At 43.6% G+C, this 288,358-nt stretch overlaps 3 protein-coding genes, 1 long non-coding RNA gene and 1 other non-coding gene across 11 annotated transcripts; 1 reads left to right on the plus strand and 4 right to left on the minus strand.

Moving 5' to 3' along the window:
* Positions 1–12,809: 12,809 nt before the first annotated feature.
* On the minus strand, positions 12,810–49,153 carry LOC106604547 (BTB/POZ domain-containing protein KCTD8). Its single transcript, XM_082975114.1, has 2 exons — positions 47,953–49,153; positions 12,810–19,139 (listed from the first exon to the last, which is right to left on the minus strand). The coding sequence occupies exons 1-2, from the start codon at positions 48,773–48,775 to the stop codon at positions 18,640–18,642; spliced, it is 1,323 nt and encodes a 440-aa protein (XP_082831240.1). The 5' UTR covers positions 48,776–49,153; the 3' UTR covers positions 12,810–18,639.
* A 14,777-nt stretch (positions 49,154–63,930) lies between these two features.
* Positions 63,931–221,084, plus strand: LOC106604545 (LIM and calponin homology domains-containing protein 1). 7 transcript variants are annotated; one of them, XM_014199288.3, is made up of 26 exons: positions 63,932–64,443; positions 129,016–129,086; positions 134,258–134,327; positions 156,877–156,983; positions 162,613–162,646; positions 165,590–165,700; positions 167,208–167,409; positions 174,288–174,579; positions 188,108–188,146; positions 189,730–189,856; positions 190,009–190,169; positions 190,423–190,909; positions 191,977–192,318; positions 193,781–193,892; positions 194,186–194,316; positions 194,607–194,712; positions 199,282–199,313; positions 199,902–200,024; positions 202,000–202,092; positions 205,442–205,606; positions 207,839–207,936; positions 208,097–208,267; positions 212,826–212,909; positions 213,289–213,397; positions 217,544–217,646; positions 217,939–221,084. In XM_014199288.3, the coding sequence occupies exons 1-26, from the start codon at positions 64,342–64,344 to the stop codon at positions 217,962–217,964; spliced, it is 3,498 nt and encodes a 1,165-aa protein (XP_014054763.2). In that variant the 5' UTR covers positions 63,932–64,341; the 3' UTR covers positions 217,965–221,084. The 7 variants fall into 7 exon arrangements, with proteins under 7 accessions (XP_045573973.1, XP_014054763.2, XP_045573971.1 ...); XM_045718015.2 differs by having other exon boundaries at positions 217,942–221,084; XM_014199289.3 differs by having other exon boundaries at positions 162,616–162,646.
* trnav-uac (transfer RNA valine (anticodon UAC)) lies at positions 172,157–172,232 on the minus strand. Its single transcript has one exon. It is a non-coding gene; the product is annotated as a tRNA-Val (tRNA).
* Positions 221,085–221,630: 546 nt separating the features above from the next.
* LOC106604546 (paired mesoderm homeobox protein 2B) lies at positions 221,631–224,845 on the minus strand. Its single transcript, XM_014199295.3, has 3 exons — positions 224,244–224,845; positions 223,406–223,593; positions 221,631–223,053 (listed from the first exon to the last, which is right to left on the minus strand). Exons 1-3 carry the CDS (start codon positions 224,482–224,484, stop codon positions 222,622–222,624), a joined length of 861 nt encoding a protein of 286 aa, XP_014054770.1. The 5' UTR covers positions 224,485–224,845; the 3' UTR covers positions 221,631–222,621.
* Positions 224,846–258,807: 33,962 nt separating this feature from the next.
* Positions 258,808–274,064, minus strand: LOC123743085 (uncharacterized). Its single transcript, XR_006769843.2, has 2 exons — positions 273,801–274,064; positions 258,808–260,420 (listed from the first exon to the last, which is right to left on the minus strand). It is a non-coding gene; the product is annotated as an uncharacterized LOC123743085 (long non-coding RNA).
* Between the last annotated feature and the right edge of the window lie 14,294 nt (positions 274,065–288,358).

Genomic DNA, 288,358 nt, shown 5'->3' on the forward strand with positions numbered 1-288,358 from the left:
TCAAAGTTAAGAGAGTGAGGGAATCAGGGAATCACCACCTCAACCATCTCAGAAACTCCAGTTTTTTTTTTCATTTTCTAAAAGCCTTGTATTTGCTGCAGGGTGGTATGCTCAATACTGTATACAAGACCTCATCCTTTCCCCTAATTTATGCATTACACTGTTAGCTAAGGAATAGTTAGTAGAGCGGCAGAATTCAGAAGCTTTAAGCTCTTTAAAGTAAATGCAATCCCTTTATAAAAGCAGGCCAAAGGAGTGCCATTCTACAGAAGGTTAACAACATTCACTACTTACTGGAAGCAGAACTACAGTATTGCTTTAGCATGCAGTATAGCCTAACTGAGCTTGTTGGGCTGCGTATTCACATATTTGATGTACATTCTGAATGATTAACAACATGTAGTTTAGTTCACAGACAAATAAAACAGTCATACTCAGAAAGCTTTGAATGTTAAAAGCTCCGTCTTCCAGTCCATCAGCATATTTACATACTGTATATAAATATGAACTATCATTGTACAAATCACCCTCTGAGTGACTGTCTGAAATGTAAAGAAAGAAAGATATTTTAGTACACCATGGTTTTATCTGATAGTCCCCACATCTGAGTCCCCACAAGTCCTTTTTTCAGGATGCGGCCACCGTGAGTTAAAGAACAACCTCCCTCGACCCTAAAATGGATGACAAACACGACCTTAGCTTCCCATGCAGCCCGCTGAGGGATCTAAATGCCAAGTTCATTAAGGAGTGTTTTGAAGTGCCTTACAAACACAACTGTCTGGGCCTTTGTAGTCTCCAAGTGATATATTTCTCTGCTTCTTAATTCACCTTGTGTGCCACCTCAAATGCGGTCGCATTAATATTAAAGAACAATTGCAGCACTGGAGTATCTTGATTAAGATACTTGAACGTGTTCAGACAGTTGAGTGGAACCACTGCCAGTGATTAATTACTTGTGGATGTGTTTCAGTGGAAGAACACTTTCCACAAGAATGCACATGCAAGTAATTTATTGACGATTGAGCACAGGTAAAAAAAAAATATATACTTTATTTTCCAGTCTTGTTTCAGCTGGTATTTAGTATTTAGCAGGAAATTATATGGTAACAACCGACTGGGCGAAAACTGGTTAAATCAACATAATGTGACGTGGAATCGACGTTGAAAATACGTTGGATATGAAAAATGTTTAGAGGGTAAAACTTCTACCACAGAATCATGTCATCATGGAAACCAATTTTCAATCTTCAACGTAATATCCACCATAAGAAAAAAGCAATAGGCTGGGCAGTACCTCCTACTGGAGAGTTCATCTATCTACAGCTATCCCTTTGGTCTCCCATCCAGGGATTCAAACAAGCCCTGCTTAGCTTTGAAATGACTGACTATAACTAAAATCTCCACTTAATAGATTCACTGTTGCTATCAAAGTCAGGTTCAACAGAGCAAATCATTTTTTACATTTTTTTATCAATCATTTATCAATAAAGAAGGATATTTAAGGCAATATAGCATTCGGGAAGTCATCAAAGCTATTGTTTAAATTCAACCCAGGATTCAACAAAAAATAGACAATACGATATTTAAGGCTAGGGGGACACTAATCCAGACTTTTATAAGAGATCCCGCAATGCCCTCAGACAAACCATCAAACAGGCAAAGTGTCAACACAGGATTAAGATTGAATCCTACTACACCAGCTCTAATGCTCGTCGGATGTGGCAGGGCTTGCAAACTATTATGGACTACAAAGGGAAATCCAGTCGTGAGCTGCCCAGTGATGCGAGCCAACCAGACGAACTAAATACCTTTTATCTTCGCTTCGAGGCAAGCAACACTAAAGCATGCATGAGAGTACCAACTGTTCCGGACGACTGTGTGATCATACTCTCCGTAGCCAATGTGAGTAAGACTTTTTAAACAGGTCAACATTCACAAGGCCGCGGGGCCAGGCGGGATTACCAGGTCATGTACTCAGAGCATACGTGGACCAACTGGCAAGTGTCTTCACTGGCATTTTCATCCTCTCCCTGACCGAGTCTGTAAATACTTACATGTTTCAAGCAGACCACCATAGTCCCCTGTCCCCAAAAACGCTAAGGTAACCTGCCTAAATGACTACCACCCTGTAGCACTCACATCTGTAGCCATGAAGTGCTTTGAAATGTTAATCATGGCTCACATCAACACCATCATCCCGGAAACCCTAGACCCACTCCAATTCGCATACTGCCCCAACAGATCCACAGATGACGCAATCTCAATTGCAATCCCCACTGCCCTTTCCCACCTGGACAAAAGAAACACCCATGTGAGAACGCTGTTCATTGACTATTGCTCAGCATTCAACACCATAGTGCCCACAAAGCTCATCACTAAGCTAAAGACCCTGGGACTAAACACCTCCCTCTGCAACTGGATCCTGGACTTCCTGACGGGCCACCCCCAGGTGGTAAGGGTAGGCAACAATACATCTGCCACGCTGATCCTTAACACATGGGCCCCTCAGGGGTGTGTGCTTAGTCCCCTCCTGTACTCCTTGTTCACCAACAACTGTGTGGCCATACACGACTCCAACACCATCATTAAGTTTGCTGATGACACAACAGTGGTAGGCCTGATCACCGACAATTATGAGACAGCCTATAGGAAGGAGGTCAGAGACCTGGCAGTGTGGTGCCAGGACAAAAACCTCTCCCTCAACGTGAGCAAGACAAATTAGCTGGTCGTGGACTACAGGAAAAGGAAAGCAAAACACACCAAGACAGTCATGAAGAGGGCAGAACAATGCCTATTCCCCCTCAGCAAACTTGGCATGGGTCCCCAGATCCTCAAAGTTCTACAGCTGCACCTTTCGAGAGTATCCTGACTGGTTGCAGAAGGTAGTGCGTACGGCCCAGTACATCACTGGGGCCAAGCTTCCTGCCATCCAGAACCTCTTTACTATCAGAGGAAGGCCCCAAAAATTGTCAAAGACTCCAGCCACCCATATCATAGACTGTTCTCTCTGCTCCCACACGGAAAGCAGTACTGGAGCGCCAAGTCCAGGTCCAAAATGCTCCTTAACAGCTTCTACCCCCAAGCAATTAGACTGTTGAACAATTAATCAAATGGCTACCTGGACAACTTGTATGGAATGTTCAAGTTAGTAGTAAATATGTTGGATTCACGTCTTCTTCTCAACCAAAAATCTAATTGAAAGAATAGGATCAAATTAAATTGAACCGTATTTAAAGTTTTTGATTTAGTCCTATACTTTAACTTCAACGTGAATCCAACATATCAATTATTAATTTGTAGACAAACTGGAATTAAAGCCAGACTCAGTGACACAGATGGAGCTATCTAAGAAACATCTCCTTCAAATGTTGATATTTGGTTGCATTGTCAACCACACAATTCAGTATCACTTTTGCAATATGGTAAATAGCCTAATATTAAGGCTATCTTACAAACTAATGTAACAGTATTTATTAAACCTTCAAATGAGTAACACATCCATGGCCACATTGTGAGGTTACTGTACAAATAAATGTCTTCCTATGTAATCATAGAAAGCGCACATATTCAGGGTCGCAGGTCTGTGGAAGTCTTCACAATTGCTATAATAATCTTCACAGAATCTCCAGCGGCATTTATCACTTGCACTATGTACTTTAATGTAATCTCAACTGCAATTAAGATCATTTGCTTGTGCTATTAGATTCAGCACAGTAATAACACATGAACTTGTTGTATAAATAAACAAAATATCTGACATTGTATTCCCATTCAAACTTTGTTGTGCTTTTAAATGGTTGAAAGCACAGTGATAACACATTTAGGTGACAACTAAACCAAATATCAGACATTGATTTTCCATTGGAATTTGGTTGTGCTTTTAGATGGTTGAAGGCATAGTGATAACACATTGGGAATTCAACAAACTTTTGGCTGTCTTTTTGAGTGGGTCAAAATAGGTTGGAATCGCATTGGTCAATGTATCTACCAAATAATAATCTTTAAGGAATGTCATAAAAAAATGAAAGCACAGAATGTTAGTTGTGGACTGGAAAATAAAGCCTCGGAAACTCATGCAAAATCCAAGTCCACGGTATGGGCACACGCACAGGAAGTTTTGCCAATCACACTTGCACTTCTTAATCCGAGCCACAAAGACTGCAATGTTCAGCCCACAGAGCTGTGAAATCACCCCCAGGATATCTATGTATTTCCATTTTCAGAGGGTCAAGACTTCTGGAGAGGCAAAACATTGAGAAAATTGTTTCCAATATCAGTGCTCTTCAATGCAGGTGTCTGTAAAAAAAAGGACAATTTTATTTCGATGAATCCATATTATCTGTAGGCTGCAGGTGCTTTCTGACTAATTGTTACCCATGACCTTAAGATGTTCTGATTCTGAAGGCAGTTTGGACTGTGATAACGGCAACACGTTAGAAAAACAGCCATATCGACCGCTAGAAGATGTGTGACATTGTAGCTCAGTCGCAAATGTCTTGATCAAAGATATAAAGAGTGAAACTGATTCATATTCAGGAATTCAGTACATTTCTGACTTTATAATTCAATTTTTGGGGGTATGTACCTGCATATTTAGTCAGATGCACTTATTTATCCACTCAGAATTTTCTCAATGTGAACTCATGTGGACGGCTACTCGGCTAGCTTAGATAGAGAATCTTTATTTGCTGGATGGGGAGACATGAGCTTCCTTGTCAGTCTGGGGCAGATTTTCTCAGTCTGCTGTCAGAAGATTAGAAATCTCCCTTAGCCGTGAAAAGCTCTTAATCCCATCCCCTGATCCAACATGTCACACAAAGGAAGCTTTTATTTATTCACTCAGATGTCTCGCACAGCACAGGAAACTTTTTTAGCATTCACTGTTAGTTGTCCCAAAAATTCCAGGTACTAGACACTGGTTGCTTGTCTTTACCGTGACATACAGTATGTAATGCATGTACAGAGTTATGCATATTTCCCTTTTTTGAAAATGCAGATTTTTCCAAAGCAAACTTTTGTCATTCACGGAACAGAAGTCATCCGGGGAATTTTGGAAAGACTGCTTTTATCATCCCGGTTCTTTGCCATGAGGACATATGCAATGCATGTACTCTGTGTTCAATATATTTTCCTTCATGGTGTAGTGCGATATATAGGCAGGCATCAATAGGCTCTTCTCCATGCTTTAACATCAGTCGTACCTGTTATTATGGAACTAGGTTCTATCAATGTAACTGTGTTATTCTCTCTCTTCTTATGAATTCAACATGATCTGGTATTCACAGTTGATGCTAACAAGTGCAGTTCATTGAACCATGAGTTAACCGATAGCGATAGTGTTTTTTGACAACCTGAGTAGCATTATTAACAGTCTACTGCCTGCCAAGTGTTGCCTTTTTGAATTGGTAATCCATTACTCAGTGGCAACCCGACATTCAGAGCAGGTGGGGCATGTTATTTTGGCATTAATGCGTGTCACATATCAGTTTGCAAACAATGTAAAAAAATATATATATAATTGAGTTAATAAAGCCGCATACAAACACGGTCTCTTTTTTGCTTTCTTGAGCAAGGCAGCTCCAAAATGCAGGTGTTTCAGCCTAGCTCAGTGCTTTCTGTGGTAGTGGGGGCAGCCAGTGGAAAATATAGAGCGTAGGGGTTGGTAATGTTCTCTAGTTGCGCCATGATTGGCTCAGTGTTCTGTCACACATGGGGCACTACATCACCGCAAAATCTACGGGTAGAGCTTGAAAATTCAAGCCCTTTGGGCGCTGCCATAGAGTTAAATTTGAAGTGCCCATCCAAGAAGGCTCAAGTTCATTGGCCACAGATAACATTACGTCAAACCACGTTATATCTACCGTAGCTTTGATTGGACTGATCATGTCAACATCATACTTTCAAAATCTTAGCGAGCAAGCTAAGATCATCATGAATCAAGTTGACAGTATACTGGCAAGTCCTTTTCAAACCTTGTCATATGAAGAGAAATTATAGATTAAACATATCGGTGCTCATCAGCCATTGGACATAAACTTTACACAACAAGTTGGAAATCGCAAATTCAACAATGAGTGTTTTGGAAGGAATTAGTGGCTAACTGCAAGCTTTGCATAGCAATCACTAGCCTGCTATTCAGTGGAGTGGGTGTGTGGTTCAAGTCTGGGTTTAAGGGTCTCTTTTCCAAGCTTAAAAGGATAAACATTCAACATCATGGGCCATAAAAGTTTGAATACATTGGCCATGCTGTCAATCCAGCATGACTTCTGCCGCGTTCAATACATCTGGAAACTCGGAACTGGGAAATCTCAGACTTAATTGAGTTCAAGATGACTGGGAAAATACAGTCATCCAACTCGGAATTCTAAGTCGGGAACTCCGGCCTCTTTCTAGAGCTCCGAACTGAAGATCACTGACGTCATGATTCGACTTTGTTTTTTTCCAGAGTTCGCAGTTATACCCCCACACATTGACTCGGTACCGGTACCCCCTGTATATAGCCTCGTTAATGTTATGTACATTTCTTGTGCCACCTTCTGACTGATTAAATTTTTTTTATTTTGTAAATATTTGATTTAATCTTTCTTGAACTGCATTGTTGGTTAAGGGCTTGTAAGTAAGCGTTTCACTTTGGGCTTGTAAGTAAGCATGCCAGACTTTGATGACAGTTTGATGACAAAATTTGCCAAAGAAGGACCGTCGCGCCACCTTCCTGTTCAAGTGAGCACAGCACAACAATGTGAGTCCCAAATGTCTTGTTGTCACGTGTGCTACCTCTCTGGCCTCTAGGTCACCAGGCTGCTCGTAATGGCGCACACCTGTCACCATCGTTACATGCACCTGCGCATCATCACTCACCTGGACTCCATCACTTCCTTGATTACCTGCCCTCTATATGTCACTCCCTTTGGTTCCTTCCCCAGGCATTACTGTTTCTGTTTCTGTTTCCTGTCTGTGCATTGTTTGTGTATCTTGTTTTGTATTATGTTTAATTTATTTATTGAAACACTCACTTCCTGAACTTGCTTCCCGACTCTCAGCACACATCGTTACACTTGTATGCTGCTGCATAAATTATGTAATATGCCAGGGAGATATGTATATTGTAGTTAAGAAAGTAATTCTAAGTGTATGTTGTGTAGTAAGCAGTTAGTAGCCCATGTGCCTCACCCTAATAATTTGGTCCCTTTTCCCGTCATAATTTATCTTTCTGTTCTGACTTGGTGGAGCACATGTTCAAGAAGCAAGTTTTTGAGAAATGTCATCATCGAATATTGTAAGAGTTCTGACTTGGTGTAAATGGAGAATACTGTAAGAACAGCCCATGTTCTGAATTCTGTTGCTGTACATTTCAAATGTGCTGAACAAATAGTTATATTGACTATGTCCGTCCTAGCTCGATCTTGAATGTCTTAATCTAAATCACGTATTGCTTCTTATGCACTCGTCATCCTCTTATGCCATAGTTTGAACATATCAATTGTCAGTAGAAACCACATTTGTTCAAGCAAGTCAGCCTTATCAGCTATGTTATTTTAAAAGGTAGTAAATAAGGCTGAATGAACTGTTTCACTGCCAGACAAGGCTCCGCTGACAGCCAGGTGTAGCAGTGATAAGGACTCACTCCATGGTGCTCAAAAGAAAGCTCTGCTGTTGGGACAACTTTATGTAGGCCCTAACAGTTTGTGGGCACCGTTTGTCACCGTTATAGTGCAATTAATGTATTGTTTAGTGTTTTGTTGTGTAGTGGCTTTGCTGGCATTCATACATTTTGGGGATTTTCCCCACCAAGATTTACATGCTAAAATCGCCACTACCAATACTATAGCTAGGTAAGTAGTAGTGTGTATTCAGAAACAAGGGAGCAAAACAGTTGTGTACATCAAGCGAATTGTGTCCCTGCTGTTATGCTTTACATAGCATAATGCAATGTTTTGCTTTGCAGTAAATTTCAGAGAAATGTTCAGAAGTCCTTCTGAAGCAGACCAGTCCAAGACCGAGGAGAAGCGTGATAAGTGGCAGAATAATTGCCGTTCTCTTTTTTCTTTGATGGAGGAAAAATAATACTGCACACCACACACACAATTTTCTACCAATTATTTCTTACAGATGAAAGTGTGTCCCTCTGAAGTCTGACATTGTGTTACAAAGGCGAGGTACTGGTGACTTCTTATTTCCTATAACTAACTACAGAAAAAGCCCTGCAGTATCGATTTCTCTGCAATGAGCAGAAGTTTGACAGCACTGTGAAGGCTCTCACCTCTTTGATAGGAAGAAAGACAATAATAGGAAATCTACAGTAAAAACTCAATGTACATTAACACTACCATGTTAAGAAGTAGGATCTTCAGTTAACACTACCATGTTAAGAAGGAGCTTCAGTTAACACTACTATGTTAAGAAGAAGGAGCTTCAGTTAACACTACCATGTTAAGAAGTAGGAGCTTCAGTTAACACTACCATGTTATGAAATAGGAGCTTCAGTTAACACTACCATGTTAAGAAATAGGAGCTTCAGTTAACACTACCATGTTAAGAAGAAGGAGCTTCAGTTAACACTACTATGTTAAGAAGTAGGAGCTTCAGTTAACACTACCATGTTAAGAAATAGGAGCTTCAGTTAACACTACCATGTTAAGAAGAAAGAGCTTCAGTTAACACAACCATGTTAAGAAGTAGGAGTTTACATTTTAAAAGTTGCTTTAGTACCAAACAATGTAACCTTTAGATAATATATACTGTAAAAAAATATTTGATTGGATTTTCTTCATTATGATCCCTGTTAGCCGACGCCAATAGCTACAGCTAGTCTTACTGGGGTCCGACACATAACGAAAAAGACATTACAGACAAAAGACTTGACAATTTACATGTATTTAAAACATTAACATTTGTGTGTGCGTCTATCAGTTACACATACATGTCAGTACATACACACAACAGGTAGGGATATGTCATCACATTGATATGCTTAGATGAACACAGCCTTCATAATACTTTTCTGTTTCCCTTGAGATTCCTTCCTCAAGATTCCTTCCTCGAGATTCTTCCTTCCTCGAGATTCCTTCCTCGAGATTCCTTCCTCTAGACTCCTTGCTCTAGACTCCATCCTCTAGATTCCTTCCTAGGAGGATTTTGGGGTTGAGGAGATTTGGAGAGAGCCGGACTCTGGGCCGGACTCTGTCAAACCTATCGTAGCTATCTAGGCCTATTGAACAGTAGTTATGTATTAAGCAGTAAATGTGTTTACAAACTAGAACAAAGATGTAGAGAAAAGAAAGTAGGGATAAAAACATTTTTACAGAGGGTGCGTGAAATCAGATCAATGAGAATACACTATGAAACTGACTGGTCCTCCACCAACATCATACTGTGGTAGGTATGGCTAGCACAAACAACTATCCATTGTTTGGGTTTTTGGTACAGTAATTCATAGTGTGCTAGCTTGTAAAACATCTGCTTAGGTTACAGTAGCAACAGTAACTGCATGCTACAGTACTTCATAAAGACTGCAATGTGGGTTGGGTTCTATAGGGTATCCTATATGGTAATGTGACCACTGCACTGTCACTGAAGTGCGAAGGGGAAATAAATAGCTAACACAATGAAAGCAAGGGGGGAAGTGAGTGCCCTGTAATCTGCAACACTGTGCCTTTACGTCCCAATGGATCGAATGGACCACTTCAGGCAGATTTGTTGACAGTGCACCTCGGGAACACCGACTTCATCTACTTCTCTCCACTGATCTCTGTTGTCTGTCTCACCAGATCAATACCTGTTTGTTTGCCTTTTGGTCTGACTGGAGGACAGGAGTGAGTGACCGTATCAGGGAGTCAAAGAGCTCTTAAACGATTATATGTACTGTAGTTTGTCATTAAACACAATCTGTGACTAGGCAACACTAATACTACTACGTTGTATTTATGGTATGCTTTTCTTGCCATTCAGTCATATACCAGCTCCAAATAATCAAAAGACAGTATTTGAAAAAGAGCTTTCAATGTGAAATTGATCCACAAATCCAACGCATTAATACAAAAATCACACATCTATCCACAAAACCAAGAAATTGACACTCAAAGCAAAGATCTACTGATGTAATCGTAATATTTCTTCTAGTTAGAGTGGACACGTCTCTGCTCCTAGAGAAGGCTGCTTTCAACATCACTGTTGTTAGTCTATTGTCTGGGTTTTTTCAGTCATGTTCCCTCTTCAATTCACCTAATGATTTTGTCCGTCTCTGGAGGAGGAAGATTACCATTGGCACAGATAGTAGAGGCAGGATGTGAATGCCAAACAGGGAATGGCGTTGGAATGTCAAAATGTTGGGTCTATACTGTAAATGCAACAAAAAAACTTGCCATGCTATGCAGATGCCTTGCTGCTATGCCGAGTGGTTTGTGGCAAAGACAACAAACACAACTATTATAAGACGTTAACATCTATGACAATATCATACAATCTCTGCATGTTCTGAATGTTCCAATGTAATTTCCTTTTGTTCCAATTGGCTTGTACACTTTGCTAGTTATTCAATGAAAGACAAACATGTTTTGTTTTCCCAAAATGGAACCCATTGTAATGCTACTGTATTTACTTTGTCTTTTGTTTAGTAATCGCATGTAAGAGCTGTCTGGAATGGAATTCTATGTAACTGGCTGAATATGTATTATATTACAAGGCGCTCTGGATTTCATAAGTAGGCTTGGCAATCTGGGTGACAGCAGCCCTCACTCGACATTGCTTTAATTCCGCCTAGTCTACAGGGGGAAGCTGCCTCCTGGAATTATTTGCAGAAGAGATTTAGCATTGGCACAATGGCAAGACCTTTTATGGAAGCTTTGGTGTAGAGAATTTAGGTCTTATACGGTCTCTTTTGGAGATCTTATTGTTGCCATAGGAGAGACCATTTGTTATAAATGTCTTAAGCAATCAAATGATAATATGTGGTAGTTGTTTACATAAAATGAATTTTAAACAAAAATAGATGGATCAATAAGCTCTCGATGGCTGTATGAAAAATAACAGATTGATTTGATCATATAAAATATGTCCAGCTGATTCCCTGCTCTTGACACATCTTGTCGTGCTAAGGGCCATCATTACAGAGTCATTGAATGTGATTCTGTCATTGTAATGCTAAAACAGATCAATTCCTATTACCGGTAACCTCGTTATATGATCTTAATGAGCATACAGTATAGCAAGAAACCACCAATAAAGACACGACCCATCCAATCTGTCCAGAATACCGCTTCAGAAAGGAAACACCGCGTTTAACCATTTAGTAGAAAAGATTACAACGCATGTCATGGCGTTAAGGCTCTGCTCATAAGAAGATGATATAACAGATCATCCTCATTGCTTGTAGTTATATCAAATCCCCTGAAAGAAGAAAGCCAGAACCCAGACAGGTGGAGGCTGAGGTGGTAGTGGGATGACATAAACAGCAAGCATGGCGAGTAACAGCTAGTTACAGCGACAAGGCAGCAAGAAACACCAGCACATGTGAACATGTGACATCCTGCATTGAGGAAGCAAGTGTAGAACTGGACAACTAAATAGATTGCATGTACAGTAAGTAGAGTGTGAATCCAATTGGTGCAATATCCGCTGATGGAATGAGCTGATGCCACCACACTGGGGTTCCCCTTCTGAACTGGCTCCACTTTATCCACGTGAGAAGCATGTCTAAGACTGAGGAAAGAGGTTCTGTCAGGACCTGTTGAGGATGAGGAAGTCACCACCGTCTGACCTTTTCTGACAGGAGTTTGATCATTATGAGGCTACAGAGGCATCATATTAGGATAGGAATACTGTGATATATTCAGTTATATGATTGAATACATGTTGAGAATGCAAAAGACAAGAGCATCACAGGACTGACTTGACTAAGAAGTCAGCACTGGAAAGATGACTCCTCACAAGACATTTATTTTTCTTTACCTATATAGTATTCTAAAGTTCGTTCTTGCCAGGGCCTTCAGAAGTCCAACCAATGAGGAGAGTTTATTTTATTTATTTCACCTTTATTTAACCAGGTAGGCTAGTTGAGAACAAGTTGTCATTTACAACTGCGACCTGGCCAAGATAAAGCTAAGCAGTTTGACACATACAACAACACAGAGTTACACATGGAATGAACAAACATACAGTCAATAATACAGTAGAAAAAGTCTATATACAGTGTGTGCAAATGAGGTAAGATAAGGGAGGTAAGGCAATAAATAGGCCATGGTGGCAAAGTAATTACAATATACCAATTAAACACTGGAGTGATAGATATGCAAAGGAGCAAGATAAATAAATAAATACAGTATGGGGATGAGGTAGTTGGATGGGCTATTTGCAGATGTGGTATGTACAGGTGCAGTGATCTGTGAGCTGCTCTGAAAGAGCAGAGTGTTGTAGCCAAATGTTACATGTCTCGATCAATAACTACAAATCAAACTTAATCCAAAGAATTTCTGTCTTCCAAGAGGCTGTATAGACATGAAGGTAGTTTAGATATGAAGGTAGTTTAGACATACTGGAGGAAAAGCGCTTCATCCCTTTGTCTTCTACTGTGCTTTTCTGACCCTTTCTGAGTCTCTGATGAACCATTCAATGCACAACAGAAAAGATTTCTGAACAATGTTCCGCAGTGGAAATGGACCAATTGAAGTGGCCACACCAAAGTTCCATTATCACCCAGAAAAATGTATTTTCCTTTTGACACATGAACATACTAAAGAAGACCCAGAGACTGCTTTGTTCGCCACCAAAATGTCAAAGCATTTTAGAGAGAGATGGAAAGGAAACTCACAGAAGCTTGTATGGACATCTGCCTACCAGTGAGGCATATCTCAACACATCCCAACTGAGAGAACCCACTGCCTGATGGTTGCTGCTCTTACATAATCAAGTCCAAGCTTTCCTCCTCTACCATAACAATCCCATATGGCAGCGGTACGCAACTGAGTTCTGCAGAACTGCTGATTGCATTTCTCCCCTGCATGGCACTTCATAGATGTATTCCTGCTTAGTACTTAAATGGCATTTAATTGAAGTGCTTGGCACTTAATTGATCAATTGACATGACTAATAGGCTGGATAGTACACACACACCTTGGCCTTGTTCAGTAGGGCAGGGGTTTTCAAACTGAAAAAAATATAATTTTCTGATTATCGCTTGCTGCAACAGAATACCTTCGTGGATACGATTTTTACGTCTCTGCGTCCAGTATGAAGGAAGTTAGAGGAAGTTTCACGAGCCAATGTCCCCAACTTTGGGGAAGAAGCTACGTGGCTTCATTGCCAAAATCTCGAACCAGATAGAAAGTATGCCGAAAATATATTGAACTAAATATAATTTTAAATAATACCATTACATAAAAGCTAGAGAGTCATGGAGAATCAAAATTCCCAAACTGGGCATTCAGGGCACATACCAGTTTGATTTTATCATAATGTTAGAACAGAGGAACACAGCATTAGCCATGGCATAATGCATAGATTTGCAGGAAATTAGCATTAAAACGCCCGTGGGCGTGACGTAGTTTTTGGCTGGAGCAAAGCGTCTGGGTAGCCAGGCAAAAAGACTGGAGCTGTACAGCCATGAATGCCAATGTGAATGGCATGACACTAATGAGATTGACATACCTTTATTAAGCCTAAAGCTCTCAAATAACCTTACTCATATCATCTCCACAAAGCTACTGTACAGACCTATACTTTTTTGCATTCAAAGTCTGTTCGTGCTGAGCTGTCAACGAATATAGCACATTATTAAGGAATGTATCAGTAAAATTGAAAAAACTCCTACATCCAAGATGATGGATAGAGATAATGGTAAACAGGTATTTGGAGAGAGGATGCATGTGAAATGTAATTTACACCAGAGCCCAGATGGATGGTGACTAGAACAGCAAGGACACATCAGCTGTGTGGAACGGTGAAGCACATTAAAACACTGACTTCATTACAGATCGGCCAGGGAGAGGAGGTATGCATATACAGCGCATGTGCATTCGCGTAGCACCATAGAACGTAGGCTGGGATGCGGGGATGTGCCTAGGTGCACAACGACTTACTCTATAGGAAAAAACATTAGAAAACTCACATGGAGCTCAGTCAATGGAAACACTAAAGGAAGAACCACATTGAGATATAAGGGACACGTAGCGTCTGCGGAGGCTTTTTCGCTCGTTTTGTTGTCATCTAGTGCAATCTGGAGGGCTTCTCTAAAAATACTAAAACCCATTTCAAAGGGAAGTGAAAACAACCCCTAGAAGGGACGTCTCGAGGCGAACCAAATCATCGCTATCAGACAGTTGATTTAAACTGAGTGATTGGGAGCATGTGTTTCTCGCCTGGGTCTAGATAGTAGTGAGTCAAGCATGAAGCAAAGACAGCTCTATTACACTGGCCTCCTCTGTACTGCTGTGATAGTCAGGTGGAGAGTGTGCCTGGCTGCATGGCATTCATTTAGGCCCAGTGGCGCGCACAAGGGCAAGGTGGTGTGGCTACGCTAATGGTTACACCTCCCGCGGTGGTGGTTTCAGGGCATAGGCCGCATATTTTACACCCACGTCAAGCCCCAAGACTCCAACTGGGTCTCATTTCATATGGAAACTGACAGTCCAGGCTTTGTATGAGCCCTTATCAAACAGTGGCAAAACTGATCTGGAACAAGAGCTCAAGATAGATTAGTATTTTTTTCGTTTTTTTAAAAACCTTTTGTTGTGCAAAACCCCTGTCATGTCAAGCCAATCTCAACAAAATTGCAGATTATAGGTCAATCTGAATTTTGTTCCACTCAGACACGCAAGAATCAACTAATACCTTTATTAACATTTGTTTTAGGGCTACAGCATACTCACTTTATTCATTTTAGTTTGACTTGACTTGGACAACAGATCTCACATTGTAAACACGTATGCCAACTATTTGCTCCATTGGGTTGCTGTCATATCAAAAATTACGCTGCAAAAACAACTCAATGAAGAAAAGTGCTGTTCACAATCTTGAAAAATGATGTGCAGCCCATAAGAATAGGATGCGGTGGAATGTTTTGTCATGAGGGAACATCATTTCAAGAAACTGCACTTTTGCTTTGCTTTATTGCTGACTATTTAGACAATTGTAAAGTGCTGAGAAAGATCAGGCTTTCATCATTATATTTAGAAAGATTTATGACACCACATAAATGAGTTATGTTGTCACAATGTTTACTACAGGGTTATTTGTCATCCTACCATTGTAGGTCAAACATATACACTTCAACATGATTTGAACCATCTCACGCTGCCATTAACATAGAAATGCCATCAAAACCAACCTCTGGTGAGTATGTACTTCTAGGCCTTCAATAGAAAGTATTTGCTTGGTTTTCAGAAGAGCTGAAAAGTACAGGAGTACAGGACATCACCTGCAAATGAGTAGTATGCTGATATGTCAGATGCAACATCAGACACATTAATCAAGAATTTACAGCAAACTTGCAAGCGTCAACTCAACTCAACTCAGGTGATGCAATGCTGATAATCAATAGTCCAATGTACCTTATCTGGCTAAATCTTAAGGTTGATCCTATGTTAAAATATCCTCAATGGATTTATTTTCCCGGCTGCATTTTCCCATTTGATCTCTCAATAAACGGAATGGCAAAAATGTTGATTTCCGCCTAAATAGACATACCCAAAAGTAACTGCTTTTAATTGCATCATTGTATCATTATAGCACTGCAGTAGTAGTATGCATGCTCTCAGGATAGGATAAGGCCAGGTCTACCTTGGTTGATGAAGTCATATATTTAAAGGGACGACTGAGGTAAAACCTTCAGGTTTCTGAAGATCAGCTCATTTTCCTGTGCTTTTTTTAAATATGCAGATATATAATATAAAAATCCATCAACTGTAATGTACTGCAGTCTCATTTGGCAGGTGCACGTACCCTCTTTGATGTCCACACTCAAGATGTGAAAATGTTAATTTCCTTGTAGTTCCAATTCTGCTTCCAATCTGTTAGATGTTTTTTTCAGTAGAGTGGTTGGCTGAGCTATTGCTACAAAAGAACCACTCCGAACTAATTGAGAAAAGATCTATCGGTTTGTGTTATGGTTTAACATTATGGTTTGTTGTCACCATCATGTCCATACAGTATTGGATGACATTTTGCCCCAAGGCAGACTTCCAATTGTCCAACACAATTATGTAACTGATCCATGTGGAAATTCTAAACATGTTTGTACAGGTCCAACTACAGCTTGTGATGGCGCTTCATTAGAGTCATTACCATGTTATCTGTACAACACCTGATATGGCATGCCTTCTTGAAGATGAACAATTCCATCAGCAAAATATGGAAAGAATGTTTACATGTCTGGGACTATTTTGTTGTTGTGTGTTTGCTGCCCTCGGGATAAGATTTACTAAGGAAAACTGTGTTTACAATAAGCTGTGTATTCAATAAAACAGTGTTTACACAATTTAGAATGACGAGAAACTCAATTGCATCCTAATTGAAAGATTTACTCTCACTAAGTGGAAAAACACATTATTGTTCAGTAGACATTTATAACAAAAACATTTGTGATGTTTATTGCCAGGGAGGCCCGAGAACTGAGTTTGGGAAACCTTGGTTTAGACGGCCTCTCGGTCTCGTCTAATAGCCAATCCTCCATTGGCAGATTCCTAAAATATATGCCCTGTGACCACTAGATTTACAAAAAGCAGATAATGGTTCTTATCGCAGGCGCTGTGATGAATAATACATTTCACTAGGACTTGCTCATGCTTTGTCAGTCACAATGATAGATGGAATCAAGAGAGACTCATAATTACTGCTGTGGTTCAATAATTTCTTCCCTGTGGTTCAATAATAAGTATTGTGTCAGTTGACATGGACTTCTGAATGTAAGATAACTTACTTGCCTATGCATGCATCACACGCCTCTATCTACCCGAGTGGCTGTCATTGTGTTTGGAGGACCCATCCACTTTCAGCATTACCATGGCAACAATACTAACACTGGCAACAGATTTTTTTTTTATCCCAAGGGATGGACCATGGCTGTTTTGGAGGAAGTCCTCCAACATTGCCCATATTGATTTATGATAAATACAGCATATGCGACCATTTCAGATTCAGTTTCTCTTCAACCATCAGTGAAATAATAAATTATCTAAAAACATTGTGCACATTTCCATTTTCAGACGTTTGGTCCCTGGTAGAAGACGGGAAAACATCACTTCTTCCATCCTGTTGTGATACACCTGCAATCTCATTTGAGACTAAGCGAGGATCATTTCAGCACCTTGGATAGGGACAACTCAGACTAGTGGGGTTCAACTCAGTGGAGCATGTTCAGTCTCTGAAGCTCATTATCTTCTCATTCAAATAGCAAATGTAAAACAGTCAAAGTATGTAATCGCCACCACATTTCCATCTGTCAAAGCAAATTGTTGAGTAAAGTGTTTTCTTAAATTCACTAAGCATGGATTTGTTTTAGATTTTTGCCTTGTGGTGTAATTCGTTGAGTTCATAACATGTCATTTTATTGAATGTCTTTAAAACAAAAGGTCTCCCTTTAAAACAAAACCTCTCACCTTGGCAATATGCTGTACACTGACAAAATAACTGGTGTATAAAAAGCCAGTGGCTTTTTCATCTTTACTCAACACTTTTATTAGATAAATGATTTTCAACAAAGAGGGACTGACAAAAACACTCGTCCATTGCTCAGTAATTAGCTTTTTTAGTCAATTCCATAAGTTATTGGGTGAGCAAGAGAAAGCGGCTTGGAGTTAACACTGTAGAAAAAGGCTTGGCCCTCAGCACACAATATTATCTATCTAGAGTGATTGTAAGAAATCATCTTCACCGTTTTTAGCCCAGCACTGAAGGATTTTTACATAAAGAGATGGTTTCCTTGACACTGATTAAGCCTGGTCCTGGACTCAAAAGTGTCATAACATGATATTATATTTTATTGTAGAATTATTCTAAAAAAGTCGCAATAAACCTTGTTACTCACACATTGACCATGGACAACAACAGTAAACACACCACAGGACATCCATGGTAGATACTGAATGGACATATTCCACTCTTTCCACTATCTGGAATACGAAACTTCTTAAACAATTCACATGTTGAACACATATAATTCTCTCTCTGTAGATAATTCAATAATTGTAATTAAGTCTTTAGTGGTATACAGTATATCTATGTTTTCTTATTCATTAACATGTCATCTACATTCACAACTATTTCAATCCATTCCAAAGGGAGGGGAGTGGGAATGTCACTGAAGGTGTCAAAGAAAGAAATTAGCCAAAATACTTTTCACATAGTCACACAGATTTTACTTTTGAGGCTTGTATGAGAAATCTCCATTGCAATCTAGAATTTAAGAGACAACATACCAGAAAAGGAGATTTCCGCTGTGCTTCTTTTAACATGTGCCCCTGAAATGCATGTGCTTACCAACCTGGCCTCCATTCACAAAAACAACAGTTGGTTGATGATCCTTTTAACTTAATTTGTACTGTCAGACATTTTAGAGGAATCATAGCACTTAAAACCAGCCAAAATGGAGGGAATCCAAATAAAGATGGCTACCACATGTGGGACGGGGATAGGAATAAAAAGTGGCCCCTATAGACCGTACTTTTGGAGTAGTTCGGACTGCCACTGCCTCTTGCGCTCGGGGAAAGCCTGTGGGATTTTGATGTTGTTAAAGTCCTGGATGCACTGCATCATCTCTTCCTCTGCACTGAGTCTTTCCGTGTTCTTCTTCCTGCTCAGGCCGCCCTCACGCCCCATCAGCGACTGGAAGAGCTCGCTGTTGCGTCGCTTATCCGGCAGCTGCATCCACTGCACTGACGAGCCCTTCTTGGAGGGTCGCCCCAGGGTGAGGGTGCTGGGCTGCCGGGAGACGGACTGGAGGGCTCCGCAGGGGGCCACGGATCCCCCGCCACCTCCCCCAACCAGGTTGGGACCATCCTGGGGTGAGGTGGCCTCGGAGTGGGTTTCGGAGCTGGAGGTGGAGAGCTCGTTTAGGGACGTGCCGCTCTCGCTGCCCTTGTCAGTGCCCAGTTTGTCCTGCTTGCGCTCCTCACAGTCTTGCTTGGGGGAGACGGTCTTCAATGCCGGCCCTGCCAAACAAACAGCAGAGAAACAAGGTCAGTCACATGTTGAGACAACCAAGTGGGAGCATGTATATGTGTATGACATGCTGCTGTTTTTCCCTAATTTCTCCATGAGTGCCCACAGCTTTTCCACGTATTTGAACTATTACAATACAGTACAATACAATACAGTACATGCACACCTGATTCATCTTGTTAATTTGTTGACCAGTTGAATCAGGTGTGCTACAGCATTACTGGAATAGATCAGATCAGTGGAACAGCTGGGGCTAAACCATGATAGGTTAAAGAAACACTGTCAGAAATGCAGCTATCCAAGGTCTTGACTATTTGGCATACATTCTATGCACAATCTTTCATATTTTCCATAAACTACTTAAATCAATGTTTGCAAATACATTTCAGAAAAAAAGATCTGAGTGAGAGACAAAAATAGTGAGACACAGACATGCCTGTACCTTCCGGAGACACCTGAAACCCCACCTCTTTAAGGAATACCCAGGATAGGATAAAGTAATCCTTCTAATCCTTCTAACCCCCCCCCCCCTAAAAGATTTAAATGCACTATTGTAAAGTGGTTGTTCCACTGGATATCATAAGGTGAATGCACCAATTTGTAAGTCGCTCTGGATAAGAGCGTCTGCTAAATGACTTAAATGTAAATGTAAATGTACGATGTAGCTAAAAGTATCCCCCAAAATACATTGACTGCTATCTGAGAAAAAGACTTGATTGTACGATGTAGATGCAAAGTGTCCCCCATAATACATCCTCTGCTATCTGAGAAACATACTTGATTGTACGATGTAGATGCAAAGTGTCCCCCATAATACATCCTCTGCTATCTGAGAAACAGACTTGATTGTACGATGTAGATGCAAAGTGTCCACCATAATACATCCTCTGCTATCTGAGAAAGAGACTTGATTGTACGATGTAGATGCAAAGTGTCCCCCATAATACATCCTCTGCTATCTGAGAAACAGACTTGATTGTACGATGTAGATGCAAAGTGTCCCCCATAATACATCCTCTGCTATCTGAGAAAAAGACTTGATTGTACGATGTAGATGCAAAGTGTCCCCCATAATACATCCTCTGCTATCTGAGAAACAGACTTGATTGTACGATGTAGATGCAAAGTGTCCCCCATAATACATCCTCTGCTATCTGAGAAACAGACTTGATTGTACGATGTAGATGCAAAGTGTCCACCATAATACCTCAGCTGCTATCTGAGAAACAGTCATGATTGTAGGATGTAGCTGCAAAGTGTCTCATGGGGAAAAACAAAACAAACAAAAACATCCTCGATCGATTTCTCCACACAGTAGTAATCGTTATGGGGGACACTTTTCACAACTTTCGTGGGCTTTTGTGTTGGATCTTAAATCTTTCAGTCTTGCACTGTAAGAACTTGAGAGAACATGTGCCCATTCTTCCACTAATATTCTCATGTTACATAATTCACCCCCAAGGTAGCACAGTCAGAGTTGGAAACACGACCACAACAGTTAGTCAGGCAACAAGCTAATGTAATGAGAAATGCTCTTAGCTGAGCCAATCTCTCTCTCTCTCTCTCTCTCTCTCTCTCTCTCTCTCTCTCTCTCTCTCTCGCTCTCTCTCTCTCTCTCTCTCTCTCTCTCGCTCTCTCTCTCTCTCTCTCTCTCTGTCTCTTGGCACGCTGCAGACCCTAGCCTTTAACAAGAACGGTTACAGTAAGAAGGCTAACGGCTCTCAGCACCCAGCATGCAATCCCTGCCAGTGGAGCACTATAAAGTGCACCCAAGTGTTAAGTCAGTATGTTAAACTAATAGAAGTTCAGCTGAGTTGCGAGCAGTGAGAGCAGTTGGCCTTTGCTCCCTGGCTGTGACAAACAGCTTCCTCAGCAACTACTGCTAAAGATTGAACCAGGAACTATGTTCTCCATCATTTGCAGTTGCTCTATACTGCATGAATCAATTGATGCATTTTGAAGAAGCCAACCATTGAGGAAGGACCATTGCTTAAAAACCATTGAAGCATAGTACAGTATGTTACAAAATAATTGCCTACCCATAGTACGTTGAAATGTTTTTGACCAAAACATCACAGTTGCAGAAAATAATTAATAGATAATGTCTCTCAACATTTTCATTGTCAGCTGATTATGCACTGTAATGCACTGTAAAAACATTGAAATACACATTTGTAGAAAATAAATAAATCACTTAAATAACATTGTTTGTTGTTTATTTTTCCTAAATAGTATCCGAGAGCTGCCCAGTTCTCTGGTGGGCCTGTCAATAAAACACTGCCTCTGATTGGTGATAAAACTGCAAGCTCCAGGTCTGAGGGTACCAGGAGTCCATTAGACCTCACCAAGCACGCCCCTCACTGGGTTCTAAATCAGCTCGGTGTGACCTAAGATTTGCCGGCTAGCTGACTACATAAGATGATCCTGGGAGCTAGACATGAGCCACTCATTAACACTGTTGACTATTGATTGCCATAGATAACCATACATACTTACTGCTTGTTAATGTGTTATAGTCCCCCAATGTATACATTCATAAAGCCTTTATAACAGTTTTATAAGACATACCAGCATTTGACAACAGATGTGCCTGTCATCTATAGCACACATCATAACAAGCTTCATAACATCTTTTGCCATTGTTCATAATATTAATTCCAGGCTATGACAGATAAATGTCTTATGTTGCTGCTATAAAGGCTTTATGAATGCATACATAGGGGGCCTATAAATCTCTGGTCCTACTTTGAATGACGTTCAGCTTATAAAGGCTTCATAAAGCCTTCCTAAGCACTACATAAATGCGTTGCAAAGCATCTATAACCATATGTCATGCTTTATAAAGGGTTCATAGTCACATGACACCTAATCTCGTTCCCAGACACTTCTGCCCAAATGCGCGGAAGGTCTGGTTGACCAACACATCAAACTAGGCCTTCATGAGTTAGGGTTAGGTTTAAAATATCATTTTAAGAAGATAAATTGTTGAAATGGGCAGGGATTAGCAATAATTATGACTTTTGACTGTGTTAAGTAGTGACAATGACAAATACATTACTCAGTAAGGTCACTCCTACAGAATTCAATGGTCACTCTCACTAAGGTCAACTTTGAATGGTTGATATCCAAGGCTTATAGTATATACTGTGTGTGCAATAGCCTGGAGACGACGTTACACCAAGAAACACTTACCTTGATGAAGGCGCTGTAACGCCCTGGCCATAGAGAGGGGTTTTTGTTCTTTATTTTGGTTAGGCCAGGGTGTTACATTGGGTGGGCGTTCTATGTGCATTTTTCTATGTTGGTTTGTTTCATTGATTTTGGCCGCGTGGCTTCCAATCAGGCACAGCTGTAGAGCGTTGTTGCTGATTGGAAGTCACACATAAGGAGCATGTTTTTCCTTTGGGTTTTGTGGGTAATTGTTTCTGTTGAGTGTTTTGCACCTGACAGGACTGTTTGGCTGTCAGTTTTCTCGTTTTGTTTTGTGTAGTGTTCTTTAGTAAATTAAAATCATGATGAACACTAACTCCGCTGCGCCTTGGTCTACTCTCTCTCCCGACAGCCGTTACAGGCGCCTAATCTAAAGAAATTGTAAGTGTCTTTCTTCTGGAACCAAGTTACATGTTCCTCAGCACACAAACACGCACAAAACAAAAACGAGCCATACTGTGCGCTACTGGACCCAGTCAGGTCTTTGACAACAATATAACAAGCCATACCATGGGGTCCTGGGCCCAGACAGGTCTTTGACAACAATATAACAAGCCGTACCGTGGGGTCCTGGGCCCAGACAGGTCTTTGACAACAATATAACAAGCCGTACCGTGGGGTCCTGGGCCCAGACAAGTCTTTGACAACAATATAACAAGCCGTACCGTGGGGTCCTGGGCCCAGACACGTCTTTGACAACAATATATCAAGCCGTACCGTGGGGTCCTGGGCCCAGACAAGTCTTTGACAACAATATAACAAGCCGTACCGTGGGGTCCTGGGCCCAGACAAGTCTTTGACAACAATATAACAAGCCGTACCGTGGGGTCCTGGGCCCAGACAAGTCTTTGACAAATTCACCCACTCCCCCGCTGAAAGATCAGCCACAAACGGTTGACACCATTGTTAACAGGTTGTAATCAAGCCCTGGTCTCCAGCATGGGAACAGAAGAGGAAAAGCTGGTGTGGTAATCTCAGGTTGGACTGCTCCAAATCATCTTGATTCTGACACACACAAACACAAGCTTTGCAGGTCTATCAACCCATTTAAATATCTCTCACACCCTACCAGTAACCTGTGGATCATGAGAGAACCTTCATAAATCAGCAGAACGTTAACCTATTTATTGACACTTTATGTGGTGTCCTGTAATACTTAGTTTGAAGTGAGACACCTTCGGTCACTCATAACACATCCATAAAGACTCTATAACACGTGACACTGTGCTTACTACAAAGTCAGACACCTTCGGTCATTCATAACACATCCATAAAGACTCTATATCACGTGACACTGTGCTTACTACAAAGTCAGACACCTTCGGTCATTCATAACACATCCATAAAGACTATATCACGTGACACTGTGCTTACTACAAAGTCAGACACCTTCGGTCATTCATAACACATCCATAAAGACTCTATAACACGTGACACTGTGCTTACTACAAAGTCAGACACCTTCGGTCATTCATAACACATTCACAAATGCATTATATCATATGACGATGTACTTAATGTAAAGTCTACAGGAATTATCATTAACAGCTCAAATAAATTGAACATTACACTGTGAATAGTGTAGCTTGTCCCTGAGCTGGCTGACAAATGGTTCTTGCTTCTCTCCCTGCTGGAGGTACTGCATGTTGGTTCCAACCTAACAACAAAGAAAGTTGTCAGGCCTATTAGCTAGCTAGCAATTGCGTTGATGTCGCCGAAATTATTTGATCTAGTGATTGAGGTAGCTTTGTAATCTAACTCAACACATATAAATACTACAAAGTAATTTAAATTCCAACAAATAAAGATTTCTTTACTCGTTTGTCACTGTCCAGTGGCACCACAAGTGGGCATTTGATTTGCTAACTCATTATATGTGAGCTTACTGCGCTACCGAAACACCGCTAACCAAACAGTGCATGCACACTGAAACAAAGGCAGCTACAAGCAAAAATGTAAGTTTCTTAGATTTTTCCCAGACCTCAAAAGTGGTCATCTGGTGTGATTTAAGCATTGCTGTGAACACAGAAAATCCTCGTAAAAAAGTGTGAAAAAACTGGGGGAAAACCAGAAAAAAAAATGGGGGAAAGCCGAAACCTGGAAAAACTAAATGGACTTAGGAAAAGAAGGAATTATGCAAAAGATAAATACGGATTTTAAAGGGCCTTACCAACGTTTTTTGCTGTGACTGCACTTTAGAGTGTGTGTCAAACTGCCGCGCAGCATTTTGTTGGAAGTTGAGGTCAAGTCCAATATTGACTATGCACCCAAGAGGGAAAGAGGTTGGGCCATCCTAGAAAGGGTTTAGAGTAATACAATTACATTTATCCAAAGCGACTTACAGTCATGCGTGCATACATTTTTACATATGGGTGGTCCCGGGAATCTAACCCACTATCCTGGTGTTGCAATGCTTTACCAAGATGCATGACAAGGTAATAAATGCTTTGTGAAGCATCAATTTAATTTGATTTATAAAGCCTTTATTAAGCAGTGGGTTATGTCACATTTGACATTGGTGGTTATGTCACACATTTATTCCACATTCATAAACCCTTTATAGAGCATGACCTACTGTACGGTTATAGAATGTAACACATTCATGTAGCACTTATGAAGGCATTATGAAGGCTTTATGAAGCGTTTAAAATCTGAACGTCATTTAAAGCTGAACCAAATCTTCTAATGGTTACCAAAGCTTCATACTGTTGTGGCAGTTAGTGACTCCCACCAATTTAACACAGTGAAAGATGAGTGACAGTAAGATGGGAGAGAGATGGATGGTTATCTTGCTGCAGCTTTCATTTTATAGGATGTTGTCAATCATGACAGTCTCTGAGATTGCCTATCAGAACATAACATCAGGTGGGCAGGCCTAGCTATTTCATCAACTGGATTCTTCTGCTGAAGCCGTTGCTATGGTCAAACTAGGTGTTTATTAGGCAAATGTCATCAGGGCTGGGCTAAAAATCTATTCCATTTTCACAGCAGGAAAATAGAAATGTTACTGAGCCTCATATTTAGCGAATTAGCTTAATTGTGATAAAGTAGAGCATGTTTATGAGGTGAAATAACTAATGCTTTTTTTGTAGCACAGGTATTTTGTGATGTCCCACAGCACAGGTTTGTTGTAGAATGGTTTTGATTAAATACAACTCCTGGTTTTATAGTATTAGAACGTGAGGCAGCATTTCAGCAATCCCAATTATGTCTGTGAATGTCTGAAATATTAAACATACAGAGATAATGCTACGACACCCCGCTACCCACTGCACATCCAAACAAAAACAACACAACAATTATCTACATAAACAACAGCAGCAGTGGCTTGTGTTCAAATGTCAGCTACCCTTGGGGTTTTGTGTGGGTCACAGCATGCCCATATTAGAAAACACATGCAGGCTGCGAATCAGTGATTTACCTCAAAGGCATCGTAATGCAAAGGCTTCCAATTTGGTTTACTATCTCACTAATAGCAACAGCAGCCCAGCTCCCAGGGATGCCACACATCATGGAATCCTGAGTGACTACAATTCGCATAGACTGCCCCTGCACAGAAACCCATGACATGGTATTTAGATCCTAGATCACTCATCCCACAATGTAGTTTCTTTGTGTGGAGAGAGATGTTTCTACCTCAAGAAAAACTGGGAATTACAGCTCTCTTTATCTCTGATACACACGCTAATGCAGGGGCTTTTCCCCAAAAAATTACTGTGGATTAAATTGTATCACAAGCACATGCATGTAACTACCAAAATAAAGGGAACACCAAGATAAAGTGTCTTAATAGGGTGTTCGGCCACCACGAGCTGCCAGATCAGCTTCAATGAGCCTTGGCATAGATTCTACAAGTGGCCTTAAACCATGCCAGGAAATGCACCCCATTCCATAACATATACTTTGTTTCCTTCATTTACTCAAGTCTTTCCTTTATCTTGGCAGTCACCAGTATGCCTACAGTTGAGAAGGCTGCAATTTGGGAAGTAGGCAAGCCAAATATAGAACAGCTTGCTGTGTTGTGGCTATAGAGATATAATCCATAGAAGGATTTGTAACCTCTTACCCTGGCACTTTGACTGTTAAACTCATGGGTACACGAGCAATGCCTGCCAGTCTTGATTTGAATGGGAACTACCATCTATGGATTATATTTGTATGGTTGGTTGTGGTTGCAGTTTTCCTTTTGTAAATTTCTAAATACAATCGCGCGAAAAACATAGTTTTAAAAGCAAATTCTGCTGAATAGTGAAGACTAATCTGTATTTCTAACCAATGGAAACAATTTTGTATCAACAGCAGCACTGTTTTTCTAAGTAGCTTATTTTGATTTAGGCTATTGCCATGATGAGGACATCTGTCACGATTGTCGTAAGGAGTGGACCAAAACGCAGCGGGAAAATGTATACTCATCTTCTTTTTTTATTTGAAGAAGGAAAAACAAAATAAACACGTATACAAAACAAACGACTCCAAACAGTCCCGTCAGGTGCAACAAACACTAAACAGGAAACAACTACCCACAAACCCCCATAGAACAAACACCCCTATAAATAGGACCTTGAATCAGAGGCAATGAGAAGCAGCTGCCTCCAATTGAAGGTCAACCCAATAAACACCACATAGAAATAGACAAACTAGAAATAACATAGAAATACACTAACATCGAACATAACCCAAACAACCCCGAAACACCCTAAACAAGCACCCCCTGCCACGCCATGACCAAACTACAATAACAAACAGCCCCTTTACTGGTCAACATCGGTGCCTATGGCTTCATCTTCATCATTAGGTGAGTCAGTGTGCCACCGGAAAATGTATTTAGTAGTCTACTCTATATATATGCACTACCATTCAAAAGTTTGGGGTCACTTAGAAATGTTCTTTAAAAAAAAGAAAAGCAAAAGAAATTGTCCATTAAAATAACATCAAATTGATCAGAAATACAGTGTAGACATTGTTCATGTTGTAAATGACTATTGTAGCTGGAAACGGCAGATTTTTTATGGAATATCTACATAGGTGTACAGAGGCCTATTATAAGCAACCATCACTTCTGTGTTCCAATGGCACGTTGTGTTAGCTAAGTTTATCATTTTAAAAGGTCTAATTGATCAATAGAAAACCCTTTTGCAATTATGGTAGCACAGCTGAAAACTGTTCTGCTGATTAAAGAAGCAATAAAACTGGCCTTCTTTAGACGAGTTGAGTATCTGGAGCATCAGCATTTGTGGGTTTGATTACAGGCTCAAAACGGTTAGAAACAAAAACCTTTCTTCTGAAACTCGTCAGTCTATTCTTGTTCTGAGAAATGAAGGCTATTCCATGCGAGAAATTGCCAAGAAACTGAAGACCTCGTACAACGCTGTGTACTACTCCCTTCACAGAACAGCGCAAACTGGCTCTAACCAGAATAAAAAGAGGAGTGGGAGGCCCCGGTGCACAACTGAGCAAGAGGACAAGTACATTAGAGTGTCTAGTTTGAGAAACAGACGACTCACAAGTCCTCAACTGGCAGCTTCATTAAATAGTACCCACAAAAAACACCAGTCTCAACGTCAACAGTGAAGAGGCGACTCCGCAATGCTGGCCTTCTAGGCAGAGTTGCAAAGAAAAAGCCAGAGGAACTCTGGACAGAGGAACTATGCCTAGAAGGCCAGCATCCCGGAGTTGCATCTTCACTGTTGACGTTGAGTTTCAGAAGAAAGTTCTTTGTTTCTGGCCATTTTGAGCCTGAAATCGAACAGTTTTCAGCTGTGCTACCATAATTGCAAAAGGGTTTTCTATTGATCAATCAGACCTTTTAAAATGATAAACCTGGAACACAGGAGTGATGGTTGCTGATATTGGGCCTCTGTACATCTTTGTAGATATTCCATTAAAAATCAGCCGCTTCCAGCTACAATAGTCATTTACAACATTAACAATGGCTACACTGTATTTCTGACCAATTTTATGTTATTTTAATAGACAAAAGATTTGCTTTTCTTTAAAGAAAAGGGACATTTCTAAGTGACCCCAAACTTTTGAACGGTAGTGTATGTATATATATATGTATATATGTATATATATACATATATTTACTCCTAATATTGTACAATATGTGTGTCGTGTCATTGGCCTGGGCTATTGTTTGAATTCAAGACCAGAACGTTTTTATTGATTTCAGTTTGTCAGTATCAGGGTAAGCATTCATTTCTGTAATTTGTGTGCTATTAAAAAATAGTCAGCTAATGTCTTTGTTAGGGGTGTGTACAGGAGGCGAAGTCAGGTGCAGGAGAGCAGAGTGTAGTAAACTGGCGCACTTTAATTCCGGTCCAAAAATGACAGCACATAAGAACAATAACGTGCCAAAAACACGGAACATAGCAAAAGTATAGCGCCTGACAATATCCACATAACAATAAACAATTACACACAAAGATATGGAGGAGAACAGAGGACTAAATACATGCAGTGATTATGGAATGAAAACCAGGTGTGTAATGGAACAAGACAAAACAAATGGATATATGTGTCAAGTGTCTGTGTGCAGCGGGTAGGACGGAGTCAGGCGCAGGACACAGAACTGAGTAAAAACGTACTTTACTCGAAATAAATCACAAACTAATTCCATACAGGGAAAACAATCCAGCTCGACACAAAAGAGAGACCACTTAACAAAGAACAAACACGCACAAAACCATGTGTGAACCAGAGGGTTAAATAGGGAATAAATTATAACGTAATGGAAACCAGGTGTGTACAATCAAGACAAAACACATAAAAAAAGAAACATAGATCAGTGGCGGCTAGAAAGCCGGTGACGTTGATCGCCGAACGCCGCCCGAACAAGGAGAGGAGCTGACTTCGGTGGAAGTTGTGACAGTCTTCTGCCATGTAAATGACATAGAACTGCATGAAATGCGTTTATAAAATGCTCCCAAAAAATCGGATTACAAGTAATCCGTTACATGTAAGGGAATGCAAAGAAATTGTAACTGTAATCCGTTACGTTACCAGCAAAAATATTGTAATCAGATTACAGATACTTTTAAAAAACTAGATGATTACTTCGAGGATTACTTTTAAATTCAGATTTGTTTGGAGGACACTTCTCTGTTTTCTCAATGACATTCAAATCAGCATGCAAAAAAGGCGCAAGTTTAAGTTTGTTCCACCTGAGCGAGTCTGAGACCACTATGATGGATCGCAGAGCAGGAATAGGCTTTTGTAGGCTACAGTCCAAGCTATGTCTTCCAATGGTGCATCCAAAGATTATCCAACTTGAATAAACACTTATAGGTAAGAATGACAGCAGTGGTTTAGTCTACGGTGACATGGATATCACTTATTATTGATATCTACATAGTGCATTAATGTGAATCACACTGCTGATCTCTCATTTTGCTTTTTGTGCCTTACAGATTGTGGTTGTAATCTAAAAGCAATGGAATGTAATCAGATTACGTTACTGAATTTGGGTAATCCAAAAGTTACGTTACTGATTACAATTTTGAACAGGTAACTAGTAACTGTAACGGATTACGTTTATAAAGTAACCTACCCAACCCTGCCCATATGTGGAAATCCTACAAACGCATCTGCTCAACTATAGCCTATGCCACTTGGTTAATCTCTCTCTCTCTCTCAGCAATTTTTTAAGTTGAATCGAATCGTTGCCAGATTTGGTTTTACCGTCTTTCTCTACTCTCACTGGTACCAATGGGAAAAGAATACAATAGACTGCAGATAGGGTCAGTCGATGTAGAACGTTCCCTGGGCCTTTAAAAAAGCAAAGAATGTCTGTCTCACTGTCTCCCATCTGATTTGAAAATAGAGCATAAATAACTTACTCTCAATGCTTAGACAACTAAAGTCAAGCTAATAGAAGGCCAGTAGAGTTACAGAGCCAGTACATCAGAGGAGAAAATGCAACTCCATTAGATGAATAGCATGTCATACGAGGAGTAAGGCCCTCCCCTTGAGTTCTTCTTCACTTCTTCCATCTTGTTCGACAAAGGCTTCGTCAGAAATGGTATCCTATTCCCTATGTGTAGCCCATAGGGCCCCTGTCAAAAGTAGTCCACTATATAGGGAATAGGAAGCCATTTGGGTGACAGACAAAATTATCCCTTCAGAAAATGTGCCGTCCTCGCTTTTCAATAGGGACAAGTGGAGTTCAGGTAAATAGAGAAATCAAGGTTTACTACCTCGCTAAGAGAAAGCCTCCATTACTGTACATCCAAGCACTCATCAATGGGCTTTTGTGTGGGATGGTTCTTGAAGGATCTTGGCACACTCTCTGAAGCAGATGGTAGTCTATCTCGATAAGGCTTAGGGATGCTGTTCAATCAAAAACGCATTTCAGTATTAAATCAGGAACATAGAGTGTTAACATACCTTCAAATAACTCAAATAAAATTGCAGAATGGTTTGGGGTACTGTAATTAATAGCAACTAGACCACTCTACGGTAGATGCTTCCAGTTTACTGAATAAGAATAGTATGTGCAAAGGCAGTAGTGTTAGTGGATAGCGGCTACTTTGATGAATTAAAGTTTTTATTAAGTGATTGTTTTACCTACTGGCTACTGTAGTTGAATTCACCTCTGGATAAGAGCATCTGCTAAATGACGGAAGTGTAAAATAAAATATAGTGCATGTAATCAAAGCTGCATAGATATTTCTATAGCAGGTTTGATAAAACTCAGCCATAAGAATAATATTTTGGGCCAACTGACACGTTTTAGCTACTTCTGTAACGCTTGATATGTTTGCATATGGCTTTCCTAACACTGTCAGTAAGGTAATACAACACCTTGGTAAAGCTTGCATAACACATTGTAAAACCTTATAACACTACCATAACCAATGAAAATAATTATTCAACTGTTTATTTAGTCTTATGCTTTAGGACATAGGGTTATCTTAATAGGAAATTACAGCTGTCATGTCAATCAGAACAGTGTTACAGCAATACGTACAAAACCACACCTAAAACAATGTGTCCGAGATTCACATCCAAGGACAAACTGGCGATCTACTATTGAACTGAGTCCAATCTCAACCCTCCCAATAAAGGGTCTTGTTCCCTATAGCTCTCCCATGTAACTCCCTGCTGAGTCTTCGTGTTTCAGATCGATTCTCTGGGAGTCTTTGTCAGGGCTGCACGATAATCATTGAGCCCTGGGGACAGTGGGGACATGCTAACCAGGTGGGTATCAGTCAGTATTGAAATAGGACAACTGATGCCACCGCCCTTCTCCGATGACATTGGGACATTGAGAATGTAAAGGACCTAAAAAGAAAATGGTAGGCCAATTTGTTTTGTAACTTTGAGGAACAGCACTGACTCAGCTAATTATGGGCCAAAGGTAGATAAAAGGTTGGTGAAAGGTTTGATAATCACATAAGTACAATAAAATACAGTGATTCATAGTACAGATGTAGGATCTTAATTTGATCCCTTTTGTTGCTGAGAATTTTACTGCACAGTGGGAAATACAAACTTGTAGTATATTCTAGGTTTAAAAAGTCTTCTAAAGTTTGTAATTTCCACTTTAAAATTTCATTCTTGATTTGAATGTAATGCATATAATACTTGATTTGCATATAATGACAGCATGATTCCTTGGTTAAGAAGCACTTGACACTTTAAAAACCTTTCAGACCAGCTTCTACAAATGGACACCCTATCCAAAAATAGCCTCGGTGACAAGTGAGATATGCGAGAAAGCACACCAACGGCTAAGCAAGACATCTATTATCTAATCAAGTGTTGAACAAATCATTATATAAGTGCTCCCGATAACGCTTCATTGAGTGCACAGCCAAGAAATAGAGGCAAATTACAGTACTTGTAGATGTGTGCTAAGAATGAAAGGTGCAATTATGTTGAAAAGCCATTGGTGAATCTTAATAAGAAGGTAGGAAAGCTTAGCTGAATGCTCTCATAACAACAGTTGGCCATCCTGAGAGATGTAAAAAAGAAATACAAATAATAATCTCTCAAGCAAATAGTGAAGTGAAAAAGGAAAAGCACATCATTTTAATGCAATTCCCTATTCAACCTGACCAGCAGCATACACCCCTGCAGCCCACTGCTGGCTTGACTCTGAAGGTAAGCAGGGTTCGATCTTGGTCGGTCCCTGGATGCTGCTGGAAGTAGTGTTGGAGGGCCAGTAGGGGGCACTCTTTCCTCAGGTCAAAAAAATATATCACAATGTCCCAGGGCAGTGATTGGGGACATTGCCCTGTGTAGAGTGCTGTCTTTCAGATGGGAAGTTAAACGGGTGTCCTGACTCTCTTTGGTCACTAAAGATCCCATGGCACTTATCGTAAGAGTAGGAGCGTTAACCACTGGCTAAATTCCCAATCTGGCCCTCATACCATCATGGCCACCTAATCATCCCCAGCTTCCAATTGGCTTATTCATCTCCCTCTTCTCCCCAGTAACTATTCCCTAGGTCGTTGCTGTAAATGAGAATGGGTTCTCAGTCAACTAAGGGTAAAATATGGGTTAAAATAAATAAAACATTGCGTTTGAGATTTGGGATGAAGCGAAGGTTTTTAAAGAAATATGGTGGATAATATATTACAGTAATTACATTTGCGTAATGGTTGAAATAAAGGAATATGACATGAAAAAATTGTAGATAACAGGCTTCTATAGCAGGAATAAAGAACCCAAAAATAGAGATATAATGATTTAAAGATGGTCAGAACGTTCAGGCCACCTTACTAATTCATTGAATAGAGGTAAAGTATCAGAATGGAAAGCAGAGGCCTCATCGAGAGACTGAAAAAATGGAGCAGGTTTTAGCCTTTGTCAAGTGAAAAGGGATTTGAGAAAAGAAGGAGTTGAGTGTGATACCAATCTATAATTGAAATGCAGGTCTTCCTATCTCTCAGCGGGTGAGTTGGGGAAAGAAAGGAAGTGGATGGAATAAAAAAGAAAGAGGAAGATTCTGTAGCGGTGATGGCCATGGGGAAATGGCTTTAGCCTAAACAGAAGCAGAGCAGGAGCACGGCCAAGCCTTAGGGAACAACATACAGGTTGTTTCTATACTTCAGCACTATAGACATTATATTGAATACATGTCTGTCAGTGAAGACTGGTGTATTGAGGAAGAGGAGGATGGTTTTATCCTCCTATTTGAAAATGTGAATTTCACTTGCAATACATTCTCAGCAAGGTGTTCACAGACAGGTAGGTGGCAGTTGACTTTTTAAGCACTATGGTCCAACATTTATGTTACACAGATTAAAGACTGAAGCCGCCTGTAATCTGTAAATCAATGTGCACATGTACTCTGCAGTAGCAATGGCTATCGAAACAAGTTCAAATCCTGCTAGTAAACATCCAATTCCAATGAAAGCACTAAGCACTAATGTGTTCAAGCACAGGCTCACAACCTGTATTGTAGTGGAATTCTGGAGGAGCAGATGGCCTCACAAGCTAGTATTCTCTCTGGGGGCAAAACAATGTCCTAGAATAATGCACATGGAAATGGTGTAAACATATTGTGTTCACTCATGCTGCTCTCTCCTAATCTTGCACACGGAACATTCCCATCTGTGTCCATTTTCATGGTCCAATAGAGTCCACAATGACTCTACTACTTGGTTATGACTACTTCAATTCCTGGTGTCTATCTGGACTTAAACGACAGGCAAAGTGGCTGCCGCCACCGTCATTATCTTTCAGGCGTGTTATCGGACAGCTTTCTGCCTAATTAATGAGACTTAGGCTGATAAAGACCACCGTAGTCGACTGGAATTTGCTTGATAAAAATCTCCAGCGCTTAAAGTTAGAATTTGATATTTCGTTTTTCAGCAAAATGGCAGCTCCGACACTTGTTTTGGTATGCAGCTGAGGGATGGGGCCATTATTGTTCTCTCTCTGTCAATACCATGGTATAAACTCTCCTATTGTTCTCTCACTCTCAGTACCATGGTATAAACTCTCCTATTGTTCTCTCGCTCTCAGTACCATGGTATAAACTCTCCTATTGTTCTCTCGCTCTCAGTACCATGGTATAAACTCTCCTATTGTTCTCTCGCTCTCAGTACCATGGTATAAACTCTCCTATTGTTCTCTCGCTCTCAGTACCATGGTATAAACTCTCCTATTGTTCTCTCGCTCTCAGTACCATGGTATAAACTCTCCTATTGTTCTCTCGCTATCAATACCATGGTATAAACTCTCCTATTGTTCTCTCGCTATCAATACCATGGTATAAACTCTCCTATTGTTCTCTCGCTATCAATACCATGGTATAAACTCTCCTATTGTTCTCTCTCTCTCTCTCTCTCTCTCTCTCTCTCTCTCTCTCTCAATACCATGGTAGAAAACTCTCCTGTTGTTCTCTCTCTCTCAATTCCATGGTATAAACGATCCTATTGTTCTCCTTCTCTCTTTCAAGGACAATTCCAAAGGACAGCAATAGCTAAGCAATTGAGCTGTTGGGAATTGGGATTATTTGTTTTGCATGGAGAATCAACTACCTGTCTCAGAGCCTACCCTGAATGCTTATCTAAATTAATGAAAGGGATTGCATGCCTTATTTAATTGAGAAACCGCATTGCCACACAAAGGAAAAACCCTGTAGGTTTGTTATCTACAGAAGACAGCCATATAATCTCATTCAACGATTAGGAGAATGCATCATTCACTTCGCAATGTTGATGAGCGTGGGAAATGGTGTGAAGTTTAGGGAGTGAGCAAACGGAAGAGAAAGCCAACTTCCCACCCGGTGGCCTGCCCGCCCGTCACCTGACCTCAGACCAAATCCATCATTTGGCCAGTCGTGCCAGGAGTCCCACCACATTTGTCATTGTCCCAGGGTTGCATCTGTGACATTTAAATGATTACCCTCTCAATCAATAACGGTTATGTTGAAGAATGTCACTGCATAAAACAACCTTCTCTGTCATGCCTCTAGGTCGGTGTTTGTTGGCGTTTTGCTTGGCTTGGCAGAAAGAAATGAGTATCATAATGAAATCTGCCTGCAAATCGTACTGTGTCACGACAGTTCTAGGATGCGCTCTGCAAAATGCTAATCAACTCAGACCATAAGGCCATAGATTAACATTTTGGTTTTCCGTTTGTCTTAAATCGACATAACAGTCCGAAATCACAGTTTGTAAGATGCTTTTAGACCCCAAAAGTAGTCTGCTGCCATGATGAACCCACGTCCCACACCATCATGATGAACCCAGGTCCCACACCATCATGATGAACCCACGCCATCATGATGAACCCACAACATCATGGTGAACCCAGGTCCCACACCATCATGATGAACCCAGGTCCCACACCATCATGATGAACCCAGGTCCCACACCATCATGATGAACCCACGTCCCACACCATCATGATGAACGCACGCCATCATGATGAACCCACGCCATCATGATGAACCCACGTCCCACGCCATCATGATGAACCCACGTCCCACACCATCATGATGAACGCACGCCATCATGATGAACCCACACCATCATGATGAACCCAGGTCCCACGCCATCATGATGAACCCACGTCCCACACCATCATGATGAACCCAGGTCCCACACCATCATGATGAACCCACGTCCCACACCATCATGATGAACCCACGTCCCACACCATCATGATGAACCCACGTCCCACACCATCATGATGAACCCAGGTCCCACGTCCCACACCATCATCATGAACCCACGTCCCACACCATCATCATGAACCCACATCCCACACCATCATGATGAACCCACGTCCCACACCATCATGATGAACCCAGGTCCCACACCATCATGATGAACCCACGTCCCACGCCATCATGATGAACCCATGTCCCACACCATCATGATGAACCCACGTCCCACACCATCATGATGAACCCACGTCCCACACCATCATGATGAACCCAGGTCCCACGCCATCATGATGAACCCACGTCCCACACCATCATGTTGAACCCACGCCATCATGATGAACCCACGCCATCATGATGAACCCACACCATCATGGTGAACCCACGTCCCACACCATCATGATGAACCCAGGTCCCACGCCATCATGATGAACCCACGTCCCGCACCATCATGATGAACCCATGTCCCACACCATCATGATGAACCCACGTCCCGCACCATCATGATGAACCCACGTCCCACGCCATCATGATGAACCCACGTCCCACGCCATCATGATGAACCCATGTCCCACACCATCATGATGAACCCACGTCCCGCACCATCATGATGAAACCACGTCCCACGCCATCATGATGAACCCACGTCCCACACCATCATGATGAAACCACGTCCCACGCCATCATAATGAACCCACGTCCCACGCCATCATGACGAACCCAAGTCCCACACCATCATGATGAACCCACGCCATCATGACGAACCCAAGTCCCACACCATCATGATGAACCCACATCCCACGCCATCATGATGAACCCAGGTCCCACACCATCATGATGAACCCAGGTCCCACACCATCATGATGAACCCATGTCCCACGCCATCATGATGAACCCAGGTCCCACACAATCATGATGAACCCAGGTCCCACACCATCATGATGAACCCACGCCCCACGCCATCATGATGAACCCAGGTCCCACACCATCATGATGAACCCAGGTCCCACACCATCATGATGAACCCACGCCCCACGCCATCATGATGAACCCACGTCCCACACCATCATGATGAACCCACGTCCCACACCATCATGATGACCCCACGTCCCACACCATCATGATGAACCCACGTCCCACACCATCATGATGACCCCACGTCCCACACCATCATGATGAACCCACGTCCCACACCATCATGATGAACCCACGTCCCACACCATCATGATGAACCCATGTCCCACACCATCATGATGAACCCACGTCCCACACCATCATGATGAACCCATGTCCCACACCATCATGATGAACCCACGTCCCACACCATCATGATGAACCCAGGCCCCACACCATCAATAGTGTAGATGCAGCTATGCACCAAATAAAATCTGGAGATATGTGGTGCTTATCTTTTCCATTCATTTGGGGATGGAGCATATAGCTGAATCAACACATGGCCTGGAACGTTGGCTTATCTCAACATGTTTAAGGTCTGAAAACATCTGGTGCGTCATTTCTCCTTTAACTGACAATGCATCTCTGATGTGAGGGAATCATTTTTTCTTCTTGTTGGAACTTTGCTAGCAGACTCTTCAGGACTATGAATCAAACAATAACTCTAACCACCCAAACTGTATTGAAAAGAAATGTGTTGAAGACATATCAATGATCAAATGTAGGGCATCAATATAGCTGAAGAACATAGGCCTAATGCGCAGTATATATTTGAGAACAGATTTGAGAACTGTTCGCAGTGTGCAGTATATGTAGGGCTGTAGATAACAATGGGCTGTGATAGGGACCGACTAGGGGTTTCCACTCCCTGTATGTCCCTGGCAAAGATGTTTACCTCCTTAGAAGTAATTGAACATGATGATTTGTTGAGCAAAAGTGTGCGTGTGTGCGCGTGTGTGTGTTCGCACGTGCAAGATCTCTGTGAGATACCAGCTAGTGTATGAGAAAAATCTACAACCAACTAAACTAGAGCTAGACTAGAAGGTTCTGTCTGCAAAAAGATGATCCTAAGATAATTGCCTTTAAAATTCCAATGAGGGTTTGAATGGTGTCAGCTATTTTTATCTATTATTATTTTGACCTTAATAACATCAATTGGGGTATTTAGAGTACTATATAGGTAGAGAACATAGAACAGAACGAGGCTATGTCAATTGCTAAATGTTGACAAAAATGCAGATAGAACCAAGCTCTTGAAAAGCCTATGGGTTTTATCTAAAAATACAATGTCAAGAATAGGTTTACATTATGCTGGAGCATGGAACATGATTCAAAAGAAAACAATATGGCACAATATTGCAATACTGCACACAAAATATTGCACAATTTCACATATGTATTCTAGTTTATTGCCAACGTTTCTGTCTATTGACCTTCTTCGGACCAGAGACATTGGCAATCAATATTTTTGGTCTGAGAAACAAATTGTGAAATTGCTAAACCATAACAGCATGTATAATGTATTAATGCATGGTAAGGGACATGGTAAGGGGCATGGTAAGGTGCATGGAAATGGACATGGTAAGGGGCATGGTAAGGTGCATGGTGAGGGGCATGGTAAGGGGCATGGTGAGGGACATGGTAAGGGGCATGGTAAGGTGCATGGTAAGGTGCATGGAAAGAGGCATGGTAAGGTGCATGGTGAGGGGCATGGTAAGGTGTTGCAGTCTGGTTCAAGAATAAAGGTTACAAGTCTATAATGCCTGAGTTGGGATGGATGATTCAGTGACGGAAAAAGATTTCTCATTGAATGCTTTCAAGTCTGGTAAATGCTAAACTTAATGGTTTGGAAAATGTAAAGCTTTTAAAGCGATACTGCGATATTCTGGCAATTAAGCTTTTCTACTTACCTAGACTCATATGAACTCTTGGATACTATTTGTATGTCTCTGGGTGCAGTATGAAGGAAGGTAGAGGTAGTTACACAAGGCAATGCTGACTAGTGTTAGCGAATGGACGTCTACAGGTACAGTGGGGTAAACTAGAGGCTAGGTTGACAGAATCTCGCAGTATCTCTTTAACATGGTTACATGGAGCTGTTCGACATCATGGTCAATGCTTCCTAGTTTAATTTTACGTTTAGTGTACAAAACATTAAGAACACCTGTCTTTCCACATAGAATGACCAGGTGAAAGCTATGATCCCTTATTGATGTCACTCGTTAAATCCACTCCAATCAGAGTAGATGAAGGGGAGGAGACAGGTTAAAGAAGGATTTTTAAGCCTTGAGACAATTGAGACATGGATTGTGTATGTGGGCCATTCAAAGGGTGAATGGGCAAGACAAAATATTTAAATGCCTTTGAACAGGGTACGGTAGTAGGTGTGTCAAGAACTGCAATGCTGCTGGGTTTTTCACACTCAACAATTTCAAGTCTGTATCACGAGTGGTCCACCACCCAAAGGACATCCAGCCAACTTGACACAACTGTGGAAACATTGGAGTCAACATGGGCCAGCATCCCTATGGGATGCTTTCAACACCTTGTAGAGTCATTTCCCCAATGAATTGAGGCTGTTCTGATGGCAAAGTGTGGGGTGCAACTCAATATTAGGAAGGTGTCCTTAATGTTTTGTATGCTCAGTATATGTCTTAGACAATATTGTCTCTCTTGTCATTTAAGACTTTTTCATGCCATTAAATGTCAAGCTGGAAATTGACCTATCGCCACCTTTTCGATAAATTATCTATACAGAGCAAGGTTAGAGCTAATACAGTGCATTAGGAAAGTATTCAGACTCCTTGACCTTTTCCATGTTTTCTTATGTTACAGCCTTATTCTAAAATGGATTAAATCGTTTTTTCCCTCTCATCAATCTACACACACCCCATAATGATGACTTAAAAACAGGTTTTTAGAAATGTTGGCAAAGTATTCAGACCCTTTACTCAGTACTTTGTTGAAGAACCTTTGCCAGCGTTTACAGCCTCAAGTCTTCTTGGGTATAATGCTACAAGCTTGGCACACCTGTATTTGGGAAGTTTTTCCCATTCTTCTCTGCAGATCCTCTCAAGCTCTGTCAGGTTGGATGGGGAGCGTCGCTATTTTCAAGTCTCTCCAGAGATGTTAGCTTGGGTTCAAGTCCAGGCTCTGGCTGGAACACTCAAGGACATTCAGAGACCTGTCCCGAAGCCACTTCTGCGTTGTCTTGGCTGTTTACTTAGGGTCGTCGTCCTATTGGAAGGTGAAGATTCGCCCCAGTCTGAGGTCCTGAGCGCTCTAGAGCAGGTTTTCATCAAGGATCTCTCTGTTATTCGCTCTGTTCATCTTTCCATCGATCCTACCTAATCTCCCAGTCCCTGCCGCTGAAAAACATCCCCACAGCATGATGCTGCCACCACCATGGTTCACCGTAGGGATGCTGCCAGGTTTCCTCCAGACATGAAGCTTGGCATTCAGGCCAAATAGTTCAATCTTGTTTTCATCAGATCAGAGAATCTTGTTTCTCATTGTTTGAGAGTCTTAACCCTTGTGTTGTCTTAAGGGTAAAAAATGACTCGCTACTATGTTTAACAGCAGAGAAAACCCCCTAAATGATATTTTATCAACTTTAAATTTGATGACTTTACTAGAGTGACCCCAACATTAGAAAAAGTGAAACATCGCCTTTGTTCATATTTCCATGAAAGCTGTATACCACCAGGGTACAAAGATTGTCTTAGAGTCATTTTTGACACAGCAGTTATAAAAACATTTACACACCACAAAAAACACAAAGACACACACACACACACACACACACACACACACACACACACACACACACACACACACACACACACACACACACACACACACACACACACACACACACACACACACACACACACACACACACACACACACACAATGAGAAATGTAGATTATGTGTGCTACTGATTGAACTCAGCCAGCAGCTCCTGAAGAGGAAGATCACAATGGTTGGCACAGTTAGAAAGAACAAGCCTGAGCTCCCCCCTGCACTCCTCGCAACAAGATGGAGAGAGGCCTTCTCATCAAAGTTTGCCTTCACCCCCACCACCACTCTAGTTTCTTTCTCAAGAATGTGGTCCTCCTGAGCACACTGCTCAAAACAGTTGAGATCAGTGATCGTGAGGACAGGAAGCCAGCCATCATCCTGGACTACAACCAAATCAAAAGAGGCGTGGACAACCTGGACCAGGTGTTTGGAACTTACAGCTGCAGGAGGATGACTGCCCGCTGGCCCCTGGTCATCTTTCATAACATCATTGATGTGTCCTCATACAATGCCTTTGTGATATGGAACAAGCTCAACCCTACCTGGATGCCTGATAAGCAGGACAAGAGGAGGGCATTCCTGGAACAGCTAGGAAAGGCGCGTGTAACCCCACACATTCAAAGGGAGTGCCTCCCCCACACAGCAGCATCTGCAGCGCTTGTGAAAGCTGTTCAGGGGGCTGAATCTTGTCCTGATCCACCTGAGGCTGCAGCTGGTGCAGGCTAGAGGGGGCGATGCCAATTCTGCCCCCCAAAGAAGGCCTGTAAAACAAGTACTATGAGCTGCACATGTCAGAAATACATCTGCAAAGTCCATGCACACACACTTGCATATTGTCCTACATGTGCTAATTAGAGTTGATTGATTTATGTTCTTCATGCTTTTGTTTTGTCTTATTCTTATTTATTGTTGTTGTTTATACACCTTGTGGGTGGGGGCAATGGTTCAAAAAATGGGAGAAGAATTGTATTTTGTAGTTGAATTCCTCATTGTACAGTATATAAGAATATATCACTATGTAGCCAAAAATGTTGAAGACTGTTATTGTTTCCCTTCAATAAACTGCATTCATAACTACTTTCTGCACATTTCTGCTACTTTCTTAGTCTATACAAGTGCTATCTCTTGCTAATAAAATGTATGTTTACACCTATGCCGTACCTTTAGCAATAATAATAATAATAAACCTCTACTTTAGTAAAGAAAACAATTATGCCAGGTGTGTTGTAATAAAAACGAGTGGTGTCCACTAATTAAATGCAGTATTTCTGCATTGTGAAGAGGGAAAACCCAGATATTCCCAAAGTTTGTGATGAATGACAGGTTGTTTCTTCATGCAAAATAGATTTGGGGTTTAAAATTCAAATTCTGCTTCATTTTAGGGGTTTAGTGAAGGCTGATAATTTTTCCCCTTAAGACAAGGGGAGTATACAGAATGGGTTAATGTGCCTTTTGGCAAACTCCAAGTGGGCTGTCATGGTCTGTCATGTGCCTTTTACTGAGGAGTGGCTTCCGTCTGGCCACTACCATAAAGGCCTGATTGGTGGAGTGCTGCAGAGATGGTTGTCCTGCTGGAAGGTTCCCCCATCTCCACAGAGAAACTCTAGAGCTCTGTCAGAGTGACCATCAGGTTCTTGGTCACTTCCCTGACCAAGGCCCTTCTCCCCCGATTGCTCAGTTTGGCCGGGCGGCCAGCTTTAGGAAGAGTCTTGGTGGTTCCAAACTTCTTCCATTTAAGAATGATAGAGGCCACTGTGTTCTTGGTGACCTTCAGTTCTACACAAATGTTTTGGTACCATTCCCCAGATCTGTGCCTCGACACAATCCTGTCTCGGAGGTCTACGGACAATTCCTTCGACCTCATGGCTTGGTTGTTGCTCTGACATGCACTGTCAACTGTAGGACATTATATAGACAGGTGTGTGTGCCTTTCCAAATCATGTCCAATCAATTGAATTTACCACAGGTGGACTCCAATCAAGTTACAGAAACATCTCAAGGATGATCAATGGAAACAGGATGCACCTGAGCTCAATTTTGAGTGGCATAGAAAATAGTCTGAATACTTATGTAAATAAGATATCTCCGTTTTTTTTGTTTAATAAATGTGCAAACATTTCAAAAAACCTGTTTTCGGGTTGTCATATTATATGTAGATTAATGAGTTTCTTTTTTTATTGAATACATTTTAGAATAAGGCTGCAACGTAAGAAGATGTGGAAAAAGTCAAGGGGTCTGAATACTTTCCGAATGTACTATATATCTGTGTTGAATTGGATATTGTAGTATAGAATACATTGGAAGCATAAATATGGTATATTCATCATGTGCTAACAAACAATGTGCCTGCTCCCAAAAAAATGTACATGGTTAATATAATATAAATATAATATAAATGACTAATTTTTATTATGTTATTGTTGTAATTGAATATACTGTAACATGCCATTATGGTACCTATAGGCTTATCTAGCGTTTCCTTGTCATGAAAAGCGTATCAAATGATCTTTAGAACAACAGCAGAATGCAATTAAAACACATGTTGAGGAGTTAGCCGATCTTTAAGCATAATAGCAGCTCAATGCTTATACTGTATTCAACAGGGGGAAAAAATCTGCTTGTTATGGCAGTGATGTTCCAACATCGTACAGGAATAAAAGCTTGATCCCTCATAAATATCAATACAATTCCATGTTGCAGAGAAGCTAATGAATTATGCAAGACCCAAGCAGGATCACACAGACGGATGAGCTTCAGCGGAGAGAAGTGAGAAGTGTGTACAACAATGCCAACACGTCCACCGGGAGGAGGAAAAGTTTAGATGAAAATAACCCAATCGAAATAGCCTCCTCAACCTCTGAGCCAGACAGGCATTTGTCAGCGGCTACCATTGACCTTGAATTTCACGGATGTCACCGCAGCACTTTTGCTTCGTCACCCCATCCATTACCCCCCTGCATATTCACACCGTCTAGCACTTTCAAAAGTGTTAAACAGTACCATGTGCCTTCACAGGGAGTGGGGTAAGATGCATTGATATGTCAGATATGTCGCCCCCCACCAATGGAGTGTTCTCGCATACTCTACATCTGTTATGTTGGCATCTGTACTTCCTTCAAAATAAAACACCTCCCATGGAAGATTTTTAGACGATGCCTCTGAGCCCTCTCTGCCATATCTTGGCATGATAGAGCTAATTTTCACAAGCCTATCTTTTTATTGAATGTTAGCACCGGTTTGGACTCATTCCCCATTGGTCTATTTCAAGTATTTTACTCCATAAAAAAAATCTAACTGTGTTTTATGTTGTAGATGTCGTTGATCTTGTACTGACTCCATTGCTTAAAAAGGAATCCAAATAATATCTTGGTGGTGTATTAATAAAACTGAAATATATTCTGTGCTTGTTCAAGCCTACCCTCTCTCCTGTCAAAGCCTTCACGTCCAAAGGGACTCAGCCCCGAATTCTTCGTTACCAGCAGGGACATGTGACCGGGAGAGTGAAAAAGGGTGACAAGTCAGGGAACAAAATGTCTGGAACTGTATACGGTCAATATATAGACTGGCCATTTTGTCTTCATTAACACCTGTGCAGGCATAGAAACACACATGATGCAGACTCAAAGACACATACATACACACAAACACACACACACCCCTCTTTGTCATGATTTATTTGTATTGATTAGACTGTTCCAATCTAGATTTGACTGACCTTTTGCACTTCCTTGGCTGTTTCCCCCCCCCATTTCATTCCCTATTCCCCAGACACACCTCGCACCTCACCCCCAGACACACCTCAAATTTTTCCTATGTTGCCTTATATCCTGGAATTAAAATAGATTTTTTGGGGGTTTGTATCACTTGATTTACACAACATGCATAACACTTTGAAGATACATATTTTGTTTTGTGAAACAAACAAGAAATAAGACAAAAAAATACAGTTACAGCAATTACAGCTGCAAATCTCTTGGGGTATGTCTCTATAAGCTTGGCACATCTAGCCACTGGGATTTTTGCCCATTCTTCAAGGCAAAACTGCTCCAGCTCCTTCAAGTTGGATGGTTTCTGCTGGTGTACAGCAATCTTTAAGTCATACCACAGTTTCTCAACTGGATTGAGGTCTGGGCTTTGACTAGGCCATTCCAAGACATTTAAATGTTTCCCCTTAAACCACTCGAGTGTTTCTTTAGCAGTATGCTTAGGGTCATTGTCCTGCTGGAAGGTGAACCTCTGTCCCAGTCTCAAATCTCTGGAAGACTGAAACAGGTTTCCCTCAAGAATTTCCCTGTATTTCAAGCCATCCATCATTTCTTCAAATCTGATCAGTTTCCCAGTCCCTGCCGATGAAACACATCCCCACAGCATGATGCTGCCACCACCATGCTTCACTGTGGGGATGGTATTCTCGGGGTCATGAGAGGTGTTGGGTTTACACCAGACATAGCATTTTCCTTGATGGCCAAAAAGCTCAATTTTAGTCTCATCTGACCTTTGTACCTTCTTCCATATGGTTGGGTAGTCTCCCACATGCCTTTTGGCGAACGCCAAACATGTTTGCTTATTTTTTTTCTTTAAGCATTGGCTTTTTTTCTGGCCACTCTGCCGTAAAGTCCAGCTCTGTGGAGTATACAGCTTAAAGTGGTCCTATGGACAGATACTCCAATGTCCGCTGTGGAGCTTTGTAGCTCCTTCAGGGTTATCTTTGGTTTCTTTGTTGCCTCTCTGATTAATGCCCTCCTTGCCTGGTCTGTGAGTTTTGGTGGGCAGCCCTCTCTTGGCAGGTTTGTTGTGGTGCCATATTCTTTCAATTTTTTAACAATGGCTTTAATGGTGTTCCGTGGGATGATCAAAGTTTCATATATGTTTTATAACCTAACACTGATTTGTACTTCTCCACAACTTTGTCCCTGACCTATTTGGAGAGCTCCTTGGTCTTCATGGTGCCGCTTGCTTGGTGGTGCCCCTTGCTTAGTGGTGTTGCAGACTCTGGCGCATTTCAGAACAGGTGTATATATACACTGAGATCATGTGACAGATCATGTGACACTTAAGTAAAGTCCACCTGCGTGCAATCTAACTAATTACGTGACTTCTGAAGGTAATTGGTTGCACCAGATCATATTTAAGGGCTTCATAGCAAAGGGGGTGAATACATATGCACGCACCATTTTTCAGTTTTTTTATTATTTTTTTAAAATCAAGTACTTTTTTTAATTTCACTTCACCAACTTGGACTATTTTGTTTATGTCCATTATATGAAATCCAAATAAAAATCAATTTAAATTACAGGTTGTAATGCAACAAAATAGGAAAAACTCCAAGGGGGATGAATACTTTTACAAGGCACTGTAACTATTCAGACCCTTTGCATCCTGTTTCCATTGATCATTCTTGAGATGTTTCTACGACTTGATTGGAGTCCACCTGTGGTAAATTAAATTGATTGGAAATGATTTGGAAAGGCACCCACCTGTCTATATAAGGTCCCACAGTTGACAATGCATGTCAGAGCAAAAAACCAAGCCATGAGGTCGAAGGAATTGTCCATAGAGCTCTGAGACAGGATTGTGTCGAGGCACAGATCTTGGGAAGGGTACCAAAACATTTCTGCAGCATTGTAGGTCCCCAAGAACACATTCGCCTCCATAATTCTTAAATGGAAAAGTTTGGAACCACCAAGACTCTTCAAAGAGATGGCCGCAGTCAGGGAGGTGACCATGAACCCGATGGTCACTCTGACAGAGCTCCAGAGTTCCTCTGTGGAGATGGGAGAACCTTCCAGAAGGACAACCATCTCTGCAGCACTCCACCAATCATGCCTTTATGGTTGAGTGGCCAGACAGAAGCCACTCCTCAGTAAAAGGCACATGACAGCCTGCTTGAAGTTTGCCAAAAGGCACCTAAAGGACTCTCAGATCATGAGAAACAAGATTCTCTGGTCTAATGAAACCAAGATTGAACTCTTTGGCCTGAATGCCAAGCATCATGTCTGGAGGAAGCCTGGCACCATCCCTATAGTGAAGCATGGTGGTGGTGGCAGCATCATACTGTGGGGATGTTTTCTAGTGGCAGGGAGTGAGAAACTAGTCAGGATCAAGGGAAAGATGAACGGAGCAAAGTGCAGAGAGATCCTTGATGAAAACCTGCTCCAGAGCTCTCAGGACCTCAGACTGGGGCAAAGATTCACTTTCCAACAGGACAATGACCCTTAGCACACAGCCAAGACAACGCAGGAGTGGCTTCGGGACAAGTCTCTGAATGTCATTGAGTGGCCCAGCCAGAACCAGGACTTGAACCCAATCGAACATTCCTGGAGAGACCTGAAAGTAACTATGCAGCCACGCTCCCCATCCAACGTGACATAGCTTGAGGGGATTTGCAGAGAAGAATGGGAGAATCTCCCCAAATACAGGTGTGCCAAGCTTGTAACGTCATACCCAAGAAGACTTGAGGCTGTCAAATTGCTGCCAAAGGCGCTTCAAAAAAGTACTGATTATAAGGTCTGAATTCTTATGTAAATGTGATATTTCAGTTTAAAATGTCTAATAGATTTGCAGAAATTTCAAAAATAAATGTTTTGCTTTGTCATGGGGTATTGTGTGTAGATTGATGAGGAGAAAACAGTAACTATTTAATCAATTTCAGAATAAGGTAGTAACGTACCAAAATGTGGAAAAGGTCAAGGGGTCTGAATACTTTCCAAATGCACTGTATCTACAGCCCTTCAATCATTCTTCTTACAATGAAACTGTATGTTACTCTCACACACCTTTCCCTTTAATCTATTCTCTCTTTTACCTACCAGCTGTGATTTGGAAAACATTTCCAACTGATGAGAGAAACAGGGAGGGTGGGGCAGTCCCACATTCTTTACGTAATTTATGAGCTTTATTGAAGAGATAGAACAGTGTTTGAAAGACGGGGAAGGGTGAGTCAAAGGGCAGTGGGCCCGGATTCAAACCCATGCTGACTCTAGCATCCATGTTTGCCGGGGTCAGCGGCCATCATTGCTGGACCACACAGGAAGGGTATTCTCAAGGAAAGTGATGAAGCTGGTAATTGGATTACTTTGAACCACAGAGAGAGGCAATTTGTTCAATCTTTCCAAATGTAAAGAAAAATGTTACACAATACTTATAAAACCTGAGAAAACATGTTGGACCCACCTATCCAATATGTATGTTACTGAATGGGTGAGAAGTCACTTACTGAAGAAGATGTACTCCGTATAGCTGCTCCAGATTTTGTCGTCCCTGTACTGGTTGACAAAAGCGGCTGTTCCCGTGGAGTTACACGCCACCATTGTAAAGCCCACCTCAGAAAGCCGGTCAAATGCCTGCTCCAGGTAGGTGAACTTGAGGTAAAACCGCGAAGTGTACTTCTCCGGCGGCCTGTCGGGGTCCCGGCTCTCGTTCAGTGTTTCCCCAAACACCTCTTTGGCCAGGGCGATGCGTCCGCACACCATGATCCGTGCCACTCGTCGGAACTTGGCGTCAGCTTGGTTGTCTCGCACTGTAGTGTAGGAGCCCCTGTAGCCGATGGTGATGAACCCTGACCTCTTGTCTGAGGAAGTCGAGGTTCGACCTGTAGGGTACTCGCTGCTTTGCGAGCTCTCCTCGATGTCGCTGTGGCAGCCCTCATCGTTCATGGAGCCCTGCTTGGAACCTACGCGGGGCCCCAGGAGGCGCAGCAGCTCGCCCAGCTGGAAGTGCTCAGCCTCCCGCTGCAGACGCTCGCGCTCGGGAAAGTGGTCGGGCAGCACCAGCTGGCGGTCTCGCAGGAAGTCCAGCACGTAACGGAACAGGAAGCCATCGCGGTCGATGAAGAATCGACCTCGGCTGTCCCTCGGCAGCTCCCGCGGTGGGCACCGGGCGAACATGGCGTGCAGGGTGGTGTCGGGCACACTGACCAGGGTAGAGCGCTTGGTGACGTACACCTGGCCACCCACATTTAGCTCCACCACCTCTGGGGTCGGGGGCGGGGACGGGGCGGACACCTCGCTGATGGGCAGAATGGTTTCCTTCATGGCCATGGTCCCGTAGTTCCACCGGGTTATAGAGAGAAATCAAACACCTCCCCTTCCAAACTCATTAAGGTATAGATCCTCTCAAACAAGCTCAGTGAAGAGCAAGAGAAGAAAAAGGTCCCAATAGAATCAGCAGTGGTCACCAAGGAGTTCACAGCATAGCCGGTGCTGAAGTTTGAAAGAGACAGAGGACTACATCCCTGCTGTTAGAATTAGCTGAGGAGAGAGAGAGAGAGAGAGAGAGAGAGAGAGAGAGAGAGAGAGAGAGAGAGAGAGAGAGAGAAGATGGAGACAGAGTATCCGTTCCCCCAGCCACTGTCACCTCACTAATGGAGCGAGCAAATGCCAGGAGAGAGCGATAGGAGAAAAAACTCCCTCTGAGCGACTCCCAGCATCATTTGTCCAGAGTCTGGGGGAAACCATGATGACATAATCCTCTGTGTGAAAGGGGAGGTGTTGCAGTTCCAGCCTTTTAAAGGGGCAGTATTATAAATATTTATACAATACAATATTCCCTAACTTCATCTACCCTTAAAGTCTGAAGATGATCTGGAAACAAAAAGTATATAAAAAAAACATTATAAACAGATACAAACATTCAGACATTAATGAATCCCAGCATTTTAGAATGTTGATTAGTGTCAATGGCAAATTGACATATGTTTACATATTTCACTTAATTTAAAGTGTTTTTTTTTTAACAAAGGCGCCAATGTATTAAACAACCCTATCTCCTACACAATATGTATTTTTGGTTGATTGGAAATGCACCAATACTGTAGTAGTGGCAAATATCCAACAAACATTTCCATATTTCAACAGCGCCATCTGTTGGAATGCTGCAAAACATTTAACAGAAACCCATGATCTAAAATGTTCTATATCTAATTACTGCAAACATGATTACGAGGTCTTGTTTTGGCCTTACAAATAACATGAATATTTTGAAATGTAGAAATGTTTAACAAAATCGTCATCATTGATATTGTTGAGGAGACGATCTGAATATGAACAGTAGACAACAGGGGTTCGTATTCATTACGTTTTGCAACAGAATCAGCGTAATGAAGTAATGAATACACCCTGATAGACACACACCCAAAATAAATGATGAGGTGTAGGCCTATATAAACACACTAATCACAACAACAAAAATCCTGTAGCTCTGTGAAGATATTTGTGTATTTATGTACGTCTATTCAAAGATAATCCAATCGTCCCCCAAGCACTTACTGATCCAAATAATTAGCTCAATCAAACATATTCCCAAAACTTTTCTGACTATACCATTCTAGCTGACATCCCTGAAGCAAAAAAATACCACGGTTCTGCACAGATGCTGAAAGGTCATTGAGCACAATGACACGTTACAAGGCTACGCCGTTAATCAACGTCAGGTTACCAGCAGCCTCTTGTCTCAAAGGTGTAAAGTACCTATCACTATCACTGGGAACAGCCGACAACTAACAGCAAACACCTTGTCTTTCCAATCTCCACAGGCCTCTTGATTGAATGAGCTTCCAAGGTTATTAAACCTTCAATATCCTCATGCGATCAGTAAACTTTCCCCAATCTACTTGGATGTAGAGCATCCTTGAATGTGCTTACCGCGCTGGAGAAGGTCCAAAGCAGCTGTTTTTATCTCAATATTTAATCATTTCTTGGTAACAATGAAGTACTTTACTGTGATTGTTTTCAATTAAAATGGTCAAAAAGAAACCAAATTAGCTTCTTAACAAAGAGCAATTTCTCAAACAATAATTGGTTTGTTTGTGGAAGGGAAACAAAACATTTGCTGTTATTGATAGAGAGCAGTGGTTGGAACCAAAATAATTTTCCTTTTGTTTAGTTCTGAACAGAACCATTATTTGGGGGGTTCTGTTCCATTGTTCTGACCTGCAAAAGAAAGTTCTGAACGCTTTGAACCAAAAAAAGTACTAGTTTATATTGTTATTTTCTCTTCCTTTTTAAACTTCTGAAATCATCATTTTTTATTTATTTAGCTCTACATTTAATTACTTCACCAAACAGTGTGGATAGAGCAGCTTGCTATGGAGCGCACTAGAGCTAGCTAGCTAACACACTTGTGTGTGCAGAGCAGCACCAGAATTAAAAACACATCTTACCTTTTTGTAGTTAATAAATCCAATGTGAAATGTGATGACTACAGAATCCTTAACTAGCATTGAAAAAGTTTATGCATTATTCTCTAATTAAACATTTCTGAATCATGCTTGTAAAGTTGAGAGGCTACAGTAGTTTATGCTTCGGAGGATGGGGGGGTAGAGCAGGTAGCCTACATGCGCACACACTGGCAGGAAGACACTGGAAGATGTTTCTGAGTGACAGAGAGAGGGCTTTGCATAGGCGCTCTGTTGTGTTTTTTTTGTGGGACTGAAAAAAAGGCCCGGGACGTAAAAGCGCTTCCCAGGCTTTTAAAATACGGTTCTGTTCCAGAACAGAATAGATCCCTTTCGTTCCCGGTTCTGATTCTGAATATTTCGTTATTTTCCGGTTTCCTGTTGTGTTCCCTGAACCGGTTCCAATCCCTGGTAGAGGTTGGGAACTTTTGGTCTGTTAACTAATTTACCACATGGCGATGTCACCATGGAAGGCCAAAACTCCATCCCACCAAAACAGGCTGAAATTTCAGGCGTCTTTTCAAACAGCTCTTACACTAAAATGGCATTATCATTATTTTCACAATTTCACTGAATACTCATAGTGTGGAAAGATATATAAAACACAGGGAAATCACATTTTTGAATGCACTGGGCCTTTCATTTATGTCTAATGACCCATGATGCTTTGCTGCACTGGGTCATAGCCAACGTGCTGCCTCTGCAGAAACTCTGGGCGTGTTTGAGTGGTAATCCGAAAGCAACCGACTGTAGATGAAAGTCAATGAATGAAGTCAGGAGAGGTGCATCTGCAACAGCTGAAAGTCGGACACTAATGTGGTGTTTCAAAGACAACGCTCAGATCAGAATGGCAGTGTTGCCACTGTTAATCAAAGTTTTTCTTTATAATGTTGAAATAAACATGGCTCTAACCTTCATATCACACATTCACAAACTGAAATCATATGTGTGTTCAACATACAATCAATTACTGAGAGCTCCAAATATCACATGAATTTGTATATAGCCTATCCACTGTATAGTCTACATAAAATTGGTTCCTGTTTCAGTCATGTCTTTGGTCACGTTCACCAGGGGTGTCATACACCCCAAATCTGTAAATTGGAGAATTTTGCATTTTTCAAGGACCTAAAACTGATTTATCCTGCAATCTAGAACCATAACCGTAATCACAATTATTTAACTTATTAGGACATGTAACACCTTCATCGGCATTCCAGCAGTGTATTTGATTTGCGCATGTGCGCAGCCGAGCGAGCCTCCATCTTTAGTACCGGTGAAGTGAGTTCGGAACAACTGAATGTATGAGTCTTATGCATTCCTGTGTGGTCCCGTGTGGCTCAGTTGGTAGAACATGGCGTTTGCAACGCCAGGGTTGAGGGTTCGATTCCCACGGGGGACCAGTACGGGGGGGAAAAATTGTGGAATGTATGGATTCACTACTGTAAGTCGCTCTGGATAAGAGCGTCTGCTAAATGACGTAAATGTAATTATACTACACCGATTCAGAAACCCAAAAGTTTTCACACACAAACTTTATATGTCCGAACTCAAATATCAAATATGCTTACCAAAAATAACATGGTCACTGTGGTATAACTTTCATTTTGATTGGTGATTTTCTGCATTTATCAGAGTGCCATCGGGTAGCCCTATTTCAGATGTGTCCATGTAAACAGGATTATTAGGGAATTCGTTTATTAGGGAAAGCATGTAAACGTTTTAATCGAACTATTATATTAATCTGATTATCCACAATAATCACTTTATTGTGTACATGTAACTGTACTCAATACGTATGCAGGTTGCTTAGGATTCAAACCTTCACAAGCAGCCCAATTCCTGATTGTGATTTGTACCGCATACAATGTAAAGTATTGGATTCTTTACACCACACTAAGACATTATCCCATTCCACTACCCTTATCAAGCTTTTTTTCTTAAATGAAAGCTAGCTTTGCTTTTGTACATACCATCAGGCTTGATTGAGTGAGCTGTTTGTATTGTAGCAATGTGGTACCTGCCTGTATTTCCTTAACTTTTTGAGAAGAAGAAAAAAAAAAGCCTAGAGCCTGTCTGCATTCCTGATTTCTGTAACTGCTAGCTTACCTGTGTAATATTGACATAAGCTTAGAAACACTTTTTATCAATTGCTGTGCTGATCAATGGGCAGTTCATTACCTCTGTGAAATGAATATAAAGTCTAACATTCTGTTTGTGTTTGTATTTATATTTGCAATAAAGATAGTGATGCTACAATAATACTAATTTACAATAGGCCTATAGAAATACATACAGCATGTTACTGAACATTACTGAAAATACACAAATAATCAACATGTTACTGAACAGTTTAGAAGGCCTAGTTGTAGTACTAAAAATATCTAAGCATAACTCTTGAGCTGTCTGTATCCTTCTGACGGTGGACTTAAAAATAAACAAAATATGCTTCTTTGCATCCCTGCTAAAATCTGGGTAAAAGATAGACAGGAATGTGAGTCTTATTCAGTACATCTAGTTATTGCTTGCTTTTCAACGTTGCCAGCAGGCATGCCAGCTAAGATAATTAGTTAGACAAGCTAACTACTTTAACTTGATTAATAGCCTGAAATGGCTTATTGGTAGGGCTGGCTAAAGCTAACATCATAAAAATAAAATAAAAGAAGTGTCTAGTAATTTTACAAAGAGAGAAAAAAATGTTTTACTTTAAAAAAAATAACATATTAAGGGCACGTGCCCCCTATGGGCATGACGTCTCTGACGTTTGTGTGGGTCAAACAAAAAACACCCCAATGATTGGTTAACTATAGAGTCTCCCACAATGCTGGCGATGGCTGATGTTTTGAGTATCTGAGTACCTTCACTGATGGCTAGCACCCTTAAGATTGTTTGGGGTCAATATTCGGAAATATATTGTCCCGTCTTTCAAATCTCCCTGAGCTCTAAAACAGCAACATTTTCTCTCAGCCTCATGGGGGCAAAATGTGTAAAATATCATGAGATTAGCTATAGAACTGCACATTTTTCTCTCTGCCCCATGGCAAAATAAATACATATCCAGGGGTTGGTGCCCTTGCTCGGACCTAGCAAGGGGGCCCCGCAAAACTACGCTACTCCACTGGGCACCAGTGGGACCTCTTGAACCTGGGACCTCTTAATCTGCAGTCAAATGTTCTACTAGTTAGCTATACCACCAAGCTAAATATGCCTATTTAAAAGGGATTTTCAGGGCCAGCAAATGTTCAGATTATTTTTATTTGAGTGTTGTTGCAAGCTCAAAGCAGCAAAACATTTTGCATCTAGATTTGAGGGGTGGGGGGGAATTTCCCTTATGATTTTAGTAGCATATTTTAAATTGTTGGTGTTGAACTAGGGTATGGCGACTGCATTATCCTGCCATACCCAAATGACGCCCCTGGTCTCAAAACATACTCATCAAGTTGAGTATCCTTATCTCACCACACTCTCCACATTTCTCCTGAAAAGACAAGAGCGTTCCTCAAGTAAAATAGTTTTTTATTATGATAGATAAAGCATGTCAAAAACAGGCCGATTACAAAAGTAGTAAAAGAGACTGGATGCTTCTTCAACTGTAGAGATCGACATTATTAGCTAAGTTTATTAATATGTGAAAAATGAAATACAAAACTCCATGTAAACAATTTAAAACAATGATAAACATTTCTTATGATGAAAAGTCTCTTCACAATTAGTTTCCAAGTAACCACACGTCAAATTAAAAACATAAAAAGTGGAAACACCATAGAAACGCTGATGAAAACTCTGTCCTTTTACGTTTGGATTGAACTCAAAGCTTCCATTTAGTCATCAGAACAAAAACTAATGTATACATGTGTCCTAACTATACAACAATTTAAACAAAAAACAATCAATCAATAGATAGAACTTAGAAAGTCGACAAACACTCAATCTTAAACTAAGGACAACACAGGTTTTAACTAACCTTAGGTTTAAACTATTTGACAATGAGAATAATCTCAAAGCATTCTAGAAAGCATTCGCCTACTCTCGTCTACTCCCTTCTCATCTCCTCTCCTTTCTTCTGTTGGCCCAACCTCAGCTCTCCCCTGCAGGGACACCATTTCCACACTCTCCCCTTCTTCTCTCTTCTGCCTCCTGGTGGTGTTGAAGTACAGCTAGAGGGCCCTGGTGGTCGTCACTAACGTGGACCAGTCTGATGGTGAAAGCAGTCAGAGGAGAGGCTGGAATAAAAACACATTTGACAATTTGATCTGATCATCAGATCGATCTGTGGAAAATCATTCCAAATCTGGCAAAGTACAAAAAGTCTGGTTCATTCTCAGTTACCTGAAGCAGTGAGGGAGAGGAGCTTAGGCTCAGAGGAGAAGTTTTGAGAGAAAACATCATTCCCGTAAACACAGCTGTAGTTCCCTTGGTGGTAGTCGTCTGCAGCAGGGAAGAGGAAGGCAGCAGAGTAATTGACAGCTGGCTGAGTCTGGAATCTGTTGGAGACGTTGCGCATGAGGAAGAAGGAGCCTCCTGGTGACCAGAAGCCTCTCCCATTGAGACAGTCCAGGATATATCAGGCTGCAGCAGGACTCTCTCAGCTGATGGGGTAGAATTTCCAGACAAATAGGCTTTACCCTCCCAGAGTGCAGGCTCAGTGTCAGTGCAGATAAATGAGTCTCCCTGCTTGATTACAAAGGTGGAGGGCGCTACGTTTGAAACAGTAGAGCCACAGCCCAGTTGTCTATTTACTGATTATGACCTGTGTGTTTGTGTCTCCTCAGATTAGCCACCAGCCTTTGGTTCAGTCAGACTGGTGAATGTGACCAGCTCCTGCATTGGGACAGTGGAGGTCTTTGACCAAGAAGAATGAACGGGAGCATGTAGAGGCATGACAAATGACAAATGCCAAGGTGATGTGTGGACAGCTGGGCTGTGGGCATCCTGTTGATGCACCTAAAGGTCCTTAATTTGGAAAAGGGCGCAAAGTAAGATCAGTTGTTTGTCTTGGCATTGAGTCTACTCTTGGGCAGTGTCAAATGCACAGTGACATAGAGTATTTGGGATGAGAGCAGTGCCAATGTGGTCTGTTCGAAGTTTGTGAGGCTTGTGAATGGAGCTGGTCTATGCTCTGGGAGAGTGGAGGTCCAATCAGTCTGGATCTCAGTGGGCTTCAGTGTATGAAGCTGACTTTAACTCACAGGATGCAGAGGTAGTCTGTTGGGAGATTGGCTGTGGGGCTCCTTCAGATCTACGGGGGGGGGGGGGGGGGGGGGTGAAGGTGAGGGTCCAACCTGGACTACAGAGTTCCAGTGTAAAGGTAATGAGTCTCTTCTCCTGCTCTGTAGCACTTCAGCCAGAGAAGAACACACCTGTTTACCTGACAATCCTGTTGCCAAGACCTGCTCACAGCCTGATGATGTGAGACTGGTGAGAGGAGGCAGTCGCTGTGCAGGTACACTGGAGGTGTACAAGGAAGGAGAGTGGAAGATCAATTCGATATGGGCCATGGAGGATGCAGCTGTAGTCCTACCTGCACTAACACAAGTGTATAACAGTCCTTACTGCACTAAGGTGTATATCAGTCATGGAGACATGGAGGACGCAGCTGTAGTCCTACCTGCACTAACACAGGGGTCGTATCAGTCCACCGCGCAAGGGTACACAGTCCTACCTGCACTAACACAGGTGTATATCAGAATAACAGTCCTACCTGGCACTAACACAGGTGTATATCAGAATAACAGTCCTACCTGCACTAACACAGGTGTATATCAGTCCTACCTGTACTAACACAGGTGTATATCAGAATAACAGTCCTACTGGCACTAACACAGGTGTACATCAGTCCTACCTGCACTAACACAGGTGTATATCAGAATAACAGTCCTACTGGCACTAACACAGGTGTACATCAGTCCTACCTGCACTAACACAGGTGTATATCAGAATAACAGTCCTACCTGCACTAACACAGGTGTACATCAGTCCTACCTGTACTAACACAGGTGTATATCAGTATAACACAGGTGTATATCAGAATAACAGTCCTACCGGCACTAACACAGGTGTATATCAGTCCTACCGGCACTAACACAGGTGTATATCAGTCCTACCGGCACTAACAGAGGTGTACATCAGTCCTACCTGCACTAACACAGGTGTATATCAGTCCTACCTGCACTAACACAGGTGTATATCAGTCCTACCGGCACTAAAAGAGGTGTACATCAGTCCTACCTGTACTAACACAGGTGTATATCAGGTCCTACCTGCACTAACACAGGTGTATATCAGTCCTACCTGCACTAACAGAGGTGTACATCAGTCCTACCTGCACTAACAGAGGTGTACATCAGTCCTACCTGCACTAACACAGGTGTATATCAGTCCTACCTGCACTAACAGAGGTGTACATCAGTCCTACCTGCACTAACACAGGTGTATATCAGTCCTACCTGCACTAACAGAGGTGTACATCAGTCCTACCTGCACTAACAGAGGTGTACATCAGTCCTACCTGCACTAACAGAGGTGTACATCAGTCCTACCTGCACTAACACAGGTGTATATCAGTCCTACCTGCACTAACAGAGGTGTACATCAGTCCTACCTGCACTAACACAGGTGTATACAGTGCCTTTGGAAAGTATTCAGACCCCTTTACTTTTTCCCACATTTTGTTAGGTTACAGCCTTATTCTGAAATTTACTGTTGTTTTTTTTCTCCTCATCAATCTAAACTGAAATATCACATTTACATAAGTCTTCAGATCCTTTACTCAGTATTTTGTTGAGCACCTTTGGCAGCGATTACAGCCCCTAGTCTTCTTGGGTAGGACGCTACAAGCTTGGCACACCTCTATTTGGGGACTTTCTCCCATTCTTTTCTGCAGATCCTCTCAAGCTCTGTCAGGTTGGATGGGGAGCGTGGCTGCAAAGCTATTTTCAGGTCTCTCCAGAGATGTTTGATCAGTTTCAAGTCCAGGCTCTGGCTGGGCCACTCAAGGACATTCAGAGACTTGTCCCAAAGCTACTCCTGCGTTGTCTTGGCTGTGTGCTTAGGGTCGTTGTCTTGTTGGAAGGTGAACCTTCGCCCCAGTCTGAGGTCCTGAGCGCTCTGGAGCAAATGTTCATCAAGGATCTCTCTGTACTTTTCTCCGTTCATCTCTGCCTCGATCCTGATTAGTCTGCCAGCCCCTGCCGCTGAAAAACTTCCCCACAGCATGATGCTGCCACCACCATGCTTCACCGTAGGGATGGTGCCAGGTTTCTTCCAGACGTGACGCTTGGCATTCAGGCCAAAGAATTCAATCTTGTTTTCATCAGACCATAGAATCTTATTTTTTCATGGTCTGAGATTCTTTAGGTGCCTTTTGGCAAACTTCAAGTGGGTTATCGTGCCTTTTACTGAGGAGTGGCTTCCGTCTGGCTACGCCACCATAAAGGCCTGATTGGTGGAGTGCTGAAGAGATGGTTGTCCTGGAAAGTTTTCCCATCTCCACAGAGGAACTCTAGAGCTCTGTCAGAGTGACCATCGGGTTCTTGGTCACCTCCCTGACCAAGGCCCATCTCCCCCGATTGCTCAATTTGGCCGGGTGGCCAGATCTAGGAAGAGTCTTGGTGGTTCCAAACTTCTTCCATTTAAGAATGATGGAGACCAATGTGTTCCCGGGGACATTCAATGCTGCACAAATGTTTTGGTACCCTTCTCCAGATCTGTGCCTCGACACTATCCTGTCTCTGAGCTCTATGGAGAATTCCTTCGACCTCATCATTTGGTTTTTGCTCTGACATGCGCTGTCAACTCTGGGACCTTATATAGACAGGTGTGTGCCTTCCCAAATCATATCCAATCAATTGAATTTACCTCAGTTGTAGAAACATCTCAAGGATGATCAATGGAAACAGGATGCACCTGAGCTAAATGTCGAGACTCATAGCAAAGGGTCTGAATACTTATGTAAATAAGGTATTTCTGTTTTTTGTTTTGAATCAATTTGCTAACATTTCACTGCAGGTATCATATCTGTCTCAAACAGCGGCTCCACTGAGCAGAACGCCTGCTGTCTAAAGAGCTGACTGAAGAGTGGAGTGGACTTGTATCTTCTTGCATTCTCATTTTCTCATGCTAAGCATTGTTCAAATTCACTGCTCTTCCAGCTAATTGATGATCATTGTTGCTAAACCACAGGAAATATCTCACAGTAAATAGGTCAGAGATCAATCCAGTTCCCTACATCCGCCAGCTGCTCAGTTTCATTTGTTTAAAAACAAGTCAATGTTTTGTAATGCCTCAAAAATATTTAAATTAAGGCAATACGTATTTTGAATAGACTTATTGAAGATTTATATCAGATTAATGTTCTACCGTTGAGCTAAACCCCCTCATGCTGACAACATAGGCATCAAAATGCATATACAAGTTTAAACAACTTGATTTTAAGGGGGCACCAGGATTTGAATCTGGGACCTCTTGATCTGCAATCAAATGCTCCTCCATTGAGCTATGACCCCTCATATGGACGATATACCAGTTGGAGGTGACACAATACGGCTTCAAAATGCAGTTCAAACTGTTTGATTTAAAAGGTGCACCAGGATTTGAGACATGACAGGGAGAAAGAGGAAAGTGACTTTTCAAATATCCTCATTTCACCAATGTTCCTGAAGAGGCCAGTAGAGGACAAGAAAATATGCTGTTTTTTGCCATTATGCCATTTTAATTCCTTTTATTGACAAACTATTGAGTATAAAATACATTGACTAGCCTAAGCAATATTGTTTTATTAATTTGGTGTGTAATATGACGTGTTTGTCAATGATGTGTCTTTCTTTTTAATCATCATTAACTGAATCTTTAGGCTACAGCAGCTGAATCTAATGTGAATTTGGATTCCATGAGATCAATCATATCTTGTCTGGATTGGTTTAAACTGCTGAAATGTGAAGGATGACTCTGCTTAGGAAAAAGTCAAACCAGGTTAGCTATGCTGCATGTTCAAAAATGTTGCTCATCTGAATTTCTCCTTTAGCAGTGAACTTGTTGCATTGTGTTTAGGCACTATTCGCTCTTAAATTCACTCTCTGTAAGTTCGCGATACCATTCACGAGTGGGCTTCCAGCAAGAAACAACAACAATTGAGCAATATTCATCCCATGGTATCTTCATATGCTAATATGACTTTTTGTGTCATCAGCAAACTTAATGATGGTGTTGAAGTCGTGCCAGTATGGAGAATAAAAAAAAATGTATGAAATGAAATGAAATGTATGCATTCACTACTGTAAGTCGCTCTGGATAAGAGCGTCTGCTAAATGACTAAAATGTAAATGTAAAATGTGCCTGGCCGTGCAGTCATGAGTGAACAGGGAGTACAGGAGGGGGCTGAGCACGCACCCCTGAGTGGCCACCGTGTTGAGGATCAGCGGGTGGATGTGTTGTTTCCTACCCTTACCACCTGGGGGTGGCCCGTGAGGAAGTCCAGAATCCAGTTTCAGAGGGAGGTGTTTAGTCCTAGGGTCCTTAGCTTAGTGATGAGCTTTGAGGGCACTATGGTGTTGAACGCTGAACTGTAGTCAATAAATAGCATTCTCAGATAGGGGTTCCTTTTGTCCAGGTGTGTAAGGGCAGTGTGGAGTGCAATAGAGATTGCACCATCTGTGGATCTGTTGGGGTGGTATGAAAATTGGAGTGGGTCTAGGGTTTCTGGGATAATGGTTTTGATGTGAGCCATGACCAGCCTTTCAAAGCACTTCATGGCTACAGACGTGAGTGCTATGGTTGGTAGTCATTTAGGCAGGTTACCTTAGTGTTCTTGGGCACAGGCACTATGGTGGTCTGCTTGAAACATGTTGGTATTACAGACTCAGACAGGGAGAGGTTGAAAATGTCAGTGAGGACACTTGTCAGTTGGTCAACGCATGCTCGGAGTACACGTCCTGGTAATCCGTCTGGCCCTGCGTCCTTGTGAATGTTGACCTGTTTAAAGGTCTTACTCACATCGGCTGCGGAGAGGGTGATCACACAGTCATCTCGAACAGCTGATGCTGTCATGAATGTTTCAGTGTTACTTGCCCTGAAGCGAGCATAGAAATAATTTAGCTCGTCTGATCGGCTCGTGTTACTGGGCAGCTCTCGGCTGTGCTTCCCTTTGTAGTCTGTAATGGTTGCAAGCCCTGCCACATCCGACGAGTGGTGTAGTACGATTCGATCTTAGTCCTGTATTGACGCTTTGCCTGTTTGATGGTTCATTGGAGGGCATAGCGGGATTTCTTATAAGCTTCCATGTTAGAGTCCTGCTCCTTGAAAGCAGCACCTCTACCCTTTAGCTCTGTGCAGATGTTGCCTGTAATCCATAGCTTCTGGTTGGGGTATGTACGTACAGCCACTGTGGGGGGGACGTCATCAATGCACTTATTGATGAAGCCAGTGACGGACGTGGTGTACTCCTCAATACCATCGGAAGAATCCCGGAACATATTCCAGTCTGTGCTAGCAAAACAGTCCTGTAGCTCAGCATCTGCTTCATCTGACCATTTTTTTTATTGACCGAGTCACTGGTGCTTCCTGCTTTAATTTTTGCTTGTAAGCAGGAATCAGGAGGATAGAATTATGGTCAGATTTGCCAAATGGAGGGCGAGGGAGAGCTTTGTACGCGTCTCTGTGTGTGGAGTAAATGTGGTCTAGAGTTTTTTTCCCTCTGGTTGCACATTTAACATGTTGGTAGAAATTAGGTCAAATGGATTTAAGTTTCTCTGCATTAAAGTCCCAGGCCACTAGGAGCGCCACCTCTGGATGAACGTTTTCCTGTTTGCTTATGGCCATATACAGCTCATTGAGTGCGGTCTTAGTGCCAGCATCGGTTTGTGGTGGTAAAAAGACAGCTACGAAGAATATAGATAAACTCTCTAGGTAGATAGTATGGTCTACAGCTTATCATGAGATACTCTACCATAGTCGAGCAAAACCTTGAGACTTCCTTAGATATCATGCACCAGCTGTTGTTTACCAATATACATAGACCAACACCCCTTGTCTTACCAGAGGCTGCTGTTCTATCCTGCCGATAGTGTATAACCCGCCAGCTGTTCGTTATTCATGTCGTCGTTCAGCTACGACTCTGTGAAATATTAGATATTACAGTTTTTAAATGTCCCGTTGGTAGGATATACATGCTTGTAGTTTGTCCACTATATTATCCAGCGATTGTATGCTGGCCAATAGGACATATGGCAAAGGTAGATTAGCCACTCGTCGCCGGATCCTCACAAGGCACCCCGATCTCCTTCCGAAACCTCCGTCTCTTTCTCCTGCGAATGACTGGGATGAGGGCCTGTTCGGGTGTCTGGAGTAAATTCCTCTCGTCCAACTCATTAAAGAAAAATTCTTCGTCCAGTTCAAGGTGAGTAATCGCTGTTCTGATGTCCAGAAGCACTTTTCAGTCATAAGAGACATTATGTATAAAATAAGCAGCAACATTATGTACAAAATAAGTTACAAATAAGGTGAAAAAGCTAACAAAATAGCTTGGTTGGTTTAGAGACAATAAAACGGCCGCCATCCCCTCTAGTACCATCTTCTGTGTGTGTGTGTATGTGTGTGTGCATGCGTCTGTTAGCAAAAATAAATGTTGGAATCACCGTACTTGGAGAGTAGCTCAACGCCAATGCCATCCTCCTTTCTTTCATGTTGGCAAAACAGTCTATGGCTCTGTCATACAGTATGCTTTTAGTTTTTGTTGTCATAGGCTATCTAGCTAAATTGCTTGCTAGCCTAACTTCCTTGCATGGGCAACAATGAACCAGCTAAGTTAGCTAGCTAGTTAACGTGAGACTAAAAGGGCTAGGCTACATCTAGACTAAATATTGAACTTCAAACCTCCCGGGCCAGTGGCACGACATATTAATCAGAATCGCCGTCATAATCATTGGCCTGTACTGAGAATTAAGTCAAAACCACAAGTCCAAATCCCCATCTTCATCCACGGCTGAGGAAAAAGCTGATTTAGCGAGCTAGCTACTGCATGACATCAACACAAGCGGACCAAATACTAAAATTATGTTTTGCTTAGGATGTGATTTGATTGGTGTGATGCCAAATCCAAACTGGTTTCCCTTGGGGGGTGTTTTGCTACACCAGGACAACCCACAGTTGAGCTCAGCTCATTCTTTTATAATTTTTTAATCAAGGGAAGCCAAATGCTTGCTGGCATCAATCAATGAAATGCTACAGCCGCAACATGTCATAATCTTTTGGTCCAGACAGCATCAGATACATGGGCTACACGTAGAGGGGTGGTGTTTCCCTCGCTCAGATGATTTCTCCGGTGAGATTTAGCCACTTGCGAATTTACAGAAAATTCTAAAAACACAGAGAGAGAAGAAATACATGTTTTTTGGGGGGGTTTTGGTCAAATATTTGGGGAAGCCTGGCTTCCCTTGGCAGCCATGAATACACGCCACTGATGAAAAACAATATTCACAGCAGTTTAGATGGTACAATGATTCTCTATGCTATACTTGCTTGTTTTGTCACATAAACTGAAATTAGGCCAACAATTACAATTTTAGCAACCAGGAAATGGAGGAGTGAATTCTGCATAGTGCATCCTTATATCGCTGCAGTTGCTCCTCACCAACTGCACCAGGCAGCGATCACCTGCATTGTGGGAGGGACTATTTGTCAACCGATCATTAGGAGGGTAAAAGAAGGGACTGAAACAGGAACCAGCTTTGCTGTTATTCTAAAAGCAACAGGGAACACAAATAAAAGTCATATTTGAGACCTCTTCCTAACCAATTCATTGTACAGACGTTATGTTTTCAGTTTGTAAGTGTGTGATATGAGGGTATAGAAAAGTTTATTTTGACATCTATAAATATATATATTTTTTAATTAAAATAGCAGCTATGTTGACACTGATATGTTCATCTGAGCCTTGCAGTGTCCGTCTTTCGGCTATTACAGATGCACCTCCCCCAACTTCACTCGCCTTCGTTAGGCGTACTGCTCGAACACACCCAATGATAATTCTCTTCACTGCTCTGTGTTGCTGCTGTCGGGAAGCTGGCTGTGTGATCCGGAGTGGCTGATGGAATTGCTTGCTGTCTTTGCATTGGCTGACCGCACAGCAGCACTGCTCGGTGTATTTTTAGACATTGATGCAATTCATATTGCGGTGTGAGCGAGGCGACTCGGTCCACAGTCCCAGTAGGCCACACGGGAGTTACAGGGGGTAGCTGCACGTGTAGTGCTGGAGGTTTGAGACATAGACCGAAGGAGAGTGGGGGAGACTGACTACACAGCAAGTCAAGTAAAAATAAATAAACGGCATTATCGGGTTTTCACCGTCAGGTGCTGAGGCTGTAGCCTGAGGATTTTCCAATAGCCTACAGTTGTAGATTTATTGTTGGTCTATTTTAACACTGAGCAGCTTTGCAAATGGCAAGTCCCGCTGCAGATAGAGGACAACCACACCAGCGACATCCCCTCTCCGAATCGGCCTCGGAGCCCGCGTTTCTAGAAGCGCAGAAATGGATTGAGGTGAGTCACTGTCCTTATCAAACTCATACGGGCACGTTATTAGACTGCAGAATGACCAAATAGGCCTACAATTTACAGACTTGTAATTTGCCTAAAAGTCTAAAGCCCCGTCACGTTATCATATCATGTCACAAACGCACAGTAAACCATGCTAACCGGTTTTATTGCCAAGTCACCTGTTGAATAAATGACGCAAATTCGTCATCCCTATTGCCCTACGAACAGTAGCCTCTGCTGTGGAGCTGGGTGCGCGTTTGGTTGAAAACAAAGAATGCATCATCTGGAATGGATCTTTTTTTTGCCTCATTGCGAGCTTGTCGGACAATAATTGCACAAACGGGTTTTTGTTCTGTGAGAATTGAAATCACGGCATTCACTGGCCGCGTTGCACTTGGCTTTGTTAGACTGTGATTAGCTGTTACATTGTTCTATTCAACACATTGTTTTAGGTTGTTGTGATGTGAACTAAGCTTGGTAAACTAGGCCTACGTGAAATAACTTTGAGGCATTAGTTTCTATTCTTGACACTTATTTTAAAAACTGTAGATGATAATATTTAAAGCCTGTTATCCATTTCACCCTTTCAGCCTTTAACCCCCACAGACATGTACTTTATCAGAAGTTTGTGTACTTTATCACCATATGTATTGTTTTGAGCTTACACCATTATTGTTGTAGCATGTTAATATAATAATATATGCCATTTAGCAGACACTTATCACATTTGTTATGTATGGGTAGTCAACCTAGTGTAAAGCAGCCATTACTGGCCCTGTCTCCTTTGACTGAGAATGAGCCACACAGTTGAATAAGAGGAGGGCATAAACAACAGTTGGACAGGTCGTTCTCTGTCCTCTCAAGGGGACTGCTTACCTTACCCACATACACCTGGTGTCTGTCACTGGATCCCCTTGGAGGCATTGAGAGTTGATAAAGATCACTGGTTTTGAAGGAAACAAACAAGAGCCAAGCCCACTATTATCAGGTAAATTAAGAAGGTTTCATTTCTAGGCTTAATTTCTCAGCCATGAGTATATTTCTTAGCCGTTTCTGAGTGTTTGGCCTTGGATTGCTCTGACAGTAACACTGTACATTACAGTATACTTGATGGAACGCAATACCAACCAATGTATTAACTGTTTATTGCAGATTTCTAAACTTGATCTAAACGTATATGCTAATGAACAAGCTTATAGTTATAAACAAGGTGTCTCCAACAGGTCGATCGCGAGCTACCAGTAGCTTACAGACCACCTATGAGTAGCTCGGCAAACAATTCTGAAAGTACAGTGCATTTCGAAAGAACCCTTGACTTTTCCCACATTTTGTTACATTACAACCTTATTCTAAAATTGATTGAATAGATTTTTTTCCCCTATCAATCTACACGCAATACCCAATAATGAAAAACCAAAAACAGGTTTTTCGAAATTTTGTCAAAGGGATAAAAAACTCCCCCAGAAATATAATATTTACATTAGTATTCAGACCTTTTCCTCAGTACTTTGTTGAAGCACATTTGGCAGCGATTACAGCCTCTAGTCTTCTTGGGTATGACACTACAAGCTTGGCACACCTGTATTTGGGGAGATTCTCCCATTCTTCTCTGCAGATCAAATCAAATTTATTTATATAGCTTACATCAGCTGATATCTCAAAGTGCTGTACAGAAACCCAGCCTAAAACCCCAAACAGCAAGCAATGCAGGTGTAGAAGCACGGTGGCTAGGAAAAACTCCCTAGAAAGGCCAGAACCTAGGAAGAGACCTAGAGAGGAACCAGGCTATGAGAGGTGGCCAGTCCTTTTCTGGCTGTGCCGAGTGGAGATTATAACAGCACATGGCCAAGATGTTCAAATGTTCATAAATTACCAGCATGGTCAAATAATAATAATCATAGTAGTTGTCGAGGGTGCAACAAGTCAGTAACACAAGAGTAAGTGTCAGTTGGCTTTTTCATAGCCGATCTTTGAGAGTATCTCTACCGCTCCTGCTGTCTCTAGAGAGTTGAAAACAGCAGGTCTGGGACAGGTAGCACGTCCGGTGAACAGGTCAGTGTTTCAGCAGGTCTGGGACAGGTAGCACGTCCGGTGAACAGGTCAGGGTCCCATAGCCGCAGGCAGAACAGTTGGAACCGGAGCAGCAGCACGGCCAGGTGGACTGGGGACAGCAAGGAGTCATCAACCCAGGTAGTCCTGAGGCATGGTCCTAGGGCACAGGTCCTCCGAGAGAAAGAGAGAATTAGAGAGAGCATATTTAAATTCACACAGGATACCGGAAAAAACAAAAGAAATACTCCAGATGTGACAGACTGACCCTAGCCCCCCGACACATAAACTACTGCAGCATAAATACTGGAGGCTGAGACAGGAGGGGTCAGGAGACACTGTGGCCCCATCCGATGAAACCCCCGGACAGGGCCAAACAGGTAGGATATAACCCCACCCACTTTGCCAAAGCACAGCCCCCACACCACTGGAGGGATATCTCCAACTACCAACTTACCATCCCGAGACAAGGCCGAGTATAGCCCACAAAGATCTCCGCCACGGCACAACCCAAGGGGGGCGCCAACCCAGATCCTCTCAAGCTCTGTCAGGTTGGATGGAGAGCTTTGCTGCACAGCTATTTTTAGGTGTCTCCAGAGATGTTCGATCGGGTTCAAGTCCGGGATCTGGCTGGGCCACTCAATGACATTCAGAGACTTGTCCCGAAACCACTCCTGCGTTGTCTTGGCTGTGTGCTTAGGGTTGTTGTCCAGTTGGAAAATGAACCTTCGCTCTGGAGCAGGTTTTCATCAAGGATCTTTCTGTACTTTGCTCCGTTCCTCTTTTCCTCGATACATGATGCTGCCACCACCATGCTTCACCGTAGGGATGGTGCCAGGTTTCCTCCCAACGTGACGCTTGGCATTCAGGCCAAAGAATTTAATCTTTGTTTCATCAGACCAGAGAATCTTGTTTCTTATGGTCTGAGAGTCTTTAGGTGTCTTTTGGCAAACTCCAAGCAGGCTGTCATGTGCCTTTTACTGAGGAGTGGCTTCTGTCTGGCCACTACCATAAAGCCCTGATTGGTGGAGTGCTGTAGAGATGGGCGAACCTTCCAGAAGGACAACCATCTCCACAGAGGAGCTCTGTCATAGTGACCATCGGGTTCTTGGTTACCTCCCAGACCAAGGCCCTTCTCCCCCAATTGGGGACCTTCAATGCTGCAGAATTTTTATGTACACTTCCCCACATCTGTGCTTCGACACAATCCTGTCCCGGAGCGCTACAGACAATTCCTTTCAACCTCATGGCTTGATTTTTGCTCTGAAATGCACTGTCAACTGTGGGACTGTATATAGACAGGTGTGTGCTTTTCCAAATCATGTCCAATCAATTTAATTTACCACAGGCGGACTCCAAGTTGTAGAAACATCTCAAGGATGATCAATAGAAACAGGATGCACCTGAACTCAATTTCGAGCTAGCAAAGGTTCTGAATTCTTATGTAACTAAGGTAGATTGCTGAGAAAAATGTTTTGTTTAATACATTTTATAATAAGGCTGTAACGTAACAAAATGTGGAAAAAGTCAAGGGGTCTGAATACTTCCCGAAGGCACTGTACATGCAGTTTTCACGTGTTCCACCACAAACTGTCATTAACAAATCTCACAATTATCAGACACCTCAAGCTACCAGCTACTATCTAATCAACACAGCATTGACATTATCCCACCCCTGGTTAGCCACTATTGGCTTAAAAAGCCAAACCTAACACTATCTGCCAATTCATTTCCAGCAATATTGTTCCTGTCTGTATGTGTGGTGCGCATGTTTGTCGATCACTCAGTGTGTAGCCAGTTGTGATAACCTTCTTGTGGGTTGACAGAAATACTTTCCCCAAAACCTTCTCAATTAAATGTTAACTGCAAATCAAATGAAATTTTATTGGTCACATACACGTGTTTAGCAGATGTTATTGTGGGTAGCGAAATGCTTGTGCTTCTAGTTCCGACAGTGCAGTAATATCTAACAAGTTCACAACATATACCAAATCTAAGTAAAGGAATGGAATTAAGAATATATAAATATATGGACGAGCAATGTCAGAGTGGAGTAGACTAAGATACAGTAGAATAGTATAGAATACAGTATATACATATGAGATGAGTAATAAAAGATATGTAAACATTATTAAAGTGGCATTATTAAAGTGACTAGTGTTCCATTTATTAAAGTGGCCAATGATTTCAAGTCTGTGTATATAGGTAGCAGCCTCTCTGTGCTAGTGATGGCTATTTAATAATCTGATGGCCTTGAGATAGAAGTTGTTTTTCAGTCTCTCGGTCCCAGCTTTGATGCACCTGTACTGACCCCGCCTTCTGGATGATAGCAGGGTGAACAGGCAGTGGCTCAGGTGGTTGTTGTCCTTGATGATCTTTTTGGACTTCCTGTGACATTGGGTGCTGTAGGTGTCCTGGATGGCAGGTAGTTGTCCTCCGGTGATGCGTTGTGCAGACCGCACCACCCTCTGGAGAGCCCTGCGGTTGTGGAAGGTGCAGTTGCCATACCAAGTGGTGATACAGCCTGACAAGATGCTCTCAATTGTGCATCTGTAAAAGTTTGTGAGGGTTTTATGTGACAAGCCAAATTTCTTCAGCCTCCTAAGGTTGAAGAGGCGCTGTTGCGCCTTCTTCACCACACTGTCTGTGTGGGTGGGCCATTTCAGGGATGTGTACGCCGAAGAACTTAAAACTTTCCACCTTCTCCACTGCTGTCCCATCGATGTGGATAGGGGGATGCTACCTCTGTTTCCTGAAGTCCACGATCATCTCCTTTGTTTTGTTGACATTGAGTGAGAGGTTATTTTCCTGGCACCACACTCCCAGATCCCTCACCTCCTCCCTGTAGGCTGTCTCATCATTGGTAATCAAGCCTTCTACTGTTGTGTCGTCTGCAAACTTGATGATTGAGTTGGAGGTGTGCTTGGCCACGCAGTCATGGGTGAACAGGGAGTACAGGAGGGGGCTGAGCATGCACCCTTGTGGGGCCCCAGTGTTTAGGATCAGCGAAGTGGAGGTGTTGTTTCTTACCTTCACCACCTGGGGGCAGCCATTCAGGAAGTCCAGGACCCAATTGCACAGGGCGGGGTTCAGACCTGTAGCCTCAAGCTTAATGATGAGCTTGGAGGGTACTATGGTGTTGAATGCTGAGGTATAGTCAATGAACAGCATTCTTACATAGGTATTCCTCTTGTCCAGATGGGATAGGGCAGTGTGATGGCGATTGCATCGTCTGTGGACCTATTGGGGCGGTAAGCAAATTGAAGTGGGTCTAGGGTGACCGGTGAGGTGGAGGTGATATGATCCTTCACTAGTCTCTCAAAGCATGATGACATAAGTGAGTGCTACGTGGCGATAGTCATATAGTTAACTTTTCATTCATGGGTACAAGAACAACGGTGGCCATCTTGAAGCATGTGGGGACAGCAGACTGGGATAGGGAGAGATTGAATATGTCCGTAAACACACCAGCCAGCTGGTCTGCGCATGTTCTGAGGACGTAGCTAGGAATGCCGTCTGGGCCAGCAGACTTGCGAGGGTTAACATGTTTAAATGTCTTTCTCACGTCGGCCACGGAGAAGGAGAGCCCACAGTCCTTTTTTAGCGGGCCGCGTCAGTGGCACTGTGTTATCCTCAAAGCGGGCGAAGAACATGTTTTGCTTGTCCAGGCGACGTGGCTGGTTATCCTTTTGTAGTCTGTGTGTAGACCCCCCCCCCCACATACATCTCGTGTCTGAGCTGTTGAATTGCGACTCCACTTTGTCTCTATACTGACGTTTTGCCTGTTTGATTGACTTGCAGAGGGAATGACTACACTATTTATATTCTGCCATATTCCAAGTCACCTTGCCATGGTTAAATGCGGTGGTTCGCGCTTTCAGTTTTGCGCGAATGCTGCCATCTAGCCACGGTTTCTGGCTAGGGAAGGTTTTAAAAGTCACAGTGGGTACAACATCTCCTATACACTTTCGAATAAAGTCAGTAACCGTCTCAGGGTATTCGTCAATATTATTCTCGGAAGCTGCCCGGAACATATCCCAGACCTCGTGATCAAAACAGTCTTAAAGTGTGGATTCCGATTGGTCAGACCAGCGTTGAATAGTCTTTAGCACAGGTACTTCCTGTTTGAGTTTCTGCCTATAGGAAGGGAGGATCAAAATGGGGGTCATAGTCAGATTTCCCGAAAGGAGGGCGTGGGAGGGCCTTGTATGCATCTCGGAAGTTGGAGTAACAGTGGTCGAGTGTTTTAGCAGCACGAGTACTACAGTCGATATGCTGACAGAATTTAGGCAGCCTTTTCCTCAAATTTGCTTTATTAAAATCCCCAGCTACAATGAATGCAGCCTCAGGATATATGGCTCCCAGTTTGCATAAAGTTCAGTGAAGTTCCTTGAGGGCCGTCATGGTATCGGCTTGAGGGGGGATATACACAGCTGTGACAATAACCGAAGAAAATGACCTTAGGAGATAATACGGTCTGCATTTTATTGTGAGGTATTCTAGGTCGGGTGAACAAAAGGACTTGAGTTGCTGTATGTTATCACAATTTACACCATTAGTCATTAATCATGAAACATACACCCCCACCCTTCTTCTTCCTGGAGAGATGTTTATTCCTGTCGGCACGATGAACTGAGAATCCAGGTGGCGGGACAGACTCCGACAGTATATCCCGAGAGAGCCATGTTTCCGTGAAACAGAGTATATTACAATCCCTGATGTCTCTCTGGAAAGAATAGTTCAGGTACCATGTACCTCTCCTTGTTTTGGGTCGGACTCTTGAATCAGTTCAATTGCCCTGGGTGGTGCGAAGAAAGGATCTGCTTTGTGAAAGTCGTATTCCTGGTCATAACGCTGGTAGTGCTGGTGAGTCACCACCGCTCTGATGTCCAATAGTTCTTTCCGGCTGTATATAATAACACAACATTTTCTGGGCTAACAATGTAAGAAATAATACATAAACTAATATACTGCAAAGTTTCCGAAGAACTAGAAGCGAGGCAGCCCTCTTGTCTGCGCCAAACTTGCCTTACCTGGCAGAAGTTTATCATGAGTAAGTACATCATTTGTATCTATTATGTTATTTGCGAACTTTGCCATGAAATGAGCAGCAGCAGTACAGAACCATTGCTAGACTGGCACATTAGAAGCACATTCCTCAATTGTTAGATGCGCAATTCAAGTAAATGTTTATATTTATGTTGTACAGTGTAAAATAAGTTAAATCATTTTTAAAAAGTTAAAGGGGGGAATTAAATTAAAAAAAAACATTTCCTTTGTTTTCACCCAGACCTAAAATAAGATTTCTTCTGTGATTTCAACATTGTATGGACTCAGAACATCCAATGTTGTTTCTATATGAACAATCATAATTTTAAGAGTGAAAAACTAAATAAATCTGTAGCCAAAATAATGTAACAGAACATAATTTGGGAAAATATAAAACATAATTTGGGGGGAAAAAATCACAGATTTTATAGGGCCTCCCGTAGTTGTTTATTAACCATTATTTTACCAGGTATGTTAACAAAACCTAGTGCAGTACTTTCTCTTTTACATTAAGGACCTGGGGAAGAGTTGCAGGGGAGAGGAGAAGAGAAGATTTAGCCTATTTGAAAGTTAGAAAAACATGAGTACCTCACCACGTATTTTTTTTAATTTTTTTTGTAAGTAGCTCTCATGCTATAAATGTTTGGAAACCCCTGTTCTAAACTAAATCAAATAACATTTTATTTGTCACATGCTTCGTAAACAACAGTCATAGACTAACAGCGAAATGCTTACTTACGGGTCATTTTCCAACAATGCAGAGTTAAAGATAATAAAAATAGTGGCACGAGGAATAAATTCACAGTGATTAACAAATAATAATAAAGAGTAAAAATAACATGGCTATATACAGGGAGTAGAACATAACATGGCTATATACAGGAAGTAGAACATAACATGGCTATATGCAGGGAGTACCAGTACTGAGATGATGTGCAGGGGTACGATGTAATTGAGGTAGCTATGTACATATAGGTAGGGGTAAAGTGACTAGGCAACAGGATAGATAATAGACTGAGCTGTAGCAGCAGCGTATGGGGAGCAGTAGCAGCAGCGTGTGTATGTATGTGTGCGTGTGTGGCTTCAGTATACAGTGGGGGGAAAAAAGTATTTGATCCCTTGCTGATTTTGTACGTTTGCCCACTTACAAAGAAATGATCAGTCTATAATTTTAATGGTAGGTTTATTTGAACAGTGAGAGACAGAATAACAACAAAAAATCCAGAAAAATGCATGTAAAAAATGTTATAAAATTATTTGCATTTTAATGAGGGAAATAAGTATTTGACCCCTCTGCAAAACATGACTTACTACTTGGTGGCAAAACCCTTGTTGGCAATCACAGAGGTCAGATGTTTCTTGTAGTTGGCCACCAGGTTTGCACACATCTCAGGAGGGATTTTGTCCCACTCCTCTTTGCAGAGCTCCCTCCACAGATTTTCTATGGGATTAAGGTCTGGAGACTGGCTAGGCCACTCCAGGACCTTAATGTGCTTCTTCTTGAGCCACTCCTTTGTTGCCTTGGCTGTGTGTTTTGGGTCATTGTCATGCTGGAATACCCATTTTCAATGCCCTGGCTGAGGGAAGGAGGTTCTCACCCAGGAGTTGACGGTACATGGCCCCGTCCATCGTCCCTTTGATGCGGTGAAGTTGTCCTGTCCCCTTAGCAGAAAAACACCCCCAAAGCATAATGTTTCCACCTCCATGTTTGACGGTGGGGATGGTGTTCTTGGGGTCAGAGGCAGCATTCCTCCTCCTCCAAACAGGGCGAGTTGAGTTGATGCCAAAGAGCTCCATTTTGCTCTCATCTGACCATAACACTTTCACCAGTTGTCCTCTGAATCATTCAGATGTTCATTGGCAAACTTCAGACGGGCATGTATATGTGCTTTCTTGAGCAGGGGGACCTTGCGGGCGCTGCAGGATTTCAGTCCTTCACGGCGTAGTGTGTTACCAATTGTTTTCTTGGTGACTATGGTCCCAGCTGCCTTGAGATCATTGACAAGATCCTCCCATGTAGTTCTGGGCTGATTCCTCACCGTTCTCATGATCATTGCAACCCCACGAGGTGAGATCTTGCATGGAGCCCCAGGCCGAGGGATATTGACAGTTCTTTTGTGTTTCTTCCATTTGCGAATAATCTGACCAACTGTTGTCACCTTCTCACCAAGCTGCTTGGCGATGGTCTTGTAGCCCATTCCAGCCTTGTGTAGGTCTACAATCTTGTCCCTGACATCCTTGGAGAGCTCTTTGGTCTTGGCCATGGTGGAGAGTTTGGAATCTGATTGATTGATTGCTTCTGTGGACAGGTGTCTTTTATACAGGTAACAAACTGAGGTTAGGAGCACACCCTTTAAGAGTGTGCTCCTAATCTCAGCTCGTTACCTGTATCAAAGACACCTGGGAGCCAGAAATCTTTCTGATTGAGAGGGGGTCAAATACTTATTTCCCTCATTAAAATGCAAATAAATTTATAACATTTTTGACATGTGTTTTTCTGGATATTTTTGTTGTTATCCTGTCTCTCACTGTTCAAATAAACCTATCATTAAAATTGTACTGATTCTTTCTTTATCAGTGGGCAAACGTACAAAATCAGCAGGGGATCAAATACTTTTTTCCCCCACTGTGTGTGTGTGTGTGTCAGTTGAGACCAGTGTGTGTGCATAGTCAGTGCAAGAGAGTTAGTTTAAAAAGGGTCAATACTGACACACTCCCCACACTACCCACAGTCTGGGTAGCCATTTCATTCGCTTTCTCTGACACTGCTTGGTATAGAAGTCCTGGATGGCAGGGAGCTCGGCCCCAGTGATGTACTGGGCTGTACTCACCACCGTCTGAAGCACCTTGCGGTCGAGTGCTTTGCAGTTTCCGTACTAAGCAGTGATGCAGCCAGTAAAGAGGCTCTCAATGGTGCGCTGTAGAACCTTTTGAGGATCTGAGGGCCTATGCCAAATATTTTCAGTTTTCTGAGGGGCCCTCTTTACAACTGTGGGTGTGTGTGGACCATGTTAATTCTTTAGTGATGTGGACACCGAGGAACTCTCGACCCGCTCCACTACAGCCCCATGGATGGGGTCGTGCTTGTCCCTCCATTTCCTGTAGTCCACGATCAGCTCCTTTCTCTTGCTGATGTTGAGGGAGAGGTTGTTGTCCTGGCACCACACAGCCAGGCCTCTGAGCTCCATATAGGCTGCCTCATCGCCGTCGGTAATCAGACCTACCACCGATGTGTGGTCAGCAAACTTGATGATGGTGTTGGAGTCGTTTACGGACACGCAGTCATGGGTGAACAGGGAGTGCATGAGGGGACAAAGCACACAACCCTGAGGGGCCCCAGTGTTGATGATCAGCGCGACGGATGTGTTGTTGACTACCCTCACCACGTACCCTCACCATGGCCCGTCAGGAAGTCTAGGATCCAGTTGCAGAGGGAGGTGTTCAGACCCAAGATCCTGAGCTTGGTGATGAGCTTGGAGGGGACTATGGTGTTAAATGCTGAGCAGTAGTCAATGAACAGCATTTTTACATAAGTATTCCTTTTGTCCAGGTGGGTGAGGGCAGTGTGGAGTGCAATATAGATTGTGTCATCTGTGGATCTGTTGGGGCGGTGTGCAAATTGGAGTGGGTCCAGGGTTTCTGGTCATGGCTCACATCAACACCATCATCCCAATCTTTCAAAGCATTTAATGGCTATAAATGTGAATGCTACGGGGCTATAGTCATTCAGGCAGTTCAATAGTCATTTAGGGGTTCTTGGGCATGGGGACTATGGTGGTCTGCTTGAAACAAGTTGGAATTACAAACCGGTTAGGGATTGGTTGAAAATGTCAGTGAAGACACTTGCCAGCTGGTTAGCGCATGCTCTGAATACGTGTCCTGGTATTCCGTCAGGCTCTGCGGCCTTGCGAATGTTAACCTGTTTTTAAAAGTCTTACTCACATCGGCTACAGAGAGCAAGATCACAAACTCGGCCGGAACAGCTGGTGCTCTCATGCATGGTTCAGGGTTGCTTGCCTCAAAGCGGACTTAGAAGGCATTTAGCTCGTCTGGTAGGCTCGCGTCGCTGGGCAGCTCATGGCTGGGATTCCCTTTGTAATCCATGATAGTTTGCAAACCCTGCCACTCTCTTTAACGTCAAAGCCGGCGTACTTAGATTCGATCTTAGTCCTGCATTGACACCTTGTCTGTTTGATGGCCTATAAATAACCTCGTCGGAGGTTATTTCTTGTAAGAGTCCGGATTAGTGTCCTGCTTCTTGAAAGCGGCAGCTCTTTATCTCAGTGCGGATGTTGCCTGTAATCCATGGGTTCTGGTTGGGGTATGTACGTACAGTCTTTGTGGGGACGACGTTGTCGAGGCACTTATTAATGAAGCCAGTGACTGATGTGGTAAACTCCTCAATGTAATTGGATGAATCCTGGGAACATAACCTATAGCTTAGCATCAGGCTTCATTGGACCACTTCAGTATTGAGTGCATCACTGGTACTTTCGGTTTGAGTTTTTGCTTGCAAGCAGAAGGATAGAGTTATGATCTGATGTGCCAAAGGGAGGGTGAGGGAGGGCCTTGTAGGTGTGGTAGAGGTCGACCGATTAATCGGAATGGCCGATTTAATTAGGGCCGATTTCAGGTTTCCATAACAATCGGTAATCGGTATTTTTGGCCACCGATTTGCCGAATTTTCTTTTTTTTCTTTTCTTTTCTTTATAAATGTAAAAAAAAATATTTTAATTTTTAAATAATTTTTAATGAGGCAAGTCAGTTAAGAACACATTCTTATTTTCAATGACGGCCTAGGAACGGTGGGTTAACTGCCTTGTTCAGGGGCAGAAAAACAGATTTTTACCTTGTCAGCTTGGGGATTCAATCTTGCAACCTTACGTTAACTAGTCCAACGCTCTAACCACCTGCTTTACGTTGCACTCTACGAGGAGCCTGCCTGTTACGTGAATGCACTAAGAAGCCAAGGTTAGTTGCTAGCTAGCATTAAACTTATCTTCTAAAAAAACAATCAATCAATCATAATCACTAGTTAACTACACATGGTTGATGATATTACTAGTTTATCTAGCCTGTCCTGCGTTGCATATAATTCGATGCGGTGCGCATTCGCGAAAAAGGACTGTCGTTGCACCAACGTGTACCTAACCATAAACATCAATGTCTTTCTTAAAATCAATGCACAAGTATATATTTTTAAACCTGCATATTTAGTTAATATTGCCTGCTAACATGAATTTCTTTTAACTAGGGAAAATGTCACCTCTGCAACAGAGTCAGGGTATATGCAGCAGTTTGGGCTGCCTGGCTTTTTGCGAACTGTGTGAAGACTTTTTCTTCCTAACAAAGACAGCCAACTTCGCCAAACGGGGGATGATTTAACAAAAGCGCATTTGCAAAAAAAAGCACAATCGTTGCACGACTGTACCTAACCATAAACATCAATGCCTTTCTTAAAATCAATACACAGTACTATACATTTTTAAACCTGCATATTTAGCTAAAAGAAATCCAGGTTAGCAGGCAATATTACCCAGGTGAAATTGTGTCAGTTCTCTTGCGTTCATTGCACGCACAGTCAGGGTTAATGCAACAGTTTGGGCCGCCTGGCTCGTTGCGAACTAATTTGCCAGAATTGTACGTAATTATGACATACCATTGAAGGTTGTGCAATGTAACAGGAATATTTAGACTTAGGGATGCCACCCGTTAGATAAAATACGGAACGGTTCCGTATTTCACTGAAAAATAAACGTTTTGTTTTCGAGATGATAGTTTCTGGATTCAACCATATTAATGACCTAAGGCTCGTATTTCTGTGTGTTTATTATATTATAATTAAGTCTATGATTTGATATTTGATAGAGCAGTCTGACTGAGCAGTGGTAGGCACCAGCAGGCTCGTAAGCATTCATTCAAACAGCACTTTCGTGCGTTTTGCCAGCAGCCCTTCGCAATTCTTCAAACATTGCGCTGTTTATGACTTCAAGCCTATCAACTCCCAAGATTAGGCTGGTGTAACCAATGTGAAATGGCTAGCTAGTTAGCCGGGTGCGCGCTAATAGCGTTTCAAACGTCACTTGCTCTGAGACTTGGAGAAGTTGTTCCCCTTGCTCTGCATGATTAACGCTGCTTCGAGGGTGGCTGTTGTCGATGTGTTCCTGGTTTGAGCCCAGGTAGGAGCGAGGAGAGGGACGGAAGCTATACTGTTACACTGGCAATACTAAAGTGCATATAAGAACATCCAATAGTCAAAGCTATATGAAATACCAATCGTATCGAGAGAGTCCTATAATAACTACAACCTAAAAGTTCTTACCTGGGAATATTGAAGACTCATGTTAAAAGGAACCACCAGCTTTCATATGTTTTCATGTTCTGAGCAAGGAACTTAAACGTTAGCTTTCTTACATGGCACATATTGCACTTTTACTTTCTTCTCCAACACTTTGTTTTTGCATTATTTAAACCAAATTGAACATGTTTCATTATTTATTTGAGGCTAAATTGATAGTATTTATGTATTATATTAAGTTAAAATAAGTGTTCATTCAGTATTGTTGTAATTGTCATTATTACAAATAAATTAAAAAAAACGTCCGATTAATCGGTATCGGCTTTTCTGGGTCCTCCAATGATCGGTATCGGCGGTGAAAAATCATAATCGGTCGACATCTAATGTGTGGGTGTGTGTGAACAAGGTTACTGATCGCTATTGTGATGTCCAGAAGCTGTTTCTGGTCGTAGGAAATTATGGCAGAGACATTATGTAAAATAAAAAATTCAGATCAGTGTAAAAAAAAAGCACACAAATTAGCAGAATTGGTCAGGAGCCACTGGCAATGATAGTGTTAAGTCTACTCTGAGTTCCAGACAGACAGCTCTTTGATGAGGGTATAAACGGTTGTTGTGCTGATTAACTATAGTCACAGGGTTTTTCCTAGCCAATGACTATGTTGGTCAACCATTTGACACCTCCCACTAAATGGTGGAATGAAATAACTCATCTCAAGGTTGCTCAAATGAAAACGCCTTACTTTCCACAAAGTAGATAAGGGAATGAAATGTGAAATGCTGATATGATTAGATATTTCTTATCAACATATTTCAATTGACTTTAGACAAACATCAATATTGAATTCTATTGACATGAATTGAATCACACAATGTTACAAGCACACATCAAACAAATTAGAGAGGGTTCAGGTATGCTGGTTGGAAATGGTTGGATATTTCTTCCCTCTTGAATAACCATACTTTTTTCTTGCTCAGTGCTTTATTTTGACATTTCTCTTATCCCTTCTCTCACTCAGCATGGGCATGTTGCGTTACCTTCTTCAACAATACTGTGAGTGTATTCTATTATGACAGGCTGAAATGGAATGTGATATTTTTTATTATTTTTATTTAACCTTTATTTAAGTGGGCAAGTCGGTTAAGAACAAATTCTTATTTACAATGACGGCCTACACCGTACAAACCTGGACGACGCTGGGCCAATTGTGTGCTGGCCCAATAGACTCCCAAACACAGCCGGATGTGATACAGCCTGGTTTCAAACCAGGGACTGTAGTGACGCCTCTTGCACTGAGATGCAGTGCCTTAGACCGCTGCGCCACTCGGGAGCCCTGATATCATCCACTTGTCATTGGGTGATACCATTCAGAAGATATCACTGTTTGTAGTAGGCAAATATTCTGAGAGCGTTGATACAGTGGGGTTGTTATGATGGGCTATGTGTTGATAATGAAAATTTGATTTACTAACTTAATTAAACTCTGATTTCTGAAAATAAGTCACCACGCGGCTCCATTCATACACCATTTAATAATTTATCAGGAAATCTGAGGAATTACACTTTATTTGTTCCGTGCTTGGGTTCACTGTTGGTCGATGAACGTGGAGATGATTCTTAAAACAATGGAGGGAAAAGGTTCCCCCAATGGTCTTCTTAATGTGGACCATGGTTTTAAATGAATGAAAAGTGCAGAGCAACAACCATGCCCATCCCTTATCATCTATCTGCATACAGTCGTGGCCAAAAGTTTTGAGAATGACACAAATATTAATTTCCACAAAGTTTGCTGCTTCAGTGTCTTTAGATATTTTTGTCAAATGTTACTATGGAATACTGAAGTATAATTACAAGCATTTCATAAGTGTCAAAGGCTTTTATTGACAATTACATGAAGTTGATGCAGAGTCAATATTTGCAGTGTTGACCCTTCTTTTTCAAGACCTCTGCAATCCGCCCTGGCATGCTGTCAATTAACTTCTGAGCCACATCCTGTCTGATGGCAGCCCGTTCTTGCATTATCAATGCTTGGAGTTTGTCAGAATTTGTGGGTTTTTGTTTGTCCACCTGCCTCTTGAGGATTGACCACAGGTTCTCAATGGGATTAAGGTCTGGGGAGTTTCCTGGCCATGGACCAAAAATATCAATATTTTGTTCCCCGAGCCACTTAGTTATCACTTTTGCCTTATGGCAAGGTGCTACATCATGCTGGAAAAGGCATTGTTCGTCACCAAGCTGTTCCTGGATGGTTGGGAGAAGTTGCTCTCGGAGGCTGTGCTGGTACCATTCTTTATTCATGGCTGTGTTCTTAGGCAAAGTTGTGAATGAGCCCACTCCCTTGGCTGAGAAGCATCCCCACACATGAATGGTCTCATGATGGTTTACTGTTGGCATGACACAGGACTGATGGTAGTGCTCACCTTGTCTTCTCCGGACAAGCAGCTTTTTTTCTGGATAACAATTGGAAAGGGGATTAATCAGAGAAAATTACTTTACCCCAGTCCTCAGCAGTCCAATCCCTGTACCTTTTGCAGAATATCAGTCTGTCCCTGATGTTTTTCCTGGAGAGAAGTGGCTTCTTTGCTGCCCTTCTTGACACCAGGCCATCCTCCAAAGGTCTTTGCCTCACTGTGCATGCAGATGCACTCACACCTGCCTGCTGCCATTCCTGAGCAAGTTCTGTACTGGTGGTGCCCCGATCCCGCAGCTGAATCAACTTTAGGAGACTCCTGGCGCTTGCTGGACTTTCTTGGGCACCCTGAAGCCTTCTTCACAACAATTGAACCGCTCTCCTTGAAGTTCTTGATGATCCAATAAATGGTTGATTTGGTGCAATCTTACTGGCAGCAATATCCTTGCCTGTGAAGCCCTTTCTGTGCAAAGCAATTATGACAGCACGTGTTTCCTTGCAGGTAACCATGGTTGACAGAGGAAGAACAATGATTCCAAGCACCACCATCCTTTTGAAGCTTCCAGTCTGTTATTCGAACTCAATCAGCATGACAGTGATATCCAGCCTTGTCCTCATCAACACTCACACCTGTGTTAGCGAGAGAATCACTGACATGTCAGCTGGTCCTTTTGTGGCAGGGCTGAAATGCAGTGGAAATGTTTTTGGGGGGATTCAGTTCATTTGCATGGCAAAGAGGGACTTTGCAATTAATTGCAATTCATCTGATCACTCTTCATAACATTCTGGAGTATATGCAAGTTGCCATCATACAAACTGAGGCACAGACTTTGTGAAAATTAATATTTGTGTCATTCTCAACTTTTGGCCACGACTGTACATTTGACATTTGTTCTTACAGATGCATGGCATGCTATACTAATGAAGTGTAGTGGAAGAAGACACTGTATAATCTGCAAGTGGCAGAGGGGGACCAGACTTAGTGAGAGCACTCTGTCTCTGCCTGGTAGGGAAAGTAAGAAACAGACAGAGAACAAAGAGACCAAACAGTGGGAATAACTGTCACTACTACATTCCATGATGTCCTCCTATGTTGAGTGCATTGTTTTCCCCCTTCCTATAGGCTGGAGTGATGAGTTCCGAGAGGGTTGAGGGGTTTTTGTCTGGTTGTCTTTAGGTGGATGAGTGTGAGTAGTTAAGACCCAGAAGCATGCTGTAAGCCTACCACTAGCTGCTAGGAAAGAGGAAGTGAGTAGATTAAGGATTTCTAAATCTCGAATCAACCCCGAGCCCTAAACCCAAGGCACTTTTGTAGATCTGAAAGGATGGGATAAGTGTATGAAAAGCAATATGACAACATTTACACTAAGTGTTAGGGGACAAGATGGAGCTATTGGCCATGTTGCTTAGCTACACCTATCCATACCTCACAGATGGCCATAAGTGCATCGAGAGAAGAGGCTAGGGTTCTATTTGGGTTTGGATGGATTGAATAATGGAGTATTATAATGTGTTTTTAAAGATAACCTTCATACAGTGGGTGTTGGTGGGTGTGAGAATGAAAAAAAAAAACATCAACCTTCCTGTAGATATTTTCAGCTGTTCATGGGAGAACAAAAGTTTCTTAATTCATTTCCATTGCCCACAAATACATTTTCTATGCAAATTACGTAACGTTCTGCTTATTCACTTCTGGTGAAAAACCTTAGTTACAGTAGTGGAACAACCAATCAATAATGCTCTAATCAATTAAATGAAGTACAGTACAAAAATACTATTGATGAAGATACAGTAGGATTTATTCAAAATAATCTAATAGATTTTCCAAATCATGTACAGTACCAGTCAAAAGTTTGGACACCTACTCATTCGAGGGTTTTTATTTTATTTTTGCTATTAATAGTGAAGACATCAAACTACGAAATAACACTTATGGAATCATGTAGGAACCAATAAAGTGTTAAACAAATCAAAATATATTTTATTTTAGATTCTTCAAAGTAGCCACCTTGATGACAGCTTTGCACACTATTGGCATTATTTCAACCAGCTTCATCTAGAAATGCTTTTCCAACACTTGAAGGTATTCCCACATATGCTAAGCACTTGTTGGCTGGTTTTCCTTCACTCTGCGGTGCAACTCATCCAAAACCATCTCAATTTGGTTGAGGTCGGGTGGCCAGGTCATCTGATGCAGCAATCCATCACTCTGCTTCTTGGTCAAATAACCCTTACACAGCCTGGAGGTGTGTTGGGTCATTGTCCTGTGAAAAACAAATGATAGTCCCACTAAGTGATGTGGTAGCCATTCTGGTTGTGTGCCTTGAATTCTAAATAAATCACTGACAGTGTCACTAGCAAAGCACCCCCACTCCATCGCACCTCCTCCTCCATGCTTCACGGTGGGAACCACACTTGCGGAGATCATCCGTTCACCTACTCTGCATCTCACAAAAACACAGCGGTTGGATCCAAAAATCAGAGATTTGGACTCATCAGACCAAAAGACCGATTTCCACCGGTCTAATGTCCATTGCTCTGGTTTTTTTGGCCCAAGCAAGTCTCTTCTTCTTATTGGTGTCCTTTAGTAGTGGTTTCTTTGCATCAATTCAACCATGAATGCCTGATTCATGCAGTCTCCTCTGAACAGTTGCTGTTGAGATGTGTCTGTTACTTGAACTCTGAAGCATTTATTTGGGCTGCAATTTCTGAGGCTGGTAACTCTAATGAACTTTTCCTCTGCAGCAGAGGTAACTCTGGGTCTTCCTTTCCTGTGGCGATCCTCATGAGAGCCAGTTTCATCACAGCGCTTGTTTGTGACTGCACTTGCAGAAAAGTTCTCGACATTTTCCTGATTGACTGACCTTCATGTCTCAACTCTGCTTGTTTGAGCTGTTCTTGCCATAATATGGATTTGGACTTTTACCAAAATCAAATCAAATTTTACTGGTCACATACACATGTTTAGCAGGTGATATTGCAGGTGTTGCAAAATGCTTGTGCTTCTAGCTCCGACAGTGCAGTAATATCTAACAATTACACAACATATACCCAATACACACAAATCTAGTAAAGGAATGGAATTAAGAATATACAAATATATGGATGAGCAATGTCATAGATTTTGAATAAGATACAGTGGAGTAGTATAGGATACAGTATACACATATGAGATGGGTAATGCAAGATATGTAGACAAAATGACTAGTGTTCTATTATTAAAGTGGCCAGTGATTTCAAGTCTATGTATATAGGTAGCAGCCTCTGTGCTAGTGATGGCTATTTAACAGTCTGACGGCCTTGAGATAGAAGCTGTTTTTCAGTCTCTCGAACACAGCTTTGATGCACCGGTACTGACCTGTACTGATAGCCCTATCTTCTGTATACCAACCCTACCTTGTTACAACACAACTGATTGGCTCAATCGCATTAAAAAGAAAATTAATTCCGCTATTTAAGTGTTAACAAGGCACACCTGTTAATTGAAATACATTCAGGTATACCTCATGAAGCTGGTTGAGAGAATGGCAAGAGTGTGCAAAGCTGTCATCAAAACAAAGGGTAGCTACTTAGAAGAATCTCAAATATTAAATATATTTTGATTTATTTGACACTTTTTTGGTTACCCTGGAATGAGTAGGTGTGTCCAAACTTTTGACTGGTACTGTATAACAAGTTGTTTAAGCAAACAATTAGTTCACCAGCGTCAGGTAACACGTACTCCACTTGCACACACGCACTCGACACACACACTTGCATAGTCTCGACCATTCACACAAAGATAAAAGCCCTGAAAGTAAGAAACTAATGACTAAAACTTCAACTATGATCTTCTTAATCGTGCAGGAAGACTTCTGTTGAGATTTTATTTTTGACCATCAACAGATTTTCTCCCCTCATGCAACATTCTGTTTAGTTCTGGGGGAAATTTGTACAATTTAGCTTATTTTGCCTAAATTGCAATAGGAGAACCCCCCAATTAGAGGGTATGGTGGAGTTAATTGTTATGTTGCTAATCCCAATCCTTTGATCTACAAGTGCCTATGGGGAGAGTTCAGCCCTAGGGGGATTGGAATTGGGCCTAGTAAGCATACTCCTGTCGTCCTAGGTGGGATTGACAGATGGGTTAAAACACCAGTGTGTGTCTGTTTTTGTATTTGTCTTTGCTTGTGCATTTGTCTGTATGATATGCACTAGGATATCCACTGTGCATGCGTCTCTTTCTATGTGGTTTGTATGCACGTGAGTGTGTGTTACTTTTCTCTGAATGGTTATCTATGCTTCCCTGTCCTCTATACCATTTTTTTGTCGATCTTTGTGATCAGGCTGGGGAGCACATTCATACCTGTCCCATGCCTGAGGTGGACCCTGTGGGAGGGAGGGCGAGTAGGGGAATGTCAATCTGCAGTGCGACAAACACGCACATACACAGAGGAGATGGGGCTGCAACTGCATTCACTCAATCTCCATCAGGGCGGGTTTAACAGCATGCCACTTTAGCATATCCATTAGAGGTCGGCCGATTATGATTTTTCAACGCCGATACCGATTATTGGACAACCAAAAAAGCCGATGCCGATTACATCGGGCAATTTTTTTTTTTTTCTTATTTTTTTTAAATATATATATATATATTATTTATTTCTTTATTTGTAATAATGACAATTACAACAATACTGAATGAACACTTATTTTAACTTAATATAATACATCAATAAAATCAATTTAGCCTCAAATAAATAATGAAACATGTTCAATTTGGTTTAAATAATGCAAAAACAAAGTGTTGGAGAAGAAAGTAAAAGTGCAATATGTGCCATGTAAGAAAGCTAACTTTAAGTTCCTTGGCATATACCATGACTCTGTTGCTAGAGAAGTGACACAATTTTCCTAGTTAGCAGGCAATATTAACTAAATATGCAGGTTTAAAAATGTATAGGTGTGAAATTGATTTTAAGAAAGGCATTGATGTTTATGGTTGGGTACACGTTGGAGCAACGACAGTCCTTTTTCGCGAATGCGCACCGCATCGATTATGTGCAACGCAGGACACGCTAGATAACTACACATGGCTGATGATATTACTAGTTTAACTAGTGATAATGATTGATTGTTTATTATAAGATAAGTTTAATGCTAGCTAGCAACTTACCTTGGCTTCTTACTGCATTCGCGTAACAGGCAGGCTCCTCGTGGAGTGCAATGTAAGACAGGTGGTTAGAGCGTTGGACTAGTTAACCGTAAGGTTGCAAGATTGAATCCCCGAGCTGACAAGGTAAAAATCTGTCGTTCTGCACCTGAACAAGGCAGTTAACCCACCATTCCTAGGCCGTCATTGAAAATAAGAATGTGTTCTTAACTGACTTGCCTCGTTAAATAAAGGTGTAAAAAAAACAACAACAAATCGATGTCCAAAAATACCGATGTCCGATTGTTATGAAAACTTGAAATCGGCCATTCCGATTAATCGGTCGACCTCTATTATCCATCCTTACAGTGGCTAGCACACCTGGTGCCACAGAGCTATACACTGTCTAAAAGTGTTTCCCTCTGAGCGGCAGCAGTCAGTTTGTTATTGTTTGGGTTGAGAGTCGGGATGCTCCGTCTTCACCTCACTAGCTTCACTTCACTTGTATCCTCAATCCTAATCTGGATTACGGAGGTGAAGTCTACTGGTCATGCTGCTATTGCTATGTACCATTGCTTTGTGGGATGTAGAGAGACCTTGTTACAGTGTATTAGCTGCTGACGTCCGCTTCTTACTGTTATTATAGTTTGTTTTGTACTGAAGTAAAGTTTTACATTGTCATAAATCATTGCGGTTTTATCACAAATTGAGCCACAGATTTAAATGATACCCTTATCCCAGCAAACAGTTTGGAAATGTTTCAGCCAGGAAGGAATTCTAGTTTCCTGTAAGACATGACAGAAAAAGCACCCTCTTCCATCAAGCAGAACTTTGTTTTGAACCATGGAGGTGTTCTTCTAGGACTGGGAACTGCCAGGGACGTCACAATACTTAAGTGCCGATACGATATGTATTGCAATTCTCACGATTTTATATGTATTGCGATTCAATACTGTGTATTGCTATTTGATGTTCCAAACATATTGCTCACCATGTGTCTGCTGCAGAGAGAGAAGAGAGAGCCACGAGAAAATTTGTTTTGTTCAGTCATGGAAATAAAAGTGTTAAACAAATTAATGCAGGTACAGTCAATAGCACAACAATAATATTTCGATATTGTCAAAACGATACATTATATTGTCAAAAATAATATCCCAATATGTAACTAAAGTTTCCCCCCCATCTATGTTTCTTCCTCCTATTCAACACCAGAAGTCCTGTTAGGTTTGTTCCCAGAATAGGCCTGTCATCATAGGAAAGTGAGCTGCTTCCTTCTCTGGGCACATAAACAAAGGGACATTTCAAGTTAGTGTTGAGGCGTGTACCAGCTGCTGAGTAGAAATATACACCTACTTCTGAATCAGGCATCGCTGTGTTCTTTTCCTATTCAACAGTTTAGGGTCGTCATCGTACAGTATTGTTCCAAACGAATGAGTCAATTGTTGGCTTTATACCAGACAGACATGCATACAGGATAGTCAAACAGATGGGAAGATAGGTGGAGTGATCTCTCAGTATCGTGTATGATTTTAATTGGGGCATTGAGACTGAGATGGCCTCTTAGTTTACTGAGCTAAGGCTCATGGGAGCTGGACTCTTTCTAGACTGCCGAGGGAGGCACTAGAACCTGCGCAGTGTGTCTCCGTCTGCAGTGGGACAAAGACACACACACACACACACACACACACACACACACTGAAGTAACCTGCACAGTGTGTCATTATCTGCAATAGAACACATACTCAGTGCACTGACACTTACTGTATAATCCAATTGCTCTTTGTGTCTTTGGAGAAGCCCTGTCTATTTTTCCTATGGTGATTGGGTGACATTTGAATAGGAAATTAGGCGTCTCCTTCACTGCTGCTCTTTGACACAGCGCGTTCAGAGTGATGTGATAATGTTATACACACATACGTTTCTACATAAGGACTGGTTCCAGTGCGATTCCAACAAATGGTCTTGTTGGTATTAGAGCAGTGATCACCAACCTTTTCTGAGTCGAGATGCAAGCCGAGATCTACCGCTCAGATGTTTTATTTTTTACATGACTTAATCCTATGCAACATTAACAAATTGTAATAAATTCTGTAGCAATTCTGAGATTGTATTTTAATACGTTAAGTATATGAGCACACTGGTAATGGACAATTTGTTGTATCACTTGTGACGCACCGCTGAGTGAGCATAATAATTAGCTCTTTTTTTATTGGACTGATGGAATGCATGTGATTGTCAGTCTGAGGGGAGGGAGGGAGCAGCGATGAGGCTGACTCTCACCTGACTCACCGTCCCTCCACCCTCCTTCCCTCCACTGAGAAAAGGGAACACAGTCTTCCAGCTGATGGTGAAACTCAAGTCGCACTGCATTATTTCTGCCTCATGCAGAAATGTATGTTGTTACTCCTATGACCAAAGAAAGTTAAATACTCCTCGATATAAAAAAAACGTAAGCTTACTATGGTATATTCATTCATTGCAGCTGCAGTGCTGGATGTAGCATAAATGGAGGTAGGGAGAACTCACATTTTATGGCTTAGAAGAATGTTGAAAAAAGTGCTGAATAACAACTTAAAGAGAAACTTACTCATAAAAACAGCAGGTTATTTGCTGTATTTGTTGTCTCTCTCTAGTCATGGTTTTAAACGTTTTGAAATCTCACAGTATCACACAGCTACTTTGTGTGCTTCTCTTATTGTGATGACCAGATTGACCCCATTTTGAGTACATGTTTTAGATTTTCTGTGCATTCAAGGATTCTTTTTACAGTCTGTGGTTCGAGTAAACTGTGAAGACACGGTTATCTGAGCTATCTGATTGGCCAGCGGTAGGCCTAAAGGTGCACTTGATTTACTATCTGGGCCTGCCGGGTAGGCAGAGTTTTACCTTCAGACACATGAAATGGTTCCAAATAGAATCACTTTGCCTTCCCGGCGCTAGGGCTGCTGACCATTAGAGGGTAAAGTTCAGGCAGTATTAGCGCAACAGGCTTATTTGCATGCTTGGTTTATTAAAGTTATTATTTATTACTTCTATCAATAAGCCTTTGATTCACAACATCTCTTCTGTTCTTGTCGCACCCCTCATCCCTTCTAATCCGTTGGAGATCCAAACATGGAACCCAAACCCTGAACCAATTATATTAATATGGGGACAGGTCGAAAAGCATTAAACATTGATGGAAATTTAGCTAGCTAGCTTGCACTTGCTAGCTAATTTGTCCTTTTAGCTAGCTTGCGGTTGCTAGCTAATTTGTCCTGGGATATAAACATTGAGTTGTTATTTTACCTTAAATTCACAAGGTCCTCTACTCCGCCAATTAATCCACACATAAAACGGTCAACCGAATAATTTCTAGTCATCTCTCCTCCTTCCAGGCTTTTTCTTCTCTTGACTTTATATTGCGATTGGCAACTTTCATAAATTAGGTGCATTACCGCCACCGACCTCGTTCATCTTTCAGTCACCCACGTGGGTATAACCAATGAGGAGATGGTACGTGGGTACTTGCTTCTACAAACCAATGAGGAGATGGGAGAGGCAGGACTTGCAGCGCGATCTGCATCAGAAATAGAGCTGACTTCTATTTTAGCCCTTGGCAACGCAGATGATCGTTGGCGCGTGGGAGCAGTGTGGGTGCAATAATTGAATAACATGTATATCTACATTTATTTTGCAACGCTCGCGCACGCGGTGTAGTCAGCCTGTAAAACCAAGTTGATTCAAATGATCTTTTCGGCTTAACCCAACTCAGTTATACTTGGGAGGAACTGTCCTTTTGGTAGAAATTCTGCAATGGTGAGATACCCAAACGGGCCTAGAGGAGCGAAAATGATGACCGCCCACTATGAATGGTGCCTTTCAGACCAGTGCTGGGTTGGTTTCCATTGTTGATGACACACACACACACACCCACACACACACACACACACACACACACACACACACACACACACATGATTCAATACCCACCCCAACATTCCTAAGCTCCTGAATTCAACCACCTCATTCACACACGTATACACATACTCCCCCCTTCAGCTAGTCCCCCATGGCAACAATGCGCCCTGTCACCAGCTCTGGAAAGTGACACAATCGTCCCTCAGCTGACTGGCATGTGCCGGGTCTCCACTGCCCCAGGCCTCTGCCCTGACAGACAATGTAATAGCAACAGCTCTAAAACACTACAGATCACTTTACCCTGAGACAGATTAAGCCATCTTGGACTATAAAGCTCTTGAGATTCTTTGGGAAATCGGTGTAAAATGTGTAGTCTCACTACTTTGATTTTACCTCTAAAATATGTGCTATAATATATTTTTGCAACTACTTTGTGTGCTTCTCTTATTGTGATGACCAGATTGACCCCATTCTAAGTACAGGTTTGATTTTCTCTCAAGTAGTTTCTTTGTCAAGTATTTAGCAACTTGGAAATGTTGCTGAAACAGGCCCCCATCCAACATAGTACTTAGTGCAGTTAGCCTAAGCTATGGAACTATCAGTGTCTCTGACACCTGCCCCTGTAAAGTGGATGAGGGAAGTTGCAGGGCAGTGGGTGAATGAGCTTAACCAGGTCCATGAAGGTCTAGGCAAGCCGTCCCACTGCTATGGGAAGCTCATTCTGTTGTTAGCTACACTGCCCACAGTGTACTAAAAGTAAAAATGTGCATGTTAGCTGTGTTACCTTTCTTAGCATTGTTAGCCTGTTAGCATGGGTTACAAGCTAATGTGAGCAGAAATGAGCTAAATAGTCATAGAAATGCTTAACAAAAGGCCAAGGTCTGGATGTTCTTAAGGCAAGGGAACAGTAGCCAGGAGACACTCACATGTGAGTAGACAAATACAAAATGCTGAGTTGAAATAAGACACTTGTAGCTAGCAGAGCATGTCTTCCTCCCTCCTTGCAAATGGCTGAGCTTCTTGACCTTGTTTCTTTCATATTAGTAATGTTATTTTCAGCAACCGTTTAGCTGCTTCAATCTCTGTGAGAGAATTGAAATAAGAAAACTTACTAGTAGGTAGATACTCTGTCTAGCCTATATCATGGCCATGTTGTTTCTACCCCCCTTCTCTTTAGAGACTATCTATTTGTCTTCCCACATCTCATTCATTTTACTATTGACTTAAAACCAGTAGTCATTATTTGCATGAGAATAAATGTCTGCTTCTGTCTCACTTTTTCTCACATTCTTTCTGTCTCCTGTCTGTCAGAATCAGTAATCTAGTCCCCTGGGTACTCTCACTGTCTGTATCACTCATGTCACTAGAGCTGTATGAAGTATTAGCCTACTTCATGAATGGCCACTCTTGTAGAGAAATAGAAGATTAGAAGTGTGGTTGGCTTATCAATTATCTACCAGCATGGAAAAATGATACACCAATACCCCACCCCACCCCCACTGTTCTCACAAAAATGGTTATAGGGTAAATGACCTGTATTTGTTTTTGTACACTTTTATAGCCAATTTATTACATGGAATTGTGACGATGTTCCAGACATTCTCAGTAGAACTGGATTTGAAATCTCAGTCCCACCTGTACTGATTCAGTGATGGGGAGCGACTGAGACTGGGTCATTAAGTTGGAACTCTTGTTCAACTTTACCGAATGTCCTTCCATGAGTGGTTAGTCTTTATTAGAGGTCGACCGGCATGGCCGATTTAATTAGGGCGGATTTCAAGTTTTCATAAAAATCGGTAATCGGCATTTTTGGACGCTGATTATGGCCGATTACATTTCATTCCATGAGGAAACTGCGTGGCAGGCTGACCACCTGTTACGCGAGTGTAGCAAGGAGCCAAGTTTAATGCTAGCTAGCAATTTACCTTATAAAAAACAATCAATCTTCACATAATCACTAGTTAACAACACATGGTTGATGATATTACTAGGTTAACTAGCTTGTCCTGCGTTGCATATAATCAATGCGGTGCCTGTTAATTTATCATTGAATCACAGCCTACTTCGCCAAACGGGTGATTTACCAAGAGCACAATCGTTGCACGAATGCACCTAACCATAAACATCAATGCCTTTAAACCTGCATATTTAGTTAAAATAAATTCATGTTAGCAGGCAATATTAACTAGGGAAATTGTGTCACTTCTCTGTCAGACTTTTAGTGTATTTGAGGTTTTAAAAAGGCTTCTGAAGTTTGTCATGTCCACTTTGTCCATTAATTATAATCCACATAATAATTCACATGTCCTGTTGCTGCAGGATTATTTTCCTGCTTTAGCAAACTGGCTCAAATTAAGATCCTACATTTGTATCCCTCCTTTTCATCTCTTTATTTGGATGGTCACCTACAGATGATTTGATGTTCAAATAACTGATCATTGAATCAAGTGTAACATCCAGCAACTACTTTCGCAGTGACTGAATACATCTAAATAAACCTAGTTATTGCCTGCAACCTGTTACAACTACACCTTCTAGATAGTTCAAATCTTCTAGATAGTTGGTTCAGAGTCAAATCATCTACAGTTTTTTTTTTTCTTCAGAACTATCGAAATAAAGTGAGATCTCCCACCCCTCTCCCAGTGATAATGATGATGTGGCAGTAGGGCAATAGTGTACAGTAAAGGCCTTGTTCCTCTTGACTGTGTCAGGCCTCTCTTCATCCCTTAGCCAGGCCTGTTGTCAGGGACAGAGGTCTGTTCAGTCCACTTCATATTGGCCTGCAGCCAAACGCCAGCCTCGCCAATCCATTTAGGTAAGGTATTTGTTTAGCGATGTCTAACATTTGATTGTCACAACGCATTTAACAGCTCGCATTGAAGTTCCAATCCCAATATACAATAAAAGTCTGTCAACAACGCTGTCAAGCAAGCCAGGGTGGAAATTGACCATGGAAAAAGCTACTGTAGAGAATAAGTCAATGAACAAAGAGGGACCTGCCCCATACTCTTCTGGACAGTTCAGTTTTCATTTCAAAGTTATTGTTCATAATACATTACCCAGTATTATTTCACAATATTCAAGAAATGTCTGTCATAAGCAGGATATTTGATTTACCTCAGGTTAACTATACATTTTGTAAATTTTTGTAATTTAGCAGATGCTCTTATCCAGAGCGACTTACCCGAGCAATTATGGTTAAGTGCCTTGCTCAAGGGCACATCACCAGATTTTTTTCACCTAGTTGGCTCGGGGATTCTCGAACCACCGACTTTTCGGTTATTGGCCCAATGCTCGTAAACCACTATGCTACCTGCTTAGTGTTAGCATACGTTTGACTTCTTATGATAAGAACTATGCAATATATGAGAACTTATTGTAGCTTGAAAAACCATCTTTATTCTACCTCCACTAGGAGTATATGTCCCACTGTAGTGTACAGATCTCCGGGGTAGTGTTTTTAACCAGTAAAAATCCTCTTTAGCTTGCTGCTAGCTCTGGAAGGGATAAACCCTAATCCTGATTAATCTACCCAGCTGCACCTCCCTCTTCTTTGGGTGAGCGTGACAGGTGGCCTTGTCCTAGTTAACATCAATTCACCTCAGCAGTAAAGAACATCAATGCTTAAGGTATAGGTGTGTCAAAGTTTGATTGTGGATTGGTTGGGCGTTGTGGATGAGATGCCACATGGCGAATGGGTTGTGGTTGAGTTGTAGGTTGATTGATTGTGGATCGATTGGGGGTTGGGCGTGGAGATACCCGGTGCTAGGTGGGGTTGTGGTCGTGCCGTGGATATTTAGGTTGGGCGTGTGACGTGGGCGACCCACCACATGGGGGTGGAGGTCCTATAATGTCATGGTGCTCCCCCAAAATAGATGAGAGTACCAGGGGTGGTTCTAACCCCACCACCCTTAGGATTGGAGGGGCCCCTCAAAGCGAGTGGAAGTAGTGGTCAGAGATGGGTGCTTATCCAAAGTCTTGTTGAAGCACATTGTGCCCTTGAGTACTTTAAACCTGTAAGTTTCTTATGATGGGATTGATGACATCTCTTAGATGTCTATGCCTAATTTTTGTTAATAGTGTTACTTGTCAGTAGTGTTACTTACAGCCCATTCTCTTATGGAATATGCCAGGAGGTGCCAATTCTGTAGGTACCAGATTATGTTTGGACCTGGCAAAATGTGGAAGCTATACCGACCACTAGGAGCAATGTAAGCACATATGACCTTCTAGTAGGCGTGCGGCTTACCAGGGCATTGTGGATGGTTGTTTAAACTGCAGACTTTCTAGTAGGCCTTCTAGTATGACCTTCTAGTAGGCTCTGAATGTTGCGTGTTCAATCCCAGTGCTTGACACTAGTTTTTGTGTTAAGCCTTTCCTAAACCTTAACTCTAACCTTAACCATTCGGAATTAATGCCTAAACTAAAGTTGAACTCTAACACGAAACATTCATAATTAATGCCTAGCTTTAGTTTCACTTTTGCGGAGTTTGACTGACGGCTAAAATACGGCACCACGTGACGTAATTAAAACGTCAAGCCATGGCGTAATTCTGTGAGCGCTAAAATACAGCACCACGTGACGTAATTAAAACATCAAGCCATGGCGTAATTCTGTGAGCGCTAAAATACGGCAACACCTGGTGTAATTAAAACGTCAAGCCATGGCGTAATTCTGTGAGCTCTAAAATACGGCAACACCTGGTGTAATTAAGACGTCAAGCCATGGCGTAATTCTAATTTAAACCACCGGTTGGCGTTCTATTTGGAGAATGGGTTGGTTACATAACATGTCAATCGTGTCACTATTTGTCAGATTGTCAGATGTGTAGAACTTCTGCCAGATGTGTAGAACTTCTGCCCCTAACTGTTGTGCTTTTTATACTTAATTGTTTTTCCTGGCACATGATCTGTCTAGCTGAACAGGGAAAATTATCCAATTAGTACTCTTGCTGGAGAACAAGTCCTCTCTTCATTCTATTGATTTCTCTAAGAGTAGGCTGACGCTTGGTCTTGACTTGATTCATATTTGCATGTTTATTTGTACAGTGTGCACTTGCTCTGAAACGGCCCACTGTTAGGCTTTTCATTGATATAATCAGTTATTTAAACAGCTACTTTGAGTATTACAGGTTATGTAAGCCTAAGTCTTCATGACTAAACCTTCTCAGTTTTGCGGTATAATTAGCTGTTATGAAACTCCATAGAAACCTCCCTCTCTGTGGACTGTGTATTGAAATCAGAGTGTAACTCTGCTCCCCATCGATACCTCTCTGAGTGCTCCCTTCATTTTGTCATTAGACCTTCAGCGAATGGCTACAGTATGGGCCCCAATGAGGTGTGTGTGTGTGTGTGTGTGTGTGTGTGTGTGTGCGCACTTGCATGCGTGGTCAGTTGGGAATCTAGAGCCAGAACGGTTGACATAAGTGAGAGGGAATAAGGGGGGATTTGTTTGTTGATGTTGTTTTATGAATTGTGAACAATAGCAATGTCTGACATTTTAAAGTATGTTGGCCAGTCATATGGTTGGCCATTAGGATGGGGGAATCAAGTTGTGAGGGCAAATGGGGGGTGGGGGGAGGTTGATTACAATGACCTCTTTCAGCCCTAAGGTGCTGTTGAAAGTCGTGACCTGTCTGCCATCCTAAAGTACTGTACTGTGTGTGCGTGCGCACGTGGTCGGTCCATGGGGAAGGAATATGAATGCGGAGTGGTGAACGTTATCATGATCCTCCTTGATCAGTAGAGAGCCCAGAGTTGATGACCTCTTATTAAATCTGCTTAAAGTTGGAATCGTTAATGGTGTAACTAGGGCTGTGGCGGTCACGAAATTATGTCAGCCGGTGATTGTCAAGCAAATAACTGTCGGTCTCACAGTAATTGACCGTTAATTAACATAAACACTACAAGCCACTGATCCATGTAATATATCCTACACCTTAACAATAAATCCATTATTTATTTTAGATAGGTCTAAAGAAATATGCAATGAAGAAACGGTAGTCTATTTCAGAAGAAAAGAATAGTATACTCTGAGTTGTCCTGATGTGGCTGTGGGCTACACTAGTTCATTTAGCAGACAAGATTTACTTAGAATTCTGTGGAATTACTTAATATTATGTTATAGTTTGAAGAATACAATTAAAATATGCTTATTTTCTCCAAATGATTTGAGGGAGTGCACACATGCAGCTATTCTGTGTTGAGCGGTTAACAGAGAAGTAGGTACTCCTATATGCTTCATTTATAGTTATTAATGTAAAGTTAGTTGTTCTACAAATGTTGGGTTATGTGTTTTGATTTTTAATACATTGTAAGGCTGCATGATGAGACTCTAAAGATCATTTGAAAAAAGTTGCTTGAAAGGCATGAGCTCTGCTTAGTTTTTTTGCGCAGGCTGTACACACTTCAATAGTCTGTCATTCACAATTTGACAAACAAAGCCTCGAATGTCACAGCGGCATCCCCTTTGTGGCCGTAAAGCACTCCAAAAAATCCATGCCTTTTGCGGCCCGGAGAGCTGCGTTATCCGAAGCACCTCTCTCATATGGAGAGTGTGAGTCTCTCTCACAGGCTACAAGTGAAGAAAGACACATTGGGGACGCAACTGCGCGCGCCCTTATTCAATTCCAATGTGCATAATGAAGATATTGGAAGAACTGTCCACATTTATTTTTCGTCGGCCAACAAGATGAGTAGGTTTAACGAACAACAAAAGCACTAGCCTATGTCAATCTATGATCTATTCTTTGCAATAAATACATATTCCAAACATAGTTTGTGACGACAGTTGTGGGGTGCAATGGATCCCAAATTAATACAACCACTAGCATAAAAAAAACGTTTAGCTTAAAATGTTGATAAACTATTAGGCTATTTCTTCACATAGGCACAGCAATGCGCACATGGCAGTAGGCTATAAGCATGAATGTTCCATTAGTGGGAAAACACCATTATCAAAAGTGACCGCAAATGCGATTATGCATGTAATGCTTTTATTATAGAGGTGCATTTATGTATGCCAGATAGGCTCTACAACCATTGTAAAGCGGATTAATGTGCTTAATTTTAAGGAGTTATTTTTAGTTTATTAATTCGACCGTTTAAAAAAAAACAAGCACACATACAACTTAAAAGCCGTACATACACATGAATAAAATCATCGAGGATAACACACAATAAAGTCTGGGACTTATTTCCATTGTGGCCAAACAAACAAACCTTATCAAAACATATAGGGCTAGGGCTAAGCTCCATGAGGTGTGTGTGACTATGATTCAAAAAAGTCACAAGAAAAAGGTAGTTTCTTGTGCTGGGCATCATTCACAAGTGATGTTATAATTCACAAGTGATAGGCTAATATTGTCACCCATCAGACTGTTCTTGATTTAATCTTGTCTTTACATGTACTAAATAATATATGTGTGACATTTGTGTTGATTTAGAATGGACCATTATCATGCACCTGTCTCAAAATAGGGGCAATAGGAAAAAATATGTCATCTATGCACTTAAATGGCGAATGGATGACGCTTTTCCTGTGGTTCCTTTTCATGCCAGCCAGGTAGGCTATACTCCTGTTGTAAAGATAAACAATGTGCTTTAATAAGGAAAGTTCAGAAATAAGTATAGTAGGACTAGTATATAGAAAGCTGATGGATCCTCCTCTTTTTAGTAGAGGCCATCACTCTGTTTTTGTGCGCAATTGCATAGCCTATAGAAATGTTGCACAACATGAGCTCATGGGCTCTCATTAAGTGTTTGATTAGATTTTCGATTACATTTGCATTGATGTCAGAGTGCTGAGTACCAGGCAGTTAGCAAGTTTGGTAGGCTACTAATGACCAGTAGCAGAATCAGAGCTTGGAGAAGCCTAATTACCGTGACTAAACGGTCACGTGGAATTTGATTGCCTTCATGACTCATGACCACGGGTGTGGTGGTAATACGGTCACGGCAGCAGCCCTAGGTCAAATTGCTACGTCCGTTTGATATGCAACAACGGAGACGTTACTTCAAACAACCAACATGTGATAGGACAGCAGAGTATGTACTATGTTTTTTTTATGTTGTAGGGTCCTCATCTCCTTTTCAAAAACAATAACAAATGTCTTGGTTACCTTTGGGGTCATCTTTCACAGATCTCAGCTTCAAGGCTTTAGACACGGTCTGAGGCAGTGAGGGGTTCCATTTGTTTTATGTCTGGCAACCATGGCACTACGTCTGGTTTGTGAGGGTGTTCATTCACTGTTGTTACTTAGTATACACTATTTTATTTGGTGATTATGTTTTGATTTCTCTCTCCCTCCTAGTCTGCACACACACACACACACACACACACACACACACACACACACACACACACACACACACACAACAGCACCCCCTTCATAATATGAGGAAACAGGCATCTGGGTGTTTCTTTTGTGTCTTTGCCACACGTTTTCCTTCAAAACAAGACTATGTGCCAGCCTGCACCAGAGATATTCATTGGGCATTGGTCTAGCCATTTCGCTCTCTCTTTCCCTCGTTCCTCTTTTTCTCTCTTTGAAAGTAGTCCTTTGTATGTCCTTTGGCCCAACCCAACATCCTTCCTGTTCTGAAAGAGATTTTCACAACAGAGGCTGAACCCCCAAAGGGCTTATCTATATCTCTGTCATCTGGGCAGCACATTGTACATTAGCCATGACCACCTTTAAATAGAGTTGGAAGGGAAATGACACCATAGACTGTTTCATTGTGTATTTCCAGAGTTTATTTGGGTAGGTACACTACATGGTCAAAATACACGCTTTCAGATGAGTGGATTCGGCTATTTCAGCCACATCCATTGCTGACAGGTGTATAAAATCAAGCACACAGCCATGCAATCTCCATAGACAAACACTGGCAGTAGAATGGCCCGTACTGAAGAGCTCAGTGACTTTCAACGTGGCACCATCCTATGATGCCACCTTTCCAACAAGTCAGTTTGTAAAATGTCTTCCCTGCTAGAGCTACCCCGTTCAACTGTCAGTGCTGTTATTGTGGAGTGAAAATGTCTAGGAGCAACAACTGCTCAGCCGCGAAGTGGTAGGCCACATAAGCTTATAGAGCGGGACCGCCGAGTGCTGAAGTGCGTTGCACGTAAAAATCATCTGTCCTCGGTTACAACACTCACTACTGAGTTTCAAACTGCCTCTGGAAGCAGCGTCAGCACAATAACTGTTCTTTGGGAGCTTCATGAAATGTGTTTGCATGCCCGAGCAGCCGCACACAAGCCTAAGATCACAATGCCGAGTGTTGCCTGGAGTGGTGTAAAGCTCGCTGCCATTGGACCTTCGAGCAGTGAAAAAGCGTTCTCTGGAGTGATGAATCGTGCTTCACCATATGGCAGGCCGACGGACAAATCTGGTTTTGGCGAATACCAGGAGAACGCTACCTACCTGAATGCATAGTGCCAACAGTAAAGTTTGGTGGATTGGTGGAGGAGGAATAATGGTCAGTGAAGGAAAATCTTAATGCTACAGGATACAATGACATTCTAGATGATTATGTACTTCCAACTTTGTGACAACAGTTTGGGGAAGGCCCTTTCCTGTTTCAGCATGACAATGCCCCTGTGCACAAGGCGAGGTCCATAAATAAATGGTTGGTCGAGATCGGTGTGGAAGAACTTCACTGGCTTGCACAGAGCCCTGACCTCAACTACATCACACACCTTTGTGATGAATTTGAACGCCGACTGCGAGCCAGGCCTAATCGCCCAACATCAGTGCCCGACCTCACTAATTCTCTTGTGGCTGAAAGGAAGCAAGTCCCCGCAGCAATGTTCCAACATCTAGTGGAAAGCCTTCCCAGAAGAGCGGAGGCTACTATAGCAGCACAGGGAGGACCAACTCCATTTTTAATGGCCATGATTTTGAAATGAGATGTTTGACGAGCAGGTGTTCACATACTTTTGGAAAACATTTGTCAATGTAGGGAATTGGGATTTGTCTATGGTAGGACATGAGGATATGTTTGGAATGGCTGCACCATGTCTTGTTAGTAGTCTACGCTCTCTATGAAGGTAATATTTATCCCAAGAAGAGAACAAATCGTGTTCAAATAGCTTATTTGACATAGTACCATATGTCAAGTCCACTTAAATGAGAGCTCAGATTACCAAATTAAGAGTGTCTTCTCATGTGTTAGATTGTGCAGTTTGAAGATACTGTGTAATGTTCAGGTGAAAGGGTGTTTTGGGGATCAACACTGCTTAGGCTTCCCATCTTGACACTAATCCCTAACCCCCCTGCCAAGTATGTGAACGGCAGTGTTCATCAAGATGACAATACCCTTCTATCCTCACAGAGATTGTACCATATTACCCTGATTTAAGAGTTAATCAGATGTTGACATGAAGTGACCACTGTACCCTGTTATGTGTACAATGTGTTAGTACTTCACATCTAGCCATATGGCTCAGCAACAGTGATTCAGTAGGAGAAAGACATACCAAGTTTGTAGTTGAACACAATGGGCCAGATTCACAAACCCAGATTAAGCCTGCTTCTAGAATCTCCATGTAAAATTCCTTTTAGTTGAGGATTAGTATTAATCTCGGTCCGGGAAACCAGTCCTATGTGTTATTTCACTACACCCGCAATAACATCTGCTAAACGTATATGTGACCAATAAAATTAGATTTGATTTTGAGTCGAATGGTCTCTGATAATGACTGATAATGTGTATGTTGTTGAGTTACGGTAATGACTATGGGTCTTAACTGGTATAGGCCTAATCGTCCACCATCTTGGTGTCCACACCTCTCATATCATGTTTTCACCATCTCTCTCTGGAGGTAAGAACCAGTCCAGGGCAAGCCTCCCCTCCGCCTCCCCTCCTTTTGTCTAGGGATGGATACAGTATGGGGCTCCTGGGGAGAGGTTCAATGGCAGGACTTCTGCATATAAAGGGTAAGGGAAACCTGGCTCTCCACTCCCTAGCTTCCCTTTCCCAATGGGGACTCGGTGGTGCCAACCAGGGATGGTATTTCCAGGGGCCGGAGATGGGGGGAAAAAGTCAGAATTTGGACCAGGGCCTTGGGAAAATGTCAGTGACGAAGGTGTCATTTTGTGGGGTGTTGTGAAGAATATGAGTCAGTCGGTGGTGCTTGCTTAGGGGGTTTTCTATAGTTTTTTTTGTGTGGCAACCCCTTTTGGGAGACAGTTCACTCCCTACATGGACTTTCTATACTCACTCCCTCCCTTACTCCTATTGTGTCGATTGGAATGTAGGACAACAACAAAGGCTGTCCACTTCTGGTGGTCTTTGGTCATCTTCTCCACTGTGCTCCAGCTGTTCTGATGTTGAGGACTTGCTTTGAAGAGCGTGTCAGAACAGAAGCCGCACACTTGTAAACACGCTGATTGAGCCACTATTCTGTGTTGATGTTTCACAGTATTGTGTGAGTGGCATTTGATTAGCCCGCCATTGTTTGAACTATACATGGTAATGAAGAGAGGCAGGCATGTCTTGACATGTCTATGTGCAGTGCTAGGGGGCTGCTGGAGGTACTACGTTGTAAACATTGTCCTGGTTTCTGTGTGTGTTTGCCCATATTCAAGTATCCTATCTTGTTTGGATATATTAGAGACTGTGTGTTTGAGGTGTGTGTACTTACACACAGTGTGACTGTACCAAAGACTCCTATGAATACTCCAGCCACTGAGAGCCTGAAAGAGCCCCTGTATATACCCAGGCACACGTTGAGGGATGCTGATGGTTGACACAGCGTTGGTATCAGAATGTTGGAGTCTGTCTGCTGGGTCGATGCAAGGTCATCTGTCTCCATGTCGGGTCTGGCTCGTACCCCTGGCTTGTCCCATAGGGGTCTATTCATTATGCACCATACGGAAGAAAATGGACTGAAACTTGATTAATAAGAAATGCTCTTTTTTTCCCCCCAACGTTATTAAACATTTTCCTAATGAATATGGCCCCAGCCTATGGGACTGTGGAGCAGCCGGCCCAGGATATTGGAGCCCTGCGGTGCTTAGGGGGCTTAGGGCTTAGTCCAGGGGGAGTCCTCCTAGCCAACACTCTTTATCTCTGATCTGGTGCTAGGAACTGTTGGGGGTTTGTCAGTAGAGGCCACATAGAAATGTGATGATTGGTTTTGGCAGTCTTCTGGCTTCATATAGTCTTCTGAGGGTTGCAGACCAACCTCATGAACCTCATCCACGTTGGGTACCTTCAACTATTCATGTATGACTCTGTAGGTGTTGGGGCCAGTGGAGTCCAGATAGGAAGGGGAGAATGGACCTCACTAAGGCACATGCGAAAGAAAGAGAGTATTTCATAAAAGACCCTTCCTTTCCTCTCATAGACTCCAACTTTAATTTACACAATCCCCTCCAGACTCGGGTTCCACTGTAATGAAAGTGTGTGCGGGGAGGAGCTGGGTTAGCGGGTAGGGATTTGTAACTGCACACCTGGGATAACGGCTCTACTCTGAAAGGTGGGCATTCTGAACCACTAAAGTGGGTGTGTGAGGGTCCCCAGGGGGTAAGGGGCGGCAGTAATGCCCCCTGCTGTTATTTTAGGGGTAACATTGAAGCCCCTGTGTGGATTTCTCCTGTCCCGCTCAACCCCTCTGCCAGTCCTCTATGCGAACATTGTTAGCTCAACCCCTCTGCCAGTCCTCTATGGGAACATTGTTAGCTCAACCCCTCTGCCAGTCCTCTATGCGAACATTGTTAGCTCAACCCCTCTGCCAGTCCTCTATGGGAACATTGTTAGCTCAACCCCTCTGCCAGTCCTCTATGCGAACATTGTTAGCTCAACCCCTCTGCCAGTCCTCTATGGGAACATTGTTAGCTCAACCCCTCTGCCAGTCCTCTATGGGAACATTGTTAGCTCAACCCCTCTGCCAGTCCTCTATGGGAACATTGTTAGCTCAACCCCTCTGCCAGTCCTCTATGGGAACATTGTTAGCTCAACCCCTCTGCCAGTCCTCTATGGGAACATTGTTAGCTCAACCCCTCTGCCAGTCCTCTAGGGGAACATTGTTAGCTCAACCCCTCTGCCAGTCCTCTATGGGAACATTGTTAGCTCAACCCCTCTGCCAGTCCTCTATGGTATTTTTTTTGTTGCTGAATCAAACATTTTTCTTTTTTTCGCCAGCCTTTTTACCTGGCATCAAAATCCCAAATAAATGTTTGTGACCTTCGGTCATAGTTCTCAGCACTGCAGGGACTCAGAGAGCAGTAGTACTGAGTCAAATGTGACATATGGGAGAGGTGTATACTGAAAATCCGGAACAATTAGATTTTACAATACCTTTGTTCCCTTTATTGATAATCGAATCAAGGTTGTTTATAAAACATGATTTTGGTAGAATATGATAGGTATCTTTTAGAAAGGCACAATCTGTATTTCCCAGAAGACAGACAGACGGTGGTTTGACACCAATCAAACTGTACAGACGGATGTAATGACTGGCATGCCATCATATTGGTTAGGCTAGCCTATCATGCATGGCATCATATTGGTTAGGCTAGCCTATCATGCATGGCATCATATTGGTTAGGCTAGCCTATCATGCATGGCATCATATTGGTTAGGCTAGCCTATCATGCATGGCATCATATTGGTTAGGCTAGCCTATCATGCATGGCATCATATTGGTTTGGCTAGCCTATCACACATGCACTCTGAAGTGATTTTACTGTTGCCGTTGATTCACATCCATTTGAAACATACAGTACAGTAGGCCTGTGGCAGTGAAGCAAGCTATACGATTGAGACACACACACGCACACACTGTACTGTACTGTATGGTACTGTTCCTGGTCTGGGTGAGAGGAGCACAGAGCTGTACTGAACTGTTCCTGGTCTGGGTGAGAGGAGCGCTGAGCTGTACTGAACTGTTCCTGGTCTGGGTGAGAGGAGCACAGAGCTGTACTGAACTGTTCCTGGTCTGGGTGAGAGGAGCACAGAGCTGTACTGAGCTGTTCCTGGTCTGTGTGAGAGGAGCGTTGAGCTGTAGTGAACTGTTCCTGGTCTGGGTGAGAGGAGCACAGAGCTGTACTGAACTGTTCCTGGTCTGGGTGAGAGGAGCACAGAGCTGTACTGAACTGTTCCTGGTCTGGGTGAGAGGAGCACAGAGCTGTACTGAACTGTTCCTGGTCTGGGTGAGAGGAGCACAGAGCTGTAGTGAACTGTTCCTGGTCTGGGTGAGAGGAGCACAGAGCTGTACTGAACTGTTCCTGATCTGGGTGAGAGGAGCACAGAGCTGTACTGAACTGTTCCTGGTCTGGGTGAGAGGAGCACAGAGCTGTACTGAACTGTTCCTGGTCTGGGTGAGAGGAACGTTGAGCTGTACTGAACTGTTGCTGGTCTGGGTGAGAGGAGCACAGAGCTGTACTGAACTCTTCCTGGTCTGGGTGAGAGGAGCGCTGAGCTGTACTGAACTGTTCCTGGTCTGGGTGAGAGGAGCACAGAGCTGTAGTGAACTGTTCCTGGTCTGGGTGAGAGGAGCACTGAGTTGTAGTGAACTGTTCCTGGTCTGGGTGAGAGGAGCACAGAGCTGTAGTGAACTGTTCCTGGTCTGGGTGAGAGGAGCACAGAGCTGTACTAAACTGTTCCTGGTCTGGGTGAGAGGAGCACAGCGCTGTACTGAACTGTTCCTGGTCTGGGTGAGAGGAGCGCTGTAGCGTGAAGTGGGTCATCCTCTATGTGGGCCAGAGCTATTGATCGAACACCAGACCGAGAAGTGTGTGTTCGTGCGTGTGCGCATCTGGGGAGAGAGGCGTGTGTTGCATCGTTAAATATGTTGGAGGTTACTGCCATGCTGCAGGTATGGATCTCATTTAAAACCAACATTACATTTTCCTTTCCTGGAAAGGAACGTCTAAAGAGTCATATACTACACTCTACTACAGTTCCAAAACGGTTCTTTGGCTGCCACCATAGGAGAACCATTTTTGGTTCCAGGTAGAATGCTTTGTGGAAATGGTTTTGCATGGAACCCAAAAGGATTTGATCTGGAACCAAAAAGGGTTCTTCAAAAGGTTGTCCTATGGGGGCAGCCGAAGAACTGTTTTAGGTTCTAGATGGCACCTTTTTCTCTAAGAGTGTATAAATACCCTCCTACAAACCTGCCACAGTACTCCCAATCTATTTCGTAACACCTGACTCTCCTCTCTCTCTCCTGACTCTGTCACATTATGTTGTCTCACACTGTCTCTCTCTCACACTCCTCATCTTTGGAACCACACTAAGGTGTTCCTGCTACAGACGTTACACGACTGGAAAAGCAGCTCCCTCTAAAGACAGAATAGCTAATAACTAATACTAGTTATCTAATGTCACTGGCTTGGCATTGCTACTTCTTAATGCTGTTGGGGATGGGTATGGTGCTATGCACTTTGTCACAAGGGAAGATAGTAATGTATTGAGTGAAGGTTGTGAAAGTAATATGCTCTCCCTTTCAGAATGAACTAGAACTCAAGATTCCTCCTTTCTATTTTGGTTCACACACACACACACACTCCCTATCTGTCCACTGTTCATCTGACATAGGCCACAGCCCGCCTCCCACTTCCTCGAACTGACCAGGAGGTGCTTACGTAATAGAGTAGTAGGTAGAGATCGCTGGAGTTCTTGCGGCTTATAGGTCATTTCCTTGAAAGACTGGCCCTTTGTTATGTCGTCTCAGTGCAGCTCTATCTAGACATACCAGAGTAATGTGCACTATAAAGACAACCTTGACTGCTTGTCTAGCTCATATTTTGTTGCTTTCCTTGCTGTCTCTTTCCTGTTGGTGTACGTACAGTATATGGTATGCAGTAGTGGCATAATTGAACAAAGGTAACCCTACACACAGTTTGGTTACACCCTAAAATTACATACAAACACTTTAACCAACTTTTTCCATTATAACGATTCTACACTTATCAACCGGGATTCAGGACCAATACTCGTGTCCATCATTGTGGCTCAGTTGGTTGGAGCTTACTGCGTGCAACGCCAAAGTCATGGGTTCAATTCCTGCAGGAATCACATACTAAAATGTATGCATTCACTTATTATAAGTGCCTTTGGATCAAAGCGTCTGTTAAGTGGCATACCAATGATATAGTAGCCTAAACAAGCTCTTGTCTCTGTGTTTTGCTTCACTAACTCACGACCAACGCCTTTAATTAAGTTTGATTTAGTGTCTCCCTTGCTTTAATCCTCTCTCTGGTTGTCTGTGTTAAACATTCTCTCGCTCGCTCTCTCTCTCTCTCGCTCTCTCTCTCGCTCTCTCTCGCTCTCTCTCTCGCTCTCTCTCTAGACCACTGCGCCACCCGGGAGGCCCCGCTTTCTCGCAATTTAATTTAAATTTAAGGGCTTTATTGGCATTGTAAACATATGTTTACATTGCCAAAGCAAGTGAAATAGATAATAAACAAAAGTGAATTAAACAATAAAAAATGTACTGTAAACATTACACTCACAAAAGTTTCAAAAGAATAAAGACATTTCAGATGTCATATTATGTGCAAATAGTTCAAGTACAAAAGGGAAAATAAACAAATCTGGGTTGTATTTACAATGGTGTTTGTTCTTCACTGGTTGTCCTTTTCTTGTGGCAACTGGTCACAAATATTTCTGCTGTGATGGCAAGCTGTGGTATTTCACCCAATAGATATGGGTGATTATCAAAATTTAGTTTGTTTTTTGAATTCTTTGTGGGTCTGTGTAATCTGAGGGAAATATGTCTCTCTAATATGTTCATACATTTGGCAGGAGGTTAGGAAGTGCAGCTCAGTTTCCACCTCATTTTGTCTTCTTCTTGAGAGCCAGGTCTGCCTACGGCGGCCTTTCTCAATAGCAAGGCTATGCTCACTGAGTCTGTACATAGTCAAAGATTTCCTTAAGTTTGGGTCAGTCACAGTGGTCAGGTATTCTGCCACTGTGTACTCTCTGTTTAGGGCGTAATAGCATTCTAGTTTGCTCAGTTTTTTTGTTAATTCTTTCCAATGTGTCAAGTAATTATTTTTTTGTTTTCTCATGATTTGGTTGGGTCTAATTGTGTTGCTGTCCTGGGGCTCTGTGGGGTCTGTTTGTGTTTGTGAACAGAGCCCCAGGACCAGCTTGCTTAGGGGACTCTTCTCCAGGTTCATCTCTCTGTAGGTGATGGCTTTGTTATGGAAGGTTTGGGAATCGCTTCCTTTTAGGTAGTGGTAGAATTTAACGTCTCTTTTCTGGAATTTGATAATTAGCAGCTATTGGCCAAATTGAGTCAAAAGCTTTTTTGAAATCAACATAGCATGTTTGTTTGTCAATTAAGGTGTGCAGGGTGAATACGGGGTCTGTCGTATGGTAATTTGGTAAAAAGACAATTTCACATTTGATCAGTAGATTGTTTTCACTGAGGAAATGTACGAGTCTGCTGTTAATGATGATGCAGAGGATTTTCCCAAGATTGCGGTTGATTCATATTCCACGGTAGTTGTTGAGGTAAAATTTGTCTCCACTTTTGTGGATTAGGGTGATTGGTACCACATACTGAAGAAGATGCCAGAGCTAAGGATGATGTTTAAGTATAGCTAATTGGAATTTGTGGTCTGTATATTTTATCATTTCAATGAGGATACCATTAACACCACAGGCCTTTTTTGGGTTGGCGGGTTTGTATTTTGTCCTGTAGTTCATTCAAGGTAATTGAAGAATCCAGTGGGTGCTGGTAGTCTTTAATAGTTGATTCTAAGATTTGTTGTTGATCATGTACAGTACCAGTCAAAAGTTTGGACACACCTACTCATTCAAGGGTTTTTCATTTTTTTCTATTTTCTACATTGTAGAATAATAGTGAAGACATGAACTATGAAATAACACATATGGAATCATGTAGTAACCATTGTTTTTAAACAAATCAAAATATATTTTATATTTTAGATTATTCATAGTAGCCACCCTTTGCTTTGACAGCTTTGCACAGTCTTTGCATTCTCTCATCCAGCTTCATAAGGAAAGCTTTTCCAACAGTCTTGAAGGAGTTCCCACATATGCTGAGCTTGTTGGCTGCTTTTCCTTCACTGTGTGGCCCAAACCATCTCAATTGGGTTGAGGTTGGGTGATTGTGGAGGCCAGGTCATCTGATGCAGCACTCCATCACTCTCCTTGGTCAAATAGCCTTCACACAGTCTGGAGGTGTGTTTTGGTCAGTGTCATGTTGAAAAACAAATGATAGTCCCACTAAGCGCAAATCAGATGGGATGGCGTATCGCTGCAGAATTCTGTGGTAGCCATGCTGGTTAAGTGTGCCTTGAATTCTAAATCAATCCCCTACAGTGTCACCAGAAAAGCACGATCACACCATCACACCTCCTCCATGCTTCACGGTGGGAACCACACATGTAGAGATCATCTGTTCATCTACTCTTCGTCTCACAAAGACACAGTGGTTGGAACCAAAAATCTCAAATTTAGACTCATCAGACCAAAGGCCTGATTTCCGTTGGTCTAATGTATATTGCTTGTGTTTCTTGGCCCAAGCAAGTCTCTTCTTCTTATTGGTGTCTTTTTAGTAGTGGTTTCTTTGCAGCAATTCGACCATGAAGGCTTGATTCACGCAGTCTCCTTTGAACAGTCGATTTTGAGATGTCTGTTACTTGAACTCTCTGAAGCATTTATTTGGGTTGCAATCTTAGGCTGGTAACTCGAATGAACTTTTCCTCTGCAGTAGAGGTAACTCTGGGTCTTCCTTTCTTGTGGCCGTCCTCAGGAGAGCCAGTTTCATCATAGCACTTGATGGTTTTTGCGACTGCACAAAGTTCTTGACATTTTCCTGATTGACGGACCTTCATGTCTTAAAGTAATGATGGACTGTTGTTTCTCTTTGCTTATTTGAGCTGTTCTTGCCATAATATGGACTTTGTCTTTTACCAAATAGGGCTTTCTTCTATATACATTTTACATTTACATTTTAGTCATTTAGCAGACGCTCTTATCCAGAGCGACTTACGCCAGGGTTGTGAGTTCATACATTTCATGCATTTTTTTTGTTTGTTGTACTGGCCCCCCGTGGGAATCGAACCCACAACCCTGGCGTTGCACACACCATGCTGGCGTTGCAAACACCATGCTCTACCAACTGAGCCACAGGGAAGACCACCCCTACCTTGTCACACCACAACTGATTGGCTCAAATGCATTAACATGGAAAGAAATTCCACAAATTAACTTTTAACAAGGCACACCTGCTAATTGAAATGCATTCCAGGTAACTACCTCATGAAGCCGGTTGAGAGAATGCCTAGAGTGTGCAAAGCTGTCATCAAGGCAAAGGGTGGCTACTTTGAAGAATCTCAAATATAAAATATATTTAGATTTTTTGAATACTTTGCTTACTACAGGATTCCATATGTATTATTTCATAGTTTAGATGTCTTCACTATTATTCTACAATGTAGAAAATATTAAAAAATAAATAAAAACCCTTGAATGAGTCGGTGTATCCAAACCTTTGACTGCTGCTATATATGTTTTTGCTGTTTGTACTTTGTTATAGGACCAAAAAGGTTGGAGAAGTGGTTTACCCATACATCTCTGTTTTGGATAGATAATTCTTTGGAAAACACTAAACAAACAAGAACAATGTTCACAGTAGTGGTTAGGGTCTATGCATTCTTCATTTACATTGAGCTGATTTCTGACGAGCTGTTCTTTCTTTTTCCGTAGTGTATTCCTGTATTGTTTTAGTGATTCACCATAGTGAAGGTGTAGGCTCAGGTTTTCTGGGTTCTCTATGTTTTTGGTTGGATAGGTTTCTTAATTTCTTTCTTAGAATGTGGCATTCTTCATCAAACCACTTGTCAATGTTGTTAATTTTCTTAGGTTTTTGCTTGACATTTTTAGATTTGATAGGGAAGCTGAGAGGTCAAAAACACTGTCTAGGTTTTCTACTGCCACGTTTACACCTTCACTATTACAGTGAAACATTTTGTCCAGGAAGTTGTCTTAAAGGAATTTCTTAATATCATTCAGTTCCTTTGGCTTTGATGCATCGTGATTGAGGATTGCTCTGTTCAAGTAGACTTATTTTGCTGTGATCTTATAGAGGTGTCAGTGGGCTGACTGTGAACGCTCTGAGCGACTGTGGTCACTGATACAGTACTACTGCCAAGAGCTGAGCACTAGATGTACCTACCGTAGGAGTCCCCTCGAAGCCTACCGTTGACTGTCACCCAGCGTGCGACAGAGCTGCAGGAGTTGACGTGATTTTGTTGGTTATGTTGTAATAGTTGTGCCCGGGGGGCATATGGGGGATGGAATGCTGTCATCTCCAGGTAGGTGTTTGTCCCCCGAGGCTGTCAGTTTATTGTCCAGTTCTGGCATTTAAATCGCCACAGACTAGTACATGTCCCTGGGCCAAGAAATGATTGATTTCCCCCTCCAGGATGGAGAAGCTGTCTTCATTAAAGTATGGGGATTCTAGTGGGGGATATAGGTAGCACACAGGAGGACATTTTTCTCTGTTGGGATCATTTCCTTTTGAATTTCTAGCCAAATGTAAAATGTTCTTGTTTTGATTCATTTCATAGAGTGAGTTAGGTCTGCTCTATACCAAATTAGCATACCCCCTGGGTCCCTTCCCTGTTTCACACCTGGTAGTTTGGTGGATGGGACTACCAGCTCTCTGTAACCTAGAGGGCAACCAGTGGGTCCATCTCCTCTATACCACGTTACTTATATGATGACAATGTCTGTATTTTTCCTGCTCTTTAGGCCAAAGGCAGATGACTTCAGGCCTTGGATATTCCAGGATGAGATAGTGAACTCTTTGTGTTCCATAAAGTGTCTGTTAGTTGTGTGGTTTGGCCTCAGACCAGTAAGTGGGAAAAGAGCCTGCTGGGCATCTGGAACATGCTATTGGCTTGGGCTAGTGTAAGAGTGGGGGGGTTGGGCCTGTTTGGCTGCTCACAACCTGGGCGTATGTGTGACTTTCATGTTGAGGCCCTCCTTGCGGGAGTGGGGGAGCATGGGGTATTAAGCAGTAATGTGTGTTTTTCTGTTCCTCATTTGGCAATGCTCTACGTTATTAGTGTTTTGTTGTGTCATGCCACATGGCTGTTTTTAGATGTTACACCTTCCTGGGGAGCAGTACATTCTGCATGAATGTACTGAACCCACCAGCCGCAGTTTGTCTGTGAAAATGTGTATTCTGTGTTTGGAAAGTACATGCCAATTAATTTCAAGCTGTAGTGTTACTGTGGTGTTTTAGCTTCATGGAATCTGTGAATTCCACCTGTGTAGAATGATTTCCTTTGTCAAGTGCCACTAACATAGTAACATAGTACCCTCCATGGTACCCTCCAAACTCGTCATTAAGCTCGAGACCCTGGGTCTCGACCCCGCCCTGTGCAACTGGGTCCTGGACTTCCTGACGGGCTGCCCCCTGGTGGTGAGGGTAGGTAACATCTCCCCCCGCTGATCCTCAACACTGGGTCCCCACAAGGGTGTGTTCTCAGCCCTCTCCTGTACTCCCTGTTCACCCACGACTGCGTGGCCACACACGCCTCCAACTCAATCATCAAGTTTGCAGACGACACTACAGTGCTAGGCTTGATTACCAACAACGACGAGACGGCCTACAGGGAGGAAGTGAGGGCCCTCGGAGTGTGGTGTCAGGAAAATAACTTCGCACTCAATGTCAACAAAACAAAATAGATGATCGTGGACTTCAGGAAACAGCAGAGGGAGCAGCCCCCTATCTACATTGACGGGACAGTAGTGGAGAGTTTTAAGTTCCTCGGCGTACACATCACGGACAAACTGAAATGGTCCACCCACACAGACAGCGTGGTGAAGAAGGCGCAGCAGCGCCTCTTCAACCTCAGGAGGCTGAAGAAATTCGGCTTGTCACCGAAAACACTCACAAACTTTTACAGATGCACAATCGAGAGCATCCTGTCGGGCTGTATCACCGCCTGGTACGGCAGCTGCTATGCCCATAACCGGAAGGCTCTCCAGAGGGTAGTGAGGTCTGCACAACGCATCACCGGGTGCAAACTACCTGCCCTCCAGGACACCTACACCACCCGATGTCACAGGAAGGCCAAAAAGATCTTAATTCCTTTACACTTGTGTGTACAAGGTAGTTGTTGTGGAATTGCTAGATTACTTGTTAGATATTACTGCATGGTTGGAACTAGAAGCACAAGCATTTCGCTACACTTGCATTAACACCTGCTAACCATGTGTATGTCACAAATAAATTTGATGTGATGTGATAACACACAGTAGATTGTTATGTTGCAATTCAACATTGGTATACTGTTCTTGAACCATGTCAAACACTTGGCAACCATTCATATGGAGCTAAACTCAGCAAAAAAGAAACATCCCTTTTTCAGGACCCTGTCTTTCAAAGATAATTCGTAACAATCCAAATAACTTCACAGATCTTCATTGTAAAGGGTTTAAACACTGTTTCCCATGCTTGTTCAATGAACCATAAACAATTAATGAACATGCACCTATGGAACGGTCGTTAAGACACTAACAGCTTACAGACGGTAGGCAAATAAGGTCACAGTTATGAAAACTTAGGACACTAAAGAGGCCTTTCTACTGACTCTGAAAAACACCAAAAGAAAGATGCCCAGGGTCCCTGCTCATCTGCGTGAACGTGCCTTAGACATGCTGCAAGGAGGCATGAGGACTGCAGATGTGGCCAGGGCAATAAATTGCCGTACTGTCCGTACTGTGAGACACCTAAGACAGCGCTACATGGAGACAGGACGGACAGCGGATCATCCTCGCAGTGGCAGACCATGTGTAACAACACCTGCACAGGATTGGTACATCCGAACATCACACATGCGGGACAGGTACAGAACGGCAACAACATCTGTCCGAGTTACATCACGAACGCACAATCCATCCATCAGTGCTCAGACTGTCCGCCATGGGCTGAGAGAGGCTGGACTGAGGACTTGTAGGCCTGTTGTAAGGCAGGTCCTCACCAGACATCACCGGCAACAACGTCGCCTATGGGCACAAACCCACCGTCGCTGGACCAGACCGGACTGGCAAAAAGTGCTCTTCACTGACGAGTCGCGGTTTTGTCTCACCAGTGGTGATGGTCGGATTCGCTTTTATCGTCGAAGGAATGAGCGTTACACCAAGGCCTGTACTCTGGAGCGGGATCTATTTGGAGGTCGAGGGTCCGTCATGGTCTGGGCCGGTGTGTCACAGCATCATCGGACTGAGCTTGTTATCATTGCAGGCAATCTCAATGCTGTGCATTACAGGGAAGACATCCTCCTCCCTCATGTGGTACCCTTCCTGCAGACTCATCCTGACATGACCCTCCAGCATGACAATGCCACCAGCCATACTGCTCGTGATTTCCTGCAAGACAGGAATGTCAGTGTTCTGCCATGGCCAGCGAAGAGCCCGGATCTCAATCCCATTGAGCACGTCTGGGACCTGTTGGATCGGAGGGTGAGGGCTAGGGCCATTCCCCCCAGGAATGTCAGGGAACTTGCAGGTGCCTTGCTGGAAGAGTAGGGTAACATCTCACAGCAAGAACTGGCAAATCTGGTGCAGTCCATGAGATGCACTGCAGTACTGCAGTACTTAATGCCAGTATCTGGTGGCCACACCAGATATTGACTAACTTTTGATTTTGACCCCCCCCTTGTTCAGGGACACATTATTCAATTTCTGTTAGTCACATGTCTGTGGAACTTGTTCAGTTTATGTCTGTTGTTGAATCTTATGTTCGTACAAATATTTACACCTGTTAAGTTTGCTGAAAATAAACACAGTTGACAGTGAGAGGACGTTTCTTTTTTTGCTGAGTGTATGATTAATCTACTACATGAACAACACATTACATACCGTACTGTCATAGGAGGTTGTGGCACCTTAATTAGGGAGGACGGGCTCGGGGTAATGGCTGGAGCGGAATTGGTGGAATGGTATCAAATGCCTGTGTTTCATGCCATTGCATTTTCTCCATCCAGATATTATAATGACCCATCCTCCCCTCAGCAGCCTCCTGTGCATGCTGTATAAGGCACGTGTCAAACTCATTCCATGGCGGGCTGAGGGGCTGTGGGTTTTCGCTCCTACCTTGTACTTGATGAATTAAAGTCACTAATTAGTAAGGAGCTCCCCTCACCTGGTTGTCTAGGTCTTAATTGAAAGGAAAAACCAGCAGACACTAGGCCCTCCATGGAATGAGTTTGTCACCCCTGGATAAGGGATCATTACAGGTTAGGATGGAGGGACCTTGAACATTAACTTAGTAGCCTTGAGGATTTACCCAAGGCTAGCAGTTTTCTTTTTAAATATCAACAAATGATTGCCAATACATAATTACGTTTAAGTTGTGTTACTGTGTATGACATGTAAGTACGGCCATGAAGGAAATTGCCTCAAATTTAATCAAGTCAAGGACTTTTCCAGCTCGTTCATTCAGGATGTTATACAAGATAATTTTATATGAACTTAATCACCCTATATCTCAAAGGCAAGTCCCTGCTTTCTCACACAACCTGTAGAGAAGAGGGAGAGAGAGAGACCTTGAGATGTAGGCCAGAGCTGTATGCTTATGTCCCGGAGTCTGTTAAATATGTATGAGTGACAGGTAACCCGACTGTGACACTACGCCACTGTCACTATCAGTGTAACTCCACTTCTATAGGGTGTACAAATGCTTTTGTTTCATCCCAGCTTCAATCAGTCTGATTGGTTGATTGGCAAGATCAGGTGTGTTAGACAGATGGGGAAATTAGGGCTCCTTCCTTCCTTCCTTCCTTCCTTCCTTCCTTGCTTGCCAAACATAACGAATCAGAAAAGGGTAGTCCAACATCAGGCCACATGTAGCACGTCCCTGAGTATGGATCAACAGTATACTGTAGGCCACCTCCCTGAGGATGGATCAACAGTATACTGTAGACCACCTCCCTGAGGATGGATCAACAGTATACTGTAGGCCACCTCCCTGAGGACGGATCAACAGTGTACTGTAGGCCACCTCCCTGAGTATGGATCAACAGTATTCTGTAGGCCACCTCCCTGAGGACGGATCAACAGTATTCTGTAGGCCACCTCCCTGATTATGGATCAACAGTATTCTGTAGGCCACCTCCCTGAGGATGGATCAACAGTGTACTGTAGACCACCTCCCTGAGGATGGATCAACAGTATCTTTATAGTGTTAGTCATGTCTCTGGTAGTGAGACCCTGAGGTGAATTCTTAACTACCCCAACCTTCAATCAAGCCTGAAACAGCAAACACAGATTTGACGGGTGACCAAGAGGTCAGGTGGTCTTTCACCTCTGCTTGTCAAAACAAGGGAGATCAAGGTGTAAGACTTAACACATGTTTGCGTGGAGTGCTGGAGGAGAAAGCTAAGTAGATGGGCACCGCCATCCACGACACCTCCAACCCCCATCCAGACCGAAAGGGTGTGTGTGTGTGTGTGTGCTTAGTAATACCTGGTTGAAGATAATATATGATATGGTTCTCTATGGGTCTATCTTTTTCCAGGAAAAGCAGTACATCTTTCTTGATGAGGGGGAGTAATAGATGACCAATCAGAGGTTATGTAAGGTTTCCTACGCAGTTGAGTCTCCCAGAGAATGGGCCTGGGAATGTTGGTGGTACTGTGAGCATGTAGAGAGCGCAGTATGTGTGTGTAGGTATGTGTGTTAGTGTTAAATGATGAAAGAGAAGGTAGCAGTGTGTGTGTGTGTGAATGAGACTGCAGCAGTGAAGAGGTGTTGAACGCTACTTGTGCTCTGGTTTTGACAGCAGTTTGTTCTCACTCTTCCCACACAATCCCTACATGTATGCGTCTCTGTGTGTGTGCATATGTGTGCGTCTCTATTTGTCAGCATTCACAATGCTTTGGAAACTAACCACTTCCTTCTGTCAAGTGTTAAAGTGATATGCATTCTTTCCATTCCCTCGTTCAAAGATTAAAATCCCGTATTTCCTACTCATTCATTATATCTGTCTGTTCCTTGGTCTCTGAAGTAGTGTCTACACCCCATGGCTGTTGGAACTCATGTATTAGTATCCCTAACACACCACCCTTCTGGCCTGATCGCTAAGCTGCAGTCAAAACAACTGTAATGAGAACCCTGGGAATGTGGAATGATGGCAGTGTGAGAGCAACATTCCACCATCTTCCTCAGTCTGGAGGAGTTTGTGGAGGAAGTTCGGAAGGTGTTTGATTCTCTGTTGATGGCACCAGCAGGACCAGTCAATAAGGGGATTGTGTCGCTGGAGCCAAGGGAATCCCAATACCGTGTGAACCTGAGGAGACTTAATAAGCAGGAATTGTATCATCTCTCTGTGGTTCCCTGACACACGTAGGTTGATGGGGGTGGTATTGTGGGTGACCCAGCCTATAGAACGCCCGTCCAGCGCTCTAACGTCCATGGGAATGGAGAGGGGCTGAGTGGGGATGCCTAGCTCGGACGCCAGGGTAGCGTCCAAAAAACTCATCGGCCCCAGAGTCGATGAGTACCCGGAGAGATTTCGACTTGTTCCCCCACAGCAGGATGGCATGGAAACGGGTCCGAGTAAGGGGAGAGGGAAAGTTCTGCCCCACCAGAGTACTCACCCCTTTTTGATGAGCCTGGGTTTTTAATGGGCAGGTAGCTACGAAATGTCCCGTAGCTCCACAATATAGACAGCTCTGGGTGTGGAGTCGGTGTAAACGCTCAACCGGATTCAATCTAGCCTTGCCTAGATGCATGGACTCCGAAGGAGGCTAGTTGGCAGCCCTCGGTGAATCCCGAGAGAACTCGGGTGAAGTCGGGTTCACTTGGACATGTAGACTTCTGGGGTCTCTGGGGGTCTTCGGAGGCGAGGTGGGAATCGAGGGCAAGCAAGAGTGAAAGGGCACATATTCCCTCTCCCTCCTATGTTCTCGAAGCCGCCCATCGATCCAGGCTATGAGCCAGTCAAGGTCCATGGGCAGCTCCCAGGCTGCGAGCTCATCTTTGATCACATCCGATAATCCATGAAGGAACATGTCGAACAATACTTCCAGTTTCCAGGCACTCTCATCTGCCAGCGTGCGAAAATCCACTGCGTAGTCTGCCACACCACGGGAGTCTGGACGTAGCTGGAGCAGCTTATGAGCAGCCTCTCTCCCGGGCAACGGAGAATCAAACACTTTCCAAACTTCCTCCATGAACTCCTCCAGACTGAGGCAGACGGCGAACTGTTGCTCCCACACCGCCGTGGCCCAGGCGAGTGCCCTCCCATACATCAGCGGTATGATGTACGCTATCCTCGAGCGGGCCGAGGGGAACGAAGAAGGCTGCAGCTCGAAAATGAGGGCACACTGGGAGATAAGCCCGGCAGGTTCCGGGATCTCCAGTGTAGTGCTCCGGAGGAGGTAAGCAGGGTTCACGGGACACTGGGGTAGGCTGGGAGATTACGAGTGTGACCCGCTGCCCAGTGGGGAATCCCCGGAATTGCTCCAGCAATGAATTGAACGCCTGGTCATGGCGCTCTGCCAGGGTATGGAGTCCCTCCATAAGACATTGCAGTAACTCCTCGTGTCTTCATATGGTGGCTCCTTGCAGGGAGAGCTGGTCTGTGACTGCTGGGTCAGTCATGGCCAGTTCGTACTATCAGAACTCAGGATAAGACCCAGATGCAGACAGCTAGAGTCACAGATGCTTATTGACCCAGACAGGGGGCAGGCAAAAGACAGGTCAAAGGCAGGCAGAGGTCCGTAATCCAGGGCAGAGTCAATAAGGTACAGAACAGGAGGTAGGCTTGGGGTCAGGACATGCAGAGGTTCGTAAACGGGTCAGAGTCAGGCAGGTACAGAACGGCAGGCAGGCTCGGGTCAGTGCAGGCAGAATGGTCAGAACCAGGGAAACTATGAAAGATGGGCGACACCTGGAGGGGGGTGGAGACAAGTACAAGACAGGTAAAACAGATCAGGGTGTGGCACTTAGATGAGGAAGGAGAGATACAGTGCATTCGGAAAGTATTCAGAACCGTCCCTTTTTCCACATTTTGTTACGTTACAGCCTTATCCTAAAATGGATTAAAAAAAAGTGCCCCATAATGACAAAGCGAAACCAGGTTTTTCTGAAGTTTTACAAATGTGTTAAAAACCAAAATTCCTTATTTACATAAGTATTCAGACCCTTTGCTGTGAAACTCAAAATTAAGCTCAGGTGCATCCTGTTTCCATTGATCATCTTTGAGATGTTTCTACAGCTTGATTGGAGTCCACCAGTGGTAAATTAAATTGATTGGACATGATTTGGAAAGGCACACACCTGTCTATATATGGTCCCACAGTTGACAGTGCATGTCAGAGCAAAAACCAAGGCATAAGGTCGAAGTAATTGTCCGTAGAGCTCAGAGACAGGATTGTGTTGAGGCACAGATTCTGGGGAAGGGCACTAAAACAATTCTGCAGCATTGAATATCCCCAAGAACACAGTGGCCTCCATCATTCTTCCGTTAAAGGGAAGAAGTTTGGAACCACCAAGACTCTTCCTAGAGCTGGCCGCCTGTCAAACTGAGCAATTGGGGGAGAAGGACCTTGGTCAGGAAGGTGACAAAGAACCCGATGGTCATTCTGACAGAGCTCTAGTGTTCCTCTGTAGAGATGGGATAACCTTCCAGAAGGACAACCATTTCTGCAGCACCCCACCAATCAGGCCTTCATGGTAGACTGGCCAGACGGAAGCCACTCCTCAGTAAAAGGCACGTGACAGCCCACTTGGCGTTTGCCAAAAGGCACGTAAAGGAGACTCAGACCATGAGAAACAAGATTCTCTGGTCTGATGAAACCAAAATTGAACTCTTTGGCCTGAATGCCAAGCGTCACGTCTGGAGGAAACCTGCCACCATCCCTCCGGTGAAGCATGGTGGTGACAGCATCATGCTGTGGGGATGTTGTTCAGCGGCAGGGACCGGGAGACTAGTCAGGATCGAGAGAAAGATGAACGGAGCAAAGTGCAGAGAGATCCTTGATGAAAGTGCTCAGGACCTCAGACTGAGGCCAAGGTTCACCTTCCAACAGGACAACCACCCTAAGCACACAGCCAAGACAACGCAGGAGTGGCTTCGGGTCAAGTCTCTCAATGTCCTTGAGTGGCCCAGCCAGAGCCCGGACTTGAACCCGATCAAACATCTCTGGAGAGACCTGAAAATAGCTTTGCAGCGACGCTCCCCATCCAACCTGACAGAGCTTGAGAGGATATGCAGAGAAGAATGGGAGAAACTCCCCAAATACAGGTGTGCCATGCTTGTAGCGTCATACCCAAGAAGATTCGAGGCTGTAATCGCTGTCAATTGTGCTTCAACAAAGTACTGAGTAAAGTGTCTGAATACTTATGTAAATGTCATATTTCAGTTAAGTTTTTTTACATACATTTGCAAAAATGAACAAATCTACTGTTTTTGTCATTAAGGGGTATTGTGTGTAGGTTGATGGATTAATACAATTTAATACATTTTAGAATAATGATGTAACGTAACAAAATGTGGAAAAAATCAAATACTGATACTTTCCGAATGTCCTATGCTGAATGACAGGCATGACAAAGTTAAGGGGAGATTCTGTGCTCCAAGAGCATGTTGATCCTTGCGATCTCTCAGAAGTCAGACATTTAGCAACTAGACCTGACAGCACACATGCAACAGGGTTTCCTTTAGCCGGTAATAGCTGGCTTTTGGCCAATAAAAAAAGAAAGAGAAGCAGATAGATAAAATTGGCACCGGCCAATGGTCTGGGAGAAAAAGAGATCCCAGTCCGAAATGATGCATGATGCATTTTAGCCTATTCATATGTCTACATTTCTTCACCTTCCTTTGCACAGGAAAATGTTGGCCTTTTTATAAACACATTTGATGCAATTCTACTACACTTTATATGACCGGAGACATTAGCAGAATCTTTTTTAACACGACAAAAATTACACGGAGGTGTACTCTGCTGTCACTGACAAACAGATGAATAGAAACAATGCTGTCTGAGTCGGCCTACGAAAAGGGGAGACACAAATACAATAGGATATCCATCTAACCTGGAGGAGGAAATGATTGTCCAAAAACAAAAGTGGCACTAACCCATTGATAAAGACATTGAATATGCACACTCACCGGGAATATGGCCGATGTTCTCCGCTGGTGCCAATAAAATACTACTTTTCGATTGTATTTTTACATATAGCGATATGCCTTGCAGGGTCTGTCTGCTTTTCACTGACCGTCACGTCTCAACAATCATCTATTTGGTATTTGCCGCTTGCTCTGCCCAAATTGCGGGCCCTTCTGACTATATCGTTTTTTTTTAAGAAGCCAAATCCTGCTTACTAGTGTGGCAGCCTATTTTGAAAGATTTTATTTATTTCTGTATAGACAGGAGTAAGCTAATTAGGCTATATAATTTTTGCAATTTTATTTATTTTAGGGAAAGCTTAGCTTCCCATAGCCTCATGGACGCGCCGCCTAAGTATTTTAACATCTTCAAGTTGCTTATCGGAATTCAGTAAGAATGACTCACACCGTTGCATCCGAGATTCGATGAATTAGCATAAACTAAGTGGGATTTCTGTCATTCTGAGAACTGTGGGTGGATGCCCTAATCAGGTTACACAACCGATGCATATGGGTCCGGTACATTTATTAAAGCTGTAATATGTAACTTTTTGGAAGACCTGACCAAATTCACATAGAAATGTGTGTTATAGATCTGCCATTCTCATTTTAGCATCCAGGAATTTTAGCATCCAGGAAATGGCAAAGCGATTTCTGCATAGTGCATATTTCAATGTGAGGGAAATAAAAGTTATGCCGGTCAAATTTTGGCCACACACACACACACACACACACTCACACACACACACACACACACACACACACACAGCCAAACATACCATCCATTTGTCAACCATGTGTGTGTATACGGTGACAATTTAGCGTAGCCAGCAAGAACTGACATCAAATTCAGCTTCAAGTCAACAGGCCAACTCTCACTACATTGAAGGCATTCATATATTTCTAAATATGTTTTATAGCCATATTGTTGATGAATGATGTTGAAGGAGTCTATAAATCGTCTGGGTTGTATGGTGAGCTCAATCTGGTTTTGCATTCTCAAACCTCTCAGTGCTGTGGTTGATTTATTTATAGGTGTGTGTGTCGTGTTCCTCGACAGCCATCTTCTAGATTTACAGTGATGGTTGGAAACTTGGGAGTAGCAGAGTAAATTTGTACCAGACTATATCAGCAAAGAAACACAACACTGTTTTCTGCCTGCTTTCCCACAATATGACTGTAGAATATAGAATACATGTATAATTCAGCTGTTCACATAAACCAGATGAACTATGCTGGGAGATGAACTATGCTGGGTACTACTAATTCTACATGGTAGAATTTACCATTGGGCAATTTCTGAGGGACCAGGACCTGAGGAGATTAAATGAGAATCTAGGAAGGTTACGAACTCTGATGCCTCAATTTTAATAACTAGACGGTTTTCTCACATTGCTACCATTATATTTGTGGCTGTATTTATCCAGACAAATTGGGAAAATAATCTAAACCTACTGTCTCAGGATAGATGAAAATGTGGCATGTTCATATACTTACATTTAGTATAGTACCATAAATAATAAATAGTATTTTCCCCGATGTAATCAACAGTAAATGATTGTGTTTTTGCATATTTTTCTCTATTTATGCATGTGTAGTTTTGTGTGTGTATATTGTATCTCGATGTGTATTGTGTACATAGGCCTCACCTGGAAATGAGACCATTGGACTCAGTGTTGAGTCCCTGTCCAAATAAAAGTTCAATAAAAAAAGTGACAAAATAAACGACTTTAACATTATAGCAGACTCTACCTTGTTGGTGTGTTTGTCTCTCTCTACTGTTGTGCTCCACATAAATCATGATATAAATCAAGGGAATGGAGTGTTGTCACCCAATATAGCTCATGTGGTTAGGGTGTAACGGGAGAAGCAGGCTGGTGGCGTTCAACTGTAGTCTATTGTGCACCGTTCTATCCCTTGCATGCATCCACCCCTTACGACTACTTCATAGTGAAAAAGTTCAACGTTTCATGATCACACATTTTACATTTAGTTGTGCTTTTGCCAGGAGAGATTACTATTGTGTGTATGTGTGGTTTTTGAAGGCACAGCATCCTTTTATGACATTTACAAACAGTTGCACAGTATACAGTATAAAATCTGACCTCTAGGCCTAGATAAATTGCACACACTCAAATAAACCATATCCTAATTTCTCAATCAGTAGCTGTGTTTTTTTTTTATGGCAAGCCTTCTATTGGTGTGTCTTAGTGAGGGATTTACAGACTGTTTTGACTTTGCAACTGTAATACCACAGTAATGGTGCTCCATTAACTGTCATTACCTGCGATGATCCTTTTGGCACGCCTGTGTTGTGGTTTAGTTGATTTAAGCCTCTGGCGTTTCCTCAGAGCTGACTCCTGCTCAAGTCCTGCATAAAAATCTAGATGCGTATATGTACTGTAAATGTTTAGGCTCATATAGAGGTAGGCTGAAGACTGTGTTTCTCTGCCTTCTCAAGGACATTGTAAAAGAACAGTTAAGACATAAATATATCGCATTGTGAGGTTTATGGTATTTAAAAAAATGCACAGTTCAGGGCTGTGAGGCAATGTTACCCAGCTGTTTAGCAAGTATTCCTGTCCGAACTTTTAAATGTGCGCTCACTGTGTTAGCTTGTATCTATTGCATGGTAGCCTCTAAATACTTTTGACATCCACTTGGGTGATTTACTATATAGACCTGCAGCAAGCCTAAGGACCAGTTTCTAAATCTGATACAGTCTCTGCCAAGACCACATCAATGATCCCAAAGTAGACAAAGAAGATACAAGTTTTACAGGCCTACACATTCTCTCCAGATGGTCTAGCCTCTCTCCTCTTCCTGCGCCGTAGGCGCGAATGTGATGACAGTATATTGAAGCTCATCCCTGTTCACCACACGCTAAAGCTAAGTCGCTAGCCTTGCATCTTCCTTCCATTGTGTTTTGTTTGAACAGGAGGGAGGGAGGGGCAGCAGAACAGGGGAAATATCATAAAGCTGTGGGGGAAAAAGCGTCTCATTTTTCAGTTTTATGGAAATTCACTCCTTGACGGGAGGCCTGGCCAATAGTTTCCGAGGGCTCGGAGGGAAGGAATGAAACTGCGTTGACCTTTCACTGAAAAATGAGACCACAGGCATTTGGATAGTGTTCTGGTTGAAAAAATATGGCTTTGCTGCTCTCAATCACACTCTTTCAAAATAATAATTTTGCAATTCAGTCTCGTCTCCCAGCTGTCAGTTAGTCCATCAGTTGGGCAACAACCCTTTTGTTGATCTGTGACCCTTTCGTTGATTAGTGGTTCAAATCTGGGTTAAAATGTATGTTGATTACCTTTTGCAAATTCAAAAAATAGAGAGAGAGGGAACTGTTGGAAATGTTAACCAATTCTTGCCAAGGGGTTATGCATTTCTACTACCAAACGAGGCTAGCTCTTCTTCACCTCTCCCTCCTCATCCCCCTCTTTCTCCCATTCCTTAATATAATAGAATAGCACCACTGGGCTAGTGCTAAAAGCAGAAAGTAGGCCAGAATCCTCCAGCCGCCAACCGCTTTCCCAGCAGCCTTTGGGACCGTAGAGGAGGGCAGCTGTGGCGGAGATGTGTCGTCTATTCTCACCCACTGTAGTGCTGCGAAGTCTCCTTAAAGTTAACAGCTGCCCCCTGAGTTACCACAGTGGTGGCAGCAAGCACAGCCACTAACTGCGACATTGAACCCCTAACTCCCTCCCGCTCCAGTCTATAATATATGTGTCAAGCCCCAGGGCATCCAGCCCATAGTCACAATAGAGGGGGCTAGCTGCTAGACATCCAAAGACAGTTGGTTTCCTTTGAGAGTGGCAGCGTGTGGAAAGTTTTGGATGGTGGATCCTAGACAAATCCCTCTCTTGCCCTTTGGCTGAACTGTTGAAGCCCCAAATGGTTTGACAAACCCTAAAGAGAGGCCCCAACGCATGGAATTCCTAAAAACTGATGATCCACAATACGATGATGTTGGTGTCCTTGGATGTGTTTTATTGTACTGTACACTCTTAGAAAAAAGGGTTCCAAAGGGGTTCTGCAGCTGTCCACATAGGAGAACCCTTTTTTTGGTTCCATGTAGAACCCTCTGGAAAGGCTTCTACATGGAACCTAAAAGGGTTCTACCTGGAGCTAAAAAGGGTTCTTCAAAGTGTTCTCCTATGGGGACAGCCGAAGAGCCCTTTTAGGTTCTGACAGTGTAGACATGTTGACATTTGTCTCTAGGCCAAGGGAGGGCAGGGATGGTGTGAGAGGGGTCCAGAGATTTTTATTGTAGCTATATATTGGTAAAACTTGGTAGTCACAATGTTTCCATAGATGTGCAATGTTTTGTCATGTTTTTCAAATTACAATGAGTATTGGTCGGTGGCCAGTGTACATGTATAGGATCTTATTTTGACTAGTATTGTCGTAGCAAAATAATCCTGCAGCAACAGTATTTGAATGTTTAGTCCATAATGTTGCTTGATCTGTGGTTAGGCTATTAGCTGGACAAAAGTATGCTTCATGGAAAAATGGAATACTGTTAATATAACTGTTTTAGTGCTGGTTTTCAGTGAATTTAAGTAAATCACGAAGGTCATCTGCATTTTCTGAGGCGCAGGAAAATTCTCAGCAACAAAAAAGTGAACAAATTTAAGATCCCACATCTGTACGTGTACAGTTGAAGTCGGAATTTTACATACAGTTAGGTTGGAGTCATTAAAACTCGATTTTCAACCACTCCACAAATTTCTTGTTAACAAACTATAGTTTTGGCAAGTCGGTTAGGACATCTAAAGTGTGCATGACACAAGTAATTTTTCCAACAATTGTTTACAGACAGATTATTTCACTTATAATTCCAGTGGGTCAGAAGTTTACATACACTGAGTTGACTGTGCCTTTAAACAGCTTGGAAAATTCCAGAAAATGATGTCATGGCTTTAGAAGCTTCTGATAGGCTAATTGACATCATTTGAGTCAATTGGAGGTGTACTTGTGGATGTATTTCAAGGCCTACGTTCAAACTCTGTGCCTTTTTGCTTGACATCATGGGAAAATCAAAAGAAATCAGCCAAGACCTCAGGAAAAAAAATTTGTAGACCTCCACAAGTCTGGTTCATCCTTGGGAGCAATTTCCTAATGGCTGAAGGTACCACGTTCATCTGTACAAACAATAGTATGCAAGTATAAACACCATGGGACCATGCAGCCATCATACCGCTCAGGAAGGAGACGCGTTCTGTCTCCTAGAGGTGAACGTACTTCCGACTTCAGCTGTATGTGTGTGAGTTTTTGATGTGCATGATGTAAGGTAGTCAGGATTATGCAGACAAAAAACCTGAATGGTAGATCACATTTGACAAAACAGACCACGACATGCAGTTTCGAGGAGCGCACGTCTCTGTTTGTTTATGAGCAATGGAGTGAACAGCTGTCAACTCTGGAACAGGTGGAACATGCTTTGCCTCGGTATCATGGTAAAAAGGGTTTTGCACTCCTGCAGTCACAAAAACCTGGAGTTACCGGTTATTAATTTGCGACAGGTAGCCTTCCAGGGAAATGCTCCAGAGATTACTGTTGGGATGTAATTGATCTGTTTTCAATGGCTGGGCCCTAGGGGTCCAGAGAGGCATCTGTTCAGGAAAAAGTTGGCCCTCGGATTGGTCTCATGTCACTAAGGATTTTGTCTAGAGAAGTTTGGATGTCTTGAGCACTGGATCTGAATTTGAACTTGAATTTGAACTGCAGGTAGAATAGTATACCTTGTCTATTTTGATAGAGGCCTCAGTCCATTTTGTTATGCAATTTTGTTTCTAATGGATTTTCTTTGACATTGTATGGCTAATAATATTGTAGATTGGATTAGCCAGGATGGAAAGCAAGCAATACCTCATGTTTCATTGCTCGTTCCCTGTGCTTGGCTTGAACAACCAGACCAGACATTTCTTCAGAAGCAACAAATAATCACAAACTGCTTCTCCTTTGGGGGAACACATTTCCCAGGCTCCTCAGATCTAGGACACTTGAAGTCATCAAAGTAGAACAAGGCCTTTGTCGATTTACTCTTTAGAGTCCTTGGTTTTCCTGGCTCGGGATAAAGAGCAAAGCTTTTCTGTTGCTTCCTTTAAAAGTATGTCTATGCTGTTTTGCTCCAATGGAGCCTTCCTCCCAGCGAGCATGAGAAAGTACTGGAACTGATACACTTGGATACGAAACCATGAGAATCGCTTCTGTTTGGTCATTAAAGGGGTCCATGGGGATGGGAAGTAAGAGAAACAATTATTGTTTGTGGAACAATGCGGCCTAGCATTTTGGACAACAAGCATCGTGCCGCATTCCGCTGGAGACAACAAAGGCAACACATTCCACAGTCTAATTGAGCCCCCTCAGATGACCCCGCTGTTTTGAAACCTGGGGTCCAAAAGTTACCAGCAACTTCACTGGGCATGGACACTGGCTGCGACCTTGGTCACATGGTCAGAATAACTCCCCATTACTGAGTTTCGGTCTATGTTTCCATCTAAATGAGAGGTAATTTGAGGAAATTTGTCAGATGGATGCATTTATCGAACGAGACTAAAGGGTTTTAGTCTTTGAACTAGACTATTGGACTTTGGGGTCAAACTCTCCTGGATGCTGGACCCCGAGTAAATTTTTTTCAGGAAAATGTGTGTTTATTTCGATTGAACCTGTCAGTACAGTATAGCTCCAGTCTATGGACCCTCCCTTGGTGTGCTAGGAACAAATTCACCTTTTACTGCCGTGGCTTCCTGATAAAAGTCCCACAGGGGCTATATTAGCCAGGAGAAGCCTGTTAGAGATCAGGCCCCCTGGTTGCGCCAGCCAGAAGCCCCTATGATGAGGTAAGCCAGGGTGTGTTGGTCGGCCAAAGGCCTGGGCAAATTCTACCGTCTTCCTTACCAGGTCTCAGCTGTGTTTCATAAACTGAACAATCTGCTGATGCCCTCTAGGTCTTGAGTTAGAGGTTACCGCATCAGATGAATCAGTGGACAGCCAGTTTGACATTATTCAAGCCTTGCAGACACTGCCATTACCAAAAATTTTAACAAAGAAATATATCAGACGTCGCTGTATCATCGTCATCCTCACTACAGCGAAATATTCTGCTGTATTAAACAAATATAGGCTGATACTTTACTGTTGAATCTGAACTGGAAGAAACCTGTTCTCTCAAAATGACACTGTATAAATCGACATTGCACTGTATTATTAAACACTGAAAACTATACAGCAATTATAAATGAAATGCTCATAATGTGGACTATCTGCTTTTTGACAGTTTAGTGTTAGGATGTTTGGAGCTCACACAGTGACACAGACCTCCACTAGAATGTTGTCTCTCATCAGTTTTGTGTAGTCAATGGACAGACAATGCCTGGTTCACTATTCTTAGCCCCCGCTGTGAATAGTATTAGTGAAAGGGCCCAATGTCAGCACACATACACAAGGCAGTTGGCCTTGTTTCCCTGCCACCAAACACATCAACATATTGGACTACTCACTGTCATACAGCAGTCCATTTCTTTTTGTACGCCGTCCAAACGAGCCAAAGAACTGACAGAAATGCACACCCCAGCCAGCTAGTCGTTGTGTATCCGTATCCTCACACCTTTTCCACAGCTGTGCAAATAAATGTAACGGGACCAGTCAGGGAATTTAATCCTGTACATTTTTAGCTTCCAAAAAGAACCATCCGAAGAGCTCCACTTTTTTAAATGGCTATGTTTACTATGCGCCTCAAAAAAATAAAAAATAAAAATTGGTCTTGCACTTCTAACCTGTGTGAAATGGATAGCTAGTTAGCGGTGTGCGCTAGTGGCGTTTCAATCGGGGGCGTCACTTTCTCTGATACCTAGAAGTAGTGGTTCTGCAAGGGCTGTGGCTTTTGTGGAGCGATAGGTAACGATGCTTCATGGGAGCCAGTTGTGTGTTCAGAGTCCCTGGTTCATGTCCAGGTTGCTTCAAGGAGAGAGACGGAAGCAAGACTGTTACACACTTACAACGGGGAGATTAGAGGTGATTTTTGAATGAAGGGAGGTTGTTTATTAAGTGCTGCTGATATTTAAGTAAGACGGTTGTAATTAGTGTGTGTGTGTGTGTTGTTGTAAACCAATGTTTTTGGCAGGATGTGTGTGGGTGTGTGTGTGTGAGGAGGATGTCCTTGTATACACATCATTCCAGGGTTCGGTTTCCCAATGGCGATGGAATTTAGGCATATGAATGTGTTAACAATGTATCTTTCCCACAACGGCCGAAGATGTAACATCTGTTTCCCAAAACACCATGCAGAGAGAGCGGTCGCTAAGTGCGTTGTTGGAGAATGTTTTGATACTGATAGGATCGAAAGAATGCAGTCATCTCGGGTTGTCATTTGAAGCATATTGTTTATACGTCGGTTGTTTGTATCAATTGCTAAGACATTGGAAACGTTGTATTTGTAGTCAACTTTGTTCTGAAGTTATTGGCAGTCACAGAGAGACGGATAAACCGTGTGATTCTATGTTTAGCGGAGATCTTCTGTGTATAAAGTGGGAGGGCAAAAAAGCATCTTACGACGCACTTAGCTGTTCTACGAGTGGTCTGAGGCAGGTGTTAGATTACCAGCATTTTCAAGTGCAACTTTAGTAACTATGGTTTTGGAAAACAGCTCTGAGATTTAACGATGCTCCTACGAATGTACTAACGATGAACTTAGCCTTCAGATGCTTTTGGGAAACCGGGGCCGGGTCAACAGGTCAAGGTACTCTAACTTGACTAGGTTTCGATTGTGAGTTGTGTGCTGACATCAGTCCATGCATTCTCCAAGTGTTACTCAGTTTGAAATTGAGAGGAGCTTTTTAGATGCTCTTCTATGATTTTCAACCTGCAACTAGTCTGAAGTATAGAATCATTGTCATCTTTGGATATACAAATGTACATTTGAACAAAACAGTCAAGCATATGCATCCACATGTCCTATTTCGAGCCTTAGACCACAGTGACACATTTAGACTTAGCCCAGTCATGCAAGCGCTACTGGAGTACTACGAGAGATAAATCCCCTGTGTCACATCCAATTACAGGCCTGGAACAGCCCCAGAGAGCCATTTGGTGGGGATGATGGCAGCTTACGTCAAGCTTGTTAACGTACAGCTTGTTAGTTAGCCCTGTCAATGAGCGAGGGTGACTGGATAACCTTTCTAGTTTCTTGTTCTTTCCTCTTTGCTCTGGAGTTTTTCTCTGGAGATTTGCGGAGGAAAAGTTTTGAAGCACCAGGTACAAAGGCTATTGTGTTTGAAGCCTGTTTCCCACAGAGGGGTTTTTGGTTTATGGACGTTGATGTACAGTAGCACAGTGGACGTGTGATTGTCAGTTCACTGTACCTTCTCTTTAATCCTCTTCGGCCAGCCGTGCTTTTTCATATTGCTATTGAAGTAGCTAAATGTTAAATAATGTAGCATTTTATAGTTATATCTTCAACTGAGGAATAACTCATGTCTTTGAATTTAGAAAATACTGTTGTACACTGAGAAGGGGGACAAGGCATAGCTACTGCAGGACTACTGACTGACTAAAGTGCCTGAGAGGTTGAATAGGAACAAGGGAACTGACACCTTTTTGTTTTCCTTTTTGATCGACAGGCGGTCACAGGCAGATGCTTCAATGACAAGGACTTCAGGGGAGGCCTGGAGAATGGGATCCTGCTGTGCGAGTAAGTGTTTTACCATTTTTTTAAACCACCAAGTTACGATCATGACATAAGCTGTACCCTCAACTGTCTTCCTTTGCTGCTCGGCACAATAAGAGTTGCATTTATATGGCTGTTCTGAAACACGACGCAACGCGGCGTGCCTGGATACAGCCCTCAGCCGCGGTATATTGGCCATCTACTAAAAACCTCTGAGGTGCCTTATTGCTGTTATAAACTGGTTACCAACTTAATTAGAGCAGTAAAAATAAATGTTTTGTCATACCCGTGGTCTACGGTCTGATATACCACGGCTGCCAGCCAATCAGCGTTCAGGGCTCGAACCACCCAGTTTATAATGTACAGTAAGTAGCCTGGCATGCCAGACCATGTGGTACAGTAGTGAGTTAAGTACACTACAGGCTTACTGGCCATATGTGACCGACCGACTTGATTCGGTCTTATGTAGCAACATTTGAAATTGTGTTTTTTACATTGGATAAAAGCACAGACACAGAGCTACAAAATGATATATCATATACTGCATTTGAGGAACAATGGGAAAGTAATTCTGCTTTGAACATTGATGAACCTCACTTTTGAGAAAATGGCCTTTGAATGCTTTGGTACCTACTGGAGACCTCTTCCTTGTCTACACCCATTCAGCATCGTTCACACCCTCTTAAGCTTTAGCCCTCACCCAAACTCTGACCATTTTCCTCGCCCTAGCAGAGCTGGTTAGGCTGTTTTCATGTTGTCCAGAGTATTGGTAACTGTGCTGCTGGCAACAATTTTTACTGACACCGGCCATATTCAACAGGTGTTGAGCGTTCCTAAATTCATCAGTTATTCTGCACTCTGGCACACTCAGACGAAAGTGCTCTGAAATCGGAGTAGATGGCCAGACTGAATTTACGAACGCATCCGAAATGGTTACTTGCATAGTGGATTCTTTTGTTAAGACATCTAGCTAGCTAGCTAAACAATGAACCGTAATCCCAACTCATGACGTTACTACCCTGCATGAGTCTGCAGGTAGCTAACCAATCAGGTTCAATGGTAGCTAGCTGACATTAACTAGCCAAGCAAATGACTGAGATACGAATAATAAGATCATACACGTAACGTTAGCTAGTGAGTTAGCAAGCTAATGTTAGCTATCTAACGGTACACTTTAACTTGAAATGAACTACTTTCTGTCAAAATTAGAAACGTGTAATATCTGAAAATGTGGCTTGCGAGAATATTTTACCCGTATACATCATAGATGGACGCGTCTCCTGTCACGGATGCCATGGTTGCCCTTAGTTTGAAGATGTAATCTGGAAACAGGTGTTTTCTCCATCTCCTTAGCTATCATACTTGAATATCATACTGATTTATGTAGTTTTACTACTCGATACAGTTCCAAAAAAGCCGCATTAGACAGGATTACCTACACATACTGACCAGCTCAAATAGACAGAATGCGTGCTATATGGCAGACCAATCCAAACTCATCTCTCGGCATGTCGAGCCCACTCATTATCTCAGCCAATCATGGCTAGCGGGAATGTTTTTTTTTTTTTTTCTGTGGCTAAACCTACTGGGCTCGTAATTTAACAATTTTATTTATATTTACGGATGGCATACACGTTTGTTATTGAGGCACATGAAAGTTCACATGTTCGAGAAGTTATTTCTGCCCCCAAAAAATGCATTTTGATTTTTTTTTTTAAGTTGACGTTCAAACGGCTCTCCTGTGAAGTAGTGACCCGCAACATACGCCTAGTGTCCTAAAATGGGTCACTATGGCTATAGGGTTTGGCTTTGTTAGTCAGGCTAACTGTACATTACATACACATTTTATAATATTGACTAGATATGTTTTCCATTTGAAAAATTCACAGTTCTGAGGGGCTTAACCAATCATTTATTCTCTATTTAAAAAGACTGTGGTCCAGAGTTCTAGAATCCCCATTAGATCTACTCTGATAAATTATTTAATATAGATACAGTAAATTGACAATTCAATAACTACAGTAAACTACTCATTGAGTCTTCAACCCTTTTCCTGTAGTGTGTAAATTGCATGCATCCTCCCACCCAGCCTGCGATAAATGTCTCAACTCAATTCTTCACATTGTGGGAACACCTGTGTTATGGCTAGTCTCCCTCCTTCCCTTCAGACATGTTCCTCGTCCTGTGTTATGGCTATAGTCTCCCTCCTTCCCTTCAGACATGTTCCTCGTCCTGTGCATAGAACATACTTTACTTTACGGTATGACCCTGTCCTTTTCAGCAGTGGAGTCAATCTAGGAGATTTAATGGTTTTGGTCATCCCACTAAATTCCAGTGTGTGGATTCTGTTAGTGTAGTAACGTGCACAGACACCCTAGGGGTCCAGTACAGCCCCCTGGAGACCATGAAGGGACTTCAGTGGGGTCAACTCAAACAGATGGGTAATCCTACTGTGGGTTGTTGACAGTCTTCACAGTGAATTGTGGGTCTCTACTGTATGTACTCTGTCTACACTGTCTGTATGTGCATTTTGTGTGTGTGCATACGTGATACAGTCATTTTCTAATCGCTCGCAATAAAATCATTGCATGCATATCAGGCCGCACGTTTCTGTCATGGAGATCCACGCAGAGTCGGGACAGTAGTATGAATAACACCACCATTGAAAGACCAGCATTATCTTACCATATTATCAATATCACATATCACCTTCTCCACTTACTCTTTACTACCACAGTCATGTGTGAAACACCTTTGTCAACAACCAGCGTCTCCCTTACACCTAACCCTTCCCCTTCCCCTATCACACCATCCGCAGCCATCCATCTCAATCCCACTCAACCTCTCCACTCTCTTCCACTCAGCGTTTCAGATAGAATCACATTGCCTTCCAGGCATGTCGTAACCACAGCTATTGTTATCACAAGATGGTTATGTCACGTTGGCTCTGGCTTTGATGAGGAACAAAGGGGGAACTATTGTAGTGCATTCCTCAACAACAGGACATAGTAACAGGTCTGGAATCAGATAGGGGGAACTCTTGTTGTACATTCCTCAACAGGACATAGTAACAGGTCTGGATTCAGATAGGGGGAACTCTTGTTGTACATGCCTCAACAGGACATAGTAACAGGTCTGGAATCAGATAGGGGGGAACTCTTGTTGAACATGCCTCAACAGGACATAGTAACAGGTCTGGAATCAGATAGGGGGAACTCTTGTTGTACATGCCTCAACAACAGGACATAGTAACAGGTCTGGAATCAGGTAGGGGGAACTCTTGTTGAACATTCCTCAGGTGAAACAGCAATAACAGGTCTAGGATTAGATAAGATCCCCTCAGGGTCTTTTTAAAAACATTGCACCTTGGGAGGAAGTGGAGGAAGTTGGAGAATGTCCCCTGTGGACCATGTGTGCTTTCAAAACAAGGGAAGGGCTGGACCACCAGGAAGTTATCTGTTTTGTCTTTGACACCCTTACCCGCTTTTTTCTCATGTTTAGTTTTTGAGGAGCCTACCTTGAGTGGGGAGGGGGGTGTACTTTAGTTAAGTGTTTAGTTTCAGAACATCAAAGGGGGGGTCTTGTCTCGTGACTTCCCATGTTTTTGACAGATTTAGTTTTTGACAGAAGTGCTTGTGTACAATAACGTATTATAGCTACAGTTATCTGTGTGTTAGTAATGTGTTGTGAATCATGACCTGACAACATTATCCCAACCACTCATGCCCACTTCCTCAGGAATAACATGACTGGATACACTAAAGCCAGATACATCCTAACACACTGAGATAGAGTATGATCGTGCGTCACGTGTTTGTGTGACTGGGTGTGTATTTAAGTCTCTTAAGACCTGTCTGTCACTCTGACAGCAGTCCAAGGTCTGTCTGAGTCTGACAGCAGTCCAAGGCCTGTCTGTGAGTCTGACAGCAGTCCAAGGCCTGTCTGTGAGTCTGACAGCAGTCCAAGGCCTGTCTGTGAGTCTGACAGCAGTCCAAGGCCTGTCTGTGAGTCTGACAGCAGTCCAAGGCCTGTCTGTGAGTCTGACAGCAGTCCAAGGCCTGTCTGTGAGTCTGACAGCAGTCCAAGGCCTGTCTGTGAGTCTGACAGCAGTCCAAGGCCTGTCTGTGACTCTGACAGCAGTCCAAGGCCTGTCTGTGACTCTGACAGCAGTCCAAGGCCTGTCTGTGACTCTGACAGCAGTCCAAGGCCTGTCTGTGACTCTGACAGCAGTCCAAGGCCTGTCTGTGACTCTGACAGCAGTCCAAGGCCTGTCTGTGACTCTGACAGCAGTCCAAGGCCTGTCTGTGACTCTGACAGCAGTCCAAGGCCAGTCTGTGACTCTGACAGCAGTCCAAGGCCAGTCTGTGACTCTGACAGCAGTCCAAGGCCAGTCTGTGACTCTGACAGCAGTCCAAGGCCAGTCTGTGACTCTGACAGCAGTCCAAGGCCAGTCTGTGACTGTGTGCTCCACCGTGCTCCAACTTACCACAGCCCCCTTGAGGGCCGTGAGGACAGAGGTTTTTCCTCTTCATCTGGTTCTGCCATGTCATTATCACTATCCACTCCAACTGCTCTGAGACCTGTTCTAATATACAGAGGAGTGGGGAGCAGCATGTGTCCTTAAGTCCTTCCATCTGATTTAGAGCCAGTGTCAACGCTAACCTCCCAAGACGGCCACATAGGACACACTCAGGGGGAGGGTCCGTTTTCTGATTCCTTCATTCGTTCGTTCTTTCTTTCTGTCGTCGTAGTCTGTCTTGTTTGTTTGTTCTGTCTGTCTCTCTATATTTCTCTCAATCTATCCCTCTCTCTCCTTCTCCATCTCCTTCCTACATGAAATGCATAAGATTCCTAGCTCTTCAGAGCAACAAGAGACATTGAAGTTCACCAACTGTGGACTTTCTGGTTATGATGATCACCCACATTCACATAGTTATCTAAGGAAGTTTAGGTCTATAGCCCTCCCTCTATCCATAAAACAAAATACTAAACTGCTTTCTGTCTAAATTCTACTGTAAGTGTCAGATGGTATCTGCTGGGACTGTTTCCAACAATACCCTTACAGATGTCATCCATTTATAGCTGCTGATATTGATGTTTTGTAGAGATATCTGATTTGATTTGAATCAGATGTTTGTGGTTTCATGTTATTTTACATTCTCTCTTTCATCGCTCTCTTTCTCTCTCTCTCTCAGGTTGCTGAGCTCCATCAAACCTGGCTTGGTGAAGAAGATCAACAGATTACCCACTCCCATCGCTGGCCTGGTAAGTTCTCTCCTTCTCCTATCACTCCATTCCTCTCCCCCTCTATCTTCCTCTCCTTCCATTCTTCTCCTCCCTCTGATTCCCCTCTCCTCCCTTCCTCTCACTCTGCCAGCTATTCCCCCTTTTCTCCCTCCATTTAGTTTCCCTATCCTCCCATTCCTCCATCCCTTCCTGCCTCTATCTCCCCCTTCCTCTCACTCTACCTCTATTCCTTTCTGATTAATGTACAGTCTGTTCTGCACTTTAAATTATTCACAGATAGACAGTACAGAGTCACTCCATCAACTCCCAAGCTATAAGAAGGCTCAACCTCTGTCAAACAGCTGGGAACAATGGAAGGATGTAAACCTCACAGCAGTATTCCATTGTGTGTGCGTGTGTGTGTGTGTGTGTGTGTGTGTGTTGCAGCATGTCCGCTCCTCATTACACTGTTTGATGTATAGAGTCTGATAGCAAAGGAGAGGTAGGATACATATTTTTATTTGTTCCTTTAGTCCATTAGTGGAGAGTCTCTCTCTCTCTCTCTCTCTCTCTCTCTCGCTCTCTCTCTCTCTCGCTCTCTCTCTCGCTCTCTCTCTCTCTCGCTCTCTCTCTCGCTCTCTCTCTCTCTCGCTCTCTCTCTCGCTCTCTCTCTCGCTCTCTCTCTCGCTCTCTCTCTCGCTCTCTCTCTCGCTCTCTCTCTCGCTCTCTCTCTCGCTCTCTCTCTCGCTCTCTCTCTCGCTCTCTCTCTCGCTCTCTCTCTCGCTCTCTCTCTCGCTCTCTCTCTCGCTCTCTCTCTCGCGCTCTCGCTTTCTCTCTCTCTCTCTCGCTCTCTCGCTCTCTCTTTCTCTCTTTCTCTCTCTCTCTTTCTCTCTCTCTTTCTCTCTCTCTTTCTCTCTCTCTTTCTCTCTTTCTCTCTCTCTTTCTCTCTCTCTTTCTCTCTCTCTTTCTCTCTTTCTCTCTCTCTTTCTCTCTCTCTTTCTCTCTTTCTCTCTCTCTTTCTCTCTCTCTTTCTCTCTCTCTCTCCAATTGCCAAAGCAACAATGTATACATTGTAATAAAATGGCTGTAAATAATAATACAAAAATGGTAACAGTCAATAGTAGAATGTAATAAATATGGAAAATTAAATTATAACTAACGGTCAACTTCACTATTACTTCAGTACTACAACTACTATCATCATTACTACTGCTATCATTACCACTACTACCACCATCACTAAACTGCTACCATTACCACCCATACCACTACTACCACCATCACTAAACTGCTACCATTACCACCACTACTACTACTACCACCACCATCACTAAACTGCTACCATTACCACCCATACCACTACTACCACCATCACTAAACTGCTACCATTACCACCCATACCACTACTACTACCACCACCATCACTAAACTGCTACCATTACCACCCATACCACTACTACCACCATCACTAAACTGCTACCATTACCACCACTACTACTACTACCACCATTACTAAACTGCTACCATTACCACCCATACCACTACTACTACCACCACCATCACTAAACTGCTACCATTACCACCCATACCACTACTACTACCACCACCATCACTAAACTGCTACCATTACCACCCATACCACTACTACTACCACCATCACTAAACTGCTACCATTACCACCCATACCACTACAACTGCTACCATTACCACCCATACCACTACTACTACTACCACCATCACTAAACTGCTACCATTACCACCCATACCACTACTACCACCATCACTAAACTGCTACCATTACCACCCATACCACTACTACTACCACCATCACTAAACTGCTACCATTACCACCCATACCACTACTACTACTACCACCATCACTAAACTGCTACCATTACCACCCATACCACTACTACTACTACCACCATCACTAAACTGCTACCATTACCACCCATACCACTACTACTACCACCACCATCACTAAACTGTTATCATTACCATTACCACCCATACCACTACTACCACCATCATCACTAAACTGTTATCATTACCATTACCACCCATACCACTACTATTTGGAATGATTAATAATAAGTAAGTTATTGTTTACTTTGCAGATGTTATTATTCAGTGTCCCTCAGGCTATTGCAGGCAAATACACATTTGGCTGCAAGAGGAGCCATTGCTCCTTCGCCCATGAGTATTTTTAGTTTTTCCTCTGGGTTTAATAATTTCAAATTTGGAATAAATGTAGTCATTTCTGTGAATAAGGCATCTCTTTGTGAGGAATATTTCTCACAGTAAAGGAGAAAGTGCATCTCTGTCTCTACCTCCCCTGTCGTGCAGTGACCACATACACGCTCCTCTTTGGGTAGCCATGTCTTTTTATGTCTGCCGGTTTCTATTGCCAATCGGTGGTCACTCAGCCTGTACTTGGTAAGGATCTGTCTCTGCTTCGTATCTCTGACAGAGTAGAGATAATCAGCCAATTCAAATTCTCTGTTTAGGGTCAGATGGCAATTTAGTCAGCTTAGGGATTTTGTTTCGTTTTTTCCAATGTTCTAAATATGAGTCCTTTGATTGGTTCATGATTTTGTTTATTTGAATTCTTTCTTTTGAAGCAGTGCTAGTGTCAGCTTGGTTGGTGAGGTCCAACACCAGCTGACTGAGAGGGCTCGTTTCTGGGCTCAGCTCTTGGGTTTGAAGTGCTTTAAATTGCAGACTTGAATTTGGATTTGAATTTAAATTTGGACTTGAAGAAATGCTACAGAAAACCTTTCCCAAGTTACTGTTTATGCAAATTCCCCTGTAATTATTGGGGTCTGATTTGTCTCTACTTTTGTGGATAGGGGAGATGAGCCCCTGGTTCCAGACATCAGGGAAGCAGCCAGAAGTTAAAACCATGTTGAACAATTTAAGCACAGCATTTTAAAACCCAGGTGTGCTGTTTTTCAGCATTTCATTTCTGATGTTGTCTAGACCACAAGCCTTCTTTGATTTAATAGATTTGAGCTTTTCATTTAGTTCTTGTTGGGTTATTGGGTAATCTAATGGATTTTGGTTGTTTTTAATGACTGATTCAAGGATGTTCCATTTTTCTTTCATTTCTAATTGGTTCTGTTGTCTTTTTTGTGGGATGTTTTTGTATAGATTATCAAAATAAGTTTTCCAAATTCCTACATCTTGTATGGCTAATTCTTGTGGCTTTGTTGTGCTTAAATTGTTCCATATGTCCCAGAACTGACTTTGGTCAATTGCGTTTTCAATTTCATCAAGTGTCTTGTTGGTATAATTCAATTTCTTGCTTTTCAGTGTTTGAAACAGTATAAACAAAGTATTCATATCGTAGCTCTGGGTTGTTTTGCTGCTTATGTTTTTCGTTTGACATTTGTCTTAGGTGTTTTCTAATTGTTTTACATTCATTATCAAACCATTTGTCAGAAACATTTTGTTTTTTGTTTCTGATGTTGCATTTCTTTGGTTTTCTCAAATTTGCTTTCGATGCTGCTTTTTGAAATATGCAGTTGATGTTTTGAGTAGCCGAATTGACACCATCTTTATTGTTTTGGTATCGTGAGTTATTAAAAAACTGTATAGAGTTCATCATTTCATTTGAGTTCAACGTTTCAATGAATCTCTCTGCACTGTTTGGAGCCCATCTGTACGATTGGTTTATGCTGTAGAGTTTATTGGCCTGTTTTTTGGAATGAGTATTGCCGGTTAATTTCTTCAGAAACACGTTGATCTGACTGTGATCTGACAATGGTGTCTGTGGTCTGACAGTGAATGCACTAATGGAGGATGTCAATGTCAGTGATGGCATAATCGACTACACTTGTCCCAAGAGCTGAGCAGTAAGTAAACCGACCTAAAGAGTCCCCTCTGATTCTACCATTAAGCATGTACAGGCCTAAGGCTCGACAGAGATGCACTAACTCCTTCCCATTTTTGTTCAGTATTTGGTCAGGACTGTTTCTATTATTTATAATAGGGCTACTGTACAAGGAGGGGTGTCCAAATATGTGGTGGTTACCTCCCTCATCAGTGTAGTCAGGCTCAGAACCTGTTCTTGCATTGAAATCTCCACAAAGAAGCACTTTACCCTCTGCCTGAAATGTAATGATTTATGTGTGGAGATTGTCAAAAAACTGATGAATCTGAAGGAGGAGCATGAGCTGCACATATGTATACATCACTGTCACAGTAGATTGTACCTTTGTTAAGTTTTAGCCAAATGTGACTGGTACCTTTTTCCATTTCATTCAGTGCTAAGTCCTGCTTATGCCAAATGATGATTCCACCTGAGTCTCGGCCCCGTTTAACAGTTTTATGTTTGATTGATGGTAGTAAACTTTCTGTATAGCCTGAGGGACACTGAGTATCTATGTCTCCACGACACCATGTTTCCAGTAGGATTATGATGTCCTGTCCCTTGATGTTTTTAATCAGTTCTGGATTTGTTGTTTTATAACCAAAATGTGAAGCGTTTAGGCCCTGGAAATTCCAAGAGCTGATAGTTAATGATTTCATTTATAATAAGTGATATTCACTGGTTTGAGTAAAGTACATGAAAAAATAAATAATAATTATACATACATACAAACAAACACCATTACATATAATTATTATTATAATACCGGTGCCAATAAAATTAAGAATAGTTGTAAACAAATGAATAAGAATGGAATAAGATTGCACAAAAAATAAGTACAATGCAATCTGCAACCGTGTGTGTGTGTGTGTGTGTGTGTGTGTGTGTGTGTGTGTGTGTGTGTGAATTAAAGGGTCTGTCTAGCTCAGTTGTCTGCATATTAGTTACAGTAGTTGGCGCACCTCTCCTATCTCTGATTGGTCTCGGTGTCTTTTGCCAGAGGTTACCTCAGCATATGTAGGCTGATGATCTGAATGATACATGGTGTGGACTGCATCATGTGGTGTACTTCTCTGAAGCACAGTGTTCTGTCCGACCCTGGAGTAGTGATCAGAGCTGTGTTGTGTTGGGCCAAGTCTAGTAGAGCTGTGTTGTGATGGGCCTGGTCTAGTAGAGCTGTGTTGTGTTGGGCCAAGTCTAGTAGAGCTGTGTTGTGATGGGCCTGGTCTAGTAGAGCTGTGTTGTGTTGGGCCGGGTCTAGTAGAGCTGTGTTGTGTTGGGCCGGGTCTAGTAGAGCTGTGTTGTGATGGGCCGGGTCCAGTAGAGCTGTGTTGTGATGGGCCGGGTCTAGTAGAGCTGTGTTGTGATGGGCCGGGTCTAGTAGAGCTGTGTTGTGATGGGCCTGGTCTAGTAGAGCCGTGTTGTGTTGGGCCAGGTCTAGTAGAGCTGTGTTGTGATGGGCCTGGTCTAGTAGAGCTGTGTTGTGATGGGCCTGGTCCAGTAGAGCTGTGTTGTGATGGGCCTGGACCAGTAGAGCTGTGTTGTGTTGGGCCAGGTCTAGTAGAGCTGTGTTGTGATGGGCCAGGTCTAGTAGAGCTGTGTTGTGATGGGCCTGGACCAGTAGAGCTGTGTTGTGTTGGGCCAGGTCTAGTAGAGCTGTGTTGTGATGGGCCTGGTCTAGTAGAGCTGTGTTGTGATGGGCCTGGCCCAGTAGAGCTGTGTTGTGATGGGCCTGGCCCAGTAGAGCTGTGCTGTGATGGGCCTGGCCCAGTAGAGCTGTGCTGTGATGGGCCTGGCCCAGTAGAGCTGTGTTGTGATGGGCCTGGCCCAGTAGAGCTGTGTTGTGATGGGCCTGGCCCAGTAGAGCTGTGTTGTGATGGGCCTGGCCCAGTAGAGCTGTGTTGTGATGGGCCTGGTCCAGTAGAGCTGTGTTGTGATGGGCCTGGTCCAGTAGAGCTGTGTTGTGATGGGCCTGGTCCAGTAGAGCTGTGTTGTGATGGGCCTGGTCCAGTAGAGCTGTGTTGTGATGGGCCAGGTCCAGTAGAGCTGTGTTGTGATGGGCCAGGTCCAGTAGAGCTGTGTTGTGATGGGCCGGGTCCAGTAGAGCTGTGTTGTGATGGGCCGGGTCTAGTAGAGCTGTGTTGTGATGGGCCGGGTCTAGTAGAGCTGTGTTGTGATGGGCCGGGTCTAGTAGAGCTGTGTTGTGATGGGCCGGGTCTAGTAGAGCTGTGTTGTGATGGGCCGGGTCTAGTAGAGCTGTGTTGTGATGGGCCGGGTCTAGTAGAGCTCTGTTGTGATGGGTCGGGTCTAGTAGAGCTGTGATGGGCCTGGTCTAGTAGAGCTGTGCTGTAATAAGCCGTGTCTGGCTCTTTTCTCCTGGGGATGGTGGAGGTACTGTTGTTTCAGAAGGTGGGGCGGGGGACCTCTGTTGCTGGGGTGATGGGTGTGTGGGTCCCTGCCAAGTGTTAAATCTTTTAGGTCCTTGGCAAAGGTTCTGATACTGTCCTGATCCAGATGTCAACACCTATACCATAATGTACATGTCAGAGTGGGGTGGTGAGCCGTTCTGACGTTGAGCAGTGAGGCACAGTCCACAGTGATCTGTTGATTTATATTGTTCATCAACTGTCCTGGGAAGTTTTTTTCTTGGTAGGAGGGTGGACACAACTATATTGGTTGTTGGGAACATAGCCTGTTCCCGTTCTGCCACTCTTCTCACTGCCCCAGATACATTTTCACCTTTGGCATGAAGGTGGTTTGTGCCAGTGTGGATGATGATGTTGTCGGGGGTGTCAATCCTGGTCTGACTGAGTAGCTGCATTGCACTGTCAGTTGTAGGACACCAGAACTTATACACCTGGTGTCTAGGGAATCATCTTTCCTGGACTAAGAACTTCCCATTTGAATCAATAAGGATTGCAGTTGTGGGTGATGGTCTGGGTGGAGCAGACTGGGAGACTGGTATTCTGACCTGGGCTGGAGCAGACTGGGAGGCTGGTATTCTGACCTGGGCTGGAGCAGACTGGGAGACTGGTATTCTGACCTGGGCTGGAGCAGACTGGGAGACTGGTATTCTGACCTGGGCTGGAGCAGACTGGGAGGCTGGTATTCTGACCTGGGCTGGAGCAGACTGGGAGGCTGGTATTCTGACCTGGGCTGGAGCAGACTGGGAGGCTGGTATTCTGACCTGGGCTGGAGCAGACTGGGAGGCTGGTATTCTGACCTGGGCTGGAGCAGACTGGGAGGCTGGTATTCTGACCTGGGCTGGAGCACACTGTGCTGGAGCAGACTGAGAGCCTGGTATTCTGACCTGGGCTGGAGCAGACTGGGACGCTGGTTGGCTGATCTGGGCTGGAGCAGACTGGTAGGCTGGTGCAGTGTCATCAGGCTGTGTGGTGGAGGCCATGCTGGTCTCAGGTTCTGCTTGTGTTATGCCAAGCTGGTCGACATGTTCTCTAGATGCAGAGGACATAATGACTCGCTGCTGGATGAGGGTGTCAATATACCTCTTTGTTCTAACTCCTTTCTTGTTGTGTTCAGATGGTCTCTGAGGTCGTCATTTGTCTGACTCAGTTTGTCCATTCTGCTTTCTAATTTAGCAATAGATGCTCTGCTCTCCTCCCTGAATTGTTTCATCTCTTCTTTTAGTTTTTGGACAGTGTCCTCCTCTTGAAGCTTGTTCTCTCTGAGTTCTATGACCTCTGCTTCGACTAGAGAGGGGGTGTTGTGGAAACGTTGCATAGCAGGTGTTCTTGGTGTTGTAGGCCTGTTCTTGGCTCTGTCTGCTGCAGGTGAGGTAGGTAGAGGGACACTGAGGGCTTCTTGCTGGGTCACAGAGACCGTTGGGGCCTGCTTTTCTACATCTCCCTCCTTGACTTTTTCCTCAGTTTCTGAGATGATTTCAGCTTCTGCTTTTAGGGTAGCGAATCTATTCTCAAGCCTGGAGGCTTGAATCATTGCCTTGTATCAATACAGTTCCATTATTATATAAGTTTACTGTTTGATACGTGTTGCTCTGGTCAGCTTCTTCAAAAATGCTGATCTGACATCCTTGGCTGATGCCTCTCTTTTTTGAGAAAGGGAAATGGTTGCAAATAACCCTTTTCCATATGTGCCCTCATTTGGTATTAAAAATTAAATTTGCTCTTGTTTTGTAACTGGTAAGATCTGCAAACAGGCATTCATGCTTCTGTCCCATCAACAAACCTTTGAATCTTTTCTTAGCTTTCTCTGTTTGGATGTCTGGTGGGTAAACAATTTCCATAGCAACGCTGGTGATGTTGGCTACAATGTTGCAATAGAAGGGTTGTTTCTTGTACATTTACATTACATTTAAGTCATTTAGCAGACGCTCTTATCCAGAGCGACTTACAAATTGGTGCATTCACCTTATGATATCCAGTGGAACAACCACTTTACAATAGTGCATCTAAATCTTTTAAGGGGGGGGGGGGGGTTAGAAGGATTACTTTATCCTATCCCAGGTATTCCTTAAAGAGGTGGGGTTTCAGGTCTCTCCGGAAGGTGGTGATTGACTCCGCTGTCCTGGCGTCGTGAGGGAGCTTGTTCCACCATTGGGGTGCCAGAGCAGCGAACAGTTTGGACTGGGCTGAGCGGGAACCATGCTTCCTCAGAGGTAGGGGGGCCAGCAGGCCAGAGGTGGATGAACGCAGTGCCCTTGTTTGGGTGTAGGGCCTGATCAGAGCCTGAAGGTATGGAGGTGCCGTTCCCCTCACAGCTCCGTAGGCAAGCACCATGGTCTTGTAGCGGATGCGAGCTTCAACTGGAAGCCAGTGGAGAGAACGGAGGAGCGGGGTGACGTGAGAGAACTTGAGAAGGTTGAACACCAGACGGGCTGCGGCGTTCTGGATGAGTTGTAGGGGTTTAATGGCACAGGCAGGGAGCCCAGCCAACAGCGAGTTGCAGTAATCCAGACGGGAGATGACAAGTGCCTGGATTAGGACCTGCGCCGCTTCCTGTGTGAGGCAGGGTCGTACTCTGCGAATGTTGTAGAGCATGAACCTACAGGATCGGGTCACCGCCTTGATGTTAGTGGAGAACGACAGGGTGTTGTCCAGGATCACGCCAAGGTTCTTAGCACTCTGGGAGGCGGACACAAGGGAGTTGTCAACCGTGATGGCGAGATCATGGAACGGGCAGTCCTTCCCCAGGAGGAAGAGCAGCTCCGTCTTGCCGAGGTTCAGCTTGAGGTGGTGATCCGTCATCCACACTGATATGTCTGCCAGACATGCAGAGATGCGATTCGCCGCCTGGTTATCAGAAGGGGGAAAGGAGAAGATTAATTGTGTGTCGTCTGCATAGCAATGATAGGAGAGACCATGTGAGGATATGACAGAGCCAAGTGACTTGGTGTATAGCGAGAATAGGAGAGGGCCTAGAACAGAGCCCTGGGGGACACCAGTGGTGAGAGCGCGTGGTGCGGAGACAGATTCTCGCCACGCCACCTGGTAGGAGCGACCTGTCAGGTAGGACGCAATCCAAGCGTGGGCCGCACCGGAGATGCCCAACTCGGAGAGGGTGGAGAGGAGGATCTGATGGTTCACAGTATCAAAGGCAGCAGATAGGTCTAGAAGGATGAGAGCAGAGGAGAGAGAGTTAGCTTTAGCAGTGCGGAGAGCCTCCGTGACACAGAGAAGAGCAGTCTCAGTTGAATGCCCAGTCTTGAAACCTGACTGATTAGGATCAAGAAGGTCATTCTGAGAGAGATAGCAGGAGAGCTGGCCAAGGACGGCACGTTCAAGAGTTTTGGAGAGAAAAGAAAGAAGGGATACTGGTCTGTAGTTGTTGACATGGGAGGGATTGAGTGTAGGTTTTTTCAGAAGGGGTGCAACTCTCGCTCTCTTGAAGACGGAAGGGACGTAGCCAGCGGTCAAGGATTGTATTATATTATATATTATATAATAATTATTATATATATCATTATATATAATTATATATATTGTATTATTGTCTCTTGTGTCTTTAGAGGACTGTTTCACTTTGATGTCCTTTTTCTTCTGTCCTTATTTTGTCTTTTCTTCTGTTAACCAGATATTCTTTGTTATTCTTTGTTAGCTAGCTAGAGTCCCTAGCAACTGCTTAGCAAGTGGTAAACAATTCAGCTACCTAAGATAACTGTACAATTTATGAAAAATAGTTACTTTTTCAAAAGCCTATCTTCTTTGTTTGTTTGTTGCTTGTTTTGTCTCCTATTCAGTCTTGAAGTTTTCTTTTGCTTTTTCCCGATGTACTTCACTCTAAAAACCATGTAAATTTCAATATTTGTAGGAGCTCATTTTTTTCAGCAGCTGCTGCTCAATTTGGAACTCCGGAACTCACTCTTTCTCACTCTTTCTCACTCTTTCTCACTCTTTCTCACTCTTTCTCTCTCTTTCTCTCTCTCTCTCTTTCTCTCTCTTTCTCTCTCTCTCTCTTTCTCTCTTTCTCTCTCTTTCTCTCTCTTTCTCTCTCTTTCTCTCTCTTTCTCTCTCTTTCTCTCTCTTTCTCTCTCTTTCTCTCTCTTTCTCTCTCTTTCTCTCTCTTTCTCTCTCTCTCTCTTTCTCTTTTTTCGCAAACATCCTTTCTGAATTTAAACGGATTACAGTTAACGTTTTTTTGTAATCACTTACATGTAATCCATTTCTCTCCAACCCTAGAATGCCACTGAATGCTGCTCATTATTCCTAACTTGCCTTCAGTGTGAAGTTGCCCCAAGTACAGATCTAGGATAAATTTGTCCTTAACAAGTCCTTTACTGTTAAATGCAAAACTGACCTAAGACCAGCGTCTGGGCGCCACTTCAACCTAATCTTCTAACTTAATGTGTCGGGGCTCCCGAGTGGCGCAGCAGTCTAAGGCACTGCATCTCAGTGCATGAGGTGTCACTACAGACACCCCGGTTTGAATCCAGGCTGTATCACAACTGGCCGTGATTGGGAGTCCCATAGGGCGGTGCACAGTTGACCCAGCGTCACCCGGGTTTGGCCGGTGTAGGCCATCATTGTAAATAAGAATTTGTTCTTAACTGACTTGTCTAGTTAAATAAAGGTTAAATAAAAAAAAATGTAATATACTGCTCCAAAAAATAAAGGGAAAACTTAAACAACACAATGTAACTCCAAGTCAATCACACTTCTGTGAAATCAAACTGTCCACTTAGGAAGCAACACTGATTGACAATAAATTTCACATGCTGTTGTGCAAATGGAATAGACAACAGGTGGAAATTATAGGCAATTAGCAAGACACCCCCAATAAAGGAGTGGTTCTGCAGGTGGTAACCACAGACCACTTCTCAGTTCCTATGCTTCCTGTCTGATGTTTTGGTCACTATTGAATGCTGGCGGTGCTTTCACTCTAGTGGTAGCGTGAGACGGAGTCTACAACCCACACAAGTGGCTCAGGTAGTGCAGCTCATCCAGGATGGCACATCAATGCGAGCTGTGGCAAGAAGATTTGCTGTGTCTGTCAGCGTAGTGTCCAGAGCATGGAGGCGCTACCAGGAGACAGGCCAGTGCATTAGGAGACGTGGAGGAGGCCGTATGAGGGCAACAACCCAGCAGCAGGACCGCTACCTCCGCCTTTGTGCAAGGAGGAGCAGGAGAAGCACTGCCAGAGCCTTGCAAAATGACCTCCAGCAGGCCACAAATGTGCATGTGTCTGCTCAAACGGTCAGAAACAGACTCCGTGAGGGTGGTATGAGGGCCCGACGTCCACAGGTGGGGGTTGTGCTTACAGCCCAACACCGTGCAGGACGTTTGGCATTTGCCAGAGAACACCAAGATTGGCAAATTCGCCACTGGCGCCCTGTGCTCTTCACAGATGAAAGCAGGTTCACACTGAGCACATGTGACAGTCTGGAAACGCTGTGGAGAACGTTCTGCTGCCTGCAACATCCTCCAGCATGACCGGTTTGGCGGTGGGTCAGTCATGGTGTGGGGTGGTATTTCTTTGGGGGGCCGCACAGCCCTCCATGTGCTCGCCAGAGGTAGCCTGACTGCCATTAGGTGCCGAGATGAGATCCTCAGACCCCTTGTGAGACCATATGCTGGTGCGGTTGGCCCTGGGTTCCTCCTAATGCAAGACAATGCTAGACCTCATGTGGCTGGAGTGTGTCAGCAGTTCCTGCAAGAGGAAGGCATTGATGCTATAGACTGGCCCGCCCGTTCCCCAGACCTGAATCCAATTGAGCACATCTGGGACATCATGTCTCGCTCCATCCACCAACGCCACGTTGCACCACAGACTGTCCAGGAGTTGGCGGATGCTTTAGTCCAGGTCTGGGAGGAGATCCCTCAGGAGACCATCCGCCACCTCATCAGGAGCATGCCCAGGCATTGTAGGGAGGTCATACAGGCACGTGGAGGCCACACACACTACTGAGCCTCATTTTGACTTGTTTTAAGGACATTACGTCAAAGTTGGATCAGCCTGTAGTGTGGTTTTCCACTTTAATTTTGAGTGTGACTCCAAATCTAGACCTCCATGGGTTGATAAATTGGATTTCCATTGATTATTTTTGAGTGGTTTTGTTGACAGCACATTCAACTATGTAAAGAAAGATGTATTTAATAAGATTATTTCATTCATTCAGATCTAGGATGTGTTGTTTTAGTGTTCCCTTTATTTTTTTGAGCAGTGTATATATAACACAATGGCCCTGTGTTTTCTCTGACTCTGCTCATGGTTTGAAGACCAAAGGGTAATGGAAAGAGTACAGAGGGGATGAAGAACGGAGGAGATGAACAATAGCTGGATAAGAAAGAAAGCGAGAGACAAACATATGCAGAAAAGAAAGGATGAATGAGAGGAGAGCTCAACAGCTGGATGAGGGAGGGAGAGGGAGAGGGAGAGGGAGAGAGAGAGGGAGAGCTAGAACCCAAAATGCAGAAGTGGTAGGCTTCAGTTCAACTGTTTTGAAGGAAGTTTGGTTTGGCCGGCTTCTCTCTCCCTACTCTCTTATCTAACGGCGTCTCTAATCGCCGCCAACAAGCCTCCTCTGGCTGTTAAGGAACACCAGCAATTACACGCCCGCATTCTTACAAGCCCTTTCTCTTTTTCTACAATCCAGTAACAATGGATTATCTTATTATCTTGTAACAAGTTCAAAGCAAAACAGTTACTTCCTCACTTTGTCAAGATGTTTTTGCTCCACTGTAACACCAGTTAAGTCTTTCTCTCTCTCGAAGTCTCATTTTCTGAAGATATCTAAGTTAAGAGAATCAAAAGTCTCTCTCTTCCTCCGTTTCTGTTCTGGACCTACTTTCTGTTTACATGGCTACTGTTTCTCTCCATTACACGTCTAATGATTTCTGTCTATAAGACCTGAGAGAACACTTAATCTAGTGTCGGGTCAGTCTTTCTGCATAGAATTAGAGGGGTTATCAATTATCAATCTACACTAACTGGCCCTTCATCTGCTGGGGACATGAACAAGAAGCTAGTGAGTGGGAGGAGAAAAGAGACATAAGTACGTCTTTGATATGTGCTGTATCTGAGTGGTCACAAGCAATTCACTCCATAATGCTTTTGCTTTTTGTCATTGAACAAAGCCAAGCAAATACAGGGTTACCAGGGCCATGTTGAGTAGGGGAGTTTTGCTAGGGAAGCATTGACTAGGGAAGCATTGTGGAACGTTGCAGATAGAAATTTCAAGAGTAGCGCTGTTCACGTTGCTGTTCACGTCGGTAGACATGAAGTGCTTTGAAAGGGTGGTCATGGCTCACATCAAATCGAAATGTATTTGTCACATGCGCCGAATACAACGGGTAAAATGCGTACTTTCAAGCCCTTAACCAACAATGCAGTTCAAGAAATCGACACCATTATCACGGAAACCCTAGACCCACTCCAATTAGACTGCTGAACAATTAATCAAATGGCCACCCAGACTATTTGCATTGACACCCTCTCCCCCCATTTGTTTTTACACTACTGTTACTCACTGTTGATTATCCATGCATGGTCACTTTACCCCTACCTACAGTACATGTACCAATGACCTCGACTAACCTGTACCGACGCACGTTGACTCAGTACCGGTACCCCCTGTATATAGCCTCGTTATTGTTATTTTATTGTTACTTTTTTATTTTTTACTTTAGTTTATTTAGTAAATATTTTCTTAACCAACAATGCCGTTTTAAGAAAATAGAGTTAAGGGCTTGTAAGTAAGCATTTCACGGTAAGGTCACCACTTGTTGTATTCGGCGCATGTGACAAATCAAATTTGATTTTAATTGATTTTGATTTGTTCTTCATAATATATTTCTATCTGAACGTTGTGGCCTACTGAACTAAACTAGGCTTGTAAACTAGGCTTGTAAACTAGGCTTGTAAACTAGGCTTGTAAACTAGGCTTGTAAACTAGGCTTGTAAACTAGGCTTGTAAACTAGGCTTGTAGACCAGGCTTGTAAAATAGGCCTGTAAACAATGCCAGTAAACTAGATTTGTAAACCACAAGGTTGTCTCACACATGTAGGGTAGGCCTGTACCTGTTATGGTGAATCCTTATGGTTCAACTCAAGGTGCAGGCTTGTGTATCCAGACCTTGCTTTGTAAAAATCATATGGTTGTGCTCACACGCACGCTTGTGCACTGCAGTAACACCTTACATCTGCATATCCAAAGAAAAATTCCAGATGAGGCTCTCCCTCTTCCTTCCTGTTACAGCCTAATGGGAAAATGTCTCTCTGTGGAATTCCTTGTTGTGTAATCAGGGTGGATGGGGAGCAGAGCAGAGTGTTGAATGTTTTACAGGTTGATTGGTAGCTCTGGTCCAGGGCATTAGGAATGCTCAGTGATAGCAAGCCATACTAAGGCATAGTATTAGCAAGCTGTACTGATACTCAGTGTTAGCAAGCCATACTCCCTGGACTACGGTTGGTTGGTTGGCTGGTTGGTTGGTTGGCTGGTTGGTTGGTTTGTTGGTTGGTGTACTGCTGAAGAGGGCTAGTTGGTTGGCTGGTTGGTTGGTTGGTTTGTTGGTTGGTGTACTGCTGAAGAGGGCTAGTAGGTTGGTTGGTTGGCTAGTTGGTTGGTTGGTTTGTTGGTTGGTTCTTGGTTTCTTGGTTGGTGTAATGCTGAAGAGGGCTAGTTGGTTGGTTGGCTGGTTTGTTGGTTGGTTGGTTCTTGGTTTGTTGGTTGGTGTACTGCTGAAGAGGGCTAGTAGGTTGGTGGGTTGGTTGGTTGGCTGGTTGGTTGGTTGGTTGGTGTACTGCTGAAGAGGGCTAGTAGGTTGGTGGGTTGGTTGGTTGGTGTACTGGTGAAGAGGGCTAGTAGGTTGGTTGGTTGGCTGGTTGGTTGGTTTGTTGGTTGGTTCTTGGTTTGTTGGTTGGTGTAATGCTGAAGAGGGCTAGTTGGTTGGTTGGCTGGTTTGTTGGTTGGTTGGTTCTTGGTTTGTTGGTTGGTGTAATGCTGAAGAGGGCTAGTTGGTTGGTTGGCTGGTTTGTTGGTTGGTTGGTTCTTGGTTTGTTGGTTGGTGTACTGCTGAAGAGGGCTAGTAGGTTGGTGGGTTGGTTGGTTGGTTGGTTGGTGTACTGCTGAAGAGGGCTAGTAGGTTGGTGGGTGGGTTGGTTGGCTGGTTTGTTGGTTGGTTGGTTCTTTGGTTTGTTGGTTGGTGTACTGCTGAAGAGGGCTAGTAGGTTGGTGGGTTGGTAGCAGACCTGGGTTCAATTTCATAGGTCAAATTTTTTAAAGTACCTCAGAGTGTTTGAGGTGCACTACATTTAGCTTAAAATGTGCACTTTTGGCAATATTCTGTATTAGTTCCAGTGTACCATTACACAGAGCCTGATGACCATAGATGTGTGTATGACACTGTATAATTGTGAAACCCCAGTCATGGCACTGCCTAGTCAGTTAGAATCTTGATTTGTGATAAGGAAGAAATCACTTGTCTGTGAGTTTTAAACTCTCCCCTGCTTATTTGAGTGTTGTCCTTGGCCTTGACTCTGTGAGGTTGGAATCTGAAACAGATCTGTGAGACACCCTTCTCCCTCAGCGTAATCCGTGAACCCTGTTCCCCTGGATACTCTGTAGGTGTTGTTTCTGTGTGTGAATACTGGTTCCCTTCCCCCTACATCTGTCGTCAGTTCGCGTCAGAAAGGTATCGAGTCCATCCAGATCCTGCACCGTAATGTAAAATGATCTAAGGTTGGAACATGTTTAATGTCTCTGTACTTTATGCTTCATATCAATTTGTTCCTAATAGTTTTTTACTGTTTTAGTTCTATCGGGGAAATATTGTCTCAAGACCACAGGAATGGAGTTCCCTGCAGATGTCTCTTTAAGTCTACATGTGTTCTCGTGCTTGGTTTTCTCTGACCGTTGTCCATAGTTTTGGTGTCTGGGGGGGGAGTGGCTGGAACACTGTGTGTGTTGATGTAGACGTCAGTGACTGCCATCAAGAGCCTTCCATTACAAGAGGTCACTGTCGATGTTCTCAGCTGTGGCCTCCACCCAGTTTCCTCTACCAGTGACCACACACACACACACGGTTAAAACACACATACATGTAGTATGTTATTGTAGAAGACGCTTGCTGGACATGGGTTTGTTAAGTGGTTTCCCCTACACATACACATACATACACAGACCTTTGTCACTAATATTTCCTCTGTCCACATGTTCTTTGTTTACGTTTCTGTTATTCTTGGCATCGGGCGACTTGTTGTCGGAAGAGAGCACAGAAGGAGGAATTTTGTTTTTTGGCGGGAGATGGTTTGGGAGCAGCGGCAGCGTGGAGGGAGGTGGTTTGGGAGCAGCGGCAGCGTGGAGGGAGGTGGTTTGGGAGCAGCGGCAGCGTGGAGGGAGGTGGTTTGGGAGCAGCGGCAGCGTGGAGGGAGGTGGTTTGGGAGCAGCGGCAGCGTGGAGGGAGGTGGTTTGGGAGCAGCGGCAGCGTGGAGGGAGGTGGTTTGGGAGCAGCGGCAGCGTGGAGGGAGGTGGTTTGGGAGCAGCGGCAGCGTGGAGGGAGGTGTTTCGCTTCACGCTGCTACAACATGGTAGCTACGGGACCAAAACAGTGGAGAAGTTAGCAATGCAGGCATTGTTAAGCGTAACCAATCCGTTTCTCACAATAGGACATTGAAAAACATGGAATGTCTCCACCCAGCCTCCACTTTTTATTAAAATCTTCATTTTTAAATACACCATGTTGTGCCAGACCTCTGTGGCTAAATGGTTTTCACTGGATTCTACTGGACTTAACTAGTTTACTTTGTCTGTATTTAACTGGTCTTGATTGCCCTCCTAAACCCTTTCCAAATCCTTTCCATCCTCCTCCTTTCTTTCTTCTTCCCCCTGCCAACAATACATTCATCTATCCCTACTACAGGCTTTTAAGATGGAATCCCTCCAATGTAATTCAGCTATGCTAAATGGGAACTGGGAAGTCTCTGGCCAATGGAAGGCCTACTGTATTTACTTTATTACCGTTCACCTGATTGGTGAGCCATTTGAAAACTCAAAGCACATTCTTACTGGGTGCTGCATAGCCAATCAGGCTCCCCCAAGTTGTAAGCGAATAGTTTGGAATTTAAGGTTTTGTTTGTAGTGTGCTTGGTGAAGTATTTTTGGAGATTTCAGTACATGTATTTCTCTAAGTGGAAACAACCTTATTTAAATCGTTAATTTTTCCATACCCCTTTAACCCTATTCTCAATCATCTGGTAGAGCATGTTTTGACAATTGATTTAGAAGTGGATATGAAAGAAATCTTCACTTGAACTTGATTGGTCAACTCCCCAGCCCTCCTGGATGAATTGACATAAATGGTATAATTTTGGGTTGCTGCAGTTCAGCGTTGTGGCTCTCTAACTTTGCCCACTTCGAGGGCTGTAAGAATACTCAGTCAGTCACCAGAGATAAAGGATAAAAGGCTGGAGGAATTCAGTTGTTGAGGGATTCATATTCCACCATTCCTGTTAGTAGAGACCTTGAAGAGTAGGAATATGAAAATAAATGTTTAAAATGTAAAAAGGCTAAAAAGCAACAAAAAATAACAAATGTGCTCAACCAGGTGGTTAATATGTCAGTAAAAGGTATGGTGGACTAAGAATAGGGTACATTTAGTTTGTATTAAAAAAATGCTTATTTTGGTGAAAAATATGATTGAATAGTTGAATAGTGTGGTCTAATCAGTAAATTGGTTAGACCACATTCCATGACCCATTGGGTCAATTCATCAATACTCAGACTTAAGGTTGCTTTTAAAGTAATGCCTATAATATTTAAAAAAAAACGGCACTTTGTCATATATTATCTCAAAATGTAGTCTGAATATGTGTGAAACATGGTGGAAGAAGCTGGGTCATTTTGAAATGAAAGAAAAACATTTTGACTGTATTGCACTACTATTTATTAAGTGGCTGGTTCGAGCCCTGAATGCTGATTGGCTGAAAGTCGTGGTATATCAGACCGTATACCACGTGTATGACAAAACATTCATTTGTACGTTTCTATTTACGTTGGTAATCAGTTTATAATAGCAATAAGGCACCTCAGGGGTTTGTGATATAATACCAATATACCACGGCTAAGGGCTGTGTCCTAGCACTCTGCATTGCGTTGTGCGTAAGAACAGCCCTTAGTCGTGGTATATTGGCCATATACCCCCCTGGGCCTTATTGCTTAAATATACCACCTGAAAACGCTTCAATGCAATGCAAGTCAATATTCATGTTTGGACATAAATAAATCATTTAACTATTCTTACCTATCTATAAAAGCCATTGATGCAGACCTAAATTAAGTTCTGTAATATTGTTGAAATTAGTATTCCAAAATCATAAATCATGGGCATTAATATGGAGTTGGTTCCCCTTTGCTGCTATAACAGCCTCCACTCTTCTGGAAGGCTTTCCACTAGATGTTTGAACATTGCTGCGGGGACTTGCTTCCATTCAGCCACAAGAGCGTTGGTGACATCGGGCACTGGTTTTGGGCGATTAGGCCTGGCTCGCAGTCGGTGTTACAATTCATCCCAAAGGTGTTTGATGGAGTTGAGGTCAGGGCTCTGTGCAGGCCAGTCAAGTTATTCCACATCGATCTTGACAAACCATTTCCATATGGACCTTACTTTGTTCACGTGGGCATTGTCATGTTGAAACAGGAAAGGAAATTTACAGTTGGCGCTATGCATTCGGGCAGGTAGCGTTCTCCTGGCATCCGCCAAACCCAGATTCGTCCGTCTGACTGCCAGATGGTGAAATGTGATTCATCACTCCAGAGAACGCATTTCCACTGCTCCAGAGTCCAGTAGCAGCGAGCTTTACATCACTCCAGCTGACGCTTGGCATTGCGTATGATGATCTTAGGCTTGGAACCCCATTTTTGAATCTCCTGAAAAACAGTTATTGTGCTGACTTTGCTTCCAGAGGCAGTTTTGAACTCGGTAGTGAGTGTTGCAACCAAGCAAAGGTCAGTGTTGCAACTCGGCGATCCCGTTCTGTGAGCTTTTGTGACCTACCACTTTGCGGCTGAGTTGTTGTTGCTCCTAGATGTTTCCACTTCACTTACAGTTGACCGGGGCAGCTCTAGCAGGGCAGACATTTGACGAACTGACTTGTTGGAAAGGTGGCATCCTATGATGGTGCCAAGTTGAAAGTCACTGAGCTCTTCAGTAAGGCCATTCTACTGCCAATGTTTATGGAGATTGCATGGCTGTGTGCTCAATTTTATACACCTGTCAGAAACGGGTGTGGCTGAAATAGCCAAATCCAGTAATTTGAAGGGGTTTCCACATACTTCTGTATATATAGTGTAATATAGATAAAGAAACATTATTTGTCTTTTTTTATTAACTTTTATTTAACCAGGGAAAACACATTGAGACCTAGGTCTCATTTGCAAATGTGCCCTGGGAACAATACAGAAACTAAAAGTATACACAATTTAAAACACAAAATTAAATAAATAGCAAATATTATATACACAATAAACAATCAAACAAAACAAGCACATTTATAAATGCAAAAATCCCTAGCCTTTCTCCTAAACTGACCCAGAGACAACAACACATCCAATTGAAACGTTACTTGGAGATTATTCCACATGATAAGCAGATTTACCCAACTCTGTGGATACACATGGAATCTCCAGCATTAACCAACCATGTGATCTACTGTTGTAATCCGAGTTTCTACATTTGGTAGTTTATTGAGTAAAGCTTTATAAACAAAAACAGAATAATGAAGTGACCTATGTGTTTTTAGAGCGGTCCAACCAACTTTATGATAAAGGATGTAGTGGTGAATGTCAGAACTGTCAGATGTTATAAAACAAAGTCCGCTATGATAAACATATAGATGGGAAGAGCAAAACCTTGCAGATTTTGAAATGCATGTCAATAGTTTGTATCAGTGTGTATGCAGTGCTGATTTAGGAGAAGTTGATATCGCTGAATACTACTGTACCAATCAATATTGTGAAAAATATTTTTTGTTGATTGTCTTTTACGTATCCTGCCGGCAGAGCAATATCCATTCACACCCTCTGTGTGTGTTTATGGGTGGGGTCTCCTCTCCAGGGTAGCAGAGATGGGACTCTCCCAAACATTCAGGAAGCAAGGGGGGGGCTTAGCACAGTGAGAAATGCTCTGAAATGTGAGAAAATCTAGCTCTGTGTGTGTGTGCGTAGAGAGAGTGAGAACAAGGGAGAAGAGAGTGAGAGAGGCTGGGAACTGGAGAAGAGAAGTGTGCAGGAGTCTTATCAGGGTCAGGTTGCACCGACAGAACAAAGGACTGCAGGACACCTGGCAAGCTCTGCATGGGAGACAGAGACAGAGAGATAGGGGGGAACAGAGAGAGATAGAGGAAACAGAGAGAGAGCAGGAAAACAGGCCCAACCCCCACTCTTACACTAGCCTAAGCTCTGCTCACACTTACTGGTCTGAGGCCAAACCACACGACTAACAACATTGGACACTTTATGGCCTTTGGCCGAAAGAGCAGGAACCTGGACTTCTGAAATACAGACATTGTCATTCTACAATAACATGGTATAGAGGAGATGGACACACTGGTTGCCCTCTAGGTTACAGAGAGCTGGTAGTCCCATCCACCAAACTACCAGGTGTGAAACAGGGAAGGGACTCAGGGGGTATGCTCATTTGTTATAGAGCAGACCTAATTCACTCTATTAAATGAATCAAAACAGAAATTCAAAAGGAAATTATCTCAACAGAGAAAAATGTCCTCCTATGTCCTCCATCAAACCAATGACAAATGGTTTGATGAAGAATGCAAAAACCTAAGAAAGTAATTGAGAAATCTATCCAACCAAAAACATGGAGACCCAGAAAACCTGAGCCTACGCCTTCACTATGGTGAATCACTGAAACAATACAGAAATACACTACGGAAAAGAAGGAACAGCACATCAGAAATCAGCTCAATGTAATTGAACAATCCATAGACTGTAATCACTTCTGGGAAAATTGGAAAACTGAGCTGCACTACCTAACCTCCTGCCCAATGTATGACCATATTAGAGACACATATTTCCCTCAGATTACACAGAACAACAAAGAATTTGAAAACAAACCCAATTTCAATAAACTCCCACATCTACTGGGTGAAATAACACAGCGTGCCATCACAGCAGCAAGATTTGTGACCTGTTGCCACAAGAAAAGGGCAACCAGTGAAGAACAAACACCATTGTAAATACAACCCATATTTATGTTCATTTATATTCCCTTTTGTACTTGAACTATTTGCACATAATATGACATTTGACATTTCTTTATTATTTTGGAACTTTTGTGAATGTAATGTTTACTGTTCATTTTTTTTGTTTATTTCACATTTGTTTATTATCTACTTCACTTACTTTGGCAATGGTAACATATGTTTCCCATGCCAATAAATCCCTTAAAATGAATTGAATTGAGAGAGAGAGAGAACTGATAACGGTAATACTCCCGGTCATGATGATCTCGATGGTGGAACTGTAGAACTTTTTGAGGATCTGGGGACCCATGCCAAATCTTGGAACTTGAAATTCTCGACCCACTCCACTTTAGTCCCGTTGATGTTAATGTTCGGCCCTCCTTTTCCTGTAGTCCATGATCATCTCCTTTGTCTTGCTCACATTGAGAGTTTGTTTTCCTGGCACCACACTGCCAGGTCTCTGACCGGCCTAAAGGCTGTCTCATCGTTGTCGGTGATCAGGCCTACCACTGTTATCTCACCAGCGAACTTAATGATGGTTTTGGTCGTGCTTGGCCACGCAGTCGTGGGTGAACAGGGAGTACAGAAGAGGAGTAAGCACGCACCCCTGAGGGTCCCCAGTGTTGAGGATCAGCGTGGCAGATATGTTGTTGCCTACCCTTACCACCTGGGGGCGGCCCATCAGAAAGTCTAGTATCCAGGTGCAGAGCGAGGTGTTTAGTCCCAGGGTTCCTTAGCTTAGTGATGAGCTTTGTGGGCACTATGGTGTTAAACGCTGAGCTGTAGTCAATGATCAGCATTCTCACATAGGTTTTCCTTTTGTCTAGGTGGGAAAGGGCAGTGTGGCGTGCGATAGAGATTGTCTCATCTGTGGATCTGTTGGGGCGGTATGCGAATTGGAGTGGGTCTAGGGTTTCTGGCATAATGGTGTTGATGTGAGCCATGACCAGTCTTTCAAAGCACTTTATGGCTTCTGACGTGAGGGTGTCCTCTCTAAGTAATACTGTGTCCTCTCTAAGTTATAGTGTGTCTTCTCTCTCCCTTCAGGACAACCTGAGTGTGTTCCTGCGTGGCTGCGAGGAGCTGGGACTGAAGGGCTCTCAGCTGTTTGACCCTGGGGACCTGCAGGACATCTCCACACGCCCCAACGCCAAGTAAGACATCACACACACCTGCTTCCCTGTCTGTCTTGCTGGCTGGTTGACTGGCTGGTTGGCTCACTGTCCAGCAGGTGGTCAGTAGGGTGGTTGAACAGTTGTTCTGTTTGTCTTTCAACCTGAATGCCTGTCTGTCTATATACAGTTGAAGTCAGAAGTTTACATACACCTTAGCCAAATACATTTAAACTCAGTTTTTCACAATTCCTGACATTTAATCCCAGTAAAAATTCCCTATCTTAGGTCAGTTAGATCACCATTTTATTTTAAGAATGTGAAATTTCAGAATAATAGGAGAGAGAATGATTTATTTCAGCTTTTATTTATTTCATCACGTTCCCAGTGGGTCAGAAGTTTACATTTGGTAGCATTGCCTTTAAATTGTTTAACTTGGGTCAAATGTTTCGGGTAGCCTTCCCACAGTAAGTTGGGAGAATTTTGGCCCATTTCTCCTGACAGAGCTGATGTAACTGAGTCAGGTTTGCAGGCCTCCTTGCTCGCACACGCTTTTTGAGTTCTGCCCACACATGTTCTATAGGATTGAGGACAGGGCTTTGTAATGGCCACTCCAATACCTTAACTTTGTTGTCCTTAAGCCATTTTGCCACAACTTTGGAAGTATGCTTGGGGTCATTGTCCATTTGGAAGACCCATTTGCGACCAAGCTATAATTTCCTGACTGATGTCTTGAGATGTTGCTTCAATATATCCACATAATTTTCCTACCTCATGATGCCATCTATTTTGTGAACTGCACCAGTCCCTCCTGCAGCAAAGCACCCCCACAACATGATTCTGCCACCCTCGTGCTTCACGGTTGGGATGGTGTTCTTCGGCTTGCAAGCATCCCCCTTTTTCCTCCAAACATAACGGTGGTCATTATGGCCAAACAGTTATATTTTTGTTTCATCAGACCAGAGGACATTTCTCCAAAAAGTAAGATTTGTCCCCATGTGCAGTTGCAAACCATTATCTGGCTTTATGGCAGTTTTGGAGCAGTGGTTTCTTCCTTACTGAGCGGCCTTCCAGGTTATGTCGATATAGGACTCGTTTTACTGTGGATATAGATACTTTTGTACCGGTTTCCTCCAGCATCTTCACAAGGTCCTTTGCTGTTGTTCTGGGATTGATTTGCACTTTTCGCACCAAAGTACGTTCTTCTCGAGGAGAAAGAACGCGTCTCCTTCCTGAGCGGTATGACGGCTGCATGGTCCCATGATGTTTATACTTGCGTAATATTGTTTGTACAGATGAACGTAGTACCTTCAGGCTTTTGGAAATTGCTCCCAGGGATAAACCAGACTTGTGGAGGTCTACAATTTTTTTTAAGGTAGACCTTGAAGTACATCCACAGGTACACCTTCAATTGACTCAAATAATGTAAATTAGCCTATCAGAAGCTTCTATAGCCAAGACATAATGTTCTGGAATTGTCCAAGCTGTTTAAAGGCACAGTCAACTTAGTGTATGTAAACTTCTGACCCACTGGAATTGTGATACAGTGAAATAATCTGTCTGTAAACAATTGTTGGAAAAATTAATTGTGTCATTCACAAAGTAGATGTCCTAACCGACTTGCCAAAACTATAGTTTGTTAACAAGACGTTTCAGGAGTGGTTGAAAAATGAGTTTTAATGACTCCAAGCTAAGTGTATGTAAACTTCCAATTTCAACTCTATCTCTATCTATCTCCCTATCTCTCTCTCTGTCTGTCTTTGTATTTTCATCCATGTGTTTGATCTATTTCCATCCATTTGCTTGTCTTTCTACATCACTGTGTGTCTGCTATGTCAACAGTACAGTAATTAGTGACTCTCTGGAAGACAGTTCAGTGGAAGTGTGACTCTCCTGTATGCAACATAACAAAGCAGTATCTGTTAGGTACAACTGGTCATTGACAAAATATTACAGTATGCTATATCTAGAGATTGTGATGTTGTAGCTGTTGCTAGGTGACTGGGTGTTTCCCCCCAACTGTCCTGGTGCCAGAACTACTCTGTCAGTAGAGAGAGACAGAGGGAGAGAGACAGAGGGAGAGAGACAGAGGGAGAGAGACAGAGGGAGAGAGACAGAGGGAGAGAGACGGGAGGGAGAGGAGACGCGAGGGAGAGAGACGGGAGGGCAGAGGAGAGCGCGAGGGAGAGAGACGGGAGGGCAGAGGGGAGAGCGGAGGGAGAGAGACGGGGAGGGCAGAGGGAGAGCGCGAGGGAGAGAGACGGAGGGAGAGAGACGGAGGGAGAGAGACGGGAGGGCAGAGGGAGAGCGCGAGGGAGGGCAGAGACGGAGGGAGAGAGACGGAGGGACAGAGACGGAGGGACAGAGACGGAGGGACAGAGACAGAGGGACAGAGACAGAGGGACAGAGACAGAGGGACAGAGACAGAGGGACAGAGACAGAGGGACAGAGCGGAGAGACGGAGCAATGTCAAACTTAACATGTCTTGGGGGTGGCTCGACTGGTTCTATCATGACATATGATGCCTTGAAGAGTTCAGGTGTGACCTAAGGGAATTGTGTGTGCATGCTGTGTGTGCATTAAAATAACCGATAAACGTCAAACTGCCACTTATATGCCCTTGTCACTGTCTTAGATTTAGTGTGCAGCCATACCCTTTTCTCCTGCCACACTACCTAGTGTTCACGGTATGACAGGTGTCTTCATATCTAGAAAACAGATTTGGATGGGGGTGTATAAAGAGACACAATGAGCTGAGGCCTAAAATATGTCCTCTGTACCATCTGATGGAAACCGATCCATTTCCAAGATAAGTGACAGGGGAAGAGAGTGAAAGAGGAGAGGGGGAGAGAGAGAGTAACAGCAAGAGAGTGAGGGAGAGAACGAGGGAGGGAGGGAAAGAGGGAAAGAGAGCGAGGGAGGGAGGGAAGAGAGAGTACAGTTGATATCACAGGCAGTGATCTAATACCTAGTGGAATCTGAATTGCCTTCTTTCTCAGGCAGCCTTTAGATGTGGTTATGTAAGTAATCAAGGTAGCGTAGAGAAAAGAGACCTGTCTGTTTATTTAGTCAAGCTGGAGGAGAGGAGGAAGGACATAGGGAGGAGAGGAAGGGGAAATGACACAGGGCCATTCTGTTGGAGGAGAGGGAGGTGGAGAAACTGACGCTGAAACTGACTTTTGGTGTCACCTATCTACTGTATTTCTCGCTCTTTCTTTAAAACTTTCATTTGGTCTTTCTATCTATTTCTCTCTCTTCCCCCTTTCCGCTGGATCAGCTACACTAGCTATATATACACAAATTATGTGGACACCCCTTCAAATTATTGGATTTGGCTATTTCAGCCACACCCGTTGCTGACAGGTGTATAAAATTGAGCAAACGCCATGCAATCTCCATAGACAAACATTGTCAGTAGAATGGCCTAACTTAAGAGCTCAGTGACTTTTAACGTGGCACCGTCATAGGATGCAGCCTTTCCAACAAGTCAGTTTGTCAAATTTCTGCCCTGCTAGAACTACCCCGGTCAACTGTAAGTGCTGTTATTGTGAAGTGGAAACGTCTAGGAGCAACAACGGCTGAGCCGCGAAGTGGTAGGCCGCACAAGCTCACAGAACAGGACTGCCGAGTGCTGAAGCACGAAGCGTGTAAAAATTGTCTGTCCTCAGTTAAAATACTCACTACCGAGTTCCAAACTGCCTGTGGAAGCAACGTCAGCAAAATAAATGTTTGTCTGGAGCTTCATGAAATGGGTTTCCATGGCCGAGCAGCCACACAAGCCTAAGATCACCATGCGTAATGCCAATCGTCGGCTGGAGTGGTGTAAAGCTCGCCGCTTTACCATCTGGCAGTCCGACGGACGAACTTAGGCTTGGCTGATGCCAGGAGAACGCTACCTGCCCGAAGGAATAATGTTCTGGGGCAGTTTTTCATGGTTCGTGCTAGGCCCCTTAGTTCCAGTGAAGGGAAATCTTAACGCTACAGCACACAATGACATTCTAGACGAGGTCCATACAGAAATGGTTTGTTGAGATCGGAGAGGAAGAACTTGATTGGCCTGCACAGAGCCCTGACCTCAACTCCATCAAACACCTTTGGGATGAATTGGAACACAGACTGCGAGCCAGCCCTAATCACCCAACATCAGTGCTTGACCTCACTAATGCTGAATGGAAGCAAGTCCCAGCAGCAATGTTCCAACATCTAGTGGAAAGCCTTTCCAGAAAGGTGAAGGCTGTTCTAGCAGGGGGGACCAACACCATATTAATGCCCATGATTTTGGAATGAGATGTTCGACAAGCACATACTTTTGGTCATGAAGTGTATTAGTATTCTGTTGCCAACTAACAAATGTGGTGCTCTCAAGGGGAGGTCAAGTACAAAGTGACAATCACCTTTATATGTCTCTTTATCAAAGCCACCAGAAATGGGAACAAACAGAATATCTTCAAAATATCTTCTAATTGCTATAGAGCCTTTCTATTAGTCATTGGATCTGACAGGGTTTGTTGCTGCACAGAAATCTACAAATCGCCTTAACCTCAAAACAAGCAAGCATGAACTGATCCATATATTATAAGGATTAGTGAATCTACGTGATCCCACGGCACTTGTCGCAAGAGTATGGGGTGTTATCCCTGTTGCCTTGGCTACCAAATCATCCTCAGCTTCCAATTGGCTCATTTAAACCCTCTCCGTTCTCCTGCAACTCTCTGCAAATCTAGATCGTTAAAGAGAGTGATCTCAGCCAACCTGGTAAAATAAGGATTAGGTATGAACAAGCAGATTGACATGTAAATGAATAAGCTTCCACTGACTAACGATCTGGAGATGAGTCATTTGATTGACCATTCCGTAATAATCCCTCTCATGTGGGAGTAGGTCTGTAACACTCTTAACTCCTGGGTCACCTGTAAAGGTCATTATGACATGGAACGTTGTGTGGGAGCTGAACAAGCCCACTAGGCTGACCTATGACCTCTGCTGACTAGTGTGTGAGTAAAGTATCAAGTGTAGCCTTAGGTCAGCTCACCTACACACACAAGGAATCACACGTACACACAAGCGCGTGCACACACCAGACCGACACGGGACCTGTACATATAGTTCAATATGTCACCATTCTGACACATGGTTGAGTGCTTATTTAGTTTGATGAGAAATATGTTAGTGAGAGAATGAAAGGCAAACATGCCCTGCCCTGTGTGTATGTGTCTGTCTCTGCGTGTGTCCGAGAAAGACAATTAAATAATCATTTCATTTTTGTGTTTGTGCGTGTGTGCCTGTCCTCTTTGTCCTTTCCCTGCTATTGCCTAGAGGCTCTTGAACATAGAAAAGCATCCAAACAACCTTGAGGCTGAAGCAACAGGGTCAAACAACCTTGAGGCTGCAGCAACAGGGTCAGGCTGGAGAATTTGGAGACACTAATATTTTCTCTCTTGCAATTACTCTCTCTCCCCTTGTCCCTCTCTACTTCTCTTTCTTTCTCTCTGCTCTCTTTGTTTCTCCTCTCTCTCTCTCCCACTCTCACTTTCTCCTTCCCTCTCTCTCAGTCCAGATGGGTTTTTCCATTTGTATGTCATTCCATAACTACAGTGTGGAGTAGGTGCAGCTCATTTGACAGCTCTCTAACCTGGAACCTATGATCCTCCTCGTCTCTCTCTCTTCCTAGCAGGGTTGCCGACTGCAGTAGGAAACTCAAGAATGTAAGTGACACCTCTCTATATTGTTTGTCAGTCTGGTAATCTGTTATGTCCTCATATGTATGGGCGTCTGTCTGTCTCTGGCTGTGTTTTCTCTTTTTTTGTCATTCTTTCTCTGTCGTTCTTTTCTCCATCTCTGAATATCTCTCTCTCAATGCTCTCCCTTAGTCAGTCCATCCCATTAACCCCTCTGTCTATCTCCTGTCTCTGCTGCTTTAAGAGGAGCTAGCGTAGTGCTTTTGTCATTCTCTGCAGTGTGAGCTCTCTACCTGACTTGGCTTGCTATAGCATACTCTAACATATGTGACTATACTCAGCCAAGGCTGTTTTAGCAGAGGGACACTGAAACCCTACATTAGACTCAGTCTGCACTGCATGAGAACGTCCCATAAACCCCCAACAGCTGTAGAGGGAGCTAGCCTAGTGCTGCTGTCGATTGTAGCCTTTTCATTCTAGCAAACAGCAGCAGCAGCATTCAATTATATTTTTTTTGCTGAGACTCAGAGCACCATCAGACTGAAAAAATGAGATAGGTGGAGTATTTTGTATTGTTTTGTAAACGCAGCTCAAACTTGGCTAGGAAAAGGGACCATCATGCTTGACTGGATGGAATTCTGCTGGCCTCATGGAATGTTAAACTGATGCAAGCGTAAGCTATCTATTCCCTATGAGGTAGGTATGTTTTGGAGAAAATACTGTTTGGCATTTTGGTTCTGTGGGTATGGAACTGCTGCTGTGAAGGTGTGTGTGCTCATGCAAACTACAGGGGTGGGCAACTCCAGTCCTCGAGGGCCTGATTGGTGTCACACTTCCTACATCACTAACAAACACAGCTGATTAATCAAATGGCATTCTAAACTGAAGATGGTGATTATTGGAGTCAGGTGTGTCAGCTGGGGCAAAACTGTGACACCAATCAGGCCTGTGTACACAGTTGTGGGTGTGGACTCGTGACACAAAGAGGTAATTGTCCCGTCCGGAAGGAACACATTTTGTCAGGTGACTGGTCCAGTGAAACGTATCAGAGAAGACAGGCACTGTAAAGTGAGGAGGAGACAGACGTGCAGAGGGCATGACCTCAGGTCTTTAAGATGTTACAGGATTAGTTTGTGCTGTATACTTTCAGTTTGACATGCTGTCACAAGGATGTTTGCAAAGGTGTAGCTACAACATGTGTAGCTAGGTTAGGTATGCTGTTTTAATTTATCATTGCAGCAGTTGTAGAACCTACTGTATATTCCACAAACAGAGCATGAGTAGTATGAACATTCATACTCTGTCTAGGCTATTTATTGACACAAACATTTTCTGTCCTTAGAACAGCACCTAATGACCTTATCAAGAGGTTCCAGCCTCTTGCTGCTTGACAGACAGGTGTTGTACTGACAGTTGCAAGTATCCAAGTTTGAATCCCAGTTAGGCTACCTACCTGAATTCACTTTTTGTACATTTGTCGTGCTAAATGGAAATGTGGGTGCTTGTGATGAATGTGAATATAATTGTTTTGCCTTCTGGATACAGTGCACTGGCTGTGCATTGTGGGTGAAGTATGTTCACTTTTTGTTTTGTAACCTAGATTGACATCTGAAAAGAGTGCTTACAATTACTGTATACCACACATTACACAAAGCACCCAAGACGACCTCTAATCTGTTTGATCAAGGGAATACCTCTAGATCCATAGATTACTTTGATATCATAACACAAAGCAGCCAATCAGTCAGCTTGTTCTTGCAACATAAAAGAGCCTGTGTGATCTCCATATGGCCACAGTGGCCTAGCTACATATAGGGACATGAGATAGATAGATGGTAGATGAAGTTGGCATAGTAAATTAGCCTGTCAGGGCTATGCTAGCATAGTAAAGCAACCTTGCCCATGTGGCAACGGTAAAGAGAGCGAGAAAGCTAGCTGTGTGTTCATATTGGCCAGGACAAGGGCTAGGTCTTTTTTGTACAGAAACCCCTGGCTAGCCTATTACAGTGATAGGGAAAAGAGTGGACCAGATATATCAGGAAGTGAACCCTATTGGTGGCCATTTTGATGAAACTTTATACTCCTTACAAATTGAAGACAAGTGGAAAGGAGGGTGATTTAGTTTGTATGACTGGACTTGACATCAAACAAACACTGAAGGGAGAATAGTACATTGAATTGATGCAATTGGGGAAGAACAACTGGAGCAATTGTGGGTAGTATCAATTGTGTGTGGTACGGTCGCTGCAGAATCTGCATGGCAAAACGATATGTCCAGAATGTATCCGGAATATTTAATGTGTCGGTACTGTACCTCAATGTGTCTGCCACACATGTCTGAGTTAGCATTATTATTTTTTTATAGAAGTTAGCCCAATGTTCCTCTTTGAGAGATGATATCATTTTGCTAACTAATGGGTACAGTGTGTCATAGCTGGCATCTATCACATAGACATACTGTGTGAAATGTGGGATTCTCTGATTGCTCTCAGGGGGCTGAGAATGCTTGTGTTGCTGTCAGTTAGTATTAGCGTTGTGAAGCGTACCTTGGAGCTGTCAATCATTTTGTTTGTGGCTTACAGTATGTTAACTTTACCCATATCAACATAGGTTGATTTTGCAATGGCATTTTGCCAGGTTTACTCAGTAAGCAAACAGTTGGTTTGGTCCATTTTTGGAGGGAAAAGTGGGATATTGGTCCTGTAAAGCATTTATCAAGCAACTTTGCTAATTATCAAATAAGCTAATGTATCATGTGCTAGCAGTCTTGCATAATGTATTACACAACTTGTGCACAAGCTTGGAGTATGAGACCACTGGGAATTAGTTAGCCCAAAAGTTGGTTGACTGTGCGGGTGCGTCAGTTGGCAATGAACTACCACTAAATTGAAAGTTACAGACTGACGTTAATACCTTGTCTTGTTGAGACTGGCTCTAAATCCTCTTCCTGTTGTAATGATTCCTCCACAGGTTCTCATTACCATATACTGGCTGGGCCGTGCTGCTAACAGCTGCACCTCCTACAACGGGCCCACACTGGACCTGAAGGAGTTTGAAGGCCTGCTATCACAGATGCGAAAGGTGCGTACGGGGATGCGTACAGGGATGGATGTAAGGCTTTGACATGGCTCAGTTTGTTGTATCGTAGTGCTAGCAATGACAAGGTTGGGGGTTCAATTCCTGGAAGGGAGGTGTATTGTATGTCTTTTTAGATGTTTAAAGTAGTTTTGCAGTTGTTAGGTGACTGTACTTTTAGGAACGTTAGACTAGAAGGGACTGTCCAACCAAAGCATATATTTTCTTTGGCAAACATAAGGATGTTATGACGCGAACTCCCCTCGGGGAGCACTGATGGTTTCACCACTCCATCCTTTATCTATTCTCCTCCCTTCCCCTCATCATGGAGTCATCCCTAGAAGAGAATGCTCTCTTTCCTCTTTCTCTTTGTCCAGGGATGATCTCAGGCCTTCAACTGGTCTTCCAGGACCAGTGTGTGTCACCTGGACTATGGCTTTTTACAGCTCCCCAGGGACATATAGGGACATAACTGTAGCAACCTTCCAGAGCGTGAGGTCACTCCTCTTCCATTTATTCCGTTCTCCCACTATTATTCTCTATAAATGAGAAATGACCGCTTAACCTAGAATGCTTTCCCAGATGTCTGTATATTCCAGAACAACAGGGCCACATCTCCACTTAACGGAAGGTAATGATAGTGACTTAAAGTGAGAAAAATTCTATAGGTTTATGAAATCCTGTCACACACAGGTGTATTAATGCTGGGCAGGAACAAAAACCTGCACACCCATTAGCTTCAGGTCCACTGCTGTTGTCTGAGCTGAGGTTTCGGCTTTGGACGGATCAGTCCTATGAACCCTATCAGGAAGACCACCCCCCCCTAGAGTTGCCACTCAAAGCCAGCCATTGTACCCCACAACCCCCCCACCCACCATGAGGTCAGCCAAGTAGGACCCCAGCATCCTCCTTCACTCAGGATCTGGCACAGGGAATAGGTCAGAGGAATAGAAAGGCGGAGTAGATTGGAGGGTAAGGGGGGAAAATGGGGTGAAGGGGGGGATAGGGGTGGGTGGAGAAAGGGATAGAGTGGGAGGGAAGGAGAGGGGGAGTGAAAGAGAGCGGGAGCAGGAGAGAGGAGTAGAGGAAGGGGAGAGAGAGGGGAGAATCAAGAGCTGGGGGGAGAGAGGGACAGGAGGGTTTGCGGAAAAGAGAAGGGGCAGTGGAGGGGTAGAAAGAGGTGGTAGGTGGCAGCCAGGAGGGGGAGGGGGAAAGAGAAACAGGGCAGGTCCAGGAGGTTCCTCCGGCAGGCGGGAAGGAAAAGCCTTTCCTCAGCCCTGGAAACTAGAGAAGCCACAGACAGGGTTACACTGTGCAGCTTAAAATACACAGAGAGACAAAAGTAGAATATCAATTAGAATTGGAGAGAGGAAGTGAATGTACTTGTCCGTGTTGGAGGAATCATGGTGAGTGAGGGATCCCGATTGGATGGGGTATTGATCTCAACACAATGTTTTTACATTGACGTGTGGGTGTGCGTCAATTTGCATGCTTGTGCATTTGTGTGTCGAAGGAGGCGGAGGACACGGAGAGCCCCCAACGCAGTATACGGGACAGCGGCTACATCGACTGCTGGGACTCGGAGCGTAGCGACTCACTCTCCCCGCCTCGCCACGGCCGAGAGGACTCCTTCGACAGCCTGGACTCATTCGGCTCACGCTCCAGACAGACGCCCTCGCCGGACGTACTGGTCGCCCGCGGCATCGGCAGTGATGGTAGGACGCTAGACGCCCGGATGGGTCACACTGCACACACAAGTCACATGCTTTTACTGTCTCATACTGTCTGGTGTTACCTGGGTCAAAACCTAACAGAAGAAAATGGCCGAAACCGGGAGGGACTACCTGAACTTGAACTCTCATTTCCGTTGTAAAACATTTTCTGTTGCTAAATGGTGTGCACCCTGTTGTGTTATAGTGGCTTGCATAGCTGTAACTGTTTTGTTTATGTAGCTGTCGTCACATAGTGACTTACCTCATTCACCACCGATGGTTTGTTCTGTGCACTTTAATGATGCATGGCAGGCATTTTCACATACAGTGTCATTGGGGCAGGTGGTGGAATAGTCACTGTCAGCTGGTCTGAAACTAGCTGTCCCTATTTGCTCTTTTCAACCTCCAATATATATGGGATCATCTGGCAGGGTATCTCCATCTCAGCCCAGCTCTGTTATTGACATATGTACAAAGGAGGTTTTGTGTTTCTTCCTCGGGCCGAATGTTTAGGGCTGTTGCTGTGGGTTACGTCTCTTTGAAGGCCCTCTTGAAGAGACATGGAGAGGGAGAGAGAGAATTGAGATCAGGTGGTGGAGAGAGGAGATTGCAGTCTTGACTGACGGGTTGCAACATATTCTAGTGGAGCTGTTTTTTACACACCAATTCTTCATCTGTTACAATCTGTGGTGTTGCACGAGAATTACGATACCTGAGAGTAATCCATATCAGTCACAGTGGGTGTGAATGTTTCTGCTTGTCATACTCAATCTTGTGCCTATATTTGTATGCACACCTAGGGACTCATGCACGTGCACACATACATCATTATTGATTGATGTAATCCCTCTCCTCTCTTAAACAGGCCTATGGTACCCTTGAGGACTAGCTTTTGTATATTAGCAGCTGCAACGTCAACACAAGACTAGCAAGCTCTCCATCGAACGCACCAGAGGAAAAATATGACGTGTGTTTTATGTATTTTCCAGGCAAGGAAAGCGAAGCCAAGAACTCGTAGGTTCTGTATTTTAAAACCCTATGATGCTCCTACCAGGGCTTTTTAAAACCCTCATTGTTCAAGGGGGATTGAGACAAAATGAGACCTATCCATAACCACACAAGCCTAGCCTGCTTTCATCTTTTAATATGCATGTGCACGCACACAGACACATGTAAACACAGCAAAAAAAGAAACGTCCTCTCACTGTCAACTGTTTTTCAGCAAACTTAACATGTGTAAATATTTGTATGAACATAAGATTCAACAACTGAGACATAAACTGAACAAGTTCCACAGACATGTGACTAACAGAAATAGAATAATGTGTCCCTGAACAAAGGGGGGTCAAAAGTAACAGTCAGTTTCTGGTGTGGCCACCAGCTGCATTCAGTACTGCAGTGCATCTCCTCCTCATGGACTGCACCAGATTTGTTCTTGCTGTGAGATGTTACCCCACTTCCACCAAGGCACCTGCAAGTTTCTGGACATTTTTGGGGGGAATGGCCTTAGCCCTCAACCTCCGATCCAACAGGTCCTAGACGTGCTCAATGGGATTGAGATCCGGGCTCTTCGCTGGCCATGGCAGAACACTGACATTCCTGCCTTGCAGGAAATCACGCACAGAATGAGCAGTATGGCTGATGGCATTGTCATGTCAGGATGAGCCGGCAGGAAGGTTACCACATGAGGGAGGAGGATGTCTTCCCTGTAACGCACAGCGTTTGAGATTGCCTGCAATGACAACAAGCTCAGTCCGATGATACTGTGCCACACCGCCCCAGACCATGACGGACCCTCCACCTCCAAATTGATCCCGCTCCAGAGTACAGGCCTCGGTGTAACGCTCATTCCTTCAACGATAAACACGAATAGGCGTCTCACAGTTCAGACATTACAATTTATTGCCCTGGCCACGTCTGCAGTCCTCATGCCTCCTTGCAGCATGCCTAAGGCACGTTCACGCAGATGAGCAGGGACCCTGGGCATCTTTCTGTTTGTGTTTTTCAGAGTCAGTAGAAAGGCCTCTTTAGTGTCCTAAGTTTTCATAACTGTGACCTTAATTGCCTACCGTCTGTAAGCTGTTAGTGTCTTAATGACCGTTCCACAGGTGCATGTTCATTAATTGTTTAACAAGCATGGGAATGAAGATCTGTGAAGTTATTTGGATTTTTACAAATAATATACACTGCTCAAAAAAATAAAGGGAACACTTAAACAACACAATGTAACTCCAAGTCAATCACACTTCTGTGAAATCAAACTGCCCACTTAGGAAGCAACACTGATTGACAATAAATTTCACATGCTGTTGTGCAAATGGAATAGACAACAGGTGGAAATTATAGGCAATTAGCAAGACACCCCCAATTAAGGAGTGGTTCTGCAGGTGGGGACCACAGACCACTTCTCAGTTCCTATGCTTCCTGGTTGATGTTTTGGTCACTTTTGAATGCTGGCGGTGCTTTCACTCTAGTGGTAGCATGAGACGGAGTCTACAACCCACACAAGTGGCTCAGGTAGTGCAGCTCATCCAGGATGGCACATCAATGCGAGCTGTGGCAAGAAGGTTTGCTGTGTCTGTCAGCGTAGTGTCCAGAGCATGGAGGCGCTACCAGGAGACAGGCCAGTACATCAGGAGACGTGGAGGAGGCCGTAGGAGGGCAACAACCCAGCAGCAGGACCTCTACCTCCGCCTTTGTGCAAGGAGGAGCAGGAGAAGCACTGCCAGAGCCCTGCAAAATGACCTCCAGCAGGCCACAAATGTGCATGTGTCTGCTCAAACGGTCAGAAACAGACTCCATGAGGGTGGTATGAGGGCCCGACGTCCACAGGTGGGGGTTGTGCTTACAGCCCAACACCGTGCAGGACGTTTGGCATTTGCCAGAGAACACCAAGATTGGCAAATTCGCCACTGGCGCCCTGTGCTCTTCACAGATGAAAGCAGGTTCACACTGAGCACATGTGACAGACGTGACAGAGTCTGGAGACGCCGTGGAGAACGTTCTGCTGCCTGCAACATCCTCCAGCATGACCGGTTTGGCAGTGGGTCAGTCATGGTGTGGGGTGGCATTTCTTTGGGGGGCCGCACAGCCCTCCATGTGCTCGCCAGAGGTAGCCTGACTGCCATTAGGTACCGAGATGAGATCCTCAGACCCCTTGTGAGACCATATGCTGGTGCGGTTGGCCCTGGGTTCCTCCTAATGCAAGACAATGCTAGACCTCATGTGGCTGGAGTGTGTCAGCAGTTCCTGCAAGAGGAAGGCATTGATGCTATGGACTGGCCCGCCCGTTCCCCAGACCTGAATCCAATTGAGCACATCTGGGACATCATGTCTCGCTCCATCCACCAACGCCACGTTGCACCACAGACTGTCCAGGAGTTGGCGGATGCTTTAGTCCAGGTCTGGGAGGAGATCCCTCAGGAGACCATCCGCCACCTCATCAGGAGCATGCCCAGGCGTGGTAGCTAGGTCATACAGGCACGTGGAGGCCACACACACACTACTGAGCCTCATTTTGACTTGTTTTAAGGACATTACATCATAGTTGGATCAGCCTGTAGTGTGGTTTTCCACTTTAGTTTTGAGTGTGACTCCAAATCCAAACCTCCATGGGTTGATAAATTGGATTTCCATTGATTATTTTTGTGATTTTGTTTTCAGCACATTCAACTATGTAAAGAAAAAAGTATTTAATAAGATTATTTCTTTCATTCAGATCTAGGATGTGTTGTTTAAGTGTTCCCTTTATTTTTTTGAGCAGTATATATATGTATGTATGTATGTCTGTATGTATGTATATATGTATATATGTATATGTATATGTATAATACAAACATACACGCAGACAGTTATTATTTAAGCTGCCTGTCCACGTTTGACCCTATGCAGCTCAGGTAACTATGCTCTCATCTCTTTTTCTCACTGTTTTTTGATGCACTTTTTGCTGGGCACAACTCTTTCCCCCCCCCACTGTGTTACATACACTGTGTGTGTGCACGTGTGTATTTTCATTTTGGATGGTGCAATGGTGTCAGACAATGGATGGAAAGGATTAAAGCAACAGCTCTGCATAAAGGTCCATATTCCAATGCATCCACCATGTTCACAATGGTCGCATGTAACATGCGATGCTGTGAGAAATGTTTCATGTCGAAAAGACAGACGCGTCAACAGCTGTAAAGAATATTTATGCACTGCAAGGAAGACATGAAGGGAGTCTGAATTCTAGCTTGGATGAAACTGAAGGTGTTTTTTAACGTCATGCTAGTCATAAGTTACCATAGGAAGACGGTAAGTAGTATCACACAGTATCATTTGCAAAGCAACCTCTTAACTTTTAATGGAGGCTCGTAAAAGGTTGCAATGTTTGTCACCAAGTGTTTTGGCTGAGATTCTGAGAACTAAAGGCAACACATGGGCTGAGAGCAATATTCCTGTCGAGGGCTAGGGTGTGTTATTGTTTAGAAGGAAGTGGGGAGGAAATGGCTGTGTCGATGGGTGAAAGTGCTCAGAGCTGGATTTTTGGTTTGCATGGAAACGCTGAGTTGATGTTGTGTTGGTTTGCAGGGAGATACTGAGCTGATGTTTGTTTGATTTAATATATATATATATATATATATATATATATATATATATATATATATATATATATATATATATATATATATATATATATATAATTTAGCAGATGTTCTTATCCAAAGCGACTTATCGTAGTGAGTGCATACATTTTCATATTTGTTTGTACTGGTCCCCCGTGGGAATTAAACCCACAACCCTGGCATTGTAAGTGCCACGCTCTACCAACTGAGCCACACAGGACCACGTTGTGTTTGCTATTGGTTTCTAGGGAAACGCTGAGTTGATGTCTGGTTGATGTGTTTGCTATTCGTTTGTGAAGATGTTTTGTTATTATTGGTTTGTTGCAAAAGGCATTGAGTTTTTTTTTCTTTTTTCTATTGGTTTGAAAGGAAACAGAGTTGTTGGTGTTTTTATTGGTTTATAGGGAAACGTTGAGCAGTTGATGCTGGGTTGGCCATGTAGGTAAACATTGAGTGGTTTTAGTGAAATGAATTTAGTGAGGCCAGCTGTACATTAAAGATGTTCACTGTCCTAACCACAGTGCCTCATCCAGGCCATCTCCAGCCCTGGGCTCATCTAACTCTAACTGACTCTGGAACAGTTCCAGGAGACCTCCTGGAGGCCAACACGCTAGGTCTGAGAACAGCAGGGCAGAACAGAGATCAGCCAATGATGAGGCTCCCAATCATGACTGTTTCTACAAAATAGCTACAGTTTTCCATGGTCCAGGCCTTCCTTATGCTGCTACCACCATTCTGCTCTCAAACTCACTGTGGAAGTTAACTCAGAGGATTTTAATTTCATCTCTAAAAGAAATGTGATATCGGCAGCCCTCTTTTGTCAGGGGTTATGTAAATCGACGCGCACTGTGGATAAATATACATCTTTGTGTTACTAGCAAGAGGCCACTTCTGTACTCTCTTCCCTATTCTAGTCTTCACCCTTCTCTAGTCCTCCCTCTATTCCTCCCTCTTCTATTCTTCCCTGTTAACAGTAGTCCACATGTTTACATTTTAGTAATTTAGTAAACGCTCTTATCCAGAGCGACTTACAGGAGCAATTAGAGTTAAGTGCCTTGCTCAAGGGCACATCAACATATTTTTCACCTAGTAGGCTCTGGGATTCGAACAAGCAACCTTTCAGTTACTGGCCCAACACTCTTAACTGCTATGCTACCTGCCATTTACTGTTAACATGTGTTTTGCTCTTAACAGTTAGACCACATGTTGATAGGAGACCACATGTTGACATGTACTTATGGTTCCAATTGAAGCAGTTGAAGGGTTAAACCCCTCCACTTTACAACCTACGGTCAATTTGAAGCAGAAGTACCTTAAGGCCTCCCTATAGTCTTCATCCGTCAAAAAGTTAATGTTTGCGTCCCAAATGGCATGCTAGGGCTCTGGTCAAAAGTAGTGCACTTTGAAGGGGAAATAGGGTGCCGTTTGGGAAGCATAATCTCTAAGTGGAGAAGGGGAGGACCTTAAAGGATGAATTTATGTGGTGGAAAGGTGGGAAGACCTTAAGCGATGCGCTTCTGCACAACCAAGTGTTACTGCCGACATAGAAAGCTGACTGTGTTGATCACTTCACAACCAGGCACCCCAATGGCATCCTTCTCTACTGTGGGTTGCAATTTAGTGACTTTGAGCTTAATGAAAGACTAAATCTTAAAGATGATTAATATCATATGTGCTGTCTAATACCCTTCACTGATGTTCCAACTATTTTGGTTTGATTTGATGGTTGACAAGGGCAATCAAACAGTATCTACCTTCGCCCATAATAAGTATACTGTACAGTTTAAGAAAGCCTAGAAAGGTGCATAGGTGGTAAAAGAGAGACTTCACTGGCAGACTGCTGAGTCACATGATCATCTAGGCCAGGTCCTGGGGGACTCCTGAATATACTGGTTTTCTTTTAAACTGATTCTTGTGGTTTATTTCCATTTTAACGGTCTATGGCTGTATCAGACTCAGAGCTCTTAAAGGCACAATCTAGAAGGTTTTCTGCTGTTCAATGGTCTATTTAATTGATACCCATTGGGATGTTTCTAGCTTACCTCTAGACCACTCTCAGTAACGTCTATCCAAGTTGAGAGGTCAGTGGTTGGATAGCATCATTAAAATGAAATCCAATGAAGAAAGTGGTCCTTTTAGACAAGGATTGGGAAACGCTGATGTCTAATTTTGAAAACCTAAGCAGTTATTTCTCTCTCTCTCTCGGTGGGTGGGGCAATGTTTCATGGGGGTACTGTGGTGGTTTAAGTCAGTCTCTCCCTCTTTTGTACCCACCAGGCCGTGGCAGTGACTCCGAGTCCGACGCCGGACCCCACGGGGGCAGGAAGCTGCCGGACGTGCGCAAGGATGACATGCTGGCTCGGCGGACCTCGGTGAGCGAGCCCCGAGTGATGGTGCCCTTCAATCAGTACCTGCCCAACAAGAGCAACGCCAGTGGCTACGTGCCCACACCGCTGCGCAGGAAAAGGGGTGACCACGAGGGCCGGGAGGAGGGCAGTGGCCGGGGTGGGGGCAGCCGCAAGAGCTGGAGTACTGCCACCTCGCCCATAGGAGGCGATATACCCTTCAGGTGAGCATTGGTGATGTAGTAAAAGTGATAGATTGGAACAGAGCCTACTACCACTACTAAGTGGAATGCTAGTATGGCTATTCGATCGTAGCCATGGTGTAATTTGGTAAATGTGTTGGCACTCTTTTCTCCAGGAAAACTTGATATTTTTAACTCATATGTATGTCACTTGCAACACTTTGACAGAACAGTTCAGACAGACCCAAGCCAATAGATAGTGGGAGGTGTTTCAATAGCAGTAGGAGACCATCACCATGTATGCTAATATATAGTATTTGTCATATATTGAGGAAGTACCTCCCATACTCCTGTTGTTCAAAGTGATAACTGTTCTCCAAAATACTCATCACCACTCGATTCCTTCCTGAGACGATTCTCTGGTTGAGCCCATATTGAGATGATTAGCTTTATTTACACAGCAAGAGAGGAGGTTGGTGCACACACCTTAGCAGCTCGTTAGCCTTGTGTTCTTTTTTAGCTACAGATAACACGAGCCAATGGGCCAACAATCTAAACATTAACCAAAATGCTAATGGATCGTTTTGTTATTAGCATTGAGACAAAACAAACTCGGCGCGCTTGTTCTTTCTTTTCTAGAAGTGTCGGCATGTGGTGATGGACTGCTTTTCTCCGATTCACCGATATGTTGTTTCTTCCACCAGACCTGATACAGCACTTCGAAAACGGCTACCTCCAGCCAATTGTCCTTCATATTGTAATTCCCCCAACGCACAAAGGAGACTGGGAATGTCTTGTCTGATGTAGAACATGCATGTTTAAAGAGATTTTCCTGTACTTTTGTATACTATTTAGCCAGTAGTTCTGAAAGTAGTTCTCATGAGCCAAAAGTTTTCTTTGAAAATTATGTAACGTAGCACGCAATTTTCCGGATGTGCAGACGTGCACCACGTCATTGCTCGCTCTCTCCCTCTGCTGTGGGTGCATCATGTGTGTATTGATAACTGTATCTCTTATGCCGAGAGGCTGAAGCTCATTGGTTGCGCTTGAATTGCTAGGGGGCTGGCCCACATGGGGGAAAATGTGGCGCACCACAGCTTCCAGAAAACAGTTGCTTTCAAACTAGGGATTTCGTGGCTAATTAAGGTAAAAACAGTTATTCTGCTCATAGATTATTAGTGTATGAACTACACATTGGCACATCCAGCTCAAAGCGTGAGGTTTAAAAAATACTTAGTAGTCACCAAAGTTCTGGAGCATGTCTTTAAGAATAGGAAAAATATATATATATTTTTTGTAATGTTGTGGCATGAACGGAGGATCTGATATAGACCAGATGTGTGTTTTGATTGGCCAAGGCCGAAGCACTCAGAGAAAAGCCAGCAACAGGCAAGATAGGTGACTCTTAAAATGTGTGATCCACTTTGGCTACTATATGACCCTGTTGAGTGTTGTTGGAAACTGATATCAAAACAGCGTATTTAGGTTTTCATGAAACTGAAATATGGCTTGTTTCACTCATCTTGTAATATTTCAGTAGATGGCTGAAATCTGGTGTGTGTGCGCTTCTGAGCATGTGTGTGAGCGTGCTTGCATGAGTGCACGCACACACAGAGTACATACATACAATACATACATACAATACATACATACAATACATGCATACAATACAATACAATACAAACACATACATACAATACAAACACATACATATATAAACTCAGCAAAAAAAGAAACCACCCTGTCTTTCAAAGATAATTTGTAAAACTCCAAATAACTTCACAGATCTTCATTGTAAAGGGTTTAAACACTGTTTCCCATGCTTGTTCAATGAACTATAAACAAGTAATGAACATGCACCTGTGGAACGGTCGTTAAGACACTAACAGCATACAGACGGTAGGCAATTAAGGTCACAGTTATGAAAACTTAGGACACTAAAGATGCCTTTCTACTGACTCTGAAAAACACCAAAAGAAAGATGCCCAGGGTCCCTGCTTATCTGCGTGAACGTGCCTTAGGCATGCTGCAAGGAGGCATGAGGACTGCAGATCTGGCCAGGGCAATAAATTGCAATGTCCGTACTGTGAGACGCCTAAGACAGCGCTACAGGGAGACAGGACGGACAGCTGATCATCCTCACAGTGGCAGACCACGTGTAACAACACCTGCACAGGATTGGTACATCTGAAGATTACACCTGCGGGACAGCTACAGGATGGCAACAACAACAGCCCGTGTTACACTAGGAACGCACAATCCCTCCATCAATGACCCTCCTGCATGACAATGCCACCAGCCATACTGCTTGTTCTGTGTGTGATTTCTTGCAAGACAGATCTCAATCCCATTGAGCATGTCTGGGACCTGTTGGATCGGAGTGTGAGGGCTAGGGCCGTTCCCCCCAGAAATGTCCGGGAACTTGAAGGTGCCTTGGTGGAAGAGTGGGGTAATATCTCGCAGCAAGAACTGGCAAATCTGGTCCAGTCCATGAGGAGATACTGACTGTTACTTTTGACCCCCCTTTGTTCAGGGACACATTATTCCATTTCTGTTAGTCACATGTCTGTGGAACTTGTTTAGTTTATGTCTCAGTTGTTGAATCTTATGTTCGTACAAATATTTACATATTTAAGTTTGCTTAAAATAAACGCAGTTGACAGTGAGAGGCCGTTTCTTTTTTTGCTGAGTTTACATGCATACATACGAGTGTGTTGTTTGTTTACACTAGACGTCACCTACTAAATCGGGCCTTTGCTCCAACAGTACATCTGACCTTATTGACATGGCATGGTTTGACTTTAAGCTTATTAGTTTAAACCAGACTTTAGACGTAACACCTACACACCACTCTCACACGATGACGAATACAGGCTTCGCAATACGCAGGCTTCGCAATATTGTTAGAAGGATGACTGGCTTCCAGCTGGATTTATTCAGCAGAAATCGTATTTCCTCTACGTGTGTGTGTCTCAGTGCAAGGTTGTAATTGGAAAGGGTTAAACCTGTAAGTGGAAGTCAATAAGGAGCAAGTGTGAGCAGAGCAAGCAAGCGTGTGTGTGTGTGTGCGTTTACATGTGGGTGTGCAATTGTAGATCCTAAGGTCATGCTAACCCTATCTGAGTAAATGTATGAGGACGTGTGCATGTGTCAGTGCATTTCTACACCTGTGTGTGTATTTGTGTGTGCGCTTGAATGAGATCATGAGATTGGCTTGAGCTTTTCACCGAGGTCATCGGGTCCCTGACCGACCGACCAATACCAAACAGCACATTATTCTTCATTCAGCTTGTTCTGCTTTTCAGTGACTCTTTATTCAAATGTTTTGAGATTGTTATTACATCATTATAATATGTGATCTGTTTATTTGCTCTTTTTTCCTGCCACATGTTTCCATTGGTGTGTTGCTTTTTGGTATTCCCATTGTCATTGTGCATATGATCACATTATCACTGTGTTTTGTGGTAATGCTTGCGTGTTTCATATGTGGCTTTGTTTGTGCTACGCTGTGTTATCGTTGCATGTTGGTGTTGTGATTGCTGCTTGTGTATTTGTGCTACGCTGTGTTATCGTTGCATGTTGGTGTTGTGATTGCTGCGTGTGTGTGTGTGTGTGTGTGTGTGTGTGTGTGTGTGTGTGTGTGACAGTCCAACCGAACTCCCCAACCTAGAGGTACCCCCAGTTATAGCTCCTATTGAGCCCGAGCTCCAAGCCCAACCCCTTCCCCAACCACAGAATCAGTCAGAAGAACAACACAGAGGTGAGGAAGAAATGGAGGAGAGGAAAGAGGAGGAAGGGCAGGTGACTCCGGCATGCCCGTGGAGACGGGAGAGGGAGGAGGAGTATGAGCTTCACTCCTACACCCCCCCTCAGCGCTCACAGACCCCCACACTCACCCACAGGGAGACTGCTATACACCTGACTGTGACTGCTGAGCAAAGGTGCCAATCACTGTATGCCCTAACCCCTAAAGCTAAAACAGTAACCCCTTACCCCAACAATCCCCAGATGAAACTTTCCCTTAGACTCTATTGTCTCATCAAGCCACAGTTCCAATGACCCTAACTTAATTAACCCTCTTTAGGATTTCCCTGTAAAATGTATTGAACCAAGGTGCCAATTTGATTTCCTTATATTGTTTTGGTGATGACACCTTTAAACACGCCCATGCAGACACTTCTAAAGACAACTACTCACACAAACTGGGAGATTCAGTGAACCATTTCATAAGAGCGTAACCTTTCCTGTTATTTTCCGACAAGGACATGACTGATGCTTATTTGGGGCCGTAGTGAGTTGAATTTGGATCCATCCTATGAATAGGTCTGCTTTCTCTGGCCTCGATATCTGAAGACCTGGCTTGTCACTATGTTGGCTGACTAAACACACTAAAGATGAAATGGGACTTGTGTACAGGGCATGTTCCAAGTCTGCGTCCTAAATGGCACACTATTCCTGATATAGTGCACTGTGGGCCCTGGTCAAAAGTAGGGGCACTATATAGGGAATACGGTGCCATTTAGGACATACCCAAGAGTTATTCTGGGGAGGTCCAAGGAACATTCCAAACATAAGCTGTGCTGTGGCCTAGTGTTTTTGTTGGCGTTGGACACAGCTGCCCTCTTTCGCTGCATGTGAAAACCAAGCTCAGAAGTTTGGGGTTTTGGTGTTTGCCAGGAGTCAAACGTTATTAGTCACATGCGCCGAATACAACAGGTGTAGACCTTAACCTGTTGTATTCGGCGCATGTGATTAATAACATTTGATTTTAGTTGAAAGCACCCACAGTCGTTCTGGATAAGAGCGTATGTTAAATGACTAGAATGTAACTGTAAACAACAGTAGCCAAACAACTAACAGGCAGAAGGCCATAAGAAGTTGCTACAGGGCGGATGTCAAAACAACTGCCAGGAACACAGAGAGCGACTCATCAGAAATAAAAAGAACAAACGTTGCAGACTCCTGGCAAACACCAAAACCCCAAACTTCTGAGCTTGGTTTTCACATGCAGCGAAAGAGGGCAGCTGTGTCCAACGCCAACAAAAACACTAGGCCACAGCACAGCTTATGTTTGGAATGTTCCTTGGACCTCCCCAGAATAACTCTTGGGTATGTCCTAAATGGCACCGTATTCCCTATATAGTGCCCCTACTTTTGACCAGGGCCCACAGTGCCATATTTCAGGAATACTGTGCCATTGCTTACTTATGAGCCCCTAACCAACAATGCAGTTTAAAAAAAAAACAGATAAGAAGAAATAAAAGTAACAAGTAATTAAAGAGCAGCAGTAAAATAACAATAGTGAGACTATATACAGGGGGGGTACCGGTACAGAGTCAATGTGCGGGGGCACCGGTTAGTTGAAGTAATATGTACATGTAGGTAGAGTTATTAAATTGACTATGCATAGATGATAACAACAGAGTAGCAGGGGTGTAAAAGGTAGGGGGGGGGGGGGGGGGGGCAATGCAAATAGTCTGGGAAGCCATTTGATTGGTGTTCAGGAGTCTTATGGCCTGGGGGTAGAAGCTGTTTAGAGGCCTCTTGGACATAGACTTGGCGCTCTGGTACCGCTTGCCGTGCGGTAGCAGAGAGAACAGTCTATAACTCGGGTGGCAGGAGTCATTGACAATTTTTAGGGCCTTCCTCTGACACCACCTTGTATAGAGGCCCTGGATGGCTGGGAGCTTGGCCCCAGTGATGTACTGGGCCAATTGCACTACCCTCTGTAGTGCCTTGCGGTCGGAGGCCGAGCAGTTGCCATACCAGGCAGTGATGCAACCAGTCGGGATGCTCTCGATGGTGCAGCTGTAGAACCTTTTGAGGATCTGAGGACCATTGCCAAATCTTTTCAGTCTCCTGAGGGGAATAGGTTTTGTTGTTCCCTCTTCACGACTGTCTTGGTGTGCTTGGACCATGTTAGTTTGTTGGCGATGTGGACACCAAGGAACTTAAAGCTCTCAACCAGCTTCACTGCAGCCCTGTCGATGAGAATGGGGGTGTACTCGGTCCTCTTTTTCCTGTAGTCCACAATCATCTCCTTTGTCTTGATCACATTGACGGAGAGGTTGTTGTCCTGGCACCACACGGTACAGGAGGGGACTGAGCACGCATCCCTGAGGGGCCCCTGTGTTGAGGATCAGCGTGGCGGATGTTGTTACCTATCCTTACCACTTGGGCACGGCCCGTCAGGAAGTCCAGGATCCAGTTGCAGAGGGCGGTGTTTAGTCCCAGGGTCCTTAGCTTATTGATGAGCTTTGAGGGCACTATAGTGTTGAACGCTGAGCTGTAGTCAATGAAAAGCATTCTCACATAGGTGTTCCTTTTGTCTAGGTGGGAAAGGGCAGTGTGGAGTGCAATAGAAATTGTATCTGTGGCTCTGTTGGGTCGGTATGCTAATTGGAGTGGGTCTAGAGTTTCTGGGATAATGGTGTTGATGTGAGCCATGACCAGCCTTTCAAAGCACTTCATGACTACAGACATGAGTGCTACGGGTCGGTAGTCATTTAGGCAGGTTACCTTAGTGATCTTGGACACAGGGACTATGGTGATCTGCTTAAAACATGTTGGTATTACAGACTCGGACAGGGAGAGGTTGAAAATGTCAGTGAAGACACTTGCCAGTTGGTCAGCGCATGCTCGCAGTGCACGTCCTGGTAATCCATCTGGCCCTGCGGTCTTGTGAATGTTGACTGCTTTAAAAGTCTTACTCATATCGGCTGCAGAGAGCGTGATCACACAGTCTTCCGGAACAGGTGGTGCTCTCATGCATGTTTCAGTGCCATTTGCCTCGAAGCGAGCCTAGAAGTAGTTTAGCTCGCCTGGTAGGCTTGTGTCACTGGGCAGCTCTCGGCTGTGCTTCCCTTTGTAGTCTGTAATGGTTTGCAAGCCCTGCCACATCCGACGAGCGTCAGAGCCGGCGTAGTACTATTCGATCTTAGTCCTCTATTGACGCTTTGCCTGTTTGGTGGTTCATCGGAGGGCATAGCAGGATTTCTTATTAGCTTCCGGGTTAGAGTCCCGCTCCTTGAAAGCGGCAGCTTTAGCTCAGTGCGGATGTTGCCTGTAATCTATGGCTTCTGGTTGGGGTATGTATGTACGGTCACTGTGGGGACGACTGCATCGATGCACTTATTAATGAAGCCAATGACTGATGTGGAGCACTCCTCAATGCCATCGGAGGAGTCTCGGAACATATTCCTGTCTGTGCTAGCAAAACAGTCCTGTAGCTTAGCATCTGCTTCATCTGACCACGTTTTTTATTGATCTAGTCACTGGTGCTTCCTGCTTAAATTTTTGCTTGTAAGCAGGAATCAGGAGGATAGACTTATGGTCAGATTTGCCAAATAGAGGGCGAGGGAGAGCTTTGTTTGCGTCTTTGTGTGTGGCATAAAGGTGGTCCAGAGTTCTTTCTTTTCTCCTGTGGTTGCACATTTAACATGCTGATAGAAATTTGGTCAACCAGATTTAAGTTTCCCTGCATTAAAGTCCCCGGCTACTAGATGCCCCGCCTCTGGGTGAGCGTTTTCTTGTTTGCTTATGGCGGAATACAGCTCATTCAATGCTGTCTTAGTGCCAGCCTCTGACTGTAGTGGTTTGTAAACAGCTACAAAAAATACAGATGAAAAGTCTCTAGGCAGATAGTGTGGTCTACAGCTTATCATGAGATACTCTACCTCAGGCGAGCAATAGCTCGAGACTTCCTTAGATATCGTGCACCAGCTGTTGTTTACAAAAATACATAGCCCGCCACCCCTTGTCTTACCAGACGCCATTGTTTTGTCCTGCCGGTACAGCATATAACCAGCCAGCTGCATGATGATAGTGTCGTCGTTCAGCCACGACTCTGTGAAGCATAAGATATTAGTTTGAATGTCCGGTTGGTAGTTTAATCTTGCGCGTAGGTCATCTATTTTATTCTCAAAGATTGCACATTTGCTAGCAGAATGGAAGGAAGTGGGGGTTTATTCGATCGCCTACGAATTCTCAGAAGGTAGCCCGCCCTTTGGCCCCTTTTTCTCCGCCTTCTCTTCACGTAAATCACAGGGATCTGGGCGTGTTCCCCAGAAAGCAGTATATCGTTCGCGTCGGGCTCATCAGACTCGTTAATGGAAAAAAAGGATTCTGCCAGTCCGTGGTGAGTAATCGCAGTCCTGATGTCCAAAAGTTATTTTCCGTCATAAGAGACTGTAGCGGCAACATTATGTAAAAAATAAGTTAAAAAAACGTTAATAAACAAACAAAAACACACAATCGGTTGAGGACACGTAAAATAGGTCATAGGTTAAACAACCACCAATGTGTATTACAAGAGGCTATTTGAGATGCACAAAATCAAATGGCATTAATTTGCTCCCTTGTTTCTGGATAGATGGGTGTTTATATCTCCGTTCGACAGAGATTGTCCTCATGACCTATGAAGAGTATTTTTCTGATTTGATCACCTAGGCAACACGGTGCTATTGGCCGAGTCAATATTCAGATAGTAAGAAGGAATTCCCCTCGACCACCCCCACAAATTGGGGAAAACCAACAAAATCCCAATGTAAAAGAGACAACTTCGTCAACATAAATAACAAAACATGCCCGCAAAGCTGATGTGTTGTTCAATGTACATGTAACCAGGTCAAAATCCCTGACCTGCAGTTCACAATACTCCCACGCAGGGAAATAGAGCCTGCGATAAGAGCCCTGTGGCTTCAGGCTGTTCACCGTAGGAGAGTGGGAAATGTGGGGACCCGGTGTCCAAGTAGACTACATGTAGCTATGTGTGTGGAAAACATTTAATCACAGGTAAGACATTTAACTTGTTTAGTACAGTCCGTTTGCAACTCCACTTACTACTTGTAGCTGTAGTCTGTTTGTAGTCACGTGGCTGCTAGCACCGTCATGAAAAGGGACATGAGGGAAGCCCTACAATAGAGTTGCCAACTATATCTTTCAGTGAGATCCATTATTGGCTCTTTGATTTGTTGCTAGAAGTTGCTAGATTACCTTTTGTGGTTGCTGCAACGAAGTCACCGTACCAATTTGAGGTCCCCGACGCAGCGTTTTTTTGTCCCCTTTACCGCCAGATCCCCCCTCTCCTGGTGCTTCTCTGCCTGTGAGTGCGCCGTTGCTGTGGCTTCTTTTAGTTGTTTGCGGCAGAATTCAGTGGGAAAAATTGGTAAATGCAATTAAAACCATAGAAAGCCCCCTTGTCAAAAGTCCCCAAAGGCAGCCTGAAAAATAGTTGAATTTGTCGCTAGAATGTTTTACCAATAAAAGTCGATGAAGGGCTGAAAACTCGCTAGATATAGCGACAGTCGCTAAGTTGGCAACACTGCGCTCGGGAGAAGGCAATATTTAAAAGTAATCTTTAGACATGTTGTACAGTTCTTAAATGTCGTTTTTAATTGACTAAAACAAGCAGACGACAAGAAAATTGCATTTGAACGTTTTTGCTGTGAACCAATGGGGTAACCTAGGTAACCACAGGTTGTTTTCCCCAGAGATGGGCAGGGCTGCTACAATCTATTTAATACCGACTGGGTCTATGGCACTGGTTGGAGATAATCAGCAAGTCACCATGCTGCCCTTGTATATTGGAAACACATTGGTTGTTCAAGCACACACACACACACACACACGTTTGTTATAGACGCAGCCTTGCACGCACACACCAAATACTTGCCATAGTCTAGCTAGCTTACCTATACTGTGTTACAGTATTTGACATACACAGATTTTTTGTTGTTGCTATCCAACACACAGGGAACCCACCCTCAGGAAGTAGGAAATGAGGGGTCCTACCGCCCCTGACCTGGGCTGGGATATGGCGTACACATTCTCAATGGCACACATCCTGAACATAAAGGGGACATTACATTAGATAATTTAACAGAAGACATGTCCACATTTTCGATGGTAACGGTGTGATAATGAAAATGACTCTCGTAGAATGTAAGGCCTAGTATAATATGGGTGGAGAGAAAAGTAATTTTTAGTAACTTGAACCATGTATTGACCATTTTTATTAAAAGTGGGGCTATTTAAGTTAACTGCGCCTATGTGTCAAGCAAAGAATATATTTATTTTTTTCCCGGGGGTGGGTATTGTGGGTTTTCTCCCAATACAATCTTTGTGAGTCACTAGTGTTTGGTCTGCTTTTCTTCACAAATCTACCTTCCAGCTGTACTAATGTGAGTTTTTATAATAGGATATTGTGTGTTTGGGTATGATTCTGCATCTGTGTTTGAAATGGTTCCACAACCCTTATGAACAAACCCTTTCGAGTCTATGCCAATGTCTTTATATTACGACTATTACAGGATGGGCATGGTTAATCTAATATCCGGATATCTGAATGGATGTTATTATTCGATTACTTGAGTGAGTTTATTTTTGGATCACTTTTTTTGGTCGGCCTATTTTAATGCTTTGTTATGAATTAAATTAGATAATCCTTGTGATATTGTTGCCTGCAAGGATATACCATGTAATTTGAAATACTTGTAAAACAAACTTTTTAATATAGTTTTTGTGGCGCCTTTAGCCCTCCAGGCTGTCCTGACATCGGTATACTATTTTCCCCACTTCAAATAGCAATTACAAGCGTGCACCTAACAGAGTTTCCAAAAGACCTGAAACCGATCAAATCAAGACACTCACCAGAAAACCTTTTTGTAACAGAATCAATTATATTATGGCGAAAATCAGACTTCTCTTTCACTGTTGTGTGGTTCCACCTCAAAAAGAACAAGAAAGTGTTTTGACGCTGACAATCTCAGATTGTTCTGAAATTATTTCTGTTAGAAAAAGTTAAGATAAGCATTTGTGCAACATAATTTTTTTTAAATATCAGTTAATCTCTGAGAAATTAAGCTAATTGGTTGTGCCCAAATTGGTTGTGCCCATTTTAATTTATAGGATTCAGATAATATTCAATAAATATAGTACCAAATATTTTTCTAAAAATGAGTAAGACATGAGGAATCCAAAGAAATTGTCAAGTCACCCACGGACCCCCCATACCCCACGTCAATCTCACCCCAAAACAAGTATATAGTATCAGTTCTCTGTCTCAAGTAGTATGGAGCTGCGGATCGGAGTATTGTTTCTTCATCCTATGTATGTATTCTTAGTTAATTAGATTTTTCCCCCCTGTTCAGAGAAACTAGTAATTTAAGTTTTTAGGTTTATGTCCCATCCATCATCCTGATATCACCAGATTTTAACCGCTAAATGGTACTGTTCCTACTATTAGGTGAACAAAGTTTGAAGAATGTGTGGTCCAAATTGGATGTTGGGTACTATAATTATTGAATATTATATGAATCCTTAAAAATGTTTATGGTCAATTTGGGTGCAATTAATTAGATTAATTTTTCTGAGAAAATGATATTTCCACAAAATAAAGTTGCTGAATGATCTGTTTCTAACTCCAGAAACCATTTCATGACAATCTGAGATGCTAGGTGTCATGGCTTGATGAAATAACATGGAACGACCCTGTTGCTTTTTGCCAAAAACGACTGGAGAAAGCAGCCTTCCGCTGTTTACCTCTGTCATGTGCATTTGCGTAATTATGATTGGTCAAGAGACTTAAAAACATTTTTTTTTTTTTTTAAATTTCAACTATCTGGATATTCTAATTTTGCTTTATTATATTATTTCAATAGTGAAATAATGTGAAATGCCCTACGACCTTGGTCAATGCTAACCGAACCACTCTCTCAGCAGTAGCCCCGCCCGCTCATGCTCCGAGGAACTATACCGTCCGTCATCCCTGACAACCAGCCCCATGACTACCTCCATCATCGTGACGAGCCCCCTTAGCCCCAGGGCCAGCCTGGACACAACCAGGAAGTTCCCTCCCATGATTTACAGGAAGGAGGCAGGGCAAAAGAAGGTGGGGCTGTCCATATCCCTAGCGACAGACACGGGGAGGAATGACGACGTATGGGCTCGCCGTGCCCTTACCTCGCCAAAACACAGCGGCACCACTGGTCCAAACCAGTTCCTGCCTGTTCCTTCAGCCGGGGCAACCACCACACTGACCATCACCTGCCAGGGTCGCATGGGCAAGTCGGAGGTTGAAGGTCGCGAGGGCGACAAACCAGCGGTGGGGAAATGTCCATCTTGGCTTGACGACGACCCCCCGCCAATGTGAGCCTATCGTCCATTGACTAGGATTCAGAGACCGATACAAAATGCTCAGTTGGCTAAGGGAGGAGCATCACACCATAACAGCCACAACATATTGGGTTTCTCCCAGCCTACACAGATCAGATACAGAGAACTACATTACCTGTCATCCTTCAGTAGACCTTTAGAAATCCTGCTTCATACGCATGTGGCCATGACCTCGAGCAGTGATGCACACCTCTGGATGGCAAATGTGAAGAATGCATGACTTTTCTCTATTTATACTTAAAAATATATATTTTATTTGTTCATTTGGGTTTGTATGTTTTTACGCATGTGAAGAAATGACAGTGACCTTTAAATAACCTTGCATGGTGACCTCTGATATTTGACCATTTCCAATACACACTGGTTACAGCAACTCCCTCAATCATATTTACATTGTATTACTTTCTTAGCTTTGTCCAATGAGTGTTGCTATTTAATAATTGTTGAATATACAGGGCTGCGCATGTATGCTTGAATGTGCCTAAACACTTGCAAATATATGCATACATGGTAAACATATTACATACAGTAGACTTAAACTCTATTACTAGAATGCACTGGTAGTAGTAGAAAAATGGCCTTTCGCTCTGTGTGGCAGATATGACAAATACATACAGCCCGTAAAACAATTTCTGCTGTCTGTTTTGTAAGACCGCTCGTCACTGGGTCTCCCCATCTTGTGGCCAGTCTTAATAGGACCACAAGACACACTTTAACTCGCACCCTTCCCAACATCAGAAAGGCAGCTTTAAAAGCCCTCTGTGGCCCAGAACTTTAACCCAAACCCGGTTAACCCAAACCTCCAATTTGGGTATTGTTCTGGCGAAAGACGAAGAACCCCAGCTTTGTAGATGCATTATGAGCAGGCTAATAAAATATGCATGCTTTTTAATGCTAGTTTTATTTTAGACTGCATCATGAGATCATTTCCATCTGCGCCATACAATATGCTGTAGAGGCCTATATTAGTGCAGTGAATTCAGTGGTTTTTCTCCCCAAGTGCTGAGCTGGCTGTGTTCTTGTTTAGAGTGCCACCTTGTGTTCAAATGGACACTGTTTTTATCAGTCTGTAGATCTAGCCAGAACAACTATACTGTAAACCCATCGCATCATTCTGATATTTAAGACAGTAATTGCTCATTTTGTAATAATACTGAACCTATAGTGTCTCATTAAACTTTCATAATTGTTTACAAAGAGCTCATACTGTTGTCAACGGTAACCCATAGAGTAAACCTACAGGTGTTTTCAGCACGCCCCCTATATTCCTTATATCACACATTCTCATATCTGTATGTATTGCATTGTGTACTTGTGTGTCCAGATCTGTATGTGTTGTAGTTGTGTGTTTGTTCATTAGTGTTTGTGCTCTTTCTCCATGTCTCTGCTTTTGTAGATTCAGTCACAGAGCTGCTAGTGTATCAGATGACCCAGAGTAAGTGGTTCTTTGTTACCCATCGGCAGCACATCCCTGCTAAACCACACCTGCCAAGTATCCCACCAAGTATGCCTGCTTCTAGACATGTCTATCTGTAAGGAGCTGATGGGTGTAACTCTGGACTATTGGACTTTTAACCATGTTACACCCATCCTATTCAGTCATATTGGCAGAAGTTGGGAGGGACTAGCGGTTGACTTCAAATTAAGATGCTTGTGTTTGTAACGTGCTTCTGTCATCTGCATGTCTCACTCTCAAAAGCAAACGCTGGAACTCTAGACATGTGCATGAATCTTAACTACAAGGGTGCACTCAAATGTCTGTGAATCACTTATCCAGCCTCACCGAGTTGCTGTGTCTCTTATAGCCTTCGAGGAACTACTGTGGAATAGGAAGGACCTAGATCACTCTCCTGTCTTGTGGACAGCTCATAGTCTCGTAAACCCCCAAACCCTAGGCAACAGCAGTGACTAGGGTCTGATTTCAATGACGGACTCTTTTGGCAACTTCGATAAGGGGGGAAGAAATTGTTCTGGGGTGGGTCCTCTTCAGACAGATAACTCTCCCAACAAATCACGAGGCAGACATGCCTGAATGTCAAGATTCAAAACCAAAGTTTGCATGCAAAACCTTGCAGTGGTTTACATTAACATTTACATTTTAGTCATTTAGCAGATGCTCTTATCCAGAGCGACTTACATTAGTGCATACATTATTCTTTTTGGGGTGGGGGGCACCATGGGATTTATTTAAGATACTCTTTAAAGAGGTAGGGTTTCAGACATTTTCAGATGGTCAGTTTTAGTGAAGGTAGTTGATGTAAACTAGCCACTTGCGAAATGCACTCATTAAAAATAACCTCTGTGATCTCCATCTTGCTAGCTACTATTTAGTATTTTATTCAAGCAGATAAGATGGTGACTTAGGCAGAGACGTAGTTATTCTATGCCAAACTGATGTTCTATTACATGCAGATGCTGTTCAGCCAGAACATTTGAAAATTGTGGAAGGCTAGAGAGACTAGAGAGCGCACCATATGATGCATGTCGCATACACTCACAAACAAGGATATGTACCAGCACTGTACAAGGTATGAGGATCTCACTGTGGTTCTCAAAGCAAAACCTGGATAAAATGTATAACTGATGCTCTGTGCTGTTGAACAGATAGGCTACTGTATATATGACCTTTTGATATGACCTTTTGATAGCATGTTGCTTTACATGTTATAATCTGCCTTTAATTATTAACGTTATCTTTGCTGCCTTCTGTTTTGCATGGTTAGCACAGTATAATACAAACTAATATATACAGAAGAGTAATATCCAATAATATGTGTGGTATTGTCAGAATCATGATGAGTTCCTTTTGGGGTTTGAGTACAGAAGGTGTATCTGACCACCGACCCTGTTTGTCCTTTCCTGGCTTAACTTTCATCACTACGGCAACTCCAAACATTACTCCATCTAATGTGCCTTAAAATAAAACTCTTTCTGTCTGTACCGTATACATGACTTCTCTCCCAGTGAATCTCTCTATAACTCCTTCCATATCCAAGTTTTCTTCTTTTCTTTTCTCAGGAGTGTGAGTATGATTGACATGCGTTGTGAGGAGGACGCCATCTTGCCACACCACAGCCAGGTGCGCCACGAGCTCATGCACAACCAGTACAACATGATGAAGGAGGAAGAGGACCACTGGCAGGACGTAAGCACTCTCACACACGCATACACACACACGCACATCCTAATACACTTTTATACACACATTTACACTTACTCACACTTTATCATAGAGTTGCACACACACCTACACACTCACGCATTCATACAGTCATACATCTACTGTCTGTCTGTTAGGACCTAGCCCGGTGGAAGAGTCGCAGGAGAAGCGTCTCCCAGGACCTGATTAAGAAGGAGGAAGAGAGGAAGATGATGGAGAAGCTGATGACGGGTGAGGGAGGGGCCATCTCTCAGAGGAGGAAGAGCATCAAAACCTACCGGGAGATTGTTGAGGAGAAGTACGTCATAAGGAAATCCTCCATTTTAGATCGAACCCTGGTTTCCATATTGTTGGTTGTCTCCATGTACAGTATAGGCCTTTACCTACTCTCTTCTCTCCTAGCCTGTTGTTTTTTTATCTCATCCTGGCCTCGACCTATTTTATAATTGCATCAGGGGATCATAGCATGTTTCAACAATTATGCTTTTGTCAGTGTGTAGCCAGTCACATGGCCCCTGTCTCATCTTGTCCTCCCGTCTCTCCTCCCCTAGGGAGCGTCGTGAGAACGACCTCCGCGAGGCCTACCGGTTGGCCCGCACCCCTGAGGAGGCGGCGTTGGTCCTCCACCGCTACGCCCAGCGCTTCACCATCAGTGAAGCGGTGCTGGAGCGCCTGCAACTGCCCAAACTGCTAGACAGGAGCATCTCTGAGGATCCCACCGCTACCACCAACACACGTCTCACCCTCACACCCACTTCCTGTTCTCCCACCCCCACCTCCCCGGAAGAAGATACAAATGGCCCCCTGAAGTACCTGAGGCAGCAGTCGCTCCCGGCACCCAAGTTTACCGCTACTGTTGAGGCCCAGGTGGTGGGGTTCCCCCAGGGTCTGTCTCATCGCCCCCAGATTCGGTCGCGCAAGCCTGAACCAAACCCCTCTATCCGGGCCGTCTCACCCAAGTCTGTGCCTTTGCTGATGCCCAAGCCTTACAATCAACCCAAGGGCCTGCAGATGCTGGTGGGACCCAGGCCAGGCAAGGTGAGGCACAAAATGCCAGCTAATGGCAAGGGTTTTATCAGTGTTATCACTAGTGTGTTTTACTGTAACATTGTGTTTGAACAAGGGTTTTATCAGTGTTATCACTAGTGTATTTTACTGTAACATTGTGTTTGAACAAGGGTTTAAATTACCAGGGGGGCCGTGGGCTTGTTCGTCACTCCTCCCTCAAAGTAGTTTGAATGTTTTGTTCAGCCTAGTCTTCCAAGGGCGCACAAATGTATTGTGTAAATGGAACCCTGATCTTGGCATTTAAATTAGAATAGAAGACAGAAACCATGGAGATTGGGTGTCATGTTTTCAGACAAAAAAGATATAAATCCCTTTTCCTTCTTCCCCAAAGTCTGTTGCAACATCTCAGTTCAGCATAACAGGATGTTCATTTTCATCCTCAGAGCCATTTGCCAAATGGGCCTATTCCAAAGGAAGATAACATGCTTTGGGGTTATTATGGGAACAAACCGGGACTTCTTTCCACTTCTGTGTCTGGAATCTCTTATTTGGAGCTGAGGGGAGCCTGAATGGGGGGCTCTGTTCCGTATTGACATAAGAAGTTGACAAGTAGTTCCTCTCAATGTGAAGTGGGTCTCTGGGCAGACAGAGGACCACACAGACTGAGGGGGTGATTCTGGGTAGTGAGTCCCCCTTCATTCAACAACCCCCCTGTGTGTCTGGAGTACTCTGCCCTCCTCACACATGCATTACAGCCTTTCATTCAGTCCCAGCATGTTATCGGGCTAGCTGAATAGCTTATAGGCCAGAGTTACATGAATCAGTTACGGTTTTATTTACAACATGGGGCAACTTCCGGTCTGGGTGGTCTGGAGTAGAACTGTGTGGTCATATTGCAGTCGTTGCTGTGGAATTTGGGAGATTTCACCCCAGTTGACTGTTCTTGTATTGCTGTCTGAAGGATATTTTTGGTGAGGATACAGTGTCTCTAAAATTGTGTTTTAGTGTTGGATTTTTACATCGAAATGCATCTTTGTAGTATGTATGTGCATACGTGTGTGTTCTTTAAGCCTTCAGTCTCTAACCTGTGTACTCAGGTGGACGGCTTGCTGCGAGTGAACGGCGACATGGGAAACGATGAGGTCACCACTCCAGAGAGCGAGGGAAGGACCTCCCCTCTACGGTTCTACCCCTCCCCTGCCACGCCTACAGCCTCCTCTGATGGTTCTGACACACCCCCATGTGAGGCCACTCCCCCACCCACACATAGCCCCTCCCCCAGGGCGAGCCCATTACCAGCCATGCCAGCTGTGGCACAGTGTGGCACAAGCACAGGCACCGCAGTGATATCTTCTTCAGTGCCAGGAGAAAGTGATGCCCAGGAGAAGGGTAATGCACAGGAGTCTACCCCGCCTAGCCGGCCCACCTCACTGCCCTCGGTGAGCACTCAATACATGCAGCCAAGCCGGCTTTGTTTCTGTGAAAAAAACATACGTTATCAAAAGGGTCTGAAAAGACTTGGAACAATGTAAATTGTGGCTTGCATCTTGACAAACTGTCAGTGGTGTAAAGTACTTAAGTAAAAATACTTGAAAGTACTACTTAAACCTCTTAATGATCCGCCCCTTTTTTTTGCCTAAAATGACATACCCAAATCTAACTGCCTGTAGCAAGGATATGCAAACTTTGAAGTTTGTGGAAATGTTAAATTAATGTAGGAGAATATAACACATCAGATCTGGTAAAAGATAATACAAAGAAAAAAACATGCATTTAAAAAAAATGTATTGTACAATCTTTGAAATGCCAGAGAAAGGCCATAATGTATTATTCTAGCTGAGGCACAATTTAGATTTTGGCCACTAGATGGCAGCAGTGTATGTGCAACATTTTAGACTGATCCAATGAACCATTGAATTTCTGTTCAAAATGTTGTATCAAGACTGCCCAAATGTGCCTAATTCGTTTATTAATACATTTTCAAGTTCATAACTGTGCACTCTCTTCAAACAATAGCATGGTATTATTTCACTGTAATAGCTACTGTAAATTGGACAGTGCAGTTAGATTAACAAGAATTTAAGCTTTCTGCCAATATCAGATATGAATATGTCCTGGGAAATTCTCTTGCTACTTACAACCTCATGCAATCACATTAGTCTAAGTTAGCTCAGCTGTCCACGGGGGACCCACCAATCCTGTCGTTTTTCTGGGGTATCTGTACTTTACTATTTATATTTTTGACAACTTTTACTTCACTACATTCCTAAAGTAAATAATGTACTTTTTACTCCATTCATTTTCCCTGACACCCAAAAGTACTCATTACATTTTGAATGCTTAGCAGGACAGGAAAATTGTCTAATTCACACACTTATCAAGAGAACCTCCCTGGTCATCCCTAATGCCACTGATCTGGCGGACTCACTAAACAAATGCTTCGTTTGTAAATTATGTGAGCGTATTAGAGCATGCCCCTGGCTATCTGTAAATTAAAAAAAAAAATTATATGTCTGGATTGCTTAATATAAGGAATTTGAAATGATTTATACTTTTACTTTTGATACGTAAGTATATTTTAGCAATTAAATGTACTTTTGATACTTTAGTATATTTAAAACCAAATACTTTTAGACTTTTACTCAAGCAGGATTTTACTGGGTGACTTTCACTTTTACTCAAGTCATTTTCTATCAAGATATCTTTACTTTTACTCAAGTATAACAATTGGGTGCTTTTTCCACCGCTGCAAACTGCTGACTGAAAGGCTATATGTGTTGTTCTTAATCTACAGTCCATAGATAGGATAAAGCAACATTGTGTCAGAAAGGTCATGACTTCAACAAAAGGAAGGAGGAGGATGCATAATCAGAGTATTTCTTCCTGTGGGTGTCCCTACAGGAGCTGCAGAGCACAGAGTGTCTCGTGGAGGCGGGAGGCAGGTCTGCTGCAGGCCCGCTGGGGGAGGAGCCCAACACAACAGAGACTGCAGTACAGCCCTCTCCAGCTACAGGTCTGTCCCTATGTGTTACCTCGGAGACTAACTGCTGCTACTCTGACACCTAGTGGTGACCATTTATATTGTTTCTAGAACCCATCAAATCCTTTTGCTATTTGATGTGCATTCTAGTCATTTATTACTCATTGTCTGATTAGCAAATGAACGCTTTAAGCTGTTAAACAAATTATTCAACTTGGTCTTCCTGTGGTTAAAGTCACATTAGGACCCACTGTCTGGGCTTACTGTAGACTCTGATGCAGAGCCTTGCTCTGATTCACCTAGACATGTATCTGTCTGGTTTTCAGAGTCACAACAAGCTCCCAAGGAACAAACAGAAGTGTGTATGAATGCCACAGCGACTAGACAGATCGCCACTGTCCTCCGTCCAGTCCTATCAGAGCACGCCACACAACAAGCTCAACCAATGACTTCACCGGTGAGATCACCTGCCAACCAATCAATGGCCCCCAATGCTGCGAATAGCCAATCATTTGTGCGCTGCTCTACCTCAAGCAGAAGCCGTACCCAGGAGTGTGCAGCGCCATAGAACTTTCAGATAGAAATGCATTATGTAGGACAGACCTGATTCTATACTGTGTAGAATAGGGTATCACAAACTCTATAAATTAAATTTCTCTCTGCTACGTTCTAACTATAAATATTTTTGAAGAATCCCCATGTCATGTTTTGATCATTGTGTTTCTGACTTTTCTGGGATGATCTTAGGTCAGTGAGCCCAGCCTGGAGTCGTCTCAGAGAGCAGATGAAGTTGCTACCTTGGCTGATCCAGGACCTGTCAGAAACAAACCACCATGTGAAGCTCCCACAACAGGTAAGCAAAATCTGTTTTCAGAACAGAACGAACCTCAAACTGCCTTTTTCACAATAGTCTTTATTTCCCGCAGCCCTCTCAGCTGTGCTATCACACACCCAACTATTTTTTTCCTTTGCATCTCCAACTGGCACTCTGTATTTGCTTGTGAACTCTATCCCCTCCTTTTCTCCTCCTCACCCCCTTACCCTCCCTCCTTCCTCCCCCTCACCCCTTACCCTCCTTCCTTCCTCCCCCCTCCTTGCTTGTGCTGTAGAGCTGGCTAACAGTGCCAGTTATCCACCAGCAACCCTAGGTTAGGCCTACATTGGGAGTTCTTCACCACGCCAGGTAAACTGCTCACTGTTTAGTTGAGCTTGCCTGTAACCCTCTTTGGGGTTCACGTACTCATACATAGTACAGGGTTTCCCCATGGCTTCCCTGGAGGCTGGGTGACAGCATTGGAAACCTGTTTCCTCACTCTACTGGTTTTGTCATTTATTATTGGAGTCCTGTGGACCCCACTATATTTTACATTAAGTTGGTCTTATAATGCTGTAATTACTATAGTAACAATGTTAATACAACATTGTTACGTATAACTACAGTGTTACTACACAGGTATATGGCTAATGAACTGAATGTTCTCAAGATTTGAATCAGACAACTTTGTGTCTGAGGTAAAACAAATGGAAGCATCATTACAAATGTTTGGGAGAGTTGTTGTTAAACAGTCTGATGTTTTAAAGTTATTCAGAGAATGCAACACATACAAAAGCCCAGGCCCAGACAAAATAAGTGGACATGTGTTAAAGCACTATGCTGAACAATTGACTGGTGTTATTACAGACATTTTCCAATCCTCACTCGACCAGCAACACATGCCAGTATTGTGGGAAAACTCAATAATTATACCAATTCCTAAAGCATCTCATCCCTCTGTGCTGAGTGACTACGGCCGTCGCCTTGACATCCTTAGTAATGAAATGCCTTGAGAAACTTGTGAAAGTCATATTCTCAGTGTCACCCAGAAGCTTCTCGACCCATTTCAGTTTGCCAATCAGCCTAGCAGAGGAGTTGATGATGCCATTCTTACCCTCCTTAACATGGTCTATAGACATCTAGAGTAGAGGTCAACCGATTATGATTTTTCCAACACCGATACCGATTATTGACGGCCCCAAAAAAGCCGATACCGATTAATTGGGCGATTTTTTTTTTTTATTGATTTTTTTTTTTTTTGTTTTTTTTTTTTTATTTATTATTTTTTTTTATTATTAATTTTTTTTGTTGTTTTTGTTGTTTTTTTGTAATATTGACAATTACAACAATACTGAATGAACACTTATTTTAACTTAATATAATACATCAATAAAATCAATTTAGCCTCAAATAAATAATGAAACATGTTCAATTTGGTTTAAATAATGCAAAAACAAAGTGTTGGAGAAGAAAGTAAAAGTGCAATATGTCCCATGTAAGAAAGCTAACATTTAAGTGCCTTGCACACAATATGGGAACATATGAAAGCTGGTGGTTCCTTTTAACATGAGTCTTCAATATTCCCAGGTAAGAAGTTGTAGTTATTATAGGAATTATAGGACTATCTCTCTATACGATTTGTATTTCATATACCTTTGACTATTGGATGTTCTTATAGGCACTTTAGTATTGCCAGTGTAACAGTATAGCTTCCGTCCCTCTCCTCGCTCCTACCTGGGCTCGAACCAGGAACACATCGACAACAGCCACCCTCGAAGCAGCGTTACCCATGTAGAGCAAGGGAAACAACTACTCCAAGTCTCAGAGTGAGTGACGTTTGAAACGCTATTAGCGCGCACCCGCTAACTAGCTAGCCATTTCACATTGGTTACACCAGCCTAATCTTGGGAGTTGACAGGCTTGAAGTCATTAACAGCGCAATGCATTGCGAAGAGCTGCTGGCAAAACGCACGAAAGTGCTTTTGAATGAATGCTTACGAGCCTGCTGGTGCCTACCATCGCTCAGTCAGACTGCTCTATCAAATCATAGACTTAACTATAATACAATAAACACACAGAAATACGAGCCTTAGGTCATTGATATGGTCAAATCCGTAAACTATCATCTCGAAAACAAAATGTTTTTTTCTTTCAGTGAAATACGGAACCGGTCCGTATTTTATCTAACGGGTGGCATCCCTAAGTCTAAATATTCCTGTTACATTGCACAACCTTCAATGGTATGTCATAATTACGTAAAATTCTGGCAAATTAGTTCGTAACAAGCCAGGCAATGAACGCAAGAGCAGTGACACAATTTCATGTTAGCAGGCAATATTAACTAAATATGCACGTTTAAAAATATATACTTGTGTATTGATTTTAAGAAAGGCATTGATGTTTATGGTTAGGGGCATTGATGTTTATGGTTAGGTACATTGATGCAACGACAGTGCTTTTTTCGCAAATGCGCTTGTTAAATCATCACCCGTTTGTCGAAGTAGGCTGTGATTCGATGAGAAATTAACAGGCACCGCATCGATTATATGCAACGCAGGACACGTTAGATAAACTAGTAATATCATTAACCATGTGTAGTTAACTAGTGATTATGTTAAGATTTATAGTTTTTTATAAGATAAGTTTAATGCTAGCTAGCAACTTACCTTGGCTTCTTGCTGCCCTCGTGTAACAGGTAGTCAGCCTGCCATGCAGGCTCCTCGTGGAGTGCAATGTAAGGCAGGTGGTTAGAGCGTTGGACTAGTAATCAGAAGGTTGCAAAAACTAATCCCCGAATCCCCCCTGAACAAGGCAGTTCCTAGGCCATCATTGAAAATAAGAATGTGTTCTTAATCTAACTTGCCTAGTTAAATTAAGGTGTAAAAATAATAATAATAATTGGCAAATCGGCGGCCAAAAATAACGATTACAGATTGTTATGAAAACTTGAAATCGGCCCTAATTAATCGGCCATTCCGATTAATCGGTCGACCTCTAATCTAGAGGGTGCCAAATCCCATGTTAGGGTTCTGTTTGTTGACTCTTCTTCTGCCTTCAACACAATCCAGCCTTACATTCTGGCACAGAGACTCATTCGGGACTTCTCCTTAGATGGGGCGCTGGTTTTGTGGCTGTTGGACTTCCTGAGCCAACACTCACAGCGAGTCAAAATAGGTCCCCATGTGTCGGACATATGCACCACCAACACAGGCTCTCCTCAGGGATGTGTTTTGTCCCCACTCCTGTACATCTTGTACTCTAATAGTTGTACTAGTTCCCATCCTGACAGACACCTCGTTATGTTCGCTGATGACACTGCCTTGATGTGAGGAATCACACTTGGAATCACACTTGGTCCTCAATACCAACAAGACCAAAGAGATGTGCATAGACTTCAGGAAGTGTACAACACCTACCTCTGCAACATCTATCAGAGGTCAGAATATAAAGATTGTAGAGGAATACAAATACCTGGGTGTCCTCTTGGACAATAAGATTCAGTGGAGTAAATGTACAGACCTTATCTACAAAAAGAGCCAACAGAGACTGTACTTTCTCAAAAAGCTGAGCTCTTTTAATGTAGACTATACTGACTGTTTTACAAATCTTTCATTGAGAGTATTTTAAGTTTTTGTATTGTTTGTTGGTTTGGTAATGCCATTGTGAGCCAGAGAAATATGCTGAGAAGGATTATCACCACAGCAAGCAAGGTACTTGGAGTCAAACAGACAGACCTGGATGAGATCTTTAAGATCAGGGCCCTCCGCAAGGCTCACAAAATCATTTTAGACCTAAGCCACCCCCTGTACCTGGACATTGAACTACTCCACTCTGGGCGCAGGTATATGGCACACCTCGGCAGTGAAAAAAAGGACTAGACAATCATTTGTGCCAGGTGTGATATCCCTCCTAAATAGCTCAGGCTAATGTTCCTATCGACTCAGTAAGGCCAGCAGGCTAGTCTTAAAAAATATATATGTTTTATTGGTATGTAACTGTTATGAAAGTTGTATTGTCAATTTTGTTTTGTATTTAAACGCCACTTTAAACGTGTACATGACACTGCAACAAAATTTCCCCATGGGGACAATAAAGTCAGTAAGTAAGTAAGAGCAACTTTTTGTAAAGTGTTAAAGCATTGTTGAATGTATATTTTTGGTGTACTTTTACACAGGAAACTGGAATTGTTAGCCACTCAGTAATGACAAATACCACACAGCTTGTAGCTTTTCAGCAACTCAATATTCACCTTCATACCTTATCACCTGGATTTGTTCCCTTATCACCTGGATTTGTTCCCTTATCACCTGGATTTGTTCCCTTATCACCTGGATTTGTTCCCTTATCACCTGGATTTGTTCCCTTATCACCTGGATTTGTTCCCTTATCACCTGGATTTGTTCCCTTATCACCTGGATTTGTTCCCTGCCACCTTTCACTTCATTCCCTCATTCCTTTACCTGACATTCGTTATTTAAATAGCTTTTTCCATGCGTTCACACAAAGACAGTGTAGTTGCCAAATGAAATGACTCGGCATCAGTTCCTGTGTTTCAACGATGTTTGTTTTCTAACCGACTACCTTTTTCACTGTATCTCTATTCCATAGAGGGGGCAGAGCAGGAGCATGGTACAGCAGCGGTGAGTCCATTCTAACTGTTCCATCTGCTATAATCTTTCCTGGTAGAGTTCTAAAGTGGGTTTTACTAGTTCTCATCTGGTTGAGACAAAATGGTGTCAATACCGTCCACAATGCATTCGATACAATGCATCTTAACAGACAATCCAGGGTTGTATTCATTAGGGCACACAGTAGCAAAACCGTGAAACCAAAACAAACTTTTCTTATTGGGCAAGTTCATTATTGGCTCCCCGTTTCACTCCATTTCAGAGCGTGTTCTTCCGTTTTGTCTACTGAGCACAATCCATTTGTTGTTTTTCTAATATATTTAGGACCTCCCTAAGACCCAATGCTTGATTGGTAAATGTTCATTGGCTCAACCTATCAGATGAGGATTATGTACAAAGTGCCCAGCCTTGCTCTTCATCCCCTCATCTCTCGCTCTTTTCTCTCTCCTTAGTAGGACACCTTTGGCTAGCATGGACATAGTGCTGTTGTAGATCAACTGTCTCCTCTCTTCCCTTTCTGTGGATGTGTGTGTACTTTGGTTTATGAATATGTGGGTTGGTGCGTGTGTGTGTGTGTGAGCCCTGGATGGGCTCTATCAGGTCACTCAGGTGTCATCCCCGGTAGTGGCCCAGGCTAAGCGGGGCGACCGCTGGTCTTGGGACCCAAATGAGGAGCGAAAGCGTCAGGAAAGGTGGCAGCAAGAGCAGGAGCGCATGCTTCAGGTAGAGTTTAAGCTACTAAAGACCCAAAAGCTAGGCCTGATTTAGCATGCTGCAAAATACTAATTAACAAAAGCTAGGCCTGATTTAGCATGCTGCAAAATACTAATTAACAAAAGCTAGGCCTGATTTAGCATGCTGCAAAATACTCATTAACAAAAGCTAGGCCTGATTTAGCATGCTGCAAAATACTCATTAACAAAAGCTAGGCCTGATTTAGCATGCTGCTATATACTCATTAACAAAACCTAGGCCTGATTTAGCATGCTGCTATATACTCATTAACAAAAGCTAGGCCTGATTTAGCATGCTGCTATATACTCATTAACAAAAGCTAGGCCTGATTTAGCATGCTGCTATATACTCATTAACAAAAGCTAGGCCTGATTTAGCATGCTGCTATATACTCATTAACAAAAGCTAGGCCTGATTTAGCATGCTGCTATATACTCATTAATAAAAGCTAGGCCTGATTTAGTATGCTGCTAATTACTCATTAACAAAAGCTAGGCCTGAGTTAGCATGCTGCTAAAAACACATTAACAAAAGCTAGGCCTGAGTTAGCATGCTGCTAAAAACACATTAACAAAAGCTAGGCCTGAGTTAGCATGCAGCCAAATGCACGTTAACAAAAGCTAGGCCTTAGTTAGGATACTGCTAAATGCACGTTAACAAAAGCTAGGCCTGAGTTAGCATACAGCTAATAATATGTTAACAAAAGCTAGGCCTGAGTTAGCATACTGCTAATAATGTTAACAAAAGGCCTGAGTTAGCATGCTAAAGCTAGGCCTGAGTTAGCATGATGCCCTATTGACATTAGCTAAAGATAAGCCCGAATAAGCCTACTGATTACTGAATCTATGGTCTGCAGCACCAGTTACATTTACCCAAAGCAGGTGCTAACTTTGTTAGCTTGCAGACACATTTCAATTAACCACAATCCTGCTTAGTCATCTGCCTGCTCTGAGTCTGAAGTCGACCCCCAATGCTGTGCACAGTGGCCACACAGCGGCAGCATTGCACAATAAAAGCTGTGTGCAATGGCATGACCTACATGTCTCACACTCATTTGCCAGAGCCCCAAATCTGCTGCCAGTCAACTTCGCTCTCCTCCTCTACCTACCCGTCATAGGGTGTCTCAATACTCCAAATAGCCTTGTCTCCTTGTTTTCTTTCCTTCATCCTCACCTAACCTATATTCTCAGAGTTATAGATGTACTGATGAAGGTGAGAAAAGAAAGCCATTTTAGACTATTGAGGTCCACCCATGGGGTTTGCTTTGCTGATGCATGAACCCTTGTCACCTTTGACTCCTAAACCACCTTGTCCGTGCATGGTGTGTCTGTTTCTTTGGTTGGCAGCTTTTTGAATGTCTTTTCTCTATCTTTACAACCCTCATCATACACGCATGCTATGTTTGTGTATGCCCACTTTTTCCTGTCTCATGATTGGCTCATGCTTCGCTATGTTTGTGTATGCCCACTTTTTCCTGTCTCATGATTGGCTCATGCTTCTCAATGGTACTTAATACAGACCTGAACTAACACAATATATTTATTTCAGATGAAATCCAATGTTAATGGATAGTTCACTCGAAATCTAAGTTAATCAGATGTTTTCATCTTTCAAAAGGAGTCTGAAGTTGAGTCTTACACATTTCACACCATCTTTCAAGGAAAAACACACTCAAAAGCTCTCTGTTGGTATTTTTTTTTCATTAGTTCCTTGTTGATACAATCCCAACATGTTTTGCATGTCAGCAGTGAAGTTTTCAAGATATTGGATTTTCATGAAGCAAAGTGTCATCAGCCATCATCATGTTTTAGGGAGAGTGATCCATACTTTCAGATAGTTACTAAAACAACCCCGATATGCTTTATGGCCAGGTATGGCCCAATAGGCATCTTTTCCATCCGTCTGTCTGTATGACATGTCATCGATGATGAATGTGTGCCATCTCTTGTTGCCATGGTAACAGGAGAAGTACCAGCATGAGCAGGAGAAGCTGAAACAGGAGTGGGAGAGAGCGCAAAGAGAGGTGGAAGAGGAGGAGAGGAGATACCATGAGGAGGTGTGTGTGAGTGCATGTGAGAGAGAGTGTGTGTGTGCATGCGTGTATGAATGTGACTGCTGACTGAATAAAAACACTCCCTCTCTCCCACCCTCCCTATCTCTCTCCCTCTCTCCCGCCCTCCCTATTTCACTCCCTCTCTCCCGCCCTCCCTATTTCTCTCCCTCTCTCCCGCCCTCCCTATTTCTCTCCCTCTCTCCCGCCCTCCCTATTTCTCTCCCGCCCTCCCTATTTCTCTCCCGCCCTCCCTATTTCTCTCCCGCCCTCCCTATTTCTCTCCCTCTCTCCCTATTTCACTCCCTCTCTCCCTCTCTCCCTATTTCACTCCCTCTCTCCCTCTCTCCCTATTTCTCTCCCTCTCTCCCGCCCTCCCTATTTCTCTCCCGCCCTCCCTATTTCTCTCCCTCTCTCCCTATTTCACTCCCTCTCTCCCTCTCTCCCTATTTCTCTCCCTCTCTCCCGCCCTCCCTATTTCTCTCCCTCTCTCCCTATTTCTCTCCCTCTCTCCCGCCCTCCCCTCCCTCTCTCCCTCTCCCTCTCTCTCTCCCTCTCTCTCTCTCTCTCTCTCTCTCTCGCCCGCCCTCTCTCTCTCGCCCGCCCGCCCTCTCTCTCTCGCCCGCCCTCTCTCTCTCTCTCGCCCGCCCTCTCTCTCTCTCTCGCCCGCCCTCTCTCTCTCTCCCTCGCCCGCCCTCTCTCTCCTCTCTCGCCCGCCCTCTCTCTCTCTCTCGCCCGCCCTCTCTCTCGCCCGCCCTCTCTCTCTCTCTCGCCCCGCCCTCTCTCTCTCTCTCGCCCGCCCTCTCTCTCTCTCTCGCCCGCCCTCTCTCTCTCTCTCGCCCGCCCTCTCGCCCGCCCGCCCTCCCTCTCTCTCTCCCGCCCTCCCTCTCTATTTCTCTCCCTCCCTCCCTCTCTATTTCTCTCTCTCCCTCCCTCTCTCTCTCCCTCCCCCCGTATTTCACTCCCTCTCTCCCTCCCCCCGTATTGCTCTCCCTCTCTCCCGCCATCCCTCCCTATTTCTCTCTCTCGCCCTATTTCTCTCTCTCTCCCTCCCTATTTCTCTCCCTCCCTCCCTCCCTCTATTTCTCTCCTGCTTCCCTCCCTTTTTCTCTCTCCCTCCCTCCCTATTTCTCTCCCTCCCTCCCTATTTCTCTCCCTCCCTCCCCATTTCTCTCCCTCCCTCCCTATTTCCCTCCCTCCCTCCCTGTTTCTCTCCCTCCCTCCCTGTTTCTCTCCCTCCCTCCCTCCCTGTTTCCCTCCCTCCCCTCCCTCCCTCCCTATTTCTCTCCCTCTCCTCCCTCCCTATCTCTCTCTCCCTCCCTCCCTCCCGCCCTCCCTATTTCTCTCCCTCTCTACCGCCCTCCCCTCCCTCTCTCCCTCTCGCCCGCCCTCTCTCTCCCTCTCGCCCGCCCTCTCTCTCTCCCTCGCCCGCCCTCTCTCTCTCTCTCGCCCGCCCTCTCTCTCTCTCTCGCCCGCCCTCTCTCTCTCTCTCGCCCGCCCTCTCTCTCTCTCTCGCCCGCCCTCTCTCTCTCTCTCGCCCGCCCTCTCTCTCTCTCTCGCCCGCCCTCTCTCTCTCTCTCTCGCCCCGCCCTCTCTCTCTCTCTCGCCCGCCCCTCTCTCTCTCTCTCGCCCGCCCTCTCTCTCTCTCTCGCCCGCCCTCTCTCTCTCTCTCGCCCGCCCTCTCTCTCTCTCTCGCCCGCCCCCTCTCTCTCTCGCCCGCCCTCTCTCTCTCGCCCGCCCTCTCTCTCTCGCCCGCCCTCTCTCTCTCGCCCGCCCTCTCTCTCTCGCCCGCCCTCTCTCTCTCGCCCGCCCTCTCTCTCTCTCGCCCGCCCTCTCTCTCTCTCGCCCGCCCTCTCTCTCTCTCGCCCGCCCTCTCTCTCTCTCTCGCCCGCCCTCTCTCTCTCTCCCGCCCTCTCTCTCTCTCTCGCCCGCCCCTCTCTCTCTCTCCCGCCCGCCCTCTCTCTCTCTCTCGCCCGCCCGCCCTCTCTCTCTCGCCCGCCCGCCCGCCCTCTCTCTCTCGCCCGCCCTCTCTCTCTCGCCCGCCCTCTCTCTCTCGCCCGCCCTCTCTCTCTCGCCCGCCCTCTCTCTCTCGCCCGCCCTCTCTCTCTCGCCCGCCCTCCCTCTCTCTCGCCCGCCCTCCCTCTCTCTCTCCCGCCCTCCCTCTCTCTCTCTCTCTCCCTCCCTCCCTCTCTATTTCTCGCCCTCCCTCCCTCTCTATTTCTCGCCCGCCCTCCCTCTCTATTTCTCTCCCTCCCGCCCGCCCTCTCTATTTCTCTCTCTCCCTCCCTCTCTCTCTCCCTCCCCCTGTATTTCACTCCCTCTCTCCCTCCCCCCGTATTGCTCTCCCTCTCTCCCGCCATCCCTCCCTATTTCTCTCTCTCGCCCTATTTCTCTCTCTCCCTCCCTATTTCTCTCCCTCCCTATTTCCCTCCCTCCCTCCCTCTATTTCTCTCCCTGCTTCCCTCCCTTTTTCTCTCTCCCTCCCTCCTTTTTCTCTCTCCCTCCCTCCCTATTTCTCTCCCTCCCTCCCTATTTCTCTCCCTCCCTCCCTATTTCCCTCCCTCCCTCCCTCCCTGTTTCTCTCCCTCCCTCCCTCCCTGTTTCTCTCCCTCTCTCCCTCCCTCCCTCCCTGTTTCTCTCCCTCTCTCCCTCCCTATTTCTCTCCCTCCCTATTTCTCTCCCTCCCTATTTCTCTCCCTCCCTATTTCTCCCTATTTCTCTCCCCCTCTCCCTCCCTATTTCTCTCTCCCTCTCCCTCCCTATTTCTCTCCCTCCCTATTTCTCTCGCTCCCCCTCTCTGTTTCTCTCCCCCTCTCCCTCCCTATTTCCCTCCCCCTCTCCCTCCCTATTTCTCTCCCTCCCTCCCTATTTCTGTCCCTCTCTCCCCCTCTCCCTCCCTATTTCTCCCCCTCTCCCTCCCTATTTCTCTCCCTCTCTCCCTCTCCCTCCCTATTTCTCTCCCCCTCTCCCTCCCTATTTCTCTCCCTCTCCCCCTCTCCCTCCCTATTTCTCTCCCACTCCATCCCTCCCTATTTCTCTCCCTCTCTCCTTCCCTCCCTATTTCTCTCCCACTCCATCCCTCCCTATTTCTCTCCCTCTCTCCTTCCCTCCTTCTCTCCCTGTTTCTCTCCCTCCCTATTTCTCTCCCGTCTCTCCCTCCCTATTTCTCTCCCTCCCTCTCTCCCTGTTTCTCTCCCTCCCTATTTCTCTCCCTCTCTCCCTCCCTACTCTCCCTCTCTCCCTCCCTATTTCTCTCCCTCCCTATTTCTCTCCCTCTCCATCCCTCCCTATTTCTCTCCCTCCCTCCCTCCCTATTTCTCTCCCTCTTTTCCTCATTCCCTCCCTTTTTCCACAGGAGCGAAGGATACTAGAGGAGACTGTGGCCCCCCTGACCCCCCTCTCCTCCACCCTGCCCTCGCCCATCCGGGGGGATGCCCCCTCGCCCATGGACCCCCAGGACACCATCGTCCGGTCGCTGGCCGACTGGGAACGCAAGCAGGAGCTGCTGGAGAGGCAGGGGGTGAGAGGAGAAGTTATATTGGGTTACCTTTCAAATTAAAATAACGTGTTGTAAATATGTATATACAGTGCATTCGGAAAGTATTCAGATCCCTTGACTTTTTCCACATTTTGTTACGTTACAGCATTATTCTAAAATTGATTAAATTGTTTTTTTCCCTCATCAATCTACACACAATACCCCATAATGGCAAAGCAAAAACAGGTTTTTAGACATTTTTGCACATTTATTAAGAATGTAAAAATATCACATTTACATAAGTATTTAGACCCTTTACTCAGTACTTTGTTGAAGCACCTTTGGCAGAGATTACAGCCTCAAGTCTTCTTGAGTATGACGCTAAAAGCTTGGCACACCTGTATTTGGGAAGTTTATCCCATTCCTCTCTACAGATCCTCACAACCTCTGCCAGGTTGGATGGGGCACGTTGCTGCTATTTTCAGGTCTCTCCAGAGATGTTCTATTGGGTTCAAGTCTGGGCTCTGGCTGGGCCACTCAAGGACATTCAGAGACCTGTCCTGAAGCCACTCCTATGTTGTCTTGGCTGTGTGCTTAGGATTGTTGTCCTGTTGGAAGGTGAACCTTCACCCTAGTCTGAGAACCTGTTCCAGAGCGCTCAGGATTTCATCAAGGATCTCTCTGTACTTTGCTCCGTTCATCTTTGCCTCGATCCTGACGAGTCTCGCAGTCCATGCCACTGCAAAACATCCCCACAGCATGGTGCTACCGCCACCATGCTTCACCGGAGGGATGGTGCCAGGTTTCCTCCAGAAGTGACTCTTGGCATTCAGGCCAAAGAGTTCAATTTTGGTTTCATCAGACCAGAGAATCTTGTTTCTCATGGTCTGAGAGTCTTTAGGTGTCTTTTGGCAAACTTCAAGCGGGCTGTCATGTGCCTTTTACTGAAGTGTCTTCCGTCTGGCCACTCTACCAGAAAGGTCTGATTGGTTGAGTGGTGCAGAGATGGTTGTCTTTCTGGAAGGTTCTCCCATCTCCACAGAGGAACTCTAGAGCTCTTTCAGAGTGACCATCGGGTTCTTGATCACCTCCCTGACCAAGGCCCTTCTCCCCCGATTGCTCAGTTTGGCCCGGGCGGCTAGCTCATGGAAGTCTTGTTGGTTACAAACTTCTTCCATTTAAGAATGATGGAGGCCACTGCGTTCTTGGGGACCTTCAATGTGGCAGAAATGTTTTGGTACCCTTTGTTAACTCGAAATGACACAACGACAAGGTTCCAGTTTAACAATGTTTACTAAACCGTATTAGCACACTACATGGTTGCCATTGCCCTCAGGCCAGGTTCATCAACAACGAGTCTGCTGCGCAGGCGCACTAATAACAGAGTGATAGCTCCGTAATAACAGAAATATAGGGATACTTAAAACATAAACTTAACACACTTCCTCAGATCTGTGGCTCGACACAATCCTGTCTTGGAGCTCTACGGACAATTCCTTCGACCTCATGGCTTGGTTTTTGCTCTGACATGCACTTTCAACAGTGGGACCTTATATAGACAGGTGTGTGTGCCTTTCCATAAGTCCAATCAATTGAATTTACCACAGGTGAACTCCAATCAAGTTGTAGAAACAACTCTAGGATGATCAATGTAAACAGATGGATCTGAGCTCAATTTCGAGTCTCATAGCAAAAGGTCTGCATACTTATGTAAATAAGGTATTTCTGTTTTTAAATATAAATACATTTCCACAAATTTCTAAAAGTTTTTGCTTTGTCATTATGTGGTATTGTGTGTAGGTTGCTGATTTTAAATTTTTTATTAATCCATTTTAGAATAAGGCTATAATGTAACAAATTGTGGAAAAAGTCAAGGGGTCTGACTACTTTCTGAAGGCACTGTGTATATTTTATTATTATTTGTATTAGTGTTTCATTCACTTTTTTGACCTGCACTGTTAGAGCAGTTACATCTGTGCATATGACTAATAAACCCATATCATCTAATCTGTTAACAGGCCATGTGGTTTCTGTTCCAGTGGATTTTAAGGTGTCATAACTCGATACAGTTAAAAGGCACTCGACTCGGTGTATGTGTAGGGACGTGTACTTCACTAATTCAGTGAAATTGTGAACTAACAGTTTTTAATGTATTAAACGGCTAGTATGACCACAGTTAATGTGCCATAAGGCAATAGGTTTTGTGTTTTGGTGGATTTTAGGGTGATTGTAACTAACCCTTTGAAACTGTCTTCATCTCTCTTCATCCACCAGGGGAGCACAGAGAGAGTGGTATGGAAAGGACAAGATAACGACAGGAGTAGTGACATCAGCACAGCGTCCAGAGATGAGAGTCTGAAAACAGCAGTCAGGTCAGTCTGAGAGCGTGTGTGTGCGTGTGTGTGCGTGTGTGTGTGTGTGTGTGTGTGTGTGTGTGTGTGAGACCTTGAACCCTACAATGGTCATGAGAATAATGACTTTCTATATAATGTCATTAATAAAAGTGAAATGAATGATGCATTTAATCAACAGCTCAATCAGCCAGAACAGCAGTCAGGCAGACAAGCTGACGCCGAGTTTGCAGAATGGTCAGAGAGCACCACCCACCATGGCCGTTCCCCAGCCCCCCAACAAGAAACAAAATACAGAGGTCTTACTAGACTGCACCAAACCCAGCCCGCAGGCGCCCTCTCGGGACAGGAGGTATGTGCAGTGGTGGAACTAGAGTTTTATACATGGGGGGGCCAAGGCTACTTCAGGGGGTCCATAGTCCATGACAGAAAATGAGTGTGTAACCCTAACCTGGCATCTAAGGAGCATGAATGAATCCTATGATTGCTGATTAGAGGTAGAAGTGATAATTCACTTAACCCGGGGTTCTTCAATGTGGTAGATAGTGTGGTCCAAAAGGGTTACTTCACTGGTTTTCTTTAACATACTATGAATAGTCAGTGTCTCTACCTCGGAACTGCAGCTCAATTTCTTTCTTTCTCTCTCTCTCACACATACACACACACACACACACACACTGTACTTACATACTGGAGAGACTTGGGTCACTCCGTTTTCATGAATATATAATCTGGGTCTATAAGTGTTGAACATCCAAAATATTTTCAGAAAATGAAGCTCAAGCACCAAGGAGATAAGATAGCATTGTGTGTTACATAAATTGTGTAGTTTATTTACAAAAATGTACACACTGCAATTTGACATATCAGGTATCAAGCAGAAACAGACTTGAAAAATAAAAATAATTTTGCTGCCAATCAATATTACAAACTTACAGTATCGTGTGTGTGTGTGTGTGTGTGTGTGTTAACTAATAGCAAAGAAAAGTTTTGGAATGAATAGTCAGTTGAATAGTCAGTTGGCCTAATCAAGACCAAATTAAATCTGTGTGAGATGATACCCTTTGAATTTAGAATTTAGAATGTCAGTGTACTAGCTAGTACACAGCACAGGTTTTAATCATGACCAGAGGGACTGCCTAAGTGCCAAATTATCCAAGTTAGATTTAAAAACAGCATAATTCTGCGGTTCTGTTGAGAACTTGCAAAATGTTTCACAAACTCATCCATGTTGAGGGAGCGTGCCCTCCTTGACTCAACACTGAGAATTCCGAGGTGACTTAATCTGTCATCAACCATTGTTGTCCTAAGGTGGGTTTTAATCAGTTTTAAAGCTGAGAAGCTTCTCTCGCAAGAAGCACAACTGACTGGTGTAACAACAGAAATCTTGCAAAGTCGAAATAGCTCATGGAAGACCTCTTTTATAAGTTTCTAGAAACACAACAAAGTCGAGGAGAGTAGACGGTCTGTCCCTTCCACTTTTCTCTCTTATCAAGAAGCCGCTTGGTTTGATGAACCTCATGTTTGAGGTCCTTTAAATCTGACTCAAAGGTCTGAGCAAAGGCAAACAGAGGCTCCTCATTCAAGAATGTTGTACTCTTTGGGTTGAGAGACTGGACCCCTTGCATTCTCGCAATTCTTCTTCTCTGCCGCTCAGCTGTGAGACTGTCAAGCATCTGATAAAAGATAGCTCTTTGGAAGCTCTCACCATCACTTTGGTCACTATTTTTCTGTCCTACAGTGCTCATCGTCAATGAGTTGTGAAATCTTAAGCTTGTTTTTAGGCTGTCTTTGACACACTGTTTGTCCACTTATTTTGCAGTGCTCTGCAATCTCTTCAATCTCTTTCCATAGTTCTCCAAAGTAACCCTCACTTCTGTAGTCCTGTAATGTGTCTGTAAGGGCACCTACTAGATCCACAGCCCTTGCTAGATCAAGAGCGCTTGATTGGAACATGTCAGAGAGACATTTGGCATCACCGAGCACTTTACAAAAGGTAACCAAAAGCCCTATGAAATGTAAATCTAGCTGAGTAAGAAGGCCCCTTGCCTCCACTGATCTATCACCACTATTTTTAAGTGTGATATCCTGTAGCACTCTCAGAACTGCTGGAAGCCTGTCCCTCAGATTACGGCATGCCATGTATCTGCATGCCCACCTTACATCCGTAAGTCTCTGTAGTTCCCGGTGCTGCTGCTGTGGATACAGCTCTTTCTGAATGGCAAGCCACTTGAGATGAACGTACGAGCCAGATACAAAGTTCTAAAGCTTCTGCAGGAGAGCAAAAGTTAACTGCCTCAGGCACTGATTTTTCAGCATTGACGAGAACCAAATTCAAAAATGTGCATTACAGTGCACATAAAATGCAAATCTTGCACTGTTTTTAATCTGTATAGACGCACCAGAATGCTTTCCGCTCATGACGGATGCACCGCCATAGCCTTGCCCCACAAGATTATTTATGTTTTTCAAGGCAATCAATAATAATTTTTGTGAGACCTGCTGCATCTAAGCTTTCAGCTGACTGAAAGCGTAAAAATCTTTCATGGATGGCACCGTTATAATAGTACCTCACAACTAAAGACATTTTATTATTTTTTCTTTAAATCTTTGGTTTCATCTGCAATTACACTAAAAACTTCACTTTCTTTTACTTCTCTTATTATTTCACTTTCTACCATCTCAGCTCAGCCCTCAAGAACTTCCTTCTGGATTTGGTGGCTTGTGTACTTAGCATTGCCACATGCATTCATCCTTTTCTCTATGAGAGGGTCATGCTTTGCTATTTCTTCTAAGATTGTCAGAACATGACCCTTGTTGTGAGAGTCATCAGACTCTCGATGACCTCTCTGCTCTATATTTTGGGTGGCAGTTAATAGGAGCACATCTGCAATTGTTTTAATGTAAGTCCACTTTTCCTCCACTTTTCCTGTCCTCATTTATGACGTCTAACATTGAGTTGCTGTCAATAGCCCTTTTATGCTGATTCCAAGCATACATGGCATTGATATGATGCTCTGCCTTCAAATGGAGCTTAAACCCAGAATCTTTAAACAGCGCCTTTTTCCAGTTACAAATACCTGACTGTGATGTGAAGGCAGATTCAGGTGTATTGGGCAGAGAGAACGTCTACAGGCGAAACAAGTCGAGTCTTGATTTACAGAATGTTCAAGCCATGAATTGTCCTTATAACAGGAGCTGTTGACAGCCCTTTTCCTAGTGCCATGCTGAGTTCTGGGAAATGTTTTCAAACACGGCTATACAGGACCCTCTTCTCTGGATCTTGAATTGTCTGAAATACACATTAAATAAAGTCTCTATGGAAATGTATAATTAAGGGATCCACAAGATTAGATGCTAACAGCTGCTAACTAAAATGTGTAGTTTAAAGTATAGGCCTTGCCTAACATTGGGTCCTTTTGGAACAGGAGTCTCTCTCCCTTTTTGTTTTCATGTTTAATTGACCCGATGCAAAAATAAGACTGTCCTATGGTTACATCTAAGCATCCAATTGCCCACATTTTCGTCCAATCTTAATTACAAATCCCCATTATCATAACTGTATCTTAAAATCAACTACCAGCCTAAGTTACTAGTTAGATCATGGCTAGGACTACTCTGCGGTAGGTAACTTGGCTCTCTATCATTTCTTACACCTTTACGATAGCAAACAGGCTATCTGCAAATTGTGGTGGTCTTTTGAGTAATGTTAACAGATTGATAATTGTTCGTTTTGAGTTCAAGTAAGAAAATCTGAGTTAATGGATTTCAAATTGCTGAATGTTAACTTACTCAACACTGACAGTTGTAGCCTACTAGTTACCCCACATTAGCTAAACATTCGTATACTGTAACTTACTGCACTGTATATGAGTGTATTACTAGCACATGTAAACAATCTTAGGCTAAATTGGGAACCGATCTCTCTTATCTGATTAACTGTCTGTTAACGTTAGACCTTTGGCTCCATTAACTTACACAGCGACTCAACTTTTGTAAAAGTTCATTAGGAAATCTAAACCCGATGCTAAACTTTAAAACTTACTTCAAATATGATGCATTCGTCAATCGTGAAATGAGCTTGTGGAGCTGTGGAAATATTCTCTCTTCTTCTGTATGTTCTTATTCTTCTGTATCTCGCCACCAACGTTAATATTCTCTCATCCTCGATTTGAAAAATGCGCCCCCGAACGTCAACATAAAATGCTTCTTTCAAGAAGAGGTGAAATTAGATGTCAATCAGCATCAAACTGCCAGTAGCGAATGAAATTGTGGGGTGGCACCCAAGGTGGCCAATCAGTTGTCAGGGGTTGTCCAGTGCCACCCCGGACACCCCTCTGGCTCTGCATATGTGTGGGTGTGAAGGGATTAGGGGTGAGGGGAGCAGTGTGTTCATGTGTGGGTGTGAGTTTGTTCTATCATTCACAAGCCAATATTCACTATGTTATGCAGAGCTCCTTCTCTTTTCGTTATTAATACTTCTCCACATCTTCCATCACGGACATGCCTTTTACTCAGATGGCCCGTAGGTTGCCCCGCAAGTAATCGATGTTACCTCACTGTCAAGATGAGGCTTTATAGAGAAATGACAACAGAGGTGTTATATTTAGGAATTTACAAAAAAGTCCCCTGATTTTATAGTTCAACCAATTAAAACAGATTCTTATTTGTGGTTCAAGAGAGTAAGAACACATATTGGTAAACCTACTGCTTATAGTAGGAATTTGTCAAAGGCCGCTGTATTGCACACTGTATGGTCCACATAATTGGTAACAATGTTGTATTTTCACCTATAGAACCTTAAATATTGTTTGTTCGGCTCATATAGTTTTGATTGGTCCAATTCATACTATAGGTTTCAATCATGTCCATGTTGCTAGGCAGGCCTTCATGTTGCTTTTCATCTTCAGGTGTGGCTCCATTGAATCCATGGGGCCCAGTCCATCAAACTCACCCACCACATGCCCATCCGACATGCCTCAATCTCCAAACAGGTACAGCCATCAGAGGGCGCCAAACTCAGCTCCTTGAGGCCACTCACTGCTGCTTTTGTCATCTGTAATATTGAGAAGGATATTGAACTTGCTGGAAGTACAAGGTTTGATCTGTGCTTCTCTGTGAAAAGTATCATGTCAGCTCTGTAGAAGACATTGCTGATATCTCTAACTGGTCTGAGTCCATATCCCACACTACTGTATTAAATGTAACGATAAATATACTGTACTAGATGTGAATCTGAAGAATCTAAAATCATCAATCCCTCAGTTCTTCATTCACTATCACTGGACCATACTTCATTTGGCACTGCGGTCATTCAGTTTGTGCTGCTCTGTGGTCAGTCTGTGGTAACATGAACTGGGTTCTCCCCTGCAGGTCGGTGAGCGGTAAGAAGCTGTGCTCCAGTTGCAGTCACCCTTTGGGAAAAGGGGCAGCCATGATTATTGAGACCCTCAGCCTTTACTTCCACATCCAGTGCTTTAAGGTCAGTGTCACTCAGGCAGACTGTGTTAGGTCAGAACCCTTTCACCACAACACCACAGTTAGTAGCAGGCTGTGTTAGGTCAGAACCCTTTCACCACACCACCACAGTTAGTAGCAGGCTGCGTTAGGTCAGAACCCTTTCACCACACAACCACAGTTAGTAGCAGGCTGCGTTAGGTCAGAACCCTTTCACCACACCACCACAGTTAGTAGCAGGCTGCGTTAGGTCAGAACCCTTTCACCACAACACCACAGTTATTAGCAGGCTGCGTTAGGTCAGAACCCTTTCACCACACCACCACAGTTAGTAGCAGGCTGCGTTAGGTCAGAACCCTTTCACCACAACACCGCAGTTAGTAGCAGGCTGCGTTAGGTCAGAACCCTTTCACCACAACACCACAGTTAGTAGCAGGCTGCGATAGGTTAGAACCCTTTCACCACACCACCACAGTTAGTAGCAGGCTGCGTTAGGTCAGAACCCTTTCACCACACCACCACAGTTAGTAGCAGGCTGCGATAGGTCAGAACCCTTTCACCACAACACCACAGTTAGTAGCAGGCTGCGTTAGGTCAGAACCCTTTCACCACAGTTAGTAGCAGGCTGCGTTAGGTCAGAACCCTTTCACCACACCACCACAGTTAGTAGCAGGCTGCGATAGGTCAGAACCCTTTCACCACAACACCACAGTTAGTAGCAGGCTGCGTTAGGTCAGAACCCTTTCACCACAGTTAGTAGCAGGCTGCGTTAGGTCAGAACCCTTTCACCACAGTTAGTAGCAGGCTGCGTTAGGTCAGAACCCTTTCACCACACCACCACAGTTAGTAGCAGGCTGCGTTAGGTCAGAACCCTTTCACCACAACACCACACCCATCCACAGTTATTAACCAGAGGACCGTAACTAATGTAATTGATGATGAATTCCAAGCCCTAGACCCAACCTCCAAGAAACTCCTTGATCTTTAAAGATTGTATAGGTCACAGGAGGTTGGTGGCACATTAATTGGGGAGGACAGGCTTGTGGTATTGACTGGAGCGGAATAAGTGGAATGATATCAAATACATGGTTTCCTTGTGTCCATTCCAGCCATTATTATGAGCCGTCCCCCCCCCAGCAGCCTCCACTGGTATACAGTGAGGGAAAAAAGTATTTGATCCCCTGCTGATTTTGTACGTTTGCCCACTGACAAAGAAATGATCAGTCTATAATTTTAATGGTAGGTTTATTTGAACAGTGAGAGACAGAATATCAACAAACAAATCCAGAAAAACGCATGTCAAAAATGTTATACATTTATTTGCATTTTAATGAGGGAAATGAGTATTTGACCCCTCTGCAATACATGACTTAGTACTTGGTGGCAAAACCCTTGTTGGCAATCACAGAGGTCTGATGTTTCTTGTAGTTGGCCACCAGGTTTGCACACATCTCAGGAGGGATTTTGTCCCACTCCTCTTTGCAGATCTTCTCCAAGTCATTAAGGTTTCGAGGCTGACGTTTGGCAACTCGAACCTTCAGCTCCCTCCACAGATTTTCTATGGGATTAAGGTCTGGAGACTGGCTAGGCCACTCCAGGACCTTAATGTGCTTCTTCATGAGCCACTCCTTTGTTGCCTTGGCCGTGTGTTTTGGGTCATTGTCATGCTGGAATACCCATCCACGACCCATTTTCAATGCCCTGGCTGAGGGAAGGAGGTTCTCACCCAAGATTTGACGGTACATGGCCCCGTCCATCGTCCCTTTGATGCGGTGAAGTTGTCCTGTCCCCTTAGCAGAAAAACACCCCCAAAGCATGTTTCCACCTCCATGTTTGACGGTGAGGATGGTGTTCATGGGGTCATAGGCAGCATTCCTCCTCCAAACACGGCGAGTTGAGTTGATGCCAAAGAGCTCCATTTTGGTCTCGGTTGTCTCAGTTGTCCTCTGAATCATTCAGATGTTCATTGGCAAACTTCAGACGGGCATGTATATGTGCTTTCTTAAGCAGGGGGACCTTGCGGGCGCTGCAGGATTTCAGTCCTTCACGGCGTAGTGTGTTACCAATTGTTTTCTTGGTAACTATGGTCCCAGCTGCCTTGAGATCATTGACAAGATCCTCCATGTAGTTCTGGGCTGATTCCTCACTGTTCTCATGATCATTGCAACTCCACGAGGTGAGATCTTACATGGAGCCCCAGGCCGAGAGAGATTGACAGTTCTTTTGTGTTTCTTCCATTTGCGAATAATCGCACCAACTGTTGTCACCTTCTCACCAAGCTGCTTGGCGATGGTCTTGTAGCCCATTCCAGCCTTGTGTAGGTCTACAATCTTGTCCCTGACATCCTTGGAGAGATCTTTGGTCTTGGCCATGGTGGAGAGTTTGGAATCTGATTGATTGATTGCTTCTGTGGACAGGTGTCTTTTATACAGGTAACAAGCTGAGATTAGGAGCACTCCCTTTAAGAGTGTGCTCCTAATCTCAGCTCGTTATCTGTATATCAAATACGTATTTCCCTCATTAAAATGCAAATCAATTTATAACATTTTTGACATACGTTTTTCTGGATATTTTTGTTATTCTGTCTCTGTGTTCAAATAAACCTACCATTAAAATTATAAACTGATAATTTCTTTGTCAGTGGGCAAACGTACAAAATCAGCAGGGGATCAAATACTTTTTTCCCTCACTGTAGGTGTAAGTAACCTAACGTAGCATGGGTTAAACACCTGAAACTAGATCCCCTACGTACTGGTCTTGACAAAAAGAAAATCAACCAATCCAGTAAATGTGGAGGAGGAGTTAAGATGGAGTGTCACCTTGTTAATTTCCAAAAGCGGAAGTCGCGTCACAGACTCTCTTTCCATTTCCCCTGAAAACCAGAACATCCGGTGGTTGGGGACTCAGAGGCTAAGGTGTAAGCAATATGGCAGATGTCCCACCCAACCAATCAGAAGGCAAGGTGAAGGAATTACCGTATTGCTTAAACCTTTCCAATCCTCTCTGATTAACACACTCACCAATGTCAGATCAGTGATTACTACAAGGAAGGAAGGAAAGAATTATGCATTTTCAAAGTATTCAAACAAAGCATATGTCTTACACTATGTATACAAAAGTATGTGGACACCCCTTCAAATTAGTGGATTCGGCTACTTCAGCCACAACCATTGCTGACAGGTGTATAAAATCGAGCACACAGCCATACAATCTCGATAGACAAACATTGGCAGTTAAATGGCCTTACTGAAGAGCTCAGTGACTTTCAATGTGCCCCGTCAGAGGATGGAACCTTTCCAACAAGTCAGTTTGTCAAATTTCTGCCCTGCTAGAGCTCCCCTGATTAACTGTAAATGCGAAGTGGAAACATTTAGGAGCAAAAACGGCTCAGCCGCGAGGTGGTAGGTCACACAAGCTCACAGAACGGGACAGTTGAGTGCTGAAGCGCATAGCGTGTAAAAATATTCTGTCCTCGGTTGCAACACTCGCTACCGAGTTACAAACTGCCTCTGGATCAACGTCCGCACAAGAACTGTTCGTCGGGAGCTCCATGAAATGGGTTTCCATGGCCGAGCAGCTGCACACAAGCCTCCGTTCACCAGGCACAATGCCAAGCGTCGGCTGGAGTGGTGTAAAGCTCGCTGCCATTGGACTGCGGAGCAGTGGAAACACGTTCTCTGTAGTGATGAATCACGGTTCACCCTCTGGCAGTCCGACAGACAAATCTGGGTTTGGTGGATGCACGAATGCGTAGTGCCAACTGTAAAGTTTTGAGGAGGAAGAATAATGGTCTGGGGCTGTTTTTCATGGTTCGGGCTAGGCCCCTTAGTTCCAGTGAAGTGAAATGTTAGCGCTACAGCATACAATGACATTCCAGACAATTCTGTACTTCCAACTTTGTGGCAACAGTTTGGGGAAGGCCCTTTCCTATTTCAGCATGACAATGCCCCCATGCACAAAGCGAGGTCCATACATAAACGGTTTGTCGAGATCAGTGTGGAAGAACTTGCACAGAACCCTGACCTCGACTCCATCGAATACCTTTTGGATGAATTGGAACGCCCATAATTTTGGAATGAGATGTTCTACGAGCAGGTGTCCACATCATTTTGGTCATGTAGTGTACTTTTCTTCCTCCTTCCTCTCTCTTCTCTCTCTCTTCCCCCTGCAGTGTGGTGTCTGTAAGGGACAGCTGGGTGACACCACCACGGGGACAGACGTGAGGATCCGGAACGGCCTCCTCAACTGCCACCAGTGCTACATCCGCTCCCGCTGTGAGTCACACAAAATCACATCCCCGCATGCACACACGTATACACATTTGCATTCTCTCTCTCGCTCTCTCTCTCCTATACATTTGTCTCCCTCGCTTTCACATGATAAATAGCTACATCACACACTGATTAGTTCATTGCCCTTTTCACAGCTTTAATTTAACGGAAATAAGAGTATTGTGTACCCAATTGCCTCAAGAAATACATGTATTTTCCTTAATCCCATTAAATATGATAATAAACTATTATAGAATTTACGGTTGTCCTTATTGTATTGTTACTCTATTTTCAGCAGCCGGCCAGCCAACCACATTGTGACAACGTTGGGTCAATGGAAAGCACACAGAGAAATTGTCTCCCTTCTTCCTGCTTCTCCATATAATCAACATGTGTGGAATGTGTCTTGTCTGTCAATGCCTATGTGGGGATTATCGCAATGTCTGCAATTCACATCCTATCGGGTTTATTGAAATGGTCCAAATAATGCCTGACATTGGAAAGTTGTGTGTGCATAGAATATTAGTCCGACTGATCATAGTCGCCCTATTGATTCTATTGGCTCTGTATGATCACAGCTTAGAGGTTCTCACTTCCTCGTTTCCATATGCACCCACAAGCCCTCGAGAGGATGGTGGACATTTTGAATCTGAGCTCTGATACTGTAAATATTGTGTATACAGTATAACAGCCTCCATCACTTCAAAAATGTATAGGAAACTCGTGAAAACACTAATGCAATGAAGTCCAACCAACACATTTGGCACTTAGACAAAATATTTGTTTGTAAAGTATACCCTTTATTTGAATTTAATTATTCTCTGGTATCCAGGTTGTTAGATAGGCCTTATTAGTCTTTAGTTTGTAACTTTAGCTTCTAATTTGGTTGCTAGAGAAGGTTGTCATGATTTCAAATGAAAGTTTCAAGTAATAGAAGTGTATTCCATTTTGCCGACTTGAAATCTGTAGGGGTTTTTCCTCGATGGTCAACTAAAGGCTTAGAAAAGCCTGATTTGTTCCTCCCCATTTTCAGTTAAACCACAATTTACCCAAACTCTGGTTTAAATTCTGAAAGTGAAATAGTTTAGCTGCCTATCTTCTTTCCAGGCAGCTCCAACACTGTCTTATCTTTTATTTCTTCCCTATTGCTTTAGTAGCCTACTGGATTAAAAAAAAATACTATGCTGTCACTAGGCTATAGGCCTACATTACAGTAACTTTGCACGTCGGCCTGACAACGTTATCCTTTTTCTCTCTTTCTTTGCTCAAAACAAATGTCCACTCACAAAGTTAGATGTACTTGATGTTAGAGCAATAACGCAAACTGATGCATGTAAACTGATTGTGGAGGTAAACAACCGTCATTATGGGTTCATGCTACTGTACTAAACCATTCCGTTAACTCTTAACCGGTTCTCTTTAGGAATTTCACGCTTGGAATGTCATGAAACGTGCCTTAGGTAAACAGGTGATTGCACACTCAAGGGAAGGGAACCCAAAGATGGTTTCCACTTAAAGGAAAACTCCACCCAAAAACTATCTTTTGGTATTTATTTCATTAGTCTGTTGCTGATATAGTCTCAACTTGATTGTTGACAAGCAAAACATTATCAAGATATCACTTAAAATACAGAAATCAGCAATAGGCATCATATAGGGATGATTTCTGTATTTTGTATGTTACATGTCTTTTAACACTCATTTGCTAACAAGCAAAACATTTTGAGACTGTATCAACAATAGACTAATGAAACAAATGCCAAATGATCGTTTTTGGATGGAGTTTTCCTTTAAGTGTGATTGGGTAGGATGGGAGGTTTTTGTCCAAAATGCAGGAGAAACTGCACGAGAGCTTAAAATCACCCCACCAATTTGTTTTGTTGATATTCCCCTTTATTTTTTACTCAGGTCACAGTCTACCAAACCTTGTTTTCTCATGATTTCATGATTTGCAGTGAGTCTTTCCAGTTTCAAAACGGAATCTAAAATATATCTAGGATATATGGTTAAGGAAATAGGATGACCATTGATTTTATTTTTATTTTATTGTGTATCTGAATGTTTTGACATTATTATAATGACTCTATATTGGCCTCTCTATGCCCTGTTGACAGTGATGACCATTTTGGTAATTACTCAGCAATAGAAACTCATTTTCAACAACAACAAAAATAAATGAACCATACTTGTTGCGTTGTAAAATTATGGCTAAAATGTTCTTACCAGCAGTTGCACTTGATTAACATTTGGCTGCTAAAGACCAGTGCCAACAGTTCGAACGCCAATTGTGAAATTGTAGGCTACTATGGAGCAATTTCAGTGCCAACAGAAATTGTATTTGAATTTCATAATTTCGAATTTGTATTAGGATTTTGAATTTGATTGTAATACTTTTGAATTTGTAATCGTTGAATTCAGCTTTAGCTAAGTGGGCTAACACAGTCTTGTGACATGTAGGAGACCTTGTTCAAACCCACTCAGTCACAAGAGCAAGATTAAATAGGGAGTGGAAAGGCTATCCTTAGAAGGGCTATGACAGGACTATTCAACTATATTCTTATGGGGGCCAAATTGCGGTTTTTGTGACACTCTTTTAACTCCACTTGATGTCATCATAGAAGGGAACAGAAGGCTCCAGAGAGTCTTAGCTTTCAGGAATGGGGTCATAATAGCTCATAGCCAAAACGGTTCAAACGTTAGAGCTAAATTCATAGGAAGAAAATAAATTCAACATGCCACATTGGCACCAGAGTGAGCATTTTATTATCTGTTCTCCTCTACCTTCCTGGTTGGCAAAGTACCAGGATGTTGTCTCAGGTTTTGAATCTGAATTTAGAGAGCTGACATTGAATATATGAAACTTTGATTAACTTGAAATTATGGTTTGTAAACTTGATTCACAGACAATGAATGCAGTACTTACCATAAGTTCAATTTATGAATTCAGTGATTCAATTCATGCATTACAAATTCTAAATTATGGAATTGAAATAAAATGTCTGACACTGAAATCGCTCCATATGTTACCAGTGGTGGATATAATGTATGTTCAAATGCTATCTTGAAATAAATCCATAGCCTACTCTTATGTCAGACATATGATCCATTCTCAACATGTAGCTTACAACTTTCCCTGTCTCTTCTTTATTTTTCTGATATATGCCTACCATATTTTTAGGCTTCAGATCTGATTGTCTTTTTACTTTTACTTAGGAAATTAATACATCTCAGCTGATACTCTGCAGGGGGGCATCTTTGTGTCAGACATATCGATACATCTTAGCTGGATGAATAGTTTGGGAATGATACTTTACGTCTAAGTTCTGTATTTATTGTAATATTCACCTGAACATTACCAGAAGGAAGATAAATGTGATGTTCAAATGCATTGGCTTTATAGCATACTGTATGTTTATAAATAAAATGTAACAAATGAATGAATGAGCTTGTCCGTGTATTTCTGTAGTTATAAGATAATGAAATAATGTGGGGCACCTGCATGTAGAGTCAATTCAGCCCTATGCCTTTTGCTGCGACGAGGATGAAAACAAAACGGTCAGTATTTTTCTGTATTTAGCCAGCTAAAGGCAGACAGAGAATTGGAAAGGCTAACCACGACTGTTTCGAAGTTGAAGCCTACTTTGTATTACTGCTGAACAGTCAGCCCTTTGTGAAAGTAACGCTGATCCCAAAGCCAGCGTTCTGTCGCAACCGCTATCCATGGTGCTGAAGTAAATTCCCAGTCCTCGGAATGGGCCACGGCCACCAAAAAGGTGTCTCTCAGTGTAGGTGACTTGTATAATAGAGGTACATAGTAATACATTATAGAATCCATGACAATAGCCTTTAAAAAATGTGATATATATGTGAGAACCAAATCTGACATGGATTGGGGAATCAGAATGTTTACATCTAATGCATGCAGAATAGTAGCCTAGCCTGTTTGTACCTTTTGTCTAAAGAGCAACAAAGAAAAACATGACAAAGCAACTTTGATTATTTTTATCAACAACCATTTCAATGGTACACCTGGAAAACTATGTGCACATGTAGAAATATTTCCTTAAATATAAGCATTCATTACCTACATATAAATAACTTTCAAATCCTGGACAAAACGTGTTACATTATGCTCACAAAATGGGGGGAAATTATTATAAAATCGGACAAAAAAGACATGCAAATAATAGTGAAATAACACTGTTTGCATACATTCCCTTTTTTTTACCCAAAATAAATTCGCCAGTGGTAACTTTGTAAAACGTCAAAAAGACTTCGTGATTCTAAAGGGACTGGGGATTATGGCCTGTGGTCAACTATAGGATAGATACAATAATACATATTAACACTATACAATTTGAGCCACAAAAACACAGATGTAGAAAGACTCACAATACAATTACATATTCCTGTCAGCAGTGAACTTTTGTACTTTGTGCCTTTTTTGAGGAAATAAGGGTGTTCATTTGATGTCAACAATTGAAAGAAAGGAAATTCTTCACGAGCCCTGAAACAGTGGTGTATAGGCTACTTACACTTAGCAAGTTGCATCAGGAAATGAACAAAATAGTCTGTCTCGTTCGATAATAAACAGAGACATTCCATATATCGAAGATCTTCAGTCAAATCAGAATGTTGGCTACCTAAACAAAACAAGCAGTTGTACAGTGTCTGACATTTTGACGACATCTGGTCGTATGATGGGACACTGCTTATGACTCACAGCAGTTTGTGGTTACTTAAACCAGACCGCTATAAGTGCAGAATGACCACAATACTGGACGATAACCGAGAAGGAAGGACTGAGGCAAAAAAAAATCAAAGTAGTCTTCATCTTTTTACAACTGCGGTTATGATAGGCATATCAGTGTCCTTCAGTCTTTCTTGTAACATCCCTCATTTCACGACTCAACACTCCTCAGTCACCTGAGTAAACCATGTTTCTCTTATTTGATTTTGTCAGTGGGTCTCCGCTGTATTAGAACATGCTGGTCTTTACTAATGTAGCTTTGGCTCCGTTCTGTCTTTGCAAAGAGGACAGTACGCTGGCGAACGGTCCACCCAATGAGTCCGGGATGGAGGTGATGGTACCCGGGGCAGAAGCCCAGCCTTGACTCGGTGTGTTTCCACACATGCCGGGAGCCACCGACGTCTTCACTTGGTCCACTTGTCCGTTTCCGCTGGAAACGTTGACCTGGCCACCGGTTGGACTGGGCCCGCCGCAGTTAGAGGTTGGGACAGAGTTGGGCCCTGGTCCTCCCGTGCTGTCAGGGTCGGTAGATTTGGCCTCTTTACTGTCTTCTTCCCTAGAGTCCGACTTCTTCCCGGAGCCGTTCTTGGCAGCGGCTGCGGCAGCAGCGGCCGCGCGCTCTTGCTTACGGAATTTGGCGCGTCGGTTTTGGAACCACACCTAGAAAACGAAAAACGGTTCCATTAGATGAAATAGTCCTACTGTATGTGTAAATGACTGAAACCAGTCATGTTGTCAATATTAGATGATGCATTATGATACTGCATCCGCACATTGACCGTCGGAAAACAACCCTCATATGTGTAATGAATCACACATAATCGAACAACAGTGTAAGCCTATGAGTTCTGTATGGGCCTAATGTTGGTGAAAGTATTTTTAAACCATAGAAATGTTTTAAAACCCCACAATAATAGTAGGGAGCCTTGTGCTTAATGTGCAGAATGACTCGAGTTTGGAAAAGATGGTACACTTTGACGAGGTGAAGATAGCGCCGGATAGCATAGCCTACCTGCACTCTGGCTTCAGTCAAATCGATTTTGAGCGCCAGCTCTTCACGTGTGTAGATATCTGGGTAGTGGGTCTCGGCAAAAACCCTCTCGAGCTCCTTGAGCTGGGCGCTGGTAAAAGTGGTCCGAATGCGCCTCTGCTTTCTTTTCTCGTTCAGTCCGCCATGATCCGTAAAGAGTTTGTAAGGAACTGCGGGAATGAAATGTCAACGTTAAACGTATTTGCAATGGCAATAGCTGTAGAGTAATAGTAACATAAGATAACATGTAATTACAAAGTTGTCAGATAAAAATCTATCCGAATTAAGAATGATTCTGGTTAAAATCGAGTTATGTTGTTATTATATTCTATAATCTGTTAGAATACTTGTGGAGTAGTGTTAAAATGAGACCAGTGATGTACTGTAATGTGGTTAACTGTAATGATAAACAAATCTTTGCTTTGATATTGGGGTTCAGGTTCGGAAACTTGTCATAATGTTGCCATCCGTACCGGTTGTTGCTACTGTAACTCCAATTCTGTGTCAATAATGAGCTTTAGTCTTTGGTTATCTAATTATTTGAAGCTTTATATCTCATCGCAAAGTAAATAAATTATGCCTATCATTTTGGCAGTTTAAGATAATGTTGTTGGCGGTTTGGGTGTGACTGGGATAGTGTAACCCCGTAACTGAATTACCGCTTGCCTGCAATCGCTTCTAACGTGATAAATTCTTTCATTTGTGTAAGCAAATTTCGTTTGGTAAATACTAAACACATTTCCATTTTCAAATGCAATCAAGGCGTCCTATATACCCGGGTAGAGACCGGGAGTGGTGAATAAAGTTGGCGGTTGCTTACCTGCGGCGTATGGGCTGCTTTGGTGGTCCCGCAGTGTCCCCAGACTGCAAGAACCCGGCGTAAGAGACGGGCAGCCGGAGGTAGCCCCAAACGTGGTCCTGATCGGATTGTACTGAAACCCACTGGCTTGACTGCACGAGCTGAAGTCCGCATAGGCTGATGCCAAGCTCGATGTGTCCATCCCGGCCATACATGACTCGTAGGCAGAGGAATTTAGGTAAGAATACTCCATTTTATACATTTGAAAAGGCTCAGTGGATAAAGAAAGCAGCACTTCCCAGGAAAAAAAAATCTAAACTTCAAATTTGATTACAAAAACAATGATAATGACGCGAGATGAGATGGGGAGAATTGACTTGCTTGGATTTGACTGTTTTGGAAAGAGGCTAGACCGTGGGTAGATGTGCACTGCTCGGCGCCTGCTCCAAAACTGGCCTCCTTTATAGGAGCTTCGCCCAGTTTTATGAAAAGCCCCCTAAGAGCCGCCTAGCCTCAGGTCTCTAGAGCATATAGTCCTCATAATAAACTTGGCTCTTTCCTCTTGGACAATGGCAAAGCGTTTGGTCTTATTGCTAGCGCTTTTACATGACAATAACTCATCAGTCTATTGGGCTGGCACTGGGGGCCCGCGCTGTCCAACCTCCCTATCATTGATCCCCTGCATCTCTAATTAGAATTTAATACCACACCATTATGCGCCAAGCCCAACCCCCCCTCCCCGCGCGCCATCCACCCTCCTCTCTAACCACCGTCTTGCTCTTTAATTCAATCACACCACTTGGAAATAATGAAAGTTGGGTGACGATTCTCCCTGATCCAATTTTCCCCAAGCTTTTAAGCCTTTTAACCAACAGTATACCTTAGGCAGAATTTCTGGTAGTATTCCCTCTCTCTTCTTGCCTTTGCACTCTTTCTTGGCTTGAAGTGCGGATCATTACGCATGATGCAACATTATTACAGAAGGGTGGATTGTTCTTTTTTTTATTTATTATTATTATTGTTACTACAATTATTGGGCTATTGTTGTTCTTTTGCCCTGCCACCGTCCAACCCTAATCCTAACCCTGCCGACGTTATTGTTTCTTGTTGTCTCAACAGACTAAATGAAAGCAGTCTAAATGAAAACCAGAATGGTAGGCCTGTAATGTTAAATGTTTTAAATGCACATTATTGGATATAGGCTATTCCTATAGGAGATAATGGATGGGTATAGGCTATTCCTATAGGAGATAATGGATGGGTATAGGCTATTCCTATAGAACAATTATGATATATTATTTCAATTCCGTAAGGTAAAGCCACAGAATACGTTTTATCTGGAGGAGGGGGTGTAATTCGTTTTATTGCATTAATTATTCTCTTCATTTAGCCAATAACTTATTTCTAATGAAAGTAACTAAGTCGTGAGCAAGTCATCGGACCTTTTAGGCTGATATTAGGCTAATTTGTCTTTGGTAAGGTGTTTACCCGATCCTGTTGTTCTATCATTGGATCAAGTTCGTGCCTATAGCCTGCATGTCGACGTTTCTGTTTTGTCCACACACTATTTCTCAAAACGCATTCTTGCCTTTCTAAAAAATAAAAAATAAAAAAATAAATGCTATGTAGCAACATTTCATTTGTTGCACAATGTTTTTTTTTTCTTCCACTGAAATAGTATCTAACGGGAGTGTATCAAAATTGTGTCTGTCTAGGCACAATTATATTTTCCGCATCAATTGAAACTGATGTTCGCCGTGAGGCTATGAAAAATAAATGGATATGTTGCACATATATGTAGGGTTAGTCAACTCAAAAGAGCCCCTATAAGATTGACAATTTGAGGGTTAGGCTATCATTCAAAGTACTTATCTCCGTTTTATTTTACCATGAAAATGAAATTAAGGCATCGGCCAAAATAGATCTTTCATTCCTTGAAATAAACGGACAAAGGAGTCAGAAAGACTTAGCAACAAAAAGTCAAATAACTACCGTTTGACCCTTTGTTGGTGTCTCTAGAAAAGAAAGTAGGCCCATGCATTTTGTTCTGAAGTTCAAACTAGGAGATGAAAGGTGCGTTGAACAACAAAAATGGGTATAACATTGAAGATGTTATGCTAATAAAGTCCTATGCAATCGATTATTTTTTTCCACAATTGCTGACGCGTTTCAGTGTCTTTCCCTCTTTTCTTTACGCGTTACCCATTCAATGATGAACGACAATAAAAAGTTAATTCTTTCTTGACACAACCTAGACCCTTTTATGTAAATGGTTTCTCTTTCTTTTTCATTCTACACGAGAGTTGTGACTAAAAGTTGTAGCCTACCAAATGGTTAATTTGATTATTGAAACCAAAGACCAACTGGTTCACCGGCCTCCCTCCACGCGTCTGGCACCGCAAAAGAAGCCATCTCTAGGAATTAATCTAATAACTGACAAAGAACCGAGAAGTCCTTTCTGATATTTTGCCGAGGCAAATAGAATTATAGCTTTTGCCATCCGTTTCTCTCAGTCAAACGGCTCTTTATTCGGCCGGTCTATAGTCCACCATAGTCCACCAACCACTGAAACGCCCTCCTTTATATTTTCAACGTCTCCCTTTATTCTATCAACTGGTTTCCAAATCTGTTGGGCGGAATTAAATGTCAGAGTTAAAACCTTTGATATTTTGATTAGAGAATGTTAAGCCCGTCCTCACTCACTACATTTGTAAGACACACCAACAGGCACACACACACACCGGCCTATACACACACACACACACACAGGCCTATAGGCTACACACACGTTTTCAAATAGGCTTTAACTAAATTAAGTAAGATTCGAAGTGGTTGGAATAAAATGACGTATTACACTTTCGGCATTATGATGCTAACAAGTCAATATATGATCTCCCACTTGAAATTAAGCACCATCTAGAAAACAATTATCACAAGTGCATGGAATCCGTGATTTACAGTATCTTAATGGCTATTTAATAAAAGTGAACCTGCGGTTAATTTGTGACCCAACGACACATAAATAGCAGCGACCATATGCTATCACTTAAATAAATCAGGACAAATGCGATGCGTGCGAGACCCTACATTTCCATTTGCAAGTGCCACACAATAGCCGGAGACATTTAAAAGGCGGAGAAGGAACTCCTCTCCTTTTAGTGTGCGCTATCGTTGCTCAGCGATATGGGAATGCGGGTCGACAGGAGGACAAAAAAGAGGAACAAAATGCCATTGTCTGTGGATGGATTGGAGGTAACACACACACAAAAAGGGGAAACACAGAGGGGGATGTAGACATTGGGATGGGAGGAACCTCTGTCACATTGAACATAATGTCTTACTCGGGCTGAGGAAAACCTACCACTATCAAAACGGTTATTAATAAGGGCGTATGTGTTTGAGGAGGGGTCGAATCACAACCCTAAGGCAATGTTGATGACAAAGCGCAACATAAAATATTCATTTGGCTTGTTCTCCTGACAATTTCGTCTGATATCTCAATTTGATATTGAGATTAGAAAGGCCTATACTCAAGTGCTAAGGGAAAAGAAAACGCACAGCACCAAAGATCAAATAAACGAATATGGGCTCAGAATTGTTTACAATTTTACCACTGTGCAATGCAGTGCCCTTAGAGACTTGTGGTATTTTTCAAGTGCAAAATGTAGCAATCACACTAATCTCGTATAATAAAGGAATTATGGGCGAATTTAATTAATATGTGAATGTGTTTCGATAGCAAATCTATAGCAATATGGAAAATCATTTTCCACATAAGAATTCCTTATTAGACCTAGCCTATTTTTTCCCCTTTATTTCCTACATCCATAGACACAACATCTGAACTGACATGATTTCCAATGTCAAAATAATGCTTTTATAGGCCTACAAGTCAAGAGACTGCGACGAAGATGCTGATGTTAGAATGTGATTTTAGGATGTTCCTGCGAAAAAGGATCTGTGGCACGTCACTGGGTTCGTCAAGTTCCCACTCGCACAGATGAAAAGTGACATCTGGGGAAGATATACATTCAATTAGAAGAGCGCGGGTCCGCTTTTTCGATGTATGCTCGAAAAGTTTCACACGCAAAAAAAAACTTGTGGTGTACTGTCCTGAAGACAAGAACAGGGTGGGCACTTTGTTGTCGAAGACCTCAGGAAGAGTAGCTGCTGCTTTCGCAACAGCTAATGGGGATCCTAATAAAATACCAAAATAACCTGGTCTTTTGATAACTATTGTTATTTTGCAATTAGTTGTGGGACGCCTGATGCATAGTGATGACGATATGGTGAAATGTAGGATATGTTGATGACGATAATACAGAGTCAAGCTTTGGCTGACTGACGGTCACTTGCCTGGGTCGAAGGCTTGTGGTCTGTCTGCCCTCCCCGGGTTGCTCCTCTGCATATGAGGCCCACGTGACCAAGAGACCAGCGACTAGACTACCATGAACATTTTATTCCACAGGATAAGATTAGCAAAAACATTGCCATCAAACGCGGCCCAGGCACGAGCGAGAGCTAGGATAAGAATCAATTACTAAATTACTCCAACCTCTAAATCGACATTAACGGAGAGGAATGCCATCGTCCGGCTTGAAATAAGATTATGAAAAGATGTGATCATTAAATCTCTTGCCAGTGTTCAAGAATTTGATTAATAAAGTTGTCCAAAATGAGATGGTATTAAATTCTTATCGGAGTCCCTTGTCATCATTTCATCTCGTTCTGTTTAACATTGGTCAATGGCCTTCATGCGATTTCCATCTGTAAATAAACTTAGTGAACCCTCCCCTCCTCGAGACATTGTTTACTTGTTAATTTGTCGCAGTTTGGCGGATATGACTGCATGCCTACTCCATGAGATAAAATCGGGAAATATAAAATATAGTCCACAGTTTTATGATAAGATGCATTAATGTATTTTGGCCTATTTTTTTATTTTTTTTTATTTTTTATACAAACAAATATAATGTATTTGATATCCTACCAATTTGTACTTTAAGAAGCCTTATTTCACGCATTTTACGCATATAGCCTATGTGTTTGTTCAACGTTTTTCACATGTAAACCCCAAATGTACTTTTGGGAACTACTTCAATTCAAACTGTCAAAGCCTAGTTGTCTGTTTATTTCTCCCCTAAGTAGCCGGGTGGGGTCGTCATGTGTCAGGCAGGGGCGGGCAAGGAGAGGGCATATTTTATTTAGCATAGACTATACTGGCATTATTCCCCCCACATTAGCAATTGACAATTATTAGCTCCAGTCTCATAAATCAGCTGCGTGGAGCGTTATTATTGTTGAATTGAATGGCTGTTGGTGAAGTGAGGGTCAGTGTCATTAACTAGCCCGCCGAATCCCAGCGCGTTCCTCCCCCGGTCCCCTGAAGGCATTTGGGGCTCAATACAAGGCAAAGACCTGCTGGCTAATATCGCCCTGTGGTCGGGCTAAAAGCTTAATCACACATGCATTAGCAAGAGACAGCGGGCCATTGTGTACACGTAGGTTTACTGGAATTAAGCGATTAATGGCCGGCTAGGGCGACAGGGCACCGCATCGAGAATGATGGAGCGCTTTTTAATGTTAAAAACAAAAATTGGCCTATGAGAGAGCGGACGTCGCGCTGACTGGTGGGGCGTCAAGGGGAGCGGCAATTACAGTAAGCCGACTCTTCCAATCCATCATAAAACGTCAAGGTCATTGTGAAATTATATTGATTATTGTATCCCAGTGCATTGTAATGTTTTTTTGCTTTGCTATTATAACTATTCCAAAGATACACACATGTAAACACCTGCCATGCATCACAAAAGCTTACCAATTTGTCTCGCCTCAAGCAGTAGACCTCTTTGTTTTCATTCTTTTCAGGTTTGATGGCTTAACTTGTAACTTCTGCATTACAGTTATGTTTGTATGAGACATCCCTTTAGGCTAATTATTATACTGGCCCCTTATGAATGAATTATCATGAATAATTCAAAATTAGCCCAAAAGAGGAAAATGTTAATATAATTAATTAGTAAGGCTATAATATCCCGGCAACATAATTCTTGAATAAAAATTATATCTATTCACATGCTGCAACTCGTACAACATGTCATGCACATATGTTTATCTGATGTTGCTATAGGGCCAAATGTTGAATTTATTACAATAATATATTCAACACATTTGTCTTATATTCCACATTCCACAAATTGCTTTAATTTATATTGGTAATTAACTTGCATTTTGCTAAATTGTTGAATCTAAGGTTTCAGCCTGCAGAAGGTATCTATTTTCACAAAGAGGCTTGACTAGGTAACCTATCCAGTCTATCACCTAAAATACTGTAATCTTCTAGTGCGTTTATTTATTTCCACTTCATTTAACCATAACTACATTCTGGAACTCAAAACCTCAGCTGAGGCATCACTCCCCAAAAAACACAAACTGGGTTTCCAGGATAAGTCCAAAACCCAATTTTTCTTGCACTGCAGGTTCAGGTTCATACTCAATAAAACAATATAGTTTGAACCAGAATAAATTCTACTGCATATTAATATACACATTTCCTCACTGTTGTTTTAAAAATGTATCCTTAATCCAATTATGATTGGTTTTGATTGAATAGTGCCTTCAGTTCCCACAGCTGCCAGCCAATCGTAGTGCCTGTTGATCAATCAACGCTAATTTGATTGGATGTAATCCTTAAAGAATAGCCAGATGGACCAATCGGATGCAGTCTGCCTGGCCGAGCCGCTGATTCACTTCCTGTTCCCAGAAGGCCCCTCTCAGTAAGCAGAAAGTGCTCCTGTACTTCCCTCTCCCAGCCTCCCATGAGATAGCGTGACGTGTGTGACAAATTGCTGGATGTGCAGTTTTCTGAAGCGAAACCAACATGCCTCTCATCATCATAGGGCGCAAATTTGATCAGAACACACCCAGAATCCCCAAGCTATCTGATGATGAATTGATGTATCAGAGATGATGTTTATGCATCAGGCACGACTCTCACTGGTAAGTGAAAGTAAATTGCCTCTCAGCCAACCATCTGGCTTGGGATTCCACAGGGGTGAGTACTGGGTCCACTCATCTTGTTAATTGCGGAACATTTCCAAAGAACATACTTAAAGAAGACAGAGGTTATCTTATATCTGGCGTTGTTCAGATATACCCATCCAACTTTTGCTCACAGAGAGTCCACTTCAGAGAAGAAATAGACAAGGTATTGACTCAAAATCATCATGGAACCAAATCCAGAATACACAGGCGCTTTCCAGAACTGGCTTCTGCTGTTTGCTATTCACATTGTCCTATACACCAAGACAATTTGTTGAGTAAGCACAATAGTGCAGCGAAAATAGATTTCTTATCCAACTAGTTTTGCAATTACAGAAGAGTTTTGATCTATTATAGCTCAAACTATAGAATACATAGGATCTTTTATACAATACATGGCTGAATGTATGTGGACACCCACTTCAGCCACACCCATTGTTGCAATCTCAATAGACAAACATTGGCAGTAGAATGGCCCGTACTGAAGAGCTCAGTAACTTTCAACGTGGCACCGTCATAGATATGCCACCTTTCCAACAAGTCAGTTTGTCAAATCTCTGCCCTGCTAGAGCTGTCCAGGTCAACTGTAAGTGCTGTTATTGTGAAGTGGAAACATCTAGGAGCAACAACAACTCAGCCGCGAAGTGGTAGGCCACATAAGCTTACAGAATGGGACCGCCGAGTGCTGTAGCATGTAGCATGTAAAAATCTTCTGTCCTCGGTTGCAACACTCACTAGCGAGTTCCAAACTGCCTCTGGAAGCAACGTCAGCACAATAACTGTTAGTCTGTGTAACTATCTTCGTTGTCCGAAGAGGAGGAATCATCGGACCAAAACACAGCGTGGTAAGTGTTCATGCTTTATTTGATAAACTGAACACTAAAACAAAAATAACAAAGAGAATAACTGAAACAGTTCTGTAAGGTGCAAAACACTAAACAGAAATTAACTACCCACAAAAACCCTGTGGGAAAAGGCTACCTAAGTATGGCTCCCAATCAGAGACAACGATAGACAACTGTCCCTGATTGAGAACCATACCCGGCCAAAACAAAGAAATACACAAAACATAGAAAACGGAACATAGAATGCCCACCCTAGTCACACCCTGGCCTAACCAAAATAGAGAATAAAACCCTCTCTTTGGCCAGGGCGTGACAGTCTGGAGCTTTATGAAATGGATTTCCATGACTGAGCAGCCGCACACAAGCCTAAGATCACCATGCGCAATGCCAAGCGTCGGCTGGAGTAGTGTAAAGCGCCGCCATTTGACTCCGGAGCAGTGGAAACGCGTTCTCTGGAGTGATTAATCATGCTTCACCATCTGGCAGGCCGACGGATGAATCTGGGTTTGGCGGATGCCAGGATAACGCTACCTGCCTGAATGCATAGTGCCAACTGTAAATATTTTGGTGGAAGGGGATAATGCTCTGGGGCTGTATTTCATGGTTCGGGCTAGGCCCCTTAGTTCCAGTGAAGGGAAATCTTAACACTGCAGCAGACAATGACATTCTAGACAATTCTGTGCTTCCAACTTTGTGTCAACAGTTAAGGGGAAGGTTTTTTCCTGTTTCAGCATGACAGTGCACCCGTGCACAAAGTGAGGTTCTTACATACATTGTTTGTCGAGATCGGTTTGGAAGAACTTAACTGGCCATAGAGTGCTGACCTCAACCCCATCAAACACCTTTGGGATGAAATGAAACGCCGAAAGGGAGCCAGACCTAATCGTCCAACATCAGTGCCCGACCTCACTAATGCTTTTGTGGCTAAATGGAAGCAAGTCCCCGCAGCGATGTTTCAACATTAATATGGGGACCAACTCCATATTAATGCCCATGATTTTGGATTAAGATGTTCAACGAGCAGGTGTCCACATACTTTTGGCCATGTACCGTAGCTGCATCACCTAAACATGTTTTTTAAATTTTATTTAATCTTTATTTAACTAGGCAAGTCAGTTAAGAACTAATTCTTATTTACAATGACAGCCTACCCCAGCCAAACCCTAACCCAGACGATGCTGGGCCAATTGTGCGCCGCCCTATGGGACTCCCAATCACGGCCATTTGTGATACAGCCTGGAATCAAACCAGGGTCTGTAGTGACGCCTCTAATACAGAGATGCAATGTCTTACACCGCTGCGCCACTCGGGAGCCTGGTGTGTTGTTGTGTTCAAAAACTTTCTCTCATGCATTTTTTCCATTAACGCAATGACCTCCCACGTTATGACCTGTGTAGGAGCTCATATGAACAGCTTTTATATGACTTCAGCTACTGTATGTTGGCTTGGCTAGCGCTTGGTCTAAGATTTAACCAACCCACAGAATGAAAACCAATATCCCTGGGGTGATATAAAGTATCACTCGGAAGACAGAGCAAAGCCTAAGAGTAGCAATAAAGCTAATGCAATAAAATAAAAAAAATTCTGAATAAAGGTGGGATGGAAGCGATAGCCTGAAATCTCTATTTACAGACCCTGGGAAGAGGTGGCAGTATGATGAAACAAAATCCTGCAGCAAGTTCATATTAGATTTTCTGAGGGCGGATGCTAAAAACCTCCCAAAACCACCACTATATATGTTAGGGGAAATTGATACTATTTATTCATTGCTGATACTGTGCTAAGGAAATCATGTTGGTTTTGATTCAAGTTTCAGCCTGCCATGCAAAAAACTTCAAAATATACAGTTGAAGTCGGAAGTTTACATACAATTAGGTTGGAGTCATTAAAATTCGTTTTTCAACCACTCCACAAATGTCTTGTCAACAAACTATATTTTTGGCAAGTCGGTTAGGAAATCTACATTGTGCATGACACAAGTCATTTTTCCAACAATTGTTTACAGACAAATCATTTCACTTATAATTCACTGTATCACAATTCCAGTGGGTCAGAAGTTTACATACACTATGTTGACTGTGCCTTTAAACAGTTTGGAAAATTCCAGAAAATTATGTCATGGCTTTAGAAGCTTCTGATAGGCTAATTGACATCATTTGAATCAATTGGAGGTGTACCTGTGGATTTATTTCAAGGCCTACCTTCAAACTCAGTGCCTCTTTGCTTGACATCATGGGAAAATCAAAAGAAATCAGCCAAGACCTCAGAAAAAAATTGTGGACCTCCACAAGTCTGGTTCATCCTTGGGAGCAATTTCCAAACGCCTGAAGGTACCACGTTCATCTGTACAAACAATAGTACGCAAGTATTAACATCATGGGACCACGTAGCTGTCATACGCTCAGGAAGGAGACGCGTTCTGTCTCCTAGAGATTAACGTACTTTGGTGTGAAAAGTGCAAATCAATCCCAGAACAACAGCAAAGGACCTTGTGGAGATGCTGGAGGAAACAGGTACAAAAGTATCTATATCCACAGTAAAACGAGTCCTATATCGACCTGAAAGGCTGCTCAGCAAGGAAGAAGCCACTGCTCCAAAACCATTATAAAAAAGCCAGACTACGGTTTGCAACTGCACATGGGGACAAAGATCGTACTTTTTGGAGAAATGTCCTCTGGTCTGATGAAACAAAAATAGAACTGTTCGGCCATAATGACCATCGTTATGTTTGGAGGAAAAAAGGGGAGGCTTGCAAGCCGAAGAACACCGTCCCAACTGTGAAGCACGGAGGTGGCAGTATCATGTTGTGGGGGTGCTTTGCTGCAGGAGGGACTGGTGCACTTCACAAAATAGATGGCATGATGAGGTAGGAAAATTATGTGGATATATTGAAGCAACATCTCAAGACATCAGTCAGGAAGTTAAAGCTTGGTGGCAAATGGGTCTTCCAAATGGACAATCACCCCAAGTATTCTCCCAAAGTTCTGGCAAAATGGCTTAAGGACAACAAAGTCAAGGTACTGGAGTGGCCATCACAAAGCCCTGACCTCAATCCTATAAAAAATTTGTGGGCAGAACTGAAAAAGCGTGTGCAGGTGAGGAGGTCTACAAACCTGACTCAGTTACACCAGCTCTGTCAGGAGGAATGGGCCAAAATTCACCCAACTTATTGTGGGAAGCTTGTGGAAGGCTTCCCGAAATGTTTGACCCAAGTTAAACAATTTAAAGGCAATGCTACCAAATACTAATTGAGTGTATGTAAACTTCTGACCCACTGGGAATGTGATGAAAGAAATAAAAGCTGAAATAAATAATTCTCTCTCCTATTATTCTGACATTTCAGTGGTGATCCTAACTGACCTAAGACAGGGAATTTTTACTAGGATTAAATGTCAGGAATTGTGAAAAACTGAGTTTAAATGTATTTGGCTAAGGTGTATGTAAACTTCTGACTTCAACTGTGTATCATACAAATATTTTCACACCTAATTGAAAGTCAAAGTACTTGGAAAAGTATAGAGAATTTTTGTAAAAATGAAACTCTTGCACACTGGCGGGACAACCCTGTATATGGTCAGTGCCAAAAAGTTGGTTTAAAGGGGCAATCTGCAGTTGCTACATCAATTTTCAGATTTATAAATTAATGATATGTACCCATTGTTACTTAAAACCTGTTGGGGCTAGGGGGCAGTATTTGCACGGCCGGATAAAAAAGTACCCGATTTAAACTGGTTACTACTCTTGCCCAGAAATGAGAATATGCATATATTATTAGTAGATTTGGATAGAAAACACTCTAAAGTTTCTAAAACTGTTTGAATGGTGTCTGTGAGTATAACAGAACTCATATGGCAGGCCAAAACCTGAGAAGATTCCATACAGGAAGTGCCCTGTCTGACCATTTGTTATCCTTCTGTTGCATCTCTATCAAAAATACAGCATCTCTGCTGTAACGTGACATTTTCTAAGGCTTCCATTGGCTCTCAGAAGGCGCCAGAAAGTGGAATGACGTGTCTCCTGTCTCTGGGCGAAGAACAGCAGGAGATTTTGTGAGTGGTCAGGATGGGAACAGTGACACTGGAGATGCGCGTTCATGAGAATTCTCTATTTTTTTCTTTCAGCCTTTGAATGAATACAACGTCGCCCGGTTGGAATATTATCGCTATTTTATGAGAAAAATAGCATAAAAATTGATTTTAAACAGCGTTTGACATGCTTCTAAGTACGGTAATGGAATATTTTGAATTTTTTTGTCACGAAATGTGCTCGCGCGTCACCCTTCGGATTGTGACCTGAACGCACGAACAAAATGGAGCTATTTGAATATAACAATGGATTATTTGGAACCAAAACAACATTTGTTGTTGAAGTAGAAGTCCTGGGAGTGCATTCTGATGAAGAACAGCAAAGGTAATCCAATTTTTCTTATAGTAAATCTGAGTTTGGTGAGGGCCAAACTTGGTAGGTGTCAAATTAGCTAGCCGTGATGGCCGGGCTATGTACCCAGAATATTGCAAAATGTGCTTTCGCCGAAAAGCTATTTTAAAATCTGACACCGCGATTGCATAAAGGAGTTCTGTATCTATAATTCTTAAAATAATTGTTATGTATTTTGTGAACGTTAATCATGAGTAATTTAGTAAATTCACCGGAAGTTTGCGGTGGGTATGCTAGTTCTGAACATCACATGCTAATGTAAAAAGCTGGTTTTTGATATAAATATGAACTTGATTGAACAAAACATGCATGTATTGTATAACATAATGTCCTAGGAGTGTCATCTGATGAAGATCATCAAAGGTTAGTGCTGCATTTAGCTGTGGTTTTGGTTTTTGTGACATATATGCTTGCTTTGAAAATGGCTGTGTGATTATTTTTGGCAGGGTACTCTCCTGACATAATCTAATGTTTTGCTTTCGCTGTAAAGCCTTTTTGAAATCGGACAATGTGGTTAGATTAACGAGAGTCTTGTCTTTAAAATGGTGTAAAATAGTAATATGTTTGAGAAATTGAAGTTATAGCATTTTTGAGGTATTTGTATTTCGCGCCACGCGATTCCACTGGCTGTTGACTAGGTGGGACGCAAGCGTCCCACCTAGCCCAGGGAAGTTAAAGAGTATAACTTATGCCTAATGAACTTAGTTCAACTGTCGTACCCAATCATAACCCAAATTATACGTTTGTTTAGTTTACAAAATAAATGTAAACAAACACTGTGCAGATTACTTTAAAGGGGAAATCTATTAAAAACATGGAGCAAGTGTGCAGGAGTTTAAAGTGAGCAGAATATATACAATTATGAGATTGAGGTGTAGTCATACTCTAAGGATCAGTAACGAGACTTCAATATACCTGCCCACCATTAGGCATATAAACACTATTTCCCCTCGCGTATTTGTCGATCCTCTCCTTCCCCCTATGTCCATGTTTGTGCAACCGACGTGCTTCCATCCCTTGAATCTGAATCATGTGGGACGGAGCACTAGTTGGCCACGTGGAGGCAGATTGATGTCATTGTCTCGGCACACTGACCTTTGCTGTAATACCCACGGCAGACATCGCAAACTCTCACATCAATTTAGCCCAATTGGATGTGGCATGTCTTGGCTAACTCGATTTGTCGAAAATGCACCTGTCTCTGCCTTCTCTCCCTATAGATTTTGTTGAAGTGGGGGTGGGAAGAGGTTGGAGGATGGAGGATGGTGGGGGTGGGGAGAGGAGTAGAGGAGTGGAGGGAGGGAGGGTTGGAGTGGAGCTGCTGCCTGGATGTAGCTCTTCACCCTCTCCACCGCTCCCTCCATCTCTCTGCAGTAGCACACCCGCGTGTGTCTTCCCTTTCCAAGGTCTGGCCAGAGCGTCTCCGAGCAGCAGAAGGAAAGCCATTAGATAATCTGATTAAGGAAAGGTTAAAGGGGGATGTGAATTTAAACAGGGAGAAGAAGAAGAAGGGAGAAAAAGTTTGAGGTGTTATTAAGGTTGTTCATTTCTCATATGGTGTGTGTGTGCGCGTAATAGAGAGAGAGAGATCAAAGGAGAAAGGGTATTGATGGTGTGTGTTTGACTATTGATAGGCTATATGTGCGTGCATGCCTGTGTGTGTGCATGCCTGTGTGTGCGTGCGTGCATGTGTGTCGGTGCCTGTGTGTATCTGCATGCCTGTGTGTGTGTATCTGCATACCTGTGTGTGTGTGTGTGTGTGTGTGTGTGTGTGTGTGTGTGTGTGTGTGTGTGTGTGTGTGTGTGTGTGTGTGTGTGTGTGTGTGTGTGTGTGTGTGCGTGTGTATGCGTGTGGGTGTGTGTGTGTGTGTGTGTGTGTGTGTATGTGTGTGTGTGTGTGTGTGTGTGTGTGTTATGCAAAACGGTGTGAGCTTTCAGAAATGAATAATCTACAATGGGTTATGAACATTAGGTAATGATGTTCATGCTGTGAGGTGAGTGATGAGCACTAACACAGTACGCAGAGGCCCTCCGTATGTGTACACATAGGCATACATAAACCCCCGATAAACATCTCTAACACACACAATTGATCACACAAACATGCACATATACACACACAACAGATGTTGAGATAACAGTCATATCTGTTGGCCTTATGGATTTGCACTGCAGGGATACTGACAACCAGGCAGTGGTTTAGACAAACCTCCATTTTTGACTTTAACATTCACTTCTAGTTTTCTCAATCGCGTACAAGCATTTAGAATTTCGTGCAGTATTATTTACTGATTGTCGGAAACAGGGAACACAATGATTGGATGTTCTGTAAATGCATTTGAGTATTTCATCATTGCTGTTCTTCTATTGATACGTTTCAACACAGACCAAAAATTGCTTGTATGTGAGAAAAACTCTGATTTGTGAAATCACCTTCTGGGCAGCACACACTGAAAGACCATTGCATACCAACATGTCAGTATTGCTCATATCAATCAACTGATGTACCACTGTAGTCTTCACCTTACTAATATTAAATTGTGAATCAAGCTTCATATTGGTATGAGAATAACCAATCAATCAATTAGCCAATCAATCAATACATTTTTACTGTCCCTAGAGGGAAATTTGGTTTTCAAGCAGGGTAACAGGATAAACCACACACAATCCATCCACAATACAAATGTTAAAACCAGCCCACAAAGTACACACCACATTATACATCACAACATCATCATACAGCATTTACTGATGTTGGTTCAGTCGTTCATTGATATGTCACCCATTTTGACAAATTTAGACTAAACACTGTCTGTTCTCAACCTTCCCGCAGTTACAATGGATGTTACTGTGGAGAGAGTAAAGTAAAGCTGTGTCCTCAGTTGTCCCCTTGAAGTTCAACTGAGTGTGTGAGAGAGGTTAAGTTATAGCTCCAGTGGCACCACCATGCCTTCAGCTTTGCCCCCTGTCTATTGCAGCCATAGCCAGACATTGGGGGTCAATGTCCCCATCATCCCTGTGAGTGCCCTGAGGCACAAGACAACGTCATCATTATAACAGAATGGTCTATGATCCATTCCCCAACTGACCCCCCCTCACACTATGTAGTCCCCATCGTGGGTCCACACAGCCACACAGTGAGTGACCTGTTCCAGAACCCCAGACTGACAGAGTGGCCCCCACCTCTCACCCCCACCATCCCCTCTTCCCTTACCCCCAACACAAATGCTGAGGCATCACAGTTCCTGAGCACACAGTCCTGTCCTATAGCCCCCCCTGACCCCCCGGTGTCCCCCATTATAGGCCAGTCAGAAAGCTTTTAGGGGTCCGGTAATGCTGAAAGATTGATGGCGTAAAATGGGGTGGAGGAAGAAGAGCAGGTGGTTAAGAAGAAAATGTCCTGCTTAATGGGTTACAAGGAATGTAATTCAATAATTATGAAAAGTAACTCAGGAAGGCAAGGATGGATGGTTTGTGGATTCGGGAGTGTTCAGAACGTTAGGGGTGTTGTATGCATGCCAGGTCCCTTCACTTCCTTCTCCCTAATGGTTATGTCAGACTAACTTCCTGATTCCTGCTATGACAGCCTGGATGTACAATAGCCAATAAACGTATTGCAAACTGATGGTTATTTGATAGATGGAGGATTGATAATGCTCTTTTAGCATCCATAAAGTTGCTGTAAAATGTATTAGGAAAAATAGCTGCTATATTTAGTCCAATAGGACCAGAGAGCAGTTGGTGAAACATATAGCGTGTTTCAAGATAATAATATTTTAATTCGTGCTTAGGTTTTTCCAACTGTGCCAAACTCCAGTATTGGAATGAACCCCCCACAAAAACATAACAAAACCTAGAACCACAAAGTGAAAGAATGTCTCTTACAATATCAACTGTTTTGACATGTGCGTTGGTGGGTTTTTTTATGTTTACATTTTGAGTCGATGTCATGTCCTGACCATAGAAAGCTCTTATTTTCTATGGTAGAGTAGGTCAGGGTGTGACTGGGGGGGGGGGGTTTATGTAGTTTATTTAGTTCTATGTTGTTTTGGTTCTAGTTTATTTTTTCTATGTTGGGATTTTTGTATGATCCCCAATTAGAGGCAGCTGGTCATCGTTGTCTTTAATTGGGGATCATATTTAAGAAGTTGTTTTTCGCACCTGTGTTTGTGGGAGATTATTTTGAGTTAGTGCATGTTGCACCTCTTTCGTCACGGTTTGTGTTTTGTTTGTAGTTTATTGTTTGTTTTGCGAAGTTTCACGTTAAAATAAAAAATGTGGAACGATACCCACGCTGAGATTTGGTCTCCTTCCTACGATGAACGTGACAGAATCTCCCACCACCAGAGGACCAAGCAGCAAGGCCAGGAGTGGACATGGGAGGAGATCCTGGACGGCAAGGGGCCCTGGACGCAGATTGGGGAATATCGCCGTCCAAGGGAGGAGATAGAGGCAGCAAAAGAGGAACGGCGACGATACGAGGAATAAGCACGGCAACGACGGAAACCCGAGAGGCAGCTCCAAAAAATGTTTGGGGGGGAGCACACGGGGAGATTGGCGGAGTCAGGGTTTAGACCTGAGCCAACTCCCCATGCTTACCGTGGGGAGCGTGTGACCAGTCAGGCACCGTGTTATGCTGTGATGCGCACTGTATCTCTAGTGCGTATTCATAGCCCGGTGCGCACTGTGCCTGCGCCACGCATTTCCCAAGCTAAAGTGAGCATTCAGCCAGGACGGGTTGTGCCGGCTCAGCGCTCCTGGTCTCCAGTACGCCTCCTCGGTCCAGGATATCCTGCGCCAGCTCTATGCACTGTGTCACCAGTGCGCATTCACAGCCCAGTTCGTCCTGTGCCAGCGCCCCGCATTTGCCGGGCTAAAGTGAGCGTTCAGCCAGGACGGGTTGTGCCAGCTCTACGCTCCAGACCTCCAGTGCGCCTCCACAGTCCAGTATATCCTGCACGGGTTCTATGCACCAGGTCTCCAGTGCGCCTCCACAGCCCAGTACATCCTGTGCCTCCTCCTCGCACTCTCCCTGAAGTGCGTGTCCTCAGTCCAGTATGTCCTGTGCCTGCTCCCCGCACTCGCCCTAAAGTGCGTGTCAACAGTCTGGTGCCACCTGTCCCGGCTCCACGCACTAGGCCTCCAGTGCGCCTGCCCAGTCCGGTGCGTCCTGTGCCTGCTCTCCGCACTTGCCCTGAGGTGCATGTTACCAGTCTGGTGCCACCTGTGCCGGCCCCACGCATCAGGCCTCCAGTGCGCCTTCCCGTTCAAGAGCTTCCGGCGATAGTTCCCAGTCCAGAGCTTCCGGCGACAGTTCCCAGTCCAGAGATTCCGGCGACAGTTCCCAGTCCAGAGCTTCCGGCGACAGTTCCCAGTCCAGAGCTTCCGGCGACAGTTCCCAGTCCAGAGCTTCCGGCGACAGTTCCCAGTCCAGAGATTCCGGCGACAGTTCCCAGCCCAGAGCTTCCGGCGACAGTTCCCAGTCCAGAGATTCCGGCGACAGTTCCCAGTCCAGAGCTTCCGGCGACAGTTCCCAGTCCAGAGCTTCCGGCGACGTTTCACAGTCCAGAGCTTCTGGCGACGTTTCACAGTCCGGAACCTCCGACGACGGTCCACAGTCCAGAACCTCCAACCACGGTCCACAGTCCGGAACCTCCAATGACTGTCCACAGTCCGGAGCCTCCTGAGACGGCCCACAGTCCGGAGCCTCCTGAGACGGCCCACAGTCCGGAGCCTCCTGAGACGGCCCACAGTCCGGAGCCTCCTGAGACGGCCCACAGTCCGGAGCCTCCTGAAATGGCCCACAGCCCGGAGCCACCTGAGACGGCCCAGCGCCCGGAACCTCCTGAGAAGGCCCACAGTCCGGAGCCTCCTGAGACGGTCCCCAGTCCGGAGCCTCCAGCGACGACCCACAGTCCGGAGCCTCCAGCGACGGTCCACAGTCCGGAGCCTCCAGCGACGGTCCCCAGTCCGGAGCCTCCAGCGACGGTCCCCAGTCCGGAAGCCTCCAGCGACAGTCCGGAGTCTCCAGCAACGGTCCACAGTCCGGAGCCTCCAGCAACGGTCGGCAGTCTAGAGCCTCCACCGATGCTGGCGAGTTCACAGGAAGAGAGGGTTCTTCGTCCTGCACCAGAGCCGCCTCCTATGCTGGCGGATCCTGCCCAGTCCGGTGCGTCCTGTGCCTGCTCTCCGCACTTGCCCTGAGGTGCATGTTACCAGTCTGGTGCCACCTGTGCCGGCCCCACGCATCAGGCCTCCAGTGCGCCTTCCCGTTCAAGAGCTTCCGGCGATAGTTCCCAGTCCAGAGATTCCGGCGACAGTTCCCAGTCCAGAGCTTCCGGCGACAGTTCCCAGTCCAGAGCTTCCGGCGACAGTTCCCAGTCCAGAGCTTCCGGCGACAGTTCCCAGTCCAGAGCTTCCGGCGACAGTTCCCAGTCCAGAGCTTCCGGCGACAGTTCCCAGTCCAGAGATTCCGGCGACAGTTCCCAGCCCAGAGCTTCCAGCGACAGTTCCCAGTCCAGAGATTCCGGCGACAGTTCCCAGTCCAGAGATTCCGGCGACAGTTCCCAGTCCAGAGCTTCCGGCGACGTTTCACAGTCCAGAGCTTCTGGCGATGTTTCACAGTCCGGAACCTCCGACGACGGTCCACAGTCCAGAACCTCCAACCACGGTCCACAGTCCAGAACCTCCAATGACTGTCCACAGTCCGGAGCCTCCTGAGACGGCCCACAGTCCGGAGCCTCCTGAGACGGCCCACAGTCCGGAGCCTCCTGAGACGGCCCACAGTCCGGAGCCTCCTGAGACGGCCCACAGTCCGGAGCCTCCTGAAATGGCCCACAGCCCGGAGCCACCTGAGACGGCCCAGCGCCCGGAACCTCCTGAGAAGGCCCACAGTCCGGAGCCTCCTGAGACGGTCCCCAGTCCGGAGCCTCCAGCGACGACCCACAGTCCGGAGCCTCCAGCGACGCTCCACAGTCCGGAGCCTCCAGCGACGGTCCCCAGTCCGGAGCCTCCAGCGACGGTCCCCAGTCCGGAAGCCTCCAGCGACAGTCCGGAGTCTCCAGCAACGGTCCACAGTCCGGAGCCTCCAGCAACGGTCGGCAGTCTAGAGCCTCCACCGATGCTGGCGAGTTCACAGGAAGAGAGGGTTCTTCGTCCTGCACCAGAGCCGCCTCCTATGCTGGCGGATCCTGCCCAGTCCGGTGCGTCCTGTGCCTGCTCTCCGCACTTGCCCTGAGGTGCATGTTACCAGTCTGGTGCCACCTGTGCCGGCCCCACGCATCAGGCCTCCAGTGCGCCTTCCCGTTCAAGAGCTTCCGGCGATAGTTCCCAGTCCAGAGATTCCGGCGACAGTTCCCAGTCCAGAGCTTCCGGCGACAGTTCCCAGTCCAGAGCTTCCGGCGACAGTTCCCAGTCCAGAGCTTCCGGCGACAGTTCCCAGTCCAGAGCTTCCGGCGACAGTTCCCAGTCCAGAGATTCCGGCGACAGTTCCCAGCCCAGAGCTTCCAGCGACAGTTCCCAGTCCAGAGATTCCGGCGACAGTTCCCAGTCCAGAGCTTCCGGCGACGTTTCACAGTCCAGAGCTTCTGGCGATGTTTCACAGTCCGGAACCTCCGACGACGGTCCACAGTCCGGAACCTTCAACGACAGTCCACAGTCCGGAACCTCCAATGACGGTCCACAGTCCGGAGCCTCCTGAGACGGCCCACAGTCCGGAGCCTCCTGAGACGGCCCACAGTCCGGAGCCTCCTGAGACGGCCCACAGTCCGGAGCCTCCTGAGACGGCCCACAGTCCGGAGCCTCCTGAAATGGCCCACAGCCCGGAGCCACCTGAGACGGCCCAGCGCCCGGAACCTCCTGAGAAGGCCCACAGTCCGGAGCCTCCAGCGACGGTCCCCAGTCCGGAAGCCTCCAGCGACAGTCTGGAGTCTCCAGCGACGGTCCACAGTCCGGAGCCTCCAGCAACGGTCGGCAGTCTAGAGCCTCCACCGATGCTGGCGAGTTCACAGGAAGAGAGGGTTCTTCGTCCTGCACCAGAGCCGCCTCCTATGCTGGCGGATCCGCAGGATGAGAGGGTTCTTCGTCCCGCACCAGAACCGCCTCCGATGCGGGAGGATCTGCGGGATGAGAAGGTTCTTCATCCTGCACCAGAGCCGCCACCAACACTAGACACCCCCCCTAACCCTCCCTTTTGGTTTCAGGTTTTGCGGCCGGAGTCCGCACCTTTGGGGGGGGGGGGGGGGGGGGGTACTGTCACGTCCTGACCATAGAGAGCTCTTATTTTCTATGGTAGGGGTAGGTCAGGGCGTGACATGGGGGTTTATCTAGTTTATTTAGTTCTATGTTGTTTTGGTTCTAGTTTCTTTTTTCTATGTTGGGATTTTTGTATGATCCCCAATTAGAGGCAACTGGTCATTGTTGTCTCTAATTGGGGATCATATTTAACTAGTTGTTTTTCCCACCTGTGTTTGTGGGAGATTATTTTATTTTGAGTTAGTGCATGTTGCACCTCTTTCGTCACGGTTTGTGTTTTGTTTGTAGTTTATTGTTTGTTTTGCAAAGTTTCACATTAAAATAGAAGATGTGGAACGATACCCACGCTGCGCTTGGTCTCCTTCCTACGATGAACGTGACAGTCGAATTCTCCTTCCTTGTAGTTAAAACGTCCTCAATGTACAGACAATAACCAGAACAATGATGGCAGTGATTGTGCAGAAACTCTAGATTTACGCTTGTTATCTAGCTAGTGTCACGGTTATCGTAAGGCGAGGACCAAAATGCAGCAGGGAAGTGTATACTCATCAACCTTTATTAGGACAAAGAAGGAAAAACCAAAATAAGCACGTATACAAAAAACACAAACGAACTAGACAGTCTTGTCAGGCACACACGGCAAAACAAGAAACAATCTCCCACAAACACTAAACCAAACACATACCCATATATAGGACTCTCAATCAGAGGCAACTAGAAAACACCTGCCTCCAATTGAGAGTCCAATCCCAATTAACTAGACATAGATATACAACTAACCAGAAAGAACATAGAAATACTAACACAGAACATAACCCCAAAACCCGGAACTAACTAACCAAACACCCTACTAAATAAACCACCACCCCGAACCACATAAACAAAATACCCTCTGCCACGTCCTGACCAAACTACAATTACAAATAATCCCTAATACTGGTCAGGACGTGACAGCTAGACTATGAAACATAGATATGAAAACACAGGTTTTGTGATGTTTGCAAACTAGACTATTTTCAGCAAAACAGAATAATCAACAGTGTCGAACACCTTTGACAGGTCAATGAACAAGGCAGCACAGCTCATTTTAGCATCCCAGGCATTTACAAGATCATTAACAACTAGCGTGGCTGCTGTGGTAGTACTATGCCCAGGCCTAAACCCTGATTGGTTTATATTAAACATACAATTATCAGATAAAAAGGAACAAAGTTGTACATTAACCAAGGATTCAAGAATCTAAGCTAAAGAAGGTAGTCTTGAAATGGGGTGATACTTAACAAGATCATTTGTATCCCCACCGTTATGGAGTGGCAGCACATATGCGGATTTCTACGCTTTTGGAAGTTTTGTCTAATGTTAGCAAAGCATCCAGGATTTATTTATCAGTGAATTTCCAAAAATAAAATTATTGACTGGCATTTTCAGTATCATTCAATAGATTTTCACCATCAACATCCAAACTACTCTTTCAAGAGCTGGTTTTGAAAAATATTCAAATATATAGCCCGCAGAGATAAAATGGGGATTAAATGCATTAATGATATCAATTTTGTCAGTAATAGGGCTAGAATCTAAATTAATTTATTGGGGGAGAGAAGAGGAGACACAATCCTTCAGTGACATAACAGCTTCCCAAAATGTTCCCTGTACATTCAGATAGTGAATTAACATAATAATCCGATTTTGCTTTTTAAACTAGTTTTACACACGGATTTCACAATCGCCTGATAGATTGCCAATCTGGGACAGAGTCTGTGAATCTAACTACCTGAGCTCCAGGAAAACAAAGTGTACGGGTATTTCGTACTTCCACCAATCTAACCATGGAGCTTCCCATAATAATCGCTGTTGTCCATTTCGAGCCGGAGCCCTCAGATATGAAAACATACAGGTTATGTGATGTTTGCTAACTAGACTAGGAAACATAGATATGAAAACATACAGGTTATGTGATGTTTGCTAACTAGACTAGGAAACATAGATATTAAAACATACAGGTTATGTGATGTTTGCTAACTAGACTAGGAAACATAGATATGAAAACATACAGGTTATGTGATGTTTGCTAACTAGACTAGGAAACATAGATATGAACACATAAAGGTTGTGTGATGTTCTATGTTAATAAATGTCTTCAACATACTGTAATGTCTAAAAAAGCTTTCTCTTCTATCCATCCACTCGTTTTTATCTTCCAGCTTTTTATCTAACTCTCCCTTCCAATACCCAGGGTCTATTCTGTTCTATGCCTGTCTTCTTACTTTCCCTCTGCAAGATGTATTGATCATTTCCAGCAAAAATACAATTTCAGTTTATTCTACAGAGCAAAAAATCCAATAGTGCAGTCTTCAATTCAATTGTGTTTTACCAGAGTGGAGAACAATAAACAGTAAAAGGACCCAGCTCCAGACATTCAACATGAGATTATTGTTCAAAAGAGACCTGATACAATTACAGGAAGCAATAGATGATAATTACATCACAACATGATCTCTCCTATATTCATCTGTTATGCATTGCAGTAAAGTTGAGATGTGGCAAGTACAGCATGACAGGGCAGAAACCCAGCCTTTTGTGAAGGTTGGCAGGTGTTGAAGCAAGGTTATGGAACTCCAGAACATACATTTAAAATGAAGCTACCTATTTTGGGACAAACTGGTGTCTGAGAACTATTACAGTTGAAGTCGGAAATGAACATATACCTTAGCCAAATACATTTAAACTCAGTTTTAAACAATGCCTGACATTTAATCCTAGTAAAACGTCCCTGTCTTAGGTCAGTTAGGTTCACCACTTTATTTTAAGAATGTGAAATGTCAGAATAATAGTAGAGAGAATGATTTATTTCAGCTTTTATTTCTTTCATCACATTCCCAGTGGGTCAGAAGTTTACATACACTCAATTAGTATTTGGTAGCATTGCCTTTAAATTGTTTAACGTTGGTCAAATGTTTCAGGTAGCCTTCCACAAGCTTCCCACAATACGTTTGGTGAATTTTGGCCCATTCCTTGCTCGCGCATGCATTTTCAGTTCTGCCCACAAATGTTCTATGGGATTGAGGTCAGGGTTTTATGATGACCACTCCAATACCTTGACTTTGTTGTCCTTAAGCCATTTTCCCACAACTTTGGAAGTATGCTTGGGGTCATTGTCCATTTGGAAGACCCATTTGCCACCAAGCTTTAACTTCCCGACTGATGTCTTGAGATGTTGCTTCAATATATCCACATCATTTTCATGATGCCATCTATTTTGTGAAGTGCACCAGTCCCTTCTGCAGCAAAGCACCCACACAACATGATGCTGCCTCCCCGGTGCTTCACGGTTGGGATGGTGTTCCTCGGCTTGCAGGCCTCCCCCTTTTTCCTCCAAGCATAACGATGGTCATTATGGCCAACCAGTTCTATTTTTGTTTCATCAGGCCAGAGGACATTTCTCCAAAAAGTACAATCTTTGTCCCCATGTGCAGTTGCAAACCGTAGTCTGGCTTTTTTATAACGGTTTTGGAGCAGTGGCTTCTTCCTTGCTGAACGGCCTTTCAGGTTATGTCGATATAGGACTTGTTTTACAGTGGATATAGATACTTTGTACCTGTTTCCTCCAGCATCTTCACAAGGTCCTTTGCTGTTGTTCTGGGGTTGATTTGGACTATTTTGCACCAAAGTACGTTCATCTCTAGGAGACAGAACGCGTCTGCTTCCTGAGCGGTATGACAGCTTCATGGTCCCATGGTGTTTGTACTTGCGTACTATTGTTTGTACAGATGAACGTGGTACCTTCAGGCATTTGGAAATTGCTCCCAAGGATAAACCAGACTTGTGGAGGTCTACGATTTTTTTTCTGAGGTCTTAGCTGATTTCTTTTGATTTTCCCATGATGTCAAGCAAAGGGGCACTGAGTTTGAAGGTAGGCCTTGAAATAAATCCACAGGTACACTTCCAATTGACTCAAAATATGTCAATTAGCCTATCAGAAGCTTCTAAAGCCATGACATCATTTTCTGGAATTTTCCAAGCTGTTTATAGGCACAGTCAACTTAGTGTATATAAACTTCTGACCCACCGGAATTTTCATACAGTGAATTATAAGTGAAATAATCTGTCTGTAAACAATTGTTGGAAAAATTACTTGTGTCATGCGCAAAGTAGATGTCCTAACCGACTTGCCAAAACTGTAGTTTGTTAACAATAAATTTGTGGAGTTGTTGAAAAATGAGTTTTAATGATTCCAACCTAAGTGTATGTAAACTTCCAACTTCAACTGTATATTTTGTGATACTTGTCTATATAATGTCAAACATGTCAAAATAACTGGTTCCATCAAAACCCATCCTTAGAGTTCTGCATTGAAGGTTTGCAGATTACATCACTAAGAAATAGACAGATACTGTAGGACATATTATTTTTCATAACAATTGTATGAAGCTGTGTAGAGTATAGATGTTAATAAAATTGTATAAAGAAACTGAACATTTAGCTTCGTTATTGCTTGTCAGTGTGCATATTTTTGGGTTAATCATTATTACATTGTACTGGATCATTCATTTAACTCAACTGTAGACAAATGATCAATATTGATCCCTAATAACAACATTATATCACTAAATATTACTTCATATCATATGTACGTACACTACCGTTCAAAAGTTTGGGGTCACTTAGAAATGTCCTTGTTTTTGAAAGAAAATCACATTTTTTTGTCCATTAAAATAACATCGAATTGATCAGAAATACAGTGTAGACATTGTTAATGTTGTAAATTACTATTGTAGCTGGAAATTGCAGATTTGTTATGAAATATCTACATAGGCGTACAGAGGCCCATTACCAGCAACCATCACTCCTGTGTTCCAATGGCACATTGTGTTAGCTAATCCAAGTTTATCATTTTAAAAGGCAAATTGATCATGAGAATACCCTTTTGCAATTATGTTAGCACAGCTGAAAACTGTTGTCCTGATTAAAGAAGCAATAAAACTGTCCTTCTTTAGACTAGTTGAGTATCTGGAGCATCAGCATGTGTGGGTTCGATTACAGGCTCAAAATGGCTCGAAACAAATAACTTTCTTCTGAAACTCGCCAGTCTATTCTTGTTCTGAGAAATGAAGGCTATTCCATGTGAGAAATTGCCAAGAAACTGAAGATTTTGTACAACGCTGTGTAATATTCCCTTCACAGAACAGCGCAAACTGTCTCTAACCAGAACAGAAAGAGGAGTGGGAGATCCAGGTGCACAATTGAGCAAGAGGACAAGTACATTAGAGTGTCTAGTTTGAGAAACAGATGCAACAGAAGTCCTCAACTGGCAGCTTCATTAAATAGTTCCCACAAAACACCAGTCTCAACATGTCACGTCCTGACCATAATAAGTTGTTATTTTCTATGGTAGAGTGGTCAGGGCGTGACAGGGGGGTGTTGATGTGTTCTATGTTTTCTATTTCTATGTTGGTGTTCTAGTTTGTCTATTTCTATGTTGGGGTTTATTGGGTTGACCTCCAAATGGAGGCAGATGGTCCTCGTTGCCTCTAATTGGAGGTCATATTTAGTAGGGGTGTTTCTTCATGTTGTTTGTGGGTGATTATCTTTTGAGTAGTGTCTATTCCTCTCTGCATCACGGTTTGTTGTTTTTTGTTAGTTAAAGTATTTATGTATTGCATCACGTTTCACGGTTATAATAAATATGTGGAACGAAAACACTGCATCTTGGTCCGCTCCTTATCCCAGCCATGACACAACATCAACAGTGAAAAGGCTTTTCCAGAATGCTTGCCTTCTAGGCAGAGTTACTCTGTCCAGTGTCTGTGTTCTTTTGCCCATCATAATCTTTTATTTTTATTGGCCAGTCTGAGATATGGCTTTTTCTTTGCAACTCTGCCTAGAAGGCCAGCATCCCGAAGTTGCCTTTTCACTGTTGACGTTGAGACTGGTGTTTTGCGGGTACTATTTAATGAAGCTGCCAGTGGAGGACTTGTGTGGCATCTGTTTCTCAAACTAGACACTCTAATGTACTTGTCCTCTTGCTCAGTTGTGCATCGGGGCCTCCCACTCCTCTTTCTATTCTGGTTAGAGACTGAATGCACTGTTCTGTGAAGGGAGTAGTACACGGCGTTGTACGAGATCTTCCATTGGAACACAGGAGTGATGCTTGCTGATAATGGGCCTCGATATGCCTATGTAGATATTCCATTAAGAATCAGCCGTTTCCAGCTAAAATAGTAATTTACAACATTAACTTCTTAAGTCTACAATGTCTACACTGTATTTTTGATCAATTCGATGTTATTTTAAATGGACAAAAAAAATGTGCTTGTCTTTCACCCCAAACTTTTGAACGATAGTGTATATTGACAGATGTATATTATGGCATTCAGTTCAACTCCACACAGCTAGGTCACCCGTGATACAAGTCAGTATTTGATGTCCATCCATGTCTGTAGACATCGGGAGATGACGTGAAACTGGCCAATAAGGGTATTGTGAACGGTGATGGTGGATGGGCGTAAGCATCTGCCTCTCATTCCAAAGGCTGCATGTTCCAATCCAGTGATAGAAAGTAGTTTTTTATAATTTCTATATATTTGTAAGCCTATTCCAAACCTTAAGCCTTACCTTAACCATTCGCAGTTAATGCCTAACCTTAAGAATTTGGAGTTAATGCCTAATCTTAACCCTTAACCTTAAACCTTCAGAGTTAATCAAATCAAATTTTTATTTGTCACATGCGCCGAATACAACAAGTGTAGACCTTACTGTAAAAATGCTTACTTATAAGCCCTTAACTAACAATGCTGTTCAAGAAATACGTAGAGTTAAGAAAATATTTACTTAACAAACTAAAGTAAAAAAATGTATATCTAAAAGTAGCACAAGAAAATTACATAACAATAACGAGGCTATATACAAGGGGTACCGGTACTGAGTCAATGTGTGGAGGTACAGGTTAGTCGAGGTCATTTGCAAAGTGACTATTTTTTAGGGCCTTCCTCTGACACCGTCTGGTATAGAGGTCCTGGATGTCAGGAAGCTTGGCCTCAGTGATGTACTGCGCCGTATGCACCACCCTCTGTAGCGCCTTACGGTCAGATGCCGAGCAGTTGCCATACCAGGCGGTGATGCAACTGGTGAGGATGCTCTTGATGGTGCAGCTGTATAACTTTTTGAGGATCTGGGGACCCATGCGAAATCTTTTCAGTCTCATGAGGTGGAAAAGATGTTGTTGTGCGCTCTTCACAACTGTCTTGGTGTGTTTGGACCATGATAGTTCATTGGTGATTTGGACACCAAGGAACTTGAAATTCTTGACCCGCTCCACTTCAGCCCCATCAATGTTAATGGGGCCTGTTTGGCCCTCCTTTTCGTATTGTCCACGATCAGCTCCTTTGTCTTATTCACATTGAGGGAGAGGTTGTTGTCCTGGTACCACACTGCCAGGTCTCTGACCTCCTCCCTATAACCTGTCTTATCATTGTCAGTGATCAGGCCTACCACTGTTGTGTTGTCAGCAAACTTAATGATGGTGTTGGAGTCATACTTGACCACGCAGTTGTTGGTGAACAGGGAGAACAAGAGGGGACTAAGCACGCACCCCTGAGGGGCCCCAGTGTTCAGGATCAGCATGTCAGATGTGTTGTTGCCTACCCTTACCACGTGGGGGTGGCCCGTCAGGAAGTCCAGGATCCAGTTGCGGAGGGAAGTGTTTAGTCCCACGGTCCTTAGCTTAGTGATGAGCTTTGTGGGTACTATGGTGTTGAACGCTGAGCTGTAGTCAATGAACAGCATTCTCACATTGGTATTCCTTTTGTCCAGGTGGGAAAGGGCAGTCTGGAGTTTGACTGAGATTGTGTAATCTGTGGATCTGTTGGGGCGGTATGCGAATTGTATTGGGACTAAGGTTTCCGGAATGATGGTGTTGATGTGAGCCATGACCAGCCTTTCAAAGCACTTCATGACTACCGACGTGAGTGCTATGAGCGGTAATCATTTAGGCAGGTCACTTTTGCTTTCTTTGGCACAGGGACTATGGTGCTCTGTTTGAAACATGTAGGTATTACAGACTCAGTCAGGCAGAGGTTGAAAATGTCAGTGAAGACACTTCCCAGTTGGTCCACGCATGCTTTGAGTACAGGTCTGTGGCATTGTGAATGTTGACCTGTTTAAAGGTCTTGCTCACATTGGCTACAGAGAGCGTGATCACACAGTCATCCGGAACAGCTGGTGCTCTCATGTATGCTTCAGTGTTGCTTGCCTCGAAGCGAGAATAAAAGGCATTTAGCTTGTCTGCTAGGCTCGCATCACTGGGCACTAAACTTAACCTTAAACATTTAGAAATGTGACACTTGGAACAACTTCAAAATTTGAAGTTTGAGAAAGATGGATTAATGTCTAATTCTGACGTGAGACTGTGAGAGCTGGTAGCCACATTAGCCTCACAGGGCGATATGACACCACATCTTAGAACTACACCACTTAAGAGCCAATTCCCAAAATAGCAGGCAACACATTAACCATCCCAAAAAGGGGGACCGAAAACATATATATATATATATATATATATATATATATATATATATATATATATATATATATATATATCTTTTTTGATTCCAGTGTGCTGGGAGTAGCTGGAGGGAGGGAAACGAACTGAAGGGACCATGCGGTGAATGATGGACGCTTTTACAAGGGAAGACAATACAAAAGAAAAATAACAACATTGCCAAACTGTGATGGCCTCTGCATATATTGGGCACTCTGCCTATGATGGTGTGTGGTGTGTGTGTGTGTGTGTGTGTGTGTGTGTGTGTGTGTGTGTGTGTGTGTGTGTGTGTGTGTGTGTGTGTGTGTGTGTGTGTGTGTGTGTGTGTGTGTGTGTGTGTGTGTGTGTGTGTGTGTGTGTGTGTGTGTGTGTGTGTGTGTGTGTGTGTGTGTGTGTGTGTGTGTGTGTGTGTGTGTCAGCAGCAGGTGGGGGGCAGAAGGGTTAAGTAGGATAGAAGGCACCCATACTTCAGATTGGCAGCAAGCTGCCGCAAGGATAATCTAATCAGGGGATGCAATTCAATTAGCTGGGGTCTCTGGGGCGACTGAGCCAGGCAGCCGGTGGCAGAGCAGAGCCGCTATGCTACCGAGGGGGGCCTCTTCTCCTCCACCGGCAGCCTGACCAAAGCTCCCCTCGGCCGCAACGCATGAATGCAGATGAAATTTGAAATATGAAAATATCCAATAATTTATGGAAGTTGTCAGGAATGCCGGGGGCCAGGGCAGTCACTGGTGTCTCAGTAGGGAGGATGGTGGTGGGAGGAGGTGGGGAGAGGAGGAGCGGGGAGGTGGTGGAGAGAGAAGGAGGGGGGAGGAGGGTGGAGGTGGGAGGTGGGAAGAGGAAGTGGGGAGAGGAGGAGGAGGGAGGGGGCTTTATTCCACCCATAGAGACAAGTGGAAGTATCTGACTGGTGGTTCTTGGATCTCATAGAGACTAGTGGTGCATGGCCTTTATGTTACTTGCTATATCGTAAACAGATGAAAGTATATACATTTACATGATACAAAGGATCATAGCTGAATTAGCATAGTAGCAATGACTTCCAAAGCTCTCTCATAAACACGCACATCCCAACTAGCTATGTATCCGTATCTCTTCATCTTCCCTTCTCTCTCAAGTAACAACACAGCCACACACTTATGAAACACACACACACACACACACCCCACCCCTCCTCCTCAAGAAAAGAGAGAAGGAGCTGATGAAAGCAAGAGATGGAGAGAACGAGAGAGCTGGAGGAATAATGGGTATTCTCTGAGGTGAACCTGAGCCTTGAGTGGAACGAGGGAGGCAAGAGAGGGGCATAGAAAAAGAAAGAGAGAGGCTCTTAGATAAATTACACCTCATTAGAGGCAGCCTAGCACCGTGCCATTATGTCAGGGGGAGTCCTTTTTCATTCCTACAAATTTGTCTGGAATTCTTCAGATTTAGCCCGGCCAGCCTCCATTATCAATTCTGGGAATCCGATTAGCTCTTTATTATTCTCCGCCTCTCGTGCCAATGTTTCCTCATGTGGCTGGAATCTTCATGGCCTTTTAGTCACCCCCACCCACCAGCCACTGGTCGCCAACACACACAAACCAAAACACATAGACCTACATATGCTATTATGATATACGTAATGCTTTGACCAATGTGCACCACCAATCTGATCTAATTCCTGTTTGTTATGTTATATGCTATACTGTGGAATGATGTGATATTCAACATTTTTGTTATGTTTGTTTGAAAATGGTACTGTCAAACATTTGTGTATAGTTGTGTGTATAGTTAGTTCCTCTATGTTATAAGGATATGAATGGAGGAGATGGCTGCCGTTTTACGGGCTCTTAACCAGTTGTGCTATTGTGTGTGTTTTTCCATGTTATTTGTAACTTATTTTGTACATAATGTTTCTGCCACCGTCTTTTATGACCGAAAAGAGCTTCTGGATATCAGGACAGCAATTACTGAACTTGTACAGAACAAAGATTTTTTCTTTAACAAGTCAGATGCAAAGGATTTACTTCAGACACCCAAACAAGGCCAACATCCCCGTCATTCGCAGGAGAAAGATACGGCGATATTGGGGACATAGGTCGGGGTGCCTTGTAAGGATCCAACGGCAAGTGTGTAATCAGCCTCTACCATCAGTCCTATTAGCCAACGTAAAATCATTGGATAACAAAATAGACAAGCTATGATCACGAATATCCTACCAATGGGACATTAAAAACCGTAGTATCTTATGTTTAACCGAGTCGTGGCTGAACAACGATAAAATACAGCTAGAGGGTTAGGCAAGATAGAACTGCTGCCTCCTGTAAGACAAGGGGTGGCGGTCTGTATATATTTCTAAACAACAGTTGGTGCACAAAATCGAATATTAAGGAGGTCTTAAGGTTTTGCTCGCCTGAGGTAGAATATTTCATGATAAGCAAAAGACCACACTATTTACCAAGAGAGTTTTCATCCATTTTCATAGATGGCTATTTACCACCACAAACCGAAGATGGCACTAAGTCCGCACTCAATGAGCTGTATAAGGCTGTAACAGGTAAACTCTCATCCAGAGGCGGCGCTCCTAGTGGCTGGGGGCTTTAATGCAGGGAAACTTAAATCCATTTTACCTCATTTCTACCAGCATGTTAAATGTGCAACCAGAGGAAAAAAACTGTAGACCACCTATACTCCACAAACAGAGACGCATAGAAACCTCTCCCTCGCCCTCCATTTGGCAAATATGACCATAATTCAATCTTCCTGATTCCTGCTTACAAGCAAAAACCAGTGACTCGGTCAATAAAGAAGTGGTCAAATGACGCAGATGCTAAGCAACAGGACTGTTTTGCTAGCACAGACTGGAATATGTTCCGGGATTCTTCCGATGGCATTGAGGAGCACACCACATCAGTCACTGGCTTCATCAATAAGTGCATCGATGACGTCGTCCCCACAGTGACCGTACGTACATACCCCAACCAGAAGCCATGGATTACAGGCAACATCTGCACTGAGCTAAAGGCTAGAGCTGCCGCTATCAAGGAGTGGGACACCTGCTCCAACACTCGTCGGATGTGGCAGGGCCTTCAACCTATTACAGACTACAAAGGGATGCAAAGCAGTGAGCTGCCCAGTGACATGAGCCTACCAGACAAGCTAAATTACTTCTATGCTCTCTGAGGCAAATAACACTGAAGCATGCATGTGAGCATCAGCTGTTCCGGATGACTGTGTGATCACGCTCTCTGTAGCCGATGTGTGTAAGACCTTTAAACAGGTCAACATTCACAAGGCTGCAGGACCAGACAGATTACCAGGACGTGTACTCCAAGCATGCACTGACCAACTGGCAAGTGTCTTCACTGAAATGTTCAACCTGTCCCTGACTGAGTCTGTAATACCAACATGTTTCAAACAGACCACCATAGTTACTGTGCCCAAGAGCACTAAGGTAACCTGCCTAAATGACTACCGACCCGTAGCACTCACACATGTAGCCATGAAGTGCTTTGGAAGGCTGGTCATGGCTCACATCAACACCATTATCCCAGAAACCCAAGACCCACTCCAATTTGCATACCACCCCAACCGATCCACAGATGATGCAATCTCTATTGCACTCCACACTACCCTCTCCCACCTGGACAAAAGGAACACATACGTGAGAATGCTATTCATTGACTACAGCTCAGCGTTCAACACCATAGTGCCCTGAAGATCATCACTAAGCTAAAGACCATGGGACTAAACACCTCCTTCTGCAACTGGATTCTATACTTCCTGACGGGCTGCCCCCACGTGGTAAGGGTAGGTAACAACACACCTGCCACACTGATCCTCAACACGGGGGCTCCTCAGGGGTGCATACTGAGTCCCCTCCTGTACTCCCTGTTCACCCATGACTGCATGGCCAGGCACGACTCCAACACCATCATTAAGTTTGCCGACGACACAAAAGTGTTAGGCCTGATCACCAACAACGATGAGACAGCCAATAGGGAGGAGGTCATCGACCTGGCAGTGTGGTGCCAGGATAACAACCTCTCCCTCAACATGATCAAGACAAAGAAGATGATTGTGGACTACCATTCTCATCGACGGGGTTGTAGTGGAGCAGGTTGAGAGCTTCTAGTTCCTTGGTGTCCACATCAACAACAAACTATCATGGTCCAAACACACCAAGACAGTTGGGGGGCACGACAAAGCCTATTCCCCCTCAGGAGACTGAAAAGATTTGGCATGGGTCCCCAGATCCTCAAAAAGTTCTACAGCTGCACCTTCGAGAGCATCCTGACGGGTTGCATCACTGCCGACCACAAGGCACTACAGAGGGTAATGCGTACGGCCCAGTACATAACTGGGGCCAAGCTTCCTGCCATCCAGGACCTCTATACCAGACGGTGTCAGAGGAAGGCCCTAAAAATTGTCAAAGACTCCAGCCACCCTAGTCATAGACTGTTCTTTCTGCTACCGCACGGTAAGTGGTACCGGAGCGCCAAGTCTAAGTACAAAAGGCTTCTTAACAGCTTCTTCCCCCAGGCCATAAGACTCCTGAACAGCTAATTAAAATGCTACCCAGACTATTTGCATTGTCGTCGTCCCCCACCCCCTCTTTTATGCTGCTGCTACTCTCTGGTTATTATCTATGCATAGTCACTTTAACTCTACCTACATGTACATATTACCTCAATTACCTCGACTAAGCTGTGCCCACGCACATTGACTCTGTACCGGTACCCCCTGCATATAGCCTCGCTGCTGTTATTTTACTACTGCTTTTTACTATTTGTTATTTTTATTTTTTACTTACCTATTTTTTACTTAACACTTATTTTTCTTTATACTGCATTGTTGGTTAAGGGCTTGTAAGTCAGCATTTCACTGTACGGTCTACACCTGTTGTATTTGGCGCATTTGACAAATAGAATTGGATTTGATGTTTTAATACTAAGACACAGGAGTATATATATATATATATATATATTATATATATTAAAATATATATATATATTAAGCTTACCATCACACTCAATTTACTGATTTTACTGATTTTACTACATAATACTCCTATTCAACCATGATAAATACCTACTCTATCATTATACTCTTACTCATCCAGGATAAATATGATTATTGATTATTTAATTTGATCATCGAGAACCAAATCCAAATCCATAATCGTATAAATTGATTGGCAATTTGAATAAGAGGCTGACAGATTCACCCTTCTGATAGAACAGGTGGAATTGTTTCCCATTGCTAAATAATCACTCCAATTAAACAATTACAACCCGAGGCGGAATTGAGTTACAGAGACCCCGTGAATCCACCCCTTCTTCACTAATCACAAATGAACAGAGACACACTTGACTTTTATGGTTTCATCAACCTGTTGAAATGTTAACATGAATCTTGAATGACTGCTTTAACATGGTTTGGTATGCCATTTTTTGTTAGCTAGGGTGCTGATGATGACAAAATAACTACACAGTTTATATGAAAATTATTTTTATTAGGCTACATATACTTGTAGTTAATACAGACACAACAAATTCGTTTTTAGAACATTTTTCGAGAAAACATATCTTCAAAACGGTCATCCTCTCTAAGATATAAACAAATAAAAAAAATTAAAACATACCAGATGTATCCTTCTACATCATACATTAATTAGGATAAATCTGTAGACATCAACCCCAAATGACTGGAAACATCATCATCTTAGAAACTTGGATTTCGGGTTGAATTGCCCCTTTTTATGAAATTGCATGGGTCGGAGAGTGGCTGAGGTAGAGGGATCAGTGGAGAGCTCAGCTGAGACATAGAAATAGAATGTCCAGATAGTCCCGCTATCATGGGACATTGCTTTGATTGGAAATGTCCATTCTACTAACATCTGAGGCCTGCTGGGAGTGAGTGTCATAGGGCAGACTGGAGCCATAGGGCACAGGCCCCATCACTCTCCCTCCTCCCTCCCTCCTTCTCTTCCCTCCATCTCCAACCAGGCCGTGCTGCAGGGTACCGTGTAGCTGCACTGGGCCTGGGGTCAGTGAAAAGCTGGCTTGGTAGGAGATGATTGCAGCCTAATTGTGCCATTGAGGAATGTGGTACACTGGAGTTACTATGGCCTGCATGAGGTCTGGCTGGCCACTGTGGTGGACACACTGGACAAATGCATTTTTAGAATGACAGGGATTCCCTAAGCTTCAGTGGGGTAGGGGTCTGTGGAGCAGGGGTCAATGGCTGACCAATTGGGCTCCTGTTGCTTGGTGCAAGTGTAATACTTTTAAAAAGGCCTTTTGATTAGCTGGTGCCTGTTTGGAATTCTTGCTTATAGATGTGCATGAAGGGAAATAACTCTTGAACTATTGTCCAAGATGTTCTCGTTTTGCCTCTGTGTTTTCTCCAGTATATTGCCTGAGGAGTATATGCCTTTTTGGTTAGATTAGAACTGAACTTTGTCATAACATGTTAAGATAAATAATATGTGTTACATACTCAAGCAATTACAAACACCTGTACTGTCCGGTATGCAATCAATGAAATAAATGCACACTAACCAACCATTATTCCCTCACCCACCAACCCATGATGGCTGGCTCTACCCTTCCCTTCTACCCTGGAGGAAGCTGGGTAATCATCAGCCTCTTTCTCCATCTCCCTCTCCCTCTATCCTTCAATCAGTTGTGTGTGAACTGTATGCGTCCCACTATATCTCCCCCCGCGGGTCCTCTCCAGCCCTCCACTCCCTGCTATTTTCACCCCCGCACACATCCGTCGCTGCACTTATCCAGCCTCAGACGGCTGGTGGCTCAATGGCTAAACGGATTAGGGAACAACAGAGCACCTTCCCCTCTCCGCTTGCTTGCCTGAATCCTCGTAGGCGGTGGCTATTGAGCAGGCCCAGGCCCTCCACTAGCCAGGCTTTATTGATGCGTCTATGGGGCTTTATGCTGCCAGCGCTCGGCCTTGCCCTCGCCTTCATCAATCATCTAGGCTCCAGGGCTGCTATCACAGCGGAGACAGGCCTCCAATGCACTGCAGCACCCTCCTATCAGAGCGGAGACAGGCCTCCAATGCACTGCAGCACCCTTCCAGGAAACTCTATAGGGGAGAGAGAGAGAGAGAGAGAGAGAGAGAGATAGAGAGACAGACAGACAGACAGAGAGAGACTAACTATTTGCACATCATTACAACACTGTATATATACATAATATGACATTTCAAATGTCTTTATTCTTTTGGAACTTTTGTAAGTGTAATGTTTACTGTTCATTTTTTATTGTTAATTTCACTTTTGTTTATTATCTATTCCACTTGCTTTGGCAAAGTAAACATATGTTTCCCATGCCAATAAAGCCCTTAAATTGAAATTTAGGGGAGGGGGGGCATCAGTCTGTTGGTGTGATTCTCAGGCTGCCACTCTCATTTCTGATGGGTTTGATGGTTTGACAGACGTACCATAGAATGCATGACAATGCAGTGATTAACAAGGGTTGAGCTATTGCATTTAGTTGAATCATGATGTTGTGAATATATCTGCCATATACTGTAGGCCCCTATATATGTATTCCTGATAATAGTAATAGTAGTTATATGAATAATGATCACTTCTGTTTGAAAATAATGATTTTTTTTTGTTTAAATAGATAGCATATATATCCTCTATCTGTCAATGGTCTAAGAGTTATAGGATATTGTGCAAAGCTAAATCAAGAAAGTTTATTTATGGAGAATATGTCTCATATAGGCTAAGGTCTGTCAGTGGTATCATGTTCCACCCTTTTTCATCATGCCTCAACACTATGTCGAATTGTACTCTGCACTTAACTTTTTTAATAACGATTTTTTTCCCCTTCCCTTCAGCCGTAAACTCTCACTCTCTCCTCCCTGGTGGAATAGCACAATTCGATTATAGTTATATTTTACAGCAGACGCCAGGGCGCAATAAAAGGAGGGGAGCACGGAAACGGGACTTCAGCCATCAATTAGATCTCTATTAGCAGCCAACGAAGACCTCACCGCAGGAAATACAGAGGACGCCCTGCCTCAGCCAAGCTCCGAAATTAAACAATTCTTCAAGCCCCTCGACACGCTTGAGTCAAGACTCCAATGTTTTGGGCAATTTGTTTTGCTAGAACGATACTATGTCGTATCCACTTATGGGAAAGTGTTAACCTTGTGACCCGAGGTGGAGCTAACATATCAATATGATATACTTAGCGACAACTATAAAGGAAATAATTTGGGGATACCTTTGAAAGACGTGTCTGAGATTCATTCGTAATTGTAAAAAGAGATGTTTCTGTCTCCTTTAGCAGCACAATAGGGATGGGAATGTCAAATCAAATGTTATTTGTCACATACACATGGTTAGCAGATGTTAATGCGAGTGTAGCGAAATGCTTGTGCTTCGACAGTTTACATACACCTTAGCCAAATACATTTAAACTCAGTTTTTCACAATTCCTGATATTTAATCCTAGTAAAAATTCCCTGTCATAGGTCAGTTAGGATCACCACTTTATTTTAAGAATGTGAAATGTCAGAATAATAGTAGAGAGAAGGATTTCTTTCAGATTTTATTTCTTTCATCACCTTCCCAGTGGGTCAGAAGTTTACATACACTCAATTAGTATTTGGTAGCATTGCCTTTAAATTGTTTAACTTGGGTCAAACATTTCGGGTAGCCTTCCACAAGCTTCCCACAATAAGTTGGGTGAATTTTTGCCCATTTCTCCTGACAGAGCTGGTGTAACCGAGTCAGGTTTGTAGCCCTCCTTGCTCGCAAACGCTTTTTCAGTTGTGCCCACAAATGTTCTATGGGACTGAGGTTAGGGCATTGTGATGGCTACTCCAATACCTTGACTTTGTTGTCCTTAAGCCATTTTGCCACAACTTTGGAAGTATGATTGGGGTCATTGTCCATTTGGAAGACCCATTTGCGACCAAGCTTTAACTTCCTGACTGATGTCTTGAGATGTTGCTTCAATATATCCACATAATTTTCCTCCCTCATGATGTCATCTATTTTGTGAAGTGCACCAGTCCCTCCTGCAGAAAAGCAGCTCCACAACATGATGCTGCTACCCCCGTGCTTCACGGTAGGGATGGTGTTCTTCGGCTTGCAAGCCTCCCCCTTTTTCCACCAAACATAACGATGGTCATTAAGGCCAAACAGTTCTATTTTTGTTTCATCAGACCAGAGAACATTTCTCCAAAAAGTACGATCTTTGTCCCCATGTGCAGTTGCAAACCATAGTCTGGCTTTTTAATGGCGGTTTTGGAGCAGTGGCTTCTTCCTTGCTGAGCAGCCTTTCAGGTTATGTCGATATAGGACTCGTTTTACTGTGGATATAGATACTTTTGTACCTGTTTCCTCCAGCATCTTCACATGGTCCTTTACTGTTGTTCTGGGATTGATTTGCACTTTTCACACCAAAGTACGTTCATCTCTAGGAGACAGAATGCGTCTCCTTCCTGAGCGGTATGACGGCTACGTGGTCCCATGGTGTTTGTATTTGCGTACTATTATTTGCACAGATGAACGTGGTACCTTCAGGCGTTTGGAAATGGCTCCCAAGGATGAACCAGACTTGTGGAGGTCTACAATTTTCTTTCTGAGGACTTGGCTGATTTCTTTTGATTTTCCCATGATGTTAAGCAAAGAGGCACTGAGTTTGAAGGTAGGCCTTGAAATACATCCACAGGTACACCTCCAATTGACTCAAATAATGTCAATTAGCCTATCAGAAGCTTCGAAAGCCGTTACATCATTTTCTGGAATTTTCCAAGCTGTTTAAAGGCACAATCAACTTAGTGTATGTAAACTTCTGACCAACTGGAATTGTGATACAGTGAATTATAAGTGAAACAATATCTAACACGTAATCTAACAAATTCACAACAGCTACCTTATACACACAAATGTAAAGGGATGGAATCAGAATATGTACATATAAATATATGGATGAGCGATGGCCGTGCGGCATAGGCAAGATGCAATAGATGGTATTAAATACAGTATATGCATATGAGATGAGTAATGTTGGATATGTAAACATTATTAAAGTGGCATTATTTAAAGTAACGAGTGATGCCTTTACTAAATAAATTTGTTAAAGTGGCCAGTGATTTGGGTCTGTATGTTGGCAGCAGCCTCTCTATGTTAGCGATGGCTGTTTAACAGTCTGATGGCCTTGCGATAGAAGCTGTTTTTCAGTCTCTCGGTCCCAGCTTTGATGCACCTGTACTGACCTCGCCTTCTGGATGATAGTGGGGTGAACAGGCAGTGGCTCAGGTGGTTGTTGTCCTTGATGATCTTTTTGGCCTTCCTGTTACATCAGGTGCTGTAAGTGTCCTGGGGGGCAGGTAGGTTGCCCCCGGTGATGCGTTGTGCAGACCGCACTACCCTCGCGGTTAGGGGCGGTGCAGTTGCTGTACCAGGCGGTGATACAGCCCGACAGGATGCTCTTGATTGTACATCTGTAAAAGTTTCTGAGAGTTTTAGGTGACAAGCCAAATTTCTTCAGCCTCCTGAGGTTGAAGAGGCGCTGTTGCGCCTTCTTCGCCACGCTGTCTGTGTGGGTGGACCACTTCAGTTTGTCCATGATGTGTATGCAGAGGAACTTAAAACTTTCCACCTTCTCCACTACTGTCCCGTCGATGTGGATTGGGGGGTGCTCCCTCTGCTGTTTCCTGAAGTCCATGATCATCTCCTTTGTTTTGTTGACGTTGACTGAGAGGTTGTTTTCCTGACACCACACTCCGGGTGCCCTCACTTCCTCCCTGTAGGCTGTCTCGTCGTTGTTGGTAATCAGGCCCACTACTGTTGTGTCGTCTGCAAACTTGATGATTGAGTTGGAGGTGTGCATGGCCACGCAGTCATGGGTGAACAGGGAGTACAGGAGGGGGTTGAGCACGCACCCTTGTGGGGCCCCAGGGTTGAGGATCAGCGAAGTGGAGATGTTTCTACCTTCACAACTTGGGGGCGTCCCGTCAGAAAGTCCAGGACCCAATTGCACAGGGCAGGGTTGAGACCCAGGGCCTTAAGGTTAATGATGAGCTTTGAGGGTACTATGGTGTTGAATGCTGAGCTGTAGTCAATGAACAACATTCTTACATAGGTATTCCTCTTGTCCAGATGAGATAGGTTAGTGTGCAGTGTGATGGAGATTGCATCATCTGTCGACCTGTTGGGGTGGTATGCAAAATCAAGTGCGTCTAGGGTGGAGGTGATATGAGCCTTGACTAGTCTCTCAAAGCACTTCATAATGACAGAAGTGAGTACTATGGGCCGGTAGTCATTTAGTTCAGTTATCATTGCCTTCTTTGGTACAGGAACAATGTTGGCCATCTTGAAGCATGTGGGGACAGCAGACTGGGATAGGGAGCGATTGAATATGTCCGTAAACACATCAGCCAGCTGGTCTGCGTATACTCTGAAGACGCGGCTCTGGATGTCGTCTGGGCCAGCAGCCTTGCGAAGGTTAACACGTTTAAATGTCTTACTTGCATCAGCCAATGGAGAAGGATGGGGGGCCCGCAGTCCTTGGTAGCGGGCTGTGTTGGTGGCGCTGTATTGTCCTCAAAGTGGGCGAAGAAGGTGTTTAGCTTGTATGGAAGCATGACGTGGCTGGTTTTCTTTTTGTAGTCCGTAATTTCCTGTGGACCCTGCCACATATGTCTCGTGTCTGGGCCGTTGAATTGCGACTCCATTTTGTCCCTATACCAACATTTTGCTTGTTTCATTGCCTTGCGGATTGAATAACTACACTGTTTATATTCGGCCATATTCCCCGACCTCTTTCCATGGTTGAATGCGGTGGTTCGCACTTTCAGTTTTGCTCAAATGCAGCCATCTATCCACGGTTTCTGGTTGGGGTAGGTTGTAATAGTTACAGATGGTAAAACATCTCCAATGCACTTCCTAATAAACTCACTCACCAAGTCAGCTTATAGATCGATGTTATTATCTGAGGCTTCCCGGAACATTTTCCAGTTCACGTGATCAAAACAATCTTGAAGCGTGGATTCCGATAGGTCAGACCAGCGTTGATTGGTTCTAGTCACGGGTACATCCTGTTTGAGTTTCTGCCTATAGGATAGTATGAGCAAGATGGAGTCATGGTTGGATTTGCCGAAGGGAGGGCGGGGGAGGGCCTTGTATGCATCGCGGAAGTTAGAGTAGTAGAGGTCCAGTGTTTTGCTCGAGTGAGTACTACAGTCAATGTGCTGGTAGAATTTAGGTAGACTTGTTCTCAAATTAGCTTTGTTAAAATCCCCAGCTACAATAAATGCAGCCTCAGGATATATGGTTTCCAGTTTACATAGAGTCTAATGAAGTTCTTTCAGGGCCGTCGAGGTATCTGCTTGGGGTTGGGGGGATATACATGGCTGTGACTATAATCGAAGAGAATTCTCTTGAGAAATAATGCAGTCGGCATTTTATTGTAAGGAATTCTAGGTCAGGTGAACAAAAGGACTTGACTTCCTGTATGTTGTTACTGTTACACCATGAGTCGTTAATCATGATGCATACACCCCCGCCCTTCTTCTTACCAGAGATATGTTTGTTTCTGTCTGCACGACACATGAAGAAACCTGGTGGCTGTACGGACTCTGACAACATATCCCGAGTGAGCCATGTTTCGGTGATACAGAGAATGTTACAATCTCTGATGTCTCTCTGGAAGGCAACTTGTTCCCTAATTTCGTCCACCTTGTTGTCTAGAGACTGGACATAGGCGACTAATATGCTCGGAAGCGGTGGGTGGTGTGCTCGCCTTCTAAGTATATTTGCAGGCCTCAACCACTACCCTGAGAGCACTTGATTCAGTATATCATGCGGCCCTCAGGTTCATTACAAATCAAAAACGTCTAACACATCATTATGATCTCTACAGCGCTGTTGGCTGGTCATCATTGACCTTGCGTAGGCTTAAACACTGGTATACACTGATTTATAAGGCCATATTGGGTAAAATGCCATTTTATCTCTGTTCTTTTTTAGTCAGGTCGGTAAATAAATATCAATTACGGTCCCATTCTCTAAGAACTTGAAGCGAGGCGGCCATCTCTGTCGGCGCCATCTTGTCAAGTTAGTGAGTGATTTTTAAAACTTTAATACTGAAGATGTGGGAATTGATTGTTGGAGGAGAATGTTTTCTAAAAAGGAATAAATAGGATTTGACCCACTTGATTAACCATCCCTAGCCTCCCATTAGGATCATGTAGCTTCTTTGTATGTGGACACTTTATTCAGAACCCTCTTATCCAGGGGTGGACTGGCCATCTGGCATTTGCTCGAAATGCCAGATGAGCCGATCCATTTTTATCTCAGTGGGCCTGTCTAACAAGGACAAAAATGGTCCGGTGTGGGTGCCTCAAGGAAAATAATGGGCCATAATGTTAGAAATGCTAGGGCTGATATCTGGTCCCAGTCTGCCCCTGCTCTCATGTGTTTATAGTGCAGTTGTGTCAAGTGTGAATTTACTGTTCTGTGTTTATTATCTCACCACAACCAAAGTTACCTCTGAAAAAGGTTATTCTATTCTTTCTGATATTTTCTGTTATTAGACTCAGCGAAAACTGAGCTGAATGTCTGATTTCACTTTGTGGGGGGCCTCCATAAAAATGTGATTGTTGTTATACCCAACAAGTCATAGGAAAGACTGCTATGGCATATGAGTATGCTCTGCTCATTCTCCATTGATAAAGGGCATGAAAAGAACATGCAGCTTGGTCCAGTTGGAATATTCCTGGAATTTGGGGAAAGTTACCGGAATTTTGCAACCCTTTCCCTGTAGTTAGCAGTGGCACAGTAACGATCATTCACCATTTCCTGCATAGGTCAAAAAACTAAAATATCAAACCTGACGCAGCATTAGAAAGTCAATCCAAAGAGATATCAATAACGTGAAGAGATCATTATAAGAGTATGATAAGCATTGGAATGGTTCCATAGTTGAGAGAGGAGCTGTAGCACTGTATTGTGCAGCACTACTATTACCATGCCAGAAATACATCGCCATGATGTAGGCTATAGTGTTTGTGTTCTGCATGTAGATCCATTCATAAACCCCCATGACACGATTCTCCAGTTTAGTGATACGCTTGTGACCGTCTACAACAGAGACTAAATCATTATTGCAAGAGCAAGCATATAGGCATAGCCTATCTGTGCATTGTTATAAGGTGTAACCTATAGTTGTCATCATCTATGTAGGCCTACCTGTAGCCTTATTTTACATATACCCACCATTTGGGCAATACAGCTATACTGGCAATAATATGCCACTCACTTTCCACTCAGGTTGATGGTGGTTATCCTTGAACATGTTCACTGTTAGACTTATGAAATACAGAGAATTGTAAAGGAATCAATAGCCAATTCGATGTTAAACATATTCAGATTGATTTCATTCACTATTTGACCACATATAAGTAAGAGTAGATGCATTTTAGGTTAAAATATATATACATAACATGAAACTAAATTGTCTATTTGCTTCAGTAGGCTTATAAACTTAAAGTTCAACAAAACGAAAGTCCCCAATATTTAGCTTTTTCTTAGTAGGCATAAAGACTTCTCTATTTGTTCAACCAAAGGATGGACATTTATCATCAAGAGGGACAGCTTCGTGTTTTCTACCTAGTTCTCTCAAGCCCAGGACCAAATTCTGCATTTTTATGGAAAACTGCAGTCATTTTGATTGATGAAATCTAAAGATATCTAAAACAATCCGAGAGATCCCCAACTGTGGCGCGTCGAAGGGGTGCTCCACTGTTGTCATTGTTCCTCAGAAATAAAGGGGACCGTTGGGAGAATACGCGAGAAAAAAATCGCGATTTCTGTTCAAAAGGAAAAGAAAAGCAGCATTTCTTTACAGGCAGTGGGAAAGTTACAGAAACCCTTTTCCACTTCACTCGAAAACAATGCTAGCTTTGGTTTTCTCTTGACTCATTCAAACATATAGGCTTGCATATATATAGGAATAGGGTATAAAGAATAGATGATTTGACTGAATATGGAAGTCGTTTGTTAGCATGAATGAATGCCCTTATGTCTCCAATTGGTCCAATAATAAAAATGTTAGGTTGCATGAGCCCTAAAAACATTATTATTTTACTATCATGTGCTGCAGATTTGTGACACATAGATTTGTTTCCTTGGCATATAATAAAAAATAAACAAAATAAAGTACCATAGAAATTCGTTGTTGATATAGGCCTACTTGCTTGCTTTCCGTTCTGCCTGTCTTGTTTAGTGGGATACATAATGTCACTAGAAATGACACCTGCCTAATTTCCGTGTTCTATTATTAATAACAGGAGCGCGTGGCATCCTTATCCACCGCGGAAATATCTTACTTAATGCCGCGACACCCAAAGGGAGTTTCAATAAATCTCCCTTTAACTGCGTTTTCCCTCAAAACTCCTTCAGGCGAAAGGAGGCCGTGTCAAGATTGCGTTTGTGTGCCAGTGCTTAGGACCAGCTGCTCCTAAAGACAGACAGGCTCTTGTCAATTAGCCGGTGACAAGCAGGTTCTCTGGTTGCCTGAGGCGCTCCACCAGCCAGCAGTGTACAGTCCCTGCAATTAGTATCAATTTCTGTCGGGACCTCCTTGGAGCACACAGACACAGGCCGGTCAAATGGCCAAACATTGCAGAAACAACTGGAAAGGCCACAAATTAGAATGCGTAATGGGCCATGTTTGCCGCACTAGAGGGAAATGCTGGAATAGCAAGGAAAGGCGGCGTTTTTTGAGGCTCAAATTCAAAAATGAAACTGTGTTTGTTTGGTTTCATTAGAGACAATTAAATGAATTTCAGGCCAGCACTGTCACCATACTGACATCCCATAGAACGATTGCTCACCGCGCGCCTTTGTGGCCGTTGTCACCGCAAGCAGCTGGTGGTGGCATTCCGAGCCTCTGAAGGTGCCCTTTGGCCCGTGGGGGGATGGACTTCGGACAGGGCGGTCCAGCCGTTTCAACAGCGCCGTGATAGGTGGGGTCAGAGGGGCCAAGTTTCCAGCAGGACGTGCAAAGTCCTCTGCAGCGGCAGCTGAGTTCGAACAAAACCGCAAAAGCTCGCCAGGCCTGGAGAATCATTAGTACGAGCGTTTGTTTAACTAATTAGCAAGCTGGGCAGTCAGAGGGAGGCTTGTAGCCGACAGGGCATTAATTTTGAGGAAGATACAGAGTTCAAAGTACAGGATGGGGACAGGGCAGCGTCGCCTGGTGTGGCACATTGAAGTTCATGAACAGTGCAAACAGCACATTCCAAAAATGGGGGTACACACAGCATTTAACTGTTGACAAATAAGTTCCAATGACGCCAAAATAGAGAGCGAGGGAGGAAATATCCCATGTTAAATATGGGAAAGTTTAGGGAACGGGTCGGCGGGTCAAGAAAAGTCAACAAAAGAGCAGTCTTGATGACAAAAGGAATTTAATATAAAAAAATACATAAATCTTCAAATGAGGGCAGGCGCACAATGGGCACAAAGGGGGCGAGTGTTTGAGTCAACATAGATTTGTTGTTGGCGATAAAAATGGATTAGGCCAAGTTGTTAACATTTAACACAAAAAGTTGGCACTAAAATTGAATTTGGGTGAAATATAAAGTGGCCATGGCGGTTGTGTTGCCGAGAAAGACAGCTTTACATTGTTACTTCGAGGCCAATTGGAGACAACCAACTGATCTGAGGGTGGCCATTTTTGAAGTGCATAAAAGTTGGGCATGCCCAAAAGTGCACTGGCTGATTTAAAAAATGGTATGCAATTCAATAAGATTATATGCAAAGAGAAAGCAAAACTTACTCACACAATTCAATTGTTTCGTCTGTATGAGTTAATGAGCAATGATTTGTCCGGCCTTTATGAAGAATAGTGCGGTGCACTGAAATGCATAATCAACCTAGTCAATACATATGAGAAATACAATGGTCACTCTTAATTTATTTAGGCAGAGATATCCTTTTTTTCTGACTAGAGAATAAGTAATCTACTAAACTATGCCTCCCAATGAGCATATTTGGGAAAAACGGTCCATAACATCTGTAAACATTACGGGGTGAATGATAAAAATCTGATTACGTTTACATGTTGCAGACAAAACGATGTCCCAATCGAGTCGCAGGCTATAACAAGTGGCGCCACTTCTGCCTCCACTCTCCAGCCACGATGCCACACACTTAACACAGTGACGATTACTGCTGAGAACTTCGTCTGACCTTGCGCGTTTCTCAGTGGTTGGCCACTCTCAACCTTCCTAACCCATGCAGTCGCCAACAGCCCTGAATTCCATAATTCTTAGACGAAAAGGCATTATTAGAGAAATCCTTCCTTTTTGACAATTTAATAGTGCAAACTAATCATCTGTGTGACACGGGCCATTCATCTCGTCAAAGCGAGACAAAGACGTGGCCTCTTTGCATGTTGAGTCTGGATCCTGCAGCTAAGACATGGGTCTATTTTGGGATCAAGTGCACAATAAAAGCATTGTCACTGCTTAATGGTTATGTTTGTGAAACCAAACCCAGTGTATTATGTAGATCTTTGCTACGAATTAGAAATGTTGCCTAACCCACAGAATTCACAACTTCTAAGTTCATTTTCAATTCACAAAAATAGCTATATTGAAGCGCGTAAAAGCAAAGAAAACATGATGGTGAAAGCAGGGGGGAGATATGGAGGGAGGGTGCCAAAAAATTACTATCCTTATAGCCACAAGTTATGAATTATTTTCTGAATCAATTTTGTGGTTCCAAATCATTTTCCAAACATTCTCTTGCGGGAGTAGTAACAAGACAGAGAAATTGATCCGCTGAGACCTCACCTTTTAGTGTGCCTCAATAAAATAGATATCAGTCTCGAGCGACGACTGTATAATTTTTAATATATATGCAATAAATGTTCGATTTTTTTCCTGAAATGACGGGAAATAATAACGTCAAATTTTAAAGTCATCCATTATACACCAACGATGTGCTTGCTCTATCGCGTTGCGCTTGATTAATTCATTTTCTGATTGTGTTTGATAAAGCAATAACGATAGCGCTTTGATCTTGACATTGTGCTCTCCGCTGGGTAGTTAGACCGATTCCATTTTAGGGAGAAAATACTATGCAGGCCTAGGCAGTTGTTTAAATATTATAAATTATTAATGTATTAATTCGATGTTATTACGCCATTTCTGGTAGCCTCAAATGTCACCACCAAAATAGGTTTACCGATAGGGCCCCGTTTTCTAGGCCTTACCATTCGATTGGCGGGTGATCCGATCCAAATGAAGGATGAGCGTTTTTAAAAAACGTCCCATTCTAGGCCACTCTACTGTTACTTTCAGTGAAAACCATCAAAACGTATTTTCGTGAACTATGGGGATTACGGTACCGGCTACCATCACGAACACAAGTGGCCTAGCAGCAGACCCTGGCCACTGTAAAGCGAATAAATCAAATAAGCATTGAGTTGGATAATCTGCCTCCAACCATTTAATTTATACTATCATATTCAACTATAAGAAAGCCTATAAGATAGGGGGACGTGACTACGACATAATAGGCTATGTATGTCAAGCAACCCTGTGCAATACGCCCAAAGAATTTGTGGTGACAGTCCTGATCCGATAAATTCCATTATGCCCACTCAGCTAAGAAACAAACACACCTCCCCAAAAGAAAAAGGCTTTATTTTATAAATAAGACATTTATTCAATGGACATTGTTTGGCTATCAAGTCATGTGTAAAGTACAAGAGATTATACTACCCAGCATTTATAGCCTGTTCAGCCGGTTTGCAGCCACATCCACCTTAGGTTTTCTACATGTTATTATTACGTGTTTTTGACCTTTGGTCTGCTTAACTATGCAAACACATCACATTGGCTGCCGCTACCAGAGCGGTCAATTCTTTACAAGCTGCAATCAGAAATTGTCTACAGAAAATAATGCATTTATTGAATTATTGTATATCTGTTATGTATTTTCCTATCATGCAATTCTGAAAGTCTGCTATTCTAAATAAATACTATGAATTGAGTAGGCTGTTTGTTCCGTCATTAACAAATAAATAATAAAAGGTCTTTAAAATACTGTTGATAACCAGGTTACACAGTGTTTCTTTGACCTGTTTAAGTGTGAGAGTTCTGAAGGGACTAGATTCAACCGTGTCCCTCTTTTCCTCCTTCCGCAAAACCAATCCTTTTGACACGTCTTCTTCGCCTGCTCCAATTTTCGTTGGTTTCAGTCCATTCCACACCCTGTTTGTTTTTGTCCGATACAGCTGTGGAAAGAATACAGCCCTCTTTTTCCGATTACAACCGCATTCCTTTTGAAGGTAACCATTGATTTCTTCCCCTTTAGCAGTCTTTAAAAAAAATTTTTTTTACTATAGCCTACCCTGTCAATCGCGCATGTTTTGTTCTATTTCTCGATGCAGCTTCAACAGAAAACGTATGTCCCTCATTGATGGATTGGTTTTGAAATGGGAAAAGGTTAAGGGTGGGAAAGGGAAAGTGCAGGTTGAAAGGTTTTCCTAGCAAAGGCTTTGTTTTTGCGAAAATGCTGTTATTTTTGGTCATCGATGGTAGCGATTCGACATCAGAAAAAGTGGGTTGCTGAACAAATTGTTGCATATAGGATAGTTGTTATTGAAAATAGTATATTGTAGTCTAAATACATAAAATAGAAATAGGACATACTTTTAAAGTTCAATATCCTAAAATGTGTTTTCTTGGGATAGGAGTAGCACACAAATATTAAGCCTAACATTTCCTCCATTTCCAGATTTTAGACGCGTGCGCTTTCATATTGGAACTTGATGGTGCAGACAGGTGTGTCAAAACGCTCGCGCTTTTATGGAGATTACGTATAATTTCTTCTCCTGCACATTTGCATTGGACTGAATCCTAAATAGTTTTTTTTTTTTCATCTAAATTATGATCTCACATTTAACGCTACATGCAATATGCTATCTTGTTTAAATAATCAGTAAACTGCACATTAAATGCAGGAATAATGCGTTTGTTCACAGAATACAAAACCGGTTTCTAAAGGTGCTAAATACTCCATAACTCCATAATTGCAACGCATGAACACGCTTAAGTTATCCTATAATGACAGTGGTTGGATAATATGGTCCTCAAGGACCTGACGCAGGAGCAGTGCTCACATTGATGTTGCCATATATTGCGAGTCCTCCGAGAATAATATATATATTTAAAATCTAGTCTTGTAAGGAAAACGATTGGGCTACATCAATTTCATAGTTCTATGTGTAGCCCATAGGTAGGCTAATGCCGTGATTCGAGCAATAAAACACACTCTCTTAGCCTCAACTGTAAAAAAAGAAAAAAAAAGAAAATATAAAAAAGAAGACGACTCGTGTAATTCAGAGGCTTAAATAACAGAAATAGCCTACGAAAATGGGTTATAGGAACAACATGGTAAAAATGCACACGCTATAGCCTACTTACTGTGACGATGTCCTCCTGCTTTCTCATCTCAGATCTTGTCAAAAGTGGTGTGTTTTGTCTCGACTATTTCTATGAGATTCACTTAAACAAGTGGAAACTTAGTGTCCTTTCAGCACCATTTTATACATGATGAGCCGTCAGTAATGGGATTATTAAACAAAAACGGTTTCAGGCGCTGGGGTTAACCTTTTTAATGCCTAATTAGGTTTTGCAAAGAAATAATTAGATTCAGCATTGCTTACAGTGCCTATATTTTCAAATGATATCTAAAACAATCTCATCATTAAATAACCCTCTTGTCAATAATCTTCAAACATTTATTTAGTGTCAGAGTACAGTAGATTATTTTAAAACATGTTGGGATCAAATACAGCATTATACATAGATAAACTAATTCGCCTACACACAGTGAAAGTCAACGCCACACAGTAGAGGGGGAATGGACGCCACGGAAGGGCTGAGTGCGCCATCTAGTGAAACTACAATAAAACACAATTTCCATTATAATTTCGTTTTCTGTATATATATGCCTAACATGGCTTCATTTACTGTAATCCAGTAACAAAGTTCGGACCCCCCCCCTTTTCCTCCAGAACAGCCTGAATTATTCGGGACATGGATTCTAAAAGTCGGAAACGCTGGTCCATGCTGACGCGATGTAATCACGCAGTTGCAGCACCGTCACCAGGCAGGATGGGTCCATGGACTCGTGCTGCTTATGCCAAATCCTGACTCTGCAACAGCAACCGGGATTCGTCGGGCCAGGCAATGTTTTTTCACTCCTTATTTGTCCAGTGTTGGTGATTGCATTCCCACTGGAGCCGCTTCTTCTGGTTTTTAGCTGATAGGAGTGGAACCCGGTGTGGTCGCTGTAATAGCCCATCCATGACAAGGATAGGGGAGTTGTGCGTTCCGAGATGCCGTCTGCACACCACTGTTGTACCATGATTCTTGCCATTCTCCTTCGACCTCTCATCAATGAGCCATTTTCGCCCACAGGACTGCCACTGACCGGATGTTTTTTGTTTGAAGCACCATTCTCGGGAAACCCCTAGAAGCTGTCATGCATGAAAAGCCTAGGAGGGCGGCCGTTTCTGAGATACTGGATGCGGCGTGCCTGGCACCGATGATCCCACCACTCTCAGTCGTTTAGGTCACTTTTTTCCCCATTCTAATGTTCAATCAAACAGTAACTGAATGCCTCAATGCCTGTCTGCCTGCTTTATAAAGCTAGCCACGGCCACGTGACTCATTGTCTGTAGGAGCAATTCATTTTCGTAAACGGGCCGGTGAGTGTACAACAAGCTGATCCAAAAGCATGCAGCAAAGGGTGCAGTGCTGTCCATGGTGCTGAAACCAATCTCCAGCTATTGACTGGGCCACAGTTGCTTGATGATTGTTTTCAACATGGACTCTGATGCTTTCCAAGTGCTTCTTGCGTCTAAAACTCATTCAGATTCTCATGATCCCAAATATCCACTTATAGTACATATTCAATATCTGTCTTTTCATCCAGCTAACTCTCTCTTGATGTCACAGATCTCAAATCCAATCAAATTTTATTTGTCACACGCGCCGAATACAACAGGTGTAGTAGACCTTATGTGAAATGCTCACTTACAAGCCCGTAACCAACAATGCAGTTAAGAAAAATATTTAGTAAATAAACTAAAGTAAAAAATAAAAGAGCAACAAAAAAATAACAATAACGAGGCCATATACAGTGTTCCGGTACCACCGGTACTACTGTATATAGCCTGTCTTAACACTGGGTCCAGGAAGCCCCAGGGGAAAATAACCATTGACAGGCCAAACAATGGGCATCACCCCATCTGCGCCCTCCCAAAAAGACACCATGCCGCTGCCAGTCCGAGACCCCTGTACAACTGCCAACTCCCCCCATTCCACTACCCAAACAAGCATTCCACATACATCCCATTCCACTACCCAAACAAGCATTCCGCATACATCCCATTCCACAACCCAAACATGACAGCTATCCCGGTGCAACTTTTTACAATTTCACCAAGGTCCTAGAGAAAGCACCAGCACAGTGGTTCTCTCAGTGGGCATACAAAACTTCAATCAAGCAGATTGCATCCATGCACAACAATGCCAGAGCCACTTTCCCCATTATTAACCCCAAAACCAGAAACAAAACCTTGAAGTAATTAATGGTTACATCGCCACACATGGCCCATTCCTCCTGGAGATCCCCCATGACACATTTCACACAACAACAGACCTCACACATTGGACAACCACCACAGCAGGCCTCATTTAAAAAAAAATCTTTACCCCAATTTCGATCTTGTCTCATCGCTGTAACTCTCCAACGGGATCAAGAGGCAAAGTTTGAGTCGTGCATCCTCTAAAACACGACCCACCAAACCATGCCTCTCAACATTCGCCTGCTTAACCCGGAAGCCAGCCGCACCAATGTGTCGGAGGAAACATTGTTCACCGGATGACCGAGGTCAGCCTGCAGCCGCCCAGACCACCACAAGGAGTTGCTAGTGCGCGATGAGCCATGTAAAGCCCCCCGGGGCAAACCCTACCCTTATCCAAACAACGCTGGGACAATTGTGCATCACCCTATGGGACTCCCGATCATGGCCGTTTGTGATACAGCCCGGGATCGAACCTGGGTCTGTAGTGACGCCTCTAGCGCTGTGATGCAGTGCCTTAGACTGATGTGCCACTCGGAAGGCATGCAGACCGCCTTTTTAAGAATTGGTGTGGTCAGCTAAATTTAGAATAGGTTATACCCACATTTTGGACCACCCTAGCCACAACACTTTGACTTCTCCCCAACCCCCTTCCCTCTCCCTTCCTCCCCCAGTGTCTTCCTTAGATCCTCCAACTGATGGGGCAGTTCTCCCTTCCTTATCCAACATCGAACTTGTCAGTCTTTTCAACTTATTGCAGCACAGGCCCAACACCTGAAGAGAGGGATTTCCTTAATTCCCCGTCCCATCAAATTCGACTGGGATGAACACCCACGAACACCATAGACTACTTAAACTTTTCAACTATTTTGACTATGAGACAAATGACACCTAGTTACCATTCACCCTTCCTTCTACCTGGGAACCGAAACTGTCCCAGGTAGACGGGAGGGTCCAAAATCTAATCAGAATGAACCAAGAAACCCTTCACAACTACCACACCCAGGCAGATAGACAGGACAACCTCACTCACATAGAAAGACAAGCCATACAATAACTTATAAACAACCCTCACATAATATTGAAACCAGCAGACAAGGGCTCCAAAAAAGTGATCCTAGACAAGCATCAATACACGAGGCAAATAGGCAGTTATCCAACACCAAGTACAATGTACCAGTTTTATAGCTTCTTTAATCAGAACAATAGTTTTCAGCTGTGCGAACATAATTGCGAAAGGGTTTTCTAATGATCAATTAGCCTTTGAAAATGATAAACTTGGATTAGCTAACACAACGTGCCATTGGAACACAGGAGTGATGGTTGCTGATAATGGGCCTCTGTACACCTATGTAGATTTTCCATTTAAAAAAATCTGCCGTTTCCAGCTACAATAGTAATTTACAACATTAACAATGTCTACACTGTATTTCTGATCAATTTGATGTTATTTTAATGGACAACAAATGTGCTTTTCTTTAAAAAACAAGGACATTTCTAAGTGACTCCAAACGTTTGAACGGTAGTGTATGTAAAGGTTGAGAAAAGTATTCTGAGTTGGTCCCTTTATGGATCATTTGGATTTTCGCAATGTAAATCTGTCTGTCTGTTGCTTGATAGCACAATGGACCTTTGTATTATTCTATACAGTTGTTGTTTGTCATGAACATTCAGGAGGATGTACTTTGCTATAAAATGCTGTGGCTCAAATCTGCTTGGTGAACTCTCTGCGTGGGATAGTGTGGGATAGACCAGCTTCATTATTTCAATAATTAAATTGATATTAAAGAATGATTGTTTGAATAAAAAAGTATCTCCTTTGAAACAGAAATATTCCACGACCAAGATTCAGAGGTCAGTTTTGGAAGGAAGAGGTGGTGTTTGCTCGATTGAACTCGTCATTACATCTGGTTGGCGAGCATGTAAAATGTTTGTGTCTGGAGTGTATGGTTGATGAAATGGTGGAGCATGTGTTATATTGCTGTAAGTATGTTGAAGAGAGGGAAAGATTGAAGTGTAGGGTCATTGAGGTTGGATGGGTTTGGAAGGGATTTGGAGGATGGGGAAGTTAGTAGGGCTCTTTTATTTTCTCAGAAGTACTGAGTTAGGTAGGAGGATTTGGAAATGTTGTAAACCGTGATTGAACACACTTTTAAGCACAGTAGGTGGTGGCATGTACCTTTATCGTTGGTTTGCGGTCGCTATTATATCATAGAAGTAGAAGAAGAATGGGAAGGTCTTCCTCTCTCCAACTGGATCTTTTTAAGCACTGGGGCTATTTTCCACTAGAAAAAATGTCCCCTGAAGAAGCAGGAATACTACAAAACGTCAGGTATTTTTAAACGGGATAACACAGTGGGTAGGACATTGGACACAGGTTTTGATAATATTATTTGTTCTGTTTTTTAACTATTGAGTAATTAAAGCTAAGTTTTACTTGAAGATGTGTAGGGTTTTAGAATAACGGAGAAAAATACCCCAACTGGAGAATCTGCAATCCAATTGCAACTAGGGCTGTTGCGGTGATCATATTACCACCACACCGGCGGTCACCAGTCATGAAGGCAGTCAAATTCCACGTGACCATTTAGTCACAATAATTAGGCTTCTCCAAGCTCTGATGCTGCTGATGGTCATTAGTAGCGTACCAAACTTGCTAACTGCCTGGTACTCAGCACTCTATTGTCCCTCTAATCACTCTGACATCAATGCAAATGTGTTTGAAAATCTAATCAAACACTTCATGAGAGCCTATGAGCTCATGTTGCGCAACATTTCTATAGGCTATGCAACTGCAAGAGAAAACAGAGTGATGGCCTCTACTAAAAAAAGGAGGAACCCATCAGCTTTCTATAGGCTAGGCCTACTATATTTATTTCTCAACTTTCCTAATATTAAGCACATTGTTTATCTTTACAACAGGAGTATATAGCCTACCTGGCTGGCATGAAAATGAACCACGGGAAAAGCATCCCCCGTTCGCTATTTAAGTGCGTAGATGACATGTATTTTTCCCCTGACCCTGTTTCGAGACAGGTGCATGATAATGATCCATTCTAAATCAACACAAATTTCACACATATATTATTTAGTACATGTAAAGACAAGATTAAATCAAGAACAGTCTGATGGGTAACAATATTAGCCTATCACTTATGAATTATAACATCACTTGTGAATGATGCCCAGCATAAGAAACTGCATTTTTTTTTACTTTCTCAATTCATAATCACACACCTCATGTCGCCTAGCCCATAGGCTTATATGTTTTGATGTTTGTTTCGCAACTAAAGTGGCCAAATAACTACTAAAAATGAAGCACATGAATCCGCTTTGCAAGGGGTTTAGAGCATAACTGGCATACCTAGGCAGCACGTGAGTTAAGTTTGGGGAAGATAATTTTCACCATAAAAATGCACCTTTATAATAAACGCATTACATGCATAATCGCATTTGTAGTCACTTTTGATAATGGTGTTTTCCCGCTAATGGAACATTGGGGCTTATAACCTACGGCCATGTGCACATTGCTGCGCGTATAATGTGAAGAAATAGCCTAATAGTTTATCAACATTTTAAGGTAAATATTCTGATCTATTGCATCAGCCACGTTGCGTTTTTTTTTTTTTTGGTGCTAGTGGTTTTATTAATTTGGGATCTATTGCATCCCACAACTGGCCCAGACTATGTTAGGAATATTTATTTTTCGCACAGAGTAGGTCAACTTTTGTACTATGGGGGATAGTAGATTGACATAGGTTAGTGCTTTTGCTGTTCTTTAGGCCTACTCATCTTCTTGGATGACGAAAAATAAATGTGGACAGTTCTGTCAATATCACACGTAGTTGTGTCCCCGATGTGTCGGTCTTCACTTGTAGCCTATGAGAAAGACCCGATCACGTGATGAGAGCCATGTGAGTGAGAGGTGCTTAGGAGAGTGCAGCACTAAAGGAGAAGGGCACAACGCAGCACTCTGGGCCAAGGGCACAACAAAGCACTCCGGGCCAAGGGCACAACAAAGCACTCCGGGCCAAGGGCACAACTGCCACTGGCAGCAAAAGGCATGGATTTTTTTAGGGTGCAGTACGGCCACAAAGGGGATGCCGGCGTGAAATTTGAAGCATTTTCAAGTGCTTGTCAAATTGTGAATGAGATACTAATGAAGTGTGTTTAGCCTGCACAAAAAATAAAGCAGAGCTCATGCCTTTCAAGCAACTTTTTTCAAATCATCATTAGAGTCGCATCATACAGCCTTACAATGTATTAAAAATCAAAACATATAGCCCAACATTTGTAGAACAAGTAAAGTTACATTAATAACTCTAAATTAAGCATATAGGAGTACCTATTTCTGTCATGCCTGCTCCCGCTTTGTTCGATTGTATTCTACATACTATAAAATAATACAAAATAATGCCATGGAATTCCAAGCAAATCTTGTCTGCAAAATGAACTAGTGTAGCCCACAGCCATTTGCCATAGCCAGATCAGGACCTAACATAAGGACAATTCAGTGTATGCTATTCTGTTCTTCTGAAATAGACTACATTTTCACCCTATGCTTCTTTAGACCTGTCTAAAATAAATAATGGATTTATTGTGAAGGTGTAGGATATATTACATGGATTTATTAGACTTTTTAAAATGTAGATGTTCCAAAGGTCTGCATCAGTGGCTTGTAGGGTATGTGTGGAAGCCAGGAGATGCTAAATGTGTTTATGTTCATTAACGGTCATTTACATTAGGACCGACAGTTATTTGCTTGACAATCACCATTTGACGAAATTTCATGACCTCTACAGCACTAACTGCAACCCAGAACATGCGGATCTGAGCCCATAGCGTTTGAGAACATCTACCCCGGGAGCTACAAAAAGACGCCCAGGAACTGGCTACAACATCTACAGCCTCAACCCCCAGACTCAACATCTCTAACCCCAAGCTCAAAAACAAGGCGGTGAGAACCCACCCTGAGCAGTACATCATCTCGTGCTGCTCGGACATTCACATCTTGTAATTAAAACATACACCCACCTGGTTGTTACACGCTGTCCTGTCCCCACTAGTGAAAGACACCCACCCCAACAGGTATAGGCAGCCATGCAGTCCCTTATGAGCATAGTAACGCAGCAATAGAGCCCAACAACCCCTCACCAACTGAGTCCCACAACCCTCTCCCAACTGAGTCCCACAACCCTCTCCCAATAGAGTCCCACAACCCCCTACCAATAGAGTCCCACAACCCCTTACCAATAGAGTCCCACAACCCCCTACCAATAGAGTCCCACAACCCCCTATCAATAGAGTCCCACAACCCCCTACCAATAAAGTCCCACAACCCCCTACCAATAGAGTCTCACAACCCCTTTCCAACAGAGTCCCACAACCCCCTACCAATAGAGTCTCACAACCCCCTACCAATAGAGTCCCACAACCCCTTTCCAACAGAGAGCCACGACTCAACCGCCCGATGAGGCTACCAGGCAGGCCACAAAACTGTATTTCAAGTTGATACAGGCCATGCATCATAAGGAAATCATTGATAAAGCCATTTCATCACAAAGGTTCCCTAGTGGCATGATGAGACAGGTGAACAGACTCACCACCTTTATCAAGCCATCTTCACCCACAGATCACATCGCAGCCCACGTACTACAGAACAAATATACTATCAGTCAATCACTCACACAACACATTCAACACTTTTGCACTGTACATAGCTGTGGGCGGGGCCCAGAAAAGATACACAAACTCACACACACCACCATCACTACAGTTGAAAAAAAATGTAACCTCCCCCAAGCTGCTCACCACAGACCACCCCCAGAACTACCCTCTCACCCCACCACAGAGCCCCCTTCCCCTCATCCTCCCCCCAGCTAACAACCACATTGGCTCCCGGTCCACCAGACCCACGATAGACCCCCTGGCATACAGCCTAAGCTAAAGCCCAGGTACCACTACAGTTGATTTCTCTGCCCACCTTCTGAACAGCTCCTTCTTCATCCTCGATAGAGGATTTCCCTCCTCTACCCAAGCTCCCTCTTCTGACAAGCCTCAGGGCCCTAATTTATCAATGTTGCGTAGAAAAGCTTCTAAATTAACTTGTACGAAGAAAATGTAGAATGTTCGCAAGTACGAAAAAGTTGGTATTTATCAATTGCTCGTATGCTTGATTTACACACACCTGTAAGTATTTTGCCTTGTGTGGTAAACCGTGGGGTGTTGGGTTGAGCGTGCAGAGATTGATAGAGACAGGGAGGCTTTAGTCCGCAAAAACAACTTTACTAAGACAGAAAATAAATATACTGCTCAAAAAAATAAAGGGAACACTTAAACAACACAATGTAACTCCAAGTCAATCACACTTCTGTGAAATCAAACTGTCCACTAAGGAAGCAACACTGATTGACAATAAATTTCACATGCTGTTGTGCAAATGGAATAGACAACAGGTGGAAATTATAGGCAATTAGCAAGACACCCCCAATAAAGGAGTGGTTCTGCAGGTGGTGACCACAGACCACTTCTCAGTTCCTATGCTTCCTGGCTGATGTTTTGGTCACTTTTGAATGCTGGCGGTGCTTTCACTCTAGTGGTAGCATGAGACGGAGTCTACAACCCACACAAGTGGCTCAGGTAGTGCAGCTCATCCAGGATGGCACATCAATGCGAGCTGTGGCAAGAAGGTTTGCTGTGTCTGTCAGCGTAGTGTCCAAAGCATGGAGGCGCTACCAGGAGACAGGCCAGTACATCAGGAGACGTGGAAGAGGCCGTAGGAGGGCAACAACCCAGCAGCAGGACCGCTACCTCCGCCTTTGTGCAAGGAGCAGCAGGAGGAGCACTGCCAGAGCCCTGCAAAATGACCTCCAGCAGGCCACAAATGTGCATGTGTCTGCTCAAACGGTCAGAAACAGACTCCATGAGGGTGGTATGAGGGCCCGACGTCCACAGGTGGGGGTTGTGCTTACAGCCCAACACCGTGCAGGGCGTTTGGCATTTGCCAGAGAACACCAAGATTGGCAAATTCGCCACTGGCGCCCTGTGCTCTTCACAGATGAAAGCAGGTTCACACTGAGCACATGTGACAGACGTGACAGAGTCTGGAGACGCCGTGGAGAACATTCTGCTGCCTGCAACATCCTCCAGCATGACCGGTTTGGCGGTGGGTCAGTCATGGTGTGGGGTGGCATTTCTTTGAGGGGCCGCACAGCCCTCCATGTGCTCGCCAGAGGTAGCCTGACTGCCATTAGGTACCGAGATGAGATCCTCAGACCCCTTGTGAGACCATATGCTGGTGCGGTTGGCCCTGGGTTCCTCCTAATGCAAGACAATGCTAGACCTCATGTGGCTGGAGTGTGTCAGCAGTTCCTGCAAGAGGAAGGCATTGATGCTATGGACTGGCCCGCCCGTTCCCCAGACCTGAATCCAATTGAGCACATCTGGGACATCATGTCTCGCTCCATCCACCAATGCCACGTTGCACCACAGACTGTCCAGGAGTTGGCGGATGCTTTAGTCCAGGTCTGGGAGGAGATCCCTCAGGAGACAATCTGCCACCTCATCAGGAGCATGCCCAGGCGTTGTAGGGAGGTCATACAGGCACGTGGAGGCCACACACACTACTGAGCCTCATTTTGACTTGTTTTAAGGACATTACATCAAAGTTGGATCAGCCTGTAGTGTGGTTTTCCTTCTTTAATTTTGAGTGTGACTCCAAATCCAGACCTCCATGGGTTGATAAATTGGATTTCCATTGATTATTTGTGTGATTTTGTTGTCAGCACATTCAACTATGTAAAGAAAAAAGTATTTAATAAGATTATTTCATTCATTCAGATCTAGGATGTGTTATTATAGTGTTCCCTTTATTTTTTGGAGCAGTGTATAACAAAGAAAATCACTGTGCTCCTTTTATTTGGCCTCCATGGCTGGTTGGCACTTTCCTCTAATTACCTACACTTAGAGCTGTCCGTGTCGGGGTGCCCAGCTCCCGTATTCCCAGCAGAGGGAGCCAACGTTGCCTCACGTACCTCCCCTCTATTACCATCTCCCGGGGTAGACCTCCTGGAATACCACACACCATACACCGCCCCCCCCCCCCCCTTGCCCTGACTGGGAGGGAGGCATGCTCAAGGCTAGGTTTGCATCCCTCCTGGATAGGGTGTCTGCATTGCCGGGATGGGCCCCCTACCTGTGGATGACAAAGAAAGAGAATCGCTGTAAGGACAGGAACCAGCGGGTGACACGGTCATTTGTGTCCTTACCTCTTGCCATCCACACAAGGGGGGTATGGTCAGTGATTAGGGTGAACATCCTCCCGAGGAGGTAATACTTGAGGGTGTCCAGTGTCCACTTCATGGCAAGGCACTCCTTCTCGACAATCGAGTATTTATTCTCTCTCGGGAGGAGCTTCCTGCTGACATACATGATGGGGTGCTCCTCACCTTCCTGCTCCTGGGACAAAATGGCCTCTACCCCGGTGTCAGACGCGTCTGTCTGGAACAGGAGGTTTTTTGAGAAGTCCGGGGTGACGAGTACCTGGTGCGAACATAGCGCATCCTTCAGGGCCTGGAACGCCGCCTCTGTGTCCTCCGTCCATTGCACCATCTGGGGTAGTCGTGCCTTTGTTAAGTCTGTGAGGGTAGAAGCTATTGCGGCAAAGTTAGGAAGAAATCTGCTGTAGTACCCTGCTAACCCCAGGAATGACTTCACCTGCCTTTTGGTTCGGGGAACCGGCCATCCCCTAATGGCAGAGATTTTTTTCCCTTGGGGTTTCACATTTCCCCTCCCGATCTGATATCCCAGGTACTCCACCTCGGCGTAGCCCAGCTTGCACTTGTGGGGGTTTGCGGTCAGGCCTGCATCTCTTAGCGCATCAACCACGGCCTGTAAGTTTCAAAGATGTGACTCCCAGCTGTCACTGTGCACAATGATGTCATCCAGATAAGCAGCTGCGTACTCAGTGTGCGGCCGCAGGACGCGGTCCATGAGTCGCTGAAAGGTTGCTGCTGCCCCGTGGAGCCCGAAAGGCAGAACCCGGTAGTGGTATAGCCCCCCCCCCCCCCCCCCGGGGTGGAGAAGGCAGTCTTCTCCCAGGAGGCCGCTGCCAGTGGCACCTGCCAGTACCCCTTCGTCAGGTCCAAGGTGCTGACGTACCTCACCATCCCCAAGCGGTCGATCAGTTCGTCCACCCGGGGCATGGGGTAGGCATCGAACTTACTAACCTCGTTCAGGCCCCGGAAGTCATTACAGAAGCGGACGGTTCTGTCCGGTTTTGGAACCAGCACTATGGGGCTAGACCACTCATTGTGTGACTCCTCCAGTACCCCCATTTCTAGCATTGTCATTACTTCCAGCGGGACTACCACCCTCCGGGCTTCTCGTATCCGGTATGGCCGTTTACGCACTTTTTCTCCTGGACGGGTGTGGATCTGATGTTCCACGAGATTCGTGCGCCCCGGCACCTCAGAGAACGCGGCCGTGTTCCACTAGACCAACTCTCTGAGCTCTTGTTGTTGGGTCGGGCTGAGATCTTCCCCCATTGCAACTTCGACCGAGGGCGGGCCCTGCTGTGGCCGGGTCCACGTTACGCACAGCGCCTCGCGTGCATGCCATTTCTTCAGTAAGTTCACATGGTAAAGCTGGAGGGGTTTTCTCCGCCCCGGTTGTGCCACTGTGGCACTTTCCTCTAATTACCTACACTTAGAGCTGTCCATGTCGGGGTGCCCAGCTTCCGTATTCCCAGCAGAGGGAGCCAACGTCACCTCACGTACCTCCCCTCTATTACCAACGTCACCTACCCTCTCAACGATGTTGTAGGGCCCATGCCACGTAGCCAGGAATTTACTCTCTGTTGTAGGGATCAGCACCAAGACCTTCTCACCGGGTTGTAACTCTCATGGTTGGGCCCCCCGGTTGTAGACACGCTCCTGGGCACGTTGCGCCTTGGCCATGTGCTCTCTCACCACTGGTCAAATCACCGTCATCCTCTCCCTCATCTCCTCCACATGTTCCACTATGCTGCGAAGGGGGGGGGGGGGGGGGGTCGGCTGCTCTTCCCAGACCTCCTTGGCTAGGTCCAGCAGCCCGCGGGGCCAACGGCCATACAGGAGCTCAAAGGGGGAAAACCCTGTGGATGCTTGGGGGACCTCGTGCACTGAAAACATCAGGTGGGGCAGCAGCTGGTCCCAGTTCCTCCCGTCTCTCGATGACCTTCTTCAGCATCTGTTTTAGGGTCTTATTGAAGCATTCCACCAGCCTGTCCATTTGTGGATGGTACACACTGGTCCTCACCTGTTTGATTCATAACAGATTGCAGACATCTCATCACACGAGACATGACCGCGGTGCCCTGGTCCATCAGGATTTCCCGCGGAATACCCAAATAAATGGAGGAGCTCCCGTGTGATACCTTTTGCTGCTGCCGTGCATAGTGGGATTGCCTCAGCATACCGGGTGGCGTAATCCACGATTACCAGGATGTATTGTGTCCCCTCGCGGTCTTCACCAACGGGTCCACCAGATCCATTGCCACCCGCTCGAATGGTACTCCTATAATGGGCAAGGGAACCAAAGGGTTTCGATAATGCACCCTCGGAGCTGTGATCTGGCACTCCGGGCAACTATGGCAGTAGTCCTCCACGGCGCGCTTGACTCCGAGCCAGTGGAACTGGTTCCCGATCCGCTCCCTGGTTTTCTCCATCCTCAGGTGTGCCCCAAGCAGGTGGGTGTGAGCAAGCTGCAACACAGTCCTAACATACTGGCTGGGTATGAGTAACAAGTCTTGTGTCTCCCCATTATGCTTTACTACCTGATACAATAAATTATGCTTAATTGCGAAGTGGGGATAGCGCCAATCACTTACCCCAGGTAACAGTATGCCATCCACCACAATCACCTGGCCCCTAGCGTTCTGGAGATTGGGGTCTTCTAACTGGGCCGTCCGGAACTGACCTGTGAGGATTCCCGTGTCGGGAGGTCCGTCTAGGGCTTCCACCTCCATAAAGGGGAGCATGAGGTTTTCCTCGCCCGGTGGCTCGCTTGCCGGAGCGGGGTCGTCCCCCTCCTCCGGGTCCGACTCGGGCCCAGTGGACACCTCTCGTGGTGGGGGTTGGGTTGCACAGGCCACCATCCTTTTTCCTTTTCTTCCTACCTCCCGTGCTCGCCTCCCCAGGTCCCTCCTCCACAGTGCCTGGAAGAGAGGGCAGTCTCGACCGAGGAGAATGGACACAGGTAGGTTAGGAACAGCTCCCACGCTCATCTGGCACTCCCCCTTGGGGTGGTTATCCTCACTGGCACCGTTGGGTACCTCTTCGTGTCCCCGTGTACACAGGACACTGTCACCTCCTCGTCCCCCGGTTCCTCCTTCCCCTCTCGTGTGGGCCACTGCAGGTGGGCCAGGGTCACCATGCTGCTGGAGTCCAGCAGAGCGCTGGTGTCAATGCCATTGATTCGCACAGGAACCATCGGAGGGGCCGTCTCGGTGTGCGCCCAACAGGAGGTGGACGTAACTCGCCATCCGGGTTACCCCAGAGCTGGGGGATGCGGAGGGCATGGCCTCCTCCCGGCCGAGACAGCTCCACGCGAGGTGCCCCGGCTCACCGCACTCATAGCAGCGTCTCTGATCTGGGTCCAGCAGCCACCGACGTCGTCGGTTTGGGTCCCCCTCCCGCTTCACAGCCTCGGCTGGTTCCGTCCGGGCCCCCTTCCGCTCCTCGCCTCTCTTTGTGTTGTTTGTCCCCCTCGCCGCGTCTTCTCTCTCTGCTCCGGGCCCCTCTCAGCAGGTCCTAGGTGTTCTAGTGAATTTCCACCACGGTCAGCAATTCCTCCAGGCTCTGGGGGTTCTGCATGCTCACCGTCTTTTTCATCTCGTATGATAGGGCCCGAAGGTATTTATCCAGGACGAGCTTGTCTAGCATCGGGAGGGACAGTACTTCCATCAGTAGCCAGCCCTTGGTCAGGCGCACCAGGTCGCTCATCTGAGCCCGGGGGGAAAGGGTGGGGTCAAAGGCCCAGTCGTGGACCAGTTGTGCACGGCGTGCGCGATTGAACCCATAACGGCTCAGTATCTCCCGTTTGAGTCCCTCATAATTCACGGCTTGGTCAGTGTTCAAATCAAAGTAGGCCTTCTGGGCCTTCCCAGAGAGGTAGGGTGCCAACAGGCTGGCCTACTTGGGCTTGGGCCATCCTTCCCGCTGTGCAGTCCTCTCGAAGGTGCACAAATACGACTCCACGTCATCTTCCTCCCTTAACTGAACCAGGAACTGATTCGGACCAAACTCCTGAGCCCTCCCAACCTTCAACTGGGCTTCTCCGCTACCAGTCTGCGGTTTTGTTGGTGCTGCTCCACCAGTGCCTGTTGCTTCTGCTGGCTGAGGATTAACTGAG

This window comes from Salmo salar, chromosome 05 (assembly GCF_965601325.2).
Source record: "Salmo salar chromosome 05, fSalSal1, whole genome shotgun sequence".
NCBI lineage: Eukaryota > Metazoa > Chordata > Actinopteri > Salmoniformes > Salmonidae > Salmo > Salmo salar.

Bases quoted from the DNA above. Each gene is read 5' to 3' on its own strand.
- LOC106604547 (XM_082975114.1), bottom strand. From the start codon at position 48,775: ATGGCCATGAAGGAAACCATTCTGCCCATCAGCGAGGTGTCCGCCCCG. The intron at 19,140-47,952 runs GTAAGTGACTTC...TTTGTTTGGCAG, and splicing joins TACGGAGTACATCTTCTTCA to GGCCGGCATTGAAGACCGTC.
- LOC106604545 (XM_014199288.3), top strand. From the start codon at position 64,342: ATGGCAAGTCCCGCTGCAGATAGAGGACAACCACACCAGCGACATCCC. The intron at 134,328-156,876 runs GTAAGTTCTCTC...CTCTCCCTTCAG, and splicing joins CCACTCCCATCGCTGGCCTG to GACAACCTGAGTGTGTTCCT. The intron at 208,268-212,825 runs GTATGTGCAGTG...TTTCATCTTCAG, and splicing joins GCGCCCTCTCGGGACAGGAG to GTGTGGCTCCATTGAATCCA.
- LOC106604546 (XM_014199295.3), bottom strand. From the start codon at position 224,484: ATGTATAAAATGGAGTATTCTTACCTAAATTCCTCTGCCTACGAGTCA. The intron at 223,594-224,243 runs GTAAGCAACCGC...TCATTCCCGCAG, and splicing joins AAGCAGCCCATACGCCGCAG to TTCCTTACAAACTCTTTACG. The intron at 223,054-223,405 runs GTAGGCTATGCT...TTCGTTTTCTAG, and splicing joins TGACTGAAGCCAGAGTGCAG to GTGTGGTTCCAAAACCGACG.